At 34.6% G+C, this 288,358-nt stretch overlaps 2 pseudogenes; both read left to right on the forward strand.

Annotated features, from left to right (window-relative positions):
* Window positions 1–32,434: 32,434 nt before the first annotated feature.
* LOC132490413 (large ribosomal subunit protein uL1m-like) lies at window positions 32,435–139,985 on the forward strand (annotated as a pseudogene).
* Window positions 139,986–201,864: 61,879 nt separating this feature from the next.
* On the forward strand, window positions 201,865–203,467 carry LOC132490414 (elongation factor 1-alpha 2-like; annotated as a pseudogene).
* The last annotated feature ends 84,891 nt before the right edge of the window (window positions 203,468–288,358 follow it).

Here is a 288,358-nt window from a genome sequence, read left to right on the forward strand (position 1 = left end):
TTACCTGAACCTCAGACTTTTATATCTTATAGAGCATCTCCACATGAGTGTTTGATAAACATCATAAAATATATATTCTCATAATAAGATGATGCTATTTACCAATAATCCCTATTTATTCTTTATTCTTCTGTCTTTTACTCTTTTAATTCATATAAATATATAAAATATATATGAATGTGACATATTTATAATACAAATACAAAGAGACTTATTATGAAATATTGGCCCATACAATTACAGAGAGTAAGTCCCATGATTTGCCCTCTGTAAGCTGCAGACGCAGGCAGGCCAGTGGCATAGTTTGAAGGCCTGAGAGCTGGAGACCTGGAAAGCCAAATGATGTAGATTCCAGTTGAAGTCTGAAGACCTGAGAACCAGGAATGCCCAAGGGCAGGAGAAGATGGAAGATCATTGTCTCTGTCCAGGCAGGCAGGCAAAGAGAGAGTGAATCCTCCCAGCCTCTACCTTTTGGTCAGGCCCTCAGGGGATTGGATAATGTCAATCCACATGGGGGAGAGCAATCAACGTTACTCATTCCACAGATTCAAGTGCTAATCTCATCAGGAAACACTCTCACACACATGCTCAGAAATAATGTTTAAAAATATATATGGGCAGCCTGTGATCCAGTCAAGTTGATACATAAAATTAACTACCACACACTCCTTATGCCTCTTCGTGCAAATATAGTCTTAATAGGTATCCTTCTCTTTCCTTTCATTTCCATCACCCTGCCTCAAACTACCATTATCTATCAGCAGACCAAAAACTATAGCCCAAAATGTATCCTCTCTGGCTCCTATTTTTGATGACCACCCCCCAGCCCCAAATAATGATTTTTCACATAGCAATCATAAAGAAACAAAGAAAATACTTTAAATAACCAAAATAAAACCACCTGGTGACTTTCAAAAGCATTTGTAATAAAATCCAAACACCTTATCCTGGCCTAAAAAGGATAATATGTTTTGGCCCAGGTTTCCACAGCAATATTAGAGAGCTGTGATCTCTTCTGCTATATACACTGTTGTAACCTCCTTCAATGATGAAAGACTACATGACACATGGTTATGCTCTCTATACCTTAAGTGAATAAATTAGGAGTTTTTCTGATGGTTCTGATCATTTAGATGTATTCTGCTAGATTTAGAAATAAGTAGCTCAAATATTATTTTAATACTGAACCTAAAATTAAAGAACCTTCATGGCTGTATGCATTTCTAGCAGACATGGCAAAGGTCCAGGAATAAAATGAAATAAACATCATATAATTTATATGAATTATCTTCTTAAAATGCAAGGAATACCTTTACTTTTTCAACAAAATGATATGCGCTTCAAGTGCCATGTACCTGCATAGTGAGAAATTCAACCTCAATCATGATTTCTTTACCCTTTCCTAGATGCAGCTTGGTAGTAACCTTGTAATTGTAAGGGTGTCTTGATTCTTCGTGCCTGATTGCCTTATTGGCTTTGCTTCGTCTATCTCACAATAGTTTAGCCTCTACAATTTGACACATAACTTTGAGAAATCTAGGGTTGCACCTTACAAGGTTCCTCTCTTTGGAGTTCAGCTCAGAACCAAAAACTAGGTGATGGGAAATCTCAGTTCACTGGGTTTTTGTGGCTTTTCAACTGCAGCACAAAAACCATTTAAAAATTTGGCTTAAGTAGTTACTTCAGCATGTAAATACCGCTGCTTGGCTTTAAAAAAAATATCTGGCAGCAGGAAAAGTTGAACCAAAATTACTACTATTAAGTGTTACAAATACAATTTATAAAGATTCTTATTTCAAAGACTCTAGAAAATACCAGAGGAGCTGAAGGTACTCTGCAGTTTTTATGAGACTTGATCAACTTGGCAAGAATGATAATTTATCTTAGTTTAATTTATGCATTATTCTTTATTTGTAAAGCTGATTTTTCATTGGAAAATTACTTGGATTTAATGACCTCTGTAGAAGTTTCCTAGAATGTAGGGATAACAAATTTTAACATAATAGTTGTGAAGAAGCATAATTATTCCATGAAGTTATATGAAGAAACAAAACCAACACTCTATTTTAAATCAACTCAAAGCCCCACTACCACATTTTTTTTCACTTTTAGCCCTTATAATTTTAATGTTTCATCCATTCACATATGTAAGTGTATAATAATTTTCACATCATTAGCTTACACATAAAGGTTGATCTTTTTCAAATATCCTTTGGTAATACATTTTTACCTTAATGACATTTCTAAAGAATAAGAATCACTGGATCTATCATAATTAGATCTACTTTTCACTTACTGTTTTATCTTACTGCATAAAATTATGTCAGAATAATGACAGGAATAATAGGATTTCATGGAAGTATTAGAGAAAAGAAACACAAAGAAAAACATACTCTAAAATGAACAATCTGAAATAAAAATCACAGTATTTATTTAGATAATAGACAAAATAGTGAATAGTATACTATAATAAAACATGTATTTATCATAAGCTCATATTTTATCTTTATTCTTGTTTATTATTAAAGTAACAGAGAGTTGTCTTTTATGCTACTTGATCATGTGGGTCATCTCAGTTATTTCATCCTCACTCACAGCAGAAACCACATGATAGGATTTCTGGATCCTTTCCAGTCAGGAGGATTGAGAGAAAAAGAGCATGGCTCTTAGAGTTTCAGCCCAGAAGTGATCTGAATTATTTATGTTCATATTGATGTGTCAAAGTAGGTCATAAAGCCATTCCTGAGAGTGGAGAAGAAAAATTCTACTATATGCCGGGAAGGAGAGAGAGAGAGAAACAAATATTTTGAACTGTCTCTTTTAGTTTCCTGTGGCTACTCTAACAAATGATCACAAACAGTTCTAGAAGTTCTATTATTACAGTTCTAGAAGTCAGAAGTTTTGAAATATTGACAGCATGCTGCCTTCCTTCTGAAGTCTCTAAGAGAGAATAAACTTCTTTGCCTTTTCTACCTTCTAGGGGCTACTGTGCCCCTTGGTTGATGACTTCATTCTCCATATTCAAAGCCAGCAGTGTAGCATCTTCCAATCTCCCTCTCTGGCTCCCTGATTTTGTCATCATATCACCTTCTGTCTGAGTCTAAATCTGCTGTTTCCCCTCTTTCAAGGACCCTTGTGATTACATTGGGCTCACCTAGATAATCCAGGATAATCTCTCCATCTCAAAATCTTTAGTCACATTTTTACAGTTCTTTTTGCCATGACAGGCAACAAATGCATAGGTTCTGGGGATTATAATGTGAATATCTTTGGGGGGCTGCTAATCACTCTATCATACTGTTCTAGTGTGACAATAGGGAATTGTGGTATAAATGGACAGTGTGGCCCATTAAAAGTTTAAAGATCAACTTAGTTTTAATTAATAAGTATATTTTATTGCCAGTTTTATAAGAAGCTGCCTTTGAAACTCTATACCATCTTAATAAATGTTATAAGAAAGGAAAGTAAACCTTGTTTTGAGGTGGTAAAAATTGAAGTACAAAATGGAGAAATTAAAGGAAGAAACAACTAAATTTACTCTTTTATAGTGGTAAAATCTACAGATATATTTTTATTCCTTAATTATGATTACAAAAAAAATTAAAGGTTTCAGAAGCCTTTCAACCAAACCTTACAAAATTAATATAACAGGCATACCTTCCAAATCATCCTGTGTGAAACATAAGTATCACAATTCTCACTTGGGGTAGCAAATCCAACTCGCATACTTATTAGAATAGAATTAATGCAAGGAAAGAAAATAAAGGAATAAGAGAGTACCAAAAAGACACTACAGAAAATACAAATTGTTTCAAAAAACATGAGAGAAGAAAGTTAAAAATATGTATCAAAGCTGACATATAAAATTTTCACTTGCAGAGCAATGAATCTCAGATTTAAGGACTTATGTAAAGAAAATAAGAAATATATATACATATTTATGTAAAGTGATTTTCATTGTTCTATACAAGGGGTTAGCAAATATTTTCTATACAAAATCAGATAGTACATGTTTTATCAAAACATGACATTTTATTGTCTCAATATGAACATCTAAAATATCATTGTACAGGTTCATTATTAAAATCAAAATCATGACAGGTGGAAGCAAGTATCCCATTCAATGAACTGAATGAGATTTAAAAATTACAATGATTTAGAATGAATATAAATTATTCTGAAAGCTATGCATTATTAGCACAAAATGTATATAATTACTTAAAGACAAATGAATTACTCAGAGTTGAGACTTGTGTGAAGTGACTGAGGCAGTCAGGTCAGTCAGCTCAGGTACACAATGTGATGGTTACACAATGACCAAAAAACTCAGTAACCAAGAGGATATTTCAATTCAATATTTTTTAACATCTTTATTGGAGTATAATTGCTTTACAATGGTGTGTTAATTTCTGCTTTATAACAAAGTTAATCAGCTGTACATATACATATATCCCCATATCTCTTCCTTCTTGTGTCTCCCTCCCACTCCCCCTACCCCACCCCTCTAGGTGGTCACAAAGCACCAAGCTGATCTCCCTGTGCTATGCGGCTGCTTCCCACAAGCTATCTATTTTACATTTGGTAATATATATAAGTCCACACACTCTCTCACTTCATTCCAGCTTACCCTTCCCCCTCCCCGTGTCCTCAAGTCCATTCTCTACATCTGCGTCTTTATTCCTGTCCTGTCCCTAGGTTCTTCAGAGCCTTTTTTTTTTTTTTAGATTCCATATATATGTGTTAGCATATGGTATTTGTTTTTGTCTTTCTGACTTACTTCATTCTGTATGACAGTCTCTAGGTCGATCCACCTCACTACAAATAAATGTTTCTTTTTATGGTTGAGTAATATTCCATTGTATATATGTGCCACATCTTCTTTATCCATTCTCTTGATGGACACTTAGGTTGCTTCCATGTCCTGGCTATTGTAAATAGAGCTGCAATGTACACTGTGGTACATGACTCTTTCAATTCAATATTAAAAAACAAATTATAAAACAATAACCTAAAGGCTGGGTGCCTAATTTTGTGTGTGCCATATTTTTGAAATCAGGGCCTGATTTGGGTGAAGCAAGTGAGAAGCACTCTGTAAGTGCAGGTTTAAATGATAACATTGTCTAAAATTTTGATATTTTGTTGATTGTAGATATTTTGTATTGATTTGTTTTTTTTTAATATTTTACTAAAATATTATATATCTTGATTACTGGATTTTTGGTTTTGATATTTTATTATTGTTATCATTGCCTTACTAGCTTCACCCTAATTGCAACACTAGAAACAATGAATGTAACTTTAATATTAAGAAAACATATTGAAGTTTGCTTAAATTTTAATATTTAAATTTTTATTGAAACACACTATATAATAGCAAACTTTCCCTTGTTATTAGTTGTTTTTTCCTATTATAACAATATATCCCTAGATAGCTGTTATGGCTCCATATAACTTCATTCAAATATTTATGGCTTAATTGGGTTACTCTTTAATCAGTAACCATCAGCAAGGGTTAAAGAATGGTGTTGTTTCTGAATTAAATATTAAGAAATAAAAAAAACACTGATGTCATTCTTATAGCTAATTTATTGTTAACACATGTTTCAAAACCTGGAAATGATTTTAAATAGTAAAAACAATCTTTTATTTTAAAAGTATCACAATCATCACATATTAAAACAAGAGAAATATATCTTTAAAAAAAACATTCTAAAGTGTTTGTAGGGATAATGCATTTAATGTAACTAGAATTTTCTGGTGTATAAATGTAGTATGGATTAAACTGTGTCTAACTTTCCAAGAAAAATATACAAAATAATGATTCCTTTATTTGTTAAATAATTTTAAAGTAAATATAGTAAATTTACATTCACATGCACACATATCAGTATCAACTGTCCTGTATAAACAGAACTTCCTCTATTTTTTCTCTATTTATTGTCCACATTTTTTTTTTTTTAGTTTGGTGGAACATGCAAGTAACACGAAATTGATAAAAGTTATAATTGCAACATAATGAAACAGAAGATTTATGATTTCACGAGTTTAATATTTTGATGAGCAGTCCCATATTTTAATGTGGTCTAATATATCAATAGTTTTCTCCATGGCACATTTTGTTCTTGTGTCTTATGCTCTTTTATTTTTTTTTGCAAGAGAATAGAAATTATATTTACAATTATATAGTGATCTAGTATCCAGCAACATTAACAAACTCTCCTTTAATTCTTAAAACTTCTGGATTATTTCAGATTTTTTTCTCTGCACAATTATACCACATTCAAATAAAAATTTCACAAAGTTATAAATAAATACATACATAATTGCACAAGTAGCCTGACAAACCAGAGGAAAAGCCCAGAGAACATTATGATGTTTCCAATAGTCATAGTTTGCTTAGATTTAGACAAATATTGAGTAAGATCTCTAATTAACATGAAACTGAGAGATTTGTAAATATTCATTTAGATTTGTCTCCACTTGTTTCAGAGGAAGTACCTCAGAGGATTGTTCTTGTGAGACACAATTCTGAAATAATTTGTAGTAAGAACTGATCTGGCTTGCAAATGGATTTCGAAATCTCTGTCACAGCTTCCCAAGGAAAACAGTTACATTTTTTGCATTACCTGTAATATGATTTAATTTGCTCAGTTGCAGTTACTTCTTCTTATAACTCACTTCTCTCACCAGGTCTCATGTGGGTACAGACAACTGCTAGAATCTTGGATATATAGGAGCACCCTTGCCAAATGTGAACCATGAAAGAGGTTGACATATGCTTGGATAAATCCAAATTCCAGTATTTTCCAAGTGGCTCCTGGTAGAGGCCACATTCTACTCAAAAATAAGCATTTTGGGTTTTTTTTAGAAATTTGGCATAAAAACATAAAAGTGTAATTGTCAACTAGATTAAACTAATGGCTAAAATATAATTCTGCCACATTTCTGAGGTAGAGGAAACTGAAAAGAACTCAAATCATATTTCACAAGGTTATGATGCCTCAGTGTATAAATAAAACCTGCAGGCAAAATCTGGCTTTCTTCCTATTGTTGCAAATACAGTGTAATTGGAAAATGGCCATGGCTAGTCCTCTATCATTTTTCTGGTGTTGCTTTCACTACAACAGCAGGCTTGAATAGTTGCAAAGAGACTGCAAATCTTAAAATATTATCTAGCCCTTTACAGAAAAAAAGAAATTGACTAATTTCTGTTTGTTTAGGTAGCCTGCATAGATTTGTAGATTTGCCACTGGAAAGGAAAAGATCCTATAAATTTGGTTATAATTGCAGAGATATAGTGAATAGATAAAGGAAGGAGATTTTAAGTATATTTATTTCGTGATTGGGATAATTGACTGAATGGTGACAGCTAATGGGTATGTGGCTGTGTAGCCTCATACTGGTAACAGGTTAAGTGTGCTTTTTTTTCTTCAATAATATTTGCAACCTGTTTTATGAATCTAACTGAAAGGTAGCACCTCCTTTATCACATTAAGTAGGCAATTGGGAGATCAGTTTTTCAATGTTACAAGATGATTCTGTCCACGGAATTGAGAATGCCTTTGAGAGTGTTAGATAGGAATACACTTAAACCTGCTACAAAGATATTGTAATTTTTCAAGTGGCTCTGACTTTGAAAGGGAATAAATTATGTTAAAAAATAAGGAAGGAGATCCAGCTCAAACCTAAACTCAGATATAGCAACTTCTGGTATCCCTGACACCCAGCAGTTGCTTAGCAATTCTTCTGGAGCAAAGGGGTTCAAGTAGGAATCAGGGTTCCTCAAGGGCCAATGGGGAGTCCTACCTAAGACACTGTTCTCCATGCTTTGAGAACAAAACTCACTAGGAGGAGACTGTATCTGGAAAGTTAGCATAAGAAAGTCACCTGGAATCTAGAATACAGAATCCCAAAAATGAGCCAAAAACTGCCACACTCTACTCTTTAGAAGAAAAAGAATTGGTCAATACTTGTTGATGCCATTAAATTCACATCTAATAGGCAACTCATATTTTCAATTACTTAGTGCAAGAATCCTTCTTTTTGCATCAGTGTTCGTCTCTTCTCCTGCTTTATCACAGTACCCCTTTTTGCTAAAAGGATTTTATAATCCTTTTTTTTTAATTTGGATTTTTTTTAAATTTAAATTTTATTTATTTATTTATCTATTTATCTATCTATTTATTTATTTATTTATGTGGCCATGGGGCTTGCAGGATCTTAGTTCTCAGACCAGGGATCAAACCCGTGTCCTCTGCACTGGAAGTGCAGAGTCCTTAGCCACTGGACTGCCAGGGCATTCCCAGGATTTTATCTTTTTTTAAAAAAATTCTGCATGCATGAAAAACAAGGGGTCTCACGCTGAGCATGATATGATATCACAGTTGCTTAACAATAGAAATTAGAGACGTTTACACACAGTTGTGGCACAAAGCACCCCTCAAACAATCATCTGTTGGCAAAAGAATATGGAGGATTTTGCAATATTCAGGTGAGGCAGAGAGACTTATAACACAGAGAATACACATAATGTTGTGTTTCTTGACAAAAATGTTGTAATATGTAATGGTTTTCTCTTTCTTTAAGATTAATAATTTTTACTACCAGCTAAGAAGCCTTTTGTATTTGGCTACTATGAACTTCCTCAACTTTAAACTTGCATGAGACCATATTCTCTTCTCCAACCACACTGGCTTCTTTCAGTTCCCCAAATGCATTGTGCTAGTAGTGCTGCTTTGTCCTACTCTAGCTTCCATGTACAAACCTTCACAACTTCTCCAACACATACTCACTCACATACCTCCCGAAATTAAATGTTGCCTTCTCATTCTTCAGTTTCCAGTTCAGTCTTCCTTAAATCAGGCAGACATCCTGGCCACCAAACTAGGTCAAAGCCTCAGGAACCTTTCTCCATACCCTTAGTGCTTTTGTAATGTGGCTGATACTTGATAGGTATTTAGTAAAAATTTTACTGAATGAATAAATTATTGAAAGTTACATCTAACAATTTGTCTTTTGGAGACTACAAATGGAAAAACACAAAATGTGGTTTTAAACCAAGAATGAGTATATCCAGTGAGTTCCAATCTATGTTATTGTAACAGTTAACATTTTGGTGCTCCATCCATTGTCAGAGACTGACAGAGAATTGGAGGTAGGTAAAGCTAAAATTGCAAAGCTTCTGCCCTTATTCCTGAGCTATTTAACAAAGAGATGTGAATTCTATCTCTTTTATTTAGCAAAATCTTTGGATTGTTCATTCAACAAATACTTATTGAAAAACTACTCAGTACCAGACTCTGGTTCAGGCACTGTTGTTAGAGTGTTGGATAAGACTTGGGAAGCTTAACTGTGATACAGATATAAACCATCCACAGAGAGTATTTTCATCTCAGTTCAGAATTAATAATTAACTTTTATGCCAAAAGACAAAAGGTTTGCTTTTACTTTGTGCTTTCTTTCCACTCTCACACTTATGCTACAACTATCAACAAAATCCTTTATTTTCATAAGTTGTTATGCAGGGATAAAATCAAACTTCACACAATAGTAGTTTTTTTTTCTATTTACTAATTACTGCTATTGAAATTCTAGAGTTCAAAAAGCACAACCTAAGAAACGTACACATCATACACTGTATCATCTAATTCAGTTTTTATGTCTATGTATATTATTCCTAGTGCAAACACAATATAAATATACCCCATTGTAAAAATAATTATTAATAACAAAGCACCATGGCCGTATCTGTATGATAGGCATAACTAATACCTAAATTCTGTTATCCAGGAGCTTATAATCTAGTACAAGAGATAACACAGATACACAGTTAACAAGGACAATTATGTGTATATTTTTATACATGTATATGGTACAGTGTTATAAAGGAGAGGTTACAACTGTGGGGATAGTGACTGAAAAAATATTTTAAGTCTTCTAAAAGAGAGGTGGTTTAGATTAATGTTGAAATTTTGATATTCTGTCAAAACATGTATTATTTGTTGAGAAGAAAAGTTAGAATAAGAAATTAGAAAAAAATCATCTTTTGATATTTCCATCTGTAAAATTATTGCAAGTGATATGCTTATAAGTTATTCCCATACTGATCATTCAGTGAAGTAGCTACTAAATTACACTAAATTTACACTCTCAAAGAGTTTTTTGTTTTTGTTTTTGTTTTACATGCAGTGAAGGAATTTTCATCATTAAAAAGTTCAAGGTGTTTTTCAGTCTTGGACATACATACTTAGGAGGCTAAACTAATGCCAAATTTCATTTTCCTTATTAAGCAGACTTTTCGGGATGCATGTTTGTCACATAGTAAATATATATATATATATATATATACATATAAGAAACTCAAAAATTCTGGCATTTTGTTCTCACCACAAGTGACTGTTTAACAGGCAAACACTGCCTTGAAGGGATCCTATATTTTGTGACATAAATCACCATACTAATTGGACAGAAATAAATCTATTCTCTTTGTATTTTTTTGTACACCGTGGAAGAAGATCCTTTACACTTTGCAGGTTTAATGACATTTTAAAATACCAACCTTAACAAGTGTAGTTAGCTAGGCATATTTGTCACATTCAGAAAATGAAATAAGCGTTAAAAGAAGACTTCCCTCTGAAGTCTGGGAGCATTCTAACTTTAGTGCTAGGACAAAAGAGTACAGAGTATGACACCAGCATGTGCCTCTCTGACTTCATGTTTGGATGAATAATCTTAAAAAGAAACTGAACATTAGAACCACATCTACTATGACCCAACCTCACTTCCCAGTCATGGGTGACTAGCATTTGTGAGATTGAGGTGATAACCCAGCAAAAAACTGAAGAAACAATAATAGAAGTCCTGAAAGCTATAATCAGAAATCTCCTCCTTCACTTTAAAGTTGCTTGCCTTTAAAGAAAGAAATATTGTGTTGTTTTGATTTCTGATTTAAGTACAGTACATAATTATTGTACAGAGCTTGAATAATATTGATAATATAAGGAAAACATAACATTCATCCATAAATCTATTATATGGTAAGTAACAATACATTCTGTTAATTTACTTCCTTCAGTTAAATCTATAAGTACTAAGTGTGGGCAAAAACTCTTCTAGTTTAAATGTATGTGCAAATGACATTCAAATCTCTTGTTCACTTTTTCTTTTGGTGGGAAACAGAAGAACTGAGATGGGTGACAGGGTGTTAAATTGGGAATTTCTATTAAATAGCTGAGACAGCATAGATTAAAAACTGTGGTTATTTGTCAGATGGAGTAGGTGAAAGAGACGACTTGAGGGATAGAGACAGTCTGAGAAAGAATCGATACTGCCTTTGTAAATAACTCCAAATTTCTCCATAACCTGTAAAATAATCACAAAATTCAAGGACCACATACAGACCCAAGGCAGCATTGTTCCAGTACTTTAAAATGGGGCCTGCCTAAGAAGACCTGCTAGATAAAAACTGGATCAAAACAGTGGGAGTTTACAATGGGATACAATGTCTGCAAATCAGAGTTGAAAGGAGGGTAGGAAGAGCCCACTGAGGGCAAGGGACTGCCTGTGAATAGGAGTCATATATGGAAGGGCCCAGCTGGAAGGAGGTGATGAAGGCCTGAAAACACCCACAGGAGAATAATTGCGTATTGTTAAAGCAGCGGTCAAAGAGGAACTTATCATAAATACAGAGAGTTCTAATATCAAAGCTATGGGAGAGGAAAGAGGCCAGGAGGAAAGAATGAAGAAGAGCTAGAGCAGGGGTCCCTGGCCCCCGGGGCTGCGGACTGGTACACGGCCTGTTAGGAATGGGGCAGCACAGCAGGAGTTGAGAGGCAGGCACACAAGAAAACTTCATCTGCCGCTCCCCATCGCTCCCCATCACTCGCATTACCGTCTCAACCATTCGCCCCCACCAACAGTCCGTGGAAAATTGTCTTCCAGGAAACCGGTCCCTGGTGCCAACAATTTTGGGGACCACTGGGCTAGAGAGTCCTCTACTGCCAGGCCCTTGAGTGTGGGGTGAGGGATGTCTCACTTTTCAATGAGGATTGAAGTTCTGATAAACATAATTGGATGAGCATTCTAATTTCTGAACTCAGCTTTTGTTCCAAAGTTTAAAGCAACTGAGAGCTTGTCCTACCTATCAGTGATCAGAAATATCTTGAGTCTGCTGGAATTTTCACTCAATTGCAGGAAAAATATAATACTCCATTGAATACTGTCATGAATTTGGGAGGTGAAACAAACTATGATTTAATTATTTGCATTATTTGTACAATACTTACACAACATATTATTTACTATTTCTATAATAATTTGGCACTATAGCTTTGTTTAACTTACTTAAATTTTAATTTAATTTACAAAGAAGGGAGAAAATATTTTTGTTTGTAATTACAATTATTAGAAGTTAGCAATATCCCTGAAATACTTAATGACATTTTAAATTATTGTTTAATTTCTTCCTTGCTCTAACTTTTCAAATTCATCTAAGGACAATACTAATTGGACTCAGTTTTAAGCATGATTATGAATTGAGATATATATATATATATATATATATATATATATATATATATATATATATATATGTTCTGTATGTAGAGTTGAAAAATGGCATTGTGGTAAAATAGAAAATCAGTTGATACAATATGGGAATATTAACATAAAAAGAATATGCTTTTATATTAAATGTACTTATAACAAGGCTTTGGTTAATGACTAGTAGTGGAACTGCTTTATTAAAAATGTTTATGAAATAATAGGAGATATAGAGATAACATAGACCTTTTACATCTGAAATAAAGGAGGCAGAGCAAAACCTCCCAATGTTAAGCCACCCAATGGGACTCTACAATGTCCCCCCATTCAAGCTTCTTGCATGATTCCCTATATTCTGTAGAATTTTTAAACATTGGGTATTATAAAATATTACACTCTTATGCATGGCTTTTTGGAAAGAGAGAGGGGCAAGAGAAATATATAAAGGTGAGTAGAATTTATAATATTTTTAAAGGTTTTCAATGTGCTAGATGCTTGTGTTTTAGTTTTCTATTGCTTCATAACAATTTACCACAAAATTATCAGCTAAAAACAACATGTTTATTCTGTAAAAATTTGCACGGGTCAGAATTTGTGAGGGCTTAACTGGATCCTGTGCTCAGGGTCTCACAAAGTTGCAATTAAGGTGTCAGTTGGGTCTGTGTTCTCATCTCAGGTTTGGGGTATTCTTCCCAACTTATGCAGTTGTTGGAAAATGCATTTCCTTGCAGTGGTAGAACTCGTGGCAGTGTGCTTCTTCAAAGTCAGCAAAAAAGCAGATGAGTAAGAGAGAGAAGAATGGGAAAAAGTGGAGAGAGAGTTTAGATCCTATTTTAAAGGGCTCACCTGATTAGGCTAGACCCCCCAAGTGTAATCTACTTTTTGATTGAGGACCTTAGTTACCTCTGTAAAGTCCTTTTATCATGCAATAAAGTGTAGTCATAGAAGTGATAAACCACGAACTCAGGGGTTCTGCTCACACTCAAGGGGGAAGAATTATATATGGTGTGTACATCAGGGACCAGAAATTTGGTAGCAATCTTAGAATTCTGTCTCCCAGAATCTGCTTCTTGTTTTCCAGCAGAGTTTAATGTTTTTACTTACAAAGGTTGACAAAAAGCTAGTAATCTGTATCCTCTATGTTTTGCTTCTGAGAGTGAAGTTTATGTAACATCAAGGTGTAAAATTCCTAATAAGGTGCTCGGACAACAATAAAATTGATACCTCTTATTTAAGTAACAATTTTGGAAGAAAACTGGGCAGCTGCTAACTATATATTAAGACAAAAAGTGGAATATGATAGCTTAAAACAATTTTCACATGAGTTGTAAGATATGAGGAGATTCTAAATCCTTTATGTCTACAAGAGATTAAATGATGCCCCTCTCCAAGTACCTCATGGCTGAACATTTATTGGTCTTTGCCTTTATATCTATCTTGATAGAGAAGTGTTGGACACATTATACTATGTGGGTAGAATAATCATTGGAGAGATATGAGACTATGGTATCTGAAAATCATCAAATGACAAAGTTTAATTGGGAAGCACTTTTATTAGGGAAAATAACCATAAAATTATCTATAATCTTCAGGAAAACTAAAAAAATAAAATCATTTGGGAAAACTTTTTCTAAAAACATTTAACAAGCAAAAAAAAAAAAAGAAAAGACAATTATGCTACAATAAGAAAATTTAAATCTTAAGAAAATATAACAGCAAATAATAGCCATTTTTTTGTAATAAAAATTGATTTATTCAAAATTAAGAAATAAAAATTCTAACTCTAATGCTCACTTCACTCTTAAGTCTCATGAGCCTTCCCCCTAGAGATGGATTCTCAGATATCATCAGGAGGCAAAGCAAAAATGTTCGAGCCTGAGTCTTAAGCATTGTTATGTTCAATAATTCTGTTGATGGTATTCATATATATCCCTTCAAATATGAGTATTTACAGAAGAAATACAATATGAAATAGTTTTATACCCAATGCTTATGTTTACAAGCAAGAGTAGTCATGAAAAAAAAATACTTTAAAAAAGCCTGAAATCTGCCTGCTGATTCCTGTCTCTGCAATCCATATGTGCTAAGTTGCTAGCTTTCTTAAGCTACACTATGACATCTGTGGTGCTCAGAGCTACAGTCAGTGCTTTTTTTTAATTAACAGATTTAGTTAGTTTGTTTGTTTAAATGCAGCTCCACAATATGTCAAAAAATCCTATCAGGCAACTTCTGAATGAAAAGTTCACAGATAAATCCATGAGTTGAAATATATTGTTGGCTAAACACTATTGGAGAGCTGCACATAATCATTTATCAAAATTAACAACCCAAAGGAATAATCTAAACTTTTTAACATAAAAGATGATTCACTATTAGGATCCGAAGCTGTGTTTATTGGGAATTTAAGAAAATAAAGTTGAGGAAAGTAAAGTCATTTTTACTCCCACTAAACCAATATGACTATAACCTCAGACACATACTAATATCTAATATATTCCTTATGTAATCTCAAAATTTTATAAATGAACATATTTATAAACTTTGCAAATAAAATAAATATTACTATGAAATTAAATATATATATTCTTCCTTTTAAATCACATTTTTACATTTCATTCTAAATGAAATTTTTAATCATGTTAATCATGTTAATCATGTTTTAATCATGTTATATACATAATGATATGTTAGACACTGTCTAAAGGAAGGTAATTATTAGTTCTTTCAGACTTAAAGCATTTATTATTAGTGTCCGTTTTTATCTGTAGTTAGTTTTTATCTATTATTCTAAATGAGTAGGGTTTCTTCCTATTTCTTTTTAATAATAGAACTGAAAATTGGCTATATAATATGTTTAGCATTATCAAAATAAATGGCAGGATAAATGGAGAGCTATAGAGATGGATGGATGGATGGATGGATGGATGGGTGGATGTGATAGGGACAAAGTAAAGGGACAAAGTAAGTGATTAAATAGATAATCCCACTAAGGGACTGTAAGTAAAGAAAAAAGTATGGGAGACCACTGTAAGTTAATGATCACTCAAGAAAGCAAGTTTGGACTTCCCTGGTGGCACAGTGGTTGGGGGTCCGCCTGCCGATGCAGGGGACGCGGGTTCGTGCCCCAGTCCGGGAGGATGCCACATGCCGCGGAGTGGCTGGGCCCATGAGCCATGGCCACTGAGACTGCACTTCTGGAGCCTGTGCTCCGCGGCGGGGTGGGCCATGGCAGTGGGAGGCCCGCGTGCCACAAGGAAAAAAAAAAAAAAAAAGGTTTTAAGCTAAGCAAAGTTACAAATGAAAGCTACAAACAAAGTCCCTTCTGTCTCTAGCAATGCCCAAATTTCCTGTGCCAGGATGGGGTTGAGGATAACAAATAAAAGACCAATATCAGGCAGCATCTCTGCAGGCCTTATTCCATGGAGGAGTTCTCAGGGGGCCTCAAAAATTATTGGGGTTTAATTTTAAATGTAGCCAGATCAGGCTACAATTAGCAGGATCATCCACACTAGATGCAGTGCTGACCACTGTATGGAGTGATTAGTACTGCTGTTATTTCTCACTGTAACTTGGCCCCATGGATCTCATTCTGTTTGATCACCTGAACTTCTTGAGTAACTCCATACCTGTCTCCACCGGATATGAACTCTGCCATAGCTAGACCTGGAATATTCATTCTTTTCTGCTCTGGGTCTTAATCTGTTTACAGAAATCAGAAAGAAGATACAAATAGATGTAAAAAGACACACACATAAAAAATTGTTAAGGGTAGAAGTGTTACCAAACGCAAGTCCATGTGCCTGACACACAGTGAGCTAAACCAATGCAGAAATGTTGGAGTTTGGAGCAGAGAAAGGGCCATGCACGGAGATATGGGTGGCTTGTGCTCAAAAAAACTGGAACTCCCGAAGGGTTTCAGCAAAGTATTTTTAATGGTCAGGTGAGGGAGGGGGTCACAGGGTATGTGACCAGATCCTGCATAATTCTCTGATTGGTTGATGGCGAGGTAACAGGGTGGTTAACATCTTAGGTGCCAGAAGTTCTGGGGGCTACATGTTCATGATCATCAAGTAGTTAATTTCTTCCATTTGGTGGTGGTTTTAGCACCTGAAAATCTCAGGAAATATGTATCAGATACTATTATCTCAGTACTTCAGAGAGGAGCTGCAGCAGAGGATATAGGGTGGCATCTGTCCCGGGAAGGTCCCATGGGGTCCTGCTTGGTTGCAGGAGTAGTGTGTTCAAACATAAATCAGAGATGACATGGGATAAATTCAAGGTAAATAGCAATAGTATGGTAATTTGGATTAACAATTTATTCAGGACTAACAGCCGATCCTTTTTCACTCTTTCCACCCCCATCAACAAATTTGTGTTCCTGAGAACGGCATGAATACTGAAATTCTAATGTTTTGGCCCCTGAATGTTCACTGCTTCCTGGCTTACCAAACTCATCATGCTGCCCCTTCTGATTGTCCCTAAATATGTGGTCACTTAAATAATAGTCTAGGTTTATGTCAGTGTTCAAGAGGCAGGAAGCATTTCTATGCTGTTTCATTAGGGAGTAGTGAAGCACACATATATATTTTAAATATTTTCTTATTTTAAGAGCATTCTTAAATCATGTCAAAACTTTATTGAATGCCTTATGTATGTCAGACACTGTGAAAATCACTTTCACTTCCATTATCTTTTATTCCTTATAACAAAGGTTTTTATTATCCTTGTTTTATGGATGAGGAAACAGAGAGGCATAGAAATTATTTAACACAGCAAGTATTTTACCTATGAACTCTGACTTTAAATACAATTTTTGAAGACATTATATCCATAATATGTCAGTGACATTCAATCATAATTTTATAGTACATAAAGTTTGTAACCTCTATTAAGCAAAATGAAAATTCAGACTCTTAGTGTTTTATTAAATTATTTTCTGAGCCCCATGAAAATAATTTAGTTTGCCTTAATTTTTAAATTTTTTGGTGTTCAAGTTAATATTGCCATGTGATAAATAGATGAAGAATAATTCAAATTCCAATGATGATGATTATCCATTAGACCTTATCTGCATTGCTGTGGATACTTTTTATTATGTACAATTACAAAATTTTTAAACCTTTCCAATTTCCTTTCAAATGCATGAAATTTGTCCTTGCTTCAAATTTTGGTTTTCATTTTCATTGTTCCTATGACTAGAATTTTGATCATATTAACCTATTTGTAGTCTACAATTGAATGCAAACATTAAAATTAATGAGAAGAGTTTGAGAAAAATTAATGGTTATCAATGTGTCTGCCAACCAGCTTAAGAAATATAACGTTTCCAATCCACTGAATATTTTCTATATGGTCTCTCTATATTTTCTATATATTCTATATTCATATACAGCCCTAATTTCCTAAATAGCCACTCCTCTGAATTTATGTTAACCTTAATTGCTTTTATTTATAATTTTTCCATACATATACATTTTTCCATGTATATGGAAATATATGTTTATATTATATATAAATAATATATATGCACTACACACACATATACATACATACATACACACATACACACACCAAGACAGTATTGAAAGTTTTATTACTCATAATGAGGTTTTCTGAAGAGAGCAAATAGGTCTGCAAATGACTTGAGGACACAAAGAGCAGTGAATGGTTTTAGTTATTATTATGGTTGGGGTGGAGCCAGAGTGAGAGTTCCTGTTCAGACGAGCAGCTTATATGATTTGAACCTCTTATCAGTGCTGAAGGAGGAAGCAATAGGTCTTTATTTTGGGGTTGCCCAAAAATAAAAAGTTTAAAAGTAAAACAAATGTGTGCCTTGGTCACGACCAATGATATCTTGAACTCCAAAGTAGATAAGGGGGTGTCTTGATGAAACCTTGTATTATGCCTTTAGTGTAGGCAGAGATATGTATGATTGCGCTTTATATTTTGGGTATGTGTGAAGTAAGATATTTCCAATGTTCTTTATTCCAGATAGGGAAACCCTGGATAAGGAATTGCTGTTTTGGCTATTGGCCAGATCAGATGGCCATACCATTGGAAATGGTCCAAGAGTCTGTAAATTTGTGCAGATGGGGCTGCTGTTGCTCCAGCCATCCATTACTAAGAATGGCTGTCCAAAGTTTGGTCAATTGTGCTGACCCATCTGTCTTGCTCTCAATCAGAAATACCATGGTTAATCAGAGGATGGCAGCAACTCCCCTTTTAGGGCCCTAGCACATGTAATGGTGGTGCTACCATTCATAAATTATATGAATTCCCTTTGCTGTTCTGTCAGTTAATCCCAAAGGACTCTCATGTAGCCAAGAGATTTGGTAGAGGAATGACTTCATCCAGCATCATGGCATCTAAAAGGGACTAAGGATGGACAGGCCATCTCTCTTGTGTAGCGGATATACTAAATTAAAGGGCTCAGTACTGGTTCTATCCTATTAACACTGCTTTCATTTAGCAAGAGGCCAAGCTTATGGAGTGCTTCTTCCATGACCTAAGTCATAATGGACAGCTGGATATAGAAGGTTCCATGTCTAGTACCTGTGAAAACTTCTATTTCAATAAGACCTACGTGTACGTCCAGCAATTATTGCCCTAAAGGCAGGTAACATGCAGCCAAGAAGAGCAGTTTCTTTCTTTTTCTTTCTTTTTTTTTTTTTTTTTTACCGTGGGCCTCTCAGTGTTGTGGCCTCTGCCGTTGCGGAGCACAAGCTTTGGACGCACAGGCTCAGCGGCCATGGCTCACGGGACCAGCCACTCTGAGGCATGTGGGATCTTCCCGGACCAGGGCATGAACTCGTGTCCCCTGCATTGGCAGGCGGACTCTCAACCACTGCGCCACCAGGGAAGCCCAAGAGCAGTTTCTTGCATTAGGAAGCCCATAGATATTTTCTGGCCATCATAGGTGGCTCAAGGAGTCTAGGAGGTATGAAAGGAACTTCCTATACTCTGTAGAGTGAAAGAGTCTCTGGGGGGCACTATTTTGAGTATCTATTATATTGTAATTTGGATATACTCTAGAGTTTTTGTTGGGAGGAGGGTCAATCAAAGACAGTCAAATTATGAATAAGAGCATTTCTGGGCTTTAGCAAAATTTTAAATGAGGAATATGTTTCTTTTAAAATCCCAGAAGCCCTAAAAGATATTGAGTTCATTTCAATACTGTGGGTGCTAGTTCAGCAGTTATTTCTTAACAAGGTCAGGATGAAATGTCTCATCAACTGACCAAATGATGTCACAAAATTTATTGAAGTAGTGGGGACCAGTACATTATATGTGGCAGTAGCCTGTTCTTTTTTAGAGCTCATTTGTGAGTATTTGGATGTCCTGACTCTGTATGTCAAATGAGTGTACTCACAGAGAAATGTAACTGCTGTGATGATATATCTGTGTTCCTGGAGAAAGGTGGATGCAGTTGAGCCCTAGCCTGCAAATATTGTGTTTGATGGAACAGCTATTATACCCCATGGGTTGACAGATAAAGGTGTACCATGTCTTTTTGAAGGTGAAGGCACACTATACTTGAAAGGCATAGGTCCTGAATGGAATATAGCTGAATCTATGATGGTAAGGTATCCACCAGTTGCGTATTAAACTGAGTCAGTAGTTGCTTTTTTTTTAACATCTTTATTGAAGTATAACTGCTTTACAATGGTGTGTTAGTTTCTGCTGTATAACAGAGTTAATCAGCTATACATATACATATATCCCCATATCTCCTCCCTCTTGCATCTCCCTCACTCCCTCCCTATCCCACCCTTCTAGGTGGTCACAAAGCACCAAGTTGATCTCCCTGAGCTATGCGGCTGCTTCCCACTACCTATCTATTTTACATTTGGTAGCGTATATATGTCCATGCCACTCTCTCAATTCGTCACAGCTTAGCCTTCCCCCTCCCTGTGTCCTCAAGTCCCTTCTGTACGTCTACATCTTTATTCCTGTCCTGCCCCTGGGTTCTTCAGAACAATTTCTTTTTTTAATTAGATTCCATAGATATGTATTAGCATATGGTATTTTTTTTTCTCTTTCTGACTTACTTCACTCTGTATGACAGTCTCTAGGTCCATCCACCTCATTACAAATAACTCCATTTCATTTATTTTATGGCTGAGTAATATTCCATTGTATATATGTGCCACATCTTCTTTATCCATTCATCTGTTGATGGACACATAGGTTGTTTCCATGTCCTGGATATTGTAAATAGACCTGCAATGAACATTGTAGTACATGACTCTTTTTGAATTATGGTTTTCTCAGGGTATATGCCCAGTAATAGGTGTGCTGGGTCATATGGTAGTTCTATTTTTAGTTTTCTGAGGAACCTCCATACTGTTCTCTGTAGTGGCTGTATCAATTTAAATTCCCACCAACAGTGCAAGAGGGTTCCCTTTTCTCGACACCCTCTCCAGCACTTATTGTTTGTAGATTTTTTGACGATGGCCATTCTGACCAGTGTGAGGTGATGCCTCATTGTAGTTTTGATTTGCATTTCAGTAATGATTAGTGATGTTGAGCATCTTTTCATGTGTTTGTTGGCAATCTGTATATCTTCTTTGGAGAATAGTCTATTTAGGTCTTCTGCTCATTTTTAGATTGGGTGGTTTGTTTTTTTTGTTTGTTTTTTTTTTTTGGATATTGAGCTGCATGAGCTGCTTGTATATTTTGGAGATTAATCCTTTGTCAGTTGCTTCCTTTGCAAATATTTTCTCCCATTCTGAGTGTTGTCTTTTGGTCTTGTTTATGGTTTCCTTTGCTGTGCAAAATCTTTTAAGTTTCATTAGGTCCCATTTGTTTATTTTTGTTTTTATTTCCATTTCCCTAGGAGGTGGGTCAAAAAGGATCTTGTGTTATTTGTGTCATGGAGTGTTCTGCTTATGCTTTCCTCTAAGAGTTTTATAGTGTCTGGCCTTACATTAAGGTCTTTAATCCATTTTGAGTTTATTTTTCTATATGGTGTTAGGGAGTGTTCTAATTTCATTCTTTTACAGGTAGCTGTCCAGTTTTCCCAGAACCACTTATTTAAGAGGCTGTCTTTTCTCCACTGTATAATCTTGCTTCCTTTGTCAAAGATAAGGTGACCATATATGCGTGGGTTTATCTGTTGGATTTCTATCCTGTTCCATTGATCTATGTTTCTGTTTTTGTGCCAGTACCATACTGTCTTGATTATTGTAGCTTTGTAGTATAGTCAGAAGTCAGGGAGCCTGATTCTTCCAGCTCTGTTTTTCTTTCTCAAGATTGCTTTGGTTATTCTGGGTCTTTTGTGTTTCCATACAAATTGTGAACTTTTTCTTGTAGTTCTGTGAAAAATGCCATTGGTAGTTTGATAGGGATTGCATTGAATCTGCAGATGGTTTTGGGTAGTATAGTCATTTTCACAATGCTGATTCTTCCAATCCAAGAAAATGGTATATCTCTCCATCTCTTTGTATAATCTTTAATTTCTTTCATCAATGTCTTAGAGTTTTCAGCATACAGGTCTTTTGTCTCCTTAGGTAGGTTTATTCCTAGGTATTTTATTCTTTTTGTTGCAATGGTAAATGGGAGTGTTTCCTTAATTTCTCTTTCAGATTTTTCATCATTAGTGTGTAGGAATGAAAGAGATTTCTGAGTATTAATTTTGTATCCTGCTACTTTACCAAATGCATTTATTAGCTCTAGTAGTTTTTTTATAGAATCTTTAGGATTCTTTATGTATAGTATCATGTCATCTGCAAACAGTGACAGTTTTACTTCTTCTTCTCTAATTTGGACTCCATTTATTTCTTTTTCTTCTCTGAATGCCGTGGCTAAAACTTCCAAAACTATGTTGAATAATAGTGGTGAGAGTGGGCAACCTTGTCTTGTTCCTGATCTTAGTGGAAATGGTTTCAATTTTTCACCATTGAGAACGATATTGGCTGTGGGTTTGTCATATATGGCCTTTATAATGTTGAGGTAAGTTCTCTCTATGCCTACTTTCTGGAGGGTTTTTATCATAAATCAGTGTTGAATTTTGTTTAAAGATTTTTTTGCATCTATTGAGATTATCATATGTTTTTTTCCTTCAATTTGTTAATATGGTTTATCACATTGATTGATTTGCATATATTGAAGAATCCTTGCATTCCTGGGATAAATCCCACTTAAGCATGGTATATGATCCTTTTAATGTGCTGTTGGGTTCTGTTTGCTAGTTTTATTTTTTTGGTTTTTTTTTTTTGGTACGCTGGCCTTTCACTGCCACAGCCTCTCCCACTGTGGCACACAGGCTCTGGATGCGCAGGCCCAGAGGCCATGGCTCACGGGCCCAGCTGCTCCATGGCATGTGGGATCCTCCCTGACCAGGGCACGAACCCATCTCCCCTGCATTGGCAGGCTGACTCCCAACAACTGCACCACCAGGGAAGCCCTGTTTGCTGTATTTTGTTGAGCATTTTTGCATCTATGTTCATCAGTGATATTGGCCTGTAGTTTTCTTTCTTTGTGACATCTTGGTCTGGTTTTGGTATCAGGGTGATGGTGGCCTCATAGAACAAGTTTGGGACTGTCCCTCTCTCTTCTATATTTTGGAAAAGTTTGATAGGGATAGGTGTTATCTCTTCTCTAAATGTTTGATAGAATTCGCCTATGAAGCCATCTGGTCCTTGGCTTTTGTTTGTTGGAAGATTTTTTTTTTTTTTTTTTTTGTGGTACGCAAACCTCTCACTGTTGTGGCCTCTCCCATTATGGAGCACAGTCTCCAGACACACAGGTTCAGCAGCAATAGCACACGGGCCCAGCCACTCTGCGGCATGTGGGATCCTACTGGACTGGGGCATGAACCTGTGTCCCCTGCATCAGCAGGCGGACTCTCAACCACTGCACCACCAGGGAAGCCCTGTTGGAAGATTTTTAATCACGGTTTCAATTTCAGTGCTTGTGATTGGTCTGTTTATATTTTCTATTTCTTCCTGGTTCAGTCTCAGATGGTTGTGTTTTTCTAAGAATTTGTCCATTTCTTCCAGGTTGTCCATTTTATTGTCATATAGTTGCTTGTAGTAATCTGTCATGATCCTTTGTATTTCTGCCATGTCATTGTTACTTCTCATTTTTCATTTCTAATTCTATTGATTTGAGTCTTCTCCATTTTCTTCTTGATGAGCCTGGCTAATGGTTTATCAATTTTGTTTATCTTCTCAAAGAACCCACTTTTAGTTTTATTGATTTTTGCTCTTGTTTCCTTCATTTATTTCGGATCTGATCTTTATGATTTCTTTCCTTCTGCTAACTTTGGGGTTTTTTTGTGCCTCTTTCTCCAATTGCTTTAATTGTAAGGTAATTCTTAATTGTAATAAAGTTAATTTAATCTATTACTACTTAGTTACGCTTCATAACTGTTTGATTTAATTTTTTGTTTGTTGAGTTGGATTGTCTTTGTCTATGACAGAATATTTTATGACTATGATGAAATTGGGCAAGACAAGACTTCTCATGGTTTAGGTGGAGTATACCTGTTTTCCTCTATTTTATCTTTGGTAACTCCTCTCAGATTAAAGGGTATACTTTGTTTAAAACCATTGGGATTCAGGGATTTCCCTGTTGGCACAGTGGTTAAGAATCTGTCTGCCAATGCAGGGGACATGGGTTTGATCCCTGGTCCAGGAAGATCCCACATGCCATGGAGCAACTAAACCTGTGTGTCACACCTACTGAACAACATGAGAAGCTGGCGCACTGTAATGAATACCCAATGCAGCCTAAAATAAATAAATAAATTTATTTATTTTTTAATATTTGGTATTCACAGAATAAACTATAATTTATGCCCTAGTATTGATTAAGGCCATGAAGTTTTGCAACCTGGTACATTTCAACACAGGTTAAAATTAATTCACAACCTATGTTTGTGAACTATGTTGTAGAGGCAGCAAAACCTTCAGTGCCATTTTATTTTTCTTTTTATATAAATTCTTTTAGTAAATTTTGAATCTATCCTTCTCTCTTTCTCTCTTTTTTTTTTTGTAGTTTAATGAATTTTACTAAAAGTTCATGATTTGGCAGGTGAGAAAAATCCAAACTCACCATTAAGGGCCTACTGAAAACACACCTGCCTCATCCTTTCAGCAAAGGTGCATCATTATCACATGGCTCCTATGAAAATTTTGTACCTGGAGAGGGGTAATAAACTTATTAGTATATCAAAATCTTGAAGCCATTCAACGTTCTGGAATTAGAGACAAAATAAATCCTAAATAAGTTATTTAATACTTTTTTTACATGCACTATAAAATAGAAAATATATGACAGAATATCCTGGATAGACAGAGGAGTCTGTTTTATCTGAAAATTCAACAACATAAACATTCTGTAAAACATGAAAATAATATGAATTTGTTTTATTTATCTCTTGATTTATGCTGAGTTAATTGTAATCAACAAGTATTGTACTTTACATAGTTACAAATAAACATTTTGTTTCCTCTTCCTTAGAAAGAATGGAAGACTGTTTCAATTCCTTCATGGAAAGAGCATACAAACATTGCAGGCTGGTGTATGTTGATGTGCCTATAATGAAAGACATGGGATGACTTGTTCAGTCTTTTCCTACATACAAGTTATACTACCTCTATTAAGCTTTAGTTAGAGAATTTATGTACAAATATATGGCATATACATAATGCATATAATCATATCTATGTATTAAAATAAATGCACAACCTACTACATATGAGACACTAGGATTAGTGTTTTAAATACTGTATTAAAAAGTCTAATCTGCATAGCAATCTAAGCAGTCTAAGATGAATGAACATATACCTCTGGTATATGTTTTCCAAAATGTCTCTAGAAGTTTGGACATGGTAGAAAATATCACAGGTATTAGACCATAAACTTAATGAGAATCAAACCCAGGAATTTATGAGTTTGGTTTTATATTTTCCCTAGTATTATTTACAATACCTATAGGTGTTATTGTTCTTTCTCATTGTCAATATCCTTAAGTGTTAAAATATGATTTTATCAGTTTATGAATAACATATAATTATAACCCCACTGTTTTAGATATATAATGTACAGTCCAGCATTGAGCAATTCATTCTGTCATTTGCTAAGAGGCTATTGTATTTCAGGATTAGAGCAAAAGAAAAATGTATGCATGTGTTCATATGTAATATATAATAAATATACATGATATAAAGATAAAGTCAAAAATTGTCTAGTCCAATAGTAAAATGCATGTAATCAATAAAATTACTACATGTATAACTTACATATAATATGTCTCTCTATATATATATCTATCTATATATATATATGTCTTTAATAATTTTTAAAAGAATATTGTTTAGCAGTTATAGAAAAATTTTGCTTGTCTGGAAATGTATTTTGGGGGAATAACTTTTGATGTTCTTTCAAAGTAGACCCTCAAAAACCTGACAAATTACTATAAAAGTTCTGAGCTGTAAAGTTCATTTTACAATACTTTGCAATGTATCACCACGTATCTTCATGCCAAGTGACCATTTAGAAATTACAAGTTTCATTCTTTTTCTCCAAAATAAATAAATAGAATTATAGAACATTACATATAATTATTCTACTTATTCAGATAAATAGAAATTCATCAGAGTGGCAACTAAGATTTTAAATGTATATACAAAATTATTCTACTGGGCTTACCGACATTGTCAATAGCTTTAAAAAATCCATTGAAAAACTAGTATTCAATAGAAATACTGACAAGAAAGAATAATATTTTTTAAATTTTATTTATTTATTTTTGTTTGTGTTGGGTCTTCATTGTTGCCCATGGGCTTTCTCTAATTGTGGCGAGCTGGGGCTACTCTTCATTGCGGTGCATGAGCTTCTCATTGCAGTGGCTTCTCTTGTTGTGGAGAACGGGCTGTAGTTGTGCGGGCTTCAGTAGTTGTGGCTTGCAGGCTCAGTGGTTGTGGCTCGTGGGCTTTAGAGCACAGGCTCAGTAGTTGTGGCACACAGGCTTAGTTGCTCTGTGGCATGTGGGTCTTCCTGGACCAGGGCTCGAACCCATGTCCCCTGTACTGGCAGGTGGATTCCTAACCACTGTGCCACCAAGGGAATCCCAAGAATAATTTTTTTTTTTTTTGAGGTACGCGGGCCTCTCACTGTTGTGGCCTCTCCCATTGCGGAGCACAGCCTCCGGACACGCAGGCCCAGCGGCCATGGCTCACGGGCTCAGCCGCTCCCGTGGCATGTGGGATCTTCCCGGACCGGGGCACGAACCCGTGTCCCCCGCATCGGCAGGCGGACTCTCAACCACTGCGCCACCAGGGAAGCCCGAATAATTATTTTAAAGAGGATATTCATGAACATTTTGAATGTTATGAAACAAGGTAGAGAACTAAATAATGTAAAAACACTTCTGAAAGTCATTAAAATTAAGAGGCTTCCTAGTTAAATTTGTTGGAACCAAGATTGAGTAAAATTCTTAATGTAATTTATTTTCATTTTATTATTACAAAACATTAACTTGTTTTTTGTCTACTAAAAATAATATTGGTCTCTAAACTACTGTTAAGAGATGACCTACCCTAACGTGATAACAGCTGAAGATTCATTAAAGCTCTGAAATTTCATAATTTAGAGAAAGATATATTTTTGTTGGGGTGAATAAGATATGACTATTTATATTTTCCCAAAACCTTTATAATACTGTTAATCTCAATGAAAAAAATAATACTATATATTTCATTTTAAAATGTTTTACATTAAAGTTAAATTTAGTACTAATCACAAGAAGAATCAAATATTTATACTAAAGAGAATTTAATATGGTAAAATAAATTGAATTTTAAATTGTATCCAGTTATAATATGGAACATTATTCATTTTTAGAGATTCTTATAAAAATCAATTAAGAAATGAAAATATAAAATGCTAATGCATTTAGATTTAATATCTCATTTCAACTCAAATATTTGACTTTGTGCATATTGTATACATACACACAAAATTTGTGTTTTCATTTTTCTGAGGGTATTGTAATCATGAAATTATACATATATATATATATATTTATATATTACACACACGCAAATACACATATCCATGTGTGTATTTTAATATAAATATGTGTGTATAAATGTAACCACAGAAAAATTATCTTAATATATTATATACAGAATAGATGTGCAGATGAAATCCACATATAATTCTTAAATATTTTTATCTGTTGCTTTCAATTTTCTCTGCAAGTAAATTATAAAAAGTTATTTTATCTTTAATAATTACCACCATTTTATTACAGTATGAACTTGTTTGAATAAGACATCTCAAAACCCTTTCTTGAATGTGTGTATTCCTATGAGCAGAGAGCCACATTTACATCACCACCAATAAGTTTCTGCTCATGTGGAATATTCAGACATCTCTCCAATTTTTTTTATGAGTTCCAAAATGGCAACTACTATAATCAAATTCCCCCAGACCCATTTGTCACCTGGCATATTATTTTTCTCTGCCTCAAGACTCCCCTTAGTCAATGCATCACTTTTAAAACTATGCAAAGGAACCTCACTATTGCTAAGGCTTGTAAACAATTTTCCCCGACACTTCTGATTTGAAATCACTAAGAACTTTCTTTCAAAACCCTGCAAGCAAAAATTGGATAACTTGATATAAACATTAGAAAAATCACCACATCAGATTATGTATGGACAGCCTCAGTGCCTATTATTTATGGGTCGCTCATAAAATTCACTGTAATAGCAGATGCCATTGTCAGACATTTGATCTGTAAACCAGGAAATTTATCAGATTGCCACTACTATCCTGAGTCCACCACCGAAAGATGCTTAGAGTCCAACATCTAAAAATTTTCTAGACTGACTGCCATCTGAACTAAAAACTGAGTTTGCTCCAACCATCAATTTTAATTTTTTCTTTTGTTTCCATAGAAAGGCCCCTCATTAAATGCCTGATTGGTAGCACCATAAAAAGGCCTAATTTAGATAACCTCACCCCACTTTCATTTCCAGCACTGCCCCTTGAAATAAGACACAACTGTTTAACTCAACTGACTTATTTTCAAGACTAAGACTGTTTCAGTGAGGTTTGGAACAATCCATCAACTCTGTTTCTGGACTGTGAAACTTCTTGGGGAAATTTCAAAAGTTGTGGGGGGTAGGGATGAAGGGTAGCAGAGTATGCCACCCTAAGAAATGCTACTTTGGCATGAAGATTATTTTGAGCTAAATGTACATGAAAAACAGCAGATAAAAGAAGAATGCTTTGACCTCCCATTTCCTTTCTGAAAGCAGAAGACAAAACTCCCATGTGAAAGAAGTCTTACCTATACCAGGAAGAAAGAAATATCCTTAGTATCAGAGATGGAAATCAAATCCCAGATAATTTTTGTGGTGAATGAGAAGCTAAGATGAGCACAGGATAATGTATTATCATCTTCTGTACCGTAGGAAACTGTGAGCTTGATTATTGAAGTTGTTTATGAACTTCCATATGAAACATTCTTATAGTATCAATTTACTTACCTCCCTCCCGTTCTCTCTCTCTCTTTCTCACTATTTAAAAAAAAATAACTTATCTTAAGTTATCCATGTCAGTGTTGCATGATGAGATCATCAGTGGGAAATACCCAGACGTTTCTGTTTCCCAGCACCATCTAGTAGAATTTTTAAGGTTCATCCCTTCAGTGTTACAATCTAAAAACATCTTTTTGTCTGTAGGATCCTTGCTCCACTAATGACTGTGTGTCCCTCTCTTTTCCTCTATTAAAGCCTTTCATACTACAACAAATAGAGGTTCTATTTTCTTGTCTAATCCCTAATAAATACCCAAGGCCATTCAATTGTTTCAGTAAGAAATAAATGGCAGCTGAATGTATGGAAGCGATGCTAACTAAAATATAACAGCATAAATTTGAAGATAGAAAATTGAATTGACAAGAATTGCTGGTTTATTTCTATAACCAGACCACTTTCTCTGGGCCTACACTTGGTTTACCCATTTTTCTTCTTATGCAGTTAATGCATAACAAAGCAGAGTTAATGGGACTATTTTTCTGCATTTTAAAAAATACGCTCAGAGGTTTAACGTTTTTTAAACTTACTGTCTCCTTTGACAATGCTCTAGTCATTCAAACTAATTGCTTTTAGGCTCTATGAATATTTTGACAATTGAATCAAACATGGAGTGGAGTTTGCCACTGAGAATTTCTTGGGTTTCCATTATCTACACTTTTTATTCCTTTTTCTCCTCTACTTCTTCTACACAAACCCCAAAAGAAAACTAAGGTAAAAAAATGTAAACAAAGAAAACAACACAACCCCCCCAAAAGTAACACACCAAAAAAATCAAAGGGATAACTCTCATGAATACTTAAATATTATTTACAGGGTTAAGGATGTGGCTTATTCCATCGAGGCTGCTATAACAAAATACCACAGACTGGGAATCTTATAAACAGCAGAAATTTATTTCTCCCAGTTCTGGAGACTGGAATTCCAAGAGTAGAATTCCAGCATGGTCTGATGAGGGTCCCTGTCCAGGTTGAAAATTTCTTGTTGTATTTTCATGTGGTAAAAAGGTCTAGGGAGCTCCCTCAGGCCTTTTGTAATCTCATTTATGAGGGCAGGGTCCTCATGACCTAATCACTTTCCAAAGGTTTCACCTCCTAATGCCATTACATTGGGCATTAGTATTTCAATATGTGAATTTGAGACAAACATTCAGACCATAGTAGAACTAATCCTTGAACATCAGTGTTCTAAAGGAAAGTATGTGAATTGAGAAGTAAAGATAATCTATTTGGCACAGCAAAGATGCAGTTTTAACAGATACAACAATAATGGCAATGGGGAATATCTGAAACCATTCTTGCTTGTCATCACTTGGGGTATGAAGGTGCTACCGGTATCTAGTGGGTAGAGGTCAGGGCTACTGCTAAACATTCTACAGTACACAGGACAGCTTCCACAACAACAAAAACAACAAAATTCTATCGTCCAAGATGTTGACTATAAATGTTGGGAAACCTTGCTTTAAACGAGGAAAAGTGAATAATAGAGGATGATCTATTTTGTTTGGGGGGCACTTCTACTATGGAGAATGTAGTTTTCTCATTGAGAGTTCCCTTATTTATAAAATAAAAGGAGAATTCTAACCCTTGGATTAGAATTTAAAAAAAAATACCTGTTTATGAAATCATACATTCTTTAACTGGACCAAGGAAAGTAAACGAATCTCCTGGATAAAGTGATTTTTTTTTCTTAAATTTTCAAGCCAACACACTTCACAAAAACCTCTAAAACAGTATTAGAAACAGGCTTAATGACATGCAGACTAGAAATCTGATAGGTGGATTTAAGAGATTTTTCCGTCTAGAAGAAAAGGTGTTTTATATGTTAAGGCATTTCTAGTGCTGTGAAAGCCATAAAAAGAGGCACCTCTGGGAACCTTCTCTACCTTTCAGCTGACAGTAATAATATGTACTGAATGCTTAGTCACCAGTGGCTTGATATTAATGACTGGAGTGCAGGTTTATTTGTGGCCTTAACCATTACAGTGTGTATTCCCCTCATTCTAATCATCAAACACCAAAATGCAGTAAGCTTAATGGGGAAAAGACAAATTACCAGATCTTATTTTAACAATTTAAATGATTTTGCATTCCTGGTATGCTATTAAGTCAGTTAATTGTGCTTAGAGATACTACACAGAATTCTTGCTCATTGGTTTCTTGTTATTATGGTGGGAAGTTCCACTTATTTGACCACAATCAGTGTTAGTATGGACAATGAATTTAAATTCTACACTTAAATGGAGACAATGGTATATAACATAGAAAAGCGAAACAAAAAAATAAAATATATTTATAGGAAGCAAGATGATTTTTAATATATATGTGCAAAAGTTAAAATGTGAAACGGATTTGGGACAACCAAGAATTTAATTGTTCACATGAGGTAACAAAGAGAAAGACCTTCTGTGAGCTGATCATTATAAATACATTGTAAGTTAAAAGAGTAGAAAATATTAACTTAGGGATTTGTGGGGTCATTTCTCAAATAAAATTAGGAGAAAAGAAGGAAACTTCAATTTTAACATTGAATGAAACCAATAAATCCTTTAAAGAGAGGGTGTGTGTGTGTGTGTGTGTGTGTGTGTGTGTGTGTGTGTACATATATAATTCCCCCCCCCGCCAAGAATCAGCTGTATGGTTTCATGCTTCACCAAAGACAACAACACATTTGAATATGTATATATTTGAATTTTAAACAGGTCAGGTACCAGATTATTTTCCAATAATACATAGTATCCAATTAAATGTTATGTCCCCTTTTAGTGCACTCCACTCTCACCATCCTCTTTGCATAACACTAGTCTATTCCTTGCTTATTAAAATGTATCATATCAAACTCACAGACTATGAAGTTCAAGAAAAATTACAGTAGCAAGTGTAACATGTAAAATAAAAGAAAACACCATTCCATGGTAATGTGAGAAAGAAGTCCAATTATTTTTCTGTTATCTTGTAGAGTTCAGATGTCTACATAGTGTTGCTGATAGAGAGAACAGTAGCAGAGTAACTGATATTAGCCATACTTTCTTTAGCCTCAAAATCTCCTTAAAGATGTGCTTCTAAGGATGGATAGAGAACTGAGAAAAATGGTGTCATTTCTGATACAAATTATTGGAATGGTCAAGTTATGCAAAATTCATCAAATTACCCACATCCTCATTCTATTTCATCAATATAAAGAAAAGAACATAAATTATTTTTAACCTGGAGTTGTTCATATAGCAATATCCCCATAATAATAGTAAAAAACCCTAAAAGTTAAAATTAGAATGTATAATAAAGTGATCTTTGCTTTGGCAAATTTGAAAATAAAAAGGTTATAGGTCAACATAATTTAAAATGGTCAACATGATGGCATCCTTATGACACCTCAGTAGAACCTTGATACATCATCAAAGCCATAGTCTTTTCAAAGATGGTTTATCAGTTATATCTTTATTCTTGTCCTGTAAACATTCACATGCTCAACAGATATTGCATTGCTGCTATAAAGCCTGCAAAAATTTAAAATAAATAAATAAATAAAAATGGTGCCAAAGGAAAAGCATCAGATTGAAAACAAGAAAAGAGGAGTTAAAAAAAAGTCATACAACTATATGAAAATAAATCCTGAGGGTATGCATTTAAAACACTTGTACCCACAGCAAATATACAAGGTTAATAAAGCTATTCACTTACTTAAGAAAGTTCAAATTCTGGATTATATTAATCCAAAGCAAGGTGTTTATCTTGATTTGACACTGGATACAGCACATGAGGAAAACAACAAAAGTGGAGTCATTTGCCAGTGTTCTTTGTTTTCCATATCCATTGGTTTCAGAAATCAATAAAGTTGCTATATTTACAAGGGATGCATCAAAGATTAAAATAGCAGAAGAAAATGCAGCTGCATTTGCAGAAGGAGCTAATCTGATTCAGAAGAATTTGAATTATAAAATTCATGCAGATTTTTAAGTGGCTGTTCCTGAAGGAATGCCTGAGATTAATCCATTAAAGAAGAAACTGAAAAAAGGATTTTCCAAGCTTATTCAAAATTCCATTGGCCATTACATCCCCCAATACTTGAATTACTTAAAACTGGGCATCGGGCTTCCCTGGTGGCTCAGTGGTTGAGAGTCCACCTGCCGAAGCAGGGGACGCGGGTTTGTGCCCTGGTCCGGGAGGATCCCACATGCCGCGCAGTGGCTAGGCCCGTGAGCCATGGCCGCTGAGCCTACGCGTCCAGAGCCTGTGCTCCGCAACGGGAGAGGCCATAAGAGTGAGAGGCCGGCGTACTGCAAAAAAAAAAAAAAAAGGAAGAGTTCTAAATATATGAAATAACTCTCCACCTTCCAAGATGATATCCCAGTGCATTACATTTTTATTATAGACTAATGCCAATGAATTGTGACTTCTTTTGTCTTAGAATATAAACTTTCTAGCAATGTCAAATTTTAGGTACAACTGGGAAATATTTAACTTGTTATTCCACTGAAATGGAAAATTTTATTAGGGGTTAGTTCTCTTTGACAGCAGAGAAGTATACAAATTATGCTGGAAAATATGGCAAGATTTTTCCCTCAGGACTGAATGAAATGAGACTGCTGTTGCAGAAAAGTACAATCCTGCTACAAACCTAGAAGGCTTTAGAGGCCCACATTTGATTTTCCCATCTTGCTAAGTAGTCTTCAAGTCATATATTAGTTTTCCCTGTCATTTATAATGAAGAAGAATGATGCTCATGATGACTTGAAGAAGTAAACTGACTCTGATGTTATATAAAAGGAATGTATATAAAACAACTGTTCATAGAGAAGCATCTGTTCTGGCAGATGAGACCTAGAGGAAACACTACCTTCTGTGCTGCTCTGAGAAGATAAATCATGAACCAGCATTCTCAGAATTTCCAGTTACTTCTTTTGAATCAAACACATCAACCCAGAAGTGGCTTCCCAACTCACACCTTTGCTGGCCATACAGCCTCACTTCTCTTCCTCCTTTGTGTTGTCATTTTCCTAAGTAACACTCTACTTTTGCTGGGTTTTTCTTTCCCTTCACTGTATGCCCCCAGTAGAACAGGTAATGGGAACAGGACTGAAATCCAACTTTTACAGATGCTTTCATTGAAAACATAAGTGTCTTCCTTAGCTATGTGTCATATAAAATATATACTAACTCTAAAATAATTGTCAGAAAACTCAACCTTTCTATTAAGTGATATTTTCACAAAAAATATCAGATATCAATTTAAACATAATTTGACCTTTCTGCATGTACTTAGGTCACCCACTGAATAACTAATCATTGATTGTGAATATTTTTTCCCACTCTGAGCCTATTGCTAAAGTGACAGCTATCACCTCTCCCCTTGGAAATATGGACCTTCCCATAAAAAATACACAGCTGTCCAATCAAGAAATGCCATGTGCTTTGTGAAGAGGATTTTAGCTTTTTCCATATCTTTGTGTGTTTATATGTGTGTGTGTGTGTAAAAATGGATTTATTATTACTCATTATAGAGGTAAAAGTGGTAAAGATTTAAATATTTTTACATAAATTGAATTCATGTTTATGTGAGATTTTGAAATTGAAGGAATGTATAAAGAAAAACATAAAAAATCTTAAGTAGAGATACCCCTTTGGATATTTTCTCACCTATTTATCCATTCTCCCTATGTTCTCTCTAGTCTCACTTCTGTTGATGTCAAATTTATATTAAACATAAATATCTTATGTATTGATTAATCTTCTCAAATTTAATTTAAAGTCTACACATTCTGTACGGAATAACAAACAACTAAATTTTTTCAAGCCCTCAGTTTTAGACATTTTAAGGTTATTTTCATTGTAAAAATAATTTTTGAAGACAAATGACTAACAGTCACTCTGAATATGAACATAATCATTTTGTGAGTGCATGAACTCAGTATGTAGGAATCCAACTCCTCTCTGGCTGATAAAAAATGTTAACCAAAATAATTCCAGTTAAGTATTTAAATAAAAGTCGGATTAAATATATCAGATTAAATAGGTAAATTTAAATATGTAACATAACAATGCTAAATCTTATGCTAGTACTCTTTAGACTGAAGATATGCTAGGAAAATTAAAGTACCACAAGAAGGAATTATTTGCAATACTTCATGAAACGTAATTCAATTTGAGAGTACTATGTTTTATAATGAAATTTAAGTAATCGACTGCAAATCTTGCATTTCAATGAATTCGAAGGTAACCTACTTTAGTGAGACGAATACAAATTTTGTATTGTGACAGCAATGATCATGAGTTTCAGTACTATACTTTCCTTTGGGTAATTTGATCAAATTTCTTTGATTCTCTAAGGATCAGTTTCCTCATATGGATATGTTACTGAATACTTTTTATGAGAATAAAATTCAAAAAAAATCTGAATACTTAAAAAAGGATTTCTTCATTGACTGTATATTTGGTTTATTCACTCAAAGAAAATGATTCATGACACACAAGAAAACAAAACAACTCTAGTTCTTGTACCCTTTATTCATAGATATTTCAGATAATACACCTTTTTTATTGAATTATCCGGTTCAATCTTGCAAGACTTCCTTTCGGATTTATGTGTGTATGCTGATCTTTGTAGATGTATACTTTGAAAACATTTTATCATGCTTGTTGATTCAAGAACTAATCAGTGTCATGAATAACACATGCATTTGCCATATTTTCCACTTGGATAAGTACATTTACTTTTCATTTGGCCTCAGATAGTGTTCTGCTTGTCTACCCCTGGGGAAACATTAGTGTCAGCTGCTTCTGTCTAAGAAAGGACAAGATATTGATAAATGGAAAAAAATAGAGTTCATAGTAAGTAGTTTTCATGTACCATATTTTAGGAATTGATTACTTCTGGTGTCTTTTAGTTATAATATCAGCAATAGTTTATGTACTTTAAATGTAATGCTAAATATAATTTTTAGAATAAATTAGTTTTTCTATTACAACTGTTGATGGGGGGGGGGTACTTCCACACTTAGACATAGGAAAAAACCCATTTCCAGTATTATAGTGATCTAAAGGTGCTGAAACTGATCTTATTAACATTGTGTTTCTGTCCTCTGTTGTGCCATAAACTGAACATGAGTATACAAAATATAGACACCCTTGGGCCTCTGGACAACCACAGAAGTCATATATATATATACATATATATGTATATATATACAAATGTATATATGGTCTCTTCTGATTAATTGTGGTAGCAATGTTCTGTAGAGTCTTTATGAACACTGAATTACTGAATTGCTATTAATGGTAAACTTAAACATGTCAATATCCTACAATCCAGAAATGTTTCTCCTTAGTATTTCACTCAAGAACTCTTACACATTTATATAAAGTTCATTTATATAAAGTTCATAAACAAACAACATATATATATATATATATATATATACACACATATATTTTATGTACATATATACATATACATTTCTTTTAGGAGCACATACATGAGTGTCAAAAGTTCGAAAAAGAGAAGAATAATGCTTAATAGATAATTCATATTCAGAATAACATTTATCCTTGGGGGTACTAGAGTGGAGAAGGAAAAAGAAAGAACTGCTAGCATAGAATTAGTTCTAAATGGGGCTTGAACTGTTATATATTTAATGTAAGTCGGTCTAGTTTAGTGCTTAGAAGGACTATCTGTGTTTGTGTCTTAGTCAGATTGGGCTGCTATAACAAAATACAATAGACTGGGTGGCTCATAAACAAAGAAATCTATTTCTCACAGTTCTAGACACTGGAAGTTCAAGATTAAGGCCCCAGCATGGATATTCTTGGTTTGCAACTGGCACCTTCTCTGTGTCCTTCAGAGTGCATGGGTTTAGGGATTTGTCTGTTTTATTTATTTATTTATTTATTTTTATTAGTTTCTGCTTTATAACAAAGTGAATCAGTCATACATATACATCTGTTCCCACATCCCTTCCCTCATGCATCTCCCTCCCTCCCACCCTCCCCATCCCACCCCTCTAGGCAGTCACAAAGCACCGAGCTGATCTCCCTGTGCTCTGCGGCTGCTTCCCACTATCTATCTACCTTACGTTTGGTAGTGTATATATGTCCATTATACTGTAGTCTCTTTTATAAGGTACTAATTCCATACATGAGGGCTCCACACTCATGACTTAAGAACTTCCCAAAGTTCTCACTTACTAATTCCATTACATCAGGCATTAGAATTTCAATATAGGAATTTTGAAGGACACAAACATTCAGACCATAGTAGTTTATATTTCAGCTTTGATTCAATAAATGTTGGTTGTCAGAGTGATTATTTGTTATAGGTGTGAATCCAAAATATATCCTTGGGATGTATCTAATTTACAATCTTTTCCAATGTAAATATCTTGAAATGATAAGACAAATACTGATGAAATTAAGAGAATTTCAGCATATGATTTGTCGATAATTTTAGAGTGAGGGTGAATTTTGTGACTTTTTTTCCTTAAAAAATACTTAGGAGCAGATAAACTGCAGATTTTCTTTGCTATTCTTTAGATTCTATTGGAAACTCATTTAATGTAAGCTTGGGAAAAAATGCAGTTAAAGGAAGAATACTTGGGTATCATTTTGGCTTCAGATTTTTTTTTAACACTTAAATCAGTCTTTTATTTGTTTCCACACATGGTGAAATTCCCTGATGTCCCGTTTTCACAGACATGGAGGCATGGCTCACAGTGTTTTTAAGAACTTTACATTTTACTTATAGATACTATGTCAAAATAGACAAAGAAATTGCTTACACTTGTGTTCATAAGCAAATTATTTCAGTTTTAAAAATAAATTTTAAATGTATTTATTACAATAAAAATGGCATAGCAATCATTAATTGAAAGATTGCTCAAAACCCTTAATTTTTTATATAATATTTTTATCTGCTCTGATAGAAATTTAACAATATCTAGCTCAAGGAAAGGACATGCAAATTAAAAAAGATAGACTAATATAAGCTATATTAGTCTTTAGCTTTATTATTTTTTTTTATTTTTATTAAGGACTATGGAAAGATTCATTTGGCATGGTAGAAAAAAATATATATCATATCTTTCCTGAAGAAAGCTTAACACTTAATAATACATTGTTTTTACTTTGAGAGAGAAAGCATACATCACGCAATATTAGCTCTTCTCGAATTCATCCTTTTTCTGTGACGTTTTTGGGTATATTATCTTTTTTGGTGGTTTCCATCAAAATTTATACATAAATCCATGATGATCCTTAAATTCTTATTCATAGCTATATGCCAGAGTCCAGCTCCAGCGACTCTAGGGATACCCGAGGGATGGATAACGTCAGCGAAGGAAATAATTCTATTACACTTCTTAAAGTATCAGCATTGCATGTTTCTTTCTCTCATGTCTTTATTCTTGATTCTTCTTCTATTGTTTACAATCACAGGTTTATATATTGTAGTTGATTACATTACCAGGTACGTGACCAAACAATCTTAGCACAATCAAACCTCAAAATGTTCTATAAAGATTTTTTTAAACAAATATCCCCTAGTTTTTAGATGTCCTAATAAAATATTTCCCCAAGATCCCATTAATCACAGGTTGTTTCTTAGTAACCAAGCCAAGCAGTTATATGATTATTTCAAGTGTAAAAGTTGGAGCTACTTGTTCCTATTTCTCTTCTTGCATGGGCAACCTTTTACAATGGTTCCATGAAAATATTTACAATGTACCTGCATGTTCTTTCTCGTTGTTTCCTTCAACTGAGACAGTGTTTTCTCCCTATCCTGGCAACGAATTCTGCTCTAGTCATTTGTTTTTCTATAATTAATCTTCCTTTATAATAGAACCATAAATTTCCTATGTCGTCATCAGGAACTCCGGCCCATGGCCATAACTCCATACTAGAGGGTGTTTTTCATAAAAACATCCCCTTAGTTCCAGGCTCTTAATTCTTTACCCATTTCCTCGGGGCTTTAGTGGGTACTTCCTATTCTGTGGTAGTTTCAGGAGGGGGAGTCCTAGAGGAATTTTTCTTTCACGTGGAGCAACGTCCCCCCAAAATTGTCCCTGTATGTAAATTTATTATCATAAAACATAAAAACGGAGCTGTAGTCCACCTTCCTGGCACGGCGCTGCCTTGCAGTTTCGCCTTACGTTGCTCATGACTTTGTCATGGTGCAATGGCTCCAGGATGGCTTCTGACATCTCCCCTTTTTTTATTTTTTAAAAGTGCAGTATGCCTTCCATTGCTCATGACTTTGTCATAGTGCAATGGCTCCAGGATGGCTTCCGACAGCTATATTATATGCTGTTCAGTGTTTTACTCCTTAAAATTTAGAATTGTAAGATTAAGTCTAAAAAAATGTAAAATTCTAAAATGTAAGATGTTGTTATTTAAAGCTGTGTCCCTGGGAGGTTCATATTGTACTGGATAAAACTGGATTCTCCTCTAACATGTAAATTCCTCATTCTTTGCATCAGGATTTTATGATCTATGTCATGCTTTTCCTTCATCTCTTTTTTTTAATCTGTAATTTTTATTCATCCAAAATTATCTCCTTTGTCAAAGAAATGAATGGGTTGTATATTGCAGAATGTCCCCTTTACAAGTTCAGACTCTTGTTCCCCTTTTCAATCTGCCTACTCATTACCAGCCCTAAGACTAAATGCCTTCCTTAAAAACTCAAACACAGATGGGGCATGGGGGCTTCTTTTTTTCTCATATCCATAATTCAAAGGCTTGGGAAGAAAAGGCATTAGGATTTCTTTTTTAATCCTCATAGCTAGCCTTGAAATTATACAAGTCCACCTACTGTGCTAGATGTGAATGAGAACATCAATACATACATGATACCTTTCACCTCAAAGAGGATGTTTTAAAGTTGGAAGACAAAATGAAGTATTAACAAAAATAAAGAGTGAGACAAGATTTCAGTAGGAAGTTCAGAAAGCTCCACACTCACATACATATGCGGTGGAAATAGTGTAGTAGTGAGGTGGCCATTCACAGGACACTGCAGTAACTTGAAGGTTTTATAATACTGAGCTGGGCTTTCAGGAAGAGGGAATGATAGATAAAGCAGTGAAGATATAAAGGGCATTTCAAGTGGGTTGAGTTTAGTGAATAAAATCCAAATAGGCATGTCTGAGGCTATTCAAAAAATAAGCTGGGGATTTTAGATAGTTTTTTTTTTTTTAATTTCTTGAAATCTTGTCATTTTTCCCTAGAGATTTGACTTATTGCCTAGTCCTCTCCACCAGAACATCCAGGCTGGGCTGTCACTGATTCTTCCCTCCCTCTGCACTTCCTCCACTTTGGACAGAACTGCCTGGGTTTTCCCTGGGTGACAGAAAAGATGGTTGAGATCTTTCAGATCTTTTTTTTCTACGGCAGCATCAAGTAAAGCATACACTTAAAAAATCAGGCATTCATGGATCTGGATCTCAGTTCTTATAACTATTCCCTTACGTCATAACTCACCTACAGGACCTGAGCATCAGAGCTGCTCAAGAAACATCTGCTGAAATAATGAGTTTGCTCTAAGCTCCTTTCAATCATCTTTAGATTGAGGCTTTTTGATTAACAACACTGTGTAATATTTTCCAGGAATAATTTCAGATAATGGGCTCCAGGCTTTGATGTTTTTACCCTTTTCAACTCTATTGTCCCTGCCTTGCTGGGTTGAGCTCAGTGTATCTGCCATCCATCCCAGAATTTGGTTTGAGTCATTTGAAAAATAGTTACATCTCCTCCCAAATTATACACAAATATGTTTGTTTAACAAACTGTCCACCTAAAACATTATATCACTTTACTTTTTGAAAACCTTTAAGTCCTTATACCAATATTTAGCAGTAGAGAAATGTTTTAGGCATAGCTTTTCCAGTATTGATTTTTGTTTCAAAACGTATTATTTTGTGAAAAAGATGGTCAAGAAATAGTCAGATTAGCTTTTAATTTTGTGATATTCAATTGAGAAAAAGTAAAGATGGTCAGTAAAGAATACCTCAAGCATCTCCCTGCCCCAATCCCCAAACTTGCCACATGATACATATTTATGTCTTGTGGAGACATAGAACTTCTCTGGATTTCTAAGTGCTCCTATAACAAGCTGTGGTTCCCTAAGACTCTTCTTATAGCATGATAGTTATATCTGTAGTGATTTGTCTAGTTACTTGCTTTCATCCAAGTGGATAATAAAACATATCTTATCTCTGAGAGGACCAAGTGGTTGCAGCCTGGACTAGGTCTCCAGGTGAAGCTACACATGCCTGGGAGACTTGTATGCTATCTGTCTGGGTTCTTACGTGTCAGGAAGGGAGACGCCCTAGAACTGGAAGACATCTCTAGGTTGTAAAAGTCAAGACTTACAGAGCTATCTGGCTCCTGGAGAGATTTTATTTACCTAAACAGGGTTTGAGGTAAGGAAGAAATCTTTTCAGGAAGGGAGAGGGATAGTTTCCTCTTTCTACTTTACAAGCAGAGGAAATCATTTTTTCTCGCTTCTCTTATGTGTGAGGTACCACTACTCAAAATCCAGCTTCCAACCTCTCTGGCTGGTGGTTTTCCTTATGTTACATGGTCTGAAGGGAAAGCCCTGAGGCAAAGAGGTTAGGGTATACACACTTATTATTTTACTGCAAGGTAATTAGTAAGAAATTTGATTCAGACTACCTCTGCACACATTCAGGATAAAACTAATAATGTGTAATATTAAATACTCAACACATACCTCTTCAAATATTGTCTTCAGTGAAGAATTTTCTGATCCATCTTATCTAAAATAACCCTTACCCATATTCATTTATCCTCAGTCCTCTTTTTCTCTTTCATTGTTTTAGCACTTATCTAAAATTACGTCATTTCTTTCTTTTTTTCTTATTTTCTGTATTCCCCACAGAAGTGTAAACTCCATGACGACTAAGCCTTGTATTTTTAACTCTATCATTAGTACTAACAAAGCTGCCTTGTCTGGCAATACAGGGTTCAGACACTCTCTCAGATTTCCAGAAGTATTATCAACCCTATTCCAACTCACCTGAGTACACATTCAAATGGTTGATTTTGATTACATAGATATTTGTCAGAAAATATAATAACCAAATGTATCCGTATATACATTTGAAGAAATAATATTAAAGGAGGTTTTTGAAGGAGACAAAACTAAATGATCCCTTTACTTATGCTAAATTATATATTTACACATGGAGAAGGGATTTTCTACAGACTGAACATTTGTCACCCCAAAATTTGTATACTGAAAACTATTTCCCAGTGTGATGGGATTTGGAACTGGAGCCTTCAAGAGGTGAATAGGTCATGAGGGTAGAATTCAAACTGCAGGTTTGCAATCGCTCTATTGAATGAATGAGATAGTTATGTGCTCCCACTATTGGGGCCTTTTGAGATTTATTTTAATTGACACACACTTTAGCAATGCATCATTAGCTCTTGGAGGAACATCTTGAGAAATCCAGCTATAAAACCCACCATTGTATTTAATTTAATGAAACCTACTGGACTTTGCCCAGCATGTTTTCTTTGAGAAATCTCTCAGGCCACACTGTACGTTTAATTCTGATTAATAGGTGAATACTGGTAATCAGGTAATATAAAACGTTTTTTTTATATAGCTGTGGAGAGGTCATTATCAGTTATTTCAAGCACATAGGTAGAATAATTTTGTATATGTTTTCAAAAGTAGCTTAAATTTATTACATCAGTGAGGTCCAGTTAAACATAGGAAATACTCTCTAAACGTCTAAGATAATATTCTATTTTACTGAGATAACTGCCTACAACATATTGATGCATCCCTATAATGTATAAAGTCCACGGGCATCGTCTATATTCTTCACTGCTGCATTCCTAAGAACCAGAAGAGAACCTGGCATATGCTAAGTTCTCAGTAAATATTTGTTGAATGAATGAAAAAAAAGTCTGTTGCATTATAACTTAAATGTCTAATGTGTTCTAAACATTGTTAAGAAACTTCCAAACAAATAGGTGATAAATAAACCTTCTAAAGGTATGGTAGCTCTCATCTTCTACACGAGGAAATTGAGATCCAAAAGTTATCTGGGGTCACACACTTCATAAAATAGTGTACATCTCAAAAATCTGTGAAATGCTCATTTTTCCATTATTCTATGTTGCCAAATGATGAATGATGTCATTATAATTATAATTTGTATACTATGTGTTTATGAAAGTGATTGCAACCATTTTAGATCTTTTCTGCACAGTAATATAACATATGAAAAAGGGGGAGAACGAGAGAGAGAGAGATGGAAGGAAGGAAGGAAGGAAAGAAGGAAGGAAGGAAGGAAGGAAGGAAGGAAGGAAGGAAGGAAGGAGGGAGGGAAAGAAGGAAAGAAGGAAGGAGGGAGGGAAGGAAAGAAGGAAGGAAGGAAAAAGGAAGGAAAGAAGGAAGGAAGGGAAGGAGAGAGGGAAGGTGGGAAGAAGGAAGGAAAGGAGAAAGAAATCCCGCCCATGTATCCAGAGTCACTCTCCATAGAGAGCACAAGCTCTGAGCAAAATAATAAAGCAAAAAAACAGTAGTTGGATGCCAGGATTCATGGTAATTAGAAATTGAACATTCGGGAAACACATAAAACTATGTATTTTACTTTTTGATAGTTCTTTCATTTTTATTAAGTTGACTAAATTCTCCAATTTATATAGGAAAAAAGTGTCCTGCAGAGCCTCTAATTGTTATTTCACATGCCCAGCAGTTTCTCTGTCCAGTATAGAATTCCTACTTAGAAACATAGAGGCTTAATATAATCTTCCTATAAAATTTCTAGATTACCAATATTAATATGAATGTCAAATTCCACCTATAATAAAATAGCTAATATAGTTTGGTTTCACAGTAAAGTAAGATTTTTAATATACACGTATATTTCTAAATAACAGGTGTCCTTAGAGTTACTGTAAACTTTTTTCCAATTATACAAGAAAACCAAAAGGCATTCTGTGATACACGTTCAGCAGAAAAAATGACTACTGTTTCCTTTTTACTATTTATGTAGAAACATTTATAATTCATTAATTTAGTAAATGAAGTAAAATAGTATCATTCATATATATATATATATATATATATATATATATAAAATCTATGATCTAACCAATTAGAGTAACCCCTAGTAATGTAGTATATTTCCTTCTAAAACGATGCACATGCATATATTCACATGCACAGAGTATCATATTGTATATAAGGTGTATAATCCTCATATCATTCATGATTATAATCTGATTATTGCCTTGGGTAAAAGTACCTCTATAAAATATCCATTATTAAATATCTGCTGGTATAAAAGTTATTAACTATATAAAATAAATAATTGTAGAATACAAAATTGTTAATTTAATTATTGCTGCGTTTGAGATATCTGAATCTGTGTTCATTTGTCATACAATCTTACAATATTAAAATAAACCCTTATATGAAAATATTTGTGAATGTCTATAATTATTTTACTAGAATCATTTCCAAAATTAGGAATGTACAGATAAATGTATGAACATTATAAAAACATTTGAATTCGTATAATTCAATATAATTTATAAATTTATCACTATGTACTCCAGAAACCTCCCGCAGCTGAATGCTGTCCTGTCTATAATAAAAATTCTGACATAGTTTTTGATGCTTGACTGCTGGCAGCTTTCAAGATCCACCCCTCTCCGTTCCCTTTTGCCCCACACCTGGATAAGCCAGTTTACTGCAAGCCCCTGAGCTCCCTCCATTGGTACCTTTGGGAAATTCAGATCATTCAAACTCAGGCCCAGAAAAGCTTCACCTTGGCTCCAACATCTAACCACAATAAAAGCCAGAGCCAACTGCTCGACCCCCAACTTTTGTTTTATTCAAACAAACAAAAAAAAAAGGTGGGTTCTTTTTGGGGAATCATTTTGCTATTTACTCTGTGAGTAAAAAACTTATTTCACATCCATTGGTGCCTGTGGGTCATTCTTCCTGACCTATTCCTGAGGAGGGGTGTAGGAGGCTGCAGGATGTCCATCCAGGATGTCAGGCCCTCAAATAAAACATTTACATTAAGGACCTATTTTACTACAATTTTGTGAATTTGATGAGTGTAAATAGATTTTAATTATGTTAAATGGCTAAGGAAGTGTAATTTAAGACTGTAAACTACCATGTAACATTTCAAATAAACTCACTTATTAGATGAGATGTAGACTGTTTTAAAATAAATGCACTGAAGAAGCAATCTATTTTCATAGTGTAATATGTGAGGGACATAGCCTTCAAGCTACCATTTCTACTCATACCAACTGCACTTATTTAATGAGAGTCTATTTGACCTGAATGATGTGGATAATTGCTTCAATCTCTCATTTCATTACCATTTTGCAAGCACATTTTTAAAAAGGCTAAATGAAAATGAATTGCCCTTATTTGGGAAAAAAATCGGGGCCTACTTTTTTCTTCAACCACACTCAATTTCAGCAACATTTTGCTTTCAGTAATCAATGTTTGTTTTAGGAAGAAGCACATATCCATTTCTGATATGCAAAATGCAACAGTTACCACATCCTCTCCAGCATTTATTGTTGTCTCATTTTTCTTTTCCACTACTGGGCATATACCCTGAGAAAACCATGATTCAAAAAGAGACATGTACCACAATGTTCACTGAAGCACTATTTACAATAACCAGGACATGGAAACAACTTAAATGTCCATCAACAGATGACTGGATAAAGAACATGTGGCACATATGTGCAATAGAATATTACTTATCCATGAAAAGGAACAGAACTGAGTTATTTGTAGTGAGGTGGATGGACCTAGAGTCTGTCATACAGAGTGAAGTATGTCAGAAAGAGAAAAATACTGTATGCTAACACATATATATGGAATCTAAAAAAAAAAAAAAAAAGGTTGTGATGAACCTAGGGGCAGTACAGGAACAAAGATGCAGACGTAGAGAATGGACTTGGGGACATGAGGAGGGGGAAGGGTAATCTGGAACGAAGTGAGAGATTAACATTGACATATATACGCTACCAAATGTGAAATAGATAGCTAGTGGGAAGCAACCGCATAGCACAGGGAGATCGGCTTGGTGCTTTGCGATGACCTAGAGGGGTGGGATAGGGAAGGTGGAGGGAGGCTCGAGAGAGAGGGGATATGGGGAATATATGTATTTATATTGCTGATTCATTTTTTTGTACAACAGAAACTAACACAGCATTATGAAGCAATTATACTCCAATAAAGATGTATAAAAAATTTTAATGTTCACTAAGCTTAATCATTCTAATACATATTGTTGTCAAATAGTATGAATGGCAACACTGAGTCTCATTGATTGTTCTTTCATCACTTGGAGCATAATAAACCACTGATAATGTTTGCAAAGCTGAAGATCCCATACTATTCCGGAAGGGTGGAAGGGAGGGATAGTTAGGAAGTGTGAATTTGACATGTACCCACTGCTATATTTAAAATGGATAACCAACAAGGACTTACTGTATAACACAGGAGACTCTGCTCAATATTATGTAACAACCTAAATGGGAAAATAATTTGATAAAGAATAGATATATGTATAATGTATGTATAAGTGAATCACTTTGCTGTACACCTGAAACTATCACAGCATTTTTAATTAACTATACTCTAATATAAAATAAAAAGTTGAAAAAAACAAAATGCAACAGTTACAATTGTTGACATTGCAGTTTTTAATTTAGAAAAAAAATTCATGTCTCTTTGCAAAGTTTAATTAAAGGGGAAATAAAGAGTTATTGGCTTTAAGTATGAAAATATATATATTGTTATCAGAAGAAAAGAATAAAAATCATCAAGGAAAATTGAAAAAAAGTTTAGGTTGAGTCTCCATAGTATAAAAGTGAATCCTCAGGGGAAAAAGGGGGGAAGATTGATGATAACAAAGAAGGTCTTGGATCAATCAAGTTTCGGATGTGTTTTGTAGTGATTTCAACATAATTGAGAATAGGTTTGAAGAAGCTAAACTCCTGAAACTTATGAGTCATTCCTAAGTCCCTACCTTAAGATGCATTTGAATCCAGAAAGAGAGCCTGAAGCTTTAGAGGTCTGTTATGGACTGAACATTTGTTTCCTCATTCAAAATTTATATTTTGAAGCCCTAACTCACAATCTGCTGGTATTTGGAGATGGAGACTTTGGGACGTAATTAGGGTAAGATAAAGTTACAAAGATGTAGCCCCTATCATGGGATTTGTGCTCTTATAAGAAGAGATACCAGAGTTTGCTTCTGCCATGTGAGTACATAGTGAGAAGGTATCAGTCTGCAAGCCAGGAAGAGAGCTCTCACCAGAACCCAAATATACTGGAACCCTAATCTTCAACTTCCAGCCTCCAGAACTGTGAGGAAATAAGTTTCTGTTGTTTAAGCCACCTAGTTTATGGTGTTTTGTTACAGCAATTTGAGCTGATTAATTCAAGGTCTGACTCTAGGATCTGGGTCACCTCTAAATGAATTTTAATAGCAGGAAAGAAACTGGACTCTTATCAAAGATTTCAGGGCTTCAAGATTGGAGAATGATACAAGAAAAAAAAAGTTGTTCTAAATTAATTTTTGACAGGTGGAGGTACTTATTATCATATATAAACATATAGAAAATAATTGTGTGGTAATTTTAGAAATTATAGAGTGAAAAGATTTATTTTACAATATTTAATTGTTATGGCATCATGAAGTTTATGGTATAAGTTATATTTCATAACAAGTGTTTGAAAATATAAACTATAACTTAAGCATATGTTTGTTTTGTAAACAGCTGTTGCTTCAACTTTAAATTTTTAAGCCAGTAGCCATATTTTTTTGAGATTCAAGAAACTTCACCTTCTAGTTCCGTATTTCTATGAATTTCTGTAAACAGAAAGTTAATGGTTAATTCAAAGCTTGTTTTATAAAACTATTTTAGCATTTCTGTGTAATCCAAACTAAAGTTATGCAAATAAGCAATAACAGAGCTTATATTATAGCTACAGTGTAACTTCTTCATAGCTTCTACATTCTGTGGAAGTGTTTAAAAACTCACAAATAGACTACAGAATTTTGGGTAATTCTTAATTTTAGATTCAGTCTAATGCATTGGTTAAGTGTACAAATTACAGAGTTAGATTGCCAAGGTTTAAATTCTGGCTCTGCTACCTGATAGATTTAAGACTTTGATATATTTCAGAGTTTAATTAAGTAATTTAACAGCTCAAATTGCTCAACTCCCTCATCTTTAAAATAAGAATAATGAGAGGCGCTCTCTCAAAGAGTTGATTTGTGGCTAAAATAAGGTAAAGCACTTAGAATTGTGTTTCATACATGGTAATAATTTGATAATTAGCATCTATTTTACCCTTTTAACTCATTCTTCTGTGTGAATATACTTTAAGACTTTTAGCAAACTCAGTTGCATTAGATTCTGCAAAGGTTTAGAGTAGATCTCTGCCTCCCCGTTTATTGTTTAATCATGGAGAAAACTTTCAAGAAAGATTAAAATATATGTGAAAATAAATGAAGACAAAGCAGAGACTATTTATTCAGAGCTTGATGTAGCCACCACTATTTTGATTTTGGCAGAGACTCAAAGGCAAGCAGAGGAGTTTATGGTGGAAGAAGTGAAGGCTGCAGGTGTAACCTGATTGGAGGCTGTTGGCATGGAGAAGCTGGAGGTGGGCTGACTAGAAACAGGCATCCTATGTAATTGGTTTGGGGTGCACATTTGGCTTTTATTGGTTAGTCTTATGTTGGAAACAGGGACAAAACTAGGGAAGCTGTCAGGTATTAGTTAGGTCCTGGCAATTTGAGCCCTCTTGTTGCAAAGGTTTTTATTTGCATTCCTGGATTATTACTAGAGATAGTGGTCTTATTTACTACTAGTCTGACTTATAAATAGAAGGCTGGTTTCCTGTAGATAATGAGTTATTTTCCTAGTCTGGTTGCTGCATGTTGAGGATCAGAGTTCTACTTTTGTATATGGTCCTTTTGTTTACTTAGTCTCTCACATGTTTTGGCCATACAGGGGGAATATATTTCTAAAATTCTCAAAGTCACAGAGTGTGTAATCTTAATCATTTTTAAAAGTAGACCATTTGCTGTAATTTTAATTATAAATTAAGTAATAATGTAATTAATATTATTTTAATTTAATTGCATTAATTTATTTAACTAATTCTATTAATGATATATTTTCCTACCAACATCCTCAATTTTAACTGCTTTATTATATACCTTGGTAATTTTGCACAAAATGATAAATAAATTTAGGAAATAATGACTGAGCTGTTGTTGTTTAAGTGTGTGTATCTATAAGATGAGAGGATAAATCACATATCCTTAGGATAGCAAAAGTACAGAAACTAAAAAAGAAAAAAATATGCAACTATTTAATAAAGCTTTTACTAATTTGAGAGACAGTCCAAGTATCCACTCAGACTTATTCTTGAGACCAGATTTGAAAGGTTATTTTTTCCTGTTTATTTATTCAAATACTAATAAAATAAACCCCTACAAAACTAAAGACTCATGATGATATAAATTCTCTTATTTAAAAGGAATATAAAAAAATATTCAGGAGAGTCCATTTTTTCCCCCATAGTATGTAATTCCTTAATTCTTTACAGCTGCAAAGCAGAGTACAAAAATGTCTTACTTTTGCAGATAAACTCTTTATGAAATCACAACTCATTCAATTGAATTCATCCATTTTATCAAAGAAAAAGCCTAACGAACAGTAATCAGCTCATATTAACATGAGAAAAAGACACAAAGCCAATGAATGGGTAGTAAGGAAACCTTCAATTTAGTAATAAAGAATAACAAGTTATCATTACCAACAATGACTACAGATTTTATTGCAATGTTGGGGAAGATTTTCTGAAATAACTTTTTAAATAGATTGACTATTTTAGTTGAGGTTAGGCCTCTTGAAGTGTTATACACTGAAAATCTTTTGGCCTTTTAGTTGTGGAAATGGCCTCTGTATTTCTGGAAGTGCAGGTGTAAAATAATAAAAGTTAATGGAGCTAATGGAATCTCTAGCATTCATGCCAAACCATTTAGAAGCATATTAAATTATCATTTGAATAATTTATGGATAGTCATTTTCATGATGTGATGTGTGCTTTGTGATTATGGGCAGCTTTTTTAAAAAATTAGGTTTCTGGGCTTAATTTTGTGAAATAAATCAAAGGTTAAAGCTCAGGGAAACTCATCTATAAATAAACCTTACACCAATGCTTTGAGTGTACTGAACCCAACTGTGGTCTGCTTGCCTGACACAGCAAAGAAAATCTACTGATAAGAGGTTGTGGTGAAGGAAAGCACAGTGTTTATTGCAGGGCACCAAGCAAGGGAGTGGGAGACAAGCCTCAAATGCTCTTCAACTTGGTCTTTGAGTTTGGAATTTTTTTTTTTTAAAGTGGAAAAACAAAGAAGCTGGGATTAATCTTTGTCTTATGACAGTTCTGTGACATTTCTTAATCATAATTTCTGGATTCAGGTTGTCTCTGGTTTATGATTCTTAGGCCAGGTGGTCTGTGGCTCCAGGGTCTGTTATCTCATCTTGCCCTGAAGAAACAACCTGAGTTGGTACATTAATAATTATATCTATAATAGCAATTTTAGTGCATTAACAATGTTATCAACAAAAGTTTTATTCATCTGACTCTGGTTAATTAGTGCTCAGTTAGTACAGGATTGAGGTCAGAGGAGACAAGAAAGAGAATAAAGTTTTGGATAGAGAGATTAATAATAAACAGTAATGGAACACGGTTTTAGGGGGACTGAGTTTCATTAGTAGAGTCAAGTACTACTGGCTTTAGTCAGTATTTTACAACCACAGGTCCTCATTCTAAATGACCTGACTCGTTTGAGACACTGTGAACACTCAGTGTATATCAAATCACTTTTTGTTACATATGTCTTACTCCATCTAAGTAACTCTTAATATAAGATCAAGGGTTGTGTTAAAAGATGCTTTTCAGGAAAAAAAAAGATAAAATTATGACTCTCATACAGATATAACAATGAACAAATCATAAAAGCTTTTTTTACTTCATTCTATGAGGGAAACAGAAAGGTATTGTAACTTGGCCAGGGCAGAATGAGAAAAACAGCCATATTTGTACAGAATTGTAAAATAGCTCAAGGACAATAAAAAAAGTTTTAATCAGATAAACCAGCAGGGAGTGCTGAATGTAGACAATGCAAAGTTGTAAAATGGCTCAAAGACTATGAAAGACTAGAATCATGTGATCTGGAGTGGGCTGTCCTCTAGTCACTGCATAGTTTTCATTGAATGACATTTTTTTTCTATAAAAAAGTTGCTCTGTCATTAACACTGATATAATTTTGTAACTTTTATCCAACTAATTAAGACACTTTGAAAGTTCACATTTAAGTATCCTTGATATATAATGTTCTGATTGATGAGGAGGTTGGTTAAAATAGATGTAAATCAGTTCAGAGCTGGTATCCTTTGAGAGACAAAAGATACAGAAAAATGGCCAGACTACATATCACAATAGAACTTTGACCCACAACCTCTATAGTAACAGTCCAAGAAGCCAAAGCACAACATTTGAAGCAATCGACCCAGGAAGCTCAGAATTGATCAATGACTGCCACTTTCCCTGTTTTTTGGTCCAGCTTCCAACTCAGGATCAAATGGAGAAGGCCAAATATGTTCCCCAGACCAATCATGTAGGATGGCCTGCTTCTTATAAGCCAGCTTGCAGCTTCTTCATCCCAACAACCTCCAATTAGAGGAGAGCTGAAGCCTTGTCTTTTCTCTCTATAAAGCTTTCCCACTTCCCTGCCTGCCTCTGAATCTCATTCAGGTGCAAGTGTCAATGGTTAACTCCCTTGCTACTGTAAGCTTTGAATAAATACCTTCTGTTCGTTCTTGTGTGGGTGTTCTTTGCTAACCTCCACAACTCACAACTGTGAAGACCAGTCAATGTTTAGCTAATTCATAGAAGGGAGAAAACTGAAATAGTTAAAATAAATGCAATATTCCAGAAACTCACCTTTGAGGCACACTTTTTCTTGATTGACAATCTACGTGTACTAAAACTCCTTATAATTTAGACATTTTCAACCAATACAAGTTTGACCTAAATATTGATTCTGTGCAAATACTGGATTTTTGAAAAAATCTGATTATGATGCATCATGCCTAAATTAAATATTGGATTTAAAAAGCTAATATTTATATTTTCAATTTTATTAATATATACTTAATTTCATTTAAAATATTATTTTGGTGTGTTTATAGTTATCTTTCATTCTATATTTTGTTTATTGAAACTTATCTGTCATTTTCTCATTAATTTATGCCAAATTTCTGTTCATATATTTTTCAAAGAAGCAAATTTTGGTTTTGTTAATTTCTAATTTTGTCTTTGTTTTTCTCCCTTTATTACTTTTGTCCTTAAATTTACTATTTTCTTTATTTTATCCTCAACTTTTTATAATAAAAGCTTATCTTATTTAGTTGCAGTTTCTGCTATTTCTAAATCAATATTTAAAGCCACAGATTTTCCTCCTGTGTATTACTTTACATATGTCTTAGGCATTTGACATGTCATATCTCATCAGTATATTTTCAAAATATTTTAAAATTTATAATGGAATTTATTTTTATGTAGGAATATTTAATAACTGGAAATTTGGTTTCCAAATATATAAGATTTTTGTCATTACTTTCTTTTTTTTTTTTAGAGTCAAAAGGGCATAGCATATCTTTTCTTCAGAATTCACTGAAAAAATTTATTGCCTAATACAGACATTATTTTCAGATTATATTATCATCTCCAGGAAAAATCAACAGGTCAGAAGGCAGACTTTTAGAAAATAATATATTTTTTAAATTAAACATCTTTTTTTTTCAACATCTTTATTGGAATATAATTGTTTTTTAATGGTGTGTTAGTTTCTGCTTTATAACAAAGTGAATCAGCTATACATATACATATCTCCATATCTATTCCCTCTTGCGTATCCCTCCCTCCCATCCTCCCTATCCCAATTAAACATCTTTTAAGCATATATGCTAAGCTTTGTTCTAAATGCTGGAGCTATAGCATTGGACAAAAGATCTAGAATTCATGACTCACATGAAATCTTCATAGGAATAATTTATAGTAAAATATATTGAATATAAGAACATCATAAAGTCAATAAGGGGGAAAAATCAGAGATGAGATATGATTAAAATAAGATGTTTGGAGAATGTCTCACTGAGAAAGTATATCTGAGAAGAAACCTGAGGTGTATTAGGAAGCCATCATAAAAATATCCTAGAGGAATGCTTTTCAGAGGGAGATAAATGCAAATTAATAGTGTATTCTAGGCAGTGATGAAGGTTTAATAACCAGATTAAAAGGAGATTCCTGACTTATAGATTTCACGATTTCTTATGGTACAAATATTATGACCATGGTCAATTTCAACTTATCAAAATGAGTCACTGAACTCAGACATCATTATATAATCTCTCTATCATACATATATAATAGGTCTGGATAGAAGTATGATAGATATAAATAACCTGCAGAATAGAGATCATAGTAAAATGTAGTAAAATGATTAGTAATTGATGAGTTTTAAGTATATTTTACTCATTTTTTAACATTATTTTACATTTAGTATATAATTTAACTTTTAACAATGACTGGGTTTGATAACTGGCTTTCTAATTTTTTTTCTTTTTTGACTACACTGCTTGTGGATCTCAGTTCCCTGACCAAAGACTGAACCCGAGCCACAGCAGTGAAAGCCCAGAATCCTAACCACTAGGCAACCAGGGAACTTTCTCTCAAAATTTAATAATCAACACTAACATGCAGTTTTGGGTTACCACTGGATCCAGGAAATCAAGGTCAGTCCTTGAGATGGAGTGAGTGTACAGGAAGAGTAGGAAAAGTTAAAGAGTTACATGGGCATTAGAACAAGTAGGGCCAGATTAGGCCTATATGTAGAATTTTGCTGTTATTCTGCATGACTAGGGATCCACTAGAGGGTTTTTAGCAGGAAAGGAACATGATCTATTATTTTAAAAGAATCATTCTGACTTCTATTTTGAGAATAACTTGGATTACAGTAAATGAAAAATGAGTAAAACCAAATAGGAGGATGTTTCAATAATCTAGGGAAGAGGGAAACATGTTTTGGACTAGAGTTAGTAGAAAAAATAGAAACAAATGACCAGATTCAGGACAACTTTTAAAGATAAAGAAAATACAATTTGCAAAAAAAAATAATGTGAAGTGTGAAAGTAAGAAAAGACTAAAATAATGTTGACCCTGAGCTTCTAGAAGGGTGAACTTGTCATTAACCGAGATGGGAAGGCAAGGTAGAAGATGATGATGTCATGTTAACTTTGGAACATGCTAAGTTAAGAGTGGCTATAGTGCAAATAGAAATGTTGAGTAGGAGTTGGATATATAAGTCTGGAGTTTAAGTGTCTAAGTCACTAACTGTAACAGAAGACTGTACTGCCAAATGGCTTTGATAACAAAGGGTTAATAGCAATTTAATTACTAGGTAGATAAGACAAGCAATGTCTTGCATTAACAGGAAGTATTTAAATTATAGCCCACGCACATACATAATAAGTGGAATTATTCTGTCTTTTTGGGGGGTGTAGAGGGTTATAAGTTAGTGATATTGGTGAAATGTATAGAAAATACCTTTTTTGCTTCAAATGTTGTCTATCACCATTTATTCCTCAATGGCTGGTGAGGATTACAATCACTCAAGCCAGTTCTGTGCTTTCTAATGGGCACTTAATCTATTTCCCCACTGTCTTCAAAGGGGAATTGAAATAACAACAACAAAAAAACATGGATATCTTGGTTTCTCCACCCAGTTACAAGCAAAAAATTTATTTTTTAATAACTGCTCTTACATATATATATATGTACATGCATATATGAGATTTATTTATTTTTATTCTGTGTTTCCCTTTATCAGCAAATGTTATTTCAGGGTCCTAGCAACAAAATTTTGCCTATTTTTACAACTAGAAGTAATTTTTTTAAAGCACATTAATATTCCTGTAGTAATTTCATAGCTGTTATCTAATTTAATACTTAGAATAAGTTAAAAATAATTTTGATTAGTGGTACCACTTACAGCTTTAGAGGCCTGGGACCAGTTCTTAGTGCCATCTTTTCTGTCTGATCTTATTTGCAGAAGTCACTCTTCACTCTGGCTGCTGCTGAGTGGTAACGAGAAGTTAGACTCTGATAAGGAACCTGGGAGCTATTTGGTTCTGATACACAATACCAAAAATTACCAAAGTGTCCACAATTCTGGGCATATAGGTAGACCTCGTTTCTATATTGTGCTGAGCAGAAGAGGACTATATAATTATCCTTATACCTTGAGGAATGCAACCTAGTTCAGGGAATGTAAGAATATCTAATCCCTTCTATTAAAAGTCAAGTAAGTTGAATCTTTTAAAAAAATAAAAATAAAATGCATTGAGGTCAAAAGAAGGGAAAAGCCAGAGTTGCTTGGATAAATCAAGACCTTTAATAGAGAGAGCAGTATTGAATTTGAACTTGATGAATGACTAAAATGCCAACAGGTAGAAAAAGTAGCTAGAGTTCACTAGGCAGACAAGTATAGTGTGAGCAAAAGTTCAGGTATTGGCAAAACAAACAATGTTTGAAAAAAAATCAAGTTTTGCTGCAATAAAGGTCAGCATAGAGGAACCATACACATGAAGGCTGGAAAATAGTGATGCTATTGAGAGGCTTGAAAGCTAGTGTGAGGTCTTTTCATTTTAGTAAGAATTGTAATTATTTCCAGGTTTTTATTAAGAAAGTGAAATGATTGTAACAAAATTTGGAGAATAACTGGTTGAATACTGAACGTTGAAGAATCTCAATCAGGAGGATAGTGGCATAAGAATGGAAATATGGGAAATAAAAACAAAAATAAGCAAATGGACCTAATGAAACTTAAAAGCTTTGGCACAGCCAAGGAAACCATAAACAAGATGAAAAGACAACCCTCAGAATGGGATAAAATACAGATGGCCAAGAGGCACATGAAAAGCTGCTCAACGTCACTAATTATTAGAGAAATGCAAATCAAAACTACAATGAGGTATCACCTCACACCGGTTAGAATGGGCACCATCAGAAAATCTACAAACACAAATGCTGGAGAGGGTGTCGAAAAAAGGAAACCCTCTTGCACTGTTGGTGGGAATGAAAATTGATACAGCCACTATGGAGAATAGTATGGAGGTTCCTCAAAAAACTAAAAATAGAATTGCCATATGACCCAGCAATCCCACTACTGGGCATATACCCTGAGAAAACCATAATTCAAAAAGAGTCATGTACCCCAATGTTCATTGCAGCACTATTTACAATAGCCAGGTCATGGAAGCAACCTAAATGCCCATCGACAGGTGAATGGATAAAGATGTGGTACATATATACAATGGAATATTACTTAGCCATACAAAGGAATGAAATTAGATATGTGTAGAGATGTGGATGGACCTAGAGACTGTCATTCAGGGTGAAGTAAATCAGAAAGAGAAAAACAAATCTCGTATATTACTGCATATATGTGGAATCTAGAAAAATGGTACAGATGAACCCGTTTGCAAGGCAAAAATAGAGACACAGATGTAGAGAACAAAGGTATGGACACCAAGGGGGGAAAACAGGGGAGGGGATGTGGCAGTGGTGGTGGGATGAATTGGAAGATTGGGATTGACATATATACACTAATATGTATAAAATAGATAGCTAATAAGAACCTACTGTATAAAAATAAGATAAATTTTTTTAAAAAAGAATGGAAATGTGAACTACAGTACGAAATTTAGAGTTAGAAACCACAGGGGTTGGAAAATAATTGGATATGAGAGGCAAAAAAGAAAGTTGAGCCAACACTAACTGTGGGGTTCTAAGTGACAGAGAATGTCCTGCAATTGGGAGGAATAGAGAAGTTGGAAACAGATGCAGAAGTCCAGTTTGGGACAGGTGGTATATTGCACAGATAGCATCTGGGCATCAGATATCCACTTTTCCTGAATAGTGAATGAAAAAGAGAGGGTTACAGTTATGTACCCTGAGTATTTTCAGAATAAAAGTATTGAAACCTGTGAAAGTTGATATGATTTTGGGAGACCTAAAAGGAAGATTCAACATACTTCTTAATCTTTTCAGCCCTATCCAGGCCATCTTCCGCTTCAAAACATATGCTTAATTTTGAACTTCATCTTATTCAGTTATGTTATTCTTTCTTTATGAGAACTAAACTTGTTTTCAAAACAAGATTCTCTCACACTAATAAATGTGGCAAGACTGCTAAGTGCCTACCTAATATCCTCTCTTCTTTCTTACCACTGAAGTCTGATGTTATTTGTAGTGTTAATGAGGCAAGTTTTAAAAAAAATGCTAATAAAAATTGTTTTCCCAATTCTTGTCATGTAACACATTTTGGCCAATGAGATAAAGGTGGAAGTCCCAAGGGAACTTCCAGGGGCTCAGGGGCATGCTTCCCTTTTGCTCTTTTCTTTCTTTATAGCTGAAACACTGATGTGATGCCTGGAGTTCTGACAGACATCTGGAGAACATAGAAATGAGACTTACGCCAGAATCAAGGACAGAACATGTGTTGAGGAGCTAGTGTCACTTGATGGCACTGTGACCCCGTGGTCTAATCCTGAACTCTGTACTCTGACTTTCATGTACTTGAGGAAACAGTACTGTTATAATTTGTTTAAGGCACTGTTTTGTAGCTTCTTCTTGTTCCTAGCTGGATACAATTCCAAGGGGATTAAATGAATTCAGTGATTTCCTGTGCCAACCTGTCATAATATGAGTATGTGGATTTACTTATCATTACCATGAAAAATGTATCAATTTTAAGGGAAAATGTAAACATCTCATGTTAAAACCCATAATTGAAGTGGCTTAACAGTATGCATTAAACTAAACATAGATTTTTAAGTGTGCTTTTTGGATGACAGGACTATTTATCACTTTTAAATGACTTCTGTTTCCTGTTTCAATCACCTTGGTTCATGAGTAGGAACAATCTTTTTTTCATCTAAGTAAATATTCCATCAATCACAGATACCAACTAAGAAGGTATCACACCTTGACGTTTTTTGCTTTCATATTCCTAGCATGTTTACTTGGGGCAGGGTGAAATGCATGCAGATATATAGGGGAGAGTAAAAGAAATTTAACCAACAAGTCGTTTGCTTCCCTTGAGTTAGACTACATATTACAAAATTGTGACAAATTGTAGAACTGGAGGCATGAAAAAACATATTAAAAACATAAAACCTGATTACTTTATCTTGAGTAATTTATCATTTTTTCCCAGGGTTTATCTTATTTGCACAGTAATCAAGTGATGTTAAAATAAAAACCCTAAACTTACTCTATTAAAATAAAAAAGGAAAAAACAAACAAACAAAAAAACAAATTTAAATATTAAGGGCACTCTAAAACTCCCAAGCTAATGACTATTCTCTTATTTGATCAATGAAAAGAATATTGCTCATATTGGGTAAAACTTTGTATTCTTATTTTTTATATCATCAAATGAACAGAAGGAATAGAGAAAAATGTTTAAAGTCAAACTCATATTCTAAGCATATTTGTCTTAACCATTCAAAAAAAAAAAAAAGCAGGAAGCTATTCTATTCTTTCCTGTGGGTAGGAGGAAGCTTTAAACAAGAAACATTTATTGATATAAATGGAAGGAATTATATGACATTATGACTATAGGTAAATTTAGACAGCCATTCTATTCTAAATGCTTCACACATCTCCACAAGAAAATAGTGTACAATCCTAAAGAATGTTTGGCAAAATGCTTAATAAATACTAGCAGAAACTTTTGATAACATATCCATGAGTTATTTATTCCCTTTTCTTCACTTCTGGCAGAACCCAAATTTTGTACAGGTGTTTACCCTTTCACCATTGGACTTAAGTAAGGTCATCTTATCCTCAACTTCAGTTTTCAAATCTGATAAACTTAAAACAATTATTAGGGTTAATTAGCCTTTTCCAGTGATTGAGTTAGTCATGGACTTGCAAATATGTTTTAATCAACAATATTATTAGGGATAGCTGCTAGAAAGCTGTATGAAAGTTAATTTCACTCTAGAGGAAAGAGAGAGAGAGAGAAAGAGAGAGACAGAGAGGAGAAAAAAGAAGAAGAAAAAAAGATGAAGAAGGAGAGGAAGGGAAGGGGAGGGATTATATATATATATATATAATACATATTTAGCAACTTATCATGAAAAGTAAGAGTCTAAAAAGATTTTTTTCCATAAACACATATATTTGTTCAACTTATTCCAATTTACATTACCAATTTTATGTAAGTTTTGGGGAAGGAAATTCTCAGGGAGTCAGAAAAATAGTTCTAGTTTCTCTGGATCTGCTACAGACATTCTCTGATAATTAATATTTATAAATGGAGCTTTTAAAACTGGAAACATAAAATATAAATATATATGTATAATATAAAACAAGAACTTTTGATTTTTAATGAATGTGCTTATTTGACTCATGTCTTATAACAGGGATCTCTATTGCATGTTACAGTTTTCTTGAGTAAAATGACTGAGATCTATTATATACATCTGTTAAGGGTATATATACACCATCACATATTGTTTATAGTTGTATTTAAAAAGCACACAAAAAAGGCAAAGAAATAGTCTTGGTAGTTAAATTAATTTTGTGATGGTCAAAAACTGGCCCTTAGCTTTTTTCCCCCCAGTTTCTAGGTTAATGACATGTAAATGTTCTTTCTGTAGTTTTAATACAGAAACTGCTTTTACATTTGAAGTGTTTTAAGTTGAGCTATCTTTAATTTCTAAACAACTTAAAGATATCTGATGTTAAAATTAAAATTAAATTACTTCCTTTACACATCAGCAGTCTTACTGTTGGACATGTCCATTTGCTACACAGCTAAAATTCAGACCAATTAATAATAAAAATGGACCATGACTACCAGACCAGGGACATTATTGGACATAAGAATATTACATTGTATTAAAAAAAATAGTGGTCATAATAAATACACATGCGTCCTGCTCACCAAGCAGGCTAATAGAACCACCAGAAATTCAGAGTTAACTATATCAAAGTTCTCAGTCCCCCACAAATAATAGTACCACTTTGGTGTCAGTGTTTTTTCCAGTTAACTGCCCTGCTCCCCCCATCTTCACTCAGCTCCAGCAAAGTTGTCTCCTTCTATCAATAGCTTCTTAATCTTCCAATGACCAGCTGCTTCACCTACCCCATGAATCCTCTCTCACATTCTAGTCAATGCTGATGTGTTTGATTTTAAGTTCCTACAGTGCTATGGTTTTTCATTCATTTTGAAAGTTAGTCATTTTTATTCTTATTAGACCCCCTTCAAGCAATAGCAACAGAGCATCTGTTATGAGTTAGAGATGATGGATATAAATCTATAAAGACAGGTTTAATGGGTATGTGCTTTCTGTCTAACTTGTTTCTTTTCATTAACTAACATTTTATAGAATGTTAAACAGCAAATAAAATCAACATCCATTCCTAACAGTACAGATAAAGATCGTTATTATTTACTAAATTCTTCCTATCTGTCTAATACTACACTAAGACTGTTTTATATATTGTATTCTTCTAAATGGACTAAATTTAAGAGGATGTAAGCATTATTTTTCTCACTAGCCCTGTAAAGCTAATCTGAAGGTCATTATTTCTATCAAGCCATTAGATGAACAATTGAGCTGGCCTACTAGCATTCTCAATCACTCTTGAAAAAAAAAATTCCTCTAGGTATTTTAAGCGTAAAAAGTCCATATCAATAATTAAAATATCCTTTCCAGTGTAAACTAAAAAGAACTAAAATTAGAACTTCTTTACTTCTCCAGCTAAGTACTGTTTCAGGCCTAAGCATGAAGAGTGACAAAGTGGCTATGGCAGTTTCTGATCTCCATTCTAGCTGTACTTTCACTCTCCATATATATTTCTGAGTTTCTCTACCTTCCGGCATTTGAGCCAGGGAAAATGTGACTCATGGGAAGGAGATTTTCTTGCCTGCAAGTTTTTTTGGGGTCTGGTATCAAGGCACCGTGAGTGGTTAAAACTTCTTTTTTTTTTTTTTTTTCTATGGGAACTTTCAAGGATCTTTTTGGTTTTTTGCTTTTTTTAAGATTGTCCCTCCCCTCAGACCCTCTTATTGACATTTCTTTGAGTTTTTTTCATGGCTGTTTCTCACAATCATCTCCCCCAAATGGGCTGCTTGACTCTTCCAATGGAGTCAACTTGCACAGCAAACTAACAGCTCTCTCCCCCAAAGAACACTTCCCTCTATATCTGTTCTCCTGAACCTCATACAAATTTGATGGGTGATGGGGTAGGTAAGTATTATCCCATCTAAACATTCCTCAATAATCCAATACAAGTTCATTCATTAAATCAACACATATTGAGTTCCCAAGAACTGTTCTGGACAGTGGGGAAACTGAAGTAAAGGAGCAGACATCAACCTCTGTTCTCATGAGATTAAATTTTATTGGGAGAGGCAGAAAATAAGTCAGACTTAAAAAAATAATAAGATATATACTATGTATGATGGTTAAATTTTATGTGACAACTTGGCTAAGTTATGGTGTCCAATTGTTTGGTCAAACGTTCATCTAAATTTTCTGGGGAGGTATTTAGTAGATATGACATCAGTTGACTTTCAGGAAATTACATGGGCCTTGTCCAGTCAGTTGATTACCTCAAGACTGTAACCTCGAAATCCTGCCTGAATTTCCAGCCTTGTGACCTGATCTTTATTAAGTTTCAGACTCAGGACTATGACATCAAGTCCTGTGACACTTTTCAGCCTGCCCTATCAATTTCAGACTTACCATTCCCCCACAACCATGTAAGATAATTCCTTTAAATAAATCTCATAATATATATTAAGGGGATATAGAGAATAATGTTTTATATATATATATATATATATATATATATATATATATATATATATATAGTTCCTATTGGTTCTTTTCCTCTGGAGTACTCTGAGGTATACATTGTTAGTAGGTGATAAGCGCGCAGTATAAAAATTAAAACTGAAGAGAATGTAAAGTGCATGTGTATGTGTTTGAAAGCGTATGGATAATTTTTATGTGAGGTATCTAGGAAAGGTCTCAATGAAAAGGAGCCTTTTGAGTAGAGACAAGGAAAGGGAGCCAGTCTTGGGACTATGTCGGGAGAAGAACATTCCAGATAAAGTGAACACTATTTGCAAAGGGCCCTGAGCTAAGCTCATAACTAGCTTGTTCAAGGAACAGTGGGAAAGCCTGTCAATGAGTGAAGTAAAAGAGATAGAAATAGGATTTGAGTTCAGAAAAGTAACACAGGCCAGATCATGGCTACACATGCATGACTTAGTCCTGCACACGTGTGAGTTATGGGAGTCTGGAGAGAAGCAGTAGATGATCTAATAGCAAAGTTTTGGTTCTAGTTTCTGGGCTCCACCAAAAAGGCAATTACAAATGTTCTAACATCCTGTTATAAGAATATTTGCTGGTTTGATCCTTACAAAAAACCTTGAGGCCACCAATATTTCTCCAATATCATAGATTAGAAAAAAGGAAACTATAACAGTTTATGTTATATTGTATTTTATTCAGATAAACTAAATCAGTGAGTATATTTGATACACAAAGTCTCAGCATGCATTGATTATATATATTGGGAATTTAATTTTGTACATTATTAATGATGCATTGGTAATAATTTTTATTATTTGTTTGAGATAAGATGTTTAAAAATATATACGAATGTCAATAATAATATATTGTACACTTAACATTTTGTTGAGGGTAGATTTCATGTTAAGTAGTCCTATAACATAAAAAAAACAAAAAAAAATTAAAGAATGATCACTAACAACCCCTTTTAAACTCATAACATGATTGACATATTATGTAATCAATAACAATACTAGAAAATGTCTTTCTTTTAATTTTTAAAAAGAAACACACCAGTGAATACATCAAAATAAAAAGCTCTGCACAACCAAGGAAATCATCAACATAATGAAAAGTAACCTATGTAATGGGAGAAAATATTTGCAAATCACATACCTGAAAGGGGGCAGGTATCCCAAATACACACAAAAAATTCATATAACTCAATAGCAAAAATAAACAATTTGATTTTTAAAATGGGTATAGCATCTAAATAGACATTTTTGCAAAGAAGACATCCAGATGGTCAACAGGTACATGAAAAGGTGCTCAACATCATTAATTATCAGGGAAATACAAATCAAAACCACAATGAGACATTACCTCACACCCGTTTGAATGACTATTACCAAATGATAAGAAATAGCTAGTGTTGGGAAGAATGTAGAGAAAAGGGAATCCTTGTACACAGTTTTTGGGAATGTAAATTGGTGCAGCTACTATAGAAAACAGTATAGAGGTGCCCCAAACAATTAAAAATAGAACTAACATATGATCCAGCAATTCCACTTCTGGGTATTTATCCAAGGAAACAAAAAACACTAACTGGAAAAGGTAATCACATTCCCATGTTCATTACAACGTTATTTACAGCAGCCACGACATGGAAACAATATAACTGTCCATCAAGGGGTGAAGGGATAAAGAAAATGTGGTACATATACACAATGGAATATTATCCAGTCATTAAAAAGAATGAAATCTTGCCATTTGCAACAATATGGATGGACCCTGAGGGCATTATGCTAAGTGAAATAAGTCAGACAGAAAAGACAAATACCATATGATTTCACTTATATGTGGATGGAAGTCATTGTGATTTCCAATGTGTGACAAATCAAGAGCAATATTTAAGTTTTATTTTGAAGAACAAAAAAATCAAAGATTACACGTTATGTTCCTCTAATTACTCCCATGTCTCAAGCTAGATGCAGCATTGGTTGTATAAGTACTGTACATGTCTGACACACCACAGGCCAAAAAACCTTCTGAAAATGAATTTGGAAAACCAAAAAAGAAAGTGCTAACAAATTTCTTAGCATGTTTCAAGTGCTTTATTACATTTTGCAAATTATTTGAATCATGAAGACTCTCCTATTGGAACATTAGCAAAATCATTGCTGTGTTTTTTCTATAATAAACTCAGCTGGGGATTAAGTGACAAAATTCTGCTCTAGCAGAAACAGAACTGATAGTAAGTGCTGCTCTTCTTTTGTATGACTGATCACCTGGCTGAATATTACAGTTATGCAGAATTAAGTATTGACTTAAATTCCTTATTTGTAAACAGAAAAATAAATTGGTGACCTAAATAATTACAAACTATTCCTAGGAAACTCTGAGAGCCTCTGGAAAAATATGAAACATAATAAATGAATTAAGTTAAAATTTGGTCATGCTTAACTGTCTTGACATGACTTTATTTTTATTTATTTTTACTTAACATTAGCTTGCAAGGATAAGAGCAAATCCATGAGGAGAAAAGAGAGTATCATAATTATTCCAATAAGTATTATCTCAATCCTAAATGATGAAGTTGGTGTATTTAGAACCTTAGAATATTATTTAAAGTGAAGCTATAATCACTTTTTATAAACACTTCCACTTAAAAAAATCATACAGGGAAATTGGAACTGTCCATTTCCATAGTCTCTAAAGTATATCAGAATTATGACAAAATACACTCAATTCCAACATTTACAGCTGGGTCCAGCCTTCCAGCACTAGCACATCTAAGTATGCTTTCTACCTCTAAGTTATAATCTAGGACTGCAGATTCCACAATCAGACACACCACATTTAAATCTGGGCTCTGACACCTGATGACAATACAGTCTTGAACAAGGTTATCCATCACTCTGGGTTTCAACTTCCTTACTGTAAAATAGATATGAAAATATCATCCTCATAAGGTTTTTGTGAGATTCAATGAGACTGTCTATGAGAAGTGTTTAGAGTAGTTCTCTGATTTATTATTCATTTGCTGCAATTAAGTTTGTGTTCATCTATTTTTTTGGGTGGTGACAATATTGACTCCTTCCAGGCAGTTTTTGAATAGTCTGCACATGATTCATTTTAAGCACACCTCTGAATCCTTATTCTTGTTTTCACTGTCATTCTTCCTTCACTTGCATTCAAGTCTTTTTTTCCTCTGTCTTTTGTGATTCCTCATAACTGATTTCTTTCTTAGATCTGTCTTTTCTTTGGGCAGTTTAATAACTGACATAGAGCAAAAAGATCTTAAAGTCCTCTCTCAGTTAAAGACACTTTTTTTAAATCTAAGATCCCTGTTAGTTTCTGCAAACGCTTGCCTTCCATATGTCTCATAAAAAGAAAAACAAAATGGAAAGCTTTATCTGATTGTGAAATAATATATATTATCTTGAAAAGAGAGCTGAAACTCAGCAAGAAAGCAAATTGTTATCTGTAGAGATATTTCCTTTTAAACAGATATTTGGCAAAACTGTCAATACACTCTTTTTTTAATACACTTCCTGACACAGATTAAGAAATATGAACTTTCTTAATGAATCACAAGAATCTCTCCATCTTCCTTGAAAACCTCAATAAAAAAATGTTTATAGATATGAAAATGGAAAATAGTAGTAATAACAAACATTGCACTTAACACTTGACTGAGATATCAGGCTTTCCTTTATTTACAGAGCTGTTATTTATAACTCACATTTCCAGGCATAGAAAAATGAGCTATTTCCCCTTGTCTCATAGACAACCCTAAAAGCATCTACAGTTGATCATTAGTTACCTTAGAGAATTTACCACTTTCTCAAATCTTGCCTTGCCAGCTCAGACACCAGATAAGATTTTCAAATAGAATAAATCCACATCAAAATCTGAGCAAAACAATTTATCAGGAATATGAGACTGACAAACTTTTATTCATTTCAAACGAAAAAGTAAAGTTACATTTAACAAAGTAAGTTTTATGTTAGCATAAAAATGCACCATTTTTCTCCAATCACATGAGTAATCCAGTCATCTCAGTAGGTTCTTTAAGGACTGTGTAGTCAGAACAAAGAAAAATATTCACTGTTTAATGGTATTAATGTACTTATCAATATCTCTGCAAAAAGTGCGCCATTGCCAATATGACCAGAATATTTCAATTCTTTCAGTTAGGAACTTATCTCTCCTGGTGTATTAGCCATAGTTTTGGTTACTGTTTTCATTACCCTTACCTGCAATAATGCTACATAAAAATAAGCTATAATTTCAGTGGTTTATAATAATTACTATATTTTCCCAGTGTTGAATATGCAGATGGCTCTAGTAATTCTGGTTCAAGCTGTTGGGTGGATTTATGTTTGTCCTACCAGTTTTCTAACTCAGGATTCAATCTGACAAGACAGTGGCTGCCAAAGGCATGCTCTTCTCAAGGCAGATAGCAGAAACAAAAGAAACTAAGTCCACTATCAGTAGGGTAGGGAAGAATACTTCTTCCATGCGGGAAGGAAAAGGACAGTGGATATTTGCTCAACAATAATATAATCTACCACAGATGGCTTCTGAAAGCATCAGCCCATGTGAATCTTCGTTTTTTCTGTGTTTGGTAACAAAATTACTAAATTTCTCATTGATTGCCCTTTCTTTATATGTTTCTGTACTGGTCTATTCAACCCTGCAGACCAGAGAACTGTTTAATTTCCTAAATGGAATTTCACTCCTCTGATGAAATCTGTGTGACACAAACTTATTTTCCTTAAGTCTTGGTTTGTTCTTGGTTTGTTGATGTCTCACAGTAGATCCCAAGTAATAATAAATAAAACATGATTCAGTCATTACACTTTGAAAAATAAATAGATATGTATTTACTAAATGAAGACCAATGTTAAAGTCAGCATAAAATAAATTTTAACTATAATGCACAGTTATGAAAGAGTAAAATTTTGGAAATAAAAACAAAACATAAGTCAGAGATTATAATTTTTGTGATAAGCCACCTAGCAGATCTTGGTGTCCATGGCCACAGAGTTGATGAATAACATTGTGTTCTAATAAATAGCACCCCCTGTACAGTTAATCATAGAGACCTCACTATTTACAACCCCCCAATTTTTCTAAATGATGTTTCTAAAATTATTCTCAAATAGGTCAGCCCGTAATCCTTCACTATGATAAAGTTTTTCCTATATTACCTTAAATTATCATTGCTGATATTAAATTACCATTACTGTAAACTATTAAACTAGTTTTTATTACACTGAAAACAAGCACAAACCAGGAGTCAATAATGTTATAAATTATATTAAGACATTGTATGACACTTGAAATCCACAAATTCCCCTTCTATGTTTTTTGTTTGACTTCTGTTCTATAGTCCCATATTTCCAAATGTTTGATGAAAATCTTCATTGGATGCCCAAACAATGTGTGTTCAAACTCATAGTCAAAGTAAATTTGTAGTATTTTCTTTCAGTTTGCTTCACTGTGTTCTTGGATCTCTTTTGTATTATCATTTTCCCAGCAACAATGGATGGGTTAAAAGATAAATTACATAGAACTAAAGAACATATTTGTCAACAGAGAGATAAAGCTAAAATTATTATCCAGAACTTGGCAGAAAGAAAATTTAAAAAAGAAAAAAATGAACAAGATGTTAAAAGAAAAAGTGATGAAATCTTCTAACCTACTGGAGTCCTGAAAAGTGAATAAGAGAGAGAAGAGCAATGTTCTAAGAGAAAATAACAAAAAAAAGTTCCAAATTTATAAAAGATATGACTACTCAGGAAAGATGAATCCCCAAGCAAGATAAATGAAATGAAATCCACAACTTTACACCTCGTAGTGAGAAAACAGGACTCCAAGCACAAAAGATAAGTTTACAAGGCTTTGACATCTGTTTATGCATCAATTCCAAAAACATAACAAATTTAAGAGACATCAGATGTAGCTCTATGCATGGATGCTCTGTAGCAGGGGTTTTACATTCTTGACTTGTGGAAAATGTTGTTTTCTGGAAAGTTGAAAAACCAAAGAAGGTAATTACTATACATATTCACTGTCAATTAACAAACAGTTCTTAATAAGAAATGGGAGAATAAATCCACAATGAATTAACATTAATGATACTCAAGGGGAGAAAAAAAAAAAACTATTAGAAGTCCAGCATATATCCTAGATTTAAGAAAGATTTCAAAAGTTTCAGAGAAAATATAGTTATAAAACTAAAATCTGAATTTAAATATGATATAAAAAGTAATAGATATAGCAAGGCAACTATATTCAATATGTTATAATAACTTATAATGAAAAAAATCTGAAAAAACATATATATATATATACATGTATGTATATATACACATATATATACTCATATATAACTGACTCACTTTGTTTTACACCTGAAAGTAACACAACATTGTAAATCAATGAGAAAAAAGAAAAATAATTAAAAGGAAAAAGAATTTTAAAGCTCCTCAAAATAATATTGTGAAAATACAATTTTGAATGGAAAAATAAGAAAGAAGAATGATTAAAATATATCACATCTAACACAAAGCCCTAGAACAAATACATATAAACAATTAATGAATATGGACAGAGAGGGTGTAATTAAGAATGAATAAGAATACCATAAACCCTTAAGAATGGCATTAAAAGGGTGGAAACCCAGATTAAACTACTATTTGCAAAAATGCAAAGGATAGGAGCAGATTTGGGCAATATTTAGAGGGGGAGAAAAAGAATGCAATCTGAGACCTGCTGCTTGGAATGGATGGTAAGGTGTTGATAGAAAATACAGCAGCAAAGTCTTCAAATCCATTGAATTTCCCTCCCTCTTGTTTCTGTCTATTATATTAACATGAAAAATGTTAGAGAATAATTGTTAAGAACAAAAAGATATTCAAAAGGAATTGAGAAAACCGTGTAAAGAACAACTAGCTTTCTAAATCAGTCTAAGACAAATGGCTCGGACCGTTTACCCCTTAGTGCACTGAAAGAACTTGTAGATAATATTAAGCCAATGTCAATTGTATGGTAGGAATTATGTGAAACTAAGAATATGGTGGAGATGGAAAAATATAAACTGAATCTCTCCCCTAAGAAGAGTAAATCTAGAAACTCCAGTGAGAGGTTAATATTGGTCATATTTAAGATTGCTTAATATAATATTAGTTGGTTGATTTGTGGGCACCTAGAAAAGGAAATAATTAACATTCTAAGTGTGTCTAATAGTGAAAAATTGTTGGGACAATCATGGATTGAGTTTAATATGAGAGATAATAGTTGCATTATTCTCTGTGGAGATTATTATCATCTGGAAAGTTGAATTGATTTAATGGTGATGCAAACAATTGGAGCCATAAATTTTAGGAAATGGTGGAGGGCATGGAAGAAGGTTAGCTAGGATAAGGAAATATGTAAAAGACTATGATAATTGGAAAAAGGAATTAGAAATATTTGGCATGATTCTGGCAAGAAAGAAGACAAATACAATAATACCAGGTAGATGCAACCCAGTGAGCTGCCTGTAGGGTGGAAAATTATTTCTGGAAGGAGTTAAAACTGAGGCTGTACTGGGGAGGTTTAGAGAAAACTCTAAATATTGAAATGTTAGAACTTATGACCTTAAAAATCTCGGCCAAATATAATGTTAACAGAATGATTTATTGTGTGCTAATGGTTACAATTATTGCTCTAACCTATGCAACATTGGGAGAGGAAAGTAAATTCAGCTCATTTTTAGCTATTATTTACATTATCATTATCACTATAAAATGCTTTACTCAGCTATGAAGTCATTTACCAAGACCTACAGTTTGTATCATTTAAAACTGGACAAATTCCTGGAAAATATGCTGTAAGGAATAGTTTTGTATGGCAAAGCAATGCCCCAGTTGACCCAATAAGTCTTACCTGCCAGTAATTTCTTCAAAATTGTAAAGTAATACTTAGGGCAATTATACTATATAGTAAATTATTCTACATACCTATTATAGGCATTATGTTGCCAAATGTAATACATTTTGTCCCATTTTATCTGTAAATTGACATAATTAATCTTATACTTTATAGCTGCTCTAGCTCATATATTTTCTAATTCATGATACTTAGTAGCAAGATAATTATATCTCTTTTCTATAAAAGAACACAGGGCACAGGACACATTTTCTTATGAAAGGTGTTCGTTCAATAGGTGGAAAAATATATTCAAAAGCAAGTATATTTTTTTAAAGATTTTTTTGATGTGGACCATTTTTAAAGTCTTTATTGAATTTGTTACAATATTGCTTCTGTTTTATGTTTTGGATTTTTGGCTGTGAGGCATGTGGGATCCTAGCTCCCCGACCAGGAATCAAACCCACACCCCCTGCATTGTAAGGTGAAGTTTTAACCACTGGACCACAGGGAAGTCACAATAGCAAGTATATTTTTAAGGTAAGAATAAAATTCTGGTCAGGTAACATGCTAAATACAATGGCATGATTTGATTATCCTGAACTCCCATCACACTCAAAACACAAAGTCGTAAAAAAAATAAATGCTAAAAGAAAAAAAAAGTAAAAGGAACAAATTAAAGTTCAAGATAAACACAGAGCTGCCAGTGGGTAAAATATATAGTTATAATGAGTTTGAATCAGAAAGAAGGCATAAGAGGCTTTACTTCTTTGGGGTAACAAGAATTTAAAGCATCCTCTGAAAGGTGGGATCATGGTGCTGAGTCACTGAAATCAGAAACTGAAGTCTCTCTCTCTCTCTCTTTCTCTCAGAGGAAAAAAAAAAAGAGGTAGAGAATAAAAAGTCTGATAGTCTGTGTCCCACTTTTTTACAATGTGTATGTAGTATCTTTCTAAATAGTTTAGATCACTGTTTTTAAAAATTATTTAGCAGTAACAATCTCTGTTTGACAAGGATCTTGGATACACATTTATAAAACAAAGTCAAACCTGCCTTCATTTAAGCACAGGAAGTGTTTAGTATTTCACCTTTCTCTCTCTATATTTCTTCCCCTCTACTATAAACCTTGATGAGGTTCGCAAAATGGTTTTAGTTCTAGAGAATTAAGTTTTTAAAAAAGTAATATATTAAGAGTTATAGAATGACCATATGTAATAATTTTTATGACATATAAATGATATATTTATAATATTTTCAGTTTTTTAAATTTAAACACAAACATATACACATACACACACAAAAAATAACCTAAACCGAACAACAAAAAATATCACCTTCCCTGAACTGAAATCTCTCTTATTTCTTCAACTCCAAATCCCAATTCCTTTGTTTAATTATTTTATCTATTTTTGAAAATAAGTTTTAAACTCAAGGAAAATGATTATCTAAACTTATACAACTGGGAAACTTTGTAAAGGAAGACTTGCTGTCTTTTTCCCCTGTAGGTCTAAGGAACATAGACTGAAATGAGCTTGAACATTATTGTACAAATGTTTTATTAAAATAAACTCCAAAATCTCATTTACTTATGGTATTTTATTTTTATGTTACTATATTTAGTTTTAAAAATTACTTTAGAGTTTGTTTACTGATAAACTATGAAAAATTTCAAAAAAATACTGATTTTGCCCTGCGGGAGTTGTTTTAACTCAGAAATATGCATCTGAAGCTTTTCGATAAAGTGAGAATACTTTCCATTCTAGATAAAGAACAGTAATCAGACAGGTAATATCTGAACCACAATATGATATACAGCTAGGTAGCATAATATATCACAAGTACAAAACTGAGTACAAAGGGCAACAGTGTTACCAGCTTGAATTGTTATTGATGTCCTGGCAATGCTAACATGAGTATCAATTATAATTTCATGGGAACAATGTTTGTTGAGACATTTTAACTATGAGATTTTGTTTTTTATTGTTATTCAAATCCAGGCTTATGCAATGCATATAAACATATCAATTATGATAAAAGATATGTTTCTACTGTGCTATATTTACTTATAGAACATGCAAATCTTCATGCTTAAAATATATATTTAAAAATTTCTCTGAATTATTCAAAGAAAACATGGTAAGGTTCTTGGTGACTTATCTGAGATGTCATATGATATAAAGTGTCCAGACTGTGTCTGATGCTCATTAGATGTGTCTTTTCAATCTCCTATATTCCTTAATTCTCAACTTTACGTTTCACATTCTGTAGTATTCTAGGGGAAAAAAAAATGTTAGTTTGACATTATTGTCCCTTTTGCCTCATATTTAAGACTATTCCCTAGTCCTTAGTAATCACATTTATACCTAGAGTTTTAGCTGCCATTTCAAGGCTGATAAATTTAACTTGCCTCTTTTATTCATTTATCATTTAAATATACACTGTATGCATATTTTGAGCTTTGTGCAATGCTAGGCATATAATATAGTGGTCAATACGACAAATGCATTTCTATTTTCATGGACATTATATTCATATGGGGGTATCAGAAAAATAAACAAGTAGAGCCAGGATTTTAACTTTGAATAAGGTGTGGTGAAGATGTTTGTGAAACATCTAAGTGGAAATGAAAAGAAGATTAATTGATATAACTGAGCTGAATTCCACAGGCTGGTCCATTGCCCCCACAGGTAGAACATGGCCAAACCTGAACTTGTTATTGCTGACCCAATTGTATTCTTTCTACTCACAACCTTTGAGAATAGTAGCCTTCTTCATTCAGTCAACTAAGAAAATTGGGTATCATTCTAGACCTCTATTTCCTCCACTCCCTACATTGAACCAGTTACCCAGTCCTCCAATCCTAACTTCTTAAGGTTTTTGCATCTGTTCTTCTTGTCATATTTATGTGTAACCTGGAGCACCATAACAGATTGCAAACAGGCCTCTCTGGTTTCTTTATTAGGCTTTTCAAAGGGTCTTCCTCAGTGCAGATTTAGGCAGATCACTTGTTTGCATCAAACATGAATAATCCTACTTTATGTACCAAATACAAACTCCATAGAATGAAATAAAATTATTTCCGTCATCTGGGTCTGTTTCTACCTCCAACTATATCTCTCACTTGGCTTTATTTAGAACTTTATGCTTCAGGCACACTAACATTATTTTAATGCCCTAAATTTCTGGAGGTCATATAAATTTACTTAGGCTGTTATCTTTGCCTTGAATATGCCTTTTACAGTCTTTACTTTTCCAAATTATCCTATGTATCACTCCCTCACTGTTTTTTTCCTACTTCCTGTTGATCATATTATCAGTTTTGAACATACTTATTTCAGTTTGCTTTTTTCAGTGTGAGGAATGGGCTGTGTTATTAGAACTGTGCAATGGTAAATAAGAAAGATGTGCTTCCTACAGTAAGAGTCTACAACTCTTCATTCTCCCATGGCCTGCATGACCTAGCTATATTCTGAATGCTTTTTTCTTTTTATAACTCAGCTTACTTTTTAGCTTCTGTGTCTCACTCCAAACCGCCTCCCCATATCACTTTGATTTGCACCAGGCTCATCATGGCCTTGTCCCAAGGTTTCCTCATGGTTTCTTTGCTATAGTTCCCATGGTTCACTGCCATAATATGTTTGTCTCTTAGTTTAACATTTGAAAGACATTATGAATGATTCAGCCAGTCTTTTTCTATGTCAAGCCACAGAATCCACATAGATCACAGGGTAGTCTCCACATTGATTGTTTTTTATTACCTACCCTGGTGTAGGACCATATATTAAAAATTGTGACAAGCTAGGCAAAAGGGACAATGTCTCAAAAAGTTTCCATTAGGAAGGTGTATGAATTGAGATCAGTCCAACACATTACAAATTTTAATTATTATTGTGCACATGTTGTCTTTTCCAGTAACTAATACACTTCCTAAACTTAATCTAACCATCTTGTATACTACCAAAGACATTCATATCCCCTCTGCAAAAAGAAAAAGTCAGGACTATATCCAAATATAAAGTAACACAGCTGTTTGAAAGGTGTCTCTTAGTGTTAGAGCCCAAAATCCTCAAGACATATTCACCATTTTTACAATAGTTCACTCATATTCAGTCATCTTTTCTAGTTAGGGTGGGGGCCTGTAAAACAAATGTGAACACCAAAAACACACACATATATAGCAATTGGAAAAGAGCAGAAGACTGCATTAGCAGTTCCCATTCAAGAAAGGAGAAAAAGAGACATTCAGGACAGCCTTATAGCATTCTGGTTGGCACTAAATCAACCATTTGTCAAGATGAAGTATCTACTAGGCCAGTTAATTATATAGGTTCTCCCTTTTTTTCTTTCCTTCCCTTTTTTCTTCCTTTTGGTTTTAGAGTAGAATTAGTTTCTTGGATGGCACATCTGACTCTTCAGGATTCTGCACACTGGGGGAATTCCTCCATGAAACAATGTTTCTCAATAGCATCCTCCTTATAGCTTGAGTTGACATTCTTTATTCTGAGACCTTAAGTTGGTATGATGAGCAATTGGTCAGTTTAGTTTGACTTAGAAATAGACTAATGATCACCAAATTTAACTAGATTTGACTGTATAACTTCTTCATAGAGTTAGAGCATTCTCACCAGGATTATAGTCCACTTAGTAGGCACCAGTCATTTCACTAATCATACCTGAAAACTTTCTCTTGCTCTGTAGCTGCCCTGCCCAAGGCACCCCCACTTATCCATCCCTGACTTCAAAGTGCTAACATCACTCAGGATCCTAATGGGGAGTACACTATTCTCCCAACTTCCAGGGACATGTGTCCTACAATTGTCTCTTCCATCCTGACTTATAGCCTTTCAGACGATTCTTCACCATTGGAAGGAAATTTTTCATATATTCTTTTTTATTTTTAGATTTACATTTTATTTAAGTAACCTTGATTTATAACATTTTATGAGTTTCATATGTTCTTAGTTCAAATTCCTGAGTAAGAAAATCTACATAGGTGATATCTTTTTTTTTTTTTTTTTTTTTTTTTTTGCGGTATGCGGGTCTCTCACTGCTGTGGCCTCTCCCGTTGCAGAGCACAGGCTCCGGACACGCGGGCTCAGCAGCCATGGCTCACGGGCCCAGCTGCTCTGTGGCATGTGGGATCTTCCCAGACCGGGGCACGAACCCGTGTCCCCTGCATCGGCAGGCAGACTCTCAACCACTGCGCCACCAGGGAAGCCCAGGTGATATCTTTTATCTGAGCACAACATAGTCACTATTTCAATGGATTACACATCCTTAGCAATATATATATCCTCTGGTCTGATCACTGTGATTATGAAAGTGAAGTTCTAGGTTAAATGGTATAAAATCAGGCCATTGAGGAAACAGGGCATGTATTATAGAAATATAAGGTGGGAAAAAATCAATGCAATAAATCAATGGTTTTCCTTAGAAGGAAATATGGGTAGGGAAGATGTAAAGAGTGTAATCCAGTTTGATTTTATAAAGTTTATATTTAAAATATGTTGTTCTCTGGGCCTCCCTGGTGGCGCAGTGGTTAAGAGTCCGCCTGCCGATGCAGGGGATACGGGTTCGTGCCCCGGTCTGGGAGGATCCCATATGCCGTGGAGCGGCTGGGCCCGTGGGACATGGCCGCTGGGCCTGCGCATCTGGAGCCTGTGCTCCGCAACGGGAGAGGCCACAACAGTGAGAGGCCCGCATACAGCAAAAAAAATAAAAATAAAAAAAATAAAAATAAAATATGTTGTTCTCACTACTATATTTTCATTCTTTTCAAGGTCTTAGTTCACATCTGATTCACAACTCTACACTGACAAGCACAGGAATAATAAAGGATAAAATAAATCTGTATTGTATTATTCATAATGACTATCATAATATTAGAAAATAATTGGCATTAATACAAAAATGTGAAACAACCTTTATAAGTTTATCACAAGTATTTACAAGCATATTTTCAAGTATACCTTGTAAAATTAGACAACTTCCTTGAACTTTTCAAACACTGATTTCAGACACTACCTATACAAAGGAAAACAACTGTAGAGCGACGTTTAATTCAGTAGTTAAATCTGTCCTATTATGTACTGATCAATGACGTGTTCTGATCTGCCTATTAAACTTAAAAACAATAATTTTAAAAACAAAGTAATTAATTGGGATTTAAATATTATGCTCTTCACTTTTTATGCTCTTATAAAAAATATGTGAATACTATTTTTAAAATAGTGACATTGATAAGGAATTGATCATAATTTTGGAATACTCCTGGTCAGTTTATACCCTACTTTCAACATCTTGTTTATATTTCATGCATGTTAGCTCTCTTAGAATGACAAAGTATGAGACAGGCAGGTTGGGAGGTGATGGTTTCAAATGTTATAGGTAGGTAAGAAATATTTACTTAGTATAGATATATTGCAAATGAAAAACAATGAGATCAGAAATAAGAAATGCATGCGCACTTTCCTAAATAATGCACAAAATGCCACATATTAATTGCCTTTGTTGCTTTCAATACATGGATTTTGCTTGGATTAAAACTGAGCAATGGGGCTTCCCTGGTGACGCAGTGGTTGAGAGTCCGCCTGCCGATGCAGGAGACACGGGTTCGTGCCCCGGTCCGGGAAGATCCCACATGCCGCGGAGCAGCTGGGCCCGTGAGCCATGGCCGCTGAGCCTGTGCATCCAGAGCCTGTGCTCCGCAATGGGAGAGGCCACAACAGTGAGAGGCCCGCATACCGAAAAAAAAAGAAAAAAAAAAAAAACTGAGCAATGGAATACAAACCATAGTAGCAAAGAAAAAATTCACATTAATTCTTTTCATGAAGAATTTAAATCTGTCCAAAATTAACATTTATATAAGTAGAATGGTGGATATGAGATTGGAATCCTGGCACACAACATAGAAATTCTAAAGAAGATTTAAAGGATGCACTTCTACGAGAAGGCATGAACAGCTTTAACTCACTGGTTATAGTTACTGCATACATTGCCCTTCCAATGAGAGTTAGTATTAAATAATTTTTCTGATGCAGAACACTTTTACATCTGAAGATTATCTAATTCTGTTAACAATCACTAACTATCCTGAAGCTTGGCAGGGCTATTGGTCCCCACCAGACCTGCCCCATTGCCCAGTGTATAATCAGATGTGCCTGAGAGTGTGGTCATACCACTGCGATTCAACTATTCTTAGGAAGATTAGGAAGGGTGGAAACACTTGCCCTCCTAAAGGGAGTTTGATATTGATCTGATAAACATATTTTTTGTACAAAAAATACAGTATTTTAGATCATTATGTATCTTATTTTGAATTTTCCTATGCTTAATGCAAATCTGTGATAGTTTGCAATTCAACATAGAAAGATTAGTCTACAGAAAACGTGATGTTCGTATCTCATTGCCTTCAGGCATTGGGAAAAAAGGTGAACATAATGCATATTTTTTAAATCAAGCTATGAAAGAGATCATATATATAAGAAATTTCTAGATAAAAAATAACCTAGCGGGACTTCCATGGTGGTGCAGTGGTTGAGAGTCCGCCTGCTGATGCAGGGGACGCGGGTTCGTGCCCCAGTCCGGGAAGATCCCACATGCCATGGAGTGGCTAGGCCCGTGAGCCATGGCTGCTGAACCTGTGTTTCTGGGGGCTGTGCTCTGCAATGGGATTGGCCACAACAGTGAGAGGCCCGTGTACCACACACACAAAAAATATATAATATATGTGTGTATATATATATATATATATATATACACATAATAATAATAACCTAGCTATGATTAATGAAGATATTTTTAATTGATTGATAGAATTCACCTCTTGCTTATTAACTCCTGTAAACCTAATTTTTAATAGAAAGATTCTTTTTCATTTTTTTTCTATCATTCTGATATAGTTTTTGAATTAAAAAAATCAACATTAATTTTTACTATTAATTTAATTTGGGAGTGTTTCATGTATTTTAATTCAAAATCCTACAAGAATGATATTTCTGAAGAATTTTGACGTGACTTGCTTTTAAATTCCATATATTAATATGTACATTAACTTAAGCATCTGAATCTTAAGTAATTTCTCATCAGTTTAAAAATGACTTTTAAATGTGATAAAATAGAATTTTATGGAGAAAAGTCAGTAAGGATATTATTTCACTTTTAGATATTGCACTCTAATCTACAATATTAAACAATAAGGTAAAAAAGGGAAAAATGACTTTTATTTGTAGAAAAGGGGTGACTTAAGAAAGTATAATAAAGTGTTACAAAGGAAAAGGAGGCTCTATGGAAGTGTTCTTAACTCTCTTTTTTAGCATTTGGACTCTGATTTTTTTTTTTTTTTTTTTTTTTGTGGTACATAGGCCTCTCACTGCTGTGGCCTCTCCCATTGCAGAGCACAGGCTCTGGAAGCACAGGCTCAGTGGCCATGGCTCACGGGCCCAGCCACTCCGTGGCAAGTGGGATCTTCCTGGACTGGGGCACGAACCCGTGTCCCCTGCATCAGCAGGCAGACTCTCAACCACTGTGCCACCAGGGAAGCCCTGACTCTATGATATGTTTAATCACATTTATCCCCTTGGGATAGAGCAAGTAAGAACTGACCAAGAAATCAATTCATCAATTCTGAAGACTTTTAGGGTTAGCATCAGGATAAACCTAAGTTATTGAAGTGAAAGATACATATTTCAAACGAGGAAAATGGTGGGCAAGCCATTTGTAGACACTGAGAAGACATATCAGATATTGAGAGAAGTCTGACTCTTGGTGGGCAAACTGGTACCCAGAAATTGTCTATGGTGAAATAGTTATTCATGTTCTACTGGCTGTGGATAATGGAATTCCAAAACACTCGTTCCCTCAAATAGAAGTGGCTGGCTCACCAGATTACTTACTTGTTGAATTCAGACTACAAGGTGTCATTAATTAGCAGGCTATAAATCTTTGTTTTTCCCTTTGAGTACATAGGACAAGCATTGTCACCCACACTTCTATATTATCCGTTGTAATGTCTGGCCTGGAATCAATCAGATGAATGCTCAATACAGTGATTCTGGTTGACTTAAGAGTCTAGATTTCACTGAACAAACAAGGTCATTGAATATTTGATAAATATAAGTTGTTTGGGGAATCCAGATCCTCTCTTTTGAATAAAGCACCTAATTAGTAATTCTTTTTCACAACTTCTGGCAAGCACACACATACTCAAACACACACATCTAATTATATAACAGAAATTGCCTTTTAAAAACACCAATTCCTAATTGTTTCAAGTTAGATTAATTTTTGCACAATTTTCCTGCTGCCCATGTCAGAAATTTAGAGTTACTTTGGATAAGCACTCCCACACATTCCCAACATTTAAAGAAGCATATGTTCTATAGATTCTATATTCATAAGCCCCATTAATTTGCAATTCCAATTCTCAGGCTTTGGGTAATACCTATCACTTCTTGCCTGGTCAGTTAAAATAGACTCTTATTTGGTTTTTTGGTCTTTAATCCTGACTTCTCTCACAATACATTGGTTTTTTTTTGTTGTTGTTGTTGTTTGTTTTTTTATTAGTTTCTGCTTTATAACAAAGTGAATCAGTCATACATATACATCTGTTCCCACATCCCTTCCCTCTTGCGGCTCCCTTCCTCCCACCCTCCCTATCCCACCCCTCCAGGCGGTCACAAAGCACCGAGCTGATCTCCCTGTGCTATGAGGCTGCTTCCCACTATCTATCTACCTTACGTTTGGTACTGTATATATGTCCATGCCTCTCTTTCACTTTGTCACAGCTTACCCTTCCCCCTCCCCATATACTCAAGTCCATTTTCAGTAGATCTGTGTCTTTATTCCTGTTTTACCCCTAAGTTCTTCATGACATTTTTTTTTCTTAAATTCCATATATATGTGTTAGCATACGGTATTTGTCTTTCTCTTTCTGACTTACTTCACTCTGTATGACAGACTCTAGGTCTATCCACCTCATTACAAATAGCTCAGTTTCATTTCTTTTTATGGCTGAGTAATATTCCATACATTGTTGATATAAATACCAAAATGAGCTTCCTAAAATGAATATCTAATTATGTTATTCCCTTGATATGAACTTTTAACTGATATGGTTCTTAACCAGTATTTCAAGTCTTGACCACTTCTGAAGGTTATTGAAATAACAATTATGATTAAAAAATACTGATTTTCAAATACTACATATTCCAGACTTACTAAATTAGAATCTCCAGTTTCAGGCTGCCAGCCTTATTTTTATTATTTTAAATTTGAAGTTAAGTCTATGTACACCCCAGATTAGGAGGCACTGGTTTAATGGCCTGATGTTACAAGGTAAAATGTGGTTTGACATACAAGGCTGTTTAAAATATGACTCCACTTAGCTTTCTAACCCCAAACACTGCACCAGAGTAATATCAAAGTGCTCACAGTTCTCTGAACACTCAATTATCTTTAATTTTTGTGTGTCTTTGATCCACTTGGAATGCCCTTCACCACTTGGGCCATTGGTTGATGTCCATTATTCCATTAACAGCAATTCTCAAGGCATATGTCAGCATTTCTTTTCTGGAGCAACCATGCCACTGCAATCACACTGCTCTTAGCACTAAGAGTGCTGCACTATATCTATCAGTACCTCTGTCCTTCACTAGGCAATGATTTCTTGAGGTTAGAGACAGTGACTCATTCCTCTTTATATGGACAAGGGTTGTCAGCATTTAGTGAGTGGCATATAGTAAGAAGTCAACAAATACCTTTGAGTCAGTGGATGAAAGAATGTGTTAAATTTTTGTCATTCTTTAACAAAATGAATAGTTTCTTCAGAAAAAAGTATTTTCTTTAATAATAATTATTATGAGGGAATCAATTGATGATTACCTACTACCTGTAATCTTGAAAAGCATAATTCCATAAGGAGAAAAGAAAAAAAAAAGACATCTTATTTCCAGAATTTTGAATCTAAAATTACATTTATTATTTATATTTTTAAAAATCTTTGCTTGCCATTGAAAGCTAGGTCAAAATCATAGATTTATAAGGTGTTTAATGGTTAAGAGAGGAAGATTATAAACTACAGTTAAACCTTTCTACTTATTATAGTCTCTTAGATATCCTTTTAACCAGTAAATGTAAGACATGTTTATAGTGAGAGATTCAATAATTTAAGAATGTCATAAAAATAATTTTAAAGAGAAATATTTTAGCTTTTATCTAGATTGGAATGTTCTCTATGCCTTTTACAAAATACTTTCTGGCATAATACCCATGTGAAATAGCTGGAAACTATATGTACTTAAGAGATATACATTTGATGTAATATGAAAGACTAAATAGGCTTGCAAATCAATTATGTTATGGTTACTGCTATAGTTTGAATATTTGTGTCTCCCCAAAATTCATATGTTGAAACGTAATTTCCAATGTGATGGTATTTGGAGATGGGGAATTTTGGAACTGATTAGCTCATGAGGACAGAACCTTCATGAATGGGATTAGGGGCCCTTATAAAAGAGACTACAAAGAGCTCCCTTGTCCTTTCTGCCATGTGAAGACATAGTGAGAGGATGGCCAGCTATGAACCAGGAAGAGGTATCTCACCAGATACTGAATCTGTGAGTACCTTAATCTTGGATTTCTCAGACTCTAGAACAATGAGAAATAAATCTCTACTGTTTATAAGCCACCCAGTCTATGGTATTTTGTTATAACAGCCTGAAGACAAAGACAGTAAACTATCCATATAGTTGACAATATGAAAGAAAGAAATGAGAGGTTGCATTTTGATACTATGTTTTCCATTAGCTCTAACAATGGAGGTTGTCATGAGAAAATTATTATTATTTTTTCTATTCTAATCATGTATATCTTACACTTACCTGAATTATACAGATTTAATCAGTTAGCTGACAAGAGAGAATGCCTTCTCTCATGGCCAGAAGAACTCCACTACCATGGCAGTGTGTCCATACTTCAAAGGGCTCAGTTTTTGATTTGTTACAGCAAGTACTCCAGCTCCTTTCCAGTGAAGTGGTCTTGAAGTCAGAGCTCTAATCAAGCATACATTGGGTGTGGGCCATCTAGGTGGCATTGTCTGAGGAAAGCTAAAATGCTTGATGATTTTTTCAATAATATGCCACAGCTTGAAATTATTTTCATTGGTGTTACTTATAGGTAGACTGGTAGTGGCATTGCCTCCAAAAAGCTGCAGAGACAATACAATATGTTAAATTGTTGCTTCTGAAATCACAGTAATTTATTTATTTCAGTTGTTTTAAAATGTTAGGTAATTGTTACATGGGGCCCTAAGAGAATTAGATCAAGGATGGCCAATTTTCCAAAAAAGGAGTATAGGAAACAAAACAGACTATGCTGAGTGTGAATGTTGAGTAAGTGAGGAAATTATGAGTTTCTCAATTAATATAGAAAATGATGAAGTTTCTAATGCCCTTGGTCAGAGGTAAATGAGAAAAAGAAAGCTAAAAATAAAATGAGAAAAAGGAATTTGCTCCTATCACTCTGGATGTGATGAAAATTAAATTGGATGAGGAAAGAAAACACATTGGAACAGTTAAAAAATAAAATGTATGACAAGATCTTTTATAAATAATGAAAGAACTTGAGTAACAGAGTAAAGAAAAATATCATTTGTATTTCCCTCTTACTTGGTAATTTTTAATTTATCTTGCAAGGAATCCATGGTAACAACATTGTTAAAAGTACATTTTTTTCTAACTAACCTTTGCTTCAATCTTAAAAGATTTGAAAGTTGACTAGCAGCGAGTTTGTGATCAGCCAATAACCACATGTGTTCTTTAAATTAAATTATATTTCAACTTAATTTTCATTGAAGCCATCAAATGCCCAAATGTTTCTAGACTAAGTGTTGTTTTTGTTTTTTTTCCATTTCTTGACTGGAGAGCCCTTTAGTCTAAAGATTTATTCATTTGTCTTCTCTAAAAACAACATGTAATTCTTTTGACCAGTATCCTTTGTCAGATGACAAAACTAGAACAATTTAGTAACAAGTTTGATGTGCTTTATTCAAGGAAAAATGATCCATGGCTTAGGGGAGTACAGTGCCTCATGAGCCCTGGAGCACTCTTCCCACGGGCTTTGGGATAAATCAAGTTTTATGGAGTATTAAATGAGGCCATACAGAAACAGGGCATGATTTGGCTAAGAGATCAGAGTTTTCTCTATAAGCGAGCAGGTCCAATTATTTTAGGGCAGAGTAAGCTAGCTAAAGCTGAGTTGGAGGATTGTGATTGGTGTATGTGAGCTTTCTTTGACAGTGTTTCCCACCATTGCAGGTTGACTTAGCTTTAGATTTGTGATGTTAACCTGACCACTGGAGTGGCCTCGATCTTGTGAGTCCTAATATACAAATTAACTTTATCACTTCCCAAAATCTTTTCTGTGGAAGTTCCTATGGTGGACAAGAAAGGTATGGAGAGGTTGAGGCACTAACCTCCCCTTCAGCATTTTAACGAGAGACATTGCCGGTTATTCTATTCATCTGACTTCTTCACAGTGTTTGTGAAAAGTTTCAATTCTGTATATAAGTTTAAAGTCAATACTCTAAGGTAGAGAACACAAAATGGCATAAAAATGTAAGATGAAACCTACAGACAAGGGTTTTGTGGGGTTTTGTGTGTGTGTGTGTGTGTGTGTGTGTGTGTCTTGCACAGTGTTTTTAATATTGCCAATTTAGACACAAAGAGTCTGCATTCTCAGCTTCTTTAAAAAAAAAGTCTGGCTATACATGACTTGCATTCCTAGAATGCAATATCTATCTAGAACAAAGTAACCACCATCCACATTAGAAAGAATCTGCATTCTTAGTCCTTCCTCCTCCCATAAGTATCACCATCACTTAGAACTTTTCATGGTCTACCAGCCTCACTCATTTGTGTCACTTATTAAGTTCCTATACACAGCTGGATTTGGTAATCACTAGGTTGTTATCTTCTTAACGAATAGTGAATCTACAAGTAAAGTATATCACATCAAAATATAGGAATAAGAACAAGAAGGAAAACTGAGGATCTTTTTTGTTTCCTTTCCTTTTGTAATGGATTAAAAACTAGGCACAAACTAGTGTTTAATATAGGTAAGTTTTAATAATTCAAATTATAATTTGAACGTTCATTCTTTTAGGGCAATAGAAGATTAATCTCGCTTAAGTTGCATTCCCATTCTTGCCCCTACATTTTTCAATAGTTTGGGGGATAATTAGGTTGTCCTGGGCTCATTTATCTTTCAAATAATCTGTCTACATGGGAATCCTCTGAGACTTCTGTCACTGATCTGTACAAGTTACCACTGATCTGATCCTTTTTCATGCCTGCTGTTCCTTTGAGGATTAAGTCAACTCTTTCTATGCCAGGCTTTAGGGCATCAGTACCATTGGGTAGGTTCTTTGTCACTCTGGGGCACTGGTAAGTGGTGAGACTATTGATGGCTCTTATCTGCTTTCTTCTGAGTCACACCCATTGCCAGAAGCAGTGAATACAGAATGGTCTAAGTTCTTGAATGGAACAGAGAGAGAACTACTGAGAGAGTAAAAAAAGAAAAAAAATCCAGCCTCCCATATAAACAGAACTTACAATCCATAAAACTGAAATGATTAAATCAGATGTCATTCTTAACTTCCTTCAGGTAATATCCCTCTGCTCCAGGATCCCAAATATAGTGACCAAAGCTCCACAATACAAAGGGATAAGTAAATCAACCAACTGAAAACCTAATTAAATTCACTGGACAATGAAGTATACAAATGCCTAATATCTGTAATGGTCTAAGCAAAGAAATAAAATCTTTGAGTGCATTGGCACAAAAAAAAAGGCAGAAGCATAGTTGCTCACAGTGGCATTGAATGGATCTCAAGCATGCATGGGAAAGCAACATTAGGGGTACACAAAAATGAAAGATAACCAACAATATTAATCTTGTTAACAGGGAATTAGAAAAAGAAAAATTATAGGAGTTCAGATTGGTAGATATAGCATAATCAGTTGACAAAATTCCAGACACCATCTATCCAAAGTCTTAACTACTAGAGCTAATTTATTGGTTTTGACAGCTATATGTGTGCCCATGTACACACACACTATTTTATTGATATATGAATGTAATGCATTTTGTATCTTAGTAACTCTGATTAGTTAGGTGCATTAATTATATATGATCATCAGATGTCAAACTTATCTCTATAGTAAAGTTATTTTAAGACACTGTGCTGTGGTACAGACCGATTTCTTCAGAGTAGAGGTGGAGAAATCTGTTACTGTCTGTGACATTGTCATTCTCCCATATTATTTTGTTTAAATCTGAAAGCTACTTTTAATACTTAATTCTCTTTGACAACCATTTCCAGTAGATCTTCATGATCTGTCAATTAATACTTTAGTCAAAGAAATCCATCCCTTCCTTTAAACACCAGCTCTCACCACCATAGCTAGATTGATACAATCTCTTCTTTAAGGATTTATCAAGCTATATGGAGTCTCCAAATGGAAGATAGAAACAAAAATCCCCCAGGAGCAAATTCAGGGACCACAAATTACCTTGGATGAGGGAGTTCCCCCATCATGGAATAGGAGTCTAGCAGATCAGGTAGTTAAAGAATTTACCTAACAGAGATGAAAATTGTCACAATTCCTACATGTGGGATTTCATAATTTGCCTCAATCAATGACAGCACTTATGTTTCCTACTCTTTCTTTTTCCTAATGGGAGTTTTAATTTGGGATTTCCAGAGACTTTTCTCCTATTGTATATCTGATATCCCTGAGTATGAGAACTTCAATTTTGGTTTATTGATGGTCAGGTTGCAAGGAAATAATGCAGAACTTATGAGAAAACAGATTATGAATTTGAAGTTGGAAACATAATGGAATGAGTCACTTTAGGTTCTCTCTCTTGAGGAGGGATGATTGGATTCTATATATGGGAGGCAAGATATGAATGGCAAGTTTAATGCCCTTACACTAATACAAACACCCCAACAAGTATAGCCAAAAAACTCACCCCACAATGCCTTGTCTTAGAGGCCTTCTTACCCACTTCCTGCTTATCACAGGCATTCTGTTCTTTTTTCTTTTTCACTTGCATAATGGAAAACATAATAATGCCTCTGTATAACTTTGTAGGAAGGATTATGTGAGATGATTTACATGGAATATGACAATGTGTGGTAATATATGCTAACTGTTGTGATTACTATTCCTATTATTATAGTTATTCCTGTTCCTTTCAGGCTTGGAGCCCCATCATGAAGCTCAGAAAGATTGTCTGGTCCATCTTCCTTCTTGGGACTTGATACACTTCACAATCCCTCGTCCATTCTCTGAAGTCTTGTTTTAAACACACTGAAACTGCTGGGCACATACCACTCCCTGTACCTGAGGATAAAGGTATAATTTAGGGACTTTTGATGTTGCTGTTATTCCCTTGAAAATTCTTGTACTTCTGTCTACCAGGAGGTGTCCAGCCACTTATCGTTATTGTAATTGGTTACTTTCCCCATTCATGTAATCATTTCATGATTCGTTAGTCCTCTCTAGTTCTCTCTCCCATTCATTACTGTACCTTTTTCAGATCTTCTCCTCCCAATTCAGTATCCAAATCCCTCTGTGACCTTGCCTTCATTTATACAGATTTGTTCATTAATTTCATCAGTAAAATTAAAGCCATTAGGAAGAAAATGATTTCCTACTCTTGAGTCTTCAAACATACTGGTATTCATTACACTTTTTTTTTTTACATTCTCTACTCATAAAAACAGAGATATATTATAAGAATGTAATGTACAGTACAGGGAATATAGTCAATATTTGATAATAACTGTATATGAAGTATATCCTATAAAATATCAAATTACTATGTTGTATATCTGAAAGTAATATAATATTGTAAGTCAACTATACTTCAATTGAAAAAAATGACAGAGATGTATCTTGTCCTCTCTAAAGTTGATCTGACTACATAACCTCGGTATTCCATGGTGTCTTAGTCTGATCTGGCTACTATAACAAAATATTATAGACTGGATGGTTAATAAACAACAGAACTTTATTTCACACAGTTCTGGAGTCTGGGAGGTCCAAGATCAGGGTGCCAGCATGATCAGGTTCTAGTGAAAGCCCTTTTTCAGGTTGTAGACATGGCTGAAAAAGAACTAGCTGACCCTCTGGTCTCTTCCTATAAGAACACTAATCCTTTCATGAAGAATACATCTTTGTAAACTAATTACCACCCAAAGGCCCCACCTCCAAACACCATCCTAACCACTCTCTCCATACTCGTCTGCAATAGAAGCCATTTCTATGGGCTCTATCTGAATGAGTTATCTCCCTTATCAGTGAATATATTACTTTTTTTTTTTTTTTTTTTTTTTTGCGGTATGCGGGCCTCTCACTGCTGTGGCCTCTCCCATAGCAGAGCACAGGTTCAGGACGTGCAGGCTCAGAAGCCATGGCTCACGGGCCCAGCCGCTCTGCGGCATGTGGTATCTTCCCGGACTGGGGCACCAACCCATGTCCCCTGCATCAGCAGGCGGACTCTCAACCACTGCACCACCAGGGAAACCCTATATTACATTTTTAATTTGTGGCATTCATAACTATTTATCTCCAAAATATGATTTTATATCATGACCATGTATATCGTATTGTTTATTATCAAATCTGCAACCCATTGTACAATATATTAATGAAACTGAAAGCATAAAAGGATAAATAATGTAACATAGTCTTCCTCCTACTCATACCAGTTTCTCTCCTTTTCCACACCAGCAGCCACAGTTAAGTCTTCATTCTTAAAACTAATCTTTACAGGCTACAAAAATAGTGGGTGATAAATCTCAAAAGACATTAGAATCAAATAATAGACAGTGTTGAATATTAGAGCATACAGATTATACTCAGTTTGTTAGTAAATGGCAAGTGAATGGGACATTTTAGGTAGTCATCACTAAAAAGATGCCAAAATCATGAACTTAGGTTCCATGCTGGGGACAGTCAATTAAAGAAAACTGAAATAACCACTGCATTAATGACATTCTTAGCAGAAATGTGTGGCTAGTGTTAATCCTTGAATTATTTAACAGAAGACACTATGAAGTCAGGATGATGGAATATTCTCTGTACTCATTAACTTGGCAGACAACATTAAACAAGAGGGGGAAGGAAGGTAGCTAAAAATGTAGAAGATAAAATCACCATTCAAAGTGACCTTGTTGAATGGAAAAACACATGGGAAAAAAATGCGGTCAAGATAAGATGAAGGTAATATATCTGAAGAGAAAAATAATTTTTCAATGCAAAAATACAAGAAATGCAATTGTGGTAGAAAAATAGCTAAGTGTTATAACAGATAAGAAACTAACCATGATCAGGGATGCAGCCCTGGGGAAAGCAAACAGTGCTGAATTCTTAAATAGGAACCCCACACCAAGAAACCATGAGGTAATTCTCATATGACTTTCAGCAGTCACTTGTTTTTGTAATCAAAATTAATGCTGTGGTGGGAAATGCAGAGGGAGTTCAGACGAAGGCAATGGAGGTGGCTTAAGGTTTAAAATTAGTTATAAAGAAAAAGCAAAGAAAGGACTACTCCGGAGATGACAACACTGAGAGAAGACAGATGTAACATTTAGCATGTAAGAGCACCCCTACAAAAAATGGTGCCCAGGTGATCTCCACCAAAACCAATCACATGACAAAGAGTGAAAGGCAAATGTAGGCAAGATATGGTGAGAATTTCTAAGAGTTGATAAAATGCACTAGCAGGAGATACTACAAAGATAAAGATTAAAATTGATTTTTCTTTGAACAACTTAAATAAAATCCTATCTAACTGAGGATAGACTAAATTGCATTCAATTTACTCCTAATCTTCATAGAAATGTGGATGCTATTATTTTAATATCGATTCTGACAAGCTGTTAAAAAAGCAGCAATCTCCAGGATAGAGCTTTGTAAAAAGTACAAATGATAACAGTGTGGACAAAGCCAGATAATGGATAGCAGTGAGTCAGATATGGCACAAGGCAATGAGCATCAGCTTTACAGACCTTAGACACAGCAATAATAATTAGCAGTGATGACGGCTCACTTTGTAAGGTGCCCAGCTGAGCACACTGACTGCACATCATTGTTAACTTTCTTAGTGACTCTCTGTGTAGGCAACATTAGCATCTCCAGTTTACAATGTGGAAATTGAGGTTTATTAGGTGAATCACTAGGCCTGATGATGGCAGTGTTTAAATGGTGAGGGAAGGGGGACAAACATTTATTAATTCTGTGAATTTAATAAATTTCATACAAGGAAAAAATCACTTAAAACTGGGAACCAACATACAGCTTAGAATAGATTATTCAACATTTTTAAAATAATTAAAACATAAATCTGTTAAATCTAAAACTATATGAGTTATTCAAAAAATGCAAGGATGATTGAGAAAATACTACTTTTGATATAACATTGTTCATAGAATGTCTTGGATTTGTTTATATCTTTCTCTCTTTTCTTTTTAACTTAAAAGGACTGCACTAAAAATCATAGTTTTACCCTTTACAGTCTTGGATATAGGGCAGGAGAGATCAGGGACAGACCTTAGCCTTGAAAATACTAAATGAAAAAGTTATGAGAACTGTACTAGTCAAGGTTCTCCAGAGAAACAGAACAAATAGGAGATATAGGAGGAGAGAGAGAGTTAAGAAATTGGCTCTCGTGATAATTGCAGAGTCTTGGTGAGTCCAAAATCTTATGGGAGAGGTTGTCAGGCTGGAGACTCAGTTGCAGTTCATGTCCAAAGGGAGTCTGCTGACAAGCCAGGAAGAACCAGTGCTTCAGATGAAGTCCAAAGGCAATCTGCTGGCTGAATCCCCTCATGCTTGGGTAAGGTCACCCCTTTTTTCTGTTTGGGTTTTCAGCTGATTGGAGACCTACACTCCACATTATGGAGGGCAATCTGCTTTCCTCACAGCTCACCAATTGAAGTGTAAATCTCATCCAAAAACACCCTCGCAGAAACATCCAGAATAATATTTGATTAAATATATGGGCACTGTGGCTCAGACAAATTAACAAATAAAATGAACCATCACAAGAGCACCATTTTCTTTTGAAAGAAATACAACTTTCCTATGATATTACCGCATTAATTATTCACTTTAGAAAATATGACAGGCACATTTATTTACTTATTTGTTTTGTTTATTATCTGAGACAAATATAAATTTTCTATGTCATCTCAGTTTCGATATAGTGTCTTTAACACCAGCTGATATTAAGCTAGTTTCTCTAATATTTCTGTAAGATTTGTCAATATCTGCACATTGATTGAAGAAGTAAAAGCCTCAGTTACACCAGGGGCTGAGAAAGCTAAGCACAACTTCTCATAACAAGTGCTGTGTGTCCACTCATGGTTCTCTTGTACTTTTTCTTTTCTCTGTGTTCTTAATATCAAAGTTTATGGAGCCATTTGAGAGACACTGCCTCTAGAGAAGCATCTTTATAAAAAATTTTCCTGCTATCTTTCCAGCTCAAATAAAAATCATAAAGCAACAGAAATTTAAATTCATAAACATAATTTTTATTATAAAATTAATGTAGTGATATAGAAATTTTTGAAAATCTACCATAATTTTACTATTCTACAATATGACTTTACTATTTTGATTTTTTTCAGTTCTAAATAAAACATAATCAAAAAAGTATTGAATAAAAAATTGTACAGAAGAATAAAGAAGAGATAGAAAAATATTAAAATTGATACTTAATATAGACTTTGCTCCATAATATAAATTTATAGAGTTCATTTTTATATTCTAAATTATAACTTGATATTCTCTGTTGCCTCCTCCATAATTTATATTTTGAAGAGAAATATTTTCTGTTGCAATATTGTGATATCTCATCAGTAGTTTCCAAATGTTTTCCCTGATATTCTTTTGAGAAAAAAAAATATAATTTTCATAATGACTTTTACTAATAAACAGTAATGGGTTTTGATTTTTTAAGATATGTAAAGTCCTTTTAATTTATTATTTTAGAATAATTCTTTCATTTAAGATATATTCAGTGAAGTAGAATATATTACTATTTTCTACATTTAAGTTATATAACTCTTACTTCCTTTTTCGTGGTTTGAAAGCAAACTTTTCATTGACGTAACAGACTGAGTTTATATGAGTAAGTTACCCTTTCAGTTTCAAGCACATAAAAGTTTGCACAATATATTTCACATTGTAGAACAAAGCTTTTAGTACAAAGCAAAATAAAAGTAATATTTAGGTGTCAGAACTAAGAGAACCATCTAAATCAAAGCCATGAGAGAACACTAAAGATACTCAACCTTAGATGTGGACCATGGGCCTGGGTACTGAGATCCAATGTCCAGATGAGAGTGAAGATGATACCATATCCAGGTTCAGCGGAAAACTCTATTTCCTTGACAAATCTATGAAGTTAGTCCCATCTGTAAAATGGAGATTTAAATATCCTGCTCACCAACACAAGGAATCATCACATGAGTTAGACATCTGCTTGAGGTAGTGTGTATAAAAGGAATTATCCATTAAAATCAAAGCCCTTTCCCTATGTCTTAAATGGGTAACACTTAAAGTAACAAATTATTGTTACCTGTGAGGTTTATCAGCCCTGGGCTGAGAAGTTAACATGCTTCTCTCTAATTACAAAAAGATGTATGTCTCTTACAGCTCACAACAAATGTTACTCCTTTACACATTCCCAACCCAGATAGCTATGGCACCTTAGAAAAACAATTTCCTCTAAAGAAAAGATCACATAACAAGTACTTATACTTATATATCTACATACTTATATAGAGAAACAGAGGGAACAAAGTTATTGTGAGAGTCATGGATGTAACAAATGGCAGAATACAGTTGGTCCTCTGTATCCATGGGTTCCACATCCACAGATTCAACCAACCACAGTTGAATCTGTGCATGCAGAACCCACAGATACAGAGGGCCAATTGTACTATGCCATTTCATATAAGGGACGTAAGCATCCAGAAATTTTGGCATTCACAGGGGTCCTGGAGCCAATCCCACATCCCCTCATATATTGAGGAATGACTGTGTACATCTGAAGAACTCATGATGGAGCAATATAAATGGCAATTTAAAATATGTGTGTCTGAGGCATCCAAAATGTTGGAGGAAAACATGTAATGTATAGGACAAAAATAGTATATTTTTTTTAAAAAAAGAGAAAATAAATTTGAAAAAGAGCAAGCAGAATAGCAATTCTAGGAATGATAAAATGCAACCACTAAAATAATATTCTAAGAGGACAGGTTTAATCAGTATACTGGTTATAGCTAAAGAGAAAAATCAGTCAATTAGAAGATAAATATTAGGAAACCTTGGCAAATCCATTACAGAGAGATGAAACATGAGATATATATGTATGATACAAATTAAAATCCACGCAGAATAGGATGAGAAATCCCATATACTTCTAACAAGAATGTTACATTTAAAGGCACCTTGATAAAACTATTGTAGAACTTCAGTGCTTGGAGGAAACAGGAAAACTTACTGTATTAGTTTGGTAAGGCTGTCATAGCAAAGTACCAAGAACTCAGTGGCTTAAGCAATAGAAATTTGTTTTCTCATAGTTCTAGAGGCTGGAAGTCCAAAATGAAGGTGTCAGCTAGGTTAATTTCATTCTGAGGTCTCTCTCCTTGGATTGCAGATTACCATCTCCTTACTGTGTACTCATTTGGTGTTTCCTTTGTGCACATGTGTCCCTAGTATCTCTTTGTGTGTCAACGTTTCCTCTTTTGGTAAGGACACCAGTCAGATTGAATTAAAGCCCCACACTAACAGCCTCCTTTTAAAGTAATCACCCTCTACAGGCTCTATCTCCAAATACAGTCACAGGTACTGGGTGCAAGGACTTAGACATATGATTTTTTGTTTGTTTGTTTTTTTGGTGGGGAAAGAGGGTGCAATTCAGACCACAGCAAAGAACAAAACCATATTTCTTTAAAGAGACTGACAGACCATCATTGCAAAATAGTCAAAAGGAGGAAATGGCATAATGCCTTCCAAATATGAATGAAAAACAATATCAACTTAGAAATCCATAACCAGAGAGAATATTTTCAAGAAGGAGAAAAAGACATGTGAAGAAATAAAAATAGAGTTAGTCATACACTATTACTTAAAAATTTACTGGTGGTTGGATTTTTAAAGAAAAAAAACTAAATTTTGAGGAAGAAATACTATGAAAGTATTAATCTTAACAAAATAATTTCAAACATTTTTACATCTAAACAATTATTACAAAATAGTGATGATTATGAGGTTGATGATGATGTGTTGTAGATAAATTGGAGGTTGTTAAAATTACATAGGAAAATTGTAGAATAAATAAAGTGTGTGAAAAACATGATATATAACTGTATGATCTTAATTACATAAAAAATGGATGCTTAGTTGCATAGATACACAAATGAAACCTAGGACACATCAAACGATAAACGGCTTGTGATTATGGATGATTGTTTTTTGCTTCTTGTATTTTTTGGTGTCCTATTATGCACATGTTAACTTTTAAGAAATAAATGTTATTTTTAAAACAAAATAAAATAAAATGGAAGGTGAAAGGGTTTTTTCAGCATTTAGTATGCTGAGTTATTTGCATTGTGCTACTTCTATTTTAAGGAGAAAGAAAGAGCTAGTACACATTTTAGATTTTGTTAAGTAAAAATAGTTTTAAAAATTATATTCACAAGAAAATTAAAATTAGAGTGTGCAATTTCCAAACTAGCAGAAAATGAAGAGATAATAAAATGTAATAAATTATGCAAAGGTAATTAAAGCTGAAAATAAACAAGCAAGACATTATGGTAAGAAAACATGACATAAGAACATAACAAGAGAAGGGAAAATATCTTCATGTATATGTAGATATGAAGTTGAATGAATAAAGAACAAAATTCATGAAAGATTTATGTAAGTTTTAAAATCCACATAGCAGCACACTGTATTTTGTTTATGGGTGTTTATGTGTATATAAAAATAATATATAGTATATATAATATATATTATATATTCTGTATTAACATATATATTAAAAACCAACAAATATTGGAAGCAAAATATACATACTAAATTCTAGAGAAAAAGAATGAGAAAAGAAAAAGATGGTGAAGGAGTTAAAGAGAACATTAATTTTATCTGTGGTGTGTAAGGTTATCTTTTAAAACTGTAACAGTAAAAAATAAGAATAAATAAATTGAAAAGACTGGGTTAAAGAATTTCTAACTTTCTAATTCTTACAATGGTCTGATCCTTTTATATTTCAGAAGATCAGGTGTCTAAACTCTGATTTTATTGCTGACTGGTTAACACATTCATTGTGTACAGCCACTGGCCTATATGTTTTATACATATTAATTGACTTAATCTTCACGAGTTCTAGAAGAGAAAGTTACTATATTATTAAAGTCATTATAGGCTCATGTGTTTAAAGAACTTAGCCAAGGTAACATAGGAAATATGTGACAAAGTTCTAATTCTAGTTCTGTCAATCTGGCACCAGAGTCAATGTTCTCATCTACGCTGCTGTTGTGTTTCTTAAATGTTTTAAAATTTTATTCCAATACATACAGGAATTAATTTTCTCCTCAAAGTTATTGCATCTGTATATTTAAACTACTTTCTGTAATTTTCACCAGTTTTAAGAGCACAAATATATGTCTTTTTTTCTTACCTGAGAGGAAAACCAGAATTCAATATAGTGATTAAAGAGAAAGGGAAATGAAAAATGTGAGATAAAGCTTCATTAAAACTAAAACAGATTCCAGGCAAAAAGAGTTTCTAGTTCCCATAGAAAAATGAGTATTGAGAAAATGAGTTGATAATTCAAACCAGGAATAGTTAGGCTAAAATGAATATTTTAAAATAGTAGTATACAAACTAATAATTGCAATAGTTCCCTAACTCTTTCATCCTAAGAACCAGAAGCTAACAGATCTTTATTTAACATATTTTGAAAACATGGAAAGGTTAAAAGAATAATGAAATACATCATCAGTATTTCAAATTAACTTTTTATTTATTATTATTTTATGTAAAGTCCATTTTATTATCATATACAATTCTTCTAAGTCAGTTTTTGTTTTACATTACTAATTTCTTTATTAATAGCATTAATTACATTTTTCTATTTCTTTAAATTTTATTTATTTATTTATTGCGGTATGCGGGCTTCTCACTGGTGTGGCCTCTCCCATTGCGGAGCACAGGCTCCAGATGCGCAGGCCAAGCAGCCATGGCTCATGGGCCCAGCCATTCTGTGGCATGTGGGATCTTCCCAGACCGGGGCACGAACCCATGTCCCCTACATCGGCAGGCGGACTCTCAACCACTGCACCACCAGGAAAGCCCTATTTCTTTAAATTAAAAAAAAAAAGTTTACATGTGTTCAATAACTGAGGCTGTTATTAAGTCTGTAGATCAAGATTTCAGACAAAAGTAAAATAACAATGTGAAATATGTTTTTATGGCAGAAAAGACCATCTTAATTTTGTACATGCTACACAGGCCATGCAAATTGAGGATTGCTCTATAAAAGTCACTTTTCTAAGTGAAAATCTCTTTTACAGTTAAAAATATAACAGCAACCACAAAATTGTTACTTCAAAACTTTATATTTGTAACAAGTTTCACTTTTGAAATGCATACTGGTTACTTAATACAACCACTTACAGTTGAATGTCAATGTAGTTTCTGAGTCACTACATTGCATCATTTGAGACTTTACCCATTTTCAAACACATTTTTGTTTCTTGGGTAAGACTTCATCAGTGTTAATGAGTACTTTTTACAACATAACTTGGAAGTTCAGTTTTATCCATTAAAATAGATGAGCTTTCTAGTATCATTTTGAGGAAAAGATGCATCAGCTTTTTCCAAGCAGGTATAAATTTGAGGTGATATAACTTGACTACAAAATAAACTTGACAGAACCCATATAAATTCATACATACAATGTTTATATACTTATGCAAACTCTTCTAAAAGCAACTTAAATTGAGAGGGAAAAATTTAGATATAAAGGAAGAGAAAACCCAAAAAACTCAAAGCCACACTTTGATAAATATGAATAGAACCAAGATGTGTAAAAAGAAATATTGAGAGATTCGACCTGCAAACTGTCCAAAAACTTGAACTAAATAAATAGCTATGAGTCATATGTAAGAGTAGGTATATCTTAACATTTTTGTTAATATGTACCTTTGTAATATTACTTGTTGCCCTTTCTTTCCAGTTATGTAAGTATGGTTATGAAGAACATCAACCCCTCAATATGAAAAAGGTTTCTTTTTGAAAAGTTAAAGCTATGGGAAATACCTTAAATCTATATTACAAGACTGAAATGAGTCTGCCCATATTGCAAGTTTTATAGGAAAATACCATCTTTGTTTTTTGATTTTTTAAAATATTGTCTTATATCAATACATGAAAAATTACATTTGTTAAATGTTTTCAGTCATCATTAATTCAATAACACTAATCTATTAAAATTGAAAAGGAAGAAAAAATTTAAAAATTTACCTAATATGGATTTAATATAGAAAATGAAACTTAAAAAACTGATCACTAAATAGTTTTCTCACTTGCTTTTAAAGTTCTACCTACAAAATACTTTATTGAAATTAATAACATGATATAGGTCATAAAAAAATAGACCATGTAAAAGCAGCTTCTTTCTGTTAGTAAATCTAAGGACAGTGAATTATTATTATTTTTTGGAGGAAGCTTGTCTTCTTTCCAGAAAATTTTCAACTATTCATTAAAAAGATAATGGATTAAATATACACAGTACTATATATAAAATAGATAATCAACATGGATCGATTGTATAGCACAGAGACCTATACTCAATATCTTGTAATAACCTATAATGGAAGAGAATGTAAAAAAGAATATATATATATATATATATATATATATATATATATATATATATATATATGTAAATGAGTCACTTTACTGTACACCTGGAATTAACACATTGTAAATCAACTATATTTCAATAAAAATAATTTAAAGAGATAATGGAAAACAAATATTTCAGGTACCATAAAATCACGACAACATAAAGTGATTTTGAAGTTATCAACAAAAGTCAAAAAATGTCAAAATATCTGTATGGTTTCATAGTTTCATTCTGCCAGAAATACATCCTTCTATAAATTTCCAAACTCTGAGCAACTCCTATTAAGCATGTTTTATATTTTATGTTTTTTTTTATTTTTAACTGATATAGAGAATCAAATTATGAATAGGCCATATCTTCTCCCTAACTTTGCCAATATTAAAATTTAAATTAATACAAACTTGAGAACTCAAACTTTTATGTAAAATTAGTCAAATATCTATTCTAAGAAGATGAGAATTGTTTTGTAACTCTTCAATGAAATCTAGACGCAATGAAAGTAAAGTCTTCAAAAAGAAAGCATTCACGAAGTTTAATATTTGGGTCATGATATTGCTACAGTTGCTACTGGCAGGAAGGGGGAGTTATTATTTCTAACCATCTCCCCCTGCACCTCAAGAGAATGTCCTTTACATACTTTCCATCTCCCCAGGGCCTCCAGTGATGATATTAAAATAGCTCCATTTAATTATATTCAAAATTATGTATTGCTAACCCATTACATTTCAGGCATAAATCTGGCTCAGGGTAAAATAAAGTAAAAAAAAAAAAATTAAAAAACCTCTTGGTGAAGGAGATGCAGTTTCTGCCTTCAGGAGGTTTATGGTCTAGATTTAGGAACCTGATCACAATACAATGTGATGACTGCAAAGATCAAATACAAGAGAACTTACATGAAGGAATAAGTGATTATTCCTTTTGGTGGAGTTGGGGAAGGGTAATATTATCTTAAAAGGGAGGACATTTGAGCTGGACATTGAATAAAGAAATTAACTTTCCAAATCATAAAGAAAATGAAATAATGTTCAGACAGAGGAAATGAACATGCAAAATCAAAGAAGATGAACTCATAATGGTTTTGATGAATTTCAAGTATTATGAGGTCACCAGCACATGCATTGTCAAAGGAGACTAGAAGAAGATATGGCTAGAATGTTGAGCTGGAGATTGATCAGGTGTCAGCAAAATTATTCAGTTAAAAGCCAGATAGTAAATTTTTTAAGCCTTTCAGGTCATTCACTTTAAATACATAGATCTGCTGTTATAGCATTAACTCATCTATAGGCAATATGTAAATGAAAGAACTTGATGTGCTCCAATAAAACTTTATTTGCATAAACAGGCAATGATCAGGATTAAATCAGTGCACTGTAGTTTCTGACACTAAGAACATTATGTTAAGTGAAACAAGTAGGTCAGAGAAAGACAAATACTATATGCTCTTACTTACATATGGAATCTAAAAAAAAAGTTGAACCCATATAAAGAGAGATTATAATGGTGGTTGCCAGGAGCTGGGAGATGAGGGAAATGATATTTTGGTCAAAGGGTACAAACTCCCAGCTATAAGATGCATAAATTCTGGGCATCTAATATACTGCATGGTGATTATAAGTAACAATACTGTGTTATGTACTTGAAAGTTGTTAAGAGATGAGATCTTAAATGTCATCATCAGGGACACAAAAAAATGGTAATTTTGTGAGGGATGAAGATGTCAACTAACAGTGTGGTAATCATTTTGCTATATATATATGTGTATTAAATCATCACATTACATACCATAAACTTACATATGTGTGTGTGTGTGTGTATATATATATATACACACACACACACACACATCACAGTTTCTTTAGCCATTCATTTATTGATGAGCACTTAGAGTGTCTCCGTATCTCAGCTCTCAGTTATTGTAAACAATGTAGCAATGAATATAGATGTGTATATATCTTTTCAAATTAGTGTTTTCATTTTCTTTGGATAAATACCCACGAGTGGAATTGCTGGATCATACAGTAGTTCTATTTTTAGTTTTTTGATGAATCTCCAAACAGTTTTCATAGTGGCTGCACCAATTTACATTCCCATCAACAGTGCATGAAGGTTCCCTTTTCTCTACATCCTTGCCAACACTTGTTATTTGTTGTCTTTTTGATAATAGCTTTTCTGACAGGTATGAGGTAATATTTCATTGTGGTTTTGATTTGCATTTCCCTGGTAATTAGTGACACTGAGCATCTTTTCATGTGCCTTTCGGCCCTCTGTATGTCTTCTTCAGAAAAGTGTCTATTCAAATCCTCTGCCAACTTTTTTTAATGGGGTTGTTTGTTTTTCTGATGTTGAGTTGTTTGAGTTCTTTACGGTTTTTGGATATTAACCCCTTACTAGATATACCATTTGAAAATATCATCTCCCATTCAATAGGCAGCTTTTTTTGTTTTGTTGATGGTTTCCTTCACTGTGCAAAAGCTTTTTAGTTTGATATAGCCCCATTTGTTTATTTTTGCTTTTGTGTCTCTTGCTTGAGGAGAAATATCCAAAAAAAAAAAAATAACTAAGACTGATTCAAAGAAATTACTGCCCATGTTTTCTTCCAAAAGTTTTATGGTTTCAAGTTCCAAATTTAAATCTTTAATTCATCTTGAGTTTATTTCTGTGTATGGTGTGAAAGTGTAGTACAGTTTGATTCTTTTGCATGTAGCTGTCAAGTTTTCCCAACACCACTTATTAAAGAGGCTGTCTTTCCCCATTGTATATTCTTGTCTCCTTTGTCTTAGATCAACTGACCATATAAGTGTGGGTTTATTTCTGGGATTTCTATTCTGTTCCATTGATCTATGTGTCTGTTTTTGTGCCAGTACCATACTGTTTTGATGACTGTAGCTTTGTAGTATAGTTTGAAAACACAGAACATGACACCTCCAGCTTTTATTTCTCAAGACTGTTTTGGCTATTCAGAGTCCTTTGTGTTTCCATACAAATTTTTAAATTTGCTGTTCTAGTTCTGTGGAAAATGCCATTGGTATTTTGATATGGATTGCAATGAATCTGTAAATTGTCTTGGGTAGTATGATCACTTTAACAGTATTAATTCTTCCAGTCCATGAATACAGTATATCTTTACATTAACTTCTTTCAGCAGTTCTTGTACTTTTCCATGTATAGGTATTTTGCCTCCTTAGTTAGATTTATTCCCAGGTATTTTATTTTTTTTGGTACAGTGGTAAATGGGATTATTTTCTTAATTTCTCCTTTTGAGAATTTGCTGTAAGTGTATAAAATGTTACAGATTTCTGTATATTAATCTTGTATCCTGCAACTTTACAAAATTTATTGCTGAATTCTGGTAGGTTTTTTTTTTTGTGTGTGTGTGACATCTTTAAGATTTTCTATGTATAGTACCATGTCATCCAAAAAACAGTGGCAGTTTTACTTCTTCCTTTCCAATCTGGATTCTTCTTATTTATGTTTCTTGTCTGATTGCAGTGACTGAGAATTCAAATACTATGTTGGATAAAAGTGGGGAGAATGGTCATCCTTGCATTGTTCCTGATTTTAGAGGAAATGCCTTCAACATTTCACCATTTAGTATGATGTTACCTGTGGGTTTGTCTCATATGGCCTTTATTATGTCAAGATATGTTATCTCTATACCAACTCTGTTGAGACTTGTTTTTTATTTTATTTTTTTGTAATAAATGGATGTTGGATTTTGTCAAAAGCATTTTCTGCATCTATTGAGATGACTGTATGTTTATTTTTCTTTAATGTGTTAATATTTTGTATCTTATTGACTCATTTGTGGATATTGAACCATCCTTGTATTCCAGAGATAAATCCCACCTGATCATGGTGTATGATCCTTTTAATGTATTGTTTTTAATTTTAAAATTTAATTTTTCAATTTAAAAATTATGCTCAAATTTTATTTTTATTTGATTGATTAAAACAAACAAACAAACATATGACCTGGTGCCTGTGGATAAAGACTCAGGATTATGCTTGAAATACTCTCTTCATTTGTATTCTTTATTCCATATATTAAAAAAAAAAGTTATTTCAGGTTAAAATCAAAATATACTTGCAAAAACTGATATAAAGTGTGGTGACAAAAATACAGATCCGCAATCCCTCATGTACCCTTATAAAGTGCAGAAAGCTCTTTCTATACACTGGACACCAATACCTGATCTAGTTAAATTAACTTATGAGAAAATCTAGCATAAAGTAATGTGTGGTTAGTTAACAAATTTCTGTATCCTATTTACTGTTAATATTGATATGTTTTGTAGCAGGTATATAAATACAGTTGATTACATAGGATGTCCTCTAAAATTCCAGAATCTGCTAATAGTTCTATGTATTATTGTATGTTACATATTGTTCTTTTAAAATAAAATTTGAAAAAAATACTGAACTCCAAACGCATATAGTTATTGAGTTTTAGAGAAGAGACTGCCAATATGTTAAAAAAAGACTTTAAAAATATCTTTAGAACAAGAAAATATAGGAGTTAGATTATTTCTTTATGACATTCCTATGTGAGCTCATATATATATATATATATATATATATATATATATATATATATATATATATATATTGCATCTAATGGGGGCAGAGATTTCAGGAATCCTAAATCTTTGCTCCATATCTCCTACCTTCCACAATGGAAGCCATAATCAAAGCCACTGGTATCCCTCATTTCACCTTTTGGAGCCTAATCACCACTTTAAGAACAGTGCACTCCTTCAGAGTCCCCTATGTCCACCCCCAATGGACTGAAGCCATGGGAAAGCCTGAGTTAATACTGTAGTTGTGAAATTGAGAGCTTTTCACAGTCACTTCACTGCAAGAAAACTGTTATCTTGCATTCTTAGAACTCTGAAAGCATTTTGCCACAAAATGCCATCACATTTGTCTGAGCCCTGTGATACTTGTTTATAGCAATAGCCATCTGATACTCCTCCCTGTTTTCAACCTTGTCCCATACCAGTACAATACAGTACAATACAATACAAATCTGTTCTCAATACAACAGCTACATTGCCTTTTAAAATGTGAGTTGGGTCATATAAATCTTCTACTTGGCAATGAATATAATCAACAAACAATCTATAAAAGGAATAGAAAATAGTTTTATTTGACCCAAACTGAGTACTATACCCTGGGAAACACAGATTCAAGAAGAATTTGAATTGTATTCCACTGGGCTACAAAATGGGGGAGGCTTATAAAAATGAAAATACTCAAAATTACATAAGTTGTTTGTCAAGAATTGGAGCTGTCAAGAAGTAAATGTGCTTGTTAAGCAAGGATTGATTGGGGTCCAAAGTGGTTGCATAGTTACAAGGAAAGACCTTGAGACCATAGGTTGCATCTGAAACCTTCTAGCAGATATTGTTTTGAGAATAGCTGGTGGTATCTTTGAGTTTGATAGAGGTCAGAACATTCAAGTTCTCAGTGATTCAAGTTCTCAGGAATATGTCTGAAACCACAACCCCAATGGTCACCTGGCTCCATTTTGGATACCTGGAACATAATTACTTTATTTTGCTTTTAATTGCATTATTTTCTTTAATAGTTAAAGAAAATATAAAATGCATTTTTCCAGGCCAAAAGACAGGTTTTTCTAGTCAGCATAAAGTTCAAACCAAATCACATATAAGCCAGAATGACCTCTCAATACCTCAGAATGTGAAAATTTCTTCCATCATAGTCAACATCTTACAATGATGTCCCATATTTTTCAGAGTAAAACATGAAACCCTTACATCAGACAAAATGTCCTTTATGGACTGATTCACAAATTAATCCTCTAAATTCAACTAATATTTGCATTGACCTCCATATTAGTGTTCCTCTCACATAGCACAGTACTTTTGCACATAGTATATCCTCTTCCTAGAATGTTCTTCTCCAACATATCTACTTGGATAACTATTGTATGAGTTTCAGTCTTTGCTCAAATTTCACTTTTATTATAAAGTCTTTCCTGGCCACATATTTCAAATTGCAACAGACTCTCTGACTCCACCTGCTGCCCCTTATCATCAGCATACCAATTCCTCCTTATCCTGATGTCTTTCTTTATTTCATATCACTTAGAACAATTTAAGTTACTATATAATGTATTTATTTATTATGCTTAATGAAAATAAAGGCAGGAATTATAGTCTGTTCTGTTCACTGTTATATGCCAAGTTCTTAGAACAAGATCTGTTACACAGTAAATATGCAAATCTATTTCTTATATGAATAATTAATTAGTTAATTAGCATGATGATATAGGTATTGACAGAAATTATACACTATGATCATTGAAGTATAGGATTATTGGAAAATAATGGATAATAGGAAGACTTGACTTTCTCCCTTGTTCTGTCATCATTTGGCTGTGTTAACTACCATCAGACAAGTCACTTAGAATAGGTCTCAATTACACATATTAGCAGTTAAAAACGATTATAATAAAAGAGGACTTCGGTCTAAATTATTTCTAATTTCTTTCGGGTTTCACATTCTGTCATTCATAAGAATGTTATGGTTTTGTCTTACAAAGAACTAGAGGTATTCTAAACGTTAAACAATCAATATATAAAGAAACATTTGGAATATATAACAAACTGTAGGGATTGAAAGAATTACTGTTGAATGAATAAATTTGTAGCCTTATTTTTATGATTTTAAATATTCAGATGGTAAGTTTATGACTGAGTTACAAAATATAATTCTATGAGTAAAAAGAGAAATGAGTTCCACTGTCATCTTTTCCATAGTGGGAATACAATAAGGGTAGCAATAAAAACACAAACTCCATTAATGGGTCACATTGTGCTGAAGGCAATGAGAAATGATCCTTGTGAGACTGTGGAAAGGACACATCTGGAAGTAGGCCACACAAGTGAAATTCATTCTTACTCTTGTTAGTTTGACAAATGAATCTATAGTTGGCAATGGATATTGACTTTCAGAGAAAAATGGATGACCTAAACCTTCACAAAATTTTTCTGATAAGAATAAGATGTTAATCTTATAATAAGGCTGTCAACAGTGGATTTCCAGTATTTATGAAAATGTTTCCTTCTCTATCTGTATGGTAAGTAGAAGAGGGTACATTTTACATTAATTTATATTTTCAATAAGAAGTTAAAAAAAATCCACATCATCAATTCAGAAAGTCCATATCTATATCTATATATCTATATCTATATCTATATATCTATATCTATATCTATATATATATAGATATATAGATATAGATATATAGATATATATAGATATATATAGATATAATGTAATATATTAAACTCAGTATGATTTTTAACTCTTCACTGAGGTTTATACAGATAAAGATAAAGACTTGGCTAAAACACATACTATTCCACTAATATTTATGCAATTGTTGAGTGCTTTTTGAGCAATGATTGAGAATTAGTTGGGTTGGTACAGAACACAAGGCTAGCAAATTCCAAGCAAGATCTTGATTTTTTAAGATAAATCCTCTTGTAAACTTTTATAATAGATCAACATCTGTTTTTTTATGTTATTCAAGATGTTCTATTTGAATAGTTACCTAGAGCAATGTTTTCAGTTTAAAACAGCTTGCATATATTATAAAATTGTAGATATCATTCAGATATTTCTTATTATTTAAGATTGTACAGGGTCAGAAAATCTTTTTAAGGCACATGCAGATTCTAGTCAGTGTGGCTTCTGGTAAACTATACTCACTTCTTTAGAATATAGATTCATGTATTATTAATGTAAAATGAATGATAGAATATAAAACAGCAATATTTATTTATTTTAAGGCCTTCATCAACATTTGCATAAAGGAACTGTTTATAGCCACGAAGAAAGATGAAGCATATGCTAGTTCATATCCAGTCCATCATGAAAAGTAAAATATGTTTAAAAGATTTTTGTACACAATTTCCTCTTACTGAGGCTTTCATATTTCTTTCCTCTGAAGGTAAAGTTGTAGTTATTAATTTCTATAACAAGTTGCCATATACCCATCTTTGAATCATCAAAAGGTCATCACAAAATGTGATGGTCTTTCAGGTATAAACCTATGCTTCTTTCTTCTGGGGTGCTGGACTGGAACTTGGATCCTGTAAATTGCATTTTTCCATTAACAGGGGGTTCCTAGAAGATACTGCATTAGAAGCACTAGAAGGGAATTAAGAAATAGCAGAATAATTTAATCCTTTCTTCTTGCATAAAATTTCTATTAGCTTTGTCCTAACAATGCCCTTCATTTTAGCAACAACAGAACAGCAGTTGGTTTCCTTATCCGATATTTTAGTGTTTCCAAGATTAGCTTAATCCCATCTACTCAGAAATTACCAGTGGCAGCCAGGCAGAACCCTCTCCTGAGAAATCTGAGTCCAAAATCCATGGGCCTTTTCAATTTTAGATTCTGTAAACCCCAAACACTTCCCCAAACGATTTTAGATTCTGAAAACCCCAAACTCTTCCCTTTTGTTAACTCAGTCCTAGTGGTGGCAGAAAATTTGTTCATTTAATATATTTCAAACACTTCAATTTTCCCTATTTCTTTGCAGCCATGCAAAATTCTTGTAACCAATTCCCTCTGTTGAATTAACTTGTATGGTTTCTTTTTTCTTGGCGGGACCTTGAATGACAAAAATATATTTTTATTAATAGGCTAGCTAGTGACATTTTCTCTTCAATCAGTGACTATAATAAACCTAAATATTTTTCTAATATTAAATTTTAACATAAAAAAGGGTGACTTTGGTCTGCACAACATTGCATAGATTCATTTACCCTTGCTCCTCTCTACTAATTACAAATATAACCCTGGCTATAATGCAGTAAGCAACAAAAACAACAACAACAAAATTCTGAAAGAAGAAAAGAAAAAGGTTAACTTGTTAGGGACCCCAGGACTGGGGGTAAAATGTAGTGGCCAGGCATTTTACCCACTCAACAAAAGATTCAGCTTGATGTTTCCTGAAATCCAACAGAGCAACAGAACTTTCTTAGGCCTAGTTCTACTGCAGATCAAATGATGTTCTACTACAGTGAGGTACCCAGCCAGGAGGTGTTCTTCAACACCACAGGATGGAAAAAAAATCTCTTTCACCACCTAGAGACATCTGGGAAAGCTCTTTCTATTTCCTCAGATTATCACCAGTAAGGTATAGTGAGAGTCCAAGTGGTTTCAGATACACCAAAAAGACCTAATAGAACAAAATGAATTCTGGAAATTAAATTGTCATGGGAACCACGGCCAAAATTAGTAGGCAAAGACCTGTGTGCTAAACCTAGGCAGAATGACTGCCTGGTAAAGTAAAATATTTAATAGGGTTTAAAGCGTTCTAACATAATGGACAACATTTTGAATGTGCAATTGAAAGTCACCTACCATACGAAGAACAAGAAAAATTACATTTAGATTGAGAAAGGACAATCAACTGATACACATGAAAAAATCCGACATTGGAAATAACTGACAGAATTTTAAAACAGTTGTTATAAAACTTCTTAAGAAATTATGTTATATTGAAACAAATGAAAAGAGAAAATATGAGCCAAGAAATAGAAGTTATAAGAAATAAGCAAACAGGAATTACAGAAGAGACAAAATAACAGGGAAAAAAAGTGTGCTATATGGGCTTAGAAGTAGATAGGATTTGAAAGAGGATAAAATCAATAAACTTGAAGACAGATCAATAGAGTTTGCCCAATCTGAACAACAGAGGGAAATCATGGACAGAAAAAAAAAAATAGAACAGAGCCTTACAAATCTGCAAGACAGTAACAAAATACCCAATATCTGTGTCATTAGAGTCCCAAAAGAAAAAGGAGAAAGACAGAGGGATGAAAAAAAATTCTTAAAAAATTATTGGCTGAACACTTCACAAATTTGACAAAAGACATAAACCTACAGATTCAAGAAGCTGAGTAAACCACAAAAGGGATAAATCTGAAGAAAACCATACTAAGGTTTATCACAATTAAACTCTTAAAAACTAAAGGGAAAAAACCTTGAAAGCAACCACAGAGAAACAAATGCATTACCTATAGGGGACTACTAATTTGAATGACAGTATATTTTTTATTTGAAATAATGGAGACAAGAAGAAAATGCCATAACATTTACAAGTGCTGAAAAAATGGTACCATCAACCACAAATTCCATATCCAGAAAAAATATCCTTCATGAATGAAGAAAAAATAAAGACAAAGAAAAAAATTATCATTAACAGAAATGCTCTTAAAGATTGACTAAAGGTATTTTTTTTTGACTAAAGGTATTTTATCAAACAAAAAGCAAATGATAAAAAAAAACACTTAGAACATCAGGAAGGAAGAATGAACAGAAATATGGGCACATTCAATAGACTACCCTACTCATAAGTTTTAAAAGTCATATTTAATTATTGAAACAAAATATTGAATATAATATCATTTTGTATTCAACACAGAATCTAAAAATTGGGAATGTGATGGACCTAAGGGAAGTGTTAAAATGTTGTTACCAATAGGTTGTAGTAAGTCACATATGTATATTGTAATGGCCAAAGCAATGTCTATAAAACTTTTAGAGGTACTCTAAAAGGCACTATAAATAAATCAAGATTGAATCTTAAAGAAATGTTTAAGTAAATGAGAGAGAGGCAGAAAAAATGTCACATGAAATATAATTCATAAACAGAAAACAAATGATAAAGGGCAGACTTAAGCTCTGGCATATCAACAATTATCTTAAATGTAAATGGTCTAAGGGCAACAATTGAAAGGCAGAGATTAGCAAAGTAAATTAACACAAACACAAACCAACTATACCTTGTTTATAAAAAAATACTTCAAATACATTAACATAGGTATGTTGAAAGTAAAAAAAAATGTAAAAGATATATCACAGAAACAATAGTGAAAAAAACAATAGTGACTATTATTAATACCAGAGAAACTAGACCTCAGAGCAAAAATTAATTTCTAGGGACAAAGAGTAACATGACATACTGATAAAAAAGAACAATCAACAAGGATCCCAATGTATAACTATCCTAATGTAGTCACACACACACACACACACACACACACACACACACAAATAGCTTCAAGTTACATGAAGTGAAAGCTGATGGAAATGTAAGGAGCAGACAGACCCAAAATTATAGTTGGAAACTTCAACACCCCATTCTCAAAAATTGATAGAAGTACTAGACAGAAAATGAGCAAGAATATAAAAGAACTAAACAATGCCTTAAATGTGGGTGCATCATGTTAATAATACATGGCAGATATGCCAGGAATAACTAGAAACACAAGTGAGAGAACATATAGCATGATTTTAAGATACTGTGGAACATTTTTTTGTTGGAGGCATGTAAAATTAATGCTGCAAGAGTTTAATCAAGGTAGACTTGGAGAACTTTTCTTATGAAAGTATTTTTACTTTTGCAAATGTACATGTACACTTGAGTGTGTGTTTGTGTGTGTATTTGTGTGTTTGTGAGTGTGTTTGTGCAGTGCAAGAAATGGCATTCCAGCAACTGGGAATAAAGTATAGAAGCATATAGTATAGAGTTGAAAACTAGAAGAAGAATTTTATGAGATTAGAAGATTCTTCCCAGATCATTCTCAATTTCTTGACCTATTACTGAAAAAGAGTTCATCCAAAATTCTTTATCAAGTAAATAATATGTTTCTGGTTTTGGAGAACTGTCTTGAATACATTTATGAACTGAGCTTCAAAAATTCATGTGTACCATATAAGCAACATGATTATCATCTATAATTATTTCAGCTTTCCCTCTTTCTATAAAAAGTCTCTATAGAATTATTGATGCATTCACCAAACATGTGTATTAAAAGTAATTTTCCTACTTTCTACATTGTTGAATTTTAGTCAGTTTATTTTATGATGTCAATATTGGACTGATTATTGCATCATGTTTATGTTATTTTCATTCAATTCATTTAATTAGGTAAATGTCTTGAGTATTATATGTTAGATGCCTGATAATAAGATCTTTTGAATAAAAATACCACCAACAAAATTTCTTGCAATGGCAAAAATGAAACAAAGTAATGATGTTACCTTTGCTTATTTCTCATGTTTAATGGGATCAGTCTCTTCTATTAATAGAAAGTTTTGAAGACTGGAAACAAAAGAAGAGGGACAGAAGGAAAAGGAAAAGGAAGAGGAAAGAGAAAATTTAATATAATTAAAACTATTACACCTATCTTCTTCTCAATTTTACAATTTATTTCCTCCAGTTCTTTCAAAACCTTGTCTCCTCAACTAACATAGGAGGAAGGATAAAGAGAAGGAGGCATGTTTCAAAAACAGTTATAGTTGGAATCTAAAGTGCTTTCTGTCTGATGCTTTCTCTTTACATAAGTCAGACCATAGTTTGTAAGTAGGGGATGAGGATGGCTGAGAAAGGTAAAAGTGGTGGTCAGAGGTTGAGAAGAATAGAGAATGTGTGAATACATTGTGGTGGAAATTACTGGAATGAGCTAATTAGAGAAATTGAGAAAACTATGCAAAACAGCACTGAGTGCCCAAAGGAGCTGGCTAACTTAAATTATTTTGGAGCTTACATATGCAGCTGAATGACTTATTCCAGCAGCAGTCATCACATAAATGTGAATACCAATACCCAGAAAGAAGGCAAAGCATTGTCTTCATCCAAGGTTAAGGTTAAGGAAGAGTAGGTAAATCAAATGAAAATAAATCAAAGGAGTATAAGATAGCAAAACGTGATTGACAATATTATTTCAATTAAAATTTCATGCTTGGGCTTCCCTGGTGGCACAGTGCTTGAGAGTCCGCCTACCAATGCAGGGGACATGGGTTCGTGCCCCGGTCCGGGAAGATCCCACATACTGTGGAGCGGCTGGGCCCATGAGACATGGCCGCTGAGCCTGCGCGTCCGGAGCCTGTGCTCTGCAACGGGAGAGGCCACAACAGTGAGACGCCCGCATACCAAAAAAAAAAAAAAAAAAAAAAAATCATGCTTTATTACAATTATTTTTTAAATCATTTTTAACTATCATTATCTGAAATATATGTCCTTTCAATTCCATTATGTCTAATCAGTTTCTCTCCATTAAAAAAGAGTAGGTGGAAAGCATATACGCTTCTTGGGCTATTGTGTGTGGTTCCTAATCTTTCTCAATATTGACATTATAGAGCATCATACTTGTTAAGACGTGTTTTCACCTATCTTATTTTTGCACTGAACTTCCTGCTTATTCTTCTTCAAATTTATGCTTGTCACTTAAAATCTAGAAAATAATGTTGTATTTTAAAGTAGCAGGCAAGTTCTCCTTTCCTGCACGTCTCTAAAACCTGAGTAATCTTGTTTTGAAAGAGACACTCTTAACATAAAGCTAGTTAGGATTAAACCTGAAAGCTTCACCAGAGATTATAGGAGTGCAGCCGATAGAAACAAACACATTAATTCTGAATAAGAGAGGCATTTTCCCTGAATTTCTTTTGACAACTGTCTTTGAATTTATGGTCTTGATAATAATCCCAATCAAGCAAATTTACAAAGATGTGTCACACATAGATTTTTATCAATTCCCTGAACTGTGAGTCACAGCTACAATTGCTAAGATCTGTGACAGAAAAAAAAACTAATCCTTCAAATTTTAATGACCGATTTATTGTGTTTTGTGCTTTGTGAGTTGCCAGAGAGGAATTGATAGTACTCTTTCAACAGAGAAATAGAGGCTTATTTATACTAATTGTGCCAAAGGAGAAGGGAGTGAAAGCATATATAAATAAAATTGAAGTACTCTTCCTAGTTTTATTTTTTTTAGGAAATGGGGATTTTAGAAATTACGTCTACAGCAAGACTCTCATAATAATAAACGATTTCTTAAATTAATTTAGAAGTTGACTTTTTTTTCATTTTTAACTCTGAGAAGTTGCTTCAAAACTACTTCCACTGTTCGCCAACACTGCATTAAAATAAGTACTTTAGAGAAATATTTTCAGCATAGCTTTTTAAAAGACAATCAAAGATAATTTAGACATCTATGGAATGATGGGCTACTACTAATCAGTCAAATATTTACTAGAAAAAAATTTCAAGGCCAACTTGTCCTTGTGGATATTATTAAACACTTTTCATATAGTAATCGGTATTGTCACAAAACAGTGCTGTCTGTAGTTCTCTTAGCCCACTAGATTATCATGTCTAAGGAGCTGTAATATAACCTTCATATGAGGTGATTTGACCAATAGAATTTCTTTCCTCTAATTTAAAACACATTCAAAAGAAACACATAAACTTACTTGTGTTATTATATTAGTGGGGTCAGACAAGAACATCATTGTATTCTCATCCTTTTAAAAAATAACTCATTTAGTTATCTGGCATGCCAGCATATTTTTAAATAATAAAAGAACCTGTTATGTTATTACTACATGATTTCAACATCATCTTCAGTCCTAAAATAGAAGAATACATGTCGAGAGATAGAGAGGAAGAATTGTGTGATATCTGTGCTGCAGTTTATCTTGAGGTCTCTGCTGTTGCACCCATTGCTCTGTTAGTGATGACTTGTTATTCAGAAGTAATTTGCATATTGACCAGTGTTAGTGTCCTTCATGTTCCTAGTTGACATGACATCGGCCAAAGTTTTCACCTAAGGAAGGTCACTTTATGTCAGCTGCATTAGAATATTGAACACTTCTTCATAAACTTGAGGTTAAGCCTTTAAAAGATTTTGCACAGTTAGGGCAATTCAAATTCAGAATTTGGATGTCAACCTTCTATGTCAACTATAGTTATCCCCAGCCCTCCATTCAAGTATAGATAACAGCTAAGAGTCAGTGAATAGTTGAATAATTTCCCTCTTGCTGTTTAAAATCACTTCTCTGTGACTCACTGAAAAATTGATCTTTGAGGATCCTGTCTTTCATTCTTTGCATGTGGCCCTTTCAGCATCATGTTGAGTGAGAGGAGCTTAAATGCTGGCAGGCGTTGCTGCGTGCTTGGCTCCGAGACTACACCTACTGATCAGTTAAATGATCAGAGTTAATGCTAGTGGAATGGAGCAAAATGTCATGGCCTCAAATTCTAGCTTTTTCTTACATCGCAACATGAGCTTGCAGAACTCTGTTTGGTCTGGGGATTGAAGTTTCATCTGTAAAAATATTTTGTCTCTCATATTCCCATAATCCCAATAAACAGTGGTGGATAATATCTTAATGCTTTATAGTTGCTAAGAAACAGACCTCAGAGGCTTTGGGGGACTGCCAGAGCCAGTCCAGAAGATATGGTCATATCCAGAAAGATACATTTATGGTCATATCCAGAAAGATATCCATGAGCAGAGAATCAAAATAAAAGAGAAAATAAATAATAAGTTAGATTTTATCTTCTTAAAAATAAAAGTGTAAGAATTAGCTTTAAAAAATATTAAGGAATATATACATATACATAAATATGAGGAGATAGGCATTGATCAAGAAAATGTTTTTAAATTATCTGTACTAATAGTACCAGAAAGTTTATTTTTCTGAATCCTGAAAGTTCATATAACCAAAATTGTTTCCTTAAAATTCAAAGCTTGCTCTAATTCTTTTACAGAATGGCCTGGGGTGTTTGTATATGTGTGCAAGAATGAAATTAGCAAATTCATATCTTAAATGATGCACTGCTGTACAGTAATATTTATGAGAATATGTTAGACCATATAAAGTAGATTTGAATGAAAATACTAAATATTTAAACATGAGACTAGTATTTGGATTTTATAAATATCTTAACAGTACTATATAATAGTGTTATGGTTAATTTTTTTATGTCAGCTTGTTTAGGCTATCATAACCAGTTACTTAATCAAATATTAATTTAAATGTTAGATTTAGATATAAAGGTATTTTGTAAATGTCATTAATACCTATAATTGGATGCTTTTAAACACAGGATATTACTTTCTTTAATGTTGGTGGGTCTTATCCAATCAGTTAATTACCTCAAGACTGTAATATAAAAATCCTTACTGGAGTTTCCAGGCTACTGGCATGCCTATACATCTCAAACTTTCCAGGCCCTACTATCTCATGAATTAATTCCTTAATATCTGTCTTCCCACCTCCCAAACACTTACCTCTTTCACACATATTCTATTTTTGTTTTCTATGGAGAACCCTAACTAATAAAAATAAAATTGAACTTTTAAGATTCAAGCAATGTGTATTCACAGTAACCATAAACAATCTCCTGAATAATACAGACAGAAGAGTCTCAACAAACAGGAGAATCCATTGCCATTACATACAGGTTTTCCTCCCTCTGGACGGGCTATCCTTGGAGAGAGTCCTGTTGGACCTAACAACCAGAGCAGGAGGCTGGAGATAAGGGAAGGTGGCATGGGACAATGGAGCTAGTAGAAAGCAGATCAGTCAACAATAAAAAAGAACAACTCAGTGATATACACAACAACATGTATGGATCTCAAAAACATTATTCTTCGTGAAAGAAGCAGATACAAAAATAGAATTATGTGATTCATTTGTGAAGTTGTAGAACAGACAAAAATTATTTAAGGTGATAGAAATAAGAAGAGGGGTTGTTCCGGGATGATAGGAATTGATCAGGTAGTAGCACAGAAGGAACTTTCTAGAGTAATAGAAATATAGGTTATATAAGTGTACATACTTGTCATTAGTGATAAAACTGGGCACCTAATTTCTGTGCATTTCACCATATGTAAATCAAACCTCAATTGAAAAAAAATATGAGAAAGAAACAATAGTGTTGCTATTATAGGTGTGGAAAAATATAATGTAGCCTTTAAAAACATGTTTTTGAAGACTTTTTATGAATATGAGAAAATGTCCATGATATAATGTTACATATTGGAAGTCTATACAGTATATAACATGATCTTTCTTTTACTGAGAAAATATTGCATGTTTGCATCAAAATATTGGAAAAATTGCAGGACAATGTTATCAGCAGTGATCTCTGGTTGGTGGGGTTTTAAGGGTTATTAAAACATGATGCTGCAAGTAAGTGTACATGACACGTTCATGGCAGTTTCTAGTTCATGAGTCTTCCTCTTCCACTGGCTGTGTGCTTTGGGGTGGAGGAAAACTTAGTACTCATCTTGGTACGACTGTGTAGTAGTATGATAGTATCATTCAACAAAAGTAGTCAAAGGTTTATGCTTGGGAAACTTCACCTGCACTCTTGCCCTTCCGGCTCCTGACTTTGAAGTCCCTGTGGTGGGAGCACCTGACAGATGAGACGACCTGATCATGAAGGCCTTCGGGTAGTGTAAAAACCAAATTTAAATCCAAGACACACATGCCTTACAATACACTGTAGTCTATAGAAAAGCAGGCTCTTCCTAGATACGATAAATCTATGCCTTACCGACTTTTCTTCGGAGTTCCCCTGGGAAGATTTTAATTAGGCTTATTTGAAGTAGTGCCAAAAAATGTAAAGGATTATTAAAAATTACCTGAATAGACTTTAATTCCTCTTCTCAGACCCCTGCAACATCCCAAACACACTCCTAACTTGTCCTTGTTTCTGCATGTTGGTGACAACCATCACATCCTGCACAGCCTACGAGATCTATGTAGAATACACACCATATCATACCGTTTCTTCCACACCTCTCTTCACCCCACACTCCAATAGGGTTTAAAACCCTTCCTGGCTTTACTATACCACTCCTAACACATGAGCAATCGGAGCTGCTCACTCTCTACCTACCCTGCCATCTTTGCAGCTTTCCCCTGGCCCCAGAAGCTGAGCTCTTAGGGCCTTTGTTTTCTATCTGGAATGATCTTCCCCTTGAGCTTCCTGGAATGCCTCCTTTTTACCTTTTAGATCTCAGCTTAAATGACACTTTCTCAGTATTTTCCCAGAGCACATATTACTATTTATTTATTTATTTATTTATTTATTTATTTATTTGTTAGCATCTTTATTGGAGTAAAATTGCTTTACACTGTTGTGTTGGTTTCTGCTGTATAACAAAGTGAATCAGCTATACGTATGCATATATCCGCATATCACCTCCCTCTTTTGTCTCCCTCCGCCCCGCCCTATACCACCCCTCTAGGTGGTCACAAAGCATGAGCTGATTTCCCTGTGTTATGTGGCTACTTCCCACAAGCTTTCTATTTTACATTTGAGAGTGTATATATGTCAATGCCACTCTCTCACTTCATCACAACTTACCGTTCCCCATCCCCATGTCCTCAAGTACATTGTCTATATCTACATCTTGATTCCTGTCCTGCCCCTAGGTTCGTCAGAACCATTTTTTTTTTTTAGATTCCATATATATGTGTTAGCATACGGTATTTGTTTTTCTCTTTCAGACGTACTTCACTCTGTATGACAGAATCTAGGTTCATCCACCTCACTACAAATAACTCAATTTCATTTCTTTATATGGTCGAGTAATATTCCATTGTATATACATGCCACATCTTCTTTATCAATTCATCTGTTGATGGACACTTAGGCTGTTTCCATGTCCTGGCTATTGTAAATAGTGCTGCAATGGACATCGTCTCACCTGTACATGGATCTTTCTGAATTATGGTTTTCTCAGGGTATATGCCCAGTAGTGGGATTTCTGAGTCTATGGTAGTTCTATTTTTAGCCTATGGAACCTCCATACAGTTCTCCTTAGTGCCTGTATCAATTTACATTCCAACCAACAGTTCAAGATAGTTCCCTTTTCTCCATACCCTCTACAGAATTTATTGTTTGCAGACTTTTTGATGATGGCCATTCTGAATGGTGTGAGGTGATACCTCATTGTAGTTTTGATTTGCATTTCTCTCATGATTAGTGATGTTGCACCTCCTTTCATGTGTTTGTTGGCCATCTGTATATCTTCTTTGGAGACATGTCTATTTAGGTCTTCTGCCCATTTTTGCATTGGGTGGTTTGTTCTTTTGATATTGAGCTGCATGAGCTGCTTGTAAATTTGGAGATTAATGCTTTGTCAATTTCTTCATTGACAAATATTTTCTCCCATTCTGAGGGTTGTCTTTTCATCTTGTTTATGGTTTCCTTTGCTGTGCAAAAGATTTTAAGTTTCGTTAGGCCCCATTTTTTTTTTATTTCCATTTCTCTAGGAGATGAGTCAAAAGGGGTCTTGTGATTTATGTCACAGAGTGTTCTGCCTATGTTTCCCTCTAAGCTTTTTATAGTGTTTGGCCTTACATTTAGGTCTTTAATACATTTTGAGTTTATTTTTCTGTATGGTGTTAGGGAGTGTTCTATTTAATTCTTTTACATGGAGCTGTCCGGTTTTCACAGCACCAATTATTGAAGAGGCTGTCTTTTCTCCTTTGTATATACCTGCCTCCTTTATCAAAAATAAGGGGACCATATGGGTGTGGGTTTATCTCTGGGCTTTTTATCCTCTTACATTGATCTATATTTCTGTTTCTGTGCCAGTACCACACTGTCTTGATTATTGTAGCACTGTAGTAGAGTGTGAATTCTGGGAGTCTGATTCCTCCAGCTCCATTTTTCTTTCTCAAGATTGCTTTGGCTATTTGGAGACTTTTGTTTTGCCAAACAAATTGTAACTTTTTTTTTTGTTCTAGTTCTGTGATAAATGCCATTGGTAAGTTGATAGAGATTGTATTGAAACTGTAGATTGCTTTGGGTAGTATAGTCATTTTCACAATGTTGATTCTTCCAATCCAAGAACATGCTATATCTCTCCTTTTGGTTATCATCTTTAATTTATTTCATCTGTGTCTTATAGTTTTCTGCATACAGATCTTTTTTCTCCTTAGATAGGTTTATTCCTAGGTATTTTATTCTTTTTGTTGCAATGGTAAATGGTAGTGTTTCCTTAATTTCTCTTTCATATTTTTCATCATCAGTGTACAGGAATGCAAGAAATTTCTGTGCATTAATTTTGTATCCTGCTACTTTACCAAACTCATTGATTAGTTCTAGTAGTTTTCTGGTAGCTTCTTTAGGGTTCTCTATGTATAGTATCATGCCCTCTGCAAACAGTGACAGCTTTACTGCTTCTTTCCCATATTGGATTCTTTTACTTCTTTTTCTTCTCTGATTGCTGTGGCTATAACTTCCAAACTATATTGAATAATAATGGTGAGAGTGGGGAACATTTTCTTGTTCCTGATCTTAGAGGAAATGGTTTCAGTTTTTCACCATTGAGAAGGATGTTGGCTGTGGGTTTGTCATATATGGCTTTTATTATGTTGAGGTAAGTTCCCTCTATGCTTACTTTCCAGATGGTATTTATCATAAATAGGTGTTGAATTCTGTAGAAAGCTATTTTGGCATCTATTGTAATGATCATATTGTTTTCCTCCTTCAATTTGTTAATATGGTGTATCACATTGTTTGATTTGTGTATATTGAAAAATCCTTGTATTCCTGGGATAAACCTCACTTGATCATGGTGTATGATCCTTTTAATGTGCTGCTGGATTCTGTTTGCTAGTATTTTCTTGAGGATTTTCACACCTATGTTCATCAGTGATATTGGCCTCTAGTTTTCTATTTTTGAATATTTTTTGTCTGGTTTTGGTATCAGGGTGATGGTGGCCTTGTAAAATGAGTTTGGCAGTGTTCCTCCCTCTGCTATATTTTGGAAGATTTTGAGAAGAATAGGTTTTAACTCTTCTCTAACTGTTTGATAGAATTCGCCTGTGAATCCATCTGGTCTTGGGGTTTTGTTTGTTGGAAGATTTTAAATCACAGTTTCAATTTCCGTGCTTGTGATTGGTCTGTTTATCTTTTCTATTTCTTCCTGACTCAGTCTTGGAAGGTTGTGTTTTTCTAAGAATTTGTTCATTTCTTCCAGGTTGTCCATTTTATTGGCATATAGTTTCTTGAAGTAGTCTCTCATGATCCTTTGTATTTCTGCAGTGTCAGTGGTTACTTCTCTTTTTTTCATTTGTAATTCTATTGATTTGAGTCTTCTTCCATTTTTCTTGATGAGTCTGGCTAATTGTTTATCAATTTTGTTTACCTTCTCAAAGAACCAGCTTTAATTGTATTGATCTTTGCTCTTATTTCCTTTATTTCTTTTTCATTTATTTCCGATCTGATCTTTATGATTTCTTTCCTTCTGTTACCTTTTGGGAGTTTTTTGTTCATCTTTCTCGAATTACTTTAGGTGTAAGCTTTGGTTGTTTATTTGAGATTTTTTTGGTTTCTTTAGGTAGGATTATATTGCTATAAACTTCCCTCTCAGAACTGTTTTTGCTGCATCCCACAAGATTTGGGTTATCGTGTTTCCATTGTCATTTTTTTCTAGGCATTTTTTGATTTCCTCCTTGATTTCTTCAGTGATCTCTTGCTTATTTAGTAGTGTAATGTTTAGCCTCCATGTGTTTGTGTTTTTTTTACAGTATTTTTCCTGTAATTGATATCTAATTTCATAGCATTGTGGTTGGAAAAGATACTTGACACAATTTCAATTTTCTTAAATTTACCAAGACTTGATTTGTGACCCAAGATATGATCTATCTTGTAGAATGTTCCATGAGCACTTGAGAAGATAGTGTATTCTGTTGTTTTTGATGGAATGTCCTATAAATAACAATTAAGTCCATCTTGTTTAATGTATCATTCAAAGCTTGTGTTGCCCTATATATTTTAATTTTGGATGATCTGTCCATTTGTAAAAGTGGGGTGTTAAAGTCCCCTACTATTATTGTCTTACTGTTGCTTTCCCCTCTTATGGCTGTTAGCATTGGCCATATGTATTGAGGTGCTCCTATGTTGGTGCATAAATATTTACAACTGTTATATCTTCTTGGTTTGATCCATTGAGCATTATGTAGTGTCCTTCTTTGTCTCTCATAATAGTCTTTATTTTAAAGTCTTTTTGTCTTATATGAGAATTGCTACTCCAGCTTTCTTTTGAATTCCATTTGCATGGAATATCTTTTTCCATCCCCTCACTTTCAGTCTACATATGTCCCTAGATTTGAAATGGGTCTCTCTTGTAGACAGCATATATATGGGTCTTATTTTGTATCCATTCAGCCAGTCTATGTCTTTTGCTTGGAGCATTTAATCCATTTACATGTTAGGTAATTATCAATATGTATGTTCCTATTACCATTTTCTTAATTGTTTTGGGTTTGTTTTTTTAGGTCTTTTCCTTCTCTTGTGTTTCCTGACAGAGGCCATCCTTTAGCATTTGTTGTAAAGTTGATTTGGTGGTGCTGAATTCTCTTAGCTTTTGCTTGTCTGTAAAGCTTTTAATTTCTCCATTGAGTCTGAATGAGATCCTTGCTGGGTAGAGTAATCTTGATTGTAGGTTTTTCCCTTTCATCACTTTAAATATGTCCTGCCACTACCTTCTGGCTTGCAGAGTTTCTGCTGAATGATCAGCCGTTAACTTTATGAGGATTCCCTTGTATGTTATTTGTTGCTTTGCCCTTGCTGCTTTTAATGTTTTTTCTTTGTATTTAATTTTTGATAGTTTGATTAATACGTGTATTGGTGTGTTTCTCCTTGGATTTATCCTGTATGGAACTCTCTGACCTTCTTGGACTTGACTATTTCCTTTCCAATATTAGGGATGTTTTCAACTATAATCTCTTCAAATATTTTCTCAGTCCTTTTCTTTTTCTCTTCTTCTTCTGGGACCCCTATAATTCGAATATTGGTGCACTTAATGTTGTCCCAAGAGGTCTCTGAGACTGTCCTCAATTCTTTTCATTCTTTTTTCTTTATTCTGCTCTGCAGTAGTTATTTCCACCGTTTTACCTTCCAGGTCACTTATCTGTTCTTCTGCCTCAGTTATTCTCATATTGATTCCTTCTAGAGAATTTTTAAATTTCATTTATTGTGTTGTTCATCATTGTTCATTTGGTTCTTAGTTCTTCTAGTTCCTTGTTAAACGTTTCTTGTATTTTCTCCATTCTATTTCCAAGATTTTTGATCATCTTTACTATCATTACTCTGAATTCTTTTTCAGGTAGACTGCCTATTTCCTCTTCATTTGTTTGGTCTGGTGGGTTTTTACCTTGTTCTTTCATCTGCTGCATATTTCTCTGGCTTCTCATTTTGCTTAACTTACTGTGTTTGGGGTCTCCTTTTTGCAGGCTGCATGTTCGTAGTTCCCGTTGTTTTTGCTGTCTGCCCCCAGTGGGTAAGGTTGGTTCAGTGGGTTGTTTAGGCTTCCTGGTAGAGGAGACTGTTACCTGTGTTCTGGTAGATGAGGCTGAATCTTGTCTTTCTGGTGGGCAGAATCTCGTCTGGTGGTGTCTTTTGGGGTTTCTGTGAACTTACTATCATTTTAGGCATCCTGTCTCTTAATGGGTGGATTTGTGTTCCTGTCTTGCTAGTTGTTTGGCATGCGGTGTCCAGAACTGGAGCTTGTTGGTCATTGAGTGGAGCTGGGTCTTAACATTGAGATGGAGATCCCTGGGAGAGCTCTCACTGATTGATAGTACATGGGCCTGGGATGTCTCTGGTGGTCCAATATCCTGAACTTGTTTCTACCACTTCAGAGACTCAGACCTGTCACCCAGCCAGAGTACCAAGACCCTGTCAGCTACACGGCTCAGAAAAAAAAAGGAGGAAGAAAAAGAAAGAAAAAATTAAAATTATTAAAATTAAAAATTAAAAAATATTATTAAAATAAAAATATATATTTTTAATTAATTTTTTTAAAAAAGAAAAGAGTAACCAAACCAATAAACAAATACACCAATGATAACAAGAGCTAAAAACTAAACTAAGATAAACATACAAATCAGAATCTAGTCAGCCACATACAGGAAACCCCAAGTCTACAGTTGCTCCCATTCAGTTGCTCCCATACCTGTTGTCTAATCAGGTATTCCACAGATGCAGGGTACTTCAAGTTGATTGTAGAGATTTAACCCACTGCTTCTGAGGCTGCATAGAGAAATTTCCCTTTCTCTTCTTTGTTCGCACAGCTCCTGGGGTTCAGCTTTGGATTTGGCCCTGCTTCTGCATGTAGGTCACCCTCTGATATCTGTTCTTCACCTAGACAGGAGGGTGTTAAAGGATCAGCTGATTAGGGGTCTCTGGCTCACTCAGGCTGGGGGTATGGAGGGGTATGGATGCTGGGCTAGACTGCGGCAGCAGAGGCCAGTGTGACACTGCAACAGCCTGAGGTGTGTGGTGTTTTCACCCTGGGAAGTTGTCCCTGGATCATGGGACCCTGGCAGTGGTGGGCTGCACAGGCTCCCAGTAAGGGCAGTGTGGATAGTGTCCTGTGCTTGCACACAGGTTTCTTGGTGGCTGCAGCAGAAACCTTAGCATCTCATGCCCGTCTCTGATGTCTGCACTGATAGCTGTGGCTCATGCCTGTCTCTAGAACTCGTTTAGGTGGTGTTCTGAATTCCCTCTCCTCACGCACCCCAAAACAGTGGTTTCTTGACTCTTAGGCAGTTTCAGAATTTTTACCGGAATCCTTCCTGGTTAGCTGTGGTGCACTAGCCCCCTTCAGGCTGTATTCACACAGCCAACCCCAGTCCTCTCCCTGGGATCTGACCTCCGAAGCCGAAGCCTCAGCTCCCAGTGCCCACCTGTCCCGTCGGGTGAGCAGACAAGCCTCTCGGTCTGGTGAATGCTGGTCGGCACGAATCTTCTGTGTGGGTATCTCTCCGCTTTGCCCTCTGCACCCCTGTTGCTGTGCTCTCCTCCGTGGCTCTGAAGCTTCCCCCGCCATCTCCCGTCTCCTCTAGTGAAGAGGCTTCCTAGTGTGTGGAAAATTTTCCTCCTTCACAGCTCCCTCCCACAGGTCCCATCCTTATTATTTGTCTCTTTTTCTTTCTTTCTTTTTTTCTTTTGCCCTAGACAGGTACATGGGGAGTTTCTTGTCTTTTGAGAAGTCTGAGGTTTTCTGCCAGCATTCAGTAGGTGTTCTGTAGGAGTTGTTCCACATGTAGATGTAGTTTTGATGTATTTGTTGGGAAGAAGTCCACGTCTTACTCCTCTGCTATCTTGAAGGTACTCCTCCTATTTGTTTATTTTTCATTGTTAACTGAAACTGCCCCTCACTACACTGTAAGATCTGTGGGTTCACAGGTCTCCCTAGATTGTTTTTTCCATCACTGTATCCCAGGAACCTAGTACAATGCTGAAGACATCAATACATACCAATAGAAGCTCAATAGATATTTTAAAAATAAATAGATATTAATGAATACAATAACACACACACACACACACACACACACACACACACTTTCAATTGAATAGGCTCAAGTGTGTTCATTACTCTCCAAATTCATTCCATGCACCCACAACCTGGCTCCCTTCCCCTGCACTACACAGGCCCTCTGGGTGACTGCCATTTGTTCCCGTGGTAAATGGGAGGATAAGAGGGCAGGGGATGGGGGCAGTTCCCCCTGTTCCCTCCCTGCTTTGCCTCCCACAATGAAAGCTCCTCACTGGATCCAGATGACAACACTTTGTCCCTCCTTCCTTTGGGCCTCCCCATCCCTTGTCAGTTTCCTTATCCCTGTTCACAGCTCTGAATTCTGTACCTTCATCACAATATCTTCATTTGTACAATTTGGGATGAAGTATTCTTTACTGAAATCTTATCTTATATATCACACAACTCTCTTTCTGTGTATATATAATTTTTGTATCTTTTGTGTATACATGAAGTATACACAAGTTGTGAACAATTTTTTAGTTTATTTATTTTTTAATTTCTGGCTCTCTATATTTTTATGTTTTCCTCAGCTACTGATGTACAACTGAAAAAGCCTTGTATATGTATTGTGGTGTGTGTGTGTGTAGGTGTTGTCATCAGATTCTGGGTATGGATCTTAAGGAACTTGTATGCATAACAGACTATTTATTCTTCTACCTTAATTTTGAGAAAGTTTAGTATTTAAAAAAAAAGAAAGAAATGGTAGCCAGTAATGACTACAAAATAGGTATAAAGGATTAGATGCTGATTTCAGCACAATATTTTTCTTTTTTTTTTTTTACCACACTCAGCAGGAAACACGTATCCTACATCTGATTTCAAATACTCAGAGTCTGAGCTGTTAAACCTTATAGCAGTACATTAAATGTGGAAAGAATACAGCTGTGATGCCATCTGAGGGATAAATGGCAATAGTTTCCCCAGGAGAATACAGAGCTGGCTTTTTCTAAATGATTTAATTTCAGTGAAACGAAGAAAAGCCTCACACAGTCTGAAAAACCCCATTGCAAGCAGGTGAAATACTCCCCAGACCATTGCAATCCACTGATTGTTCTGGCATTTACATCTGCAGTGGGGACAGATATGTGGCCACCCCAGCACATTTTGTGTGTATGTTTCTGTCATGAAGATGTTCCAGAGAAAGGTGAATTTTCACTAATGTTCTACAGTTCATTTGCCATCCCTTCACTTGAGTGTTGTGTAAACTTCAGAAATGTTAAATGGAAATGATGTTAATTTAAAAGTAAAATTTAATATCCAATACAATTGGGCCGCAGGTCTCTAATACAAATAATATGAAAAACAAATTCCATGTCACTAATCTAAGATAAATAAATTTAAGAAAGGCAAGTGAATTAGAAAATGGTAGCTTGAAAATACCTCAGATACTTTCACTGGGAAACTTTTAGGTACTTTCACTGTGGAGTGATGTTATTGCAAAGATCAGTTGGTTTTTCATTTGCTTCCCAAATGCTTTCAAGTGCCCTAAGAGTAGTGATTTGTAAATTAACTGGAGTTACAGTCCCCTGTGAAAAGTTGATGAAAAATGTGGCCTTTCCTTAAGCTAAATGCATGTGTAAAGAAAATCTACACGTAATTACATATCCTTGGATAAGGTCCACATACCCCGAACTGTTAATTTGGAGAATGTTTCTATGAAAATAGTATACTAATGCAAATCCTACAAATTGATAATATTACAGTTTTAAGAATTCGCCTCTTGCAAAGTAAATGCTGCATTTTGATGTTACCTGCCAATCACACAATAGGGTCAAAATTTTCTATTATTTTTAATTTTATCTGTCAAGAGAGGATAGGTGAGTAACCACTTAAAAGTTCACACAAATTTAAATGAAATAAAGATTCAAACAAATAATTACTGTCATTTGATAAAAGGTTACTTAAGACTCAACCTGACCACTCCATTTATTTTCTAGTGACCTCTTAGACCAGAGGGGAGGTACATCATTAATATATGTATTGGAATGCTGACATTGAAAGTGGTTTTTTAAGGTACTTTAAATGCAACCAAGTATAAAACTTGAAGTCTAAGATATCTTACTCCTCTCTAACATTAAGGACAAATCTCTGCAAGGCTAAATGCTCTAAACCTATAAAAGAAGCTGGCATGCATGCCTTGAAATGCCACTTACAGTCCTCGTAGTGTTTTGTTAACAGATATCAACCGTAGTTGAATTTTAAAGAGTGTGACAAGAAAAGAAAATATATTTTAAAAATCCTGATCTAAATGTCATAAAATGTTAATTAAAATTATCAAAGTTAGAATAAGTAATGACTGATGAATTCAATAACAGGCACTAAAGTTTGGTCAACAATGTATTTTTTTAATACTAATAAAATTATATATATATATATATATATATATATAATTTAAACTCAGTTAATTCTAAGTAATACTGTAACATAAATGAAAATAATAATGATCTATTCAGCTTCAACTATGTGCCAGATACTTTTACATTATATCCAATTATCAAAAAATTTCACAAGATCACATTTTCACATTTTTCAGAGAACAAAATTGAGAAGCAGTGAATTTAAGTGTCAGGCCTGGGTAAACAGGTGCAGAGAAGATTGGAAGTCATGTTTCTCTGAAATGGCCCTTTTACAGAGAAACGTGATTTAATAATTATCCAGATTATGGTATGATTGGATTGAAATAAATAAACTTGGTTTTAGTGATTTCTTTCACTTGTTTATATAATTTAAAAAAAGGAATCTTCAAAATTATGTTGATTCAGAATAAAAATTCTTATTTGTTTTCACTTAAAAATTATTTACATTTTTAAAAATTATTGTATTTTACAAATATTCAGTGACTTGATCTTTAGCCACATTTTCAAAGCATTATCTAATTCTCAAATTAATCTTGTTGGAAATCCAGAATATTATTTTTATTTTCTCATCATACAAGACAAAACAATTATATAAATCTATTTTTACACTGTGAATTTTAATGTCCTACTTTATGTCACACAGCTAATGTGTATGATGCCTACAGAAATATACTGAGGTAGAAAGATATTTACACTGAAGTAAAATACCTTTAGAACTGAATAATCTGAGCAGGACTACTGCAACTATACATAGTGCAAATAAGGTTTTATGGTTGTTACTTTTTTTTTTTTTTCTCTGATCTCATATTCTGGAATAACAGTCAGCATTTAACAGGGTAATAATGGGCAGAATTATTGAAAGGGGAAAAATGGTCTCTGGTCATATTTTGGTTGCAAATAACAAAAATACTTCCATGACAAAACACAAAATCAAAAGTTAAGAAATGGTAAAATGATGTCATTTCCTTGATATAAAATGACACGTAAGACTAATTGTAAAGATTCCTAAACCTGGGTTTTCTGGTGAAACTAACAGAAACCATAGAAGGGTAAAGAGTAAGATATTTTGCCTTTTTTCCCTTTTTCTTTTGATGAGTAAGAGAGAAAATTTTGAGCACAGTTCTTGGTAAAAGAAGAAAAAGAAGGAATGAAAGAAGTATGAAAAAAACAAAAACCATGAAACGGCATCAATACCATCACTTTTTTTTTTCAGGAGTCATTGGAAATCAAGAACTAGGCAAAGCGCCTGAAGTAAGCAGAGGGAAGTTTACTAACAATATTTAAATTTGAGCTTTATTATACACTGAAAGCAAAAGTGTCCTGTGACCATCAGCTATTTTATAGCTATATCTAATTATCTCAAAAAAAGCTATCTTTTCATGAATTCCAGATAATCTTATTTTAAAAACGTATTTCTTTGATGGATGAAACTTTGTCTATCCTTGCCAGAAAATTTGCTTCATCTCCTTTCATTTTCAGTACTGCTGTGTCTGATACATCAGAAGCTGTATCAATTAGGGACATATGGTAATTCTAAGAATTTGTAAAAATCAGAAAATCCCTGCCTCAATAAATAATCACTAAAGTGACATCAAATTTCTTAGGTAATTAGTAAATGTTTTCTTTATAATGCAGTCATGTTGAGAATCTTAGTAAGAAAAAAGAATCACATTCTACTTAACACAAATAAGTAAAGATTTGGACACATCAATACAAATATTCCTGAAAAAAAATCAAGTTAATCTATTCAAATGTAATTATGAACCAACAGCCTTTCTCCCTTGCCAGTATTAATTTAATTCTAATTTTATAGCAACCATTTTATGTGTTAGAGTTTTTTCCTTTGAATTGCTAGAAAACTGATGCCACAAAAACGGATATCGTTTATATTAAAGCACTATTCCCTTACTTTTTTACTTGAGATTTGATTTCTTATATTCACTTTTTTTTTTGACAAACTCAGCTATCTACTTGGATGGTTAATAAACAGGCTTGAAAGATTTTATTTGTTTTACAGGTACATTAGATTTAACCTTCAGATTGCTGCAATGAAACATTTAGCACAAGGTTCTTAGGTCTTAATAAAAGCATTGATTGCTCAAAATCCTTGATGCTTATTTTTCCCTTAAACTTTAACCATGATACACTTTATGAAAGCTAGTGATGTTCCACACCATGGAATTTGCAGACAACTTGTACCTTTTAATTCATTCTGTTTTCTTAGGTGCAGCTATCCTGAACAGTAGCACATTGTTCTTAGTTGGTACTCAAAAAACATGCTTACTTGATCTTACAATATTGAGAACAAGTACTATAAATAATTTATATTTATATTTTCTGAATAGGTGAAACCAGAAGGCAGCAGTTTAATTCTGTCTAGTTCTGTAGGGGAGGAAAAATAATTTTCCATCTGCCCTTCTGAATTTTTGGCTGGCATCTCTGTCACAAAAGTAAAATTAACAAGAGAAAAATAAATAGAAGTTTATTGGCATGTATACCTCATGTATACATAGGAGATACCCATGGAAAAATAAGTAACTTTCCAAGGTGACTTACAATTTAGATTTAGATACCATCTTCAACTAAAGATAAAAGAAAGAAAGCTGGCGGGGAGACATTATGGAGAGGTGATCAGGAAAAGCACGGTAATGGGTTGTTATGCAGATTTAAGTTAGTGTCTTGTCAATTGATAAGAAGTTGTCTCCATGATTAATTTTTGTGTCCTTCCTGGTAGAGAGAAGAGGAATGACACTTTTGTAAACTGATGTCCTGCCTTTAGGAAAATGGGGGGGATGCAGAGAACTTTTCTTGTATCAGCTTCTTTCCCATTGTCTTCAGCTCAAAATAATTATTATGCCAAAGTGGGATATTTTCAGGATAGCATATTCTGCCACCCTTCAGTTTCAATTACTAAACATTGACATGGGATTTGTAACATTGTTATTCATTAAGTTTCATGAACTTAAACTGGAATGAATGTTGAAATTCTGATCACCAACTACAATTCTGTTCTCAATTTCAACCTTCTCATACCACCAAGCAATTCTTAAACCCCACAAAATGACAAAGAAGCGTGTGGGAATATTTTTCTGATTATGTTTCAGTGTCAATGTTTTTTTTCCTTTTATTATTACCTTTTAAATATATGTGTTAAAAGCCTTTAACAATCTCTTCACTGTGTCTCAGGCACCTTTTTTGTGCATATAGATCCCTCACTGTGCTAGACAGCCTTTTCAAAAGACAGCCCAAGTATATATCTTATTCCACATATTCTTCAAGTGATTTTGACACTCTTCCAAAGAGAGGCAGGATCTACATTTCTTCTCCTTGAACCTGGCCAAACCATTGTAACTGCCTCAACCCGTAGGGCATGGGAGACAGACATGAGGCTGCCTAACTTCTGAATCTAGGTCAAAGAAGGAGATAAGGTCTTCTTCTGCCCCTCTTTTCTTCTTGGAACACTTGCGTTTGAACTCAGTCATCATGTTGAAATGAAGTCCAGACCACATGAAGATATCACATGTTAAGTGTTTCATGGAACAGCCAACATCAACTAGCAGACTTGGTAAGTGAGGTTTCTGATGAGTCCAGAACCCAGTCTTCAAATCTTCCATCCTAGGACAAAGACAGGTTGGGGCACAGGAAATCCATCCCTACATGAATTTTATGTTCTACCTGAATTTCTGATTCAAAGAGTCCCTGTATAAAATAAATTTCCATTATATTGTGCCAGTAAATTTTGGGGTAATTTGTTATCTAATACTAGTAGTTAGAATGTCTCCTCTACAGTTCTTATGATTCTATAAGACTCTGAAACCTCATTGCCACAGGGTAAGAAGTGGCTACTTGAATACAAGAAAAGCTACTCAGAATATCCCAAACCAACAAGGTGGATTAAACTTGTGATATTGACCTTCATTAAACACACATACATGAATAAAATAAAGAGATCCTTTTCTCTCTGTTGTAATTTTGCTTACAAAGATGTTTGTTTAAACCTTTCAGCAGAGAAGACCTAAACATTCTAAACATGTTGCAGCCTATCGATTCTACTGTATAACTTAATTGGTAGGTCCAGCTGCACCAGCAATAAAGGAAGGAAATTGCTGTCTTTGAAAAGTCATAGGAAGAAAAAATAATGTAACTGAACTCTTTTTAATTATGTCTGCAGTTTCCCTCAGCTATTTCCTGCTCTAGGCAAGCAGACATACTATAAAGAATAAAAACGAGCTTCTCTAGTAAAAGAACGAGCAAGTTAATCTTATAAGCATCAAGCTTACTGTTATGTAGGCCAGGGTTTTGGTCTGCATTCTTATGTAAGTTCCTAGCCTCAGTCTTCTTGAGTGTTATTAAAAATTCATACCTCCTCAATAAAGTGAAGTAAACAAAACACTGAGCACAGAGCCTAGCACAAGCTAAGTTCTTAATAAAAAAATAAAAGGTGAAAATTGAAAAATTAAGTTATTCAAATTGACATTGTATTTATGCAGTATATATATATATATATATATATATATATATATATATATATATATATATATATATATATACACATACTGATTTTGAATAAAATAAAACAGAAAAGTGCAGCTGGAATATTTTAAAAAGTAATGCCTGGGTTGAGGTTCAGAATCTAGAGTGCTATTCAATCAATAAGGTATTTTGTTTTGATTTTGTTTTCAAGGAAGGTGTTGGCTCCACAGTAATCTATAACAACCTCTTCCTTTTGGGTATGTTATTCTTTATTTTGCGTATATGTTATTATTTTTCCATTGCTGCTGTAACAATTTCCCTCACATTTATCAGCTTAAAACAATACGTATTTATTACCTCCTAGTTCTGTAGGTCAGAAGTCCTGGTATAATATGGCTCCACTGAGTTCTCTCCTTAGAATCTTGCAAGGCCAATATGAGAATCTTGCAAGGCCAATATCAAAGTGTTAACAAGGCTGCATTCCTTCTAGGAGGTTCTAGGAGTGAATTTACTGCCAAGGTCATTCATTTGACCAAACTCAGTTCCTCATTGTTATAGGACTGAGTCTCCTGCTTCCTTGCTTGCTACCATCTCTGGGCCAGTCTTTCTTACTTGACTACTCTTTTTTTTTTTTTTTTTCTTGTCTTAATCAGTTCAGGCAGCTGCAACAAAAATATCATAAGCTGGTGTCTTATGGTATGAGACACTTATTTCTCACACTTCTGGAGAGGTTAGGAAATCCAAGATCAAGAGGAAAGGAAATTCAGTGTCAGGTGAGGACTGTTTCCTCATTCATAGAAGATCATCTTCTCACTGTGATCTTACCTGGTGGAAAGAGGGCCAGAGAGGTCTATGACGTTTCTTTCCTAAGTTCATTAATCACATTTTTGAGGACTCTGCCCTTATGACCTAATCACCTTCCAAAGACCCCACCTCCTAATGCCATCACATTGAGGGATTAGGCTTTCAACATGTGAATTCTGGGGGATGCAATCACTCTGTCCATAACACTTCTCATACTTCCCATGTGACATACTCCAGCAATGGTGGCTGAGAATTTCTCATGCTTGGAATATCTGACTTCCCTTTTTACTGCATCTCTCTTGACTCTAGCTGGAGAAAGTGCTCCCATGGTTAGATTGGGCCCACTCTGATAATGCAGGGAAATCTTCTTTTAATGCCCATAGTCATAATTATATCTACCAAGCCTCTTCTCTTTTGTCATTTAATGTCACATATTCACAAATTCCAGAGATGAGGGCACAAACAACTTTGGCAGGGGTTGGGTGGGATGAATTTGAGGACAGGGGATATGTTTTGTTCCCTGTATATCAAAAATCCAGGAGTACTACATGTATTGAGCCCAACTAGACCAAGGGTATTTTTTAATCATTTATCTGATCTTTTTATCTTTCCTTAATATTTTTTATTGTAAATTATGTTTATAATTTTAATTGTCTATAATCATGCAAATGTCCTCTACATTTACTGCAGTTTTTAAACATTTTTTAATGTTAGGTTTTGTTTAATAATTCTTGTCCTTCATGTTACTTCTCTATCCCCTAGATCTTCAGTGGGAAATGTGGAGCTGTATTTACCCCTCTTTACACTTTAACCAGAGAAACTCCACATTTAACTTTTTCAAAGATGGAGCTTTTGCATAATATTTCAAAATTTTTTGAAAACCTTTGTCCCTAGAATTCAGTGCTTCTCAAACTCTCTATGGAGAAGAATCAATTTTTTCTGAATCTATCCCAAACTTAAGCTTCTATATAACATAATAAAGTGAATTACTTTCAAAAAAATAAATGAAAACAAGAAAGGAGGAATACAAAATGGAAATTCAAATTTTTAATTCTTAGATGTATTAGACATACAATTAATCTCCCAAATTTCTGTAAAATATTATAAATGCTTAATCTCAATTTTTATACTTATCTTGTCTCTTACTGGTAATAATCATTTCATGCATCATCACTCTTCCACACAGCATACTTTGAACTGGTCAAATAATAACCTATACTGGTAATTCCAGGATTAGAAATAAAGAACCTGTATGTAATAAACTCCAGTCTATCACTTTCATGAGCTGAAAATTCTTGACTAATTCCAAACTATCAAAGCATAAAAAGAAAGTGATACTTACTATTCTAAATTATAAATATTTTGAAATGTTTATAGCAGTGTTTTCCTACTTGGGTGAATTATAAAATGGGCAATCTTTAGGAAACAAATAAAATCAGCCATTCAAACACAATTATTTATTTTGAATCATGTCCCCGAAGCCCGTGCAGAAAGAATTGAACCACATCATACATCTTGGAGTGTCAGCACAGCATTGTGTTGACAATAAACTTGAAGGAGAATGAGGTCATTTTTCAGTCAGCTTCCAGAAATTACCTCTTTAAAATTCTTAGTTCCTTTACTACAATAAATGTCCATGTTTCCAGTCTCTTGACTTGAAAAAAAAAGTGTTCTACAACCCACAGGAGATGATTTCTGTGTCAAAGGTAGGGTAAAGAGCATATGACCTTGCATGGAGGAAAACCCAACCATTAAAATAACTTCAATGACAGCTGATTTTTTCATGGGTTCATTCACTATATTGAAGACAATGATGCCAATGTGGACTTTAATTACCCTAAAGGCTGTTCTGGAAGGAAAGAGGATGGAAAGTTGATATTACAGGAAAACTCTGAATGTGTTTCATATGGAGGATAACTCTGTTGCAGGAGGGAGGAGAAAACATATTTTTTTTTACTTCTGTGGAGATAATTTCTATATATTTATTTTTTTGTCATTAGTGATCATAATACCTCAGAAATGATATACAACATAGGTGCTTTATGGCAAGTAGAACATACCACCTTATAATGACTATTTTTTCTCGCTTATTATTATTTTTTTAATCTCAATGTTAACAACGAGGTATAAAACGTGGTTGAACCCAGATCACAAACATACTGAAACTCTATATTCAGGTTAGTCTCTTAGAGCATTAAATTATTATTCTGTATCATTAAACTAATGAAGCACAGAAATCATTTAAAATAGCTATTATAATAAAGTCATTGTGCTACCTTTTTTTTTTTTTTTTTTTTTTTTGCGGTATGCGGGCCTCTCACTGTTGTGGCCTCCCCCGTTGCGGAGTACAGGCTCCGGACGCACAGGCTCCGGACGCGCAGGCTCAGCGGCCATGGCTCACGGGCCCAGCCGCTCCGCGGCATATGGGATCCTCCCAGACCGGGGCACGAACCCGTATCCCCTGCATCGGCAGGCGGACTCTCAACCACTTGCGCCACCAGGGAGGCCCTATTGTGCTACCTTTTAAGAAATAATATAAATCTGATTGAGCTGTATACACTGCTTTTAAGGAGCTTACAAATTAATGGAGAGGTGTGAGGAATTTGATTAAGATTAGTGTATATCTATACACAAACATAATTTATATTATTTATATAATTGTATAATATTTTAATATTAATAAATATAACACAAATAAAATATTGTGGAACCACAAGTAAGGAAGTAATTAATTATTATGTTTAGATAGGATACCTGGAAAGGGTCCAAAAAGTAGGTGGCATATAAATTAGATATCAAGACATAAGCAAAATTTGGACAGAGAAATGGAAATTTTTAATATAGGGGAACTTAAGCAAAGAGTACAGCCTCATAGATATGTGTGTACAGCATGTTGAAAAATTTATACCATATTTATAAAGACCCTAATGTCTCATACTCATCATACTGTCTATTAAATGGTCTAAGGATTAAAAATAATTAAATCATAAAGTAGCTGCTTTGGGATAAGCATGTGATTTCGAATTCAGTTGATGTTATTTAAAGCTTAACCTCTCCTTTCCAGAAGCCCAAGGATAGAGGTCATTTATCCTGGAGTGGTTAGATACAGTTGGGGGATTTAAAATTCTTTATTAATCAAACCAATTGAAATGGTTTTAAAAAATGTCCTTTGACAGTGATATGGTATCAGAAATGTTCTTTCTTTTACTTGACCTAAAACAAGTATACTGCCAGATATTTTTCCAGCAAGGATGGATTTATTCAGAATCAGCAGAAAAATGCAATTTGGAGTCTACAATCATGGCAAGTCATGTGCAAGTCCCTTCACAGCAAGGGAAGTAGAACACTTTTATAGATGGGAAAAGGAAGTTGGGCAGGAGGTTGATAGTAAACAATGAGTCCATGGCTTTTCATTGGCTGAGTCCTTGCCTGGATAAAGGAGGAGCCTCTCTTCTTCCCATTGAGCTCTGCTATCATTACAGAGCATGAGAGCTCTCCTTTTTGGTCTCCCAACTCTATTTATTTACTTTTTATCTTTTTACTTTTTTATTTTTCATTTTTTTAAAATTTTTATTGAAATACAGTTTATATACAATGTTGTGTTAGTTTCAGGTGTACTGCAAAGTAACTTAGTTATATATGTATATATGTGTTATATATATATATATATATATATATATATATATATATATATATATATATATATTCTTTTAAGATTCTTTTCCATTATAGTTTATTACAAGATATTGAGTGTAGTTAGTTCCCTGTGTTATATGGTAGGTCTTTGTTGGCTGTCTATTTTATATATAGTAGTGTATATATTTCAATCCTAAACTCCTAATTTATCCCTCCCCTCCCCATTTCCCCTTTGGTAACTATAAGTTTGTTTTCTTTTTTTTTGTTTTTTAACTTTGTATTTTATTTTATTTTTATTTTTATTTTTTAATTTATTTTATTTTTTAATTAGTTTCTGCTTTATAACAAAGTGAATCAGTCACACATATACATCTGTTCCCACATCCCTTCCCTCATGCATCTCCCTCCCTCCCACCCTCCCCATCCCACCCCTCCAGGCGGTCACAAAGCACCGAGCTCATCTCCCTGTGCTCTGCGGCTGCTTCCCTCTATCTATCTACCTTACGTTTGGTAGTGTATATATGTCCATGCCTCTCTTTCGCTTTGTCACAGCTTACCCTTCCCCCTCCCCATATCCTCAAGTCCATTCTCAAGTAGGTCTGTGTCTTTATTCCCGTTTTACCCCTAGGTTCTTCATGACATTTTTTTTTTAATTCCATATATATGTGTTAGCATACGGTATTTGTCTTTCTCTTTCTGACTTACTTCACTCTGTATGACAGACTCTAGGTCTATCCACCTCATTACAAATAGCTCAGTTAACTTTGTATTTTATATTGGACTATAGTTGAGGAAAAATGCTGTGATAGTTTCAGGTGTACAGCAAAGTGATTCAATTATACATATACATGTATCTATTCTATTACAAATTCTTTTCCCATTTTGGTTGTTACATAATATTGAGCAGAGAGTTTTCTGTGTTATACAGTAAGTCCTTGTTGGTTATCCATTTTAAATATAGCAGTATGTACATGTCAATCCCAAACTCCCCAGCTATCCCTCCCCCCCACCCTTCCCCCTGGTAACTGTAATTTCATTATCTAAATCTGTGAGTCTGTTTCTGTTTTGTAAGTAAGTTCATTTGTATCATTTCTTTTTAGATTCCTCTTATAAGTGATATCATACGATATTTCTCTTTTTCTTTCTGACTTACTTCACTCAGTATGACAATCTCTAGGTCCATCCAAATAATGTAAATGGCATTATTTCATTCTTTTTAATGGTTGAATAATATTCCATTGTATATATGTGCCACATCTTCTTTATCCATTCCTCTGTCAATGGACATTTATGTTGCTCCCATGTCTTGGCTACTATTAACAGTGCTGAAATGAACACTGGGGTGTATGTATCTTTTCAAATTAGAGGGTTTTTTTTTCTTTTCCAGATATATCTCCAGGAATGGAATCACTGGATCACATGGTAACTCTACTTTTAGTTTTTTAAGGAACCTCCATATTGTTCTCCATAGTGGATGCACCAATTTACCTTCCCACCAACAGTGTGTAGGAAGGTTTCTTTTTCTCCACACCCTCTTCAGCATTTATTATTTGCAGACTTTTTGGTGATGGCCATTCTGACATGTCGAGGTGATACCACAGTGTAGTTTTGATTTGCATTTATTTAGTAATTAGCAATGTGGAGTATCTTCTCATGTTCCTGATGGCCATCTGTATGTCTTATTTAGAGAAAGTCTGTTTAGATCATCTGCTGGTTTTTTGATTTTTTTTTTTTTTATATTGAGCTGTATGAGCTGTTTTTTTGTATTTTGGGAAATAATCCCTTGCCAGTTGCATCATTTGCAAATATTTTCTCCCACTCCATATGTTGTCTTTTCATTTTGTTTGTGGTTTCCTTTGCTGTGCAAAGGCTTTTAAAACTGAAGTTTCTGTTTATTAGTTTTTTCAACCTTGTAAAATCTTATTATTTTCAATATATTTAATTTCTATATTTCTTTACCTTAAGTAATGAGACTTCTGACAGATTTTTAAAGCCCTGCTTAAAAGTTCAAACAGTAGTTTTGTGGTTGTAGATTTTGTTTGTACTTAGCCATCTTCAGATGTACTACTAAAACTTCTAAATAATGCTCCAAAATATGTAAAGGTCTTAATTAGTTTCTTGAACATTTCATCAACTTCTGACTATTTAAGTGTAAATTCTGAATCTAGAAATCTTAATAACATAATCAATAACATGATTCAGTTTGTTTCTGAATTGTTAATCTAAAGTAATTATATTATTTGTTCATAAAAAGTTTTTACTATAGCTATTAAAGCACATTGGTAACTTAAATTACATTTTTTTAAGCTAGAGAAGACAGAGACTTATGAGATTCCAAAAGTGAAAACTTGAATGATATCTGTATTTATTGGATTTTTAGGTTATGAGGAAAAGGAAGAAACCCAGAAAAATATTGAGCTTCAAATTAAGAATAAGTGGGGGTACCATTGAGATAATTACTTAAAGGGTGTGGAATTGGAAGTAAAGAAAATGAGGTCAGTACGAAGCAAATTGACTTTATGGTTTTGGGTAACATCTAAGTGGAAATGTTGAATAGATACTTAGTGTTTATTTGTTATTATTGCTACAGTTTACTATCTTCTATCTTTCTGAGTGTCTTACTTTGCAGTTCAAAATATTGAAAATCTTGTTATCTGCATGATTCATTTTCCAGCTAGATTCTTAAGATCACTGTGTCTCTTGTCATACGTTTACAACAGTATGAAAAGCAAATTATGTTATCTACCATGTTCTTATCTTTTAAATCCATTTTAGGAGCTGCTACAAAGTATTCATTTTCTGAATTGATTAAATTCATATTGCAATATTAGTATAGCTAACCAATTAAAGTGTTTCAGATTTTGAAGTGATCCAAAAAAAAAAAAATGCTTAAGCCTTAACCTAATAGAAATACTAACGTTTTCTTTCGGTGAAATGGTTAGGTGAAATATAAGCAAGATCTCAATGCAAGTGATATGCAACATTCATATTGTTACATAAAATTGTTCTTGGTATTTTAACATAGGAATTTTTTAATTCACTTCTCAATTTGAAATCAAATGTAAACAATTTGGAATAAGAATGTTTTAACTCCATGGAATTTAAAAAGCAATAGATCAATAAATTATATTAAACCAAAAAGAAAGTAAAGAAGAAAGGAGTTTATAATTTGAAGTGTCCATATCATACCTGCTCCAAACAATCAAAAAAAAAAATCTGTGAACCAAAATTAGTTTCTTAGGATATTTTACTAAATTTTCACTAAAATTGTCTTTTATTTTTAGAAAAGAAGTACCAAACTCAAACCTAAGAACATAAAAACATGTATATATTAAATTTCAAAAATAAATACTAATAGAGAAGACAAATACATTTTAGAGATAAGCAATGTTAGTAGGTAAATTTGAAATTTTAATATTCATTAATCAGAGTATTTAATATTTAAGAGTTTACTAAACAAATAATAAAATACCCACAGAAAGAGACTCATGTTTTCCCACTTCAGTTTATTTTACTTGAAGAACAGTGAGAGGTTACAGCACTACCCCCACATGGATGAGACGTTTTCTTAAATTCAATGTCATTCTGAAATAGCACATAAAACAATTTTTGTTTTCACCTGAGAATGCCAAACAATGATGTGTATATGTGTGTGTATATGTGTGTGTATACATACACATACTCATGTGTACATATACAAATAGATGTGTGTATGTATTTATATGTGTATTTATGTATCTATCTATTACTATATTTTAAATAAGATTGGTAATAGAATATAGAGGTCATGAAATATGATTTTAAAGGTTTGGGAACTGCATCCCATTAACTTGTCAGCATTCCTGGTGAAACTGCTTTGCATTCTTTGGTAAAGATTGGAAGTAAACCCATTACATGTGTTACAGTATCAGATATGTGTAAATTGGCTTGAAAAAAGGTTTTATTTTGAGTGCATGGTTGCCACAAAATTCTATGTTTTTTACTAGGTCTAGTTACTTCATGGACATAATTATATTTGTGTGGCTTTCCTAGTGACTACTTTTAATACATACTTAAAACCCCTTTAGGACACGATCTACAAAACTGAGTTTGCAGTGAATTCGACAGGCCAGCCCTTCACACTGTTCTCCCTACTCAGATATACTCTGCTTTAGCTCAGCAAATCTATTCTATTAAGTACCCATTGAAAGAAATATTTTTTTTCTGTTTAATTTTTTAAAAAGCTAGGAGATATATAACAGGGACAGGACATAACTCAGCTACCTATGGAACAGAAGCTATTCTCAGGGAAAGACATGTTTTCTTCACTGTATCTTTTGAAGCTTAGAAGTTTTCTGAAGTATGATAATTACTGAGTTTATTCTTTTCCTCATAGTTAATCCTTCAGGATTGCTGAACTATTTTCACAAAGGACACTGTAGTCTAGAAGTTTTGCTGTGTTCTAAATATATCATTTCTTATCTATAATTCTGAAACCCAGAAAATATTAAACCTGAAACATTTCTCACAACTTATTGGGCAGGAAATCCTGAAAATCCTGACCTGATCTAACCTATATAACCTGATCTAACTTTAATTATAGTATGCATTTATCATACTTAGTGGGGTCATTCATTTTTTCCTGCAGAATTAAAGTGTTTGAACATGAGGTTGTGTTTCTGAAACTGCAGCAGAACATTGTATAATATACAAAATAATACCTTTTAAAAACTCAAAGTTCCTAATGTAAAAACATATTTGGGACTTCAGTCTCAGTCCTGATATATAATGAGCTTGGAAGTAGCCATTCCTGTCCTTACAACAAGACAAATTAAGCAAATTAAACATCTTGGACCTATTAGAGAACTGAGGTCACAGCACAAGCCACCACCCCAAAATCTGGAAAGACAAGCACATCCAATAGGTCACAGCCAACACATGAATACATGGAGCAGAAGCCACTAGAACTATAGACAGGGAGGAACACTTGAATGGTAGTTCAGGCAAAGTTGCTGGAGGCAAGGTGACGGATAATTTAGAAGTGAGAAACTTCCTGATTGGGGCTTTAGTGAGGGTCTCATACTTTTCTACAGTTTACTCTGGAAAACCTACAAATTCTCATAATGAAGATCTGAGAAAGATCTGAGAAGTATCCCTTTGTTGTTTAGGCAGGAGGCAAGGAAGAAAAATCATTGTGAAAGCAGCAAACAGAATTTTCTGTAACTAAAGTCTGTTTCCAGAGGAAGATTGACCAGATTCTTATCCAGCTGGGGGAATGGTACCTCTCATACTCCAGTGCCCTCCATCCTTACATCCTATTTGAATTTGCCACGTTGATTGTGTATTCTTTAGCCACACATAATATGCTGCTGCCTTGTGTATTCTTTAGCCATGCATAGTATGCTGCTGCCTTGTTTTAGATTTGTATATAAATACTACCCTACTGTATAGAGTCTTATGCAATTTTTACCATTGTGTTTTTCAGATTCATAAATATTTTAATATAGCTCTAGTTAATCTGTGTCTGTTCTTCCATTGACAGATATTAGGATATCTCTCTAGCCATGAAAAAAAAAAGTGAATTAAACCAACAATGAGAACTCATTCATATATATTACAAAATGCTCTAGAAAATGACATTAAATTACAAAAAAAAAATCTAGCGTGACCTTCTAATTTTAGAAGTTGAACTATGAAAACATATTAAGTGATCTTATGGCTCTGAATTACTCTCGTGCACAGAAAGGAATTTGGCCTAAAGCGGCTTTGACCGACTAGTTTTGCTTAAGGGCCAGATGTGGCCTAGAGTAGCCAAGCTCCAGGCTGGAACAAGCCCTTTCCACTTTCCCCACAGCTTATGTAAGTGATATCTCTGTCTATTTTAAGAGCAAAATTAGAGAAAAATGTTTTCTAAGACCTGGCTGGCCTCCCCTTCCCCACCCTAACTGATCATTCCAGGTTGTCAGGCACCTGTTTACCTTAGATATGAAACACTCTGCAGGGTTCTGAGTGGTCAGTTGAGGCTCACAGGGCACTGGTCCTCAGAGGCACAGTAGTGGAGACATACACAGCCATGGAGGACCTGCTGCCTGCCACCCAATCCATTTTCCAGCTGATCCTGGAGCACCTGAATGGTGCTTTGTTGATGACTGCCTGAAGCTTCAGACATATCCCAGGCTTCCCTGCAATTCACTGGGAGATCCTTGTATGTACTGTGAAGCTAGTTTTGATAGTAAAGGGACTTCACATTTCAAGAAATGTGAAGTTCCTAGGCAAAAAAGTGTTCTGTCCACAATGAAATCTGAGGAGAATGTTGTGAGGATATTGAACCAATAATACCAGCTGAAGAATTCCTTAGTCCACTTGGGGTGGAAGCCAGTACTCCCATGTTACAAACCTTGTGTTTGTTGACAATGAATACAAACCTGAACAGGCCATCACTTCCAGGCACTGTGGACTTTCTGGAAAAGGCACAGAAGAGCCAGCCTCCTCAACTTTCCCAAGTGACTGATGGAAAACCCATCTTAAATGCATCAGAGAAAAATGGAGAACAACTTCAGAAGAAATTAATGATGTGAATGAAAACATTCATTTTACAAAAAGTCCAGAAATGCTCATCCAAGAAATTGCAGAATGGAAGCAGAGAGTCCAGGAAAAGGAGGAGGAGAAAGAAGGGCTTGAGCAGTCAAACACACAAATGGTGCAAATCCTGAACAGTGAAGTCAACCAAGTAACATCAATGGCTGAACACCTGCTGAAGACCATCCTCTTGCTTGACCTCCTTGGAGATCACGTGGATGACAGGAACTCGAAAGTCTAGAAATAGAGGGAAGCAGGAAATGGCCATCAATCCATCCATAGGCCAGAAGCTGATAAGAAGGTGTCAGTGATGATGCTGACTTCAGTGTGTCCCTTCAGTGTCCTGAAGAGAAACATCAAGAAATAGACCAACAGTTGTGGGAAGAAAAACGAATGAAGAGCTCACAGGACAAATCTCAAGTCTCCAAATGGAAAAAAGCGTCTCTGCAGTGTGAGAATTCACAACTGGAAAGAAAGTTCAGCAGCTGAGGCTGAAGTTTCAAATTCTGCCTGAAGTGCATGAAGACCATTTAACACAACTTCAGAAAAAAAAAAAAAAAATTGAAGAGGAAATGCACTACTTAGAAAATGGAGAAGAAACTTCCTATCATGTATAGAAACATGAAATCTACATATTAGGATTGCAACCTGTATAAGAAAATGGCCAAAGCCATATGCAAAGAATTGAAGAGAACCAATTCTTACCATCGAAATATCTGCGACCATGAAAAAAGAGCTCAAGATTGTTGGATGGCAGCTGTGTCAACTGAGAGAAAACTCAAGGAGCTAAGGAAAGAAAATGTGCACATGAGGCAGATGGTGGCCAAGGTCAAGTCTAAGTTCCAACCTCTCTCCAGGGGTCCTTGTGCTCCTGCTACTCCACTTGCAGCCCACAGAGGCAGGGAAGTATCAGGAGGTCTCCCCTGTGTCATCTGGTTCCCCAGGGAGAAGGAGGGTCACACCTTGAGTGATCAGGGATCTGGGGTCACCAGCAGGTTTGACTCAGCTTCCCCAGCTATTTGATTCTGAACACCCAGAACCATGGCCCAGCATCTGCATGTATTTCTGTTAAAGGAATTTTGATTGACCTCTTGTTAGCTAAGGTATTATTACTAAATTGATGCCATAATTACTCTTATTAACATAGAACTATAACTTTATGGTAGTAACACTTAAAAATAGATATGATAATATAATTCTCAGGAACACAATTTCCCCACTGGATTCTTTGGCATTTTATATTTTAAGTATTGTACTTTGATTTAAATTACATCTCCCTTATGACTTAAACCATCCTGTAAGTTTGATATTGGTGAAGACATTTGAAATAATAGACTATACCTGTAAGCTATGGCTAACGTTAGAATTCTGTGAAAAATTCTGTAGAAATAACCTAATATTTATGTGCATAAATTTAGGTTGCTTTTTTAATATGCAGGAAAAAAATAGTTTAACAAAACTAGACCCCATTCAAACTACATAATATTTTTATATAGTTTGGTACTAAATTTGTAGTTTAGTGCTAAAATCATAAAATTAGTTTAATAGATTCATAGATTGGAAACTTTAGAAGCATTTAGAATCATTTATTTCTTGTTTTATAATATTTTCATTACCTTCATTATTTTATTTTAGATTCTGTTTGTTCCTTAACAACTCTAAAATTTATCAGCCAAAATGAAGAACTTTTCTCTTGCAGGCAAACACACGCACACACACACAAACACAACCCTCCACAAGGCAGATACAAATCCCTCTCAGTTGTTTGTGAGTACTTGAAAATTGTAAAAATAGAGTTGCAAAGTTTAAAAATGTTTTTAAATAAAAAAGTAAATGAATAGAAAAAACTTTTTGTGTAAAATTTGTATTTAAAAAAATAGATTACTAAATCATTCACACAGGAAAAGGGAGTTTCCTGGTGATTCAAAATAAATTCCAACTAGAAACACTTCATTCAAATGCTACAAATGAAGAGGCAGAGGTGAGTGTGGTTAAGAGCTGTGGCAAGGATGAGGGAAGGACCGAGGATGGGCAGCTCCCAGGCGCTAGCAATTAAACCCTGTTCCCACTTCTGAGTCTGGAGAGAGGAGAGGAAAGAGGTGTCATCAGAGCTCAGTGAGGAGCTGTCAAGGGAACAGGTAAACTGCCCCCACCCTCTGTCCTCCAATCCTCCCATTTCCTGCATAAGCATTGGGAAGCTTCCCAGAGGGCCTGGGTAGTTCATGCAGGGGAATCAGCCTTGGGCTAGAGCAGGCCAGACACAAAACCCAAAAGAGAGTAACTAGCACACTTGACTCTTTGATCTAAAGTATGTTTGTGTGTTTTATTGTCTTCATTCACACCCGTATACTTAACAAATATCCATGGAGCTTCTACAATGTCTACACCACTGTTCTAGAAGTTTGTAACACAGAGATGAAAAAACTTCCAGACCTGATGAGTCCTGTGGACCTCAGAAGTTACATTTTAGTGAGGAGTAAGGTCAGATAATAAAGAAGAAAGAAGCAAAGGATGATAATGTCTGCTCTGCAGACAATTCCAATAGGGTTGATGGGTAATTTGGGTGACACCCAGGAGGTGATATTTATTTTGATATCTAACAATAAGAAGAGTTTCCTGGGAGGTCAGGGGCATGACATTATAGGCAGGGAAAAGAGGAAGTCTAAATTACCTGAGAACTGGGTTTCTGGGACAGTGGAAACTGAACTAAGTTGACAGAGAAGGGAGAAGGTGGACAGGGGACAAGGCTCACTGCAGAGACTGGTCTTTAGTGCAGTATAGGGACACCAGGTTTTAGACCTGGAGAGAGAGGGTAGATGGCTGAGGGCGTGGTGTGATGTGCATTCTACATAGGTCTGTCTGGCTGTGGAGAGGGTGGAATGTGGAGTGGGGGGAGTGAGCGCAGGCTTTAATGAGGTGCCTTACAGGGGTCTGAATGGAACTCTGGGGGCTGGCACTGGATTGCTTGTCACAGAGTTCCAAGATGAGGACAGATGGGGCTGAGTTTGGGTTGTCGTGGGGTCAGAACGACTGGAGAACGACTCTTAGAACTTTTCTAATAACCCTGTGTATTAGAGGGCACCAAGTAAATCATAGTAAATTCTCTGCAGGAGAAAAGTCACCAAGGCATAAATGCATTACATTCAGTTAAATCCTAGCTTCCGAGTAGAAGCATGTAGAGCAGGCATGTTCATTTGCACTGCATGTGGTTTCTGCCATTCCTCAAGGCTCGGGTGATCAGGTGGTCTGATCTCCCAGGTGGTCTCACAACAGGGACTCCACAGGCAGGGTCAGGAGAAGCATGGTGCAGGGTGAGGATTTCCAAGTGTGATTCATTAAGGTGAGCCCATATAGTGCTCAAGGTGAGCCCATTGTTCGAGGTGAACCCATATAATGCTCCTTTTGCTAATACCAAAATGAATCTTAATTTTGCTCCACTGCAGTTCACAACAGTGGAAGAGAAAGACTCATGAGCGAGAAGTGATCATGAATGTGGCCTGCACACTCATTGATGGTGCCATGCCAGTCTCTAACTGTCCCTGTAGCAGGCTGGGTGTGGGGTGGGAGGTCAGGGTTCTCTGGAGAGCATGGTCCTTGAGCTAAATAGTGAAGGATGGGTAGGAGTTATTTACAGTCTTTTTACACTTTAAAGGGCATATCAGTCACTTAGAGATCTTGTTGCAAAGCAGATCCTGATTCATCAGTCTTAGGGGGGTTCTGACCCCTGCATTGCCCCCGGGTGATTCCCATGTTTGACCAGAAATAGAAGAGCAAGAATATTTAGATGATTATGAGGTAGGAGTGTGGGAAAGATAAAAGGGGTAGTGGCATTTCTGGCCAAGGTTTAGCTCAGGCACAGACAGGAGGACTGGCCTGGTGCAGCTGATGTATTTGTAACATGAAGGCATGCTCTTCCCAGTTTTCCTCTCAGAAGTTTTATCTACAACAGACTAATACTGTCCTGAATACATAGCCAGTTCCAGAGGAGGGCAATGAACCACAGACTTATTGTTGTCCTTTTAGAAGCCAACTATGGGTGACACAATTTCCTCCAGAATACCCTGTGTCAGTACATAACCCCATGTCTATATAATTGCTTGCTGTGTCCAGGAGCCTAAGGACCCCTCCTGACCTGTCCCTTATTCCTCACCCTTACATCCAATCCATTATTCCTTTAAACTCCCTCTGTTGTCTCTCATTCTCAGCTACCAGACTCCAGTACAAACCACAAGTCTTGCTTCCCTGGATCACTGTCACTCTAGGACTGTCCCTCTTACTGAGCCCCCCTTCACTGTGCTTCCTCCTGTCCATCTCCTGCCAGTAGTCACACAAGAATCTTTATTCCTTGAGATGATCGAGGCAAGAATGAAGCCATACACTGATAAGCGGGAGATGAATGTGGAACTAACTCCTGTCCTCATCATCACATCTCCTGGCTCTGGCTCACATAGCAAGGGTGAGAATCATGCTCGTGTGTCCTACACAATTGTGAGGGTGCTTGGCTTGTGCCCACATATTATTGATAGTTCACATTTTCATTCATAAAACTGCTCAAGTTATAACAAATTATATGATCACAAAATTAATGGCTCACTTGAGTTCAAACTCTTCCAAAAAGAACTGCTGTTCCTGGGGAATTTAAGGTTCTTGCTTTGTGGCAAAAGAATTCGGAGACAAAGTGATAGGTAAGAAGCTGATTTATTTAGAGAGAAACACACTGCATAGATAGAGTGTGGACCATCTCAGAAGGTGAAAAATCTTCGAAATATGGCGTGGTTAGTTTTTATGGGCTGGATAATTTCATAGGCTATTGAGTGAGAGGATTATTCCAATTATTTTGGGGAAGGGGCAAGGATTTCCAGGAATTGAGCCACAGACCACTTTTTGACCTTTTATGGTTGGCTTCAGAACTGTCATGGTGCTGGTGGTGTGTCATTTAGCATGTTAATATATTACAGTGAGCATATAATGAGACTCAAGTTCTACTGGAAGTTGATTCTTCCACCATCTTGGACCCAGTTGGTTCTAACCAGTTTTTGTCATATCCTATGATATCATTCTTTTAAAGCTTGTGCCCTGCCACCTTCCCTCCTGTTTCACTATGACATTTTAAAAAACATGTATATCCTGATAAAGTTAGACAACATGATCTAATAGAAACTTAACTGCAGCCATGGATGGTCAAAGAAACACCACAGTTTTGCCAATTCAACCAATGCAGTGACATCATATTTTTGTTAAGACGATTCTACATTCATGAAATCCAAATATAAGTCATCTTCATTTTGAGAAGGTCCCAATAAAAACTGAGTGATGTGTGGTATAGACTTAACACTGAGTATGCTTGGGTTAAAGTTAAGGCCTCTCCAATCAACTGAGGAGTCAACTGCTCCCCAAATAACTCTTTTACATTGTAATAACTGTAACTTGGTTACTTTAATCCACTTTGTCACTGATTGCTTAATTCTGATGGGCCACCTCCTGAATCCTTGTAATCATCTATAGGAAATGCCATTGAGTAACACTGACTTCTCATGGTTCATTGACGGGACTTATTTAAAAGGTGACGTAGCAAGTATTGTGTGGGGAGTGCAATTTCAACTCCTTTGATGTTGTTGAGGCGGGATGTTTACCTATAGCTACTTCAGACCAACACACTGAATTACACACTCTTACATGGGCTTGTACTTTAGCCAAGGAAAAAAGTCCCATTGTTTGTACTGATAGTAGATATCCTTTCAGGCTAGCTCATTACTTTAGAATGCTGTGCATAAAACATGGCTTCCTTACTTCCAGGGGAAATAAAATTTTAAATGGCCACAATGTTTAGAAATTGTTGGATGAAATACTTTTACCTGCTGCTTTAGCTGTTATTAAGAGCTTGGTGCTTTCTAAACTTGAATCTCTGGAAGCTCAGGGAAATCATTTTGCTGATATTTCTGCAAGAACTGCTGCCCTTAAAGGGACAAACAACATCCTTTGACCAACTTTAAAGGGATCAACAGCAGTGTTTGACCAACTCTGTCAAAAGGGAGATTTCCCCAAATGATAATTCAGAAAAACTGGCTAGAGAATCCCAATGATTGGTCTCAAAAAATGAAAAACAAGAATAAAAATTAAAAAATGTTTGGTTTGATAAAAACAGACATCTCTTGTTTGGACAAAATAACAGCCCAGTCTTATTGGAGCCTCCAAATTTCCCACTCCTAATCACTGTGTATGCATTAACTCATAGGTCTACTGACAAGATGATAGTCATCATGAATCAATATTGGTGGGAAAACATTAACATGGCCACACAAAGTGCTTACCTCACTTGTCCAAACTTCAAGCAGGGAAGCCTATTCACACTGCTCCCAGACATTTTAAACTGCCTATTCGACCATTCGAGTTCTAGCACATGGATTTCCTACAATTTCCTCCTTCTAATAGGTATAAATATTTTACTTATGGTCTTTGTGTTTTCACAGTGAACTGAAGCCTCTCCTGCAGACAAGCTACTGCCTCTCATTTGGCTAAAGTCCTTTGGAAAGATTATTCTTACCTGGGGAATTCCTCTTGAACCTTATAGTGATTGAGAGAACCACTTTCTGACCAGGTGCTTAGATGACTTTATGTTCTTTGGTGGGTTTTGAAATACTTTCACTGTACTTACCACCCTTAAATCCTCTGACTTAGTGGAAAGCATTAAAGTCATTATTAAGACTAAATTGACAAAATTTGTAGAAACCTCCAGATTCCTTGGACAAAAACATTACTATTGGTCTTTCTAAATCCCATAACCATCCCTTTTATAACTCATAAACTTTCAGCCTTTGACAGAGGTAACCCAATGCACCTATTTCTTGCTTCCTTTGACCCACACCTGATAAAAGGAGAAATTTTTCACTATTGGAAAGGCCTAATGTCTTCTATTAAAAATGCCAATGCTTTGATAGGGCAATCTTTTCATAGTGTGTCTTTGGGAGATGAAGACATTAACCATCATACTTGCAACCTGCAGATTTTGTCTAGTGGAAAAAAAACACCTCTAGAAGAGCCCTCTTCAATCATGTTGGGAAGTCTCCTAGCAGGTTCTGCTAACCAACCCTTGTGACACCAAACATGAAGGAATAGACTCTTCAATTCATGTGGTAAGCCTAAAGAAAGCACTAAACCCTGACTTGACTTGAATGTAAAGATTTTCCAGAACTGAGGCAGGCAATATTTAATGAACCACCTTTCCCAAGATATCTGAACCAGGCTTATTTAAAGGATTTTGCCAAAACTTTGATGATGACATAATGCTTCAGAGGATTAATATCTATGATGTGATAACATATGGACTTACAGACAAAGTACCTAAGACTTTACTCTCTTACCCCTTCTAAAGAAAGTTATTTACTAAATAAATGGACATGCATGAAGTCAATAGCACACACACACACACACACACACACACACACACACACACTTTGGTTCTAGTGGGAACAGGTTATAAAGCACAGGAAGCTCAGCTCGGTGCTCTGTGATGACCTAGATGGGTGAGATGGGGGGGGAGATCCAAGAGGGAGGGGATATATATATACATATAGCTGATTCACTCCACTGTACAGCAGAAACTAACACAATACTGTAAAGCAATTATGCTCCAATAAAAAAATAAATTAAAACAAAACAAAACAAAACAAAAAAGAGTCAAGTGTGCTGTTCATTATCCAAATTATTTCAAGCCCTTTTCTGACCTGCTCTGTGCCTAAGGCTGCCTCCCCTGCCTGTGCTACCTGTTCTCTCTAGGTAGCTGCCTTGCTCCAGCAGTAATGGAAGGACAGGAGGACAGTTTTCCCTGTTCCTTTGACAGCTCCTCACTTGGCTCAGATGACACCACTTCCCCCTCCTCCCCCAGGACCTTGAGTAGGAACAGCTTCTCTGTTGCTAACACCTGGGAGCCCCCATCCTTGGTCCTTCTTTCACCCCTGCCACAGCTCGGAAACTACCTTATCTCAGTCTCTTCATCTGCATCATTTAGGTGAAATGTTTCTCTTTGGAATCTTGTTTGATATATCAGCCGATTCACCTCTTGTGTGTATATGATTTAAGGTTATTTTGTGTATATACAAGTAGTTTGTATGTGATTTTTATTTTCCTTTATTTTAATTTTTTTTTCAAATTTGAATCTCTCTTATTTTTACATTTGCCTCAGGGATTGAAATAATAATTAAAGTGCCCTGTCTCTGAAATATGATATGTGTGTGTAAGTACATGTGATTGCCATCAAGGGTAAATATTTATTTTGATTGCATAAAATTTAGAGATGTTTAAACAACAAACACTGTCTTCACCAAATAGCAAAGGTTAAAAATATGGAAAAACAAAACAAAACAAAAAAAACAAATGAGTATAAAATGTAAATGCCTCTAAAGGAATCAATGGTTTTAGAACTAAATTAATATAATTTCTGATGCTGAGGGTTTTTGTTTGTTTGTTTGTTTGTTTGTTTGTTTGTTTTACCTTGGTCCTTAAAACCAATTTATTTTCAGGCAAATATTAGGTTCCTTGTACAGATTTCTAATAATAGCTCATAGCATATATAAATGGCTTTATTATTTAAAGCATCTCTATTTATGTCATATTTCATTTGGCATAAGTAATAGCAACTTTTGATTTAATCAAAATACAACTTATAATATCTTATTCTAGGTGATCCAAGGACTTACCAAAAAATTATTCAAAGCAATTGTATTAAATAAAATTTTATTTGAAAAAGTCTTACAGGGCCTCCCTGGTGGCGCAGTGGTTGAGAGTCCGCCTGCCAATGCAGGGGATACGGGTTCGTGCCCCGGTCTGGGAGGATCCCATATGCCGCGGAGCGGCTGGGCCCGTGAGCCGTGGCCGCTGGGCCTGTGCGTCCGGAGCCTGCGCGTCCGGAGCCTGTGCTCCGCAACGGGGGAGGCCACAACAGTGAGAGGCCCGCATACCACAAAAAGAAAAAAAAAAAAAAAAAAAAAGAAAAAGTCTTACAAATTATCATGCTTTATCTAATCAATGACAACAATAAATTAAGTAACAGCAACCAAACGAAAAACAGAAAAATTAAAATTATGTTAAAAAGAAAACTCAGGCGATTGTTGTACCATGGTTCTGGGTGTTCAGGACCCCACTGTTGGAGGAGCTGAGTCAAACCTACAGGTGACCCTAGATCCCTGAGCACTCAAAGTGTGACCCTCCTTCTCCCTGAGGTACCTGATAACACAGGGTGTCCCCTGATACTTCCAGGTCTCTGTGGGCTGCAAGTGGAGTAGCAGGAGCACAAGGGCCCCTGGGGAAAGGCTGGAACTTGGACTCGACCTTGGCCACCATCTGTCTCATGTGCTCATTTTCTTTCTTTAGCTCCTTGAGCTTTCTCTCAGTTGACACAGCTGCCATCTAGCAATCTTGAGCTCTTTTTTCATGGTCGCAGGTCTTCTTTCAATGGTAGGAATGGGTTCTTTTCAATTCTTTGCCCATGTCTTTGGTCATCTTTTATATAGGTTGCAATTCTGATATGTGGATTTCTTGTTGCTACACATGGGAAGTTTATTCTCCAATTTCTAAGCAGGGCATTCCCTTTTCAAAGATTTTTTTTTCTTCTTTCTTTCTTTCTTTTTTCTTTTTTTTTTTTTTTTCTGAAGTTGTGTTAAATGGTCTTCATGCACTTCAGGCAGAATTTGAAACTTCAGCCTCAGCTGCTGAACTCTCTTTCCAGCTGTGAATTCTCACACTGCAGAGATGCTTCTTCCATTTGGAAACTTGAGATTTGACCTGTGAGCTCTTCATTCGTTTTTCTTCCCACAATAGTTGGGCTATTTCTTGATGTTTCTCTTCAGGACACTGAAGGGACACACTGAAGTCAGCATCATCACTGACACCTTCTTATCAGCTTCTGGCCTATGGATGGATTGATGGCCATTTCCTGCTTCCCTCTATTTCTAGACTTTCGAGTTCCTGTCATCCACGTGATCTCCAAGGAGGTCAAGCAAGAGGATGGTCTTCAGCAGGTGTTCAGCCATTGATGTTACTTGGTTGACTTCACTGTTCAGGATTTGCACCATTTGTGTGTTTGACTGCTCAAGCCCTTCTTTCTCCTCCTCTTTTTCCTGGACTCTCTGCTTCCATCTTGCAATTTCTTGGTTGAGCATTTCTAGACTTTTTGTAAAATGAATGCTTTCATTCACATCATTCATTAATTTCTTCTGAAGTTGTTCTCCATTTTCCTCTGATGCATTTAAGATAGGTTTTCCATCAGTCACTTGGGAAAGTTGAGGAGGCTGGCTCTTCTGTGCCTTTTCCAGAAAGTCCACAGTGCCTGGAAGTGATGGCCTGTTCAGGTTTGTATTCATTGTCAACAAACACAAGGTTTGTAACATGGGAGTACTGGCTTCCACCCCAAGTGGCCTAAGGGTTTCTTCAGCTTGTGTCGTTGGTTCAATATTCTCACTACCTTCTCCACAGACTTCGTTGTGGGCAGAACACATTTTGCTTAGCAACTTCACTTTTCTTAAAATGTGAAGTCCCTTTACTATCAAAACTAGCTTCACGGTACATACCAGAATCTCCCAGGGAATTGCGGGGAGGCCTGGGATACATCTTAAGCTTCCAGCAATCACCAGCAGAGCACCCCTCAGGTGCTCCAGGATCAGCTGGAAAATGGATTGGGTGGCAGGCAGCAGGTCCTCCATGGCTGTGTAGGTCTCCACTACTCTGCCTCTGAGGACCAGTGTCCTGTGAGCCTCAACTGACCACTTCGAACCCTGCAGAGTGTTTCATATCTAAGGTAAACAGGTGCCTGACAACCTGGAATGATCAGTTAGGGTGGGGGAGGGGAGGCCAGCCAGGTCTTAGAAAACATTTTTCTCTAATTTTGCTCTTAAAATAGGCAAAGATCTCACTTACATAAGCTGTGTGGGAAGTGGAAAGGGCTTGTTCCAGCCTGAAGCTCAGCTATTCTAGGCCATGTCTGGCCCTACAGAAAACCTAGGGGTTCAAGGAGGGAATGGGTCACATTTTTTTTTTTTCTGTGCACAAGAGAAGTCAGGTCTGAGTAGTGTGACCCTGTTTCCGTGGTGAAGCCCATTCTTCTAATTTACATTTTCTTTCTGCTATAGAGATGGTTCTGACTTCTCTGAGGCTTCCTCTCTCCTTGAGTTTGGTCGTTATTGGCAGGTAAGTGTCCAGGGTGAAGTTTAAGATGTTCAATGCTTAAAATAGTACAGCATGGTGCCTGGCACAAATTGTATGCTTACTAAGTGACAGCTAATTTAATGTAATAAAGTAAAACTATAAAAAAAAAACTAGAAGAAATTTTTAGATAGTATCAAACTGAACATAATTTTGAAAGGAAAAAAATAGTCAACAAAACCATAGAAAAATTATCAGATTTTGACCACATAAAATTTCAAAGTATATAGGGCATATTAAAAAATGATATACATAATTAAATAAGAAAATATTTACATATATTTTATATATAATGCACAGCTAGTTATCATACATAAGCAAAATAAATTGAAAAATATATTTGAATTCAAAATTTTAAAGTGCAAAGGATCAGAAAGGTCAATATACAAATAAATAAAATTAAGCAAAATCAAAAATTTTTAATCATAAAACTATGAATATTTTGAAAAATATTTTTACTAATTTTTGGCCATGGTATTCTAAATGGAGTATTCTAGTCCTGCTGGTAGGAGAGTTAATTGGTACCAACACTCTGGAATGTTTCTGCTAAAACATATCAAGAATCCTTAAAGATCTTGCCTTTGACATACTTGAGCATAGGAATTCCAGTTGTAAGAATACATCCCAAGTACATAATCAATATCTGGGCCAAATATGCTACTTATTTGCTGCAAGTAATTATTACAGAATAACTTGTAATAATAGAAACCTGGAAACATCACTCAAAGTTTAAATACAAAGAAAAGATTAATTATGGGCCTCCCTGGTGGCGCAGTGGTTGAGAGTCCGCCTGCCGATGCAGGGGATACGGGTTCGTGCCCCGATCTGGGAGGATCCCATATGCCACGGAGCGGCTGGGCCCGTGAGCCATGGCCGCTGGGCCTGCGCATCTGGAGCCTGTGCTCCGCAACGGGAGAGGCCACAACAGTGAGAGGCCCGCATACCGCAAAAAGAAAAAAAAAAAAAAAAAAAAAGATTAATTAAACTCAGAGATCAATTCATGATGATGATACCTGGGTATGGGGAACTAACAACAGCATTTGGGGAGTGGGCATATGATTTGATATAGCTTATTGTCAGAAACTTTTGTTTTGGGAGTTGGATTAAAGGGTGCTAATTACTATATATATAATGGGTGTTTGTCAGAGAGGAAGGAGTGTGGGTATTTGAGCAAAATATATTAAATGGTTTAAAATGTACAAACTTCCAGTTATAAAATGAATAAGTCACAGGCATATAATATACAGCATAAGGAATACAGTGACTCATTCTGTAATAATTTGTATGGTAACAGATGGTTACTAAAGTTATCATGGTTGTCATTTTATAATATATTTAAATGTTGAATCATTATGTTGTACACCTAATATAACAAAATATGGCTTATCAACTATACTTCAAGTTAAACAAAATTAAATAAGTTAAAATGGGCAAAATACTTGAACAGACATATTGCCAGTTAAGATATATGGCCTGTAAAGTCATGAAAAGATGTTCAATGTAATTAATCATGAGGGAAGTGTAGATTAAAACTACTTCCATATACTTCTACACACCTCCTTGAATGGCTAATTTGAGAAAAAAAAAAAAAAAAAAAAAAGGCCAATCAAGCCTTCCAGAGAATGTGGAGCACTGAGAAATTTCACACATTTCTGTGAGTGTAAAATGACACAACCATTTTGGAAAACTGATTGGAAGTTTCTTGAAAATGTAATTATACATCAACACTATGACATAGAAGTCAATAACTAGAAAAATGAAAACACATGTCTACAAAAACCCATTCACAGAAAACGTTGATAGCAGGTTTATCCATACTAGATCCAAAGTAGCAATAATCCAAATGCCCTTGAACTTATGAATGAATAACCAGTTTGTAGTACACCCATACATGAAACAGTGTTCAACAACAAATAAGACCAAATTACTGAACACAGGAAAATGATGGATGAATCTGAAAAGCATCAATTTGAGTGAAAGGAGCAGATGCACACACAAAAAAAAATGTGCATGTATAAATGCATGAACTTGTAGATCAGGAAAACTAATTTATGATGATAGACATGAGAACAGGTTACTTCTGGGATTGTGAGAATTGATCAGGAAGGGGCACAGAAGGAACTTTCTAAATTAAGGACAACAACTATTAATATATAGTAATGATGCATGCATTACATGGCTATATGCATTCTTCAAATGGGATCAAGGTGATTACTTAAGATCTGTGCATTTCACCACGTTCACATGAAACTTCACATTTTAAAAAATGAGACAAAATAAAGGTCTTACTATTTTAGAGTATGGAGAAATAAGATGCAGCCAAAAAAAAAAAAAAAGAAACTCACAGCTTTTTGAAATATTTTTAGTAACATGGGGGAAGGTTTATGATAGAATGTGAGTTATTTAAAGGTTATATTCAGGTATATATGACAAGATTACACTTTTACTGAAAAAAATATATGTGTGTATAAATAATGGAAAGAAATACAGGAAAATATCTCTGGATGGTGGGATTCTATGTGATTTTAATTTTCTTCTTTACACTTTTCTATGTTATTCTATTCAGGGATTGAATATGCATAATTCCCTAATCAGAAACCAACAATGAGGTTTCTTTTTAAAAAATAATATTTTACAACATATATCTTGCTCTTACTTAAGTTGCATTGTTTTAGTTTTCTATTGCTGTCATAACAAATTGTCACAAAGTTAGGGGCTTAAACCAGTACTCATTTATCATCTCACAGGCCTGTCTGCTCAACTGGTTTCTCTACTTTGGGTTCACAAGGCTGGAAGCAAGGTGTTGATCAACTGGACTCTTACTGGGAGGCTCAGGGGAAAATCTGATCCCAATGTCATTCAGGTCCTTAGCCACATCCTGTCTCCTGTGGTTGTAGAGCTGAAGTATTTTTTGCTTGTATATCAGCTGAACTCCACCTTGAGATCTTAGAGGTCTCTCTCTGGTCCTTGGGCACAGTTCCTGCATCTCAGAGACAGGAAAGCCAAGACAAATCCTTATTCTTGGATCTCTCTGACTCTTCATCTTCTTCTGCATCTCACCTCTGCTTCCACCTGAAGAAAGTTTTCTGCTTTTAAGGACTCCTGTGACTAGAGGGGATCCATCCAGATAATCCAGGATAATCTCCCCGTTTTAAAATCCATAGCCTATATTACATCAGCAAAGTGTCTTTTGCCTTGTGACAACAAATTTGCAGGTTCCAAGGATTAAGGCATAACATTTTTTAGGTGGTAGAGATTACTATTCTTCTTCCCATGTGCATTTATACTAAATCCGGAACAAAAGATACTGATTGTACAGCGAAGCACAACACACTGCACCCTGGGAAGTTTTCAGTTGACTGGAATATTGTTAATATATGAAATGACAGCTGATTCCCTCTCACAATAATGAAGGCAGTATTATGTTGAAATCTTAACAGAGTCATTCAAAAGTAGCTAAATGTGTTATAGATATTGCCCTCCATTTGTTGTCCTGTCAGAAATCTTCAGTTCACAAAAACCACCAAGATGCCCATTTGTATTTTTGCTGTTTCCATAGGATAAATCTGACTTATCAGGAAACTGCAGTAATTTATTAACTTCCTTGGAAACATGTTGGTTAAATGCTTAATGATTTAGTGAAAAGTCCATGGCTTTCCATTGGCTAAGTCTCTGCCAGCAGAGAAGAGGAGTCTCTCTTTTTGTTGTTGGTCTTTGGTATTGTCACAGGGTGTGAGAGTCCCCCTTCTGGTTTCCTAATTGTATTTAACTTAAGTTTCTCTTTATTAATTTTTTACAGATATAAGCAAAAATGTTGTAGTAGATAGAATAATAACCACCCGCCAAAGATGTCCATGTCCTAATTACCACTGCTTATGAATGTGTTAAATTACATGGCAATGGAGGAATTAAGATTGTTACTTAGCTGACCTTAAAATAGAGGGAGTATCCTCAGTTATTCAGGTGGGTTTGATGTAATCAAGGGGTCTTTAATGTGGAAGAGAGAGGTTAAAGGGTAGAGTCAGAGAAAGATATAATGATGGCAGCAAAGTCAAAGTGATGGGATGTGAGATCTCAACTCTACTTTTCTAGCTTTGAAGATGGAGGAAATGGGCTAGGAGCCAAGGGCGTCCTCTAGTGCCTGGCAAGGGTGGAAAACACGATTCTACTCTAGTACCGCCAGACAGGAACACAGTCCCATGTACATCTGCATTTTTAGCTTAGCAAGACACATGTCGTGCTTTTAACCTATAGAACAGTAAAATAATACATTTGTGTCTTATAAGCCACTAAGTTTGTGGCAAGATGTTACAGCATCAATAGAAAATTATGACATATGTCCAAGGCAGCATCTCTGTAAAAGCCCAAAACAAAATAACACTTGCCTAAATGTCAATCAAAGGGAAACAGCACGTACAATGTCCTTTAAGTCTGGGCTTATAGAAATATAAAAGAAGAATATGACAGGAAGGAAAAAAAGAGTAACCAAAGGCATTGATGGGGGCTTCCCTGGTGGCGCAGTGGTTGAGAGTGTGCCTGCTGATGCAGGGTACACGGGTTCGTACCCCGGTCCGGGAAGATCCCACATGCCATGGAGTGGCTGGGCCCGTGAGCCATGGCCGCTGAGCCTGCGCGTCCGGAGCCTGTGCTCCGCAACGGGAGAGGCCACAGCAGTGAGAGGCCCGCGTACCACACACACACACACACACACACACAAAAGGCATTGACAGAAGAAAGTCCTGTGATCATTTTACTTTAGTTATAGTATGGTGTTTCTAATAGATGTAAAAACAATACATTTAAAAAGTTAGGTTGAAATCGAATCATGAAAAACTGCATAACATAAATAAATTATGACTTTATTCAGGGAAGCATGAGTTAAACAAATGAACAAACGAACAAACAAAAATTAACCATGATCCAATATCAGTCTCTTTCTCTTTCTCTTTTCCTCTCTCTCTCCATCTCTCTCTCTCTCTCTCACACACACACACATCCTTATCCATCTATCTATCTAGCATCTATCTATCTAGCATCTTTGTATCAACTGATATATCTTAATCTAAAGGAAGATCCTAACACATACAAGTGAACGAGTGCATATGTAAAATTGAACTGCATTGAAAATAACAGATGCCATGAAGCATGTCAAGACATTGGTATTACGATACAACTGAAGTGCATAACAATAATTATGCGATGATATGTAAGGAAGAAGAAAGGGAAAACGATTCCAGCATAAGAGAGGATATGACCATCATGTTTGATGGGAAAATGAGAGTGCAGGGAATGATTTCTATGTCCTGGGGCTGCTGAATGAGTCTTTAAAGTAGCATGGTCATGTGATTGGCTTGGTCATAGCTGCTTAGAAGGAAGGAGGGATCTTAAATCAGAGACATCTGCTACAGTCATGAACACCTTGTTTAGCAAACCCAGTAACGGGGAAATCCAGCTGTAGCTCAATTATTTTTGTATTGTCATAATTAGAAAATAATATTTGATTTCATGGAAAAGCAAGATAAAATGACAAAAACATTTCAAGAGCATCATGAAATACAAAACCCAAATAGCACAAAATGATTGATTTCAAGTATAGCTTATTTGGTCCATCCTTAGCAATTCAAATCAGGAAAAAATGCTAGTAATCAGAGGGGAAAATACTGTTTTAAATTCCTTTATTTTTTTTATTTTTTTATTTTTGGTCATACCTTGAGCGGCATGAAGGATCTTAGTTCCCTAACCAGTGATCGAACCCGTGCCCCCTTCAGTGGAATCTTGGAGTCTTAACCACTGGACTGCCAGGGAAGTCCCTACTGTTTTAAATTCTTGGTAAGATCTGAATAACAATATTATGCTAACATTATAGTTCACTATAAAAATATCAAATATTAAACAATGTTTGCATACAATAAACCTAATAATTTAAAAAAATATATATTTTTCTTTGAGTTTTGGGCAAATATGCCTTCTTTGCTACCTTTAGCAAGCTGGATCAGATGACATTCTCATAATAGGTGAATATACTCCATATGTATGCTCACAATGTAATAATACAACTAAATAGAACGTGTCTTTGGAGTAAACAGTAATGTGAACCTAGAAATATTTAAACATGCCATGGAGTATTTTGCCCATCAATAGAAGCCATTTAATAAGCTTCTACTTAAAACGGTTTCCCTTGGTTCTCCTTTGTCTTTTGATAATTAATAACTCAGCCCTAATAACTGCTAAACATACAATATACATTGACAACTCTTCTACATAAAATGATGTATGCTCAAAGGGAAGGAAACCAACGTTCTTTGAGAGTCAGTGCATTTATATATATTCATTATCTTCTCTTGGGTTTGTGATCATTTTCTCCTTTATGTTAGATTCGTGACAAAGCTTTACATTTTAGCCAATGGAAGAGAGCTGGGATTCAATCAACATCCCTTTGACCCAATACCATAGAAATTTCACCTCTATATTAAAAGTATGTTAATGTGTAGGCACTTAATACTATTTATTTCTGTAAATGCTTTGATTATTGGAAATCAGTCATTCAAACACTCTTTAAACTGATACTGAAATTGCTAGATACATTCTCTTCCCTCAACCAACTCATGTTTATTTGGTAGGTCAAGGGAGTGTGTGTGTGTGTGTGTGTGTGTGTGTGTGTGTGTGTTATAAAAATGCAGATTCTTGTGTAAAATCTCAGAAGTTTTGAATCAGTAGATCTAGAGAGGAGTCAAGGATTCTATACATCAGCAGATGTTCCTGATACATGTGATGTATGAACCACTCTTTGACAAATACTGCTTTAGGATTAACTCAGATGTTGACTTTTGGGGATACCTACCTTGATCTCACAAGCCTAGATTAGGTGTCCTTTTCTATTTTTGAATATCTATTTATCAGTATTTCTTTGGAGTATTCATCACATGAAAATTATAAATTTCTGTTTGCTGGAGGTCTCTTTTACTAGTGATTAAGATACTTAAGTAAAAAAAAAAGTGAAAAAGTGTATATTACAGGTCTTTGACTACCCTGCTCCCAATTCATTTGGCACATGGTAGGGGTTGAATAAATGTTTGATAAATGAATGAATAAGTGAATGAATGAATGAGTTTTTCAATTTTAACATTTAGGGTTTAGTTAAAAGCAACAGACTTAATTCTCTCTAGTTGATACAGAAAATGAAATTATTAATGGAATATTTGATAACATATCCCATCATTGGAAAACCCAGAATTATAGATAGATTGAACCTCAGATTCCAGAACAAAAAAATGTCCAAAAAATGCTAAAAGAATATCCTGATGAGAACGATGCCATTGTTCTGGAACAGTTATGGGATGAACTCGATGTACTGAAAGCAAGATCACCACTAATACACAGAGCCTTTTATAACTGCCACTTTTTCTGTCACATTAGACTCTTAACAACTGCCAGGCACCTTTGCCATCATCTCCTCTAGCAGAACCTTTCTCTGTAGAACTTGTTCCCTCATGCCATAAGCTTTTAAAATAAAAATCTCACTCAGATCATAGGTCACATGCCTGAATTCTAGCTTCCAGAAAGGCTGAAAAATTGAGTTCTTTCAAGTAAGAGGACAGGACTGACCATGCCTATTATATCAGTCAAGCCATTTTCTGCCCCCATTACATGCAGGGCATTTTGCCTGCCACAGAGGTGGAGATGTTCCCTACACCCAAAGAGCTCAAGTTCTATCAATTCAATGGTCACAAAAGTTTTTGATGCTTCCAGCATGCTGCTAAAGTTTTTGAATACTTTATTTTCCTATTTGAATATATGATGTGGAATTGATACACTCTGATAATCACAAGAAAAAGAAATTTTCCAAAATTTTGCTTAACTTTAGGAGATAAATTTGAGACATATACTGACCTACACAGATAAAGCTCTTTCTTATCACATGATAGTATTTTTCAAAGGTAAAAATAAAGCTAAGATGGAGTGGCAATAAAATTGTATTGCTAAAATGAAGTTATTGGTATGAAAATGGAAGTCAGGTGAAAGTTATTTAAAGAGTAAAAGTACAATTCCAAATCTTAATAAGGACAAGAAACTGCTTAGAAATTCCATTAACAGATCATTCAAAATATTCACAGAACCTTTCTGAATATAACTCAAAATGAAACTACAGCAACAATGGACAATTATTTGCATTCTATTTCTATTTTCAGTTCATATGCATAAATATGTTATGCATACATTTATATAGAATATATGTTTGAGAATCCTTCCAGTTTTCATGGATTCATTTAGGTAAGAACTTTCATAGAATATTGCTGAGTCAAATATTTCTCATGTGATATCTGCTCAACTTTTTCCCTAGTGTCAAGACAATATCTATATTAAAGTACACACTTTATTATCAAGGTAAATTATTGGGACTCATTCTTGACATTGACTTATTTCAGAACTTCCACATTAATTCATCACCTTGGCACATTCACTCTATCTTTAAAACATTTTAAATATTCCATTTCTACTCATCTTCATTGGCAAAGTCATTCTATTAAAATGATGTCCTGTCTTTTTCCCCATTTCCATTCTCCCAAATGTAACCTCCCTCTACTAGTAGGACATTATGAATTATATGTCTTCTGATTAAATATTATAGTTCTAGATACTTCAGTGAGATACAGTTGAACTTTTTACCTTGGCCTATAGGGCTCCTATCCTGATACCTTCATGCATTGCCACATCTGCTTCATTCACCCAACTTCTACCATATTGACATTTATTCAGTTCTTCAGGAGCCTGAAGTCCTTTCCAAATGTACAGCCTTTGACCATGCAGTTCAGTTTGAACTTTTGGACTCCACATCTTATTCCTCAGAGAAGCACTCATACCTCCTCACAGCTAAATTAATAGTCCTCCCCCTTTGTTTCCTCTCAGAGCTTCTGCTTCTTTCCAGCCTAGTATTTATCATCATTTCTAATTTTATGTTTATGTGTTTATTTATTCACTATCTGTCTCTCCAATGAAACTGTAAACTCCATGAGGTCAGAGACTGTGTAGACTCTATTTTATTTAACCCTCTAGCCAATATATAGCACAGTACCTAGCAAATAGCAGGAAGTATCAATTAAACAAATGGATGAAAGAATAATGCTATATTGGGATTCCCCTGGCAGTTCAGTAGTTAAGACTCTGTGCTCCCAATGCAGGGAGCGAGGGTTCTATCCCTGGTCGGGCAACTAAGATCTCACATGACGCAGGGCATGGCCAAAAGAAAAAAAGAATAATATTATATAAAAGAGTTGATGAGCAATTATATTATAACACTTGTGGGTAACAGTAAATGAGTAATTTAAATACTTAGAAATCTGTAATCAATGCATTTATCAAACTTCTTTATTTCTCCCTCATGAGAAACTTGGATGTATATGCTGTTCAGTATTCTCGCGTGGATGTTATTTGTAGTCAGGAGCCTAAGTATATGCTCAGTAATGAAGAGAAGAAACAATGAGAGAGAATGATACAAAGTAAAAATACACCACAAAAATCTAAGGGCAAACAAATTGTGTTTCTGCTGAAAGATATTGTGTACTGTAATGAAAAAAAGAGTGACTCTGAAATTAAAAGAATTGGGTTCTGTTCTCAGAGTTAACATCTTACATAACCATAGTTCAATTGAAAAAATCAAGAAATCAATATTTGCCCAACTCAGTTTTCTTTTCAAATTTCATTTGGAAAGACTTCAAACTTATGGACTCATTGTAATCCCATATCACACATATTCTTTTTACCTAGATTCAACTCTTGTTAACATTTGTGCTCTTTGTTTGTGAGTGTAAACACACATATTCTCAAATGGTTAAGAAAATTATTGTATTTTATATATATATATAATATGCATACATAGATAAATATATACTGTATATATGTCTCTGTGAAGGCATGTGTGTATATTATTGATACACACCACATGTATGTGTGTGTATATATATATATATATATATATATATATACAAAATTTATTTATCTTTCCTAAACCACTTGAAAATTGTTTACTTACATAATGATCTTTTAGGGTTAAATATATCAAGGTTATATATACTTTTAAGAATTAGAGTAATATTGTCCATAATCATGGTAGTGTAAATACCCTAAATAAGTTTAATCTTTATACAGTGCTTTTATATAATTTACTAATTGTATTCAAATATTTTCAATTGGTCTCATAAAGCCACTTAGAGTTTTGCTTTTATTTCTTAATACAGTATTCAGTCTATAATAACATGATACATGTAGTTGTAATGTTTTTAAATTTCCTTTAATCTGGAACAATTCTTACCCCTTTCTTTGTAATTCATGACATTAACTTTTTTTTTTTTTTGAAGAATGAACTCATTTTAATGAAATGTTCTGCATTGTGAGTTTATCTGATATTCTCTCAAATACAACCCAGATGTAATAGGATAATACTTCTTTTACTTTTTTTTTTTTTTTTGCAGTACGTGGGCCTCTCACCGCCACGGCCTCTCACTGCCGCGGCCTCTCCCATTGCGGAGCACAGGCTCCGGACGCGCAGGCTCAGCGGTCATGTCCCACAGGCCCAGCCGCTCCGCGGCACATGGGATCCCCCCAGACCGGGGCACAAACCCGCGCCCCCCGCATCGGCAGGCGGTCTCCCAACCACTGTGCCAACAGGGAAGCCCGACAATACTTCTTTTTAAGTTCTTGATTCTTCAATTGTACTCCTTCACAGAGTCATTCTAAAAAATACGTGAGAAAGCAAGGTTTGGCTGGTGCTTTACAAAAGTTTAATTCTTCATCTGATAGAGTTCCAAAAATCTTGGATCACTGTAAAACTCCAGAGGAAATGGGGAAAAATATTCAGGTGGGAAATGATGTAGTTGCCTTCACTATTTCCAAGCTGAAGACATTTGAATAAAAGGATGCCAATGGAAACATTCTCAAACCCTTTGCCTCTGAAGACTTCAACCTCTCTGGCTCTACCAGAAACAATGAAGGAGTATTTTTCACCAATCTAGGTGAACATTGTTTTTCCAAGTCATTGAAATCTAAGACTATGAACAAATGAAAGTATTAAAAACAAAACAAAACAAGCAAACAGAACTGGGGAGAGGGAAAGGTAAGTTGGAAACATAGATAAAGTTTTTAAGAAAGTATCTATCAATCTAAATTAACAAAGTTTGTTATGGTATAGTCACTTGAAAGAAATATAATTTGGAAACATAATTAAAATTTAATTAGATGTGGCCATTTACCTTACATATTAATATAAAATACTTGTCACAAAGGAATGTTTATATTATAATATTATTATATATTATATATATAATATATAATATTATATTATACAGTAATCTTATAATATTATAATAATATTGGAAATGACTTTTAAGATAACTGCTTTTACTTCCACTTGTCTTTTAGAATAATTTGCCTCAATTGTTATCTCTGGTGGAGTTTGTACCAGATGTGAATCAGATATGAGGTTGCTAGGGGTTAATTTCTGCTTCCATGGAAACTACCCGGGCGTGTGTTTGTTTTAAATGACTTCCTGCAAGCTAACACTTGGAGGCACCTGTTCAAAGAAGCAGCTTTCTTAGCAATGAAGCCCCACTCTGAGAGGAGAAAAGCCTTTCATATTTAATTTCCTCTGCATTAAATATGCCAGTTAATATTTCCAATATTTAAGAAACTACATTTTGGGTATATACTTAACTGTGACAAAAATGTGTCCATTTAAATTAACAGTGATGCTGAATGTTTAAGAACATCTCTTTTCACATGTCAGAGGTTAGATTAGGATATTAAGGATGCTTGTTGTAGTGATATCCTTTGCTACCAGAATGTGGTAATTAAGAACAGGATAATTAGAAGTCAGACAGAGAGACACAAATACCACATGATATCACTTATATGAGGAATCTAAAATATGATACAAATGAACTTATTTACAAAACAGAAATAGACTCACAGACATGGAAAATAAACTTATGGCTACCAAAGGGGAAAGGGGGTGGGGGATGGATAAATTAGGAGTTTGGCATTAGCAGATAAAAACTACTATATATAAAGTAGATAAACAACAAAGTCCTACTGTATAGCATAGGGAACTATATTCAATATCTTGTAATAAACCATAATGGAAAAGAATATGAAAAAATATATATATATAACTGAATCACTCTGCTGTACATCAGAAACTGGCAGAGCATTTTAAATAAACTATACTTCAATAAAAATTTTAAAACAATAAAATTTACCCACATATTTAAAAAAAAATAATAGGATAATTAAGGCATAGTTGCTGGCCTCAAGGAGCTATCAACATAGTTGTAAAGCAGAACACAAAAAGATAACACTAAGGCAAATTCCATTGCAGTAAGCAATTATAAGTGTACAGGACATTATGGAAATAGTCATAAGGGATAGATTACCCTGATTGGGGAAACACACATCATGAAGAGCTACCTGAAGTAGGTAACACTTGAACTGAATATACAGAGTCAAGTGAGAAACCTAATGAAGGAGATGAAGAGAATGAGCAGAGTGGGAGTGGGAAGCCGCTTTAATAAAGGCATGGAGAAGGGAACAGTATGTTGTCTGGATTTAGTCAGGAAACAGTCATTTGAGGTTTTTGAAGTATGAAATACAGGGGAGCAACTGGCCAAAAAAGAGGGAACCCTATGATATGGATAATATGAAGAGTTCTATGTGTGGCTCTTTATAACCTATTATTTAAACTATATATTCTAAAATATGGGAAACTAGAGAAAGATTTAAAGCACAGAAAATGCATAGTTCAATATGATTTTTAATGCACAGTTTCAATATGATCAGTGACTCTGGGGGGCATGACACAAATGGATTTGAAGCCAAGAAGCAGTTGGAGACTTCTCTAGCGAACTAAGCAAGAAGTGATAAAGACCTAACAGAAAACAAAGGAAGGCTGTAAAGCAACATACACCTTAATATAGACTATATGTAATTCCTATAGGATTAGGAGTTCTGTTGTTTAATGAGACTTTGGGTTCGAGAGTAGGTAGACAGTTGGGCTCAGACTGATATGCAAATGATAAGCTCTTATGTTTCTATTTAATGATCAAAAATTCCATATGGTTAAAAATAGGTACGATAAATTGACCCACATGCCTTATTTCTATGTATTTCCTGCATCACCTAACTTAAATGTTTCATTCTTTCTTAATTGTGTTACCTGTATTTCTCACTTTGAAATGAGCATTACAGTGTATTAAAATTTGACAGGGTTATGTTTCTTTTGATATAGATTGGTCATACAGTTTAATGCTCTGTTTTAAATTTGACATTATCTAACTATGAAGAGGCTATGGTTTTCCTTTACAAACTATTCATCATTTAACTTAAGTACCTTGACAGTTTCTGGAGGCATAGAGAAAGCCTAGGACACTCTTGATTAAAAGCTGATGTATATATGTGTGTATGTGTGTATATATATATATATATATATATATATATATATATATATTTACACATACACACATATATAAAATTACATATGTTACATATATATACATATGTAATTTTCTGGAAACTTAGAATACACAGATTTGAAACATAATATTGAGCTAAAAGCTTACACTGAACATTGCCAGCATCTATTTTAAAGAAAGCAATGTTCACTATCTCATGAAATTGTTGATTTCTTCCTTGCTTTGCCAACAGTAAATACAGGTTTCAAGAAGCTAATTCAATCTTAAAATCTCACACACTTAAACAAATATATATATATATATATATATATATATACACACATATATATATATATATATATATATATATATATATATATATATATATATATACACACTCAAGGATACAACTGTCACCACTTGTGTTCATTCTATAATGTGAAATTAATGCCTGCAGGTTACTCCTTGCCACCATTATGCCGTCTGGTTCAGTCCAACTGCCATTTGTTCCAGTATAAAAATGTAAGCTCTCAGGCTTCCCTGGTGGCTCAGTGGTTGAGAGTCTGCCTGCCGATGCAGGGGACACGGGTTCGTCCCCTGGTCCGGGAAGATCCCACATGCTGTGGAGTGGCTGGGCCCGTGAGCCGTGGCCGCTGAGCCTGCGTGTCCGCAGCCTGTGCTCCACAACGGTAGAGGCCACAGCAGTGAGTGGCCTGTGTAAAAAAAAAAAAAAAAAAAAAAAAAAGCTCTCAAATGTTTTAGTTGATGTTAACATTTAAAATTTTGTTTTTATTTTTTATCCATTTTCTGTTGTTTTTGAACATCCACAATATATTCTTGAAAATTAATATTTTTTCAGTGGATCCCAGGATCTTCTGCCAATCAGTATGCATCAATAAAATGAAAAGTCCAGAGGAGACCCGACTGACTTAAATCAAATACTCCAGACCAGACCAGTTTACTGATCCTAGGTCACTTTCCTTCTGTGAGTTGTAGGGTGATCAATTATTATCAGAGCTAAATTATATACATAAAGTTTTGTATATATTTGTAATCATTCTCATTTTCATTCTTGATCTTGCCTTGCTTGTATACACACACACACACATGCATATATATATATACATACAAAGACACACAAACAGTATATTTTGTATAATTCTGTAATGTTTAATACATGTATGCATATCATGTGTTTGGCTAAATTTTCTTTAAGGCTAAGTAGCTTGTGCCTCCAGTTTCTATTTTAAAGTGTTAACATGAAGTAACTTCAAAATTCTAGTACCAGGATGCAGATATAACACCTGTATTATCTGTTTAGGTGGTGGCATGTGTTAACATGCTTTAACAATATCATTTGGACTGCAGTAAAAACCCAAAAAAGTGAGTCTAAGGAACAGTGAGGTATTTTATAAGACAATGTTTAATATAACAAAACTTTCATGCTGTGAAATGCTTTTTGAAATTCTATATCATCCTAAATCACAGATATTCAGAATTTATAAAGCTTAGGATATATTAGAATCTGGACAGTTTGAAAAGCTGGAAAATTTGAAGTTTGAATAAGTGTGTTTCCAAGATCCTTGACTTACTTTGCATTTGTTTATTTTAATCAATGATCTGTGAAAACTCTTAACTTGTGTCAATAAAAGAAAAATAGAAATGATAAGCACAGTAATAAGTTCTTTCCTTGAAATAATTTTCTATTCTCTATTTTTAGAAATGTGTTTAAAATAATACATTCTTTGGCTGAATAATTAAACTTTAAATGCATCCTATTTTTTTGTAGTTAAAGAAGTTTTTTGTTTATTGAAATTCACTTAATCTGAAATTAAGTATTTAATTTATCTGAGTTTTAGGTATCAATGTTTTGTTAAGTTTATAATAATACAGATATTTTATTTATTATATTTAAAGTATAGTTCTCCAATTATATCATTTATAAATCATGCTATAGATTCAAATTATGTTGCTTTACTGCTGAAACTTGGACATATATGTTTTGGAAATATAACTAAAGAAGATGATGAATTACTAAAAATATTTCATGTTGTGATTGATTTTAAATACATATATTTAGAAGATCCAGCTGAGAACATGATATGTATACACATATTAAACACTGCACAATTATACAAACCATATATGTGTGTGTGTGTTTTCACATGATATTTGATTAGAAAATAACTCGACGAGGTGGCAGGAGACCCAAATTTCAATCCTGTTTACTCTACTTCCTACATACATAAACCCCAATAAATAACTTTGTTTTTCTATTGTCAGAATTTGTTATAAAATAATAGGACTTTTAACATATAATGTCTAATGTTGTTACTGAGCAAGGGCTCGATGCCACAGGCACATAGAAGCCAATAGTATGGCATCGGTTTTTGAGAGAAGAGAAAACTTTATTACAAGGTCGAGCAGCAAGGAGACAGGAGGCAAGGCTCTCAAATCTGCCTCCCTGACCTGGAGCTCAGTTCACCTTTTGTGAGTTAGCAGAGGAGGGCTAGTATGCTGAGGCACTGGTGGCACAGGCTTTGATTGGAGGGCTTTGGAACTTGGCTATTTATGGTAAGGTAGGATAAATAAGGCTTCAGCACCGGATAGTCCTGGACAGCAGACCCTTTGCCCTCTGCTTCTGTTAAGTGTTCTGGCTTTCAGGTTCCGGTCACGTCCCAGTCCTTTGGTTCTGTGGGGTGAGAGAAACTTTGGTTCCAGGTGTTACTTGAGGTCAAAAATTTCTCCTCTGGCCACAGTGCATGATCCGTGGGCTTATTCTGTTGTTTTTGAAAAACAACTGTTATCTTGTTAGAAACAGGATAGGGCCAGTTTAGACTGGTTCTGCAGTTACAATGTCATTTCTAGCTCTGTCATTTTTCTGATTTTATTCTATAAATACTTAGGCTAGAGACTCAAATAATTATGTAAGGAAATTTTAAATAAGTTGAACTATTATAATTCTTAGGTTATACGTAAAATTTAGAAGAAATAAAAAATTCTCATTTCACTTATTTTTAAGAACCTCGGTCAATTTATCTTATTAATAAAGATGACAATGAAGTATGAATCACTGAATTTATTCATATCACATATTTAAAGGCAAACAAGTAAACATTTTCTAATACAATCTACTATTAAAAATGTTTCTGGTTGAAGCCAGAGCCAAACTCAGACTCAGCTGCTCATCACTCAAAAGTTACATTTCTTGTCTGTGAAGACAAAGCAAAATGTGAAAAATCCTCTAAGCTATAATACACAGAATGAAATATTACTAAAAGACAGGTAGGTGAGTGTTTCCTTGTGGTGAGTGTTTTCTATTATTTTGACATTGAGAACTTGAATAGATATTCTGTATCATTTTCTATGAATAGATTTGAAAACCATAGACAGTATAAGATTCTTTTACACTTTTACAAAACTTCTTATTAAAAACCAAGTCTTGAGCATATTTCAGAATTTATATTTATACACCACAGTATGTATTTGCATTAAAATTTATTATTGTCTTCCTGATCCAATATTTATTTTAGTTAGTTAACTGGATTTTTACAATGCCAATTTCACTAGACTCAAGATTAGTGTTAAAAATTCAATTCTAACACATATTTGCCTCTGATATTTTCAAATAATATTAGGAATATATAGTAAACAGTAGATTTTCTCCAGTATTGATCAACAGTTATGTGATACATTTTAACAGAATATAAGTCTTGGACATTCATTTCCATCATATGTTATGTTGAAAAGAACCACAAAAACTCACAAAAGAAGGCTGATTATTATCCTGATACTATATAGCCAACAACAAATATATATATATATATATATATATATATATATATATATATATATATATATATATATATATTTACCAAAGCTCTTGATAACATAGAGGATAATATTGTTTGCAGAACATAGAGGATAATATTGTTTGCAGATACATGTCCTTGTCAAGTCTGAGAAGAAAATAAATTGTTCTATAATTAATTTTTGATGATTCAGAGGTTGACAAATACTTCTAGTTATTTTTATCTCAGTTTGAGGTTTTCTTGTGGTACGCAGGTATCTCACTGTTGTGGCCTCTTCTGTTGTGGAGCACAGGCTCTGGACGCACAGGCTCAGCGGCCATGGCTCATGGGCTCAGCTGCTCCACGGCATGTGGGATCTTCCCGGACCAGGGCATGAACCCGTGTCCCCTGAATTGGTAGGCGGACTCTCGACCACTGCATCACCAAGGAAGCCCTGGTTTTCCTACTTTTTGATCAATAATATCTTCAATATCACGTGAGGGGAAATTTTAAAAAATATACATAATGAACATCTAACATATTAAAAAATTGTGTAAAAGCTTTTGGGAAAGTTTGTTGAGAAAATAAAGCGAGATGAATTGACTTGAAAAGAAAATACGGACATTATATAGATATAGTTCTTTATAGATTAACATTAAAAATTCCATGTGTTTTTACAACTACAATAAAAAAAAATATATTTAAGACAACTTAATTTTACAATTTACCCTGTACTGATTTGCTTTGAACTACTCATAATCCAACTTCATGAAAGCAAAACTCATTACCAGTTTATACATCTTTAGGCATTATAGCAATCTATGCCAAATCCTATTTGATTGTTTTATTTATTTATTTTATTTTTTTTTTTTTGCGGTATGCGGGCCTCTCACTGTTGTGGCCTCTCCCATTGCGGAGCACAGGCTCCGGACGCGCAGGCTCCGGACGCGCAGGCTCAGCGGCCGTGGCTCACGGGCCTAGCCGCTCCGCGGCATGTGGGATCTTCCCGGACCAGGGCACGAACCCTTGTCCCCTGCATCGGCAGGCAGACTCTCAACCACTGCGCCACCAGGGAAGCCCTGATTGTTTTATTTTAAACCAGTAATGTTTTGGAATAGATCTTTAAATTACTATCCATTTAAAATTTAACTTGTTTGGTTAATTCCCCTGGTTAAACACTGATTCCCTAATCAGTTAATTAAATAATGAATTATGTTATGGGTTATTAATGTAATTAATAACTGAGTCATTATTGTTCATTGGGTAAATTTAGGTAATTTTGTAATCTCTCTGCCTCATTTTTCTCATCTCTAAAATGAGAAACATCACTAGACTTACCTCTGTCAGTTTTTCTAAGTGTTCAATATGATAATCAAGTTAACATATACAGTGTAGGTTCTGATCTGTAGTAACCATATCATTTCCTTTTCTCCAGAGATAAAGGTATATAAACACACACACTTTTTTTTAGATAAAAAAAAAAACACTGGATTTTTTGAAATTCAGTTTCATTTTAATTTATGTTGAGACATGATTTTTACCATACATTGACTAGAACTAATTATGATTTATGAGGTTTTGGTAATGATTGCATGTTTATTCTTTAAAAATCAGTTGGTAGAACATATTTAACCATCAGTTTTCATAGATGGCAACCCAAACAAGAAATTTTTCTCAGCTAGTAAGTTAGAACAAACAGAGAGGCAGGTAGGTATCATGGTGCTGATGTTTTATTTTCTGTCCTTATTCAATTATTTTCCTGGGTCAGCTTTTCTGACTAAGTACATAAACAGAACTTTAACAGAGTTTGACATTCCTTTATTTCAACTAAAACAGGAGCTAGGAGCACCCTTTCTGAAGGCTATTTTTGCAGCTCTATTTACAATAGCCAGGACATGGAAGCAATCTAAGTGTCCATCAACAAATGAATGGATAAAGAAGATGTGGCACATATATACAATGGAGTATTACTCAGCCATAAAAAGAAACAAAATTGAGTTATTTGTAGTGAGGTGGATGGACCTAGAGTCTGTCATACAGAGTGAAGTAAGTCAGAAAGAGAAAAACAAATACCATATGCTAACACATATCTATGGAATCTAAAAAAGAACCAAAATGGTCATGAAGAACCTAGGTGCAAGATGGGAATAAAGACACAGACCTACTAGATAATGGACTTGAGGATACGGGGAGGGGGAAGGGTAAAGTGGGACAAAATGAGAGAGTGACATGGACATATATACACTACCAAATGTAAAATAGATAGCTAGTGGGAAGCAGCCGCATAGCACAGGGAGATCAGCTTGGTGCTTTGTGACCACCTAGAGGGGTGGGATAGGGAGGGTGGGAGGGAGGGAGATGCAAGAGAGAGGGGATATGAGGATATATGTATAACTGATTCACTTTGTTATAAAGCAGAAACTAACACACCATTGTAAAGCAATTATATTCCAATAAAGATGTTTAAAAAATAAATAAAATAAAATAAACATATGCCATTCGTCTTGAGTTTTGAACTTATAAATAGATGCATAGTTAAATTATTACGTTGATACAGCACTATTTAGTGTGTCATGAGATGTAGTGGAAAATGCATGGCAAAATTAGAAAGAGTTAAAGTCAGAAAGGTGATGACTTGTCCAATATGATAAATAAGTAGATGAATTAGGAAATAAAACCAGGTAAACTAAGTTTTCAGTCAACAGCTACAATAAAATGAATATTTCCCCTAATAAACCAGTTTCATTCTATTCATCTGTCATTCATTTATTCATTCATTTATCAAATATTTACAGAAAACACAATGATGAACAAAATACTTGCAATGCCCTCCTCTGGAGTTTAAAAAGTAGCAAAGAACAAAGAAAATGAACAAAGATGAGAATCCTATGAGAATCAGAAGGTTTCTAAGAGAGAATATAACATAGAAACCAAATAGAATCTGTGGGCCCAAGGGAAAGGCCCCCAGTTTTTCTGAACCTTAGTTTGTTGATCTGAATCTGAGAGAGCTGATTCTCTGAGATAATTATTTATAAAATCATTAGCAATCTTGATAATTATAAACATATAAAAGAAACATGAGATATCTTAGATTTAGAAACATATAGCATTCGGATCTTCCTAATTTTGTTCCAGATTTTAATCTCTTTTTTTCTATTATCATAATTTATTCAAATGCTTCATGTTTCATGTCAAGATTTATTTATTTAAAGTTTATTAAAATTTATTATTAAAGTTTAAATACCGAACTCACCCTTACCTCAGCAACTCGTGGACTTTTCCTTCTATACATGTTTTTAAGTGTTTCTCAACTAGGGAGATTCTATCACTCAGGAGATATTTGTTGATATCTGGAGATATTTTTGGTTGTCACAACTTGGAGATCAATGCTTTTAGCATCTAATGGGTAGAAGGCAATTATGTTGCTAAGCATCCTATAATGTATAAAATATTGTGCCAGAGCAAAATAATTATCTGCCCCAAATGTTGAAAGTGCCAAGGATAAGAAAACCTGCTTTAGAAAACGTAATATTTTTTCCGTCCTTATTTTACCACCCTATGTTATCAGACTCTTAAACAAAATACACAGTGTAAGGATATTTATTTTAATATATTAATTATTAAATTCATTAATCTGTTTCCTTACTCAGGTCACACAATTGTATAACACTGACAAATTCATTAATTTATACATACATTTATCATAAATTCAACCAATATTTATTGAAGGTTTACTAAGTGTTAGGTATTCTGCTCTTAATACAAAGATGAAAGAAACTTCAGACTCTTCCATCACCATGGAGAAAATTCATTTAAATAATTAGCAATATTTAATGTTTAAACTGTTTCTGGCTTCAATATATTTCAAAGTCTAGTGTTATGGCATTAAGTAAATTTCAGTATATAAACATAGATATAAATGTCTAGGAAATGTTATCTCAACAATTACACTTAATTTTGGTTATAATCTTAAAAAAATTTTAAATTGTTTTTCCATCTCTTATTACCCCTGTATATTATGCAACATACCATACTACAAGTAACTTAAGAAGGTCAATTAAGCTTTAGAAACCATGTCACAAGCACAATTGCTAATCCCTGTGGTATTTTTCTCTTAATTGATTTTAAACTACCAAGTTTCTTCTTTTTTTTTGAAAATATTTTTTAACATCTTTTTTGGAGTATAATTGCTTTACAATGGTGTATTAATTTCTGCTTTATAACAAAGTGGATCAGTTATACATATACATATGTTCCCGTATCTCTTCTCTCTTGCCTCTCCCTCCCTCCCACCCTTCCTATCCCACCACTCTAGGTGATCACAAAGCACCGAGCTGATCTCCCTGTGCTATGCAGCTGCTTCCCACTAGCTATCTATTCTACATTTGGTAGTATATATATGTCCGTGTCACTCTCTCACTTTGTCACAGCTTACCCTTCCCCTTCCCCATATCCTTAAGTCCATTCTCTAGTAGGTCTGTGTCTTTATTCCCATCTTGCACCTAGGTTCTTCATGACCATTTTGGTTCTTTTTTAGATTCCATAGATATGTGTTAGCATATGGTATTTGTTTTTCTCTTTCTGACTTACTTCACTCTGTATGACAGACTCTAGGTCCATCCATCTCACTACAAATAACTGTTTCATTTCTTTTTATGGATGAGTAATATTCCATTGTATATATGTGCCACATCTTCTTTATCCATTCATCTGTTGATGGACACATAGGTTGCTTCCATCTCCTGGTTATTGTAAATAGAGCTGCAGTGAACATTGTGGTACATGACTCTTTTTGAATTATGGTTTTCTCAGGGTATATGCCCAGTAGTGGGATTGCTGGGTCATATGGTAGTTCTATTTGTAGTTTCGTAAGGAACCTCCATACTGTTCTCCATAGTGGCAGTACCAATTCACACTCCCACCAGCAGTGCAAGAGTATTCCCTTTTCTCCACACCCTCTCCAGCATTTATTGTTTCTAGATTTTTTGATGATGGCCATCCTGACCGGTGTGAGTTGATATCTCATTGTAGTTTTGATTTGCATTTCTCTAATGATTAATGATGTTGAGCATTCTTTCATGTGTTTGTTGGCAGTCTGTATATCTTCTTTGGAGAAATGTCTGTTTAGGTCTTCTGCCCATTTTTGGATTGGGCTGTTTGTTTTTTTGCTATTGAGCTGCATGAGCTGCTTATAAATTTTGGAGATTAATCCTTTGTCAGTTGCTTCATTTGCAGATATTTTCTCCCATTCTGAGGGTTGTCTTTTGGTCTTCTTTATGGTTTCCTTTGCTGTGCAGAAGCTTTGAAATTTCATTAGGTCCCATTTGTTTATTTTTGTTTTCATTTTCATTTCTTTAGGAGGTGGGTCCAAAAGGATCTTGCTGTGATCTATGTCATAGAGTGTTCTGCCTATGTTTTCCTCTAAGAGTTTGATAGTTTCTGGCCTTACATTTAGATCAATGGAACAGGATAGAAAGCCCAGAGATAAACCCATGCACATATGGTCACCTTATCTTTGATAAAGGAGGCAGGAATGTACAGTGGAGAAAGGACAAGCCTCTTCGATAAGTGGTGCTGGGAAAACTGGACAGGGACAGGTAAAAGTATGAGATTAGAACACTCCCTAACACCATACACAAAAATAAGCTTAAAATGGATCTTTACTTCTTAACTCTGAAAACTTACTTAATGTGCCAAGACTAATATAATATCATTGTTATCATCAAATTAAATAGAATTTAATTACTTAAAAATATAAAGGAAGGAACTACATCCACAACTATTCATTAAAATATATGTGGCTACATTCATAGTAAAGTACAAAGTAGAATAAAACAGTCCACTTTCAAAATAATTTAAAATGATTTCACACATTTTTCCATACACAATGACATTTTTATACTCACTTCAATTCTCCTATTCTCCAAGTGCATGTTTAATTTCATTGATTTCTGTTACCTCAGTTTGCACTAAAGGTCTACAGAGGCCTGCAATTTACTGTTTCATATTATCTCGTGTTGTTTTCTGAATGCATAGGTGAATGGAGTCACGTGCCAAGTCTAGAGAACAGTGGACGAAAATGCGCTTCCAGACCCATCATGTATGGAATCATAATCTTTTTTTCTCGTAAAACATAGCCAGTTCCTGACTAATTCTCAATGATGCCCAGCCCCAAATTATTACTGTCAGGTCTGCCAGGAATCAATGCCAGCAATAATAATGTATTATCTTAATTTTATGTTCCTCGTATATACAACACATAGCCCTACTGTATCAGGAATACATGTACCCAGGGGAAGATGAAGGATAGAATTAAAAAACTATAAGAAAAAATATATATAAGCCAGTAAAAAGTGTATAAGCTTTCCTTACCTTTTGATTTCCCCTAAATTTTCTTTTTCCAAGTGTGTAAATTGTATAAACTCATTCATCATAGAGCATAAAATATGACATGACATGGGAATTATATAACAACAAGCAGTCAATAACTGTTTTTGAAATTGTTTTCAAAATAACAATTTTAAACATAGACATATGCTACCATAAACATTTAGTAGCAAATCACACTGAAAATGGAAAACATAATCTCTTCAGAAAAAATGTGAAGAGAAATAATTCATCTTGTTTAGATTATTGTGTGACCCCATTACTATAACATGTTATTGGCTCAAGGACAATTCTGATTGGAGCTGCCGAGAAACAAGCTGGAAAATCGAAATTGGTGAAGTTGTCAGAAGTGAAAAAGTGACACAGACATTCAAATATCAAGTCATTGGCATTCTGGGAAATTTTCTTTAGATAAAAAGAGGAAATGAGAATCCCACAGAGAAAAAACAATAGAAGGAGTAAGTCGAATTCTGGACAGCATTTCAATAATTGGAGACAGAGGGCAGAACAGCAGATATTATAGAAAATGAAGAGAGCAGACATGACTGTATATATTTGGAAGCACGGGAGTTTGCCAGTTGAGGTAAGATGGGAGATAGAGGTGGATCTAAAGTACAGAGACAGATTCCTACTGAGTCATGGCCATAGCAAAACAGAGTTAAGATTAAAACTATGCTTTCTGAGACCTATGAAGATGTAGGAAACTATGTCTTGTTTTTGTTGTGGTTCATAACAGGCAATTCTTCAAAGGCTAGAGTATTTTCTTTCTTTAGATATCCTTAAAAATCCAAAGGGCAGGGAGGTAACTTTATACACGTGCTACACTTGCTTTTACTGGCTAAGATTGCCCAACTAGAATTTTATTTCTTTGTATATGCACACTGCCCTGCTAAAATGCTAGTAACCTAGAGAGAGGTAATATACTGATTCATTTTTAGAAAAATGATTCACTGTGAACTAATAAAACAATTTCCATTGTGACATATTTGAGAGAAAATTTCTTAGAAACTGTTGGTGGAGGGTGATGATAGGAGAGAAATGAGGGTGGGAGAAAAGGTGAGAAAAGAAAAAGGTGGAATTTGGAAAGAACCAAGTCCTAGTATTGAGAGAGTAGACTTGGGTGTTGGGTATCTAAGAGGCAGCATTAAAGAACTATCAGTCATTAGTTGTGGGGAGAAGAGAGGAATAGCAATAAAATAGTAGTTCATTTAAGATAACCATTTTCTGGTTCAAAATTTTAATTAAGTCTCAGTTTACATTTCAGATTATTTTATATCTGTTATGTAGTAAGGTAAAATTTAGTGATCAAATTTATATGAACTTAAGGTTTACTAGATTTATCATACTAATTACCTCTATTATGTACTTCAGCATTATGTTTCCTTTCTGAATGCGGATATTAAATAATCCCAGACAATTTTTTTCATAAAGAAATTGTAATAGTTAGTTTGTGCATGTGAAAATGTGTTATTTTATGATCAGTTCTAAAATGTGATCTCCTTTTTACTATATGTAGTCACAGAATTGACCAGTATTGTCAGTCCTGTTACATGAAATTAATTAATGTGGATGACACCACCTAAGAAATATTTGAAATGTATGAAGACTTTTTTGTTGTCACAATAACAGAAAGGCTCTACCAGGATAGAATGGGTAGTAATGAAAGATGCTAAACAACAAACAATGGATGGTAAGTTTTGCATAACCAAAATGTTTCTATTCAAAATGCAATATTTCTTATTTAGTTACACTGGGTTTGCAACAGATAAACTTTAAGGTAATATAAATAATTAGAAATGACAGGTATCATTAACTCTCTAATCTAAGCTTTTCTTACTGTCTCCTTTTCTCTAGGCACATTCCATGTAGGGCAGGGATGTGTGACATGGCTTCTACTAAGGAGACAAGATTGGAAATCAGCTGTGTGAGGCTTCTGGGAAAGTTTCATTTTCTTTATAAAAAATAAACAAAGAGATAAGGCATAGTTTTGACTCTCTCATCCCTTCCACCATCTTCACATCATGAATATGGATACATGGCAACCATCTTAGAAAAATGAGGTCATGAGCATGAGGAAATAAACATGCCATAAATAACAGAAGATGAAGGTAGAACAAAGTGTGGTGACTAATAACATTGCTTAATGCCTTCTGGGCTCTGGACCTCCCAAATCCAAACTTCTATTTTAAGAAGGGAAAAATAAATATCTATGTATTTAAACCACTATATCCATGCTTTCTATATTTCAGATTGTGTGTGTGTGTGTGTATTCAGTTTAGATTCATCTGTGGTTACAATTTGTTTAAAAATTACTGAAAAATTTCTGGAAACACTAAGACATTTCCCTTAAACAACTTTATACTGTTACCCTTTCGATTTTTCCTTTGAGAAAGATTCATCTAAATTATGATATGAGTGGTCATATTCCTGTTAGTTACTGAAATCCACTACTGGAACATCGAAAATAGAAACACAACTGCAAAAAAGTCGCAACATTCCTAAAATATATTAATTGTCATCACTAATTTTCCTTACAAATGAAGAAAAGATGAGAAGCAAAGTTCACGCATTACTAATAATTTATATAAATAATGATTGACTGTTGATTTGAATATTATATTTATGTCACTTCAGTTTACCATTGCCAGCTCTTTAGAAAGACTAGGTTAAGAAATAAGTTTCTGGTACAGGAAAAGGCTTTGTAGGAAAGTGTTTGAAATAATTATCACATTTTTCTGTGCATTACATTACTGCATTAAAATTTTAGGGATTTCTTGCAAACTCTTACCACCTAACTAATTTATGTATTAATCATTCTGTATGCAAAATGCTTGAAGGGCTTATTGGCATTTTCTTACGTTTTGCAGCTCAAAATTTAAACAGTTTAGGTCTCTATCTCTTCTAGGGATTCTAGGGATATCTTTTCTATAGAACTTTCAGTTTGGCTTTTCAGAATGTCCAGGGCACTTGGCTTGAGAAACTATCAGGTTCACTGAAAAATCATGGGATCTTTTGGAAGTGTCTTAAGCTCTCCAAAGAACATATCATTGTCAATGTGAAACCTGCAAGAATTTTTTAGAGAATAGTCATCAAAAGGATGCACTGAAATATAATTACAGAAATCAAATATTCCAAATTAGTTTTCCTATTTTTTCTCTATCTTAAAAGGTAGAAATTTGATTTTAAAAGCCTTAAAATAAAAGTTTAGAAAATTGTGGAAAACAAAAACAATTCTATAGATCAGTTATTATTTAAGCATGCAATTTTAAAATTATAAAAATCCCTTTGCTTAAAAAGTTACCTTATACAGAATTTTTAAAATTCAGTCACCATAAATATAAAACTGACTCTGTTTATAAGGATACTTATCAACATAAAAAAGTAAATATTACCTAACTTCTGTTTAAAGTGAGTTTTATTTTTAACAAGTTTCACAGCAAACAATACACAGTGGTACTTTGACAGCTCAAAGAAAAGTGGCAAATTCTGTCAAACCACTTCCTGCATAAGGGCAATCTGTTGGCTTCCTTCAACCCTCACCATACCTCTTGAGTTCCAAATGCCTCTCTGGCTCTTCAAACTTGTTCTATTGCTATCTAAACCCTCTTTCTCTTTGTTGTAGTTCTTTCTAGCTAGTGTTGCTTAAACTCCAAGAATACTACCCTTTCTTCCTCAAGTCCAGCTGAGATCCTGATATTCTCAGTGTGACAATTCTCTCTTTAGTGTTCATGATAAAAGCCAACTTCTTTGTTTACTAAAGTAATTCATTCTTAGGTTTGATTTACTAATAATCCTGGCCAGGTAACTTCAATTTACATATACTATTGTATCTAATGCATTGCAATTAATTTATTTTCTTGTTTATCATCTCTATTCCCCACTGGAATAGGAACTTGGTGAGAGCAGGTATCTCTGTTATTATGATTCCCCTGTAGTATTTATTTCAGACTCAGCTGTATTCACTCATGCTTCTTAAAGAGTAGTAAATGTTAGAAGTTCATTGAAGAAGCAGAACGTTGTGGTTGATCATGGTTGGGGAGAATGAAGAGAAGGTCCCATAAGATGGATTTTGAAGGATGGAGAGGATTTGTATGAATCAAGTAGCTAGGTGCAAAAATCAGCCTGAAGTTCCTACGTATGGCTACCTCTCAGTCTATACACCAAAACGTTACACATACAGTTAGGAGTCTGATATCAGAGTGGTACACAAATTCTATGGGTGCTTATCTCATCTGCAGGAAGAAACAGAAAATGAGATACATACTGGGGACACGGACTGAATTTGGAACAAGCAGACAGCTGCTGGGAATGGTACAGTGAAGTTCTGTTGAGGGCAGGCAAGGATGGAGCGTTTATGCTGGGAAGCCCAAAGAAATAAGTCTGTCTTTCCCATACGTGGTCAATGTCAGGGTCCAACTTACTTACATACAATTGGAATGAATATTGATATATCATATAATAACAACTACACACTTACACTCAAATCATTTTTTGATTTTTCATAACAGGCTATTAAAGGAAATGTTACTTCCTTTAAAGTATATTTCAACATTCTCAAGTAAGTTCAGTTTGCTGCACAATATCTCAAAAAAGGGAAGTTACACGTTTAATGCTGCAATACTTAATTATTCTCTTGTAGCCACTATTTTAATAGATTAATTTATTGGTTCCATTTTTTCATACTTAGTGGCTAATTTATCAGCTAAAAGCAGTAGTCATGCCAAATTAAAGTAATAGAATATTGGGCATGTTACATAGACAATTTCCCATTATCACACAGAATGAAGTCTCAACACTACAATCCATTTAATCAGAATATGATTAAGTAAGGCACCGTCTTTATTGAAACAATTTCATGAGATAAATTTTTCTCTAAGTATTTCAATACAATACACTTTTTCCCCCTTAGTTCAGAGCAAAATTATTTCTTGTACTCTGAGATGTCATAGTCATCCAAAACCACTTCAAGATAGATAAAGGTAACTTAATAAATGCAGTGAACATCGACCTACATTTTAAATTTATTTTTAAATGACAAGAGCATGACAAGCATAAAGCATGAGAATATTTTTCCAATCTTGCATTAGTACAATATGACATGACTATTTGCAGAATGTTTACATTTGGAAGATTTTATTATTATTACTTTCTTCCTTTACATTTATATCTGTAACACTGATTTCATGGTTTGAATTTGGTTCTAAGTTGCTCAAAACAAACCTTTGATAAAATATATAAAATATATAAGTTACACCTAAGGAGTTTTATTAAGAAAAGCAATATCAAGCCAGCATAATTCTGAAAAAATAATTTAATCATAAAACTTTTCAGAAAATTTCTTGTAAAATAAGAAAATGAACAGATTCTTCTCACAATAACTGTAACCACAAAGCACAGATTAAAATACTTTATTTCATCTTTATGGTTCCAAGAAATGAAGAGTGACAGCAAAACATCTTTGCCTTACTTATTTTCTGTTTACTCTAAGTGGATTTTTCTCTCTAGAATTTAATGGAAATACGACTTTGAATATAGAACACTTCCTTATAGTTAGATGGATGTCAGACACATTAAAGAATTGTAGCAAAATTTTACTTGCATCCAAACAAGGTTGTTTATATGATAAATTCAAATTCTAATTAAATGAAATTACATTTAATAATAGCATACAGGTTAACTGACCTGGATTTAACAAGAATAAGTACGATTTGTCAAAAGAAAATATACAGTCAAAGTAAGTACAGGAAATTCAAGGTCAGTAGGAAAATCTTCACAACAATCATGTCAATGTTTTGCAATATTTTAGAGCTGTACAGTACTACAAAGAACTATGATATGAGACTTAAATATGGGTCACAAACGTTTTTTTAAAATTTTCTAATAAAAATGTAAAAAGAAAGAGGAAATTAATGTTAAAAATAAATATACCCCAAATATAATCACTTCCATATCTAATCAATTTAAAAATCTTAAGAGACACTTTATGGTCTTTTTTTCATACTAAGTCTTTGAAATCTGGTGTGTATTTTACAATTAGAGCACTTCTCAATTTGGACTAAACCACATTTCAAATGTTTATTAGCCATATTTGGCTAGTGGAGACCATTTTGGACAGTAGACTCCTAAAGTATTTCAATATACAAAGCCAGCTTTCAAAATGTTTCATATTCACAAATTAGTCTTACAACCATCTCAATTCTGTTGTTTCTTATGTCTCTTCTATTTTGTCAAAGCAAAACAGTGTAAAACTTTTCTAGTAGTAATGATACTGGTCTTTGTTGAGCCATCTGTAGGAAATATGGTTTTCATTAAACAATTAATTTTAAAGAATCAATTTATATTAGAGTATTAGAAGTAGAAGCTATAACCAGCCAATATATATATAATGTATTACATATATATTATATCTGTAATACTATATAATATCATATAAACAGTGTCCCTGTGCATGGGATTAAAGTTGGTCTGTATTTTGATTAATATATATAAATATATAATATTATCATTACAATATATTATATTATATATAATCATATTACAGAACAAGTTTAATCATGTGTACAGGGACACATTTGCATGAATAACAAAGTGTAATTTATTCAACATTCTGAAATACTTTTTCTAAGGTAAATAATTCTAAATAGATAATTCTAAATAATTTAAATAAATAAATTCTAAAATAATCTATTTCTGATTAGAAAGTATTTTGAAGTATTTTATAAAATAGACTCATGTGGAACAGTATTTCACTCTAGACCATACGATTTTTTTAAGGAGTTCATTTTTATTCTTTCTTTTGTTGTACTTGTTTCCAATATTGACATTTGTGACATTTACTTATCTTGTATTGTTACAATTATTTTTTTTCCAAAAAATAAAAATCTGCTGGATAGGCTGTAAAGTTGTTTTCCTTAGGGTGCAGAATCCAAAAGAACTAAAATATTCAATGCTATATAAATGTTAATGGCAATAATATAAGGTCTAAAATCTAGATGCCATTTTGATAACATCCATACCTTACTTAATTCAGTACAGATGCTTAAAATCAGCTGGAAAGATATACTTTTGATGGGCAAAATTCCTTCTTAGATTTCTCAGTTTTGTTCTCTACTTTGTAAGAAAACTAAACTTTATTTTTAAGAGTATAATACCAGGTCAAAGCCTCAGATTATAACACAGTGTGAGAGCTAAGTAAGATCAACTGGGAAAAGATTGATTGACAGAGAAAACTGACTGATTAGAAGCTGCAGGATTTATGGAAAACCAAGGCTTAAATCCAGGGATTTCAGGCAGGCTAACAACCTAGGAGCTTTTACAGAAAGACCAGACTAAGTTGCTGATCTGGAATCAATGGTTATGTAACATCATTCCAACACAGTCAGAGATATCAACATATAATTTTGTACACACTGTTATATTTTAAATAGATAACCAACAAGGGCTTGCTGTATAGCACAGGAAATTCTGCCCAATATTCTGTAATAACCTAAATGGAAAAATAATTTGGAAAAGAATTGACACATGCATATGTAAAACTGAGTCGCTTTGCTGTACACCTGAAACTAACACAACATTGTTAATCAACTATATTCCAATATAAAATAAAATATTTTTTAAAAGTTACACAGGTAATCCATACAGTGAATATGCCTCCCAAGATAGCTGAGAGTTTGCAGCATATGTTCAGAGCACTTCATGTTACTTATGCCTATGTACAGAAATTGCTTGCATTGCTGCAAATGACTGAGATTAAACACCGTTAACTGCAAGGACTAATTTTTCCTTATTTAAACAATGTGCCTGTGTAAAGAAAATGATAATTAATAATACGTATATCCACTTGTTTTTCTTGGTAAAATTCAAGATGGAAAACAATACAATTTAAACCATATATATTTGAAATATTATGGATATTAGGGTAAATAAAATTATTCAGTAACAACATAAATGGGAAAATAATTTGAAAAAGAATAAATACATGTATATGTATAACTGAATCACTTTACTGTACACCTGAACTAACACAACATTGCTAATCAACTATACTCCAATATAAAATAAAAAGTTCAAAAAATGTATTCACAAAGCAGAGGTGAGAGAAATATCAGATTAAGTATGCTTTCAATATTTTAATTAATAAATAACTATATATCTCTAATCATAGACAAAATTATTAGAGACACATCTACAGAATAACAAGCAAAATTATAATTAAATAAATATATAGTTAAAACCCAAGGAAAATAAAGGTAAAAAACATATTTTACTTGAATGATCTGAATATTTTAGGAAAAAGCTTATTTTTTTTTCCTGTTAAATTGGGTCTATTCTCAAATTTCAAATGCTGATTCTAAAGAGGTGTATGTGTTTCTCTCTTTCTGTCAAGGAAAAATCTACTTCTTCTGTTACATTCTGATCCAGTAGAAAGAATAAAATTTTGCCTGAATTTGCATTTTTCTGTCCTTAGATTCAAGACTTACCCACAAAAAGTTTTACATCAAGGCAATTTGTGAAGGAAAAGAGCAAACATCATATGGAGTTTACTAAGAAAGTTTCTATAACCTGGGCTAAGACAGTATTAACATGGAAGAGATGAGGTATTGTTGAGGTCATTCAAATATATTTGGGAAAAGGCCTGAAATATCAACTCTGTCATTGAATTTTCACAAAGCCTCTATAAAAGTGGAAGTTAGTCTGTTTCTGGGCTCTGAATACAAAGATTTTGGCATAATAACTCCTATGATGCTTATTAACATTTTATGAATATAGGTTAAAGCTTTAGCAAAACAGAAATATCTCCTTAAATAGGGACAAAATTAGAGAAGGAATCCAAAAATTCAGGACAGTAAAAGCCATGAATCGGATACAGCTTTCTGAAAGAAATGAATACATTTTGAGTAGATATTATAATAATAAAATATTCACAATTCACTGACATGTTACTAAAACCAATCATTTAGATTGACCAAGGAGGGACTGAAAGTAAACTGCCCTTGAAAAGTGAAAAGATGGTATTTTAAGGCAGATGAAATGTCATCAATTTATCAAAATAAGTAATAGAAAAGTGGCACCATATATATAGAAGTTCTTCTTTGACTTGGTAGGAACGACAGGTCCCATAAAGAGTCCGGTTTTCCTCATAATTTAATGTTTCTGTGTGATCCAAATATAACTGAATTTTGTATAGAATCCTTTAGTTTCTGGCTTTAAACCCAAAAAGTTCTGTTTAACATGCAGATTAAAACTAGTTAAAATAATTTTTAAACTAGCAAATAATGACATTCAAAAATAAACATTTTGTATATTTTTTGGTCAATGTGGAAGTAATAGTGTTACAGAGAGCAATTTGATAATTAGAAATTGTAGCTTCTTTTTAAGGGGATCTGACTTAATTGGAAACTGTGAAGAAAATCTTAAAACTTTTTTTTTCATTCACCTACTATATTGCAAATCCCTTCCCTTTTTCAGACAAAAGGAATTAGAGGATATAGAATACTTGTGACCCCAGGAGTGAAAGAAATTACATATTTGCTAACAAATTAAGCTGAACAAAAATTCAAAGTGTGATTCAATTTAGCCATGCTCTCTCTTTGATCTTAACCTATTCCCCCTAAAATGGAACCATTCATGTTTGTCAAGAAAACTGAAGTGTGTCCAATAACCAGGTGGAATCGTAAGGCTTATTCACGACAGAAAAATAGAATTATTCAAAACGACACTTGCTGTTAATCTTATCAGATAAATCTGAAAATACTGTGAAGTCACTGAAATTTCTTACTCAAAGCAAACTTAGTCTTCACTCTCTCTAAAAAAAGTAAATAAATAAGTAGTTGAAATGTTTTGGGTTGTTAAATTCTGAGAGAATTCTTTGACTCCTTTGTGATAGGGTATATAGCAAGCTAGAATAATAATAAACATGATTGTCTCTTCATAATGGGGACTTCCCCGGTGGTCCAGTGGTTAGGACTCACTGCTTTCATGTCTGTGGCCCTGTGTTCAATCCCTTTTGCGGAACTGAGATCCCACAAGCCGCATGGCGGGGCCAAAAAATAAAAAAATCCCTTCATATTGCACAAATATTATAATTTGCTTACTCAACACATATATAGTGATGACTTAATGGTTATTTCAGTTATTAATGCAATGAATGTATCTTTAAATTACCTTAAGAGGTTTATATGCAATCATCTCAATTTAATAATTTTCCCTTTTCATAATTTAAATTTTCATTTTTATCCAAGTTATATTATTTCCTGAATTTATAGTTGTTGCTTAAGAATATTATCTCATATTTTACACTTTAGTAAAGAGAGATATTAATCCTAAAGAAATTCAATCAATAATCTGTATGAGTAAAAACAAAAATAAATAATAAATATACAAATTATTAAGTCTTAAGGAATATTCTCATCTGTTTCTGTTTCTCTCCTATTTAAAATCCTATGTTGATGAGACTATTTTTAGAGCATGTTCATCACTTTGCTCTTCAGTAATTTTTTCTATCCACTATTACTTTAGATGTTCTTTCCCTTCATGAATGCAAAACACTGTTAACATAAATAACTGTTTGGCAAATAAATGTTTTAAATGTTTCAGGATTTTAAGCAAAACTACATATCATTATCCCTTGAAACAGGTTTCTTTCCCTTCAAGTATACCCAGTATTTAAACTCCATATTTAAAATACAAAGGAAAGATCATTCTTGCTCAAAACAAAATTATTTACCCGATAAACGGTGCAAACTAAAAAACAAGAAATTTGACACCGGTAACTTATATAATATTGTACAGCAACTATAATAAAAAAGGAACTTTCACTTTTTCACTTAAAAAATAAATATGAAATGGATGACTTTATGGCTCTTGAATTCAGACTTTCTGACTGTGCTTAATTTTCAGCAGCAAAAGATAAGGAAAAAAAGATTTTTAAAAGGCTAATAAGTTTACATTTAAAAATATACTAAATGAAGTAGTACTTATCACTCTGTTAGAATGTTGAGGAAGCTCTCATGTAATCCAATTTGTGAGAAATCATAAGAGTTAAAAATTATAATACTTTTCTTATGACATCCATTTGAGTTTGACAAAAGCTTTATAAAATGCATGGAGAATAAATTACTGTTCCTAATTGCTCTTTCCAAGGCTATTTATAATAATTTCCCCCAATATCTGGAGAAGGAAAATGTATATTACACCTATGAAACTGCAGAATTGTGCTAACCACCTACTTAATGACAAAAGCAAGTTTCCATAATCTGTTAACAAGTTCCAAAACCTGTTTCGATAATCCCTTTGCTATTGATTAAGATCTTTAAGTGTTGAATATATTCCACAAAAACCACGGAGCGGGGCTTATTCTCCATAAACCCCTGTAATTTATGAGCATGCTTTATTTGCATCAATTGTATAGGCCATCACATGTAGTGAATCAAGATCCATTTGTATTACACAAATTTTGAACCTGTCTGGAATAATTTTCTAACATAGAATCACAAAACTTTTACATTATTTAATATTGCCAATTTTCAAGACAGGGACACATTATGTTTAGGAATTTTTGCACTTTCCAGAATGCAATATGTGTTCTGTTGAATACTATTGTTGATATATGACAAATGAGGTTTGTGTTCATTAGCTCAATTTATGGATAAATTGAGGAAATTTTGATGAAAATATATTACTTGTACATAATATATAATTATATAAATATATTATGTGAAATATGTTATATATCTTCTTCACCAAAAAAAAAAAAAATGTTCCAGTATATTTTGGAGTATAAAATACATAAATTCCATGAGGGAATTTGTTGTCCTTGTTTTTCACTGTTTCCCTGGCACCTAGAAGAGTGCTTGCAACATAGTAAATATCTAATAAAAAATGATTAATGAGTGAAATACCTAGTTCCATTCTAAAGTTTACTTTTAAACAAAATAAAACTATTTGGAAAAGATTGGACTGCCCTATCTCTAAAAAATAAGTTCTATAAATCTCCCAGTTGCTGTGGCTGGGATTCTAGTCATGAAAATCATAAGTTAGCTTTAACATAACCCTTAAATTTTCAACAAATCATGCTTAATTCTTATCATAGTTCTGTGTGGTAGAACGAAAAAGCTATGTTTTTAAAAAAACCAATACTAAAAATTAACTTTATCAGAACCAAATATTTCCTACCTTTAAAAAATAAATTCAAGAAGGTATAAAAGAAGATAAAAACCAAACCAAAAAGAGGAAATAATACTTTGAAACACTTCAAATAAGACACCTTTATATAAAAAATGATCAATATGTTGAGGAAGTATTTTCCAGGTAGCTTAGCCTGAAACAGAAGAAAACAATGTTAAATTTCAGTAAGTGGATTTTGTGTTTAAAGTGATAAAAAGGAGTTTGGTAACTTCTTTTTTTTTGTCATGACTTTGTTAAGTAACCACAAGACTTGAAAATAACTCAATTAAATCTAATGCTGCTTTAGTAATATTGTTTATGATATGTCCTCTGGTTTCTCATCATATTTAGGAAAAAAATCTATTTATTTTGTCATATTTAAGCATAATCCTTTCTGTGGTCTATAAGTGGTCTCGTATCTGTGATACAGATTTTAGCTATTTCTCTAGTCTTGCCTTTTCCTCTCTAACTCTGTCTGTATCCCTCCTTCCTGGCTTGCTGCTTGCTTACCTCTCCCCAGGACATACTTCCCCCAGGTATGTGAATGATTCACTCTACTTCGTTCAGGTTTCTGTTCAAATGTCACCTTTGCAGAGAGGCCTTCTTTCATCACCCTTGCTAAAGTGGTGACCCACTCACCATCTCCTTGTTCTACTTTAATTTTCAATTGTAATCATGACCTAACATACACTCAAGCAAAAGTCTCTGCTATTAAGATGTAAAGTGCAGGAGTTCAAAAGTTTGTTCACTGATTACTCCTCAGCAACAAAGATCCTTTCTGACACAAAGTATTCTGAAACTGCTTGCTGAATTAAATGGTTTGGTATGTTTGAATGAAGATTGTCAAGTACTAAGTATTGTGTATCAGTGTGCATATATGCATCCACACATACATGTAAGGTGTCTAACTTATGATGATTTGACTTACCATTTTTCACTTTCAAATGATGGGAAAGCATACACATTCAGTATAAACCATACTTCAAATTTTGAATTATGATCTTTTCCAGAGCTAGTAAATTATGCTGTAAATTATACTCTCATGATTCTGGGCAGAGTCAGCCAACTATAGCTCCCAGTCAGTCATCGAATCCTGAGGGTGAACAACCAATACACTGACAACCATCTTTTACCCATATAACCAATCTGGTTTTCACTTTCAGTACAGTATTCAATTAATTAAAAGAGCTATTCACCACTTTATTACAAAATAGGTTTTGTGTTAGATGACTTTTCCCTATTGTAAGCTTAACATTAGTAAGTGTTCTTAGAATGTTTAAGGTAGGCTAGGCTAAGCTATGATGTTTGGGAGGTTAGGTGTATTAAATGCATTTTTGACTTATGATATTTTCACCTTCCTATGGATTTATCAGGATGTAACCCCATCATAAGTCGAAGATCTGTATACATATTTTGTCTCTCTATTTCAAAGAGGAAAAGTAACTCAACTAAGATAGCTTAGTCAATAAGAGATGGAATCACTATGCTATACTCTCTCCTGAGATCATGACAAAGGAACATTACTAAAACTGTTTATTCATTGAGAACTAAGAATGAATATAGAGGAAATTATCTTCAGAATTAAGTGAGAATCATTGACCAAGTCTTAGAGAAATGGAATCTGCCATCTCCATTTTACTTTAAGGATATTCATGAATTAGGAAAAAATGCTGCAAAGTACGTTAAGAAACTTGAGTAATTTAAATAAATTTTAATAAAATTCAATATAATTAACTGCTGAAGAGCAGGTAGTTTCATAGCACTAATTCCCAGCAAACCTGTTGAATTTGTTTCTAGGGTTTCTAAAGAATAGAGGAAGTCTTAATTTTATTTATTTATTATTTTTTATTTTTTTGCAGTACGCGGGCCTCTCACCATTGTGGCCTCTCCCGCTGTGGAACACAGGCTCCAGACACACAGGCTCAGCAGCCATGGCTCACGGGGCCCAGCCACTCCGCGGCATGTGGGATCCTCCCCAACCGGGGCACGAACCCGTGTCCCCTGTATCAGCAGGCGGACTCTCAACCACTGCGCCACCAGGGAAGCCCCTAGAGGAAGTCTTAGATGGTTGAATTGAGTGACACACGCAGATATAATGATAACTATAAAATGTTTAAAAACAATGATTAACTCTATAATTTGATATGATTACAAGAAAACCTAGAAACTAAGTATTTAATTCATTCATATTAAGTAATACAGAAATTTCAATGATCCACCCATTGGATCATTGTTTCTGAAACTTGCAGCCTCACTAGAGCAAGATAATTCATATCATGATGCTTTAAAGTGAGCTACTACAACTCCCAAAGCACCATAGGCAACAAGCATGATTGCAGAAGTTCGAATTTAGATTGTGCTTATGACGGAAAGAAAAGGGTATTTTTTAAAGGGGAATAATATAAACTAAGTATAGTATTTAAAAGAATAAAATGAAAATTTAACATAGAGAGTGGACTAATTTGTCTGTGAGGACAACTTATCTAGACAAATGTTTAGAGATATGCTTAAAACAAAAGAAAATATTTGCACTTGGTCTTATGGACTGTTTTCAAACTTTTAAATTATATATACTTGTTAATAAATATGAAAATATAATTTATTAAATATTAGTAAACTTATTTATTTTAGTGAATATACATTTAAAATATTATTAAGATTATTTTTATGCCTTCAGTGGGTGAGCTTTGTCATACTCTGGAGGATGTCCATTCTTTTTTTAAGAGCCCATTGCTCTATGCAATGGTGCAAGTGGGACAGAAACTGATAGATTTAAATATGACAGTGACAAGATCAAAACAGGATTTTAGAAGATGAATCATCCATTCAATGCAGAAACAGGTAGAACAAGTGAGATGGAGACTGTAAGACAAGTAAAAAGGCTACCTCTTGGTCCATACATAAAATAATAAGAAAGAGATCCAGGGTGGAGATTGTCTATGAAATCATTTCTGATCCAGACAGCTGCAGTGATTTCCATTCTCTAGCTCATTGGTATTAAAAAAAAAAAGACATTGACTTTCCCACATCTAGGAGTTGGAAGCTCTTGAGTAAATGGGGTAATGTCACTTACTTTTCCTTTGCCTCTGATAATATGTCTAGTATAATAGAAAAAATAATGTTCATAATAATTATTTTAATAGAACAAGTTAAATTATGTTTCACATGGGATGTAGTGACATATGTTGACCATGATTTCAAATTATTTTGATGAATAAAGCTTTAAATATATCTTCTGAAACTTGTCCTACAGATATTTCTCACAGCAATTAAGTACCTTCTGTAGTCTGTGTTATAGTACACATTATATTTACATTAAAATGTGAAATGTCCAGATGTGAGTAGATTTGGGCACTAAGATTGTTTCTATTATTTTAAAAATTTTCCTGACATTTTTCATCCATGCTTGAAATTGGATGCTGTGAATATTATAATCCTTCTGTGAATTAAATTTCCATAAAATGCTCATGAAATATTCATCTGCATTTTCCCATATTTTAAAATAAATCAACAACATAAATTAATATAATATGTGCAGTGCATTTATTTGTTTGACACAAAATTATATACATGGATAAGCTTATTAATAATTTTTAAATATTAAAAATATATTACACATAATCTACTCTATTTTGTAGGCAGAAATTCTATATTTATAACAGATAGAATTCTATATGATTTTGCCTCTTTGCTTTGGAAATCATGGGGGAGTTTCCAGGAGACTATTTCTATTCAGAACTGACCTTTTGCTCAATTTCTCTAAGTTTAACTCACTGTATAATTTTTATCTTTGGAGTTATGTTCATTAGGACTTCAGTTAGAAATAATATTCTAATTTAACTATACAGTAGTTCTTTATATGAGCAAAAAGAAAACAACACAAGAAATTCATGGTTTGAAATTTTAAATGTAATAACATTTCATTACATATAAATCACATTTCTTTCAATCTAACATCTAAATATTTTTAACGTTTAATATTTTCTTTCTCTTAAGTCAGACAAAGACAAATATATGATATTTCTTATATGTGGAATCTAAAAAACATGATACAAATGAACTTATATACAAAAAAGAAATAGAGTCATAGATGTAGAAAACAACTTATGGTTACCAGGGCGGGGGGAGAGGGATAAAATGGGAGCCTGGGATTGACATATACACACCACTATATATAAAATAAATTACTAATAAGGGCCTACTTTATAACACAGGGAACTCTACGTAATACTCTGTAATGACCTATATGGGAGAAGAATCTAAAAAAGAGTGGATATGTGTATATGTATAACTGATGCACTTTGCTGTACACCTGAAACTAACACAACATTGTAAATCAACTATCCTCCAATAATTTTTTTCAAAAATCAGAAAACATTTAATATTAATCATTTAAGTGATATTTAATATTTTTTCTCAAAACATTTTCCATGAGTATTTTCTGAATTATATACTTACTTATCCAAAGTATAAATTTAAGGTATATTAATATATAAGTAAATTTATTCTCAATTCATTCATTCTATTCCATAATCAACACTAATACTATTGTGAAATACCTGAGCTATTCCTCTAACTGAGAAAGAGTTGTTAAGGATTTAAACTAATAATAAGGGGTGATAGCAGGTTCGGGGTAGTACTTATTTTAATAATAGTATTAAATGAAATAAATAATTTAAATCTTTAATACTGACAACAACTTAAGAAGTGTCAATATTATTTATTTACAGATGGGAAAAGTGAGGCTATGTATTCACAGAGGGCAAAGTATATCTAAGAACTGAAGCAATGTCTCTTAGGTTGAATAGCAAGATAATGGAGACACGAAGATTCTAATCAGGTAGGCAGTCTGTTCCCAGATTCAGTGCCATCAACAATTTTGCAATTCTCACCCTCTAGTCAGTTTGGGTGGAAATACTGGAGTGAAGTTTAACTAAAGTCCCTTTGTATGTGTGTGCTAATTTCAAAATGTATTCAACAGCTAGAAAAAAGTGGTTTGATAGATCCTTTTTCAATACTGAGTTATATATGAACCAAAAAGTTAAAGAACACTCTTCCTTATGCTTTTTTTAATGAAACTTTAGAAATTTATATTTTAGAACATCAAAAGGTATTAGTAGTAACAGAAGAGAACAAATAGATAATCCATTCCCTCAAAACCAGTAGTTTTAGGACTTCCCTGGTGGTGCAGTGCTTAAGACTCTGCACTCCCAATGCAGAGGGCTGGGGTTCTATCCCTCGTCAGGCAACTAGATCCCACATGCACACCACAAATAAGAGTTTGCATGCCACAACTAAGGATCCCACGTTCTGCAACTAAGAAGCCAGTGAGCTGCAACTAAGGACCCATCTGCTGCAACTAAGACCTAGTAAAACCAAATTAAACAAACAAAACAAAACAAAACAAAAAAGAGTACTTTTATAGTCTGGCTTCCAAAGAGTGTGTTTTTGCATGTCTGCATAAGAATCTAGATCAGACATTCTATGAGTTAGTGGAACTTTAGAGTGTCAGTGAATCACCCGAAAAAAGTATGAAAAATAGTGTGAGTTGTGTTAGCATACGTGTGATGTAATAGATTCTACTTTTAACAAAAGCAATTCAGTTGATTAAAAAACCAAAAAGGAACTATATACTATAAAGGAAAATGTGTGGCATAAATGCTCAGCCCTTTGCAATAGCTTGATTCACAGGTAAAGATTACACTCTCTAAGACAGAGCAGAGACATCAAGGAATATACAAATCTAAAGTTTTACATAAATCTTGCATATATATGTATTATTCAGAGTAAAAGTTCATACCTTTCATTAGAATCTCTCAAACATCCATATAGCAACAAATTTGAAATAACTTCTTCCTTGTTGGCAATCAGTCTTCTTTCTGTTGTGTTTAAGATCTTGTTGTCTAATTATTTTGGGATTTGGGGGGCACCATTTTCAGTTTTTTTCTTGCCTGGAAATCATGCTTCTGGACTCCATGTCTTTTACCAGTTCAGAACAAATTTTCAGTCATTACCTTCTGTGAAACTACTTCATTCTTAATTCTCTTCTTCTGAAAGTATCTTAGAGTCAAACATAGATTGCCATGATTTCACCTAACTTTCCATATTTTTATTTATCTGTTCCTATTTTAGGATAATTTACTCCACTGTATCATCTAGTGCATGTCTTTTTCTTGTTTGTATTTTGCTTTTTAACATGTTATGTTTTTCATTTCAATGATTGCAGTTTCACTTATCATTTGATTATAATGACAGTAAACTCCAACACAAAAATTAACTTGATAGATGATTATGTTTCTTAGAAATTTGTCAATTAGTTGCATAACACTTTCACTTGCACATTCTTTCCCGGGTCCTATATGTTTAAATTTAAATTTTCAATTCTCAGCTGAAGGCTAGCTATTGTTGTGATGATTGATATTATAGAAAACTAATTTTCAAAAACACGACATTTTCTTCACTTTTTCATCTTAGATTTTATGAATGTGTATTTCACTGAGATTTCAGTGAAGAGAAAATAATAATCTTACCAAACAGATACTCCTCTTTTTAGTTCTTCTAATGGAAATGACAATCCAGTGTTTTCTACATATAAATTTCCTTTTGTGGAATATACAAATTTTCTTTCAAAAAAGGACATTTATTCTTCATTTGAATTGGAAATGTTTGATCAGCTAAAATTCATACTTAGTTTATTCTCTTTATGGACACAAATTATCACAAATATTATACAATTTGGTTTACCAAAGCTTAGTTTATACTTAAAATACAGTTATTTTTTAATTCTGAAATTAAGGAAGAAAAGCATCAATTTGAAAATAACAACATATTATAAATGAAACATGTTGTAAAATAAAATTATTCTAATACCTTCTATCCTTACTATTCAAAATATGCAATGATAAAATACAATTTGGAAATAGCTACCCAGTTGGATCTACCCAGTGGCCTCACAGGGTGTAATTACAATGTATAAATATTAGTATGTAGATGGTAATTTGAATATTATTGAGCTTAGTTTGTAAACACTGTAATTAAAGTCATGTACAGACTCCATTATTATGTTTCTAAAATCTTACTCAAGTTCTAATCTCAACAAAAGCATTTATTTATTTCAGTTGAAGTTTGTACCAAACAAATCCATTTTCATATAGTAGAAGTCATTTTCACTCTTATGATAAAACATCATTTTGTCAATTTTAGTTCCTTTGACATTTGTTTCTGTTGTTTACATTATGTTAGGGTGCAGTTTTGTAGTGGCAAAATATAGTAACCTGATATGTTAGCAAATTAATTTTAAATGGAACTATGAATAAGAATGCAGTAGATAAAATTAAGCTATTCTATGTATATTCTTCCTTATACACAAAAATGCTATATATCATCAATAAGTATAACCAGTACCAGAATAAATTAACTTTCCTCCAGTTTCATAAACTAAATATTTTAGAAAACTTTTGAAAGCACATATTTCATAGGATAACAACAATAATAAAAACTGTTCATACAATATATAACTTAGGAATAGGCATTTCCAAAGACACAGAGGTCTGATTTGCTAAAATAACTCTAGAAACTGACACAAATGTAGGGCTGACTTGAAGGATACAGAACATCACCTTAAAGAAAACTGTAGTATCACATTGAAAGTACATGTAAGTTAGAAGTTATTTAAAATTAACTTACATACATGTTCAAACAACAAATTTTGGTTGTGACACAAATACACATTCACACACAAAAATGTGTGGCATACATAAAAATATTTACATTTTTTGTAAGCCAAAAATTGGGTATATTCAGTTTATGTGAAAATTCTGTGACCATACAATAGAAATTACATGGAATTTAAAACCACAGTTTTTCCTAACCTTCTTTTTGAGGTACATTCTAACCTACCAGATTACCAGATTTCATCCAAATCAAGTAGTAGCTGTTAGATTTGTGACAAAGGTGTAATTAAATCACTTTATTAAAATGAAATCATTGGAAGCATCTGTGTCTGAGAGGAATATGTGATATTTTTAAATGTTCCTAGTGGATTCTTATATTGCTGACCTGGATCGCCTCCCACCCTCCAAAAAAGTAATGGCTTCATTTTAAAAACCCCAAAACTCAGAGGCAAGCATTAAAAAAACAAAAATTTATTACATATCCCTAGCCTCTGAATCAGGAATTCAGTCAGGGCTTGAATTGAGGATTCTTCTCTTCCAAATGGCACCAGTAAAAGTCGCTCTTTAGATTCACATGTTCACGTGGCACAAGGGCTGGTCTGGGTGATAAGGTGTGCACCATGCTGGCAGTTGGCAGTCTTAGAGTAATTGGAATCCACAAATTTCCAGAGACCCAGTCCCAAGCAACAAGGTCACTTCTGACCCAGCTTTGCACTTCCTGAAAGGTCTGTTCCACTACTTTCCTTTGAACAAAAGATTCACTAAAAACTTTCCCAGATTCAAGAGGAGAAAAATTTTATTCCACATCTCACTTGGAGGAGTAGCCTAGCATTTACAACACCTGTAATCCACCATGCAGTTGAAAGTGAAAGTTTTGAAGAACAATTTTTTTTTTCATTTTAATGTTTGTTCTTCATATTAATTAGAGCAAAACAATCTGTTTAAATTTCTCCCCAGTTGAATCCTTCCTTATGATTACCATACTTGGTGTATAATATAAAATTTGTTGCTGCACTTAGAATCAATTACAACAAAGTAGTTGTCTTTTTTGTGTATCAACACCTTAAATTTAATAGGGTAAGGATACAAGCAAGGTAATAAAACAAATTGTTAAATCACAAGTAAAATATGTTCTCTCTATAAATAATATATTAATCTAATTTCATTATAAGCATTTGTTACTATAATTTTCTTTTTATATTAAAAACATTACATCTTAACTCATTCCATACATGCAGGTTCTACCATTATAATGGATTTCTCAATACTTATTTCATCCCTCAGGAAAAATTATATTTTGGGCTCTCACCTCTAAACAGAAATGAATGTAGGTGCAGAGAACTCAATGGAGAAAAATATAAATAAGACAATTTGATGTCTCATATCATGATTTGTTGTCTTGTAACTGTTAAATTTAATTTATCTCATATAATAATGAAGTATAATAAATAGGTAATATATAATGACTACCTTGTTACAAATGATATTCTAAGTTCAATTAGATGTGTTATACAATCTGCTTATTCTGTTAAACCCAATACAGAATGCCTGTTACATCCTGTGTTATATACATTGAAATTAGGAAGCATAATATCTTCGAAATGTTGAAAATAAATGGACAGGTCTCTACTTAAATCGAAAAAGAAAAGTTTTTTGAACATTAAATGGGAGGGCCTAACCTATATTTCTTATGGTTGATGATATTAGTGAGTTTGTCTTCAAATTATGAATGGTTGGAGGCTTTTCTTCACTTTCACAGTAAATGTTAAAAATTATGGATTGGGTTCAAAGGTAAACAGTTTACTCTTACAGATTTTGTAAGAGTACAGGCAATCATTTCATTTTCCTAATCTCCATACTTTTTCTTGATAAAATTTTAAGCCAGTTGTAGAGCAAACAAATAAAAACAGGAAAAACAGTTTCACAATAAAAGAAATCAATGTATTTGTAATGTTAAATATTTTATAGTCAACAATTGTTAGCTTTCTATGGCCTGCTTAGATGAAAATTACCAAAAATTTTATTACTAAGATAAAGGTGTCACTGATTAAAGTACCTATCAGGACACCTAATGGCCCAGGCTTCAAATACAAGAAATAAGAATATTAGAAAGGTTCAGTTTTTTATCATTGTCATTATGTGCAATTTCCAACTAGAATTTCCACAAATCCTCATACTAAAAGCAGATAAAAAAGTGTTATTTCTCAACCATTAAGATACAATTATACTAATTTTCAAAACAATAACTAAATCAGAAGAGCAAGCTAAATTTTAAATAAAAAATATTATTATTATTATTATTTTTTGCAGTATGCGGACCTCTCACTCTCACTTCTGTGGCCTCTCCCGTTGTGGAGCACAGCCTCTGGACACGCAGGCTCAGTGGCCATGGATCACAGGCCCAGCCGATCCACAGCATGTGGGATCTTCCTGGACTGGGGCACGAACCCGTGTCCCCTGCATCGGCAGACGGACTCTCAACCACTGTGACACCCAGGAAGCCCTAAAAATTCTTTTTTTTTTTTTAACATCTTTATTGGAGTATAATTGTTTTATGATGTTGTGTTAGTTTCTGCTGTATAACAAAGTAAATCAGCTATATGTACACATATACCCTCATATCCCCTCCCTCTCATGACTACCTCCACCCTCCCTATCCCACTCCTCTATGTGGACACAAAGTACCGAGTTGATCTCCCTGTGCTATGTGGCTGCTTCCCACTAGCTATCTATTTTACATTTGGTAGTGTATATATGTCCATGTCACTCTCTCACTTTGTCCCAGCTTACACTTACCCTTCCCCATTTCCTCAAATCCATTCTCTATGTCTGTGATTTTATTCCTGTCCTGCCCCTAGGTTCTTCAGAATTATTATTATTATTATTATTTTAGATTCCATATATATATGTTAGCATACGGTATTTTTTTTTCTCTTTGACTTACTTCACTCTGTATGACAGTCTCTAGGTCCCTACACCTCACTACAAATAACTCAATTCTGTTCCTTTTTATGGCTGAGTAATATTCCATTGTATATATGTGCCACATCTTCTTTATCCATTCATCCGATGATGGACACTTAGGTTGCTTCCATGTCCTGGCTATAGTAAATAGTGCTGCAATGAACATTATGGTATATGATTCTTTTTGAATTATGGTTTTCTCAGGGTATATGCCCAGTAGTGGGATTGCTGGGTCATATGGTAGTTCTATATTAGTTTTTTGAGGAACCACCATACTGTTCTCCATAGTGGCTGTATCAGTTTACATTCCCACCAACAGTGCAAAAGGGTTTCCTTTTCTCTACAAAATCTCAAGCATTTATTGTTTTCAGAATTTTGTTTATTGTTTTTCTTTTATTTTTTAAATTTTTTAAAATTTTTATTTCTTATTTATTTATTTAGCTAGTTAGTTAGTTAGTTAGTTAGTTAGTTAGTTAATTTTTGGCTGCATTCGGTCTTTGTTGCTGCCCATGGCCTTTCTCTACTTGCAGCGAGTGGGGGCCACTGTTCGGTGTGGTGTACGGGCTTCTCATTGTGGTGGCTTCACTTGTTGTGGAGCATGGGCTCTAGGCACATGGGCTTCAGTAATTGTGGCATGCAGGCTCAGTAGTTGTGGGTCGTGAGCTCTAGAACACAGCCTCCGTAGTTGTGGTGCACAGGCTTAGTTGTTCCACAGCATGTGGGATCTTCCTGGGCCAGGGCTTGAACCTGAGTCCTCTGCATTGGCAGGCAGATTCTTAACCACTGCACCACTGGAGAAGTCCCATATACAGATTTTAGATGATGGCCACTCTGACTGGTGTGAGATGATACCTCATTGTAGTTTTGATTTGCATTTCTCTCATGATTAGTGATGTTGAGCATCTTTTCACATGTTTGTTGGCAATCTGTATAACTTCTCTGGAGAAATGCCTAATTAGATCTTCAGCCCCTTTTGGATTGGGTTGTTTGTTTTTGTGATATTGAGCTGCATGTTCTGTTTGTATAATTTGGAGATTAATCCTTTGTCAGTTGCTTTGTTTGCAAATATTTTCTCCTATTCTGAGGGTTGACTTTTCGTCTTGTTTATGGTTTCCCCAGCTGACCAAAGATTTAAGTTTCATTAGGTCCCAGTTGTTAATTTTTGTTTTATTTCCATTTGTCTAGGAGGTGAGTCAAAAAGGATCTTGCTGTGATTTATGTCATAGAGTGTTCTGCCTGTTTTTCTCTAAGAGTTTTATAATGTCTGGCCTTACACTTAGGTCTTTAATCCATGTTGATTTTATTTTTGTGTATGGTGTTAAGGAATGTTCTAATTTCATTCTTTTACATGTAGCTGTCCAGTTTTCCCAACACCACTTATGGAAAGGTTGTCTTTTCTCCATTGTATATTCTTGCCTCCTTTATCAAAAATAAGCTGACCATATGTGCATGGGTTTATCTCTGGGCTTTCTATCCTGTTCCATTGATCTATATTTCTGTGTTTGGGCCAGTACCATACTGTCTTGATTACCATCACTTTGTAGTATAGTCTGAAGTCAGGAAGCCTGATTCCTCCAGCTCCGTTTTTCTTTCTCAAGATTGCTTTGGCTATTCGGGGTCTTTTGTGTTTCCATATAAATTGTGAAATTTCTGTTCTAGTTCTGTGAAAAATGCCATTGGTAGTTTAATAACCATTGCATTGAATCTGTAGATTGCTTTGGGTAGGACAGTCATTTTCACAAGGTTGATTCTTCCAATACAAGAACATGGTATATCTCTCCATCTGTTTGTATCATCATTAATTTCTTTCATCAGTGTCTTATAGTTTTCTGCATACAGGTATTTTGCCTCCTTAGGTAGGTTTATTCCTAGGTATTTTGTTCTTTTTGTTGCAGTGGTAAATAAGAGTGTTTCCTTAATTTCTCTTTCAGATTTGTCATCATTAGTGTGTAGGAATGCAAGAGATTTCTGTGCATTAATTTTGTATCATGCTACTTTATCAAATTCATTGATTAGCTCTAGTAGTTTTCTGGTAACATCTTTAGGATTCTCTATGTATATTATCATGTCATCTGCAAACAGTGACAGTTTTACTTCTTCTTTTCCAATTTGTATTCATTTTATTTCTTTTTCTTCTCTGATTACTGTTGCTAAAACTTCTAAACTATGTTGAATAATAGTGGTGAGAGTGGGCAACCTTGTCTTGTTCCTGATCTTAGTGGAAATGGCTTCACTTTTTCACCATTGAGAATGAGGTTGGCTGTGGATTTGTCATATATGGACTTTATTATGTTGAGGTAAGTTCCCTCTATGCCTGCATTCTGTAGGGTTGTTATCATAAATGGGTGTTGAATTTTCTCAAAAGCTTTTTCTGCATCTATTGAAGGTTTTTATCTGTCAGTTTGATAGTATGGTGTATCACATTTTTTGATTTGCATATATTGAAGAATCCTTGCATTCCTGGAATAAACCCCACTTGATCATGGTGTATGATCCTTTAAATGTGCTGTTGGATTCTGTTTGCTAGTATTTTGTGGAGGAATTTTGCATCTATGTTCATCACTAAACATAATTTTCTTTTATTGTGACATCTTTGTGTTATTTTGGTATCAGGGTGATGGTGGCTGCTTAGAATGAGAGTGATAGTGTTCCTCCCTCTGCTGTATTTTGGAAGAGTTTGAGAAGGATAAGTGTTAGCTCTTCTCTAAATGTTTGATAGAATTGGCCTGTGAAGCCATCTGGTCCTGGGCTTTTGTTTGTTGGAACATTTTTAATCACACTTTCAATTTCAGTGCTTGTGACTGGTCAGTTTATATTTTCTATTTCTTCCTGGTTCAGTCTCAGAAGGTTGTGCTTTACTAAGAATTTGTCCATTTCTTCCAGGTTGTCCATTTTCTTGGCATGTTGTTGCTTGTAGTAATATCTTATGACCCTGTGCACTTGTGCAGTGTCAGTTGTTACTTCTCCTTTTTCATTTCTAATTCTGTTGATTTGCATATTTTTCCTTTTTTTCTTGATGTGTCTGCTAAATAGTTTATCAATTTTGTTTATCTTCTCAAAAAAACAGCTTTTAGTATTATTGATCTTTGCTATTGTTTCCTTAATTTCTTTTTCATTTAATTCTGATCTGATTTTTATAATTTCTTTACTTCTGCTAACTTTGGGTCTTTTTCTTCTTCTTTCTCTAATTGCTGTAGGTGTAAAGTTAGGTTGTTTATTTGAGTTTTTTTGGTTTCTTAAGGTAGGATTTTATTGCTATATACCTCCCTGTTAAAACTGCTTTTGCTGCATTTCATAGGATTTGTGTTCTCATGTTTTCATTTTCATTTGTTTCTATGTATTTTTTGATTTCCTCTTTGATTTCTTCAGTGATCTCTTGGTTATTTAATAGTGTACTGTTTAGCCTCCATGTATTTGTATTTTTTACAGTTTTTTTTTCCTGTAATTGATATGTAGTCTCATAGCATTGTGGTCCGAAAAGATACTTGATATGATTTCAGTTTTCTTAAATTTACCAAAGCTTGATTTGTGACCCATTATATGATCTATCCTGGAAAATTTTCTGTGAACACTTGAGAAGAAGGTGTATTCTGTTGTTTTTGGATGGAATATCCTCTAAATATCAATTAAGTCCATCTTGTTTAATGTGTCATTTAAAGCTTGTGTTTACTTTTTTTTTTTTTTTTTTTTTTTTTTGTGGTACACGGGCCTCTCACTGTTTTGGCCTCTCCCATTGCAGAGCACAGGTTCTGCATGCACAGGTTCAGAGGCCATGGCTTATAGGCCCAGCTGCTCCGTGGCATGTGGGATCTTCCCAGACTGGGGTACGAACCCACATCCCCTGCATTGGCAGGTGGACTCTCAACAACTGCGCCACCAGGGAAGCCCCACATCTGTACTTTTTTTAGTAACAAAGTAGACAAGCTAGTGCAGGTTGACCTCTGTAGGGGTAATTTGTCAGATAACTTGTCCTATTATTTAGTATAATAGTGGATAGTAGCAGATAATTTGTCCTACTATTTAGTATACTCTTGGTCAAGTTTAGTACCATGGTTCCAGACTTCTTAGGTAATAAGACTGAACAGACACAGACAAGGTAAAAACTAATTCCATGTTTATGGGTAAAATCATTTGTTACATATATCATTATTTGAAGACTGTGGGTGGAATCCAAAAAGATTGTAAAGATTTCCTTTGCAGCTTTTTTACAACAATTTTATCACTAGACAGATGTTGTGAAATCACCACTAAATCTAAGCTAAAATGGGAAAGAAAAAAATTCATATCAACATCATTATAGTTGGACACGTACATTGGGGCAAGTAGACCACTTCTGGCCATCAGTTCTACAAATATGTTGGATCAACAAAAGAACCATCAATAAGTTTGAGAAGGATGCTGCTGAGATTGGAAATGGCTCCTTCAAGCATACCTGCATCTTGGATAAACTGAAGGCTGAACATGAGTGGCATATCACCATTGATATCTCCCTATAGGAATGTGAGACCTAAAAGTATTATTTGAACATCACTGATACCCCAGGACACAGAGACTTAATCAAAAACATGATCACAGGCACATCACAGGCTGATTGTACTGTTTTGATTGTTGCTGCTGGTGTTAGTGAATTTGAAACAGGTTTATCCAAGAAAAAGCAGACCTGGAAGCATGCCCTTCTGACCTACACATTGGATGTGAAACAACTAAATGTTGATATTAACAAAATAAATTCTTTCAGCCAGAAGTTATACAAGGATATTGTTAAAAAAAAAAAAGTCAGGGCCTCCCTGGTGGCGCAGTGGTTGAGAGTCCGCCTGCCGATGCAGGGGATACGGGTTCGTGCCCCGGTCTGGGAGGATCCCATATGCCGCGGAGCGGCTGGGCCCGTGAGCCATCGCCGCTGGGCCTGTGCATCCAGAGCCTGTGCTTCGCAACGGGAGAGGCCACAACAGTGAGAGGCCCGCATACCGCAAAAAGAAAAAAAAAGAAAAAAAAAAAAAAAAAAGTCAGCACCTACATTAAAAAAAATTGGCTCAACCCTAACATAGTAGCATTTGTGTCACTTTTGGGTTGAAATGATGACAGCATGCTGGAGCCAAATGCTAAACTGTCGTGGTTTAAGGGATTGAAATTCACCCATAAAGATGGCAATGCCTGTGGAACCATGCTGCTTGAAGCTCTGGGTTGCATTCTGCTACCAACTCATCCAACTGATCAGTCTTTTGGCTGTCCTCGAGGACATCTACAAAATTGTTCATGTTGGTATTATCCCTGTGGGACAGGTGGAGACTGGTGTTCTCAAACCAGGCATGGTGGTCACCTTCACTCCAGTTAATGTTACAACTGAAGTCAAGTTTGTTAAAATGCACCATGAAGTTTTGAGTGAAGCTCTTCCATATGGGCTTCAGTGTCAAGAATGTGTCTCTCAAATATATTCATTCTGGCAATGTGGCTGGTGACAGCAAAGGTGACCCAGCAATGGAAGCAGCTGGCTTCAAGGCTCAGGTGATTATCCTGAACCACCCAGGGCAAATCAATGCTGGCTATACACCTGTGCAGGATTGTCACACAGCTCACACTACTTGCAAGTTTGCTGAGCTGAAGGAAAAGATAGTTATTTGGAGAGAAACTGGAAGATGACCCCACATTTTTGAGACCCGGTGATGTTGCCACCATAGAAATAGTTCCTGGCAAGCTCATGTGTGTTGAGAGCTTCTCTGATAATCCTCCTCTGGATCGTTTTCATTTTCATGACATGAGATGGGAAGTTGCTGTGGGTGTCATCAAAATAGTGGAAAAGGAGGATGATGGAGCTGGCAAGGTCACCATGTCTGCCCAGAAAGCTCAGGATGAATACTATCCATAATACCTGCCACCTTAATCTAGAAGATTTGGGTGGCAGGTAGAAGACCCATCTCAGAACTGTCTGCATCAATTGGCGATTTAAGTTGAATAGTAAATGACTGGTTAATGAAATAATAACAATACATTGAAAAACCTTCAGAAGGAAAGAGGAACATTTTGTCGATCATTTGTGTGTGTATGTGTGGTGGTTTTAAGTTATAAGTCTTTAAAATCAATACTTTTTAATAAAAACATGATCAAAAATCTGTCAGAATTTTGAGACCCTTTGAAACAAAATTTAGTGAGAAACCTTTGTTTTCTTTCAGCCAACACTGTAACTTCTTATAGTACTATGTAGTTAGGTGGATTATTTAAGAGTTGCCCATAATCCATTTCTGGTGTCCATCTGCCTAAACTTCAGAATTTGATAATTCTGAGTTAACATTTCTTTTTCTAGGTGGGAATTTCATGTTTGTTCACCGTTCATGAGGGGAGGTATCAAGTATGCTTTAAGTACACAGTGAAAAACCTATGGGATGGGGTCTGTTGATTACAACACTTCATAGATTAGGACAGACAAGCAATGAGCAACTTTCTTTTTATGTAAGCTACCTTATAAAAAGGTCAAAAACTGTAATGTTAATGGCCAAGTGTTTCATATAAAAATGTTTGCAGCTATACCAGTATTAAGTTTGTGAGTATAATTTCAAAAAGAAAAATTTCCTTCCCAAATAGTTGTGTGGTTTGGTATAAGTAAATTTTTGAAATTCCTAAACTATTTCATTAATATACATTTATTTTATTTATATACAAGATACAAATTAATATCATAAAATGGATTTTGGATTTAAAATATCACACCTAAAATACAGACTGTGAACTACATATTGACAAAACATAAAAATTTAAGTTTGCTTTTAAAATATTAAACTATCATTGACCTGATTAATAAATATTTTTTTTGTTTTGTTTTATTATTTACACAGTTAAGAAGGTAGTAAACTGTCCATCTTAGAAGTAACCTAACTATCCTGTAGAAGCTTGGTAAATAATACATAAAAGACTTAAAATTCTCTTCATTATTAAATATCCCTTTCTAATTCATTTTTGGGAAATGTTAAAGAGTTTACAAGTATTTAAAATAGTATGGATTACATATGTATGTTTTTAAGAAAATATTTGCTTTCTGAAGACATTTTCAAATGAGCAAATGTATTTTATTTCACATATAAAATTACATTCCTATCAATTCAGCAATGCCAGGAATTCTTCAGCAGAGAAGTTTTATCAATGTAGTATCTTTTTCTTTCCCAATGTGACAATTTAGGGAAAGTCATCAAAATATTTTCTTCAGATAGGTCATGAAAGCGTCTTACTTATTAGAAAAATTATTTAGACCAATGTCAATGCACAAACTACTTCTTATTGCTCAATGACTCTCTCTCTCTCTCTCTCTCTCTCTCTCTCTCTCTCTCTCTCTCTCTCTCTATATATATATATATATATATATATATATATACACAATTAATTTCAAAGTCTAGGTCTTAGAACTGAAAACCTTTTATTTAGCTCTCTGATTAGTTTCAGTTTACCTGACACATGGGAATTAATGACATGGAAGAATAATCTTAGCAGCTTATCTTTGGCCATGGTCAATACAAATATCATTTAATACTTGGATTACACAGAAAAAAGTCCCATGTAATTTTGACTTAATTGTTGACCAGGTAGTTAATAAAATAAGCCACTTACAATTAACATGTTATTTAAGATGTTACTTTAAGTCCCTTTTTCCTTTCTTTTTTTCTCCTTCCTCCTTTCCTGCTTTGTTTGCTTATAAAATCTTAAAGAGGATTTCAATTTCACTTAATTTTTTCAATGATTCTGTAAAGGATTTTTGTTACATTAGAAAGCCGAGTTTAAATTTTTTGAATTACTGTGTAGGCTATCATATTAACCCCAAATTTAAATAAGTATTTTAAATTAATTTAGAATAAATGTAGCCCTGAGTCCAGTCACTGAATACTATTTTTAACTACATGACATTTCCTAAGTCACAGATTTTGTGTAGAAGTCACCAACCTCCCATTTATTTTCCAAGGACACTTACAAACTCCCCTGAGTACTTGTTATTGTTGAGCAGGAGGTGCTGGAGAAATTGTTAATTTACATTGCCTGAATTTTGTGAACTCTGGACATTTTGTCTAAGTGGAGGTCTAAAAACTGAAGCATTATTTCTCACAGTAATGAGTTTGTTTTTTCTAGGCAGGCATTTTGGTGAATAACATGGGCAGCTAAACATCTATACCCTTCTCTCAGGTTCAGTTCTGGTCATACCAGTGAGCAGAGACATGGACATAAATGACGTGTTGACAATTTGTACTGTGATCTGCGAACGGTGTGAGGGAAAAATAAACCCAATGTTTTTATGTATAGATCGATTGCATTTAGGAGCCATTACAGAGAGCAGCCAAAGAATTCCATCTCAGAGACCAACTCTTGTCCAGGAGACATAGAATAGAAGGTCCCACCATTCCGTCACTTTTTTTCTTTTTCTTTCTTTTTTTTTTTTTTTTTTTTTTTTGCGGTTTGTGGGCCTCTCACTGCTGTGGCCTCTCCCGTTGCAGAGCACAGGCTCCGGATGCGCAGGCTCAACGGCCATGGCTCATGGGCCCAGCTGCTCTGCGGCATGTGGGATCTTCCCGGACCAGGGCACGAACCCGTGTCCCCTGCATTGGAAGGCGGACTCTCAACCACTGTGCCACCAGGTAAGCCCATTTTCCTTCACTTTTTGAAACGTTGAAAATTTCCAGGAAGCTTGATTATTTTTAGGAGTGACAAGATGGAAAATATTATGTAAATATAAGAATTTAGACCACAGGTAAAATAGCATCTGACAAGCAATTTCATCCCTTTTTTTGTTTGTTTGTTTTATAACATCTTTATTGGAGTACAATTGCTTTAAAATGGTGCATTAGTTTTTCCTTTATAACAAAGTGAATCAGTTATACATATACATATATCTCCATATCTCTTCCCTCTTACATCTCCCTCCCTCCCACCCTCCCTAACCCACCCCTCTAGGTGGTTACAAAACACCTAGCTGATCTCCCTGTGCTATGCGGCTGCTTCCCATTAGCTATTTATTTTACATTTGGTAGTGTATATATGTCACTCTCTCACTTTGTCCCAGCTTACCCTTCCCCTTCCCCATATCCTCAAGTCCATTCTCTAGTAGGTCTGCATCTTTATTCCCATCTTGCCCCTAGGTTCTTCATGACTATTTTTTTTAAGTCCCATATATATGTGTTAGCATACGGTATTTGTTTTTCTCTTTCTGACTTACTTCACTCTGTATGACAGACTCTAAGTCCATCCATCTCACTACAAATAACTCAATTTTGTTGCTTTTTATGGCTGAGTAATATTCCATTGTATATGTGTGCCACATCTTCTTTATCCATTCATCTGTTGATGGACACGTAGGTTGCTTCCATCTCCTGGCTATTGTAAATAGAGCTACAATGAACATTTTGGTACATGACTCTTTTTGAATTATGGTTTTCTATGGGTATATGTCCAGTAGTGGGATTACTGGGTTGTATAGTAGCTCTATTTTTAGTGTTTTTAAGGAACCTCCATCCTGTTCTCTGTAGTGCCTGTGTCAATTTACATTCCCACCAACAGTGCAAGAGGTCTCCCTTTTCTCCACACCCTCTGCACAATTTATTGTTTGTAGATGTTTTGATGATGGCCATTCTGACCGGTATGAGATGATATCTCATTGTAGTTTTGATTTGCATTTCTCTAATAATTAATGATGTTGAGCATTCTTTCATGTGTTTGTTGGCAATCTGTATATCTCTTTGGAGACGTCTATTTAGGTCCTCTGACCATTTTTGCATTGGGTCTTTTGTTTTTTTTTTGATATTGAGCTGCATGAGCTGCTTGAAAATTTTGGAGATTAATCCTTTGTCAGTTGCCTCATTTGAAAATATTTTCTCCCATTCTGAAGGTTGTCTTTTCATCTTGTTTGGGGTTTCCTTTGCTGTGCAAAAGCTTTTAAGTTTCATTAGGTCCCATTTGTTTATTTTTGTTTTTATTTCCATTTCTCTAGGAGGTGAGTCAAAAAGGATCTTGCTGAGATTTATGTCATAGAGTGTTCTGCCTATGTTTTCTTCTAAGAGTTTGATAGTGTCTGGCCTCATATTTTTCATCCCTTTTTAAGAATAGGAAGGGATTTTTGAGGTCACTGTGTTATGATGGCATTGTCCTCTCATCTGATGACCAACACTTGCCCAGAAAGGAAGAGTTACTGATAAAGGTTTTCAAACATGAGCTTATAAATAAATGTTCCTGAGTCCCATGGTCTAAGTGAGATTTGAGCCACTAACCTAAACACTTTAAGTTCTTTATGGTCAGCCTATCAGGCTTCATTAAGATACGTTATTATGTCTAATGATAAGACCATGTTTCAGTGTGCAGTGACTCCTGCCTCGTATAACTGATTTAATATAGTTTTCAAATGGCACCTTTGAAAATATGAACTAAATGACTAGCAGACGTGAAAATGCTCTATTACTTGCCTCAGAAGAGTTAAGCTCTGAGTAGAGAAATATGGAAGTTAAGTCCCTGAAGTTAGTTTTGAGGACAGATCACAGAGGATCCTGAGTGCAATGACAGGGAGTTTGGATGTTATTTGTTTTGCTGTTGGAAACAAGTATTCTTAAGAAGGGAACTTAAGAAGTGACATTAAACACTTTATCAAAGAAGTGTAAGGATGCAGAGGCATAAAAGATGCAATGATTGGGGCATGCTTGGAATCGAGAAGTTAATTAAGAATCTACTTCAGTTGTCAAGGCTTTGCCAAGAGTCTGGCTTTCATAACTCTGTTCACAGATATGAGAAAAGGTTGAAACTGGGGAGAATAATATTAAAACAAATAAATAAATAAAACCAAAACACTAGAGGAAATTATAATCTATTCAGAACTAGAAGAAGATACCATATACTGCATTCTCAATCAGACATAAGGATATCAAGAAAAATCTGGTAAAAATGAAAGTAAATCTATTTATATGGCTATCAGAGACTCCTTTAAGAGACTAGGACATAGAAAAAATTCTGTTCCAGGAATTAATATGGGAGATGTTCCAACATGTACCAGAAAAATGACCTTAACCAGACTCCTGTTGGAGCCATAAAAAACACTGGTAGTGAACTCTAGTGTCCTCTTTAACACAGACTCCAGCTTCTGCATTACTTCAGATCACAGCACTTGTTCACAGCATACCTCCCCAACTCGACCTTGATATGCAGGCGAGAGAGTGTGAGAGATAGAGGGAGACAAATATTTGAAGATTTACACTGATGGCTCTGAAGATGGAGAAAGCGTCTATGATTCAATAATGTAGGCTGGGGCTTCCCTGGTGGTGCAGTGGTTGAGAGTTCGCCTGCTGATGCAGGGGATGCGGGTTCGTGCCCCGGTCAGGGAAGATCCCACATGCCGCGGAGTGGCTGGGCCTGTGAGCCATGGCCGCTGAGCCTGCGTGTCCGGAGCCTGTGCTCTGCAACGGGACAGGCCACAACATTGAGAGGCCCACGTACCGCCAAAATAAATAAATAAATAAATAAATAATGTAAGCTGCCTCTAGAAGCTGGAAAAGGCAAGCAACTTTGCTAGACTGAATTTGAAGAGAAATTGAAGTCAAGGAGGCTAGAAGGTCAGGGAATAATGGAAAAATATTTTACATCTTAAAACCTAGCAGAACCTAGCAGAAAAGCTAACTTAAAATCGAACTTTCTTCTTTACTTTCTTTCAGTTATGAGTGCTGTATTTTTGAAAAACATGGTGTAGTTTGGTTTCATTTTGCTTTGTTTTTGGTAACTTAACACATATGTAATCTGTTTATAGAATTCAGAAAAATGGGTTACAATGAAAATCAATGTCACAGCCAGATGGTAAAAGATGCTTTGTGTGGAAAGAATGCAAAGACACAGAAAAATTAAGGAAACAAAATTTATAGGATTTTTTTTTTTTTTTTTTTTTTGCAGCATGTGGGCCTCTCACTATTGTGGCCTCTCCTGTTGTGGAGCACAGGCTCTGGACACACAGGCTCAGCGGCCATGGCTCATGGGCCCAGCCACTTCACAGCATGTGGGCTCTTCCTGGACCAGGACATGAACCCGTGTGCCCTGCATCAGCAGGTGGACTCTCAACCACTGCACCACCAGGGAATGGCTATAGGATTTTTCTTAAAAAGAACAAAGGATGTTTTTTTTTTTTTTTTTTTTTTTTTTTTTTTTTTTTTTTTTTTTGCAGTACGTGGGCCTCTCACTGTTGTGGCCTCTCCCATTGCGGAGCACAGGCTCCGGATGCACAGGCTCAATGGCCATGGCTCACGAGCTTAGCCACTCCACGGCATGTGGGATCTTCCTGGACAGGGGCACGAACCTGTGTCCCCTGCATCAGCAGGCAGACTCTCAACCACTGCACCACAAGGGAAGCCCCAAAGGATGTCTTTTTGTTTAATTGTTCCTGGTAAGAAAATGAGAAAGAACATTATTCTCCACCCTTGAGAACATGACAGTAGGAAGAATAGCTTTTAAAAAGAGTTTTCCTTGAGGCTCCATAACTTACATCCATTTCAGATGCATTTAAGTATCTGCCAACTTAGCACAAAACTTTGTAGAATATTCTTTACAGCAGAAATGTTGATACTTAAAATAATTTATTTGGAGTTGTGTTTAGAGTGAAGAATACATGAAAATGTATGAAAGTACAGTGTTAAGATATCCAAAAAGATAAACAGAAAGATTTGAGAATATTCAGATGACCATGATCATTTTAAGAAGGAAAAAATGATAAAGAAATGGCTAGATATGGATGAGTAGAATTAAATGTTAAAATGAAGTCACTGATTTATCAAAATATTTGGAAAGTGAACTCACCTGGACACCAGAAAACTCTTATATGCTGATTGACACTTTATATTTTTTTAAAGACACTAATATATTTAAAAAAGACACTAATGTATATAAAATAATTTATGTGGGAAAACTGAGGTTCAATTGTTTAAAAAAATTATGCCAGATCATAAATCTAGTAAATGGTAGAAATGGAAAATTGGGATTGAACTGCTGTCTGTGAAGTAGGGGTAGGACTAGTAATAGTACAGTAGCAATGGTGGTGGTGTTGGCAGAAACTTCTAGAAAGCATTCATTATTTTCCAGGTAATCTTTAGAGTGCTTTACATGTTTGAATTCATTTGTTTATGATAACGACCATATGAAATAGATCTCATTCTTATTCTATTTTACAGAGGAGACATGGGATATAAAGAAATTGGCCCAAGAACACACACACAGACTACATCTTAGTGAAACCCCACAGTTGATCAGTGAAAGCAAAGTGAATCAGTCAATAGGCTAGGTCAGTCTTCGGTAGCAAGCACCTAAAAATATGTCAATGGCTCCAAAAATGAAAATTTATTTCTACCTCACACTTATCTATTGCAAGGCAGCTGTGCATGTTTTTGTTGTTTGTATGGTTTTTCTATTTTTTGTCTTTTATTCTCAGACAGCCCCTATTTGAACTTCTATCATTTATTAGTCTTGTTGAAGAGAATAAAATATAATTTAAAGAGTAATAGTGAAACTGTGTGATAGTTCTGAAAATATTTTTTCAAGGGTACTTCTTATCACTTCCTTTCATAGAGTACTGGCTAGAGTAAGCCATATGACCAAGCCTGGTGTCAGTGGAGGGGAAGTACAATATTTCCATATAAAGGAGCTCTGGAATAAAAGTTATATAATGTCGGGTAGTGAATAGTTTGAACTATATTACACTCTAACACAAAGGGCTACAGGAGATGTATTTTTTCATTGTTTTAATTTTAGTTTCTCATGGAAGGTGTCCAGTGGATAGTTTGACTTAGTTTCACACGAAAATATTAATGGTATCAGCCTAAAAGTTGATTCTTGGTTTGTCAATATTAAACAAGTAATCATTCAAGTGAATAAAACCCAGTAAATTGAAATAGCTACCAATTTCTAGGACTAGTATGAGTGTAATGTGGTTATAGATTTGAGAGACAGAGCTCTGGAATGAGCTAAAAACAACACTGAGCAGAGCACCTGAGGAGAATGAATGTAAGCAATGCACCAAATCATACAGTACAAAAGTCTAAGCTGACCTGGTATGGTACCAGGGTGTGTGCCACTGGGATCCTTCTTTGACAAAGAAATTGCTCTTCAGCTTCAGTGACTGCAGTTATCTGACACTGCTATCATCCATAGGATCTACCTCAGTTTTCAAGTCAAGATCATACTTCACCTGGACAGCCCAAGACTCTGTATGGTAGAGGTACTATGGCCTAGCCATTTTTATTCAGTGCAAGACTTCTCCAATGGGTCATCCTTGCTCTGGAGTTCCTAATTGGGTTGTTTGTACTTTGTCAGATCTGCATCACAGTCTGTGTTCTATCTGCACAATCATCTTCATCCCCCTTCCCTTTCATAGATTTCTGATCTCCACCGTGGTCTGGTGACCTTCTCTGGCCATTTCTGCTTCCTGCTCCTTTTAGCATTCACAAGTGAATTTTCATTTCTTTTCAATATTTGTTTTCTAGAGGACCCCAAGTCACACATCGGGTGGGAACACTTCTAGGGAAAGATAGGTAAAGCAATAAGATAGAAGTTGAAGATGGCTGAAGTAAACACTGAGATTGTTTAACTTATCAGTGTATGAAGACCACTTCATAAGTGAGAACATCATATCCTGACCTGGTTGATCTGAAATGGCCTCATGATGAGTTGACTAGAGAAGGCCCTAAAAACAGATGGGTCCATGAGATGTAATTCAGAAATAGTTGGAAGGGAAGACCAGAATGGCCATATATATGGCTATGTTTTTTAGAAGTCTAGAACCTGGAAAATGATTGGCAAGAGAAAGTCAAGAGTAAAGGAGGTGTTATAGGAGACCAGGTAACAAAATCCAGATGGTCTAATTTAGCCCAGCAACACAAGAATTGAGAGAATGAGTAGTTTTTATGAGATGAAAGACAGAATTGAAAAATCTCAGAGATTTAATGGAGGGGGATAGGTAGTGGAACAAAGGAAAGAAGATTGTTGATTTCTTGATGACATCCTTCACTCACTAAATGAAAGTGTTCTATTGATGTCCATAAAAATAATCAATATAAATATCCTTATGAAAAATATAAATGTTAAATATTAGTTTGGCAACAATTCTGTTACTTGGAAAATTATTTCTTCAAGCCTGGATGAATAACATGTATTTCTGTAGCTTCTGCAGTAAATATTATTGGCATGAATAATGGAGTGAATGTCATAAAAACTAAGAATGAATATGTATATAGTTAATGGCTATCAAGTAAATGACAATGAATTCTAGCAATATAAGGAACATTGCATCTTTGTTGGAAGATGCTTACATAAGGTCCCAATGAGATGCAAACAGATTCCAAAGTCTGGAGATTGGGCTGGCTCCAAGGTTTCTGGCTGAACAAAGTAGCTACAAAAAAAAAAAAAAAAAAGGCTGGAGGCATTTGATGTAGATGAACAGGAGAAAATTCTTGGGAAAAGCTGACTGCTTTCTGGGAAGGATAAGAAAGGAAAGACAACTCCTTGGAAGGATTTCAGTAGAGATTCTTGGTGAAGACAGAAAAGTCCACTAAGGTTTAATTAAATTGTGCTATTGGGTTATTTGTTACAAAATCCTCTTTTATCCTCTCCTAATAATTTTTGGTAATATCTAAAAGCACACACAGGCACATACACACACACACACACACACCCTCAAAATGTTGAAAGTGACTAAAGTTGTTCTCCCTAACAGTGATAGGGTTGAGATTTGCTTACCTTTTGGCACAGGGTAGAGAATTCTAGGAGAAGGGAAAGCTAAAAGCTGAATTATGAAGGAGGTTATAAACAGTGCTTGACCTCCTTAGGTCAAGTCTATTTGTCATACCATTAGGCAACACACTGCATTTCTTTACTGTCTTTCAAAGGATAATTTTAAAAAGAGGACATACTCATGAATATGATACAAATATGAAATGAACATGTCAATGATTTTATTTAATTTATGCATTAATAAAGAAACCAGTAAGAGGTTACAGCTGGTTCAAACAAAATTTAAAAATTCACACTTTTGTATGCAGTGAGGGAATGCTGAAATGAAGTTTAAAATATGTACAAAAATTGGTCTGTCCACAAGACAATCATCAGTTGCATTCCACTGAACACAGCTGCTTAGCATTTCTGTGAACAAAACTCATTTGTATGATTATCAGTTTTCTACACCTTACAGAGCTGTAAAGTAGCTTAAGACATAAAAGGCACACATTATCTGGATGTGTGACACAGACAGAACACCAATTAATCTCTTTTTTAAAATATTTTTGTCCATTTTAAAGTCTTCCTAATACTTCAAATTTGCAAGTAGCAGAATTTAAAACAAACAACAAACCTTGGAGTTAGATCTCCAATGTGATAAACGATAATTATATGAGTAAAAGCTCTCACCTTCAGGTCTAAACATGATACCATAAATATAAGTAGACACTTTTTTCTTGTGTATTCCTTCTCTATCTACATCAGTGACAAAGTTACTGACTTTAAATGCTACATCTTTGTCCCTCTTTGCCTCTTCTGTGAAAGAATATAAGATTAATTTATGCCTGACAGCAGGTTAATAGATAAATTACAATAAAACTCTAACAGAGAAAGCCGGGAAGAATGGATATTTGGAAATGATTAATATCTTAAAGATATAAAAAATAATAAAAATAATAGGTGGGAAATTATCAGGGCACTTACAGTGTTATACACTTAAAGTGGAAAATTTGATTTTAGGTTGTGAATGCATTGGTACAATATCACATCATGAAATATGAAGAAACCATTCACTTCAGAGAATTCGAGCATGAAAATCAAATAATTGAGTGAAAGTGAATGCAATATAAAAGGAAGTGGAGATTATAGGGTTAGAATGATAGGATTGGAGATAAATACATAAATGAAAAAAAATGTAAAAGGATCCCAATGGAGTTTATATTGAAGATGGATGAGGAAGTAAGAGAGAGAGAAAAAAGTTGGTAAAACATGGTCTGAACTGCTCAATTTTTTCACTATCAAAGAAGTTTCATACAGATTCCATGTATTTTTCGGCTTTTCACAAAACAGTTACCAATTAGTTGATGAAAAAAGGTTTGAAAACTTATCTCTATATGGCCAAATTCTTTAAGTGCCAAATTTAAAAATGAAGGAACTTGGAAAAACTTATTTTCTTTAACATAACTATATATAATCTAGCAATTTCTGGATTTCGTATATAGATTATAGAATATGGAGCTGTATTATTTTATTTCTATGAAAAATAATCATTTATGTCAATTTCAGAAATGAAAAATATCATTTTTAGTAAGTTTTCTTCAATGGACAGGTATTGTAACTTTGTTACATTGACACTTGTTAAGTAGGTCCCGGGGTTGTCCTATGGTAAGCCACCTTTCACCAGAGAAATAGAAAAGTTTATTACTCATAGAATCTGGCATACCACAAGAGACCACAGAGGTAGGTCAAGGCAGGGTGCAGGCAGAGAGTATGGCAGGGCCTGGGAAACCTGCCTTTATTAGAGTCCACAAGTCAAGTATTTTGGTGTTCCTGGGCTAAAGTCAGATTGGTCAATTCAAACCAAAACAGTGGTTTTGTTGAGCTTTGTAGGAGTCTTATCTAAGGGACACACAAGAGGAAGACCCTGGAATCCGGGGGAGAATACTTATCACAGGGTGTTTGGGGAGACATATCAGGAACATACATTTACTTGTGACTCTGTAGGCTGTTATCTAAGCTGTCTGCTCAGGGAAGGGCTAGGGTCAGTTCAAAGCTACTGTGTGCCTTGTGGCCACACAAATTGATGCTGAGGCAGCAATATTATGGAACAGTTTAAACTTTCAGCAACAGGAAATAGTGAAATGAAGAATAATTTCACCAAAACACTCTTTTCACACATGATTAGCCAGTTTGATTACCAACCGAATTTTAAATGACATAATATTTAATACTTAAAATTGTTTCATCTGTCAAGAATAATGTGTTAGTTTGTTAGGGCTACTGTAACAAAGTACTGCAAACTGGGTAACTTAAACAACAGAAATTTATTATCTCACAGTCTGGAGGCTCCAAGTCCAAAGTCACAGTGTTGGCAAGGCTGGTTCCTTCTGAGGGCTGTGAGGAAGGATCTGTCCTTGGCTTGTAGATGACTATTGTCTCATTTTGTCTCTTCACATTGTTTTCCCTCTTTGTGTGTCTGCCGCTGTGTCCAAATTCCCTGTTTTTATAAGGATATCAGTCACTGAATTAGAAGACTCCTTAATGCTTTCATTTAACATGGTTACCTCTGTAAAGACCCTGTCTCCAAATAAGATCACATTCTGAGATATTGGGGGTTAGGACTCAAAAAAACCTTTTTTGGGGGAGGGAGGTACACAATAATAAATAATGTTTGCATTCAGCTTGTGCCTAGTGTTGTCCACATTTAAATCAATAAGTTAAACAATATTTTGTGGTATTGGTACAAATTTTTACATATAAATTTTATAACAGGCCAAATTAGATATGTGGTAAAATGGAAAATGACATATTTTTATCAATTATTAAATTAACTTTAAGATATTTAATCAGTTAATCAAATCATTCTGAATCTAGCCCAAACATCACTTTGAATAACAACAATAATCCTATGGCTAAATATGTGTATTATTTTACTTTTTAGTATATGATAGTCAAATTAATAAAGGTCACAGCATGAAACTTTGTGCATTTAACTATAAAACCCTAATAAATCAAGATTTGTGTGATGGATTATATTATAGAGAGGTTACATAGTTTTGACTTCATGATCCCCTAAATAAGCTTTGTGGTATATTTTCCTTGAAAAAAGTCAGCATCAGGAACTAACTGTTTAATGACATTTCTTTCTCTTGGAAAAAAAATCAAGATTGTTTTAAATAATTTTATATTCCAACATATTTTTCTGCCACGCATGTAAAGATTATTTATATAAATCACCTACTGGGCACAAAGTATACTTTTCTAAAGAAAAATTTCACATATATATGTATAATTGAATCACTGTGCTGTGTACACTTGAAACTAACATGATATAAATCAAATATACATGAATACTTTTTTTTTAATTTCGATTTTGGCTTTTGAGTTGTATTACATATGTAGAAAATCCTCCCTTATCCCATGATTGTAAATAAAATAATCATATACTTTCTCCTTAAATAGGATGACCAGAAGTTCTGGAAGCCTAAGTAAATATGCATAATGAAAAGCTAAAAAGAAAAAAAGGAAAAATTTCACACCAGACAAGATGAGCAAGTAGAAATTGATTTCATTCCAATATTATTGCCGGCAACTGAGAGTGGAGAGACCAAATGGTGATGTCACACTCAGCTGTGTTGAAACTAAGGGTGGGAATATTTTTAAGAGCTGAGGGAGGGGAGAAGGGGGGATATTAGGGCATCTTTGTTTGCTAATTGGCTTACCCAAAGACAAAGTAAACTTTCTCCTATCTTCAAGATGCAGTTTTTACAACTTGGAGTAAGATGCCCTTCTAAGTTAAGCTTCTACCCTCCTACAGACTGGGAGATGGGGGCCCTATGTTCCTTGATGATTATGTTTCAAAGAGATTGCCTCCAGTTTCTTGAGAAAGGCAGTCCTGTGTTGTAAGTCTAGCCCAGAGACTTTTAGAAGGATTTACACATCAAAGAGGGAGAGAGAGAATTGACAAGTTTTCTGAAGTAAATACTTTAAGAAAAGGGAAGTCAGGGACCCACAGCCTGGAAGAAGTCTGTCTAAATTTACTCAAGTTGAGGGGAACATTAAGGCCACCTTGGTCAACTCTAAATAAATATTTCTTGTATGAATGAATACATGAATGAGTGAATGAACATTGTATAAAGCAGAGTATTGAGAACAAAGGATGTTGGGAATTCCCTGGTGGTCCAGTGGTTAGGACTTTACACTCTCACTGGCCTGGGTTCGACCCCTGGTCAGGAATTAAGATCCATAAGCCGAGAGGCACGGCCAAAAAACAAACAAACAACAAAAGAACAATGGACGATATATATGAAAAAATAAGACACAGAGTCACGGTGTTTAGTGAAACAATTTTAAATATTGCCTACATTTTCAATTGTAGTGATACAGGTTGCATTCTTTAAGTTTTTTTGAGAAAAATATCATTTATACTACTCTAACCTGTTTTTGTAGTATATGGATCTGCTTTTAATCAACTATACAGTAAACATACAGTTATTTATTTTAGTTTCAATCATCAAAAAAGGCAACTTGGAGAATTGTTTTTGTAAAAGGATTCAGTTACTCTTTGCTGGCATATTTCATATTTATTGATCACATTCAATGAGTCAGCCACTATTCTAGACTAAAAGACAAAGTCCTCGCTCACAGAGAGCTTACATTCTAAATGGGCAAATAGTGAAAAACAAATACAAAAGAAAGTATTGGAGTATTATGAGGAAAAAATAAAGTAGGATAAAGAAGATAGGGAGTGCTAGAGTGTGTAAAGCAGTGGTGTTGAATTTAAACTTGATCACCACAAATGTGATATTTGAGTAAAGGTCTAAAAAAAGGTACACCCATGCAAATCTTTAGGGAAAGATAATTTCAGGAAGTCCAAAAACACTGAGGCCAGGGCATGCTTATATCTTTGAAGAACAGTGAGGCAGCTAATGAGGCTGGAACAGAGGAGTCTAGAGGTCAGGGGTTTAAGTTATCAAATAAATAATGTAGGAGTGTGTGAATGGGAAAAGAGTGCTAGGGAGATGATCAGATCATAAAGAGTACTGTAGGCTTTTGTAAGGACTTTGGAATTTTCAAAATGAAGCCATTAAACATATTGGATAGAGTGACTCAATCTGGTTTTCTATTTAAAATAATTGGTCTGGATACTGTGCTGAGAATGAATTCCAAAGAAGAAAGAGTCGAGAGATTAGGAGACCAGTTAGAAGGCTAAGTAATCCAACTGATAGTCGGTTGCATCAGAAAGATTGTAGTAAAGCAGCTCAAAAGTCAACATTCTGGATATATTTTGATCTTAAAACCAGTAAGATTTACTGATAGATTGATGAGCTTTGTGAGAAAAAGAGAGAGGCGATACTGTGCAGAGAATTCTGGCCAAATAGGATAATGGAGTTACCATGAATTAGATAGGAAGACTATAAAATCCATGCCTTATGATTGTAACTTTAAGAAAATTTATTTATATGAAGTCCCTAAGGAACACTTGCATCTTTGTTTTCAAAAAGATGAAAACTGTAATGGTAATGTTTTTGCAGCAATTCTACTAGTAGTGGGCTGCAGTTTAACAACACAAGAGCTATTAGATTTTATAGATTTTGAATCCAGGTTCCATCTCTTACTTGATGAGTCACTTTCTAGTTCTGAGTTTCAGCTGCAAAAGGAAATGATTATACCATTCCCATGGGATTTGTTATAAGTCACATCACAAGTAAAGAATCTCATGTATAATAGTGAGAACAAATCCCTCCCAACATTCACAGGTATTTTTTTGTTTTGTTTTGTTTTATTTTTATGTCTCCATAAAAATGTATTCAGTCAAAACTATCAGTTTCCCCCTTCCAGTGCAAGTGGTATTCTTGTAGGCATTTTGGATATCTGGAACAAACTTAGACGGGACCCCATACAGCCACATCCTTAAGTCCCTTAGGGAGCACCACTTGGGTTTCAGATTGGGAACTGGGCTCAGCTTCTTTTTCTTTCCTATACTCCAGAGTCCAAGTTTTAAAAGGTTACCAGAGTCCAACTAGGTAAACATAGGATTTAAAGAGTTAACCATCCTTTTTTAAGTGATTTTCTTAGGAGGACAACAACTTTTCTCCCCATATTTAGAGTTCACTTCCAAGTGATATACTTGGAATTTAATTTTAAATAATAACTTTTGTAAAGGCACCCTTATCCCATTTAGTTTTGAGTCCTAGAGGAAAGAGAGGCATCACACCTTGTATGAGGGTCTGTAGTGCTTATCACACATTTCTCTTTTTTTGAGCTAAATAAACTAGACTTTATTTTCTCAGCATTTGTCCTTTCAATGCATTATTTCTGTCTACTTGTTAGTTTCTTTACTTTTTCCTTCTTTTTTTAAAACTGAGGTATAGATGATGTACAATATTATGTTTCAGGTGTACAACACAGTGATTCACAATTTTTAAATGTTATACTCCTTTAATGCTATTGCCAGCTGTGTTTCCTTGCAGGAGAGAAAGCTTTGTTCGTTGTTGTGAAATCTTTCTCTTCTGTTATAAAGCATAATGATCTTTGTAAAGGCTTGTTTTTTGGTCTTATGTGTTTAATTATGCACTTATTGTATTAAGCATATGATGATTTATGTCCTATGGTGTTATCCAATATATCATAGAAAAAAGGAGAATAAAGAAGGTGTTCTATCAGAAAGCAAGATGTCCTCTTTATCTTTTCATGTAATTTACTAAAGATCTGACAAAGTCACAGTACAGGCTGCCTCTTACCATATTATCCTGCAGACAGTGAAGAGGCTGACACTGAGACTGCTTTCTAACTTGGGTCCAAGTGTGAAATTTGGTGAGGTTATGTACAGATTACTTATTAGAACACCAGGAAGGAATAAGTTTGTCTATATGAAAATGGGCTCAATGGACGTATGCTCTGGACAAAGTCCGGTGACAAAGATGCTACAAGGGTGCTTAATAACTAAATACGTGAACACTATAGTGACTTCAGAATCATCTACATTCAATGTCAGGAAAGAAATACATTGCAACACATGGAGAACATTGTGGTAGTAGGATGGGAATAGAAAACAATAAAGAAAAATGAATATTATAGTGAAGATAGGAATACCATTGGTACATGAGCTTTGTAAAGAAAAAGAAAATAAAAGAAACAATGTTCAGAAGAGAAATATATTTTATGAAAGTTAAAAGAGGATAGAAAGTAAAAAGGAAAATAATTGGTGAATATACTGAAGAAAGAGCTGTCTGCATGCGCTAAATGACAGTAATGCTGATAAATATGATTTAGTTATAAGTAAATTTTATAAGGAACATTTTTGATCTCATGAGTATTAAACCATAAAAGGATTTCAAGCATAATTTAATTGGTTAATTTTTCAACTGGTTTCAGCAACCCAGACATGAGAATTCTAGGGCTCTTAAATCCCAATTGATGAATACAATTTTCCTATACTCAATCATCTTCTGTGTGTAGAAATTCATGTAGGGTCAAAAAGGTATAGACGTTCTTAAGATATATCAGCTTGCTATTAAAGTTGATTTAGTACTTCTGAAGAACAGTCTTTATTGTTCCTCCTCAAAGCCCTTTGAATATCAATAATGGTTTGAAAATAATCAATTTTGGTTTTCCATTCGTTATTTCCAACTCAGTTCAGTTATGTTTGGTGAGATGGTCTCCTTATTCAAACACATTGGGTTAGGTTGTACTACTTAACAGCACCATCTGCATGGAATATGTAAAGGAAAGGGGACTAAGTTTCAAGATTTGAGGTTAACAGAAGGAATCAGTGAGGAGATGGGAAGGAGAATACAAAGCTGGGGACACTTTGAGAGGGCCAACAGGTAGAGACCAAGTTACAAAAGAATTCAACATATCCAGTCAAGACATTAAGAATCCATGGTTAGCTAATCTGGAAAGTGGTCCACACATGGGGCTTCAAATATGTAGGTAAGCAGAGGTGTAAGTTTCAGGTGGAGTCTCAAGCCAATTTAGGTTACTCCAGGAATTTCATACAAGCAAGGGGAAAAGAAAATGAAGATTCATAAATGTAAGAAGTGAGCCAAGGAATTGAGATGATCAAGTCCAAGCCCCAGGCTTTAATAGTCTGGAATACAGCATAAAACCGTAATCCTCTGCAACCAGAGGATTATGAAGTAGGTTATTTGAATTGCGGACATCCAAGAGACACAGACAAGGGTTAAACTGGGCAAACAGGAAACTCCTAAAGTGAAACAGATTCCCAATAGTAGCTCCGAGATAACTGATTCATCTATGCTTCAGAACAAAGAAAACATTTTCCCCCATACTTACATGATGCACTAAGCAATTTCTTAAATTCTAAGGGACTTTCATTTCCTTGGCTTAGGAGAGGTATTGGACAGCCCAGAGATAACTCAGACCTTGGTCTAAACAGATGGATGTGGTCAGGTAGACGAATCACTGATAAGACTTCTGTAACCCTATTAATGCTATGGTCCACAAGGTTTGTGCTCATAGTTTCTGATGCCTTTAAAAAGCATGCCCCAGACAATAATTCATATCTATACTTGTTTGTGTTAAAAGTCCCACAACATTTTTAAGCACTTAGTTCATGGAAAATATTATTAAAATCTGACTTCTTTGCCATTCTCTAAATGCTCCTAACTCCTGGGAAGAAATTTCCAGCTTCCTTACCCATTCACTTCGGTCTCTGCCTTCACCACACCTCATCCATATATCATGCTCACCCATGACGTAGAGTCTGTGTGGCTCCCACCATTTGAAGTAATCTTAGGTGTATGATTTATCTTCTTTGATGGTTTTTCTCAAAGATAAAATCTCCATGGCTTTTGTGCATTGTGGTTTTTCTTTTCTTTTTTCTTTTTTTTTTTTTCTATTCCTCATTGTCCCAATTCCATAGTACAAGATCCTACCAGTCTAAAAGTAGCAGAGCTTTCCTCAGCTGGGGTGGAAGGGGCACAGCAAGCAAAGCCAAAGCCCAATTTCCTAAGCGAGGGAGAGGCATGATTAGAAGCTCCATTTATTTATTTTTGTCATATTTCATTTCTAAACATTCATTTTAATCTCTACCTTAAAATTACTTCTTCCAGTTACATTTCTTCATTTAGAATAGAAAACATTTCCTTTGGGCATCCAACTATCCAATTCATATTTTCCAAACCTCACAAAATCATCTTTAAAGATAATCAACATTAATAAGTTTGAAAAAGTTTTCTCAGGATAGATGAGTCTTCAGAATCCATGTTCTCTAAAGTGTCTGCCTTCTCCCTATTTCCAACTCTGTTTCCTTCATCCCCCCAGAGGTTTTATTTGCTTTCATAACATTTATTATCTGAAATTAACCTTCTGTCATGAGGAAAACAACTTTTGTTTTTTTGTGTTGTTGCCTAGGCATTTTACAGTGTGAGAACCCTGCTCACCCGCAGAATCTGCACATTGAGATAAAGATGTGAATTTAGGACACAAGCCATAAGCTCCTACTCTATTTTTCTTAGGGCATATTTTAAAATAATTACTTAGAATAAGCCCGCAAAAGGTTAGTGACCTCTGCTTCAACCACATTAGAAGTAACAGGTGCTTGCTACGCTGCTCTCTATCTCCTGCTGGCTGGTGACCTGGGATGCAGGACCACCCTTCCCCTGGCTCGTTGGGCTCTCCTGTTTCTGGGATCTCTTAAAGTCTTGTGCTCTACTTCCTTTGTGTGGGTGTGTTGAAACTGCATGGTCAGTCAAAAACACTTGTGGGTTTCACTTCCCCAAAATGGAAGCTTCAGTGCTGAGGGAGCTACCTGGTGCCCCCATGTGGGTGGCTGGTGTGTCTGCATTCAGTAGGTCATATTCTACATATTCTTAATTCCTTGCACACCTTCTTCCTTTGATTCACTTTCTTGAAGTTTAATGTTTTTTTTTTCAAATAGAAGATAATCTCCATTAATGGCAGTTATATTATTTTTCGTTCTGTATTGTGCTCCAAACTCCTAATATAGTTCCTGCTATATATAATTCCTACTATTTTATTCCTGCTAAATAAATATTTATGAAGTAAGTAAGTTAATGTCAGATTAGATATCTTTGCTTGGAATACAAGTGTTTTATAGTATTTATACACTATTTTATAGTATTAATAAATACCTAATATTTGCTGAGTACTTACAACATTTTAACTGTATTATATGCATTGACCCATTTAATCTCACAAAAGTTCTAAAAAGTAGACACTATTATTATAATTCCAATTTTATATATGCATAATTTGAGCTTCAAAGAATTAAGATATTTGTACAGAATCATGGAGCTGATGGCTAATCTGACTAGTATTTAAGTCCAAATCTTTCAGAAACCAAGTCTGTCTTAATCACTTTGATATAATTCTTCAATTCATTCTTTGAAATACCAATGTAGAAAGACTATAAATTTTTGTATTAGTTTCCTAGGGCTGCCATAACAAAGTACCACAATCTGAGTAACTTGAAATGATATTTATTATGTCACAGTTTTAGAAGCTAAAAGTCCAAGAGTGTGTAGATTCCTTATGAAGACTCTGAGGGAGAATCTCCTCCATGACTCCATTCTGGCTTCTGGAGATGGCCAGAAATCTTTGGAGTTTTGTAGTTTTAGATGCATTACTCTAAGTTTGCCTGCATTTTCACATGGTAGTCTCCCTTTATCTCTGTTTTCACATAACTGTCTTCTTATAAAGACATCAGGTATGTTGGATTAGGGGTCCACCTGACTTCAGTATACAATAAGTCCCCTACATACAGACGAGTCCCCTTCCGAGAGCTCATTTGTAAGTCCATTTGTTTGTAAGTCCAACAAAGTTAGCCTAGGTACACAACTAACACAATCAGCTATATAGTACTGTATTGTAAGAAGTTCACGATACTTTTCACACAAATAGTACATAAAACACACACACACAAAGTAAAGAAAACATTTTTAATCTTACAGTACAGTCCCTTGAAAAGTACAGCAGTACAGTACAACAGCTGGCATACAGGGGCTGTCATCGAGTGAACAGGCAAGAAGACTTACTGACTGGAGGAGGGAGAGGAGGTGGGAGATGGTAGAGCTGAAGGGTCGTCAGCAATAGGAGACTGAGGGCAGGTTGCACGTGACAATGTATGCCAGATACATGAACTAAGTTATGCGATCGGACGTGCGAACTCACGTTCTCATCTTTGAAAATTCACAACTTGAAGATATGTAGGGGACTTACTGTAACTTTGTTTTAACTAGATCGAATCTGCAAACTCCTTATTTCCAAATAAGGTCATATTCACAGGTACTGGCAGTTAAAATTTCAATGTAATTTTTTTATGCAGGTGGAAATTCGACCCATGAACCTTTCCAAAACTGTAAATTGTAACCAAATACCTCTATTCCTATCACTTCAAAAGACAGCAAAGGCCAACTGTGTGAAACATACCACAGCAATATCTCTAGAACATTGGTGTAAGGTTGAACATTGTGCTGGTCTAAATACTGGCTCATTAGAATGAAGGGGACACTACAGGTTTTCCAGGAGTGGAATTCAACTCTGTAGGAACATTAGCTTCCTAGAATTGTTTATACAGAGGCTAGATAACTACTTGCAAGGCATGTTATGCAAGAGATTCCTCTTCTGGGTAGTTGGATATGCTAGGGGTCCTTACTCCTTCAAATCAGTGTTTTCTAATTGTATTTTTCAGAGTGGTAGGCTTCTACCACATAACCGCCAGGGTAGAGCTAGCCCTAGCTCCAACTTAAGCCAAGTATCTCCACCTTACCTGTTTTATACATTAGATTTCTAGTGTTCCAAAGGCAAATACTTTAGAAAGCTCTTGGTCTTGTGAGAATGTCCTAGTGAACAGTAGATAACATGGGTTTTTCTGTCCATGTTATAAGCAGGATTGGTGTTTGTATGTGAACATTTACTCTTTTTTAAACAAGTAGTAGCTCAAAGCACAGATATTGTGCTGAATGTGGGATTTTTACCAGAACAGATCAATATAACCTCTGGCACTCTGTAATTGGTCTAGTGAATTCCTGCATATCCACATTAGCAAGGAAAATCAAAAGCAGTTTGAATTTATGTAAGAATATCATAGTCCATTTATCTGTCTTGCTCCAGGGCTATGTTAACCTTCCTGCTCTTTGTAAAAATATAGTCCAAAGGGAATTCCAACATTTTGAGATTCTGTAAAACATTAATAATGATCAACTCTATTGATGACTTCTTACTAACTAGGTGTGGTGAGCAGTAGATATGTGGTCTAAATACCTAATAAGACACCACATACATGCCAAAGCATAAGAGACAAAATTCTGTGGTTTCAGAGTGACATTTAGAGGATTATATTATTTCAGGACATGTCATTCCTTAAGAGAAAGAATATATTCTTCCTTTTTTATCCTCTCCCATTAATAAAGAGGCATAGAATTTGGAATTTCAAGACAGTGCACATTAACCTGCATTTGGTAATATTGTTCTTATTTATTATGATTTAGATAACAACCGGGTTTGATTCTAGACTGTGGTGCAAATTTCTGTGTTGATTAGGCCATACAACACATAAGATCCAGTGGGTTGTGATGCTGTGTGGAGTCTCTGACAAGTTCTAATAAGAGAGCTAAGGCAGAGATCTTTAGGGTTCTGGAACAAGGTGATGTATTTTATAGTATAAACTATTCGCCATCTGAAGAATGACTCCTGGTGTGTGACTGGGCCTTAGTGGAGACTGAATGCTAGGACATGGGGCACCGAATAAGTGTGAGACCTGAGATTCCCACTGAGTCATACTTTCTTGATAAGTGGGGTACAATAGCAATCCATTGTACCATGGATTCATAACTGGGCCTGAGAAAATCCAAAAGGTACAAGTAAATTACATATACAGTGACCTAGACTACAATGGCATCTATGTATTTGCACTGATGCCTCTCCTTAGGTTCACATCTATGGCTTCCTGGAAGGTTTCTATGACTCACTGATGGACAAAGAAAAAAAAATAGGGCTTGGTTCACAGCTAGTCATAAATCTAGTGCTGATACACTACAGCCCCACTCAGGAATGGCCTCAGAAAACATAGTGAAGGAAAAATCCTCCCAAAGAGCAGAGTAGAACACTAGAAACTGACACCGACCAAATCCAAACACATACTTAGTACCCATTACTTTTTTAATATCACCATTAACTTAGTTCAATGACATGACTGAGAGCTAAGTATACAGATTTTATTAAAGATTAGAGATTTGATATCATGGTATTTTAATGGTATTGATTTCAAGGCCAGAGAGTGCATATAACTGTTATCTGAAGTAACTGTGAATTCAAGAATTGATAGCCAACCAAAGAATACAAAAACACTAATTCCAAAAGATACATGCAACCAATGTTCATAGCAGCATTATTTACAATAGCCAAGATATAGACCTAAACTATATCCATCAACAGATGAATAGATAAAGTAGATGTGACATATATATATAAAGAATTTTTAACAATTTCTTAAAAGCCTCTGTAAATTGGAGGTATAATGTGGTGATTACATGTATCTCTATTTTATAATCTCAGTGTGTGGGGGGGTAATAGTAAATTCTGTCTTCTCATTTTTGCCCTCAAGAAGTATTTTATTTTATTTTATACATATAATGGAATATTACTCAACTTGTAAAAGGCCTTATAAAATGTTGCCATTTTCAACAACACGGATGGACATGAATGGTATTATGCTTAGTGAAATAAGACAGACAGAGAAATACAAAAACTATATGTTATCACTTATATGTGGAATCTAAAAAATATAAAATGAATGAATATAACAAAGCAGAAACAGACTTACAGACATAGAAAACAAACTAGTGGTTACCAGTGGGGAGAGGGAAGGAGGGAGGGGCAACACAGAAGTAGGGGATTAAGAGATACAATCTACTGCAAATAAAATAAATAAGCTGCTATGATATATTAGCTTATATAGCCAATATTTTCTAATAAATTTAATAGTATAATCTAAAAAACATTGAATCACTATGCTGTACACCTAAAAGTAATACTGTAAATCAACTATATTTTTTTAAAATCAATATCCAAAAAGGAAGTGCCATTTTGTTAATATTAAATTTTCAATTTATTATTTTCCTTCAACCAAGCTTTGATTAGGTAGTTTGTGACTGCAGACCTAACTGACGTTTCCTTCTCTTTACTTATTTATTTATTTTGGGACCCTGCTGTTAAGAGGCATGTTGTAATCTTGAGATTTCACACTAGCAGTTCACTAGCTATGTGACTTTGGACAATTTATATAGCATTTCTGAGCCTGGGTTTTCCATATTTCTCAAGTGAACATTAAATTACTACCTATGTCAGAGTGTTGCTATGAATATTGAATCATGTATGTAAAATTACTTATAAATAGAAAATTGTCATCCACCACTAAGTCATAGTGTTTCTTCTACTTCTGGAAAAAACTCGGGGTCTCCATAGCTTGTAGTGCATGTTACAGATTGAAAAGTCACATTTCCTATGTTTGTTTCTTTGCCTGCCTTATTCATCTTTGTCCCATTTGGAGAGCAATGCCCTTCAACTGTGCATGGTTTTACACCTCAGTAGCAACTCTGCAGAAAATGAATGTCATGGAAGCTGTAGTGTGTGCTGGAAAATTAATGGAATGTGACGAGGAAAATGCCAGTTCTGCCTCCATCCTGGTGAAACCAAGATGAGACAGTGATGGCTGTAAGTGAAGCCAAATAACGGGTTAACGTGGAAGACAGCCCCAGTAACTGGGAACTTCACAGGGACTACTTGCAGTCCATACTTTAGAAATTCACAAAAGTACTGAAGAAGATGGAAAGATATTCAAAATCCAAGACATGTAAGGGAATTATTTTTTCTCTGTAGTTAAATAGTGTTGGATCCAAAGGTTGTAGGCTTTGCTAATGTTTAAATTGTATATTTAAAGATTTACACCAAGGGTATGTAGGATATCAAGGCAAAGCAGGATAAAATACAGAACAATCACACTGGCAATTCTATGGGGTAAAAATACATATGGAAAAAAAGCAAAAAAAAATTGGTGATCAAAAATAATTGGGAAGAATTGTCCATTATGTTTGCCACTAATTTGGAAGCTAACACACCAAATTTGTCAACCTTTCATTTACTTCCATAAAAGGCATCTCTCCTGCTCAAGTATTTTCTTTTTATTCATTCATTAACCCATTAAAAATGTTGGGGTTCTTCTATGTGTCATGTATAGAACTAGAAGCTTATGCATATGCTACCAATTTAATTCTCACATTAATTATTTTCAATGGGTACAATATTTCTATTTTACCTCTAAAGAATCTGATTTGTAAATAGCATGCAAATTGTGATACATTCACTAAGAATCATAAATGGGATTTGCACTTTTTTCACTTAAAAATCAAATTTCCTTTCTCTGACTCTCTGTCATTCACTTTTTTGTTACAGTGACTTGAATTGAAAAATTTTAAAGAATTTTTAGCAATTTCTTAAAAGCCTCTGAAAACTAGAGGTGTCATAATGTGGTGATTATATATATCTCTAATTTTATAACCTGAATGGAGGGGTGGTAATAGTAAGTTCTGTCTTTCCATTTTTGCCCTCAAGAAGTATATTAGATTACATATCTCCAGGGTGGAGATAGCCTTTGTAGATTCTTTTAACTCATGTTTTAACTCCTAAGTCACACTTTTTCTTTTTCTTTTTTTTTTTTTTTTTTGGCCACACCATGAGGCTTGTGGGATCTCAGTTCCCTTACCAAGGATTAAACCCCGGCCATGGTAGTGAAACCCTGAAAGCCTAACCACTAGACCACCAGGGAACTCCCTAAACCACACTTTTTAATCAGAAATCTCCATTAGAATTATCTTGGAAGCTTTCTAAAATACACATTCCTAGGTCACTTCAGACTGGATCAGAATCTTTAGGGTTGAGCCCAGGAAGCTACACTTTTAAGAAGCAGACCTAGGGAATTCCCTGGTGGTCCAGTGGTTAGGACTCCATGTTCTCACTGCCAAGGGCCAGGGTTCAATCCCTGGCTAGGGAACTAAGATCCCACAGGCCTTGCAGCATACCAGAAGAAAAAAAAAAAGCAGACCTATACGTTCTGACTACTGCTCAAGTTTGAGAACCACTATCCTAGATGGTTCTCTATACAAAGCCCATACACAGTGGTTGGTGGCAGGATAGCTGACCGTCTCAGAGTCTGCAGAATTCAGCTAACAACTTCTGAACTTCCAGCGTTAGCCAGGCCCTTCCACCAACCACATCACATGAAGTGGCATTGCATCAAAACCCATCTATTCTGATCACATTCCGTGATAACTCCCAGTTCACCCAAGTCCCTGCTCTGATCCTGAGTTTTAACTTCCATGGACACTGGGAGCCCTGGCACACTTCTTACCATGACTTAATTAGAGCTGTGGTTTCTGCTTCTTCCTCTCAATACCTAGTCCTGTGCTATGTTCCTGATGCCAGATCTAGATTTTTCCCTGGTTGACCTCACTCCACTTCTCCACAAGAAGTTTCTTACATCAGAATGAATAAAATCATCTCTTTATCTTGATTCAGGGACTGAAATTACACATGTAAATTATCTCTTTACTTGGTTAATGATGACTTAATGCCTTGCAGGAGTAAGAACAAATTATACACCACTAGATAGGGTTATCATAATGACTCTGCTAATAGAGAGTGATCAGGTGAAATTAGTGATTGAGTTGAAATTTTTTTACTAGAAGTTTCTGAATTTTATACTTGAATGACTCTATGGTCAGGCCCCGTAAGATGGCTGCTCTCTTGCTCTCTGTACATTCCCTGCCCTACCCAGCTCTGCTTCACCCTTACCTTATGTAAGCATGATCTCTGGACCCCCAGCTAATGACTGTTCTAGTCTTGAGACCAGAAGGGTTCCAGTATGTTGGGTCATCATAGGAAACAGCAACCATTGTTAACCCAAAGAGTTATGGGAGAGAGAGTGTTTCAACAGTGCCCCTAGGAACCAAGGAGCCTTCCTGACATCATGCCCCCTATAACTGATGACCTCTTCCTCCCCTGTGTCCTGCCTGGTATCAGCTGTACACGGTGGGGTGTTGCTCCAGGACCTCTGCCTCTGACTTGTAAATTAGCCATCCAATAAATTGCTGATGATTCTGTCACTGATTCTGGGTTCTTTCTTCCATCTCACAGCTGAGCAGTTGCAAGGATTGCAGGAGTGTGGGGTGCAGCCTTACAATGACATACTGCCTCTCCATAGAAAGAAATGCTTGGATGCATCTCTGAAATGTACAAGATAAATCCAAACAATAATTTGCACAAGCTAAGCAAAAGATAATGAAACTTTCTCTTAAAACATTTATTATTTCATGAGATATAAAACAACCTTAAAAGTTAACATTTTGGAAAACCAAAGATTTAGTACTGCATGTGTAAAATAGACAATATTAGCTGAAACGTTTCTCTGTTTTTTTATATACTTCGAATGGTAAAAAGTATCGTGAGTAACAGGAAAATTGAAGATAGGCGCAACCATCTAGGGCATCCTTCTTGGGTCAGAAACTGCCTTTACTGTCCGGCAGCTCTCAGGGGAAGTTCAGCAGTTGTAAATCTCTTTTTTTCCTCCCTCTGGAGGTGGGGGGTTGTTTTTGCTCATCTCTTTTTGTTTCAATCTGTATTCTGCTCCCAACAGATTCAGCAAGACTAGTAAAATATGTCCTGGAGAATCAAAGTGGTCAGAACTGACTCTAGGCTCACTGAAAGATGGGAAAATGGTGTTTATCCATCAATCACCAATTTCAGTATGGTACTTTGATATAAGTAGAACAAGCAGAAACTTTATGGCTAAAGTTGGGTTTGAATCTTGACTCAAATGTTTACAAACTCTCAGATTTGGAAAAGAGATTAAACTTTGGGTTTTGATCTCATTTTAACATGGTGATTTCTCAGTCTGAACTACTCTTGCCTTCCTTTTATTACCTGCCTCTTTGAAGGGGACACGTGTTCTTATGCTTTAAGAATAATCTAAGCTGGTCTCTCCTGCTGGCTAGTTTTTCTTCTACTCATAGCTGTATTAGGTTAATGTTTCTCAAAATAACGTGGAGAAGTAATTGTTATTTTGTTTAAATCCCAGTCTATCATGGAACAAACCTTTCATGAAATAGAAAAAGAATGAACAATCAGAAGTAGCAGAATGACCTCAAAAGTGATTAGGCTTTTCAATATCATTGCAATATAAAAGTTTCTTCATGCTTAATCTCAACATCTGTACTTAATTTATGGATAGGTTGATAGTTTACAAGTGGTACTAGTCTGAGTTATCTCTCTTCCTTTTTTCTGTAAACATCTTGAGGGCAAGTTACCTTTGTCATCGTTGCATCAAAACTGTCAACTCATAGTGAGCCATATTTTGCAAATGCTTACAAAAATATGTTTTTGGATGAATGACTCTGTAAATATAGAAATATCTGATCAGAATATCTGATCTGGTTCTGGGCTTCCCTGGTGGCGCAGTGGTTGAGAGTCTGCCTGCCGTTGCAGGGGACACGAGTTCGTGCCCCAGTCCAGGAAGATCCCACATGCTGTGGAGCGGCTGGGCCCATGAGCCATGGCCGCTGAGCCTGCACGTCCGGAGCCTGTGCTCTGCAATTGGAGAGTCCACAGCAGTGAGTGGCCCACATACCCCCCCCCCCAAAAAAAAAAATCTGGTTCTAAGGCTTGAAAGAGATAATAATTTGTGAAGTTACTGGTACCATAGTAGGGACTGAATGAATGGTAGCTTGCTTCTCCCCAGGAGCCCCCTGAATTCTCTTCCCAACTCCGCTCTGATCACCAGTATTATTAGCCATTTCTAGCTGGTGTTTCCCTGAGCTTCACATCACTTTTGGAAATGCTATCTGGTGCAAAAATGTCAATTGAAAATTTAGAGCCTGCTTAGGGGAATAGCATTCCCAGGGATGTCACATGTTTAATTTAGTCTCAGTTGACAAAGTTGCCTTATGAGATACAATATAGCTTTTGTCACTCTGAGATAGCTATATGAGCTGGAAGGCTTTTAAGACTCAGAGAAAACTAACCAACCTGACACTTAAATCTAAAAATGAAGCTGTGTTCCCTCTCTGGGTGTGTCCTTTCCTTCCTACCTTGGGTCATATCTTATAGGGCAGTGTATATATGGGACCTAATAGATCCATGTAATCTGAACACTTACTCTGCAATATGGAGGAATGGTTACGCAAGGTTGTAACTGCAGAAGTCCTTGTCAGCTAAGAGGATTGCCCATCTCCCTCAGTTAGAATAAAGAGACTGGTATGTTTTACTATAATAATGACTATAAGCAGAAGCATTTATCAATATATTTTTTTAATTCATCCAGAGATTGCAAGTGAGGAAAATTCTTTTTTACATAAGATGCTATATATGTGGAACATCTCTCTCAAAATCTACAGAATATGAAATAGAAAATAGAGACATTGTAGTTAAACTGCAGACCATATTGTTGTATCCAGGATTGGGTTCAAAATCAAGGCTGAGTAACAGGGTGTTCTGGAAGAATTTTCTGCTCAGTGGAGGCTCCCAGGTTCATGATCCCTAATCAATCACAATGTAGATATCATAAGTGCATGGGCTATTTTGGAAAATAGTAACCTGGTTAATAGATAATTTCAATATATGTTGTAAAAAGCAATCATCAGAGGATAAAGAATGAAGTAAAATTGAGGCAGCCCATACATTTTATTGAAAGGTAACTTTTAAGGATTTAGAAGATTTGGAAGGGTTTTGTAGTACCATTGCTGTGTTGTCTATTGACAGAGCCTGTTAAGACAATGTTGGAAAAGAAGGAGGAAGTACATGACTTTACTTTGAGTCAAATGAGCTCAAGTATGGGATGTATGATAGGCTTTATGAAAAGTCAGTACAACATGTCAATACAAGATGTGTTTTGTTTCCAACAGTAAAGTAGGGAAAATGAACCCCATTTAATAAGGACAAACTTTGCTTCAAGTGCCTAACACCTGCCTTGAGATCAAGTATCTGGAAATGCAATGCTTGCACGGTTCTTCCTGTGGCCTGGCTCTGTGATGTCAGAGGTGGAAGCTGACTCTACTTTTAATCTCTGCCTTAGAGAATCAGCTCAGATTGAGTATCAGCCCTCCCTGGGGCAAACAGAGGGGTCAGAGGTAAAGCCTTGTCCTGGCTTATGGGAATTGCTCGCCAAGGACATTGGTTTCATTCTGCACAGGCCATTTTTTCAGAGCTCTCCAATTTGTACACAACCAGTAGGAATGCTGTGGAAGTAGTATTGGCTGGCTCAGAAAACAAAAATTCACATCTTTGAGAGCAGAAAAAGGATTTTAAAAAGCTGTAAGAAAATACTCTCTCACTCTTTGGACTATGTCAGATTAGTGTTTGTGTTCTCAGGAAAAATACCAACCATGAGAAGCATAAAAGAGATTATTTTTCCCTATATTGTTATGTTGTACAAGACACTTGCTCTTTTTGCTTTTAAATCCTCAACTAAAATTAGTTTTTGAAAATAAGTATAAGAAATAAAAATAAATAGCTGATAAAAAGTATTAAAGTTCGATTTGCATTTTCTTTTTTTCTTTTCCTTTTTTTTTTTTTTTTTTTGTGGTACACGGGCCTCTCACTGCTGTGGCCTCTCCCTTTGCAGATCACAGGCTCCAGATTCGTAGGCTCAGCGGCCATGGCTCATGGGCCCAGCCACTACGTGGCATGTGGGATCTTCCCAGACTGGGGCACGAACTGGTATCCCCTGCATTGGCAGGCGGGCTTTCAACCACTGCACCACCAGGGAAGCCCTAGTAGTAATATTGTTTAAGACACTTCTACTAATTGTACTTTTAGAGGTGATAAAATCTTATTATAAAATGCAATATATAATTTTATACTCTATAATATCATTATAATTGTTTCCTACAGATCTTTACTAATAATGAAAAGAGACCAAGAGTCACATGTTAATTGAATTACTTTCATTACATTGGAATCCAGGCTATCATGTATTAATTTAAAAGAAAAATAGTTTGTCCTGTAACCAAAATGAGGCTATCAACTCTTTTTCCCCAACTTCCAGCCAAAATAAGAGTTTACTACATTCCTTCAATTTCTTTAATTTTGACTTCCTGTTACAGAAGATATTATTTGTTATTTGTATGAATATTTGGGACTTATGCAAATAAGTGCATAGAACAAATGCATAGATCAGGTCTCAATTATTAATATATTTCTGTAACACAAATTATAGGATAGAGTTGTTATATGATTATATTAAAGGTTGCCAGATGAGTGCAAAGAAAATATATAGAGGGTAGAGAGGTTAGTGCAGTGCTATTTAAACATTGGTTCCACAAATGCATTTGCTCACAATCAGTTTATTACCAGTCTATGGCAAGAAAGATACAGATAATGGGAGTAAATGTTTATAAAATGTTATTGAAACTTGGTAATATTTTATCTGTGGAAACTAATAATAAATTAATGGTTTGCATCTTGAATGTCTTTGGGGATTTTTATGTTTCATTTTTAATAATTTATTTTTATTTTATTTTATAAAAGTATTGTCCCACAGTGGATTATGAACAACACAATCATCCTCCTCATCATCAGCAACCGCAATGTCTTTTATAACAGATCATTTGATAAGCACTAATTCATTGTGATTTGCAGGCATGTTACTACATTTATTAATCATAGGATCTAAGTTAATGATAGAATAAACAAAGGACTGAATTGATGGAATGAGTGACGACAGGGTTTAGTGGACCAGAGGTTCTTAGGAGAACAGTGGGTCTTGAATATTCATGGCTGTAGTCAGGGAGCAGAAAGCAAGAGACAGTGATCTTGGAGGAGTAGTTATACCATGATCATAGCTGGCTCAGGTGGAATGGCCAAGAAAGTCAGCAATGAGTAGATGAAGGAATGGAGAGGCCATTGTTTAAGATAAAACTTCCACGGAAAATGTTTAAGTCATCAAAGGAAGACTGCATTACTCAGTGCTGATGGGAAACCTTTGATCCAGGTGGCCATGGAGGGCAAATGGAAATTCTATAGGGAGATAGAATGCAGGAGAAAAAAAAAAGCAGCACATTCTGTTTGTAACAAAAATCCCTTCAACTCCATGGTTTGACTAGTTAGATGAAAGAGAGTATGTGTGAGATAAATGACATAGGAAGGGGAAGATAAATAAGAGAAGACATGAATAAATATACAGAGCAATAAAAATTTTTAAGTTCCCTGTAGAAAATGATGTTATCTCATCTCCTGCCTCATTTAGCTGCTGAGTTCTTCCTGTGGCTTGAAGAATAGATCCATTTTCCACAAACATTTGTTCTGTCTCAGTTTACAAAAGTGAGAGCCAACATGAGAATTACCTATCACAAAAGTGACATTTTGGAGCATGTAGTCTTCATGAATCTGTGAATCAGCAAAAAAGATCTAGGTGGTATGTGGTCTGGACCTCATGGGAATTTGATGATTCCTTTGTCCTGTTTTCCTAAAAGATACTGAAAGCAGTGCTTCATTTAAAAACTTTCCTGGTCTTCCTCATTCTCCTTTACACTGAGGGAAAGAGAAATAAGCCCACATAGAAAGTGAACTTTTGACTTCTATTTACACTTCTGTTTAAAAGTTTTATATTCTACTATAGTAGTCTTATTGTGAGTCCTTGAGAACTCTTTCTTTGCCCTTGATTCATACTAGAGATTTTTCTTCTTAAGTAAGCTATGGGGAAAGCAGCTGCTGTGGCTGAGGAGTAATTGGGTGTCAGAAACTTGAACTTTCCTGAGGAAGTAGCAGGTCACAAAATGGGATTCAAAATTAGTCAGTCTTTCAGATTAAGTACTTTGAGAAATTTTGAGTATTGTAGAGCATTTATTATTTATTAATTTACCCTTAAAGTGAGATGCAAAATAATTTTGCTTAGATTTACTTTGGATTAATTAAGGAATTTAGTAATCCTTAGTTCATTTTAGCTTCAGCAGCCTAGCATCTGAGGGTTTACAGTTCATCACCCCTTTACATGTACCTCAATATTATATTTTCTCCCTATATAATTAGTGGACATTTTGAGATTTAAAAGCTAAATTGAGTGTTGCACCAATAGATCTCTTTAGGAGTTAATGTTAGAAGTTTATTTTTGTTTTATTTTCTCTTCTGATATTTCTGTTCACTCTCCCAGAGCAAGTTGTACTGTGACTATTTCATAAGTATGCAGGTGGATTCATGTACTACATTTTTTGTTATTTTTTTATCATGTTGTTGACCAGTATATTGTTTTTCTCTTTGATTTTTGTTCTTTTTAGTCTCTGTGTGTGTGTACACACATAGTAGAAAGAACATGGGCAGGGTGAAATGCCCTGACTCTTATGCTATTCTACTGTTCAGTGGGTCTCAACCAGGGGCAGTTGGCACCACCAGGAACATTTCACAATGTCAAGAGACAATTTTATTTGTTAGAATTGGGTTGGTCGGGGTGTGCTATGGGGAAAGAAGCCAGGGATGCTGCTAAGCATACTGCAATGCACAAGACAGAGGCTTTCAATAAAGTGTTACCAGGCCCAAAATGTCAATAGCTCTGAGGTTGAGAAACCCTGGACTAGCTGAACAAAATAACATCTTAATGCTTTTGCACTAAGACCAAGTAATTACAATCTTGCTCCATCATTGCAATGAATGGGCACTATGTGGTAAGATATTTCTAAGTCTTCAATATTTCACCTGCAAGTTTCAAGTTCTCTGATGTTGGCAAAACGACTAAATCTTTCTAAACGTGATCTTCCTTTTGATAAAATGGAACTAACATGGCCTGAATCCTATGGTTGCTAGAAGTATTAAATTAGATGCATATATAAAACATTTAGCAGTGTGTTCAAGATAGATTCTGAAGAGTGATTCCTCCGTCTCCCATGATGTTATAACACATTTTAGCTATTTCAAAAATATTACTTTTTATTTTAACATTTCAGTCAGAAGAGGAAATATCTATGAATTTTTAATCAAGACAATAAGCAAGAGAGGGATTATTTAATGTTAGGTTGATGGCTTTATTTTCTTTTTTACTTTAAATTTTTCATGATACGCTTCAGCAGGAATTATTTTTGCACCTTAAACATGATCTACCAGTGGGAAATCTTGAGCAATGTAGCACTGGGGCAAGAAAAAAATCTACACACTTCTTTTAGTTACCTTGAGGAAAAAAACATTGATTAAAATTTTAATTTTTTAAAGTTAATTATTTTCTTGAAGAAAAAAAGGACATGCATATCTGTGTATATAAATTCCATATATTTAAACAGATTTCAGGATACTCTATGAAGTTTCTTTAAAAATAGCATGCACAGTTAACTCTTTTAGCAAGATATTTCTAGCTATTTTTCTCTCTCAAATAAAGAATAAAATATCCTGGCTAGGATTTCCTACAAATATGATATAGAAAACTTGTATCATTTAGAAATTTGTGATTGCAGATTTATAGAAATACAGTCAAATGAGTGAATGCCTATATTCCAGGTATTCATACATAATGTAATCTTGAATCCTGATTTTTTTGGCAAGGAAGAGATCAAAAGTTTTCATGTGGTTCAGACTTTTCAATATGCATATACTCTCCTTCCATTTCTTTCCTTTCCCCAAGCAAGCACAAAACTTTACAATAAAATTGCCTGTTTAGTAGTTTTCATTTCTTTCTAGAATCCTTCAGAAAATGTTAAAAGTTTCTCTGACAAGGTTGGCTATTTTTCAACAAACATAATAAATCCAGGTTTTAAGTAGTCATGTACTTTTACAATACATATAAAAACAGACTTACCTTGAATTTATGGATTTTCTATTACATGCAATACTTGAGAGTTAATAAAGATTTTCCTTTTTTTATGACAATGTGTGATTCAGATTTATACTAAGATATCTGAGTGTCTTTTTTGAGAAAGTTAAAAGTAATGGTAACAATGTGAGGCAACTCAAGTATGTGTAAGATTATCCACTGAATGTTGCTGTAATGTTAGGAGTAGAAATTTAATATGTTTTTTTTTCCTTCAAAGGACCTACAAATATAATAAAAAATAACAAAGCAAATAACAATGTTTTATTTCCCTTTAGTAATTTAGAAACAGGACAAATAGAGCTATTGATTATGTAATATGAAGTAAATATTTGTTGAAAGGATTATGCTAAAATTTTAAACCATTTAATCAATAAATGGTAACATATGCAGTTCAACTCTTTTTTTTAGAAATTTAAAGAAAATTATTAAAAATATCAGTATTTTATACAATACTTTATGTGAGTTTATGTGGCTTTTTAACATTACAGAGTGCTTTCACACATTTTGTTTGTTTTAATTTTGACAAATGGAGCCATTTGGGAACTATTTAGATTGGGTGTGTTTCATTCCATTTTTCAGAAGACAAATCTAAGGTTCGGAAAGGTCATTCACTCAAGCACACACCTAAGAGACGTAAAGACATGAATCTTCTCCCCCGTATTTCTCTATTGAGTTCTTAATCTCTTCTAGTTCACATTGATGCTGTTTTCATAAATATTTTCCAAGTATATAAAATTGATATGCTAACACTTACTGCTTTTTTCTCTTGTCCCTCAAAAGGCATATTTGAGGACAGTCAAATAACTGACAGTAATTGTTTTTAAATTTTTGTTAGTTAGGAGGTCGTATTTTTTTTAGCTTCTTTTTAATCGATTAACACTTTTTAGAAACTTATTTTGCCATGATAGCATCAATTTTAATTGTTGATGTGTATGGCAGAGATGACTGTCCATCAAAATCTTCTTCCTGGACACAGGGCAAAATGACATTTTCCAGCCTCTTTTCAGTGAGTGTAGTCACTGGAGTTCTTCTTAATGGGCTAAGAGTAGAGACAGCGTGTGCTGCTTTCATGTTTGAACCTCTAACTGGGTACCTGTGCCTCCTCATGACTCTTCTCCCTCCTGTCACCAATCACTGGACATGACAGCCTAGCCTTTAGGATGTGGACAGTGATGAGACCCTGAAGGATAGCAGAGTTCTAGAAGGGAGTAACCAGAAGCTGTGGATCCTTGTGTGGAGGAGAAATGACCACCAGCCAGGAATACCTGCCTGGATGATTAAAGGAGAAAGAAATCGCAACCCTTTGTGGGTCTTTTTGTTACAGCAATTTACAGTAGGCTTTAATATGATATTTTAAATTTAATTTTTAAGCACATTCTTTTACTTTTCACAATCTACCAAGTGTATGGAGGTTTTCAGGACATTTTTCTTTACCCCTTGGCTTCTCTGACTTCCCAGACCTATAGAGAAGGTCCAATCATTACTTAACCTTAATTCCCATTACACTTGATGGCAAAAGTTCTGGCAAGTTTTCTGTTTACCTCTTGGGCTTTTCTGCGAGACTTGCTTAATGTCCTGATTTGTACAGTGAAATGAACTTTAGCTCACATTTTAAATCTCAAAGCTTACATTGTGATGCACATAGCAAACGCTGGGAAGAAGCACTAAAAGGCACAAAATGTGTCACTTTTCCCCAGCCCAGCATTGTAAAGACTCTCCTTAAGACCTTAAAAATGGTAGAATGATTCTCTTTCCATGTACAACACATAATCCATTAGATGTCTTCACCTGAAGAAATTACACGCTGCACAGTAGTCATTTTAAAAAAGAGTTACGTACAGTTGACTACATTAACAACAATTTGGTACTCTGCCTTAAAGTCTCTGGTTATTACAGAGTCATGAGTGACTGTAATAATTTCTTCTAAACTGTTGAAGAATAGTTTATTCTGGGACACCTACTATATAGCCCACTTCCCCGTCTCTCAGAGGACTAATCCAAGGCTCATTTCCAAGGTTTAGAAATTTTTATTATAGTGATTAGACTGGGAATTCCTACATTTACATAGACCAAAATCTACTCGGGAAATTCTTCGCAATTCCACGGTGACTCAGAATTTGTAAGGAATTACAAATAACACTCAATTAGATGCTAGAAGTCTAATATACTCTGTACAATCGGGTGTTAGGAGGATTGATGGAAGTAGTCTTGTTCATGCTTCAGGGACGATGTTAGGTGTCTAACCGATTCATGACATTACCTGGACTACCTGCCTGCTTGTGAGCTACCATCAGCTAGTCCGGTGGCACTTACGATAAAGAAGGGAGTGGATCCCGGAATTTCTTGAGCCTCGGGGACCTGGCCAGTTGCCGGTGGTCTAGAAATTCTTATGATACACACAATGAGATAAACGGCATTGTTGAAGAAACCTAGAGCTGCCTATTTGCACTTAAACTGAGGATATCAGTTTGCTGCCTGATATTATAAGCGGGACTCCCCTAAACTGCAATTTGAAGTCTCACCCGCAGAGTAGACGCACAGCCCAGGACCTTCCCAACTGGGACTCCAGATTGCTGTTCAAGGGACTTCTTAGCGCCGTTCAAGTCTGGAGGTAGGCGTCGGCCCAATTTGGTGATGTACATGCTTTTACTTTTCTTTCCCTTTTCATTTCTCTTTCTTCCTTTTTAATGATTTTCTATTAAAGTTATGTTGAAATTGTCTATTTGTGTGACGAGTGGTGTCTTTTTGTTAATGAATCTTCCGAACCTAAGAAGAAAATAAAACTTTCAGCAAAACACCAGTTTCTGCTCATTTATCTGTCCTTCACTTAATTAACACTATTTTCATAATAGATCGTTGTGCGGTTTAATACAACTCTAAGGACAAAAAAAAATTAGGAAAAATGAAGTTCTGAATAATTGGAAGACAAAAAAGTTTTGTATGTCTATAAATAGCTATAGTAACCAGTCATAAGAAATATCTATCTATATATTATATATATTTAAATTCCAAGAGTGTACAAGTTTTTCCTAAGATCACTTCAAATCTGTGCATATTAACTTTCTCCTGCTCATGTTTCCTACTTGTCTCCTTCATCTGTTACATCAAAAAATAAATATTTTCTTAAAACTTCCTACCCTTAAACTAATTACATTGATGATGTGATTTATAGTAACATAGTGAAGATGTAAAGGGGAGTGATCCAGACTGTTTCAATGCATATAGAAGTCAGTGAAATAGTTAGTAGTATTGTTTTAAAAAATGGACAAAAGAAGAAAAAAAGAAAAATATCTCCTTTGTCTGATTAACCTTAAACCTTTGGAATAAAAGCCTGTTCCTGATTGGCGATATATCAAGATATGTGTATATGTATATGTTTGTGTGTGTGTAGGATGTGCGCATGAGTTTCAACTTTAAATAAAACACATTTTCACTTGGAATATGTTTATGCTTAATTAGTGTAAACTCTGCTGTGTTGTATGTAACATTTTGTAATTTGGGGTGATGGATGGTACAGAACTTAAATAATCTACTTCAAAGGAGTTCATATATTCTATGCTCTTTCCTGATTGTGAATATTAAGAAACTTTTAAATTTTGTTGCCTATAATTCTCATAAAAATCCCATGGAATTGGGCACATTGATGATTAGAGAAGTTCTAATTTGCTCAGCAGTGGGTAGAAAGGAGAGATAAACTGAGGATTTCTTCTTCCTGGCCCAGTTGCCTAGCCTCTATGTCATATGGCCATTTTTCTCCTTCCTTCTTAAAAATGTTACATTCCCCTTGTCCTCCTCTTACTACTTAAAAATAATACAACTTAATGTAGGCAGTTTCTCCCAGGGATAATTCTCAATGGGGCAGTTTTGGGATGTTGCAAGACTAACTCTTTTGCCTTTAGGGTAGTTGGAAAGTCTCTGGTTCCACCAAGGGTGTTGTGGAATAATCCAGAGTCTTGGAGTGTGGGTCTCTTTGCATCAGTATAGGCAGACATGGGAGATTTATCTAGTAAGTGTGGTTTTGAGAAAGTAGTTGCCTGAGAAAAAAATATTTACTTTATCTTCTGGGCATCCTCTTATTGCTGAGAACTGTAGTTCTTGATGCAATAATAACAAGGACAGAAAAAAAATGATATTGTACTTAACATTCAAACAGTTAACATAAAGATTAAAATATTTCAATAATAAAATAAACTGTAGATACTTTTCCTTTTTTATATTTAATACAAAGTAATTTTAATAGACTTTACTTACGATAAAAATCTATAAAAGAGATTTTAGTTATACTTATCTATTAACGAATTCTATTATTTTAATTTAGTCAATACAAAAATATATACACATTGTTTTCTAAGATTTGCCTTCCATGAAGAGACTGCTCTGATACGCATATTTCTAAAGGTCATTGGAAGTCAGAAAATCTTGGTGGCATCTCTAGATTCACAATGAGGGCATTGTCATGGATGAGGCAAATTACAAGTCTGCATAAATATCAAAGCATTACCTGGGGCATACAGTACTGTTGTCCTCAAAGAATTATGTTAATTGGAGTAAAAGACATATTCTCACACAATTTTTATTTCCTCTCAAGTGCCTTGCATAATTCTAGGCACTTGGTGAATTTGCATAAATATTTGTTAAACAAAAATGAAGGATTTGAGGCCATCAAAGTCAGCAGTTCATTTAAGATTCTTTACCAGTTAGCTATCTCTGTGTAACCAAACACTTGTAACCTAAGAGTTTTAAAACAACAATCATTTTCTTCTGTCTCATGATAATGAGTCTTTGGAAAGTTCTGCAGATCTAGGTCATACTTGACTGACCTTGATGTAATCAGGGGGTGAGTCAGCTTGGGGCTGGCTGGTTTAAGACTACCTCAGCTGGGGTAGGTGGGTCAGTTCTGCTCAGGGTAATCTCTCATCAGGCAGCTGGCCAGTCCAACTTATTCTCAAGGTAAGTGGGCAAAGTTCCAAGAGAGTGCAGCATGAAAGGCCTCTAGAGCCCTGTACTCAGAATGCCACGCTGTGACAGCCCTGCATTCCATTGGGCAAATCAGGTCACAAAGTCAGCTCTGATTCCAGAGAACTTAGAGAAAGCAAGTTCACTTCTAGTTGGGAAGAGTTGCGATATCACATATAAACAGCATGCGTATCGGAAGGGGTGGTGAGTAGGGGCCCTTTTTATAATCAATATCTGAAATATTGAAGCAAAAAAAGAAAGAAATCAGAATGTACTCAAAGCTCAAAATTCCTGCATGATGAATTTGTTAGTAGCCACATTTTTTTTCCTGTCAGCAACTCTAAATGACAGGGGGAAAAATCCACAATTGGTGGCAGCAGAATAAGCTTTTCAAATTACTTATGTTATTTGTCAAAACAGAGTAGCTATTCACACAGACAACCTAGCTGTGGATTTGTCAAAGCCCTGATTTTCGTGATCTGAGCAGTTATTTATAGTACAATGCTTCTACTGAGTGGGCCTTTCATTTCCTCTGCTTTACTTTTCTATCTTTCTGCAATATTTGCTGTTTAAATTTATATCAATTGCTACAAAAATCCTTTTATACTACAAAGGATGATTGGTTTAGTTACTCTGATAATATTTCTTTTTTTTCTGAAGTGATGAATGAAACAGCAAAACCTTTTTATAAACACACTTTGGAGGATTATTCATTTTTTAAAATTGTTAAACCTTATTTTTTCTTTAAGAACAATTATAGGTTTACAGAAAAATTGAGCAGAAAGTACAGAGTTTCCCATACACCCCCTCCCCACAAACACACACACTCCCTCATTATCAGCACGCCCTGCTAGATCAGTACATTTGCTATAATCAATGAACCTATATTGGCACATCATAATCACCCAAAGTCCATAGTTTATATTGGGGTTTATTCTTGTTGTAGATTCTGTGGGTTTGGACAAATGTAGAATGACATGTATCCATCATTAAACATTATACTGAGTATTGTCACTGCCCTAAAATTTTTCTGTGCTCTATCGCCCCCCTACCCCACCCCTGGCAACTGCCAATCTTTTCACAGTTTTTAGTTTTGCCTCTTCCAGAATATCATATATTTGGGATAATACCATGTATAGCCTTTTCAGACTGGCTTCTTTTACTTAACAAGATGCATTTCACATTCTTCTGTCTTTTAAATGCTTGACAACTCATTTATTTTTAACACTGCATAATAAATATTCTGTTGTCTGGATTACCACAGTGTCTTTAACCATCCACCTACTGAAGAATATCTTGGTTGCTTTCAAGTTTTGGCAGTTGTGAATAAAGCTGATACAAATATTCACTTGCAGGTTTTTGTGTGGATACACATTTTCAATTCATTTGTATAAATACCAAGAATTACAATTGCTGTATGGCATGGTAAGAATATGTTTAGTGTTGTACAAAACTGCCAAACTGCCAAAGTGGCTGTATCATTTTCTATTCCCACCAGCAATGAATGAGAGAGTCCTTGGAACGTTGTCCCACATCCTCACCAGTGTTTGATGTTCTCAGTGTTTTGCATTATGACATTATTAGCCTTCAAACATTTTATCTTTACATTCTTTAGCCTCTTTATACTTTTGACTTGTAGTTACATAATATAGAGCTTAAAATTATTTAATTGCAATTTACATAAAACTTTAAATAAAACGTATGCTTTTTATAACTACCATTAATCATATATAAAAATCTGATTTTCTTTTACAGATTTAATATATTTATTATTATAAAATATCCATACAACAGATATGAATCTTAATGAAAACACTTTGAGAATAAAAGAGGTAGTGATCCAAGATGAGAAACTGATGCTTCATTTTGTGGAACTCCTAGGTTCAAAGGTGAAACCAGGCTTCAAGAGGGTTGGCAAGGGACTGAGTAACCCAGTATCCTTCTGTAGTTGGGGTTTGACCTACCCAGAAGAGTAGGGGCCTCATTCATTCTTCTCAGGATCCTGACACCTGCTGTGTTTCTGGAATGGGGTATCCAAGTCTATTTACAGGAACTCTCTCTTTGACCTATAGTGGTCTAGAATTTTTAGTTAAAATCAATGACACATTTCTTTCTTCTCTGTCTTCTTTTTCTTCTCCTCTTCTTCCTCCTCCCTTTCTTTCCCTTTCCCCTCCACTTCTCCCCCTTCTTCTTCTTCTTCTCCTTCTCCTTCTCCTCCTCCTCCTCCACCACCACCTCCTCCTCCTCCTCCTCCTCCTCCTTCTTCTTCTTCTTCTTCTTCTTCTTCTTCTGCTTCTTCTTCTTCTTCTGCTTCTTCTTCTTCTTCTTCTTCTTCTTCTTCTTCTTCTTCATCTTCTTCTTCTTCTTCCTTTTTCTTCTTCCTCTGATTGATTACTAACTACTTAATTCAGAATCTCAGTGGCAGCACTGTTTCTCTAAGCTTATTTAACTTCATCAGGGGAATGATGCAAGATATGGGAACCAGAATATAGCAGATTAAAGTACAGCTAATCCATATCAAGTCAAATCTGTACCAAATGAGATTAGTGAGTGTTATACACACACTGGAGCTGAAGAGGAGCCTAAACTTCAGAAATGTCATTGTTTTTATACTTTAATTGTTTGTTGTGAGATGTTTTTGATAGTCTATTTAGAAAATGGGTCATTAGAGAATGTCAGTTGCTTAAAAATCAATCATAAATGCTAATAATGTCTTGAGATAAAATGAAGTAAATTATTAAAAATTAATGTATACATTTAATTTAGACAGTAATGTGTGTGGGGGGGAAGATTCAAGCTTAGTTCATTCTAAAAAAAGACCTAATATAAGCCTACCTGCTGTAAGCAACACATGTATACTCCTGCCTTTGCCCAGAAAAAAATATTCTCTTCAAATTTCTATTGTAAAAAGGAAAACCCTCTCTCTGGAGCACTGAAATTGACTTAAAGCTTCCAGATAAGACACACTTTACAATAAGTTACACCTGGTAATAACATTACAACATTCTCAATCTCTTATATTTATAATGGTCTTCCTTAACCTTGGTTAAAAAACAAAATACGAGTAAAACTATGTTAGTAAATACTAATAAACACTAGTTTAAATTCAAAGACTCCAGTCTCATTATTTTTTCATTCCTCACCAAGAATATCAAAACTCTGAAGTAACTGCAAAGTAACAGTTGATTTTTATTTTGCTTTTTATTGTCACATTATTAGTTTGTAAATAAAGAGTGTTAACTCTCTTCATAGTGGAAATTGTGTCTCTGTGTTCTAATTTGAGTATTCTTATTACCTAATATCATTGTGACATTTGGTAGGCATCACACAAATGTATCTGTTGAATGAACCAATGAATCAATATGAATGAATAAATGTTAAGAATTTATAAATAATTAATAAGGTTGAAAATGAAAAAAAAATGTTAAGTCTGAGAGTGTAGTTTAGACTGTTTGCTCAAAGAGGGAAGATTTATAGATAAGGAAATCCCAGAATATTCAGAATCTGTTAGAAGTATGAAGGAAGTATTTTGTTGTTGTTGTTGTCATTTGTATAATTGCTTATTTATTCTCTCTCACTTTAATCAGCATTCAGCATAGTGTTATGTAAACAAAGTGATTTATTAGAATATCTGGGCCCAGGTGCCCTTGAGCCTTTAAATGAACAAGATCATTAAGCTTTCTCATTTCCCCCAACACTACCTAAAGCAGCATCACTATCACCTTCAACAACAAAGATTTTAACCTTTCAAATACTCAGCACCTAACATATACTTCCATTGGCCTTGCTTTTTGCTTCATTGAATTTATTGGCAAAGGAACCACTTGTTTTAGAAGAGATAATAGTATTACCTTAAGTCATGTAGGGAAAATGACATTTGGACGGTAAAAATACTGCATGGTTTAATTTTCTTATATACTTGTCAACTTTTTTCCTTTATAGTATGTAGATTTGACTTACTTTTCTTAAAATCATGACTAAATGCTTTAACTTGGTGAATATTTACCAAATTTTCTGCCTTTATATATCTTCTCCACACAAATTAGTTTTCAATAAACATTGCCAAGGCTCTCTTTCCTCATATCCTTATCCCTAACCATCTGCAAAATATTTAAAATAAATAAATTAGATACAAAACTGTTAAAGGAAGAGTGAGATTTTGATCTCAACTATTCAGATAACCCAATTTCTGGCTCTCCATATTGATTAAAATCACCAGATTTTGTTCAAACCTCTGCTTCTGTTTGCCTGTGTAAACACAACATATTATTTTTTTGGATGCAGTTTTATGAAGAGAGATTGTTAGTGCTTCAGAGAATAGCTCAAGCATTTTATCTGTTTGCACAAAACCTAAACTTAGATTGAGGGTCTTCTTATTTATATATTTTGCTAAAGAAACTAGTAGCTCTGAACTGTCTCAAGAGAAACACTGTATTTCTCAAATGAACAGCATATACTTAGATCAGATAATTTGTCTTACAAAATTCAATATTTCCTTTTTTTAGGAGAAGAAATAATGATTTAATAATGCTTTGAAGCAAGTAACACTTTAGATGTAATAAATTCTTGCATTGTAGTAGTCCATTTTTCAAGTGCCTTCTAGTAATCCAGACAATTGATGCCCTTTTTTATTTTTCTTATTATACAGATTTTCAGGGAAATACTTATATGAGCAAAATTAATTCTACAAATTTTTTCCTCATTATCATCTTGCATTGTTTTTGAGTGGAAGTGCAACTTTTCTTAAGACTGCCTACAACTTGTTTTTTAGTATTAGTCATACTCCTGATATGTCATTCTGCTTTTTCAAGTTGAGAGGTTGAAGGAGAAAGAGTCAAGAAATTTATTTGAAAATATTCAAACTTATGCTGTTCTAAGGTCACAAATGTAACCTCCTGGCCAGACCATTGTTGGTCATTGACCAAGAGAGTGAGAGAGAGGTGCAATGGTGACAGTTCCAGTTCCCATAGTGTGACTAAGAGTGCATTGTGTTTTCCAATTATGAAAAATTATATACAGCATTTTGCCTATCATGTGCATTTTCTAACTAAAACCAAATCTTTATTATGTTTGTGCCAGATACAGTCCCCGCAGGAAACAGAGAGCTCATTCAAACTTGGCACTTGAAAGATAGTTGAATAATAGTATTATTGTCATAGGTGAAGTCAGAGTTTAGGTCAACCAGCAGGGGACAGGACAGAGATTCAGGACTATAAACAGCAGGGACACTTCACTAAGCCTGGACTTGAAGAGTTGGGGTCAGTTACAGGAATCCAGAAAGAATAGCTAGGGTGAGAGCTACCTCATAGGAGTTGGGACTTTCTGTCAAGGGATGCAGCTGTCCCACGATGACTTAGTAGGGACGTAGCTGAAGTGAATGCATACCAGAACCTCTTTTCCTCTTGTCCTCTTGATCTCCTTTTAGAGTCACCAGTTGGCCAAACACAACTGGAGAACAGAGCATAAATCAACTCACTGTGGCAATTTACACAGTTCAGACTTCTGGATGCAAAGAACAGGAGAGAGAGGGTAGAGAATGGATATGGATGGGAAAACACTGCCACCTGTCACAGAGTCTACAAGGTCTTATGTGATCTGGCCATGATGGTTTCTACCATTTCTACCACATTCCATTTCCTACTACTTAACCTATTACATGCTTTCCTTTGACCACCAAAGCGTTCTTCCTCCCTATCAATGAAACAACTGTACATTTGTCACCTCCTTATTGAGGCCTTCTACAACCACCCAGTTTGAAGTGTGTACATCACTAGTCACTCTTAACACATTATCCTTTTTGCTTTCCTCATGACAGATACCACCCCATAAAATCACCTTGTTCATTTATTTGTTTCCTTATTCATTTATAAGAATTTAGGTTTCTAGTACAAGGACATCATCTGGATTATTGATCACAGTTTGTCCAGTGTTTGGAAGAATCCATGGCCCAAATATAATTTCATTCACATATCCCTCTTGCTTTTTTAGTGGGCAAGAAACTTGTGGCCCAGATGTGCCTCAAGTCATAGGCAGTGTAAGGTTAAAGGAAAAGCTTAGTTATCCCTAACTCCACTAAGTATCACCATAAATTATACTGCTTTCTAATGTTGCAATTTGGAAGACAGTAGGAGGGTTTCCCTGGTGGCACAATGTGGTTAAGAATCCGCCTGCCAATGCAGGGAACAAGGGTTTGAGCCCTGGTCCGGGAAGATCCCCTATGCCACGGAGCAACTAAGCCCGTGCACCACAACTACTGAGCCCGCGTGCCACAACTACTGAAGCCCGCATGCCTAGAGACCATACTCTGCAACAAGAGAAGCCACTGCAATGAGAAGCCCACACCCCGCAAGGAAGAGTAGCCCCTGCTCGCTGCAACGAGAGAGAAAGCCCACACACAGCAATGAAGACCCAACACAGCCAAAGATAAATAAATAAAAATAAATAAATAAAAATAAAAAGACAGTAGGGTTTTGCTTGTGACCTGTTAGAGTTAATGAAGCATTAGAAGTTGACTCATTTGAGAATAAGCACTTAGTTTATGGTTGTAGAAAATTCTGAGTCAGTGTTTGCTGTAGAGTGGAGAAGAGAACTCTAAATAATAACTCCATGTCAGTAGGTCTGTATAACTGTTGTTTAAGTTTAGGCATTTAGATTTTTAACATATTCAAATCTACCATGTTACACATAAAAAGCAACTTCTGCTCTGCATTTCTATCCATGACACCTGGGCAAAACCAGAAATGGCTTATTTGATGAAACACTTACTGTTTTGTTAAAAGAAAACTACTTTCAATCCTTGTCTAACAGAAACTACACAAGTTATATCCCTTTTTCATTTTACATTTCAATTAAGTCTCATCCATCCCCTTTCTTTCTCTGCCTTCTGAATCATATCCAGTTGGAAGTGTCAATGTCACTCTTGAAAAAAAAATATGGACTTTTTTTCATTTAGTCATTCCCAGTATCCTTCCCTAGCTTTTGTTACACATAATGAAAACAAAAGCTGATAGAGATGTTTTTAATGAAAGTTTAAATGGGTGGTAGTAGAAATGGGGAAAGAAGAATGGGAAAGCAAAATAGCAAAATCTTTTTAAGCATTTACAATAACAGTGTTTCCACAATTTCTTTTCTTGTATAATTACACTGGGAGCAACTCTTCTGCTTGGCATCCTTTCTTCTCTTGCTGTACACAATTCTCTCTCACATCCACTGCTCCTTATTTTACAAAATAAAGCTATGTGCAGAGGAGAAGATAAGCCCCAGTTAAATTTTCTACTATCTTGTCAAAAATTTTAACATTTCATTCATTTCAGTCATTTTATAATTTGTGTATTTGTTGGCATTGGAAATGAGCATTGTTTCTCCTTCATTTTTTTCATTCTATTTGTTTTTGCTTCCTAAATATCCAAGCTCATTCTATGTACCAGCCTTGTATTCCTTTACCTATCTAAACTGGGCACCAGGGGAGCCACATATTTTCATATTCATGCCTGGAGAAGAAGACAGCGAGAGCTCTAAAATTCTACCCTGATGACTCATTTTGTTGAAAGCTCTAAAACCCTTCCTTACAGAACTCCACTCTGTCACCCAACAGCTGCTCATATTTTTGCAATTAAACTGTGATCTCAGTGTTTCGCCTTCCAGGGAATCACAACATTCTTAGACACCTCTTTTCAGATTTCTTTTACTATACATCAGTTTTGTTTGTCTTGACCTTCTTATAAATGGAAGCATACAGTATGTCCTTCTTTATGCTTAGTTTCTTTCATTTAAAAATGGTTTTGTTATGTAACCATGTTGTACTATTAGTGGTGTTTTGTTTCTTTTTTTAATTGAACTGTATTATTGTACTGTATGAATGCACTGCTATTTGTTTATCCATTCTTCAGTTGATGAATATTTGGGTCTCCAATTTGGGAGCATCATAAATAAAACTGGGATAAACAGTTTGTGGACATATGATTTGTTGACCTTGGGTTAATATCTAGAAGTGGAATTACTAGGTCCTAGGGGAGGGATATGTTAAACATATAAAAAAGTGTGAAAACTTTTTGCCAAGCTGTTATAACATGTTATATCCCAACTCCTGAAATGTATGATATTCCCTTCATTCTACAACCTCACCAACCATTAGTTTTATCAGACTTCTCCATATTAATCACTCATGTGATTATGAAATCAAACATCATTTTCATTTCAATTTGTACTTCTTATTGTATACATATGTACAGGAATATCTTATGTATTAATCGGCAATTCCTACAAATGCTTGTGTAGTAGCTGCTCACGTTTTTGACCAAATATTTTTACATTGGGATTTAAGTTTTTTGTTTGTTTGTTTTCTAGTAGTTTCCATATTGTGGACACAAGTTCTATGTCAGAAAGGAGAATTTTGAATGTTATTATAATACTAGGGCTGATCTTTAATTTTCTGAATAATGATTTCTAATAAGCAGAATTTCTTAACTGGAAGACAATTTTTTAAAGTTGTCTTAATACTTAGCAATTTTGGGATCTGCTCAAACAAATCTTTACTTTGTTGAAGATAGTATTCCATCTTTTTTTCTACAGCAGCTTTATAGTTTTAGAATTAAGTGTGGCTAGGCTGATTACCCCTCTAGAATGAATTTTTGAGTGTGTAGTGTGAGATTGATTTTGAGGTCCTTTTTTTTTTTTTTAGCCAATTGTTTCAGCACCATTTGTAGGCAGGGCTGTCCTTTCTCAATTGAATTGCTTTGATGCCTTTGCTGAAATCCGTCAAATGTGTGGGTTTATTTCTGGTTTCTCTATTTTGTCCTATTAATCTATATCTGTCATTTTGCCACTTCCATACTCCCACATTTTCTGAATTACTGTAGCTTTAGACAAAGTCTTGAAATCAAGTAGTATAAATATTCCAAATCTGTTCTTCTATTTAAAGATTGTTTTGGTTAGTTTTGATCATTTCTATTTCCATACACATTTTAGGATATATTACCCAATTCTCAAAAGAAAGCATGTTGGAATATTAATTGGGGTTACATTTCATCTATGCATGAATTTTGGAAGACTGAACATTTTAATATTACAATCTAAGTATATTGTATACTCCTTCCATTTATTTATTTATTATTATTTTTTTTATTCTTTACTGGAGGCTAAGACCTCCAGAGCAATATTTAATAGAACTGATGACAGCAGAAATAGTTGATGTTTTTTCCTTATCATGGGCAGGAGGATAGGTCACTATTCACAATTAAATATGATATTAATACTAGGTTTCTTATAGACTCCACTTATCAGTTTGAAGAAATTCACTTCTATGAATAATTTTCTGAAGATGTTATTTACTGATTTTATTTAATAACTTTTATGCCTATTGGGATGGTTATATCATTTTTAATCTGCTAATGTGGCAAATTACATTTTTTGATTTTCAAATATTCAACCAAAGTGCATTTCTGAGATAAACCCCACTAAATCATTAAGGTATCATTGAGTTTTTCTCATATACAGATGAATTTAAATTGCTAATGAATTGGTAAGGATTTTTCTGTCTATCATCATGAGTGATCTTGGTCTATAATTTTCTATTCTTATAATGTGTCTGTCAGGTTGACATATCTGTTGGGAATTCTCTTCCTCAGTGTTATCTAAAATGGTTTTTCTAAGATTTCAATATTTCTCTCTTAAATGAACCACAGAGTTCACACCTGACATTATCTGGCCATGGATATGTTCTTTGTGGAGATTTTTTTTTATATATATAAGAACCTTAATTTACTTAATAGGTATACCCCTATTCCGATTTTTTTAAAATTTATTTTTGTGACAATCATAGTAGGTTCTATTTTTCAAATAAATTTTCATTATTATCTATATTGCTGAATTGCCATAGAGTTTTTTATAATACAATTTTATTTTATTTTATTTTAATTCTGGTTTGATCTCTATTTTATCACCTTTCATTCTTAGTAGTAATCATTTTGTCTTCTCTTTTTCTTTTTTTTCATTTCCAATCTTCCTTAAGTTTCTCAAAGGAAAAAAAAAATTGACTTTGTTAATATTTATGTTGTTTTGTGTTTCATTGATTTCTGCTATTATATCAATTATTCCTTTCCTTATTCTCACTTTGTGTTTAATTTTCTCTTCATTTTCTAGCTTTTTATGATAAAAACTTATTTCAATGAGTTTAAACCTTTCTTTTTCCTAATATAAAAATGTAAGGCTATAGAAGCAACCACTCATTTTAATGTGTCATAATTTCATTTTACTCACATTTTCCAAATCCTTTGTAGTTTCTTCTTTGATGCATGGATCATTTAAAAGTGTATTTGTTTCAGTCCTCCTGCATGCCTATAATAAAATACCACAGACTGGGTAACTTACAAGCAACATTTTTTTTTTTTTTAATCCATTCTAGAGACTGGAAGTTTAATACCGGAGTGCCAGCATGGTCACATGAGGGCCCTCTTTCAGATCACAGACTTCCTCTTTGTATCTACACTTGGCAAAAGGAGCTAGTGAGCTCTGTGGGGTCTCTTTTATCAGAGCACTAATCTCCAACATGAGGACTCACACAACCTAATTGCCTCTGAAAGACCCCAGCTCCTAATGTCATCACCATGGGGTTTAGGTTTTCAAAATACAAATTTTGGGAGGAGCAAATATTCAGACCATAGCAGAGTGTATAGTAGTGTGTGTGTGCGTGTGTGTGTGTGTGTGATTTCCAGATATTTGGGTCTTTTTTAATTGATTTTTATTGATTCTAAATTAACCCATGTGGTTGAAGAACATACTCTGTACTATTTTTTTTTCTTCTCTTTTCTTTCTTAAGGAATATTATGCTTCAACATATTGTCTATTTTGGTGAAATTCCTGTGTGAATTCTGAAAAGCAAGGTGTAGTATTCTATAAATTTCAATTGAGGTAAGTTGCAAGATAAAGATAACATTTTTAAATATTCTGGGTGCCTGGTAATATTTTTATCTAATTCTATGAGTTACTGATAAATATGCTTTAGAATATTCAATTATGAGAGTAAACTTGTCTAATTCTCTCTTTAGTTGTCTTTATTTTGGCTTCAAGTATTGTAAAGTACTGATTTTCAGTACATACACATCCCATAATGGTATATCTTCCTAGTAAAATTACCCTTTGGTCCATATGCAAAGTTCCTCTTTGTGACTGGTAATACTACTTGCCTTAGAATCTGTATTGTCTAACTATAGCCACACTTGTTTTCTTATTTCTACTGTGTGCATGCTTTTTTCTATCCTACTACTGTTAGTCCATCTGATTTTTTATATTTGTTTTTTTCTATGAGACCTCATATACTTGAAGCTTTTATTTAAAAACCAGCCAGGCCATTTAGGTGTGAGATCTGAAATTAAGATTGAATATTTAAGTGATGTCTTGACATCTGGTAATATTGGGAAGGTCTCAGACAGCCTACCCACAAGTTTCCCTCCCACCATGGCTGCTGAAGATAAGCTTCCCTTGCCAACCAAGACCCTTTATCACAGAGACCAGGCATAGTGCCTGCTTATGCCCAGTAGCAAGCCTCAGTTTCAGGCCAGCATGTGGAATTATTTAAATTACCTTATTACATCTTTCCTCAGAAAACTAGGGTCAACTCACCCTCTTTTTACTACAAAGCCTACTTCTCACATCCTATGCTTATTCACAGTTCCTAAGTGCATCCTTGTGTGGCCCTGAGGGTATGCAGTGCCCTTCTCCCCATGCTGTGAGTCTTTGTGTATATGAATTGTAGTCTCTTTCATCTGTCCAGTGCCACATGTTGTTTGTTCAGTCATTTCATATAATTTAGAGGAGGAGATCCCTCCATTATCAACAGGGTAAATAGAGGTAATAAAAAACAACAATATCTGTGCTCAAAATAGATTGTTTGTCTCTTTATATTTAATGTAAATATTGTGATGTATGGATTTAGGTCTATCATTTGTTGTTGTCTATTCTTCTTCTACATATTAGTTTTCTTCTTCTGTGATTGCTTTTTATTTTGGGGTATATTAATTAGGCTGCTATTTTATTTTAATTCCTCTGTTTTTCAGCTATACCACTTTATATTATTTTTTATTGATGTGGGTGACTGGCAGGGAGTTATAATATTATTCCTTGTCATCAAAGTCTAATAATTAAACTTTTTCCATAAAATTAAAGATCATTACATCAGTATAATTCAATATGTCCCATCTTTTCTTTGTGCTATTTTTGACACAAATTTTACATTATACTAATAAACATACTTATTATTTTTCATGCTCTCAATATCTTATATGCATTTTAGTTCCCATCTTGTGTTCTTTGCAGCTGAAAATTTCCTTTGGAATTTTCTGTAGTGCATGTCTCCTAGGGACAAGTTTTCTCATCTTGCACTGATCTGAAAAATAAAAAAAATCTATTTTCATTCATTTTTGAAGGATATTTTCTTTATATGCACACTTCTTAGTTGAAAGATTTTATCTCAACACTTTAATGATGTTTTTTTCCATTGTTTTCTTGCAGCCATTGTTTCTGAGGACTCATAAACTGTATTTAGTATTGTTGCTACCTTATATATAATCTGACATTTTTACCTATTTGGCTTAATTTTTTTAATCTTTTTTCTTGGCTTTAAACAGTTTGAATATGATGTGACTAACAATTTTTTTTGTTTTACTTTATAATATACATGTTGCTTGAGGTTTATTGGTCTTTCTGAATTTTTTGTTTACATTTTTCATCACATGTGGACATTTATTTGCATTTATTTATCCAAACATATTTTGTTCTTGTCAGTCTATTTTTCCTCTCCTTAAAAGACTCTGTTTACCCTTACCTTACAGTAGAAAATTCAATACTGCTCACAGGTAACATAGTACCTATTCTCTTTTTCAGTCTTATTTCTCGCTGTTCTCCAAATTGAATAACATCTTTGAACTATCCTCAGGTTCACTGGTTATCCACCCTGTTAATTTTTTTTTATATATATAGAAGATATTGTATTTTTAACTTTAGCATATCACTATTTCTATTTTTAATTTTCTCTTTAGTGCAGTAATACCCATGTAGTTAATCATATATATATATATATATATATATATATATATATATATATATGTATATATACATATATTGCTTTAAGTTCTTTAACATGCGCAAAATGAACGTTTTAAGCCCTTGTTTTCTAATTCTAGCATCTGATTAATCTAAGTGTCTTTATCTATTGACCACTCTTTGTCCTAACAATGTGTCATGTTTTCTCCTTTCTTGGCATTTCTACTGATTTTATTATTATTATTACATACTAGCTATTGTGCACAATATGTTTCAATTCGTTTGGATTTAACTCTATTCTTCCGAAGAGTGCTTATTCGTTTTATTTGGCAAATACATTACTAACTGATCATATTGATGTTTTGTAGGCTCAGTTTTACATTTTGCATGACAGAACAATTCTATTTGCCCTTAGTCATAGTATTGATCTCCTTACCATCAAACATAGTGTTTGACCTATGTAGCAATGTAGCAATTCTTAGGTTGGAATGGGAAGCCTTAGTTGTTCATGAAGCCTGTTTAAGTCTGCATGACTTACTCAGTGAACTCTATTTTCTTTGTATTGATCAGCAGCATCTTTGTTCACCATTTTAGGCCCACCATTTTTGATTTTCTACTGGCCTCTTACTCTTCCCTACATGCATCCATACTTCAGGCTACAACCAATGTTTCCCAGAATGTTTATATACAGATAAGTCTTTCCACTACATGACTTTTTTCCTTATGTGTTTTCCCTCCTCAATTTCCAGCTGCTTTTGAATATCTGAAATCTGTCCTGGAAAGTCTGAAAATGATGCAATCATCTTTTTAAAGTTTTAGTCCAAAATGTCCCATGCTATGCAGATTACTGAGTTCCTTCAGTGAAAAGATAGATAAATGAGGATCTCACTCATGCACAGATCTCTTCTTTCAAGGATCAGATTTTTCCTTGTTTTCCATTAATATTCACATACATATACATAGACAATATGATGGGGGAAAGCCTCCTCATTCAATTTTCATCCTGAAATAGTAAACTTATGAATGAAAACAAAGAATCTGAGGTGAAAAATAGCAAGGGAATAATATAGAAAAATAAGAGTAGGAAAAAGCAGAAAATTCAACTGAGTTAAGATAAAACAACTTTCTTAATATTGGATATAGTCTGTATACAGCAGTAATGTTAAGAATTGAGGAAATGGAAAATATCTCCAACTCCTTACTGTTCTCCACTCAAATTTTGTACATTTCACATCCATCATTTTTGCTTCTGAGCTTTTAATATTTTTAAAGGCTCTATCCCCAAAAGTGAACTGTTGGAAAATGTCAGATGTAGCTTTGCTGTTCTAATAAAATGATGTTTGCATATGTATTTTGTGTCTATTCTGTTGTCAAAATCATATGGACAAATTAGGCTTTCTAAATTTCAGAACGTATAAGTGCACTTTTCCACTGAATTTTCTTCTTCTATAAGAAGATTATTTAACAAGTAACAAACCATAGCAGGGACACAAGATGATTTTCTAGCTTATTGTCTTCCCTATTGTCATCAGGTGATTTTACTTTCCTAGGTTCTCCAGGTTTTAATTTGCCCAGAAAGATGTTTTAAGCCATGGCCACTCTGCAGATGTAGTGTCTTATTCTCACTAGACAGTAAAATGAATATTGTATATCCTTGATTCCAATCCTATTATGTTACTTTTTGAGCAGAGGTAAACCAGAGGGGTGCCCATGCAATGATACTCTTTATTTATATATATTTTTGAATTTTATTTAATTTATTTTTTTATACAGTAGGTTCATATTAGTTACCCATTTTATACATATTAGTGTATATATGTCAATCCCAATCTCCCAATTCATGACAACACACACACACACACACACACACACCACTTTCCCCCCTTGGTTTCCATACGTTTCTGCTCTACATCTGTGTCTCATTTTGGCCCTGCAAACCTGTTCATCTGTACCATTTTTCTACATTCCACATATATGTGTTAATATATGATATTTGTTTTTCTCTTTCTGACTTACTTCACTCTGTATAACAGTCTCTAGATCCATCCACGTCTCTACAAATGACCCAGTTTCATTCCTTTTTATGGCTGAGTAATATTCCATTGTGTATATGGACCACATCTTCTTTATCCATTCATTTGTCAATGGGCATTTAGGTTGTTTCCATGACCTGGCTATTGTAAATAGAGCTGCAATGAACATTGAGGTACATGTGCCTTTTTGAATTATGCTTTCCTCTGGGTATATTCCCAATAGTGGGATTGCTGGTCATATGGTATTTCTATTTTTAGATTTTTAGGGAACCTCCATACTGTTCTCCATAGTGGTGGTATCAATTTACATTCCCACCAACAGTGCAAGATGATAACCTTTTCTCCACACCCTCTCCAGCATTTTCTGCTTGTAGATTTTCTGATGATGCCCGTTCTAACTGGTGTGAGGTGATACCTCATTGTAGTTTTGATTTGCATTTCTCTAATAATTAGTGATGTTGAGCAGCTTTTCATGTGGTTCTTGGCCATCTGTATGTCTTCTTTGGAGAAATGTCTATTTAGGTCTTCTGCCTATTTTTGGATTGGGTTTTTTTGTTTTTTTAATATTGAGTTGTATGAGCTGCTTGTATATTTTGGAGATTAATGTTTTGTCCATTGATTTATTTGCAAATATTTTCTCCCATTCTGAGGGTTGGCTTTTCGTCTTGTTTGTAGTTTCCTTTGCTGTGCAAAAGCTTTTAAGTTTCATTAGGACCCATTTATTTATTTTTGTTTTTATTCCCATTACTCTAGGAGGTGGATCAAAAAAGATCTTTCTGTGATTTATGTCAAAGAGTGTTCTTCCTATGTTTTCCTCTAAGAGTTTTATAGTGTCCAGTCTTACATTTAGGTCTCTAATCTGTTTTGAGTTTATTTCTGTGTATGGTGTTAGGGAGTGTTCTAATTTCCTTCTTTTACATGTAGCTGTCCAGTTTTCCCAGCACCACTTATTGAAGAGACTGTCTTTTCTCTATTGTATATCCTTGCCTCATTTGTCATAAATCAGTTGACCATAGGTGTGTGGGTTTATCTCTGGGCTTTCTATCCTGTTCCATTGATCTATATTTATGTTTTTGTGCCAATACCATATTCATATTGTCTTGATTACTGTAGCTTTGTAGTATAGTCTGAAGTCAGGAGTCTGATTCCTCCAGCCCTGTTTTTTTTCCCTCAATGGAAATTCACATTTTTTTCCAAATTCCCAAAGACTGCTTTGGCTATTCAGGGTCTTGTGTGTCTCCATACAAATTTTAAGATTTTTTGTTCTAGTTCTGTAAAAAATGCCATTGGTAATTTGATAGGGACTGCATTTAATCTGTAGTTTGCTTTGGATAATGTAGTCACAGTGATACTCTTTTTAAGTCTGCTATTCCACCTATACTTACTATTGCATAGGTAGCTTGGATACCTACAATCAAAACTGAATTTTTTTTTTTTCTGGCTACGTATACAGTGGGCTTTTTCTTTCTTTTTTTTTTCCCCTCTGTTACTTGTCTCAGCTATTGTTTATATCAGTATCTGTTTATCAACTATTATCCTCATTTTTCACAAGAGACATATGAATTATATAACAGCCATATATTTGATCTGAATATCAAAGAGATTTGCATTGACTCAGATATTTCATTCTTTTTTAAATTTTTTAAAATATTTATTGGAGTGTTGTTGCTTTACAATGTTGTGTTAGTTTCTACTGTACAGAAAAGTGAATCAGCTATACGTATACATATACCCCCCCACACACTTTTTTTGGATTTCCTTCCCATTTAGGTCACCACAGAGCACTGAGTAGAGATCCCCATGCTAAACAACAGGTTCTCATTAGTTATCTATTTTATACATAGCATCAATGGTTTATATAGTCAATCCTAATTTCCCAATTCATCTCACCCCCCCCTTCACCCTTGGTATCCATACATTGTAACATACTTCATTCTTAATTGAGGTATTTTATTTTATGTTTCATTAATAATATATTTACAACCAATACCCTGGACATGGTCTCAAGATTTGTAGGGATGAGGGATGACTGAGAACTTATTAATTCTTTTTCATGGCTCAGCATCAACCAAGAATTCTCTTGGAAGACTTTAGCTTGAACAAAGTGTGACAGGAATTCTCTCAGAATGACTGCAGCCTACTACTGATGGGTGGTAGTAGGAAGATACTGGTATATTCGAGGAGCAGTAGAAATATCTAAGCAAACACGCTTACTCACGGAGTTTTTGAAGCAATTATCTAGCTTAATTCTTTATTTCTTTGAGAATAAAATGGAAGTGAATTGATTTTTCCTGAAATCCTCACCTTTCCAAACTGCTGAATAAAATAATGATTGAGGTATGAGTTTCTATAGCAATATCTTGTTAGAAAACTCTGAATTAATGTTAATTTAGTCACAAGATCTTAAAATCCCCTTAAGTCTTACCTCAACTCTTAACATTCTATTACAGTTATGAAAAAGATAAACTGCCCAATGACCAGAATATCATGACATCATAGTTATGAGAAAAATTAATTTTTCAATGAACTGGACATTTTAGTCATATTTATAACCATTTTCTTTCAAATTTATGTCATGCTAATTATAGTTAACATAGTAATCCAGTTAATAATTTAAGGAGTGTTGTGATTTTCTTTCAGTTCCTTGATTTCTTTGTTGAAGAGAAATAGCTCTAATGAATTTTTACAACAACCTCAGTAAATCATTACATTTTATTCCCAGTTTAATATAATAAAACCAATGGAATGCTCTACTTTTAGAAATATTTGCTGTAGTATCTCTCTACATGAACTGAGAGAAAAAAAAATCAGTTTAAGTTTTTCACTTTATGAGCTCTATGATGCAAAGTCCAAGGTATATACACTGTTCTTCCTGAGATTTTCTGACCACATTCTCTTTCCTCTTTTGTAGTTATTTTATAACAATCTCACAGGTTTTGACTGGTTTGCAAGTCAGTTTATCTACTGTCACCCAGGATGATATAAATGCTCTATTGACACAGTGACATAAAGATCTTACTTTTTAGTAATACCAGCATGTCTCACTACATGACACTCTTAACATTTATTAAGATTCTTACTAAATTATACCTTTCTGTTACTTATTAAAATTCATATTGGAATGGTCAAAGTTTAAAAGTGTTTTCCTTGCTTGAGGTGTGTCATAGAATAGGGTTGTTTTTTTTTTGGGGGGGGGTTGTTTTTTCAGGATTGTGTTGAGACATGTGAGCACTCAATTAAAAATACTTAATCTTTATTTCTGGTCAAGTCCTGATTGTAGTACTTGAGCATTTATTTATGGAATGTTTTAAGAGCATGTTTCCATAAGTGGCAGCCAGAAACATGAACTTTAAAAATCTTCAAATTTTCTTCAAAATTCAGTAACATTAAGAGGTCTATACCTTCAACTCATGCAGTCGTTTGAAAGCCTCTTATTGACTATATATAAACTTAGTTTCTCTCCCAGAGAAGTCTAAAGCCTGAAAGGCATTTTAAAGTACATAATACCTAGAAGGAAACATTAAGAATTCTGGAGAGAAAGCTCCAAGGAGCAAATCAATAAGCTCTATCAACGTGAGAAAGGAAATAAAAATCATTTGGGAATATTAAGAGAAACTGCAAAAAAAAAAAAAAAAGTCAAATTAAACACTTCCAAAGCAAATACATTTCAAGTCCAATTGTCATTGTTTGGTGTACTCAGCTGAGTTACCTTACTGGCTGAACAAGATAAAGCTCGCAAGACTCTAAAAAATTCTGGCTAAAGATTCCTTGAAATTATCACAAATTGGGCTTATCTACATTTGTGTTTATTTCCAATTAAAATTAATTTATGCCAACTCTGCTCCGTTCAAAGTAACAATGTAATAATGCCTATAATTTATGGATGTTAACCCTTAGGAAAACTCTATGAGATTTATGTTTATTTGTATAGGAGAAGGAGAAGAAACATAGGAGATTAAATAACCTGCCCTAGGTCCTGTTTGAGGAAGAATCAGAACTGAAACGTGAGCTAAACCAGTCTGACTCATGTTGAAGTTTGTATTCTTAAACACTGTCTATAATAAGTTGAATACTAGATGCTTTTTATAATGAGGGACAATATGATTCAAAATGCTTCAAATGCTTTTGTCATATTAAACAGGAAAGATACAGTTTCTCAATATATTTGGACTAAGTAATTAATAAAACTAGATACAGCTCCTTGAAGAAGTGATGTTTGCAACAAGAGAATTAAACAACTATTCCTTTGTGTTTTATGGTATAGAGCCTACTATTCTGACATGTTTGTTTTGAAAATTCAACTTTCACAAAGATCTTCACTAATAACAACATATTCTGCATTATGTGGATAATGTTTAACATTAAGCAAAAGATCCACATACTTCTGATTAGGAAAACTGGAAGAAAATTGAAAGATTATAGTGTAATTGTGTTTTGCTGAACCCGAAAATTTAAATTACTTATAGCCTTAGAGAGCCATTTTCTTTTGGTGTGTTTTACATAATACCTAGCAACACTTTCTCTACTTTTGTTTATGAATGTCATAAACAAATGAAACTCATGCATGCACTAACTAGTAATAATCTGGAATCAAATTCTCTTTGTCTCATTATTCAGAGACTTATTTTACATAAACCTTGAGTTCAAAGTCCTTGAAGGCTTTTATTTTTATTTTATATATTTATTTTATTTAACATCTTTATTGGAGTATAATTGCTTTACGGTGGTGTGTTAGTTTCTGCTGTATTACAAAGTGAATCAGATTTACATATACATATATCTGCATATCCCCTCCCTCTTGCGCCTCCCTCCCACCCTCCCTATCCCACACTTCTAGGTGGTCACAAAGCATCAAGCTGATCTCGCTGTGCTATGTGACTGCTTCCCACTAGCTATCAATTTTACATTTGGTAGTGTATATATGTCCATGAAAATCTCTCACTTAATCCCACCTTGCACTTTCCCCTCCCTCAGTCCTCCCTCAAGTCCATTCTCTACATCTGTGTCTTCATTCCTGTCCTGACCCTAGGTTCTTCAGAACCTTTTTTTTTTTCTTTCTTAGCTTCTATATATATATATATATATATATATATATATATATGTGTGTGTGTGTGTGTGTGTGTGTGTGTTAGCATATGATATTTATTTTTCTCTTTCTGACTTACTTCACTCTGTATGACAAACTCTAGGTCTATCCACCTCACTACGAATAACTCAGTTTCATTCCTTTTTATGGCTGAGTAATATTCCATTAAATACATGTGCCACATCTTCTTTATCCATACATCTGTTGATGGACAAGTAGGTTGCTTCCATATAATGGCTAATGTAAATAGTGCTGCAATGAATATTGTAGTACATGACTCTTTTTGAATTATGGTTTTCTCAGGGTATATGTCCAGTAGTGGGATTGCTGGGTCATATGGTAGTTCTATTTTTAGTTTTCTAAGGAACCTCCAAACTATTCTCCATACTGGCTGTATCAATTTACATTTGTGCCAACAGTGCAAGAGGGTACCCTTTTCTCCACACCCTCTCCAGCACTTATTGTTTGTAGACTTTTTTATGATGGCCATTCTGACAAGTGTGAGGTGATACCTCATTGTAGTTTATTTATTTATTTATTTATTTGCTGTACGTGGGAGTCTCACTGTTGTGGCCTCTCCCATTGCGGAGCTCAGGCTCTGGACACGCAGGCTCATTGGCCATGGCTCATTGGCCTAGCCACTCCGCGGCATGTGGGATCTTCCCTGACTGGGGCACGAACCCATGTACCATGCATCAGCAGGCAGACTCTCAACAACTGCGCCACCAGAGAAGCCCCACATTGTAGTTTTGATTTGCATTTCTCTCATGATTAGTGATGTTGAGCATCCTTTCATGTGTTTGTTGGCAATCTATATATCTTCTTTGGAGAATTGTCTATTTAGGTCTTCTGCCATTTTTGGATCGGGTTGTTTGTTTTTTCTGACATTGAGTTGCATGAGCTGCTTGTATATTTTAGAGATTAATCCTTTGTCAGTAGCTTCATTTGCAAATATTTTCTTGCATTCTGAAGGTTGTCTTTTCATCTTGTTTATTGTTTCCTTTGCTGTGCAAAAGTTTTTAAGTTTCATTAGGTGCCATTTGTTTATTTTTGTTTTTATTTCCATTTGTCTAGAAGGTGGGTCAAAAATGATTTTACTGTGATTTATGTCATAGAGTGTTCTGCCTGTGTTTTCCTCTAAGAATTTGATAGTGTCTGGCCTTACATTTAGGTCTTTAATCCATTTTGAGTTTACTTTTGTGTATGGTGTTAGGGAGTGTTCTAATTTCATTCTTTTACATGTAGCTGTCCAGTTTTCTCAGCACCACTTATTGAAGAAGACTCTTCTCTCCATTGTATATTCTTACCTCTTTTGTCAAAGATAAGGTGACCATATATGTGAGGGTTTATCTCTGGCCTTTCTATCCTCTGCCATTGATCTATATTTCTCTTTTTGTGCCAGTACCATACTGTCTTGATTACTGTAGCTCTGTAGTATCATCTGAAGTCAGGGAGCCTGATTCTTCCACCTCCGTTTTTCTTTCTCAAAATTGTTTTGACTATTTGGGGTCTTTTGTGTTTCTATACAAATTGTGCATTTTTTTCTTCTAGTTCTGTGAAAAATGCCATTGGTAGTTTGTTAGGGATTGCATTGAGTCTGTAGATTGCTTTGGGTAGTATAGTCATTTTCAAAATATTGATTCTTTCAATCCAAGAACATGGTGTACCTCTCCATCTGTTTGTATCATCCTTAATTTTTTCATCAGTGTGTTATAACTTTCTGCATACTGGTCTTTTTTTCTCCTTAGGTAGGTTTATTCCTAGGTACTTTATTTATTTGTTTGTTTATTTTTTGTTGCAATGGGAGTGTTTCCTTAATTTCTTTTTCAGATATTTCATCATTAGTGTATAGGAATGCAAGAGATTTCTGTGCATTAATTTTGCATCCTGCTACTTTACCAAATTCATTGATTAGCTCTAGTCATTTTATGGTAGTATCTTTAGTATTCTCTATGTATAGTATCATGTCACCTGCAAGCAGTGACAGTTTTACTTCTTCTCTTCCAATTTGGATTCCTTTTACTTCTTTTTCTACTCTCATTGCTGTGGCTAAAACTTCCTAAACCATATTGAATAATAGTGGAGAGAGTGGAAAATCTTGTCTTGTTCCTGATCTTAGTAGAAATGCTTTCAGTTTTTCAACATTGAGAACAATGTTGGCTGTGTGTTTCTCATATATTGCCTTCATTATGCTGAGATAAGTTCCTCTATGCCTGCTTTCTGGAGAGTTTTTTTTAAATCATAAATGGGTGTTGAATTGTGCAATTTTTTTTTACATCTATTGAGATGATCATATGATTTTTATCCTTCAATTTGTTAGTATGGTTAATCACATTGATTGATTTGTGTATATTGAAGAATCCTTGCATTCTGGGATAAACCCCACTTGATCATGGTGTATGATCATTTTAATGTGCTGTTGGATTCTGTTTGCTAGTATTTTGTTGAGGATTTTTGCATCTATGTTCATCAGAGATACTGGCCTGTAGTTTTCTTTTTTTGTGACATCTTTGTATGGTGTTGGTATCAGGGTGATTTTGGCCTCATAGAATGAGTCTTAGAGTGTTTCTCCCTCTGCTATATTTTGGAGGAGTTAGAGACGGATAGGTGTTAGCTCTTCTCTAACTGATAGAATTCCCCTGTGAAGCCATCTCTTCCTGGGCTTTTGTTTGATGGAGGATTTTTTTTTTTTTTTTTTAGCAGTATGCGGGCCTCTCACTGTTGTGGCCTCTCCTGTTGTGAAACACAGGCTCCGGACGTGCAGGCTCAGCAGCCATGGTTCACAGGCCTAGATGCTCTGAAGAATGTGGGATCTTCCCAGACTGGGGTACGAACCTTTGTCCCCTGTATCGTCAGGTGGACTCTTAACCACTGTGCAACTAGGGAAGCCCTGTTGTAGGATTTTTAATCACAGTTTCAGTTTCAGTGCTTGTGATGGGTCTGTGTATATTTTCTATTTCTTCCTGGTTCAGTCTTTGAAGTTTGTGTTTTTCTAAGAATTTGTCCATTTTTCCATGTTGTCCATTTTATTTCATGTATTTTCTTGTAGTATTCTCTCATGATCCTTTGTATTTCTGCACTGTCAATTGTTACTTTTTCTTTTTTTGTGTGTGTGTGGTACATGGGTTTCTCACTGCTCTGGCCTCTCCCATTGCAGAGCACATGCTTGGGTCACATATCTTTTGACCCAAGATATGATATCCTAGAGAATGTTCCATAAGCACTTGAGAAGAAAGTGTGTTCTGTTGTTTTTGAATGAAATATCTTGTAAATATCAATTAATTCCACCTTGTTTAATGTGTCATTTAAAGCTTGAGTTTCCTTTTTTATTTTCATTTTGTATGATCTCTCCATTGGTGAAAGTGGTGTGTTAAAGTCCCATATTATGATTGTGTTGCTGTCAATTTCCCCTTTTATGGCTGTTAGCATTTGCCTTATGTATTGAGGTGTTCCTATGTTGGGTGCAAAAATATTAACAATTGTTATATCTTCTTCTTGGATTGATCCCTTGATCATTATGTAGTGTTCTTCTTTGTCTCTTGTAATAGTCTTTATTTTAAAGTCAATTTTGTCAGATATGAGAATTGCTACTCCAGCTTTCTTTTGATTTCCAATTGCATGGAATATCTTTTTCCATCCCCTCACTTTCAGTCTGCATGTGTCCCTAGGTCTGAAGTGGGTCTCTTGTAGACAGCATGTATGCGGGTCTTGTTTTTGTATACCTTCACGCAGTCTATGTCTTTTCATTGGAGCATTTAATCCATTTACATTTCAGGTAATTATCAATATGTATTGTCCTATTACCTTTTTCTTAATTGTTTTGGGTTTTTTTATTGTAGGTCTTTTCCTTCTCTTGTGTTTCCTGCCTAGAGAAGTTCTTTTAGCATTTGTTGTAAGGCTGTTTTGGTGGTGCTGAATTCTGTTAGCTTTTGCTTGTCTGAAAATATTTTAATTTCTCTGTTGAATCTGAGTGAGGTCCTTACTGGGTAGAGTAATCTTGGTTCTTGGTTTTTGCCTTTCATCACTTTAAATATGTGCTGTCCCTCCCTTCTGGCTTGCAGAGTTTCTGCTGAAAGATCAGCTGTTAACATTATGGGGATTCCCTTGTATGATATTTGTTGCTTTTCTTTTGCTATTTTTAATATTTTTCCTTTGTGTTTATTTTTTGATAGTTTGATTAATATGTGTCTTGGTGTGTTTCTCCTTGGATTTTTCCTGTATGGGACTCTCTGCACTTCCTGGTCTTCATTATTTATTTTCCCATATTAAGGGAATTTTCAACTATAATCTCTTCAAATATTTTCTCAGTCCGTTTTTTTTTTTCTCTTTGTCTTATGGGACCCCTATAATTCAAATGTTGGTGTGTTTAATGTTGTCCCAGAGGTCTCTGAGACTGTTCTTACTTCTTTTCATTCTTTTTTTTTTTTAATTTATTCTGCTCTGCAATAGTTACTTCCAATATTTTATCTTCCAGGTCACTTTTCCATTCTTCTTCCTCAGTTGTTCTGCTATTGATTCCTTCTAGATATTTTAAAATTTCATTTATGTGTTGTTCATCACTGTTTGTTTGCTCTTTAGTTCTTCTAGGTCCTTGTTAAATGTTTCTTGTATTTTCTCCATTCTGTTTCCATGATTTTGGGTCACTTTACTATCATTACTCTGAATTATTTTTCAGGTAGACTGTCTATTTCCTCTTCATTTGTTTGGACTGTTGGGTATTTACCTTGATTCTTCATCTGCTGTGTGCTTCTCTATCTTCTCATTTTGCTTTACTTACTGTTTTTGAGGTCTCTTTTTCACAGTCTGCAGGTTTGTAGTTCCCATGTTTTTTGTCGTCTGCCCCCAGTGAGTAAGGTTGGTTCAGCGTGTGTGTAGCCTTCCTGATGGAGGGGACTAGTGCCTGTGTTCTTATGGATGAGGCTGGATCTTGTCTTTCTGGTGGGCAGGACTGTGTCTGGTGGTGTGTTTTGTGGCTTCTGTGAACTTAGTATGATTTTAGGTAGCCTCTCTGCTAATGAGTGGGTTTATTTTCCTCTCTTACTATTTGTTTGGCATGTGGTGTCCAGCACTGGAGCTTTCTGGTCATTGAGTGCAGCTGGGCCTTAGCGTTGAGATGGAGATCTCTGGGAGAGCTCTCGCTCACTGATATTACATGGGGCTGGGAGGTCTCTGGTGGACCAATATCCTGAACTCGGCTTTCCCCCTCAGAGGCTCAAGCCTGACACCTGGCAGGAGCACCAAGACCCTGTCAACCACACAGCTGAAATAATAGAAGATGGATTTATGCTTTCTGATGTTTTCACTTCCATTTATTATGATTTTCTATCCCATCACATTCCAATATTATGCTATTGCCTGTGGGAATCTTTTCATCTTTCCTTTAGAACCACTAGATAATATTCATTACTCCAACATTTTCACTTCACTTCAGACTGTGTTCTACCTTGTGAACAACTTCCTTGATGTTATTGCTTGAGATATTTATTTGCTCTCACACACTGTCCCATTCCTGCACCCAGCCACTGACATCAAGGCTCCCTCTTAACCGATGTAGCCTTCTGTCTTCTCTCCTTGCAGGCTTTTAAATAAATATATAAAATGTCAGGACATCTAGAATCAGGGGTGTTTGTAATAAAATTCATGTTTTCTTCAAGTTTCATTCTTCTGTTTAACTGTCAAGAAAGCATGGCACCTTTATACTTTTCTATTCTCCTTTATCTGGACACCAGGAAAAGGACATGTCTTAGTACCGAGAAAAACTTTAGGTTGCAAATATGTCTAGGTTTTTAGCTTTGGATATGTATTATTCTTCTTATGGTGAAACACAGAAGTTTACATCTGAAACATAAATTGTAACTCTTTTCATAATGGCATTCCATTTAAGAAGTGGATATAAAAATGAAGAATACAACAGAGTTAACTAGATATTTTTAGTGCGAAAGGTGGAAAAGGTATTCTCAGCAGTAAATTGCACACCTAGAAATGCATATCAATATTTTGATTTTGGATTGTCTACAGTTTCAGTTAAGCCATTTTATAAACCATATTCTTGTTTTAATCTCCCCAATCAATTTTTTAATACCTGAGTGAGTATACAAACAATATGTGGAGAAAACCACATGATAACATGTAAGTTTTCCACATGGAGTATTCCCTCTCCAAGTATTTTAAAAGACGGAAGCCCAAATATAACCCCAGATGAATTGAACCAGAATTTTTTGCTTTGGGGTTGGGAGGGTTACTTTATAATGATCCACAGTTCATTCTGGCTCTCACAGACATTGAGATTCAATATATTAAGAACAGTTTATAGTGTTGGGGAACAAATAAGTTGAAAGCCAATCATTCCAGGACTCAAACTTTAGACTGAGCTTGGCCACTGCTAAGCTATGACACCTGAAGTTTAGGGTGGATCAGAAACCGTGACTCTCTTCCTCATCCTTATATCTTTAGGGCTGGTCTAGTGTCTGACATATGGTAGGGTTTCAGTATGTGTTTTTAAGTGAATTAATAAATAAAGGGGTGAGTTGCTTTTTCTTTCTTCAAGAGAAGAAACTTTAAGAAATAACGAAGGCTGTTTGCTACCACACTTTCCTGGAAAGGACACATATTTGATTGAGTTAATGAGGACCAATTTTTGAAGGTCAAATTGTCCATTAAATTCTGTATGAGGAGAGACATTTGGGGTGTCAAATGAGAGTTTGTTCAGGTCTCCAGTGAGCATTAAAAAGAAGGTTGTGGGAGGATTTATAAGAAGATTATTACTTCTCCTGATACCTTAGAAGGAGAGTTCAAAAGGAAATTGACTTTGATTTTCTTGATTTCTTGAGGATATAATGCAAGTCGTTTTCTCCCTCTGGGGTAGTGAAATGAGGTTGCAAGAGTCAAAGACAATGATTTATGGATGTGGTCTTTGAACTAGGTGTCTTGAATTTAAAAAAATAAAAAGTACTGCATTTCATGGTCTTTCCTGATAAACTACAGAAAGAAGTCATACTGATTCAATACAATACTTTCTGATGGAGTGTTGCTGGGAAAATTTTATAAGCAGATTTTGTTCCAGAAGTCTTAACTGCGTTCTGAAAATTACCGAAATTCACTTTCTGTTTCTTTGTTTGTTTTTATTTTTCAGGTTACAGCCTTGGGATGAGACCATTTATAAGAGAATGTGTTTCTTAGCTCTCCTTCCTAGATATACCAAGCTTTGTAGTCAGACTTTGTGATCAAGTGTCAATGGAAATATATTTCTCTAATTTATATAGTTTCTGTGGCAGGATTTGAAAAAAATAAAATATTGCATTTCTCATAAGAAGTATTAGTAACTTTAGGTAAAAATACTTTGTAAGTAATTTGCACAAATTTTGTTTGAGGTACATCTATTGTTTAGGTAAAAAGAAAATTTCTCAATAAACTGACAATTTGCTAATAAGTGGATATCATAAGATATTTAAATACAGCATCTAAATTATTACTCAAATTTTTCCACCTTTTTTGATGGTTTGGAGTTCTATTAAGAGCCTAAAAATAGAGTAGTCTGCATTGATTTGGATGATAATATTTATACATTGTCAATTGAATTGTACAGGAACACCACTGGTGATTTCTTTATAACTTGACTCAAAATCCTTATGGGGAGCTCGATTTGTATGTCAGAAAATATGGTGGCTTACTCACTGTAGGCAGTAATGCAGATTTGCTGTCTATATGCGTTCAGCTGAAATTAAACTGTAGGTCCTTGCTGCTCTAAGTGAGATTCGTGAAACTTGTTAGAAAAACAGTAATTCAGGCCTGTCTTCAGATCTACAGAATTAGAATCAGTATTTTGACAAAGAACATAGGTGAATAATGGGATGCATGTTGAAGTTTGATAGCACCCTTCCAGGCTTTTAGAACGTAAAATAAGGCATCCACTACATAGAAAATCTAACTCACAGACAAGACCATCTTTTCATTATTGTAAAATTAGACATAAGAAGCAGTATTAGACTTGGGTTTCTCTACTAACAATTTTAAAACTGTTAGAACACCTAAATTAATCTAATCAAATACACTATAATCTTATATGATATCATATTATATTTTTACATTAGAATTGGATTAAAATTTCAGAAAGTAGATGCCAGTGTTTTCTTTCTACAGGTAAACAATCTGAGACTTGAGAGGTGAAATGGCACACTCAAGCTTCCACAGCTGGTAAGTGGCAGAGCTCTGACTACTGTGAAGGTTTCTGGAATCCAGTCAAGGACTCACCAAAAAGAGATGCTTTCTTCACTCTGCAAATTCACTAAATATCTTTATACAATTTTTTATTTTGAATTTAAAAAATGTATACCTGTCATTCATATGCAAAAAAATCTGTGCATAAATATGTGTATATACCACACACTATACCCGTATTTAATGATGGTTATATAGAAGAAAAGAAGTTAAGGGTTATTTCAGTTGGTAAAACAAGCAAATATACACAAGAAAATATTTGCAACCATTATATATTAAAAAATCAGCTGTAAGTGATATTTTTATGTGATTTGTGATATATGATAAGGGATATGACTTGTATGCATATGTATGGTTTTGTGTGTGTGTGTGTGTGGTAGAGAGCTTAATTCTTATCTGCCATTATAGTAAGTCAATAGAAAATGGCTAATTTGACAAAATGAGGGAGAAAGAGAGAGAGAGAAAGAGAAATGGAATAATAATCATATTACTTAGAAATATAGAGGTAGCTTACCAAGGTGCAGCTAGAAGACATGGACTATAGTGCCTCTGCAAACATGGGAATGGTTGGCCCTTTTCCACTAAAAGCCTATATTTTGGTAGACTTACATATCGTCTACCAAAAGCCTGTAATAACTTTTAAATATATGTTTAAACTTTCAAAATGAGAGAAAAAAAGGAAATACATCATAGTTCACCTTATGTACAGTTCAACAAAAGAATTCAACAAAACACATGCAGATCAATTGATTCTGAAAGTAGTTGATTCTGAAAATAGTGCACTGTATTTAACTGGCAATTTCAGTTGGGTTGCAGGAATCTGGAAGTATAACCTGAGCTCACTTCTATTCAGCAACTTGGCAAAGCTCAGATGAGTAAAACAATGTTATTAGAGGATTGCCATAATTACCAGAGTAGAAAAATATTTCTCTAAAAGAATACCAGAAAATATAGCTACTAAAAAACATTTCTTGAGTATCAGTAGGGGGCACTAAGATTCCACTGAAAGGAAATTAATAACACTGGAGCAGTCATAAATTATTTGTTTTCTTACTTTAACTTTAAAGGGAAAACATCATAAACTCTATGCTTTTTTAACTTCAGTATAGGTGGTGGAAATGCTTTTCCTCAACCCTTTTAACATGAAGATGGATTTAACTATTTTCTTTAACTGGACATTTATTTATTTTTTCTCTTATTTCCACCTCTGTCTGGTGTGCTTCTTATTCAGCATTCAAATGCAATGCTAGTTTGCTTACTTTGTCAAAAATAGAACAATTGGGTTTTTCACAGATAAGTAACTTCCTAATAAATGACCTTCTTCAAGAAGCTCTCTTAAAATGAAGCAAGGTTGTGTTTACTGCAAGTTGGAGCCAAGAAGGAAACTGTAAGAACAAAAATAAGATTTGTAAAACCAACCCTCCTCACCTGCCCCAAAAATAATGAAAACACCATTCCTCAACTAGGACCACACTAAAAATAATTATAAATATGAGAAGAAACTAAAACAAAAACATGTTTTGAATGGCCATTGAATATTAATCTCACAGTTAGAGAAAAGATGTCTTTTATCCACAGAGGACATTAACAAATTAGGGAAAAAACAACATAGATAAACTATGAAGGGGTGAAATCATATTGGTGGATATTCATGTCTTCTTCAATACTGGTTCCTTTAAATATTAAAAACAAAACAAACAAACAAACAAAACTCTAAATTGCCACCCTAAATTAGAAATAATCCCAGAAAAGAATCAGGGTTATCTGGAAGCAAAAGAACAGCTTTATTGCTCCCAAGGTTTGCAAACCAGAGATACAAAGTCTTCCTCGGTTACTGAAAGTGTGTTTCTCCTATTTTTCACCCTGTGAAGGGGGTGAGGGATTTTTAAAAGCAAAAACCTCGGAAGTCACAGTTGGGAGACTTGTAAGGAGGTTGGATGATCCTTGCGCCTGACCACAAGTCCTTGCAACTGGACTGCAAGTTTCTGATGGTTCCCTGTCATCCGAGATTCTCCTTAAGGACTTTATCCAGATAGGACTCTTAGCAGCAGCATCAGAAGTTCTTATAGTTTTTGTTCATGTTTTTTTTCTAAGAACACAGGGTATGTGACTGAAGTCGAGGTGTGTCATGACTGCCTGGCTCCATTTTGGGTCGCTTTTGGTCACACCGGGTCTATTTTCTATGTTCTTTCCATAGGGCATTTCTCTCATTTTTACCTTTCTTTAGGGGATTTTATTTTATTTTTACAAAGTAGAATAATTTTTTTTTTTTTCTTTTTGCGGTATGTGGGCCTCTCACTGTTGTGGCCTCTCCCGTTGCGGAGCACAGGCTCCGGATGCGCAGGCCCAGCGGCCATGGCTCACGGGCCCAGCCGCTCCGCGGCATATGGGATCCTCCCAGACCGGGGCACGAACCCGTATCCCCTGCATCGGCAGGCGGACTCTTAACCACTTGCGCCACCAGGGAGGCCCAAAGTAGAATAATTTTGAAGTATATTGCTAACGGGTGTTCAGTGTAATATTTTGACCCTGGTTGTATATATATATATATTTTTTCCGTATACATTTTTGTGTTTGTAACTACCAAAAAGAAAATCAAAACAAAAACAATAAAAAAACCCCACAATTTAAAATGTAGGTTTTCATTTTGGTTACACTGACCATCTTTTCAGTAATTTGTGGATTCCTAATGAATGGCATGAGAAATGGCATTGCTAATGGTTTATGCTGATTTTGCTTATTGTATTGTAGATCTAATAAACGAGGCTGAGATCATAGAATTGTAGATCTGTGAAGAACTCTCTCAACAACGCTTTTATTTTACAAATGAGAAATCTTTAAGTACAGAAAGGTCACTCAGAAACCTTTAAAAACAGAAGTGAATTATTTGCCTTGGTAGCAAAACTGGAAGAAAATTCCAAGTCTCCTGACTTCAATCCAGTTACTTCTTCATGCCATGCTGCCTTTCTGTGTGAAGAATAATTGATTCACTCTCAGAGTAATAGATTTCTTTATCAACGATTTGGAAAACAACCTGAATCCTAAGGAAAACAAGTGAATGTTGATCTTATCTGCATTTGGGTAAGCAACATTGTACTTAGAGGTAGAGGATATTATATGTTGATACAGAAAAATGGATTTCTAAGACCATTAAGGAATGTGTCAAAGAGCATGTCACTAATTGGATTATTTTATTGGTTTTGTCTGTGAGTACAAGTGAAGTATTGTTCCAAAGAAACCATATCAGAAATGAGGAAAGATCTCCAGCAAGGACAGATACTTTAAAATAAGACTGATATTGCTTTGTGTCAGAACTCTTAAGAATGGCACAAAAATGAAAACCTCTGCTCTAAACCTAAAGCATATTCCCTCTCTACCAGTAACACAATCTGAGTTGTGTGCCTTGTTTGCATTTGGCTGACTGTGCTGGTTCAGTCCATTTTTGCTCTCCTTCTCTTCAATATAATTAAATCAAATTTGTATGCTGAGTCTGTGATGACTCAGTCTGGCTGTTAGCTGCCAGTAAAATGTTTTGCTCTCTACATTTCATGCTGGTTCTCTTTCTATTAACAAAAATGGAATTTCCAGGCTTCATTACAAGATTAAACTTCTGATAGAATTAAAGATTGTTGATCCTTTCTTACCAGTTCCAAAGCAATTTTCCTCTTGGGACCTACGACCCTGAAAACTAAAACCCCAAACCACAATTTCTCCAGGGATATATTTTTTTCTGCTCGGCAGGGAATAATTTGGTAGTATATTATCAAACTTGGCAGAGGAGTTAAGCAATGTAAAATGGAATGATTTGAAATGAATGAAAGAATCTAATATAATGGTGTGTATAACCACCTCAAAATACTTATGAGATGTGCTGCACCACGTTACCTGTGACTTCAGAGACAAACTTCTTTAAAATTTTTATAAAATAACACAGAATGCTATCCCTTTTAAAACAATAATTGTTTTCTTTTCCCTTTTGACATTGAAGATGCACTGTAAATTTTCAAGAGGCTAAAAGACTGGTTTCCTTCTTCCTCCAAGCAAATATGTTAAGATAGTGTTAAGTTTCTTGTTCACACAAGAATTAAGTTTTCATTTTTTTTCATTATTTTTGTCATGTCAATAATAGCCAATGATGATAATAAAAGTGATAACTAAATAACTAGCTAAATAAATGAAATACTGTTAAGTCTCTCCTTTCTCTTGTTATTTTGTTCTTTCTTTTATTTTTCCTGTTAATACGAATGAAAAGAGATAGCCTGATCTCTTTTTCAAGGGAATGTTTTAAAATTTCATGCTTAAAACCATGTCTGGAGAAGGTCTTTTATCTCAATTAGCTTGAGAAAGAGTGTTTGCTAATCTAAATGGAGAATGTTTATTTCTTATTGTATCATTTCAGTTGAGTGATTTTCTCAAAAAGCTTAATATTGAGCCTAAGAATTGCCGTTAGATCAGAGAACTATATGCAGATAACTGAAGACATTCCTCCCCAGCTATCTTCATTTAAGCTTCTTCTTATCAAAGAATAAAGAGCCAACTTAGACCATTATCTGTTATATGTATTCACTGCACATAGAATGCTTTGTTAAACCCCACAATCGGAGGTAAAACTATATATACAAATGTAATGATTTTGTATATAAGAATGCTCTAAAGAATCCACACAAAAAGCTAGTGGAGTTAATAAACAAGTTCATCAATGTGGTAAGATATAAGATCAATAAAAAATAACAACAACAACAAACACCCACATTTTGTCTGTAAGATAATTGAAAACTAAGGCTGGGATGGGCATGAAATTAAGCTAAAGCCACACAGTAGTAAATTGCAGAATGGAGTTCTGAGTTCAAATCAGTCTGACTTTAATACTCGCTTTTTTCCACCTTCCCTCCAACTATCTCACAATTTATTCTGCGTTCAATTCAATGACTCAATGAATATTTTGAAATAAATGGAAGAATTTTATTAAATAAAATTACCACACTTTGGGGCTTCTCTGGTGGCACAGTGGTTGAGAATCTGCCTGCCAATGCAGGGGACATGGTTTCAAACCCTGGTCTGGGAAGATCCCACATGCCATGGAGCACGTAGGCCCGTGAGCCACAACTACTGAACCTGTGCGTCTGGAGCTTGTGCTCTGCAACAAGAGAGGCCACGACAGTGAGAGGCCTGCACACTGTGATGAAGAGTGGCCCCCGCTTGCCGCAATTAGAGAAAACCCTGGCACAGAAACGAAGACCCAACACGCCGAAAAAAATAAATACATAAATATCGTTCCCTTAAAAAAAAAATTACCCCACTTAAAAATTTGTATGCCATTATAATAAAAATAAATTTCTATTTATTCATTGTCTGGATCAAAAAAAATTGAAACTCTCTTTGAGACTAATAGCACAATAAGGGCTGCCTTTTGATATACAGCAAACTCCCAACAAGGCTTTGTCCCCTTGGGACTCAAAGGATGCTGGCTGCAGTTCATCTCTCAGATTTGGCAGCATCTCTGGTGCTGTAACTCTAGAGCAGTATCTCATTGCTTTTCCTTACCTTTGATTTCTGGTCTTGCTGTCTCTTTGTTGTGAGTTAGCAGAAGGATGTTATTGCACTAAAGGTGGAGAACTTGAGCTAGGCTGGAAGAAAGTTGGGTTGTAAACATTCTTGGAATCATGAGGAGTTTCATAGCCAGGTCCTAAAGATAATATTGAGAGTCAGGAGAAAGTAAAACCAGTCTCTGGGAAGCATAATGGGAGGACAAGAAGGAGGGGTAGGGAATCCATGATTGGAAACTAAGGTATTATTATAGCTCAACTACTCACTGTATGTGCATCTCTGGTTCTGAAGGCTAAAAAGATAAAAATAAACTTCACTAAAATGTTATCAATCCATACTATAATCAAGCAAAATAATATATCTCCTTTAAATAAACCGGTATGTCACTCATTACATGTCCTAGAGATTTAAAAGGTCTGGTCTCTACATCTCCCAGCCATCAGTTGTTTGTAATGGCTTAGTAAAGGAAATAATTTTGTTTTAGTTTACTAGCTGTATGCATTTACTCTCTCTTAGCTGAAATGAAGGATGGAATTTGAATCCTAAAAGCATGCACTTCTGTTCCACACAGTAAGTTAATTTTCAAGTTCATCAGATGTGTATTTATATGGTGATTGTATCTGTCACATAAACATTTTGTCAATCACTGCCTTCCTTCTGTTCTGATACACTATAAATTCCATCTAAAATGTGATGAATACTTTGCTTGTTCTAAGTATAAATTGATTGTGTCAATGACAAGCGTTTTGCCAAAATCGCATATGCTCTATTATTATGTTGAATTAACCAAAGTAATCATTGAAGTTTTAAATTAAAAAAAATAAATATCTAGGTCAAAATTAAATCATGAAATTATTTTGCTTTTGCCCTTTAAATTCTTTTACCTTTTGAATAAACATTTGCCTAAAACAACTATAAATATATAAACTAACCCAAGATCTTAAATTATGAAACCAATCACAATGTGTGAAATAGCAATAAAATCTAATGAATAAATCAAGTTATCCTTCCTTTTTTTGTACTGGTATTTTGTTTGGTTATACTACGTATGAAAGGGATGAACTTTTTCCTTTAAAAGATAATGACACATCACTCTTGGCAGTCATCACAGTAATAATTCCTTTCAGCAAAATTCACCAGTGCATGATAAAATTAGTGAGCAAAAGTTGAAGTGAAATTTGAATATTTATATGGTTTCAAAGTATCTCTGCTTAAGTACTTATGAATTACAAGGGTATAAATATTAGCTTTACAGTCGAGAAACCTAGCAGGCACAGCCTTAACCAAGTGATCAACATTAACTTCACCTTAATGGAACAAATTAACATTATGTGCCTCTTGACATGATACACTGAGAGGAGCACCCATTATTTCTTTGGTATTATTGCCAAAAGTATATAACCTGAATCTATGAAAAAACATCAGACAGGCCCACACTGAGGGCCATTCTACAAAGTAACTACGCTTAACTCTTCACAAGTGTTAAGACAAAAGCAACCCTGAGGACCTGTTCTATATTTAACAAACATGGAATTAGATATGTGTGTTGCTATATGAACAAAGACATCAATATTTAATTTTATGACTTTGACCATCATATTTTTTATATGAGAATATCTTTCATTTTAGAAAATATACAGTAAAGTATTTAGAGATAAAAGGACATATCTCTGTAAATTATGCTCAATATTTTCAAGAAAAAAATAAAGAATAAAAGAGAATAAAGCAAGTGTGTGAAACGTAAATATATGAGGATTTGAGAAAGCTATGTGAGAACTGTTTGCATTTTTTGCAACTTTTCTTATAAGTCAGATGTTATTACTAAAACGTTTAAAAAATAGAGTACTGGCAACAAAAATTGGAATTTCGAGATGATGTCAAAGGGAAGAGAACAAATAATTAAAAATTTCTGAGTCCCCAGTGAATGCCTGGAGTGTCCGAGCCCACCTCCCGGGTTTCAGCAGCAGTGAACCGGGCGGCAGATTTCAGATACTCAGACTCCACCTTTACTTTCACCTGCATTGGTGGCCCCAAAAGTGACTCTCAAGGCTAGTGGAGCTGCGACACCAGGCAAGACCTTCAAGATAGCGGGAGAGTAAGACTTGGAGATCACCTTCCTCCCCACAAATACATCAGAAATATATCTACATGTGGAACAACTCCTACAGAACAGGTACTGAACGGTGGCAGAAGACCTCAGACCTCCCAAAAGGCAAGAAACTCCCCACATACCTGTGTAGGGCAAAAGAAAAAAGGAAAAAAAAAAAAAAACAGAGACAAAAGCATAGGGACGGGACCTGCACCATTGGGAGGGAGCCGTGAAGGAGGAAAGGTTTCCACACACTAGGAGGCTCCTTCACTGGTGGAGACAAGGTAGGTGGGAAAGCTTCAGAGCCACGGAGGAGAGCGCAGCAACAGGGGTGCAGACGGCAAAATGGAGAGATTCCTGCACAGAGGATTAGTGCCAACCAGCGCTCAACAGCCCAAGAGGCTTGTCTGCTCAACCCCTGGGGCGGGCGGGTCTGGGAGCTGAGACTCAGGCTTCGGAGGTCAGATCCCAGGGAGAGGACTGGGGTTGGCGGCGTGAACACAGCCTGAAGGGGGCGAGTGAGCCACAGCTAGCCGGGAGGGAGTCCGGGAAAATGTTTGGAACTGCCTAAGAGTCAAGAGACCATTGTTTTGGGGTGTGCGAGGAGAGGGGATTCAGAACACCGCCTAAATGAGCTCCAGAGATGGGCGTGAGCTGCGGCTATCAGCGCAGACCTCAGAGACGGGCATGAGACGCTAAGCCTGCTGCTGCCACCACCAAGAAGCCTGTGTGCGAGCACAGGTCACTATCCACACCTACCCTCCCAGGAGCCTGTGCAGCCTGCCATTTCCAGGGTCCCGGGATCCAGGGACAACTACCCCGGGAGAACACACGGTGCGTCTCAGGCTGGTGCAACGTTATGCTGGGTTCTGCTGCCGCAGGCTTGCCCCATACTCTGTACCCCCTCCTTCCCCCACAGCTTGAGTGAGCCAGAGCCCCCTAATAAGCTGCAACTTTAACCCCGTCCTGTCTGAGAGAAGAACAGATGGCCTCAGGTGACCTACATGCAGAGGTGGGGCCAAATTCAAAACAAACCCAGGAGCTGTGCAAACAAAGAAGAGAAATGGAATTTTCTCCCAGCAGCCTCAGGAGCAGCAGATTAAATCTCCACAGTCAACTTGATGTACACTGCATCTCTGGAATACCTGAATAGAGAAGGAATAATCCCAAATTGAGGGGGTGGACTTTGGGAGCAATTATATATATATATATTTTTTTCTTTTTTCTTTTTCTGAGTGTGCATGTGTACACTTCTGTGCATGATTTTGTCTGTATAGCTTTGCTTTTACCATTTGTCCTAGGGTTCTGTCTCTCCTATTTTTTTTTTTTTTTGGTATAGTTTTTAGTGCTTGTTATCATTGGTGGATTTGTTTTTTGGTTTGGTGGCTCTCTTCTCTTTCATTCTTTGTTTTTTAACTTTTTACTATTTTTATTTTTAATAATTATTTTTTGATTTTAATAACTTTTGAAAATTTTATTTATTTATTTATTTATCTTTCTTTTTTTCTCACTTTTATTCTGAGCTATAGGGTACTCTGGCTAGGTGTCAGGCCTGTGCCTCTGAAGTGGGGCAGCTGAGTTCATGAAGGTGGTCCACCAGAGACCTGCCAGCTCCACGTAATAACAAATGGCAAAGATCCCCCAGAGAACTCCATCTCAACACCAAGACCCAACTCCACTCAAGGACCAGCAAGCTACAGTGATGGACACCCTATGCCAAACAACTAGCAACACAGGAACACAATGCCACCATTAGCAGGAAGGCTGCCTAAAATCACAATAAGGTCACAGACACCCCAAAACACACCACTGAACGTGGACCTAATGTCTATTGAATTTGTAACAATATTGCTTCAGTTTTATGTTTTGTTTTTTTTGTGAGGCACGTGGGATCTTAGCTCCCTGACTAGGGATTGAACCTGCACCCCCTGCATTGGAAGGTGAAGTCTTAATCACTGGACAACCAAGGAAGTCCCTGCATATCTTCTAAATTTAATATTTACAGCAGTTCAATAGAGATGCAGTATTATCCACTATCTAATTTAAGGAAACAGAAGCTCAGGAAGTTAATAAAACTTACTGGCTGGGAGAATACAGATAGGATTTGAACCCAGGATTTCTAGTAACAATGTGCATGTTCATCCTTAAAACTAAGTCTCTCATGCTGAAGCATAACTTTGCTTTCTCTGCCTTTATTTTATCATAGTAATTATTATTAATTCTACAGACAAGGAATGCTACCTGTGAACAGTGTTAGTTAGCTATTCCTACGAAAATGTAATATAACAAGCAAACCAAATATCTCAGTGGCTATTAACAAAACACATTCACTTTTTGTTGTTCAGAGGTAACTCTCATCCATGCTGCATGTTGAGTTCTTTAGCAGAAACATGTCTCTTGTTTCAAAGTCTGGTTGAAGAACTGAAGGCTACCTGGGCATAGTCTTCTCACTTAGTGTAAGAGAGGAAGCTATCCATGAGAACATTTGTAAAGTCTCTTGTTAGAAATAGTATGCCTGTGTACACTTGCATTATTTAACCAAAATAATTAGCATGACTAAGCCCCAAGTCAATGGCACAAGAACAGAAGAATTGAGAGAAAAGTACAATAAATCACATGCAATGAGACTGAATTCAAATCCCAGCTGTTATTCAGTAGTCACATGACCTTGGGCAAGCTATTCAAAACCTCTGAATATCAGTTCCCTCATTTATTAAGAAAGAAAGAAAAAGAAAGAAAGAAAGAAAGAAAGAAAGAAAGAAAGAAAGAAAGGAAAGTTGATTCTTTCCCACTGTATGAGCTTGTTATGAGAATTTAAAATGAGGACAAATTTAAATGAATTGTCATGGTTCCTAGTGGAAGCTAAATATTTAATAAATATATGTGCTTGGACTCACAGGATTATATATATATATATATATATATATATATATATATATATATATATATGAAATATATAATATAATTTATATGATATAGATTACATATTAAATGTAATATAAATAAATTCATATTATATAATTTAACATATTATATGTGTATATATTTTAAAAAATATATAAAATACATTTTATTTGGATACGTATACCCACCCCACCCTGCCATTGTCCATTCCATCCTGTTGTGGAACGAGTTTATACTTCTTAGAGAAAAACTGGAACAGGTTCTATGAAACTTTTTGGCTTTCTGTAGTTATTAAAAAAAGATGTCCTCCTCTAGTCACTGTAATATACATATTTTTTAATCCCTCATATCAGGGATTGATATATCTAGAATACAAAGAGTGAGGAGGGAATTATAGATTATGTCTGGGAAGCAGTGGAAGGAGAGATAATACAGGGGTTCATAGTAAAATTGAACTCCATTCTAGGTGATATGGCAATCTATATGAGAGTTTTTTTCAGTAAAAGAGTCACTCTATCTGACTTTGGGTTTTATAGCATCCCTCTAACTGCAGTGTTGGGAATACACAGTAGAAAGTCAATTTATGAGTCTACTGAAATAATACAGCTAAGAGATTGAGGTACTTAGACCACTTAGTTGTGGACATGATGTAGAATGATGGGAATTTTGATATATTTCTAACACAGGTTACAGGAAATTCTGATAAATTGGACATTTGGTGTGAAAGAGAGCAAAAGAGCAAAGATGACACCAAGTTAGGGGCTGAGCAAATGCAAGAATGACATTTATAAACATTAGAAAGCCTTGGGAATAGCAAGTTCAGCAAGGGAAAGGAATAAATTATTTTGGATATGTAATATGCTTATTAGATGTTCAAGCAGAGATGTTGATTAGATTGTTGGAAATATGAATATGTGGTTCAATTTGAGATGTTGGGACTGGAAGCACAAGTATGGGAAGTGTCGACATACAGATTTCATTGAAAGAAACTGGGCTATAAAAGATTTAAATGCATGTATTGAAAAAAAGGAAGAGGACCAAGAACTGTAACTGGGAATCTCAAACAGGTAGAATTTGGGAATATGAGGAAGAATGAACAAAAGCAATAGAAAAATAATTGGCAGCAGTGTTATCACAGGAGACACATGAGAGAGGTTATCTGAGGAGTCAAGTGAAGAAAAACTATTTTAAGAAGGCTTCCGATTAGCTGTGACAGATGAAGCAAGAGGAAAGCTGAGAATGGACCACAAATTTTGAGAATGAAAATGTAGCAAATGGAAATAGTTTCAAGGGAGAGGAGACTGTGGAAACTTGATGATAAAAACCAATAGTGAATGAGTGGAAAAATGGAGATAGAATATAGAAAATTCTCTTGAAGATTTGGCTGGAAAATAGTGAAAAGAAAGGTCACTATCAGGAAGTTGAATAAGTAGAAAATATGAACACGTGTGCACACCAATGGAAAAGTTCCAGAAAAGATGGAGAATTTGATAACACAGAAAACAAGGAGGAACAATTACAGATGTGGAGTCCTTATGTGAGTGGGATGGAATAAATCCAGGGCATAAAGAAAGAGCCTACATATATGCAGATGCACATAAGCTGATAACATTTGATGTGAAATTTTTCTGATGGTTCCTATTAAGCAAACTCATCAACTGAGTGAAGAGTGTAAGGATAAGGTTGGACTTTAAAGAGAATAAAAGATGTGAAATTGTTTAGGAAGGTACAGACTAAATTAATTTTAAAAAATCATGTTTGTAAGGCAAGACTAAAAGCTCATCATTGTGTGTTTTCTCCTGTCATACTCAACACAGGTAAAAGTAGAGTGTAGGTGGGATACTGTATTTCAACAACATTGTGTTTTTGCCTAGAGAGTGAAACAGGGAGAAAATCACAAAGATGGAAAAAATATGTAAGAGGAGTGATGTTAATTACTGTTTATAGGGTCAAAGTTAGGTAAGAAGGGAGGAAAAGAGGAGAAGAAGAGAAGAAAAAATATTCATTGCTGCTCTATTTACAATAGCCACGACACGGAAGCAACCAAAGTGTCCATCAAAAGATGAATGGATAAAGAAGATATGGTACATATATACAATGGAATATTACTCAACCATAAAAAAGAATTAAACTGAGTTATTTGTATTGAGGTGGATGGACCTAGAGACTGTCATACAGAGAAGTAAGTCAGAAAGAGAAAAACAAATATCATATGCTAACACATATATATGGAATCTAAAAAAAAAAGGTCATGAAGAACCTACAAGAATGGGCAAGATGGGAATAAAGATGCAGACCTACTAGAGAATGGACTTGAGGATATGGGGAGGGAGGAATTGTAAGCTGGGACAAAGTGAGAGAATGGCATGGACATATATACACTACTAAAAGTAAAATAGATAGCTAGTGGGAAGCAGCTGCATAGTACAGGGAGATCAGCTCAGTGCTTTGTGACCACCTAGAGGGGTGGGATAGGGAATGTGGGAGGGAGGGAGATGCAAAAGGGAAGAGAGATATGGGGTCATATGTATATATATAACAGATTCACTTTGTTATAAAGCAGAAACTAACACATCATTGTAAAGCAATTTTACTCCAATAAAGATGTTAAAAAAAGGAAAGGAAGAAAGAGAAAGAAAGAAACAAACAAAGAAACAAAGAAACAAAGAAACAAAGAAACAAAGAAAGAGAATTGAGGCTGATGGGCAGTCCTGGGAACCAGCCCAAACACTAACCCAATGGTTCAGTCTCGAGCTACTCATCAGAAAATTCATGAAAGAAAGAAAGGTGAGCCTCAGAGACAGTAAGGCTGGTGGTGGTAGATTGTGAGCCAGACCAGAGATGCCCAGTGAAGATCCCTATTCAACAATCTTTGTTGAATTTCATTGCTACTTAATAGTGTATCTTTCTTGAAATCCACACACACCCTGGTGTCTGGGATATTGGCAATATTAATATTATCTTTATTAATAAAAACAAAAAGCTAACCTTTAAATATATATATATACTGTTGATATTCAACTAGTAATATCACAAAAACGTTATATATGTGATTTAGTTATATTAGGCTTTCAATTTTAGAGGATCAAGATGCCTTATTTTAGTGTTTAGTGATTTAAAACCACAAGCTCCTACATTTGCTAAATTTATCATAAACGTTCTGTGGAATGCATGATAGAATGTATTTGAGTATGGTTACACAGTGGGTTATCATTTTTATGGTTTTAATGATAGCCTGTATAATGATCAGGACCAAAAGAGACATTTAGAGATTTCATTTTATGTACTATGGGAAACTAATGTGCAGAAAGTGAAAAAATCACTGTGCTCAATGATTGCTTTGAAAAGCTATTCATTATTGGGCATAGCATAACTTTCAAGTAAGAATGGTTGATTGGCTTTAAGATCTTCTATGTAAAAATAAGATATGACATAAATGATTCTTCTTTTCTCTTTCTAATGCACACATTGCTTCTCTTAAGTCTAATGAAAGTTATTTAAGCTGTCACTGTCATCATTAACATTTGACAGGTGTCTACCATGTGAGACAGATATTTATTCCACTGAAGTCCCCATGGTGCTTTCTGGTATGCAGGTGTTTTATTGCAGTATTGAAAATGTTAGACACTCTAACTTGGAAAGTTAATGTATTTAAGAACCCTACAGTGGTTGTTCCAATACTCAACACTTTGCTCCTTAAACAAGATATCTGAGGAACTCTGCTCTGGTATTTTCCATTCTGCAATTCTCCCACTGATATGGACATTAGCAACCAATGCTAAGACCCTCTTGCTAAAATGGTTTTAAAATAGTAAATATAGCAAAATATGATTTTATCTTCTAGGACTGGACTATGTGTCCTTACTCCTGAGTTTCCACTTTCTTAAACTTATATCATAGCTGTCTAGTACCTTTTACTTTCCAAGATTTGGACCCATAATTTTCAGTTTATTCCACTCACCAATTCCTACAAACTAAAGTGATTAAAAATAAAATATGCCATGGCTTATGACCTCAAAGTACTTAATATGCAGGAAGAAAAGAGTTAAACACAAGTGGCATGTATTCAATATATAGAGTAATTTTAAAAAATAATTTCTGTTCAGTAGAAAGGAAAATTTTAACTACTGACTAGCTAGTTAATAGCCAGTAAATCAAGTAAGACTTCCTATCAAAATGGCTTTCAGCAAAACAGATGAAAATGGAAAGTTCCCTAATATGGCATTGCTGGGAGAGTAAGAAGACTTACAGAAATTGTTAGGTTTCTTTCTTTTATTTGAAAGGGTAAAATGTTAAACAAGTGGCCTATATAAAATTTGGTAAGTTTATTTCAATACCAGAAACGACCACTACAATAGTATACTAAAAGATATAATAAAAAGTCAACAAACAAATTAAAATGGAAGTTGAAAAATTTAAATAACCCAAAATGCCTCACTGCCCCAGGTGTCCACAAAGAAAAATAAAAGAATGTTGGCAAGAAATTTTTGATAGAATTAATCATTCAAATGTGATCAGATTTTATCTAAGTATTGGTGCATATACTGAGGGTTCTTGTTATGAGCTGAATGTTCAAGTCCCACCCCTCTCCCACAAATTCACATGTTGAAATCTTAACCCCCAATTTTTCTCCAGAAAAACATATACATCCATTTTAAAGAATTGGCTTATGCAATTGTAGAGGTGGAAATGTCCAAAATTTTCAGGGCAGGCCACAGGGCTAAAAGTGCTGGAAAAAAATTGTTGTAGTCTTAAATCTAAAGACAGTCTGGAGGCAGATTGTATTCCTTCTTGAGGAACCTTAACATTTTCTAGTAAGGTCTTCAACTGATAATAGATATTATGGAGGTTAATTTGCTTTACTAAAAGTCTACTGTTTTAAATGTTAATCACATCTAAAAAAATAGCTTCACAACAGCATCTAGACTGGTGTTTTAGCAAACAAGTGGGCACAATAGCCTAGCCAAGTTGAAATATAAAATTAACCACTATAGTGAGAAAGTGACATTTTTTTTTAATTTGAATATTAGATTCTGTATTTTTGGTGTCACTGTAATTGGGTTTAGTTCCATATATAATAATGTATGATTATGGAATGCAACAACATTGAAATGTCTTTGAACAAATCATATATATTGCTCTTGGATTAACGTATAACCTATATTTGATGTTGGGGTTAAATGTAAATGAATAGCACTTGGTTAAAGCTCATGAGCAGATAATATAGACAAAGAGCATATTTGATTTAAAATATGCTCTGTTGCTCCTTGTACAAGAAGGTATTTGAGCCAATATCCTTCTGAAAGTTAAGGTATCTTTATCTGACATGTATTCTTCATTGGAAAATTCCATAGTTCCTTACAAATGGCAATACTTGTTACTATTCATTCATCACTGAGGGAACTGAACACTTAGATAAAAGTTATCAAGGCTGTATAATCAATTCATGATATTTGTATGCTATTTTCCCTAAACCTGAAGCCAGATTCAATTCCAGAGTTTGTTGTGAAAATAATATTTCAATCAGATGGTTTAGGGAAATATCATCCAAAAATATAAGAAACCACATACTTTTTAAATTTTTTTGCTGTTTTTTCTTTTTTTAAATTTAATTTTATTAATTTATTTTTTATACAGCAGGTTCCTATCAGTTATCTATCTTATATATATCAGTGTATATCTGTCAATTCCAATCTCCCAATTCATCCCATTACCCTGCCCCTGTTTTCCTCCTTTGCTGTTCATATGTTTATTCTCTACATCCATGTCTCTATTTCTGCCTTGTGAACCAGTTCATCTGTACCATTTTTTTAGATTCCACATATATGTGTTAATATACAATATTTGTTTTTCTCTTTCTGACTTACTTCGCTTGATATGACAGTCTCTAGGTCCATCCACATCTCTACAAATGACCAGATTTCATTCCTTTTTATGGCTGAGTAATATTCCATTGTATATATGTACCATGGCTTCTTTATCCATTCATCTGTCAGTGGGCATTTAAGTTGCTTCCATGATTTGGTTATTGTAAATAGTGCTGTAATGAACATTGGGGTACATGTGTCTTTTTGAATTATGGTTTTCTCTGGGTATATGCTGAGGAGTGGGATTGCTGGGTCATATGGACAACTAATTTATGGCAAAGGAGTCAAGGATATACCTCCTGGAGAAAAGACAGCCTCTTAAAAAAGTGGTGCTGGGAAAACTGGACAGCAACATGTAAAAGAATGAAATTAGAACACTCTCTAACACCATACACAAAAATAAACTCAAAATGGATGAAAGACCTAAATATAAGACCATACACTATAAAACTCTTAGAGGAAACATAGGAAGAACACTCTTTGACATAA

Source organism: Mesoplodon densirostris, chromosome 5 (assembly GCF_025265405.1).
Source record: "Mesoplodon densirostris isolate mMesDen1 chromosome 5, mMesDen1 primary haplotype, whole genome shotgun sequence".
Taxonomy (NCBI): Eukaryota; Metazoa; Chordata; class Mammalia; order Artiodactyla; family Ziphiidae; genus Mesoplodon; species Mesoplodon densirostris.